A 244,106-nucleotide genomic window follows, 5' to 3' on the forward strand; every position below is an offset into this window, starting at 1 on the left:
GATGGTCATCCGAACTGAATTCACCCATTCCCGTCCATTTTAGTTCACTGATGCCCAGGATGTCAATATTTATTCTTGCCATCTCATTTTTGACCACCTCCAACTTACCCATGTTCATGGTTCTTACATTCCAGGTTCCTATGCAATATTTTTCTTTACAGCATTGGACTTTCCTTTCGCTTCCAGGCATATCCGCAACTGAGCGTCCTTTCGGCTTTGGCCCAGCCGCTTCATCAGCTCTGGATCTACTTGTACTTGCCCTCCGCTCTTCCCCAGTAGCATGTTGGACGCCTTCCGACCTGAGGGGCTCATCTTCCAGCGTCATAACTTTTATATGCCTGTTGTCTTTGTCCATGGAGTTTTCTTGGCAGGGATACTGGAGTGGCTTGCCGATTCCTCCTCCAGGTGGATCACGTTTGGTCAAAACTCTCCACTATGACCTGTTCATCTTGGGTGCCCTGCTCGGCATAGTTCATAGCTTCTCTGAGTTCTTCAAGCCCCTTCGCCACGGCAAGGCAGTGATCCATGAAGGGGAGGAGGCACGATAGCCATCTCCAAATATCTGATGGGCTGTCAATTATATGATGGAGCAAATATTTTCCTGTTGCTTCAGAGCAATGGCTTCACATTACCCGAGTGTTTGAGGAAGGAGTGTTTGTGCAGGAACTGGCTCGAGACATTGTAGTGCCTGAGGCGAACCACAAAATGGCGCCCCTCCCAGCCAGGGATGAAGGGCTGAGTGAAGATTTGCATCAGGAACAAGAGGGAATAGAGATGGATGTCGGAAACAAGGGTGAGAGAAGACCAGCAGCACCTCCTATTCGCCAAGAGGCTCCAAAGAGCATGAAGCAGCTATCGTTGCCATCGCAGCAGCAGCAGCAGCCGTGGGCCTTGCATTCCTTGGAAGCCAGATATGCTGCCCTGTGAATGCTGCCGCCTGAGGGGGTCGCCTCACACTGCCCCATGTGTAGGCCGGCCCAGACCGTAGCGCAGGGGTATGCAACCTAAGGCCCAGGGACCAGATGCGGCCCAATTGCCTTCTAAATCCAGCCCGCGGACAGTCCGGGAATCAGTGTGTTTTTACATTAGTAAAATGTGTTATTTAAAATGCATCTCTGGGTTATTTGAGGGGCCTGCCTGGTGTTTTTACATGAGTAGAATGTGTGCTTTTATTTAAAATGCATCTCTGGGTTATTTGTGGGGCATAGGAATTTATTCATCCCCCCCCCAAATATATAGTCCGGCCCACCACATGGTCTGAGGGACGGTGGACCATCCCACTGCTGAAAAAGGTTGCTGATCCCTGCCATAGCACAATGCTAGAGAATCTGCCACCGAAGATCCTAGGGCTGATCCCTCACATCTCCACGTATGGCTGCATGAAACCTTGGAGAGTCTCTGCCTGTCAGTGTATACAGTATTGAACTGTCGGGCCCGTTGCCGTTCAATGACTTGGGTGAAGGAATTGAGGGGATGCTCATCAAATTTGTAGATGGCACCAAACTGGGAGGGGTAGCTAAGGTCCCATAAGACAAAATCAGAATTCAAAATGGCCTTAACGGATTGGAGAACTGGACGCAAGCGAACAAAATGAATTTCAAAAGGGACAAATGCAAGGTTCTGCATTTAGGCAGGAAGAACCAGCTGCACAAAAATAGGATGGGGGACACCTGGCTTACTAGCAGTACGTGTGAAAAGGGTCTAGGGGTTTTGTTGGACCACAAGCTGAATATGAGTCAACAGGGTGATGCAGCAGCAAAAAAAAAAAAAAAAGCTAGCACTGTTCTAGGCTGCATCAACCGAAATAGAGTGTCCAGATCAAGGGAAGTAAGAGTACCACTCTATTCTGCCTTGGCCAGACCACACTCAGAATACTGTGTCTAATTCTGGGCACCACAATTTAAGAAGAATGTTGACAAGCTGGAAGGTGGGCAGAGGAGGGCAACCAAGATGATCAAGGGTCTGGAAAGTAAGCCTTATGAGGAATGGTTGAGGGAGTTGGATGCATTTAGCCTGGAGAAAAGGAGACTGAGAGGAGATATGATAGCCATCTTCAAATATCTAAAGCGTTGTCCTTTTGGAAGATGGAGCAAGCTTGTTTTCTCCTGTTCTGCACGGTAGGACCCGAACCAATGGCTTCCAGTTACAAGAAAGGAGATTCTGACTAAACATCAGGAAGAACTTTCTGATGGTAGGAGCTGTTTGGCAGTGGAACAGTCCCCCACTGGAGGTTGTGGGCTCTCCTCCCTTCGAGGTTTTCAAGCAAAGGTTGGATGGCCATCTGCCATGGATGCTTTAGCTGAGATTCCTGCATTGCAAGGGGGTTGGACTAGATGATTCTTGGGTACCTTCCAACTCTATGATTCTATGGACTAGAAGGACCAGTGGACTGACTCAGTGTAAGTCGCCTCCCTGCGAACTTCCTGATGCTCCAGGTTGTTTAATAGTGGTAGAGTTGGCCTTGGAGAGGGTGGACTCTCCTTCCACCTACGAGGGAGGCTGTAGCACCAGATTTTCTGCATTGATAGTGGGTTGGATGCCTTGACCTTTGAGGTTCCTCTGAACTCTGTTCCTCCTTAAAGAGGAACAAGGCAGGAGATGTGAGGGTTGACCTGGCCTTGTGTGTGCTTTAATGTCAAGTTGTGGAAGCCGGCTTCAATGGCGAGGCCCAGACCCGGAACATATGAAGGGAGGACCAAATCAGACATGGTGTTAAAGTGGTCTTGTCCTCACCCAATTGTAGTACAGTCATACCTTGGGTTACAGACACTTCAACTTGCGCGTTTTTGGGTTGTGCACCACACCGAACCTGGAAGTACCGGAATGGGTTACTTCCGGGTTTCGGCACTTGCGCATGTGCAGAAACACTAAATCGCTCTTTGCGCATGCACAGAAGCACCGAATTGCAACCCGCGGGTTGTGAACATGCCTCCCGCCACCTGAGTGTCCACTGTATACATTTAAGAGATTATTTCAGGCCCGCCAAGTGTCTCTATTTTCCAGGGACGTCCTCGATTTACAGAAGCTGTCCCAGTTTCTGATTTGATCCCAGAATGTCCCCCCTTTCCCCCTTTTTAATATAATTTTTATTATATTTTCTATTTTACATTTCAAAATATTTAAAGAACCTTAAATCAATTACTTCCTGCAAACCATTCAGTAAAACCAGTCAGTAATCCATTGTTACATCCATCAAAACTTATTAACGCTGTTGAATTCATCTTAATGCTACCAGCATTTTTAAATAAACACAATTTCCCCCCATATATTCAGTAAACATTTTCCAGTCTTCTTTAAATGTACATTCTTCTGGTTCTCTTATTCTGTATGTTAAATCTGCAAGCTGCGCACATTTCATCAGTTGCCCAGCTTTTTCTTAGGATGTCCCTGTTTTCTTTGGAGAAATTTTGGAGGGTGTGGACTTATCCGACCCCTGAGCCATCTGAACACAGCCCTGTATCGGGAAGTTGTTTTTGTTTTTGTTTTACTGTTTACTGTTTTATTATGTTTTATATATGTTGGAAGCCAGTCAGATGGGTATAAATAGTAAAGAAGTTGTTGTTGTTGTTGTTGTTGTTGAATAGGATGTCCCTATTTCCATCAGAGAAATGTTGGAGTGTATGTGTATTGTGCCACTTTAAATAGCCACAGCTTCACCCACAGGATTCTGGGAGCGGAAGTTTGTTAAGGGTGCCGAGCAGAGTATGCCCAGCCATTAGGTAAGGTGAAACGCCGCCTCAGGCGGTCAATGTCATGCCTGCAGCTGCCCTGCCGCCTCTTTCAGTAATGGAGAAGCACTGCTGCTGGTGGCGCCAATTTTGGGCAAGATCGTGTCCATTTGGAGCGAGATCTCACTGAAAACAGGAGCCATCTTGCCTGAAAAATTGGCGCCATCTCTGCCTGGGCACGGTGGCAGGGTAGGCGGCAATTCTTTCCCTGGTGCCGAGAGTTGTTAGGCAGCCTCTTATTCTCCCCCCAGAACTATAATTCCCAGAGCTTCACAGGAAGGGAGATTGATAGCTGAACCACTCTGAATTGTAGCTCTTTGAGGGGCACTGGGGTCTCCTGAGAACTCTCTGCACCCTTCGCAAACCCAACACATCAGACATGAGAAAGCATGGAAGGCCATATCTCGTTTGGCCCTGAGAATAAACAATGATCTCTCTGAGCAAGTGCAGAGTGCAGTTCGGCCACCACTGCCTACGTGTATAACTTGGCATCTCTCTGCTTTGTTCTGGGTCAGGCGGCACAGGCAGCAAGGCACACAACCGCCACCCAAGGAACCCAGACTAACTAGCACAGAGACGCCTCTGCCAATGGATAACCTCTGGGTGACTCATTCACGCAAATTCCCAGCACCACAGTGCTGTTTGCAGCACTTTTTTTTTTAAGTACAGGGCGGGGGAATCCCTCTTCCCAGGAAACTCTGAGAATTGCGGCTCTGGGAAGATAATAGGGGCCTCCTGCAACTCTTAACTCCCAGAATTCTTAGCAACTCTCGCCAACCATAACAAAACACAGCTCCCAGAATTCTTTGGGAGGGGAAGCCATGACTGTTTAAAGAAGATTTCCACCACAGAGCTAGAATTCCCAGACTTCCCTGGGAAGAAAGATTGGTTGTTAAGCTACTCTATTGTCGCAGGAATTTATGTATGGGGGTGGGGGTTGCCCCTCCAGCAGATATCATGCACATGCAGCCCACTACCAAAATCAGCACAATCGCTTTTGTGACTTTTGTGATTTGTCCCCACGAAACACTTCATCACAGTTTCTTCCCATCTATTCAAAGGGCCCCTGCTGCACGATACCAAATGTAAGAATTTACTGATAAATGTACCTGTGCACTGGCTCACTGGGAAAACTTCAGAAATTCATATAGACGTGAGCTCAGCTACTCAGCAGCCCCTCTGCCTGAGTAATAATTCCTGGCATCCTGATACCTGAGTGCCAGACAGGTAGCCATTCCAGAAATAACAAACCCAGATGAAGACAAAAGGGTGTGATTAACTTGGCTGGGAAACAGGGAAATATCTCTTTTGTTACACTTGATGAGTGTTTGGTGGAGGGCAAAGGGAACCATGGGGCAGGGTCCAGGATGCTCAGATTACTGCCACCAGACCTCCCCTTTCATGATGTAACCATGATGTATAAGTGATGTAGTTTCGGGGGTGTAACATGGGGATTAGCAGCTAATAAAAGTTTGGGGGCTCTTTTGTTCGGGGCTTCCATCTTGTTCCACCTTGTGGCAGGTGGGAGTCCTGTCGCACCAGTCTTCAATAAAGACCTACTGGCTGCTGTTTTGCTCTGGTATTCCTGGCTGGTGTCCTTGTTTTTTGTCCAAGGGAGCCCTCAGATTTCTCTGTTAACACTGTGAATTGTAGCTCCGTGAGGGGAGTTATGGGATGTATCTCTCTCCTGACCCCCCTTCCCAGAATTCTTGGGGGGAAAGCCACGGCTGTTTAAAGCGCTATCATAGAGCACGGTGCGCCCACACTTGATTTCTCGACAAGCAAACTTTGTGCGACAGGCAGAAATCCAACCAGTGCAGCTCTGGCTGGCGACGGAGATTCTGTGTGCAACAGATAATTACACCCTGCCTGTCTCGGAAGGCACCCCGCTCCCTCCACCTCCCTGTACCCAAATGCCTTCAGCCAGCCCCACCTTTCCCATCTCTCTGTCACCCTGCCGTCTAACTAGTCAGGTCGGGTTAGGACTGGGAATGTGTGGGTGAGAAGCACAAGGGGAGAGGACTCAGGCAGGGAAGACGGAGGCAGAAAGATCCCTTCCAGATCTTGTCTCCTCGTCCTCAGCGGAAGGTGAGAGAAAACCAGAATTCTCTTTGTTTTTCCACGTAAGTGGCCAGAAGGGGTGAGTGGTTTGTGCAGCACTGTTATAACCCGATCCCAGGCACTGCGCAACTCAGAAGGAAGCCCTGCTGAATCTGCAAGCGAGGAATTATATGCGGAGCCTGTGTGCAATGGGTCAGTGGGTCTGGCTGTTAACCAGAAGGTTGGTGGTTCGAGTCCAACCAGGGATGGCTGTGGGCAGAGGAATCCCTTCCAACTCTATGAATCTGGACCCTGTTTTTTGGGGGGGGGGGCAAGGAAAGATGGTTCTGGGGTGGGGAGCATATAAATCAATGTCAAAGCTAAAACAAGGATCACTCAGATTCTTTAGAAGACGTCTGAAGGCAACCCTGTTTAGGGAAGTTTTTAATGTTTGATGTTTTATCATGTTTTTAATATTCTGTTGGGAGCTGCCCAGAGTGGCTGGGGAAACTCAGCCAGATAGATGGGGTACTGATTAATAATAATAATAATAATAATACAGTGGTACCTCTGGTTACATACTTAATTTGTTCCGGAGGTCCGTTCTTAACCTGAAGCACCACTTTAGCTAATGGGGCCTCCCGCTGCCGCCGTGTCACCGGAGCACAATTTCTGTTCTCATCCTGAAGCAAAGTTCTTAACCCGAGGTCATATTTCTGGGTTAGCGGAGTCTGTAACCTGAAGCATATGTAACCCGAGGTACCACTGTAATTATTATTTCCTCAAACAGCATCAGTTGGGAGTATTAATCTGCCCCATTCTACCAACAGAGCATCCCCCTTCTTCTTCTCCTTTTGCAAAAAAAATCAGATTCCCCCACTCCGCTTTAGAGGTTTAGAGTATTGCTGCCATTGTTGCAGTTCTATCTCACCTTCCTCCCGAAGAGCTCAAAGCCGCACGCCTCCTTCTCCCTTGTTCTCTGTTCCATCTTCACAACAGCCTTGTGAGGGAGGATCGGCTGGGAGGAAGGGTCTGAGGTCAAGCAGCAAGCTTCATGGTTCAGCTGTGGGATTTGAACCCCGGTGGTGGCACCTCTGGCCCTCGTTTGGTACCCTAACCATTCTACTGCACTGCCACCTAATCATGGGGTGCTAGGATTCCTGGGAGGAGGAACCCTCTGAAGTCCGGTCCCAGAGAGGGGAGGTTTGTAGCTCACCCCACAACTTGCCCACGCCAGCCATGGCACAGAGCCAGCACACCTGGCCTGCTGGTTGGCTCAGTTGAAATTTTAATATCCCAGGACATTCCTGGCAGGCAGTGAGTCAGGCTTGAGTGCCTTTGACGCTGGCCTTGGGTGATGTTGTTGCTCCCGCCTCCCCCCCATCCCACAGGCTCGCACCCCAAAGAGGCCAGACGGGCACCAGGAGGAGGAGGAAAAGGAGGAGGAAGCAGCAATTGGCATAGGATTCCGCCTGGATCAGTATCCTCTCGCAAGAGCAACGCGGACAAACCACCCTGTGGCATGGAATAAGGAAGAAACCCGGGTGCCCAGCTGATTGCCCAGTCTCAGTTTTAACCTCAGAAGTGTTCTTCTCGCTCGGAGGGGTCATTTGGCGAACTTCGGCCAACTTCAACAAAGAACCGCCATGCAGGGTTTGAGCAGCCGGGTCCCCTTTCCTGGGGAATTCCTGCTAGCAGGTGAGTTGATGACGGAGGAGTAAGCAATGCGAACAAGTCTGCCAGCTGTTTTTTTTTTGGGGGGGGGGCAGGGGATTGGTATGTAGGGTTGCCAACTGACCAGAAAACACCTGCCCAGCCTGCTCTTCTGCTTTTAAGGAAAAAAAAATTAAACATATTAAAATGATCAGGGGATGATCGCCTGCCAAGTGTTCCAGATCAAACTATTGTCCAAGGGACATCTATGGTAACACTTTGAAAGGTTTCTTAAATTAATTCTATTTATTGTAACAAGCTGCTCTGGAGGGTAAGACTCAAACCTCTGGCTTCAAGGAGATTCTGACTAAACAGCAGGAAGATGTTTCTGGGAGGAAGAGGCATTCAACAGTGGAACAGACTACCTCGGGAGATGGTGGATTCCCTTTCCTTGGAGATATTTTTAAACAGGTTGGACGGCCATCTGTCATGTATGCTTTAGCTGAGATTCCTGCGTTGCAGAGGGCTGGACTAGATGACCCTCGGGGTCCCTTCCAACTCTGCAATTTTAGGATTCTAACATAAAGACAATTTTTTAAGAATGCTGAAGCTGGCAGCTCTATTAACAAGTGGAACGTCGAGGGTGCTTCTGTTCCCTGGCCTGGAGGCGATACAAAAGGAGGGGACACTTTTGCCTGTTTTCAGTTCTGCATGTTAAGCTGCCATTAAAGGCAGAAGAGCAGGGTCAGTTTAAAAAGTTGGCAATTCCGATTTATAGAGTTTGGGAGCATCGTAGGGAATCGGTCAGTGCTGAATGGGGTGGAGTCCAGCAACGTATGGCTGGCCAATGAGTCCTCATCGCTGGCGCACATGAATTCATGGGCGATGGTGCCATCCGGGCAGAATTTGGGGGCACACAGCAAAATTAGTGGGAGGGCCTCCCCAGATTCAGCAAGTCCCAAAGTAGGGACATGGGTGGCTCTTTGGGTTAAACCACTGAGCCTAGGGCTTGCCAATCAGAAGGTCAGTGGCTCGAATCCCCGCAACGGGGTGAGCTCCCATTGCTCGGTCCCTGCTCCTGCCAACCAAGCAGTTCGAAAGCACGTCAAAGTGCAAGTAGATAAATAGGTACTGCTCCAGTAGGAAGGTAAATGGCATTTCCGTGCACTGCTCTGGTTCGACAGAACCGGCTTAGTCATGCTGGCCACATGACCCGGAAGCTGTATGCCTGCTCCCTCGGCCAATAAAGCGAGATGAGTGCCGCAACTCCAGTCGTCCACGACTGGACATAATGGTCAGGGGTCCCTTTACCTTTAACTTACCACTGTAAGTGAAAAAAATATATGAGGACCCCCCCCCCCAACACCCTGTAAAACCATTATCCCTGGTATTACCTGTATTGCAGGGGGTTAGACTAAATGACTCTGGTGGTCTCTTCCAATTCTACGATTCTACCTAATTCAGCCTTTGCAAACCTGGGGCTGATAGGAGCCACCCAAAACGCCTAAATGGTGCCAGATTGGCAAAATCCCGACCTAATTTTACTGTGGTCAGTAGGCCAAACCTCTGACCACACAACAGCAGGGGCTGGCTGAGAAGTTGGCAACTGCAGAACGTAGGAAGCTGTCTTATGCCACACCAGACTAGTATTGTCTACACTGGCTGGCAGCAGCGCTCTAAGGGTTTCCACCTGAAGGTCCCTTTCATTTGGAGAAGCTGAGAATTGTCCCGGGCCTTCTGCACTCAAAGCAGCTGCTCTGCCACTGAGCTACGCCCCTTTCCCTTAGCGTCAGGGTTCTGCACATCTGCGAGTTCCTGCTGGACTGGGAACTGCTGGCAGCTGAACTGGTTCGAAGCTGGTTTGAATCTGTAGTGTGTAGACTAGGGTTGTAACTTTTTGACTCCCCCCGACAAAAAAAAAAAAGCCATTTCCTGTAGCAAAGTGAACTTATGCTTAGACACGCCGGAAAAGGGAAATGAAAAGCTGGAATCACTGTAAAAGTTGGAATCTATTTCTCCTGTATTATAATACAGTCATACCTCGGGTTACAGACACTTCAAGTTGCGTTTTTTTGGGTTGCGGACTGCTGAAACCTGGAAGTACCGGAACGGCTTACTTCCGGGTTTTGGCAGTCGCACATGCGCAGAAGCGCTAAATTGCGCTTTGCGCATGCGCAGAAGCAACAATCCGCAACCCACGCATGCGCAGTTGCACCGCTGTGGGTTGCGAACGCTGCGGATTGCAAATGTGCATCCCGCATGGATTACGTTCGCAACCCGAGCGTCCACTGTACATGCTATGCCTATTATACAGCTACTCCTACAAAAACTGATTTATTGATTTTTGGGGAGGCCTTTCCTCAAAAGAAATGACCGTTCGTTCCTTTGCTTCTAGGCAAAAGTTCATCTCACTAAGCCACAGGAGCATGAGGCTTTTAAAAAAATTAGAACCTTAGTGTAGACCAGGCATGGCCAAACTAGGCCCTCCAGCTGTTTTGGGACTACAACTCCCATCATCCGTAGCTAGCAGGACCGGCGATCAGGGATGATGGGAATTGTAGTCCCAAAACAGCTGGAGGGCCAAGTTTGGCCATGCCTGGTGTAGACATCTGCTGAGCCAGGTGAGCGGGGGTGGGGTGGGGTGGTGGTGTCAACTTTCAGACCAGTAGGATGCAGGTGATGATGGAGGATGCTGCGAGTACCTGCGGCCACCTACCCTGACCCTCCCTCCCTCTCGTCTCACGCAGCCTGCCTCGTGGGCTTGTGGGCTCCCCTGAGCCAAGCTACCATTGGCAGCGTCTCGGTCGTGTCCATCCCGGAGACCCCCATCGAGGGTCAGAACGTCACGTTTGCCGTGGTCAACGTGACGGGCACCATCCGCCAGATCGACTGGTACCGAGGCGTGGCGACCGACGGCTCGACCCGGCTCTTCAGTTACTTCCCTGGGAACAGCAACCCGCAGCGGAGTGGGGTGCAACATACTGGAAGGGAATTTGGCTTCCCCAACGGGTCCCTCCTCATCACCAGGGTCAGGCCCAACGACAGCAAGGTCTACACCGTGATGCTTCTCATGCGTCCCAAAGGCTCTCTCAAAGGGTCCATCGAGCTTCAGCTTGCACGTGAGTGTTTGCGCTCTCTCCCGCCCCCAGTCTCATCGCCTCCCCCTGTTTCCTGTCTCCGTGGCTCAGGGCTGCAGCATGGAAATGTCCATTCTGGCCGCCGTTGAGAGTTTGCCAATGCTTAGCTTCGGAGATCCTCTTTTTTTTTAACCTCAACAGCTAAACAATTCTGCAACATTTCAAATTGAGCAACCAGTCTTTCCACCTACGACTTCCACCTCCCTCCGTGGTCCCCCTAGAATTTCTGTTTATACCTTCAACTTATCACAAAAGGAAAACAAAAAGTTTACCACCCACTCAAATCCTGTTTGCGTTTTAATATATTTACACTTAGTGTTTTGTTTTTTTTAAGCATTCTGCAAACAGAATACTTTTCTGGGGTCTTTAAAAATTGTGGACGGGAAGGAATTTCGACTTTTATCTTCCGCAAAAAGAAGTTGTGTCATCCGGACGTTCCTTCCGGATCTCCTGTTTATTGTTTGCATGTATAACTTGGGAATGCTGGAGATGGTACGAGGAGATACTGGGCTGCTTGCTCCTGTTACATAACCCAACTCAAAGCGCAATTAGCGTTATATAACCACCCACTTCTTCCTTGTACGCAACTGTCAAACGGGGGCGTCAAATGACTGTAGCTGAGTGGTAGGAACATCTTCAGTGTGTGCAGAAGGTCAATTCCCAATGGCATCTCCCGGAAGGGGCAGGAGAGGTTTGCTTTCGGAAAACCCGGAGAGTTTTAGTATTGCCACAATGCCAAACTGGCGCATCAGTTAGATCAGGGTTTGCCAGACTTGGGCCTCCAGCTGTTTTGGGACTACAACTCCCATCATCCCTAGCTAGCAGGACTGGTGGTCAGGGATGATGGGAATTGTACTCCAAAAAGCAGCTGGAGGCCCAAGTTTGGGAAACCCTGGGTTAGATCAATCAAAGCAAAGATATTTAATGGGCTACAGAGGTACCCTGTATTGTCTTGTATTGGGTGTTGCCAAACTACAACTCCCATCAGTGCCAACAAGCACGGCCAATAGGCAGGAGAGATGGGAGTTGTAGTTCAGCAACATCTGGTGAGCCAAATGTTCCACACACCTGGTTTCGGTTGCCGGCAGAAGTGCACAGATTGAATTAACTCATTTTATCAGTTGATGGGCTAAAATGCAGTTGAGGATTCAACCAACAGGGGGACCCAATGCATGTCCACTCCAAGGGTAGCCCCATTGAGTTCAGCAGGATTTACTCCTAGGATAATGTGTATATGAGTGATGGGGAAATCTGGGCCTTCCAGATGGGCCATTGGCCACGTTTGCTGGGGCTGGTGGGAGTTCACAAGGCCGTCTTATTGGTGGGATTTTGCAGGGAGTTATCTTACATCGAGTCAGATCATTGGTCCATCAAGCTCAGTATCATCTACTAGGAATGGAGGAGAAACTAAAATCAGTCTGCATTAAAAGATGAACCTAGCAAATTATAGCTTTCCGGAAGAATACAGGCACACCGAAAAACAGCCATCCTTTGCAATCCACCCTTATCTGAATTTTGCGAATGGAGGAACAAGACTAGGATAAAACGTGCGACAAAATACACACCTTGGTGAAAATAACGTACGGAAAGGCATTATTCTGTGTGAAATTGTTCTGCAAAAAATGTGTACATTAGGCAAAAATAACATACACAAGGGAGAAATTTGGGAGAAATTTGTGCTAAATGCCTGACGAATTTTCGTGAAGGCCTTTTCTTCTTCTGATTGCAAACTGGTGAGGGCGTGTGGAGAACAGAATTTAAGACTTGCTGAGGGTGGGGAATGAGAAACTAAAACCAAAGGATTTGTCCATCCCTCTAGCTGACACTGAAAAGCAGTTTGCTCTCCTGGGTTGTAGGAAGAGAGTCTCCCAGCTGTACCAGGAGATCCTGGGGTTAAAATCTGAGACCTTCTGCATGGAAGCTGGATTGATTGATTGATTGATTGATTGTATTTCCTTGCTGTTTTTTATTCAAACAAATCTCAACCAATAAATAACCATAATATAATAAAACATAATACCACATCGCAAATACAGCATATATCATAATTAACAAATTATCAACAAAACAGTTGCAATCTATATAAAAAGACTTAACAAAACAGCCACTAAAAAATAAGCTAAACTTCACAATTATGAAAAGTCATGTGATTAACACACAATGCAGTGTTTAGAATCTATGTTGTTGTTGTTTAGTCGTTTAGTCGTGTCCGACTCTTCGTGACCCCCTGGACCAGAGCACGCGAGGCACTCCTGTCTTCCACTGCCTCCCGCAGTTTGGTCAAACTCATGCTGGTAGCTTCGAGAACACTGTCCAACCATCTTGTCCTCTGTTGTCCCCTTCTTATGCCCTCCATCTTTCCCAACTTCAGGGTCTTTTCCCGGGAATCTTCTCTTCTCATGAGGTGGCCAAAGTCTTGGAGTCTCAGCTTCAGGATCTGTCCTTCCAGTGAGCACTCAGGGCTGATTTCCCTGAATCTATAAAACAATATTAAAAAATAGTCAAAATAGCAATTAAAATATAAGCTGAGCACTAAGTTCACTTTTTTATTTTTTTTATTACAAAATTTTATTTACAAACAAACACATAGACACAAAACAAAATTCATATTTGTCAGGGACTCAGCGGGAGCGCAGGGAGGAGAGGAGATGGAGAGCGAGGGGGAGCAATCCGAGGGCAGCGTAGGAGAATATGACAGCAGCCCGATAGATTCCATGAGCCTCTCCAGCGAATCGGAAGATTCACAGAAGGGGGCGCAGATGGGCAGGGCAAGGGGCGACCCAAGGGGGGCACCCCAGAAGCAAGGGGCCAGCGGGGACTCCCAGAGCAGCAGTTGGAAATCAGGACCAGCTTCCCCACCAGAGCGTAGTGGGGGGGAGGAGTCCCAGGTGTCAGAGCCCACATATGCACCACCAGCGAGAGAAGATCAGTCAGGGTTGACCACGCCTCCATCGGAGAGCGAGTTAACGGTCAAGAGGAAAGTTGCAGGCTGGGCGCGCGCGCCAAGTTCAAATGTACAGGTGAGCGGCACAGAAGGTAGCCCGGATAGGGGACCAGGTCCTAAAGCCCGCCGGAAGGAGGGGCAAGAATCGTCAGGGTCAGCGTCAGAGGAGTCCAGGAAGGATGAAACCCTAGCGGGCAGGAGGGCCCAGAGGAGAAAGGAACTTAGGAAGAGGTGGAGCAAGGCTAGAGTCTTAAACTGGTGTGGAAGGGGAGGAGACTCAGACGGGACTTCGCCGGTCTAAGGTCGAGACGTAGAGCTGCACGCTGCGGCTTTAAAATGGAAACTGAACCTCAATAAAGACTTTTGTACATAACTCCAGCCTAGCGTTGGTCCTCTGTGAGCTGGGACCTGGAGGCAGCTCTGACAATATTACACTAAGTTCATTCGCACAACCTCTGCACTGAGCCACTGCTTCTGCCACTGAGCTACAGCCCTTGTCTAAAGGGCACCATCTTCTAAGCAGCTGTTTGAGGTTCAGGAGGCCCGCCCCCTTTTGTGTCGGCTGCACCCCCACTAGGCGGCTCACGGTTCTGCTAGCCCTACCTCGCAGGGTCGTTGTGGAGAGCTGTGAGGACCAAACTATTTCCCGTCTCAAGCATTTGCTTGCTCCCTCGGTCACTCAGTGGGACGCCTGCGCCCGATTTTGGGTACTAACACCCGTGTTCGGTCTCTTTCCTAGGCTCAACGACTACCACCCCACCTCCTACGACTCCCACCACAGAGCCGCCTCCTGCGAAGGAGCTCACCAAACCTCCTTTGATGCTGGGCTGGATTGTCGCTGGAGTCGTGGTTGGCATCTTGCTTTCGGGGGCTGTCGGGGCTGTCCTGGTCTACCGCTTCGTCTTACAAAAGGCGGACCCAGGCACGGGGTAAGGGGGAACAAGGGCTGTGTGTTTGGAGGGGTCATGAAGGTAGAGCACTGAATTGTAGAGTTTGGATGGGACAATGGGAGTCATGTAGTCCAAACTCCTGCAATGCAGAAATCTATCTATCTATGGATCTATGGATCTTCTATCTATCTATCATCTATCTATCATCTATCTATCATCTATCTATCATCTATCTATCAGCTATCTATCAGCTATCTATATCTATATCTATATCTATCTATCTATCATCTATCATCTATCATCTATCATCATCATCTATCTCTATCATCTATGGATCTTCTATCTATCTATTGATCTATCATCTATCTATCATCTATCTCTCTATCTTTCTATCTCTCTATCTCTCTATCTCTCTATCATCTATATCATCTATCTATCATCTATCTATCTATCTATCTATCTATCTATCTATCTATCATCTATCTATCTATCATCTATCTATCATCTATCTATCTATCATCTATCTATATCCATCTATCATCTATCATCTATCTATCTAATTTAATTTTCTAAATTACATTTCAAAATATTCATTTAAACAACCTTAAATCATTGACTTCCCTTCTCTTTCGGTGCTTCATTTTGTATACCTTGCACCCCTGCATATTTTACATGAACTAAACCAGTCAGTAATCTATTGCTACATCCATCAAAACTTATTTACACTGTTGAATTTATCTTAATGCTACCAGCGTTTTTAAATAAACAAATTCCCCCCCCATATATTCAGTAAACATTGTCTTCTTTAAATGTACATTCTTGTTCTCTTATTCTATACGTTAAGTCTGCAAGCTGTGCATATTCCATCAGTCTAAGTTGCCATTCTTCTTTGGTTGGAACCTCACTCGTTTTCCATTTTGGGGGCTAACAAGACACGGGCCACAGTTGTGGTGTACATAAATAGTCTTTTTTGACACTTGGGAATTTCCCTCTGAATTATCCCCAACGAAAAGGACTCTGTTTTTGTTTATTTTTTGGAAAGGTACTTTTAATCATTTTTTTCAATTCATTATATATCATTTCCCAGTATTCTTTTACCCATGTAAAAGGAGCATTGCTGAAATCTCAAGCATTTGTAACAGAGGGCCATCCAACCTCCGTTATAAAACTTTCAAGGAAGGAGAGACCACCAGCTTCTGAGGGAGACCGTTCCACTGTCAAGCAGCTCTTACTGCCAGAATGTTCTGCCTCATATTTAGTCGAAATTTCCTTTCTTGTAACTTGAAGCCATGGGTTCGAGTCCTACCCTCCAGAGCAGGAGAAACAAAAAAGCTTGCTCCCTCCTACATGTGGCAGCCCTTGAGATATTTGAAGATGGCTTTCCTATCTCCTCTCAGTCTCCTCTTTCCCAGGCTAAACATACCTTGCTCCCTCAACCGTTCTTCATAAGCGAAATGTAGATATGTCAATGGGCAACCTCTCACCCATTCAAATTTCTTTCTAGGATGCCCGCAAGACTGGATCCAAGAGGAAAAAAGCCACCAGCACCCAAACATGGTGAGTGACCTCCTCTAGAGCATTTGAGAGTCCAGGGATCCACTTTCCCCCTGCAAACAGTGGTGTGTGCGTGTGCTTTGAGTGGGATATCGTTTTGTTCTAGCAAACGGGATGTTAGCCCTGTGTACCTGAAGAAGTGTCTCCACCCCCATCGTTCTGCCCGGACACTGAGATCCAGTTCCGAGGGCCTTCTGGCGGTTCCTCCCTGAGAGAAGTGAGGTTACAGGGAACCAGGCAGAGGGCCTTCTCGGTAGTGGCACCTTCCCTGTGGAACGCCCTCCCACCAGATGTCAAAGAGAACAACAACTACCAGACTTTTAGAAGACATCTGAAGGCAGCCCTGTTCAGGGAAGCTTTTAATATTTGATGTATTACTGTATTTTAATATTGTGTTGGAAGCCGCCCGGAGTGGCTGGGGCAACCCCGTCAGATGGGCCGCGTATAAATAATAGGATTATTATTATTAGCCTGCTAGAATCTTGATAATGACGCAGCTCAGCAGCAACCTACGAATGTAACAATAGCTCTACTGGATCAGACAGTGGCCTCTCAAGTCCAGCATCCTTTGCTCACAGGGACTAACCAGACACACATGCATGGGTTTTTGTTGGGGGGGGGGGGGTTTCAGGACCTCAGAATTGTATTGATTTGTATTGGTTTTATGGGCCAGCTGCCCCCCGCTGCTCCCCTTAGCTACGCTGGGGAGAGACTGGGGAAACCCAGCCAGATGGGTGGGGTATGAATAATAAATTGTTATTATTGAATTATTATTTTGCCCTTGCACTCCTGGGAGCTGAGGTGCAATTGTTCTCTCCCTTCGCCTGCAGTTTCCAGCAACAAGGTTGTTGTGAGAACGACATGCTATGCAGTTCTGAGGCATGTGCAGAATCGACAAACGTTACTGGTGATTTGTTCTATTCTCCGCTTTCCAGGTGACAAGGAGCCCATTTATGAAACGATGGATTCGCCTGTGGAATCGCCCAGAGTAGAAGGGAAGGAGCCTCCCCCAATGTCTGGACCTCTCCCTGTAAGTCAAGGCATGGATGACCAGCCAAACGCCCTGGACTCAGCCGCTCCTTGGTTAGGTTCTGCAAATGGGGTGTGATGGGACTGAGAGGATTAGGAGAGGCTGGGAACGGGATTTTTCAGTCGATGAACTCCACTGTGCAACTCCCTTGGTCCTGATCCGGACTCTCTGAATTCCAAAGGTTCTGTATGAATTTGCTGGAACGGACCTTTCTTCTGCACATTTGAGAGTCTGTGTGCATAAGGGTGAATTTGTCAGGGACTGTGCTGAGGAGGGTGGGAGCCTCCCCCTCCCCCTGCTCCTGATACGGATCCTGAATCTTCCCAAGAGCAAGAGGACAATATAGATTTGGAACAGCGGTTTGCAGAGGGACATAGTTCAGAAGGCAGAAGCTGGGAAATACTGGATAGAGAACAGCTAGGAGAAGAAACTCTGGAAGAGAGAGGGTTAACAGATTCACAGTCCCTGGACAACATTCACCCCCCTTCTCCAAAGTCACGGAGAGCTCAGAAAGTGGCAGAACAGAAAGCACAGAGGGTACAAGCTCAGATTACAAGACGTAGGAGTGACATGGATTAATAGGGACAGAAGGGGTGAAATCCTTAACTGGGAGCACCGCCATTCTAGGAGACGGTTTCTTTGTTCTCTCGCTGTTATTATTCAAGTTTCTAACTGGTAAGAATACTCCTTTTCCTTTGTTCTGCTTATCTGCTGCCACGGGGGAGGAAGCCGATTCCCTGAAGCCTGACAGAATTTAAAGGACTCCCCCTGCCAGTGGCATAGCTAGAGGGGCAGATTTTGTGGATTACCCCGGGGGCACTTACCTTTGGGTGTGGCATGCTGAAGCCCAAGGTGGTATGCAAGCCCAGGTGCCCTGAGAGCCCAGCGTGCCGCTCGCAAAAGCTGCTTGGGGCTGGGTTCATAGTGTGCACAAGCTGTTGTGCCCCCCCCGGTGCCCCTCTGGTGGCCAAGAAGGATGCAACAGGCACGCACCAGCCCCATGAGTGGTGCTGGGTTCCCCAAAACACCACGTCCTTCCCCGCCACCAAGGAGCAAAATCTCAGCAAAGGGAGGATCAAAATGAAACCCACCCTTTCACGATGATCCAATCTTTTTCATTGCCCACCATATTCTTTTTCTTCACAGCCTCTGCAGGGGGCTTGCCCCGGACTGGACACAAACTACATGGTAAGTTCTTAACCCTGTGGAAAGCTTAACCGGACTTTTCATTTCTTCCTATATCCATAGAATTGTAAGCCCGTCATCACACTTTGCAGTTTGCAAGCCGGCCCGACCACTGGGACTACAAAGGGAAGCATCGCCTGACATCGCTATGAAGTCAGGTGATTGACAGGTGGGCATCTGTCACCTTTGGCCTGCCAGGAGCTTGGGAAATTAAGATCTGCCCTGCCAGCCAGGAAAGATCCCAGACCTTTCTGCCGCAAGGGATGGGGCAGGTGGGGTTGTTGTGATCTATAAGGGGAGGGAAGCAGGTGGCGGTGAGGTCTAAGGCTGGGTAGGTGAGCAGGGGATCACCATCTCTGGGCAACCTTTGGAAGGTCATGGAGTAGAATCTTAGAGTTGGAAGGGATCTAAGGGTCATCTAGTCCAACCCCCTGCAGTGCAGGAATATGCAGCTGTCCTGTACAGGGACTGAACCTGCGACTTTGGCGTTATCAGTACCAAGCTTTAATCAACAGCTTGGGACCAGTTTACCTGTGAGATTGCCTTACCCGATTTATTCCCGCATGACATTTATCCCTGCATTGTGGGGGGGCTGGACTAGATGATCTTTGGGTACCTTCCACCTCTACAATTCAATTCTATGGCGGCTCCAATCTGTGGAGCTGGTGCCAGATAATACTCATTCCACATGAGAACTCCTTGCCTATTGACGCCAGGCAGGCACCTTCCTTGTGCTCTTCTGCACACCTACTAGAAACATTTTTGTTTAGGCAAGCCTATTTAAGTCACATAGAACGCTGGCATGGACTTTCATCCAGCTTTTAGCTTAGCGTTGACTCTTAATTATTTTGTGCAGGTTCACTGTTTCGAGGTGGTTTTTACTGTTGATCTTATATTTTATTCGTTTGGTGAACCGATTTGAAGTTGTTTTGCAATCAAGAGGTAGATCAGCTTTGTGAAATTAATAAACAGGATTCCTTTCCTCTTTAATTTTTTAGGAGTTGCTACGCAGAGCAGAATCCATTTACGCCGAGATCAAGAGGTGATTCCTTGCCTTGAAAGATGCTCCACTGACTGCCCCCCCCTCCTGCCAGTCCGCCCCCCCCCCCGCTCCCTGGGAATTGACCCATTCCAGTATTTTGGGATGTGAATTCTCCATCTCCTGTCATTTTGCTCTCTCTTGTCTGCTGCTGGCAGGATCTAGAATCCTTTCGCCTTAAGACTGTGCGTACAGCCAAGAATTTCAACCTACCACCAAGTTCAAAGGCGATCGAGCCCAGGACTATTCTCCTGATGGGACAGAGGAGCAAGACAGAACTTGCTGTTACCTGGGCAGTTTGATCTCATCTCTTCCTAAAAATGGACCACCACGCGTGGCTAAAGTCTTTCTCCTTTTCAAGGAATTCTGGCGGCGGGAGGAAATATTCCTGCTTGCGATTGTGATTATTTTGGTCTTCTGGGCTTTTTCGATAATCCTGTTTTTTTTTTTGTTTTTTTTTTAAAGCAGCAATCTGCTTTGGTGCTCAGAACGTCTTTCTGTTTCCTGGAGGGCTACTCTACAAAGTGTTGGAGGGGTGCTCTGACTCCCCCCCACCCACAAGAACCACTTTCTTTGCAAGCTGTAGATCAGGAAATGGGAGGCCACACACACACACACACACACACACACACACACTTTCAGGTCATATTTGGCTGAGGACACCCCCTCCCAATTGCTAGCTCTTAGACAGCATCTTAAAAAGCAGAGACATCACCTTGCCGACAAAAATCCGTATAGTTCAAGCTATGGTTTTCCCAGTAGTGATGTATGGAAGTGAGAGCTGACCATAAAGAAGGCTGATCACCGAAGAATTGATGCTTTTGAATTATGGTGCTGGAGGAGACTCTTGAGGGTCCCATGGACTGCAAGAAGATCAAACTTCTCCATTCTGAAGGAAATCAGCCCTGAGTGCTCACTGGAAGGACAGATCCTGAAGCTGAGGCTCCAATACTTTGGCCACCTCATGAGAAGAGAAGACTCCCTGGAAAAGACCCTGATGTTGGGAAAGATGGAGGGTACAAGGAGAAGGGGATGACAGAGGACGAGATGGTTGGACAGTGTTCTCGAAGCTACGAACATGAGTTTGACCAAACTGCGAGAGGCAGTGGAAGACAGGAGTGCCTGGCATGCTCTGGTCCATGGGGTCACGAACAGCTGGACACAACTAAACAACAACAACAACAACAGGGCTCTTCCAGAACACCTCTATTTTAAGCCTGAATTCAACCGTGCCCTGGAAAATTCAGGTTAAGCAGTGATCGTTGATGGGGAGGTCTTGCTCAAAACCCTGCTTCCCCCAAAGATCTGACTTTTTGCAAGAAGGAAGCTGTGGGGGTGATTCTTGCTATTACGCAACAGCCTCTGACCTCCCCACAAAACAGATCGGAACGGATACTCCCTAAACAGCTGGTGTCTCTAATCTGTTTGGAAGTGGCCTTAGTTTAGGATCTTTCCTTCCTTCCTTTCCCACACATGTGAGGTTTGAAAAGTCTCTTCTCCTGCGTAGTCAGCACTTTAGACTAAAGCAAAGATATGTATTAGATTGGAGGGGTGCGTGGATGTCAGCCTTGTCAGATTTTCTTTTTTCTTTTTTACATGAATCCCCAAAGCTACAAACCACTGCTGGTTATAAAAGATAGGCTGTAAAGGGTTTTTATTTTTAGTCGGATGCTGTCAGCTCAGTTAGTTAGAGCATGGTGCTGATGATGCCAAGGTTGCAGGTTCGATTCCCGTATGGGATAGCTGCATATTCCTGCATCGTAGGGGGTTGGACTAGATGATCCTTGGAGTCTCTTTATGATTCTGAATACTCCTTGCTAGGAATCGCAAGCAGGCTTTGGGTTGGCCATCAATGGGACAGGATCCTGGAATAGGCTGTCCAGTGGCCTGATTCAGCAGCTTCTTCTTATTGCTATGCTCTTAATTAAAGAGCAGGATGCCCCCGTTCTGAGCCTTGGGATGAGTTTTCAGTGCCACAGCTGAACTGAGTTTACAGTCCTTTTGCAACCCCCCCCCCCCCACCTCCGCTCCCGGTGAGCTTTCGTCATTTCAAGCAGTCTATCTGATATAGGGAATCTCGTGTTGTTATCACTGTCAAACAAACGGAGAGCCAGGGGACCCGGCTGCAAGTCGACCAGATTTCTATGCTTAGATATTGTTGTAGCAAAACGGTATATAAATTGTTGAAATAAATAAATGAAGTAAGGTATCAGTCGACCCTGATGTACTAGGCCTATGGGAAATGATGGCTCAATTGGGCAGGCACACCCTATGAATTGAGCAACGTTGTGGCTCTGAGTATAGCCCTTGAATTGGGGATCCGGACCAGAACTAGGCCTCTAAGTCCACACACACACACAAATCCACTCCTGGTTTTCCCTCTTATCAAAGTGTTCTTTTTCCTTTTTTCTTTAGCGTGCTAATTTGGGCTTGTCTACATTTTTGGTTAGGGATGTGGGTGGCGCTGTGGGTTAAACCACAGAGCCTAGGACTTGCTGATCAGAAGGTCGGTGGTTCGAATCCCCGCGACGGGGTGAGCTCCCATTGCTCAGTCCCAGCTCCTGCCAACCTAGCAGTTCAAAAGCATGTCAAAGTGCAAGTAGATAAATACAGTGGTGCCCCGCAAGACGAACGCCTCGCAAGACGGAAAACCCGCTAGACGAAAGGGTTTTCCGTTTTGGAGGCGCTTCGCAAAACAAATTTCCCTATGGGCTTGCTTCGCAAGACGAAATGTCTTGCGAGTTTTTCCGACTTTTTTTCCCTTCCCCCCCTTTTTCTAAGCCGCTAAGCCGCTTATTAGCTGATCCGCTAAGCCGCTAAAAGCCGCTAAGCCGCTAATAGCGCTAATCCGCTAAGCCGTCAATGGGCTTGCTTCGCAAGACGAAAAAACCGCTAGACGAAGAGAATCGCGGAATGGATTCTTTTCGTCTTGCGAGGCACCACTGTAGGTAGCGCTCCGGCGGGAAGCTAAACTGTGTTTCCGTGCGCTGCTCTGGTTCGCCAGAAGTGGCTTAGTCATGCTGGCCACATGACCCAGAAGCTGTACGCCGGCTCCCTCGGCCAATAAAGCGAGATGAGCGCGCAACCCCAGAGTCAGCCACGACTGGACCTAATGGTCAGGGGTCCCTTTACCTTAACCTTTACACTTCTGGTTGGTCCCTGCCTAGCAAGCATGGGTCCGAGAGGTTTCCCCACACTTTCTAGGCACAGGTCTGAGTGGTTTTCCCATTTCCTGGAAAACCTGGAAATCGGAAGAAATGACAACCTGCAGAAGATCCAATTGGTGTTCCGACTCAGCGCTAAACCACAGGTTTTCCTGGGGGAAGGCGGTGAGGCAAATGGAGGTGTAAAAAAGCCCTTAGAAGGGCTGGGTGCACTTTTAGTTTAAATACCTGGGCATCAAAAACCCTGGCAAGTCACACAGAGACCTATGTGCAGATCTTCCTGCCCACCCCCCAGCCTAACCCCTTTCATGCAGGGTGGGCAGGAGGAAGGAGCTATACGCTCTTTAGAAATCTGCCATGTGGCTACAGCTATCTCTTGTTTAATCAGACATCTAAGGCTGTTGCCACATGTTCTGCTTGAACAGGCTGGTCTGATCTGTAAAATTTCATTCTGATGTATTTATTATTTTCAACTAGCAACTTCATACCTGGCCGTGCTTGGGAATTCTAAAGCTTATCCTCATCTCTGGGAAAACCTGTGATTCAGTGCTGAATCTGAACAACTGGGAATCAGGCTTTCATTCCCCTTAACTGAGTTCTTCTTGCCCCCATCCCCGAGAAATCCTCTTTCTGCTTAGAGTAACATCCAGCCTTTGCTGTAGATGCAACTCTGGCGACAGTCGTTTTGTTTGGATTCCAACCCCCACACTGACCATGTTTCGAAAGGCGCAGCCTGCCAGCTTGGTTCAAAATACCGTCCAATTTTATGCCGTAATAAATGGAAATCTGCCCTTATTCCCTTTTGGGGGACACAAGAGTCCTTTGCAGGTTCTCCATCATTCGGAGAAAATAACAGAGGCCAAACAGAGAGTACTGAGAAGCAAAGCAGCCAGTAAGCCTGATCTTTATTGAACTGTTGCAACAGGGTGCCCCCTTCACACGCAGGAGAAGGAGGAGGAGCCAGAACCCAGGTGTGTCCGCCCATATATAGGCATTTTAAATTGCCCACCCTGGAGTCCAAAACCACCCCCAGAAATATCATACATACATCACAGAAAGGGCGGTCTACAGCAGAAATCTGAGTGCGTTGTTTATCTCCTGTCTGGCAGGTTACCTGTTAATACTTACTTGATTGGATACCCTGGGGAGCCTGGCCAGTCTTTTGTAATGATAAATACTTAGTTCCTGAGCCAGGTCACAGGCTCACCCTATTCATACACAGATATACCCTTAAGACAGGTTTTGTGAATGAAAAGACATTGGGGAGGCTTTTTCCATTTTCCTTTGATCTTGCAGAGAAAACATTTGGTCAGTTTGGGAGCCGAAATGGCTCCAGGACTGCCCTCCTGTGCTGCCTCAGACACGTGGCCCATACATTTATGTACGTGTTTGCTTGGTACATTTATGAACATTTATTATATATATATATAAGACCTTTATTTATTATATATATAAGACTCCCTGATCTCGTGAACCGTCACGCAAAATTCGGCCAAGGCATCAAAAGAGGTCCAAATGCGCAGCGAACATACAGCTTTCCAAAACAGGTAGTATTAGACCTGCTATTATTTGTGATAAGGGAGGCCTGCTATTATTTGTGATAAGGGAGGCCTGCTATTATTTGTGACCTGCTACCCAAGAGTGTTTTGCTAGGAAATTTGCCACAGTTGGTTTCAAGATAGGAAATGTTTAACAGAGTCACAAGATGTAACGAAGCAGGTTTCTGTTACGGGAGAAAGTTGCATTTAGCCATTTAAGGAATGCAAATAGAGAGGAAATGTCCCCTGACACCGGGGAGAGGGGGGAGGAAAAGGGACAGAAGGTGTTTGTGTGGAAGGCACAAATGAGGCGTCATCACTCACTACCTTGATGCTTAAAGCCCACAGTTCACTAAGGCTGAGGGCTGGGAAGAGGATGGCCCCAGCCTTAGTGGTCCCATAGAAACTGGGCTGCTGTTATTATTTATTTAGTTAATTTGTATACAGTGGTACCTTGGTTCTCGAACTTAATCCATTCTCGGAGTCCATTCGACTCCCAAAACAGTTTGAAAACCAAGGCGTGGCTTCTGATTGGCTGCAGGAGCTTGTTGGACGTTCGGCTTCTGAAAAACATTCGCAAACCGGAACAATTACTTCCGGGTTTGTGGCGTTTGGGAGCCGATTTGTTTGGCAACTAAGCTGTTTGAGAACCAAGGTATGACTGTACAGTGGTACCTCTGGTTACGTACTTAATTCGTTCCAGAGGTCCGTTCTTAACCTGAAACTGTTCTTAACCTGAAGCACCACTTTAGCTAATGGGGCCTCCTGCTGCTGCCGCTGTGCCGCCACCGCGCGATTTCTGTCCTCATCCTGAAGCAAAGTTCTTAACCCGAGGTACTATTTCTGGGTTAGCGGAGTCTGTAACCTGAAGTGTATGTAACCCGAGGTACCACTGTACTGGCCGTCATCTGCAGATTTCAGGGTTGTTTGCAGCATAAAAATACAATATAAAAACACCAAATACATGATAAAAACAAGAACAAAAATAATAATAACCAAATCAACAAGCCCCTCCCCACATACCCTCAATGCTGTTCAAGGTGTTCAGGAAGCAAAGGGGTTGGAATAAGAGGGGGAGCTCTGAACCCCAACAGTGATGTTTATGAGGGACTGCATGCTAAGATTTGTGAGAGTGCAGAATTACAAAAATATTGAGGAAGGAACACCCTAAAAGGCCAGGAGTGAGCATGCTCGGAGCCAACAAAAGGGGGGGGGGTCGTACCCGCCAACATTTCTCGAATGAAAATAGGGATGTCCCATTCCATAATGATAATTTTACTGTTTATACCCCACACATCTTACTGAGTTGCCCCAGCCACTCTGGGCAGCGTCCAACATATATAAGAAACATAATAAAATGTTTAAAAACCCTTCCGTATACAGGATTGCTTTCAGATGGCTTGGGGGGGGGGGGTGTGTCGGATAACTCCATACCCTCCAGCATTTTTCCACTGAAAATAGGGACATCCTGAGGAAAAATGGGAAAAATCAGAAACTGGGATGGCTTCTCTAAATCAGGGAGGTTCCTGGAAAATTGGGACACTTGGAGGGTCGGGGGGGGGGCAGAGATGGAAAACTGAGGGGGAAGCAGGAATGGCGTGCATGTCCTGGGATAAGGGCATGGCTGGCTGAGTTGCTGGAACCCTGAGCGGGACATTCCACGCTGCAACATTTTGTTGCTGGCCCTGTTAGTTAATCTTTATCCCAGTTGGAACCTTTCCCTGGCATTCAACTTGCTTTGGTTAGTCAGCTGCACCCTGGAGAGGGTTTTTATTCCCGTATTTGTTAACAGGTTAGCTAATGATCAATGCCAGGCTGCAATTAAGAAACTTCCAGAGATTCTTGAGCAAGGAGACGCCACCCCATTGCTATTCCCGGCCGCCGCGTATGGCAGACACCCTGCTCCACTTCTCTAGGTGTCAGGAATTTGGAATGTGGGGCAGGCGCTTTCCAACGTGCTCTTGCGCCTTCTAGGGCAGCTTGCCGTGCAGAAAAATTATGGGTGCCTCCAGACTGCTGCGGTTTTGCGGGAGGGATTCAGGCGCATACCGGAAGTTTAGGTTTGTGCAATTAATGTGATTTAAAGGGCTCCGTCGCCCTGTCACAACAAATCCGGTTTGGAAAGTGGCGGAGGGGAATGATTAATGGCAAGGCTTTTAATCAACACCCTGAGAGCAAATCGGGAGGAATGCTCACTAAAGGCCGGATATAATCTCACCTCCGCGTAAGGTTTGTGCAGGCAAACCAGGACAAAGGTGCCCAGGAATTAGGTCACCTGGAGGGATCTGAATGTAGGCAGAGTGTTTCTCTCGGGCAAGGAGATGGGGGGCAGCAGAAGCTTCACCCCATAGCGACTGAACGTGACTGTGTCAGCCGGCAATTAACGGCACAGCAGGGGAGTCTGTGAAAATAACAGTGGCAACTCTGTCAAGGAAGTGGAACAAGATCCTCTAGTTCCCGGCTCTCTCTGGAGAGGGCATACCATATCCAGGGGGCCACCACTGAAAAGGCCACTCACTCCCATCGGACCTAGCTTGGTAGTGTTGCAGGAATTTATGTATAGGTTGGGGGGGTTGCCCCTCCAGCAGATATCATGCACATGCAGCCCACTACCAAAATCACCACAATCGCTTTTGTGACTTTTGTGATTTGTCCCCACAAAACACTTCATCGCAGTTTTTCCCCATCTATTAAAAGGGCCCCTGCTGCACGATACCAAATGTAACAATTCACTGATAAATGTATCTATGTACTGGCTCACTGGGAAAACTTCAGAAATTCATATAGACGTGAGCTCAGCTACTCAGCAGCACCTCTGCCTGAGTGATAATTCCTGGCATCCTGAGTGCCAGACAGGTAGCCATTCCAGAAATAACAAACCCAGATGAAGACAAAAGGGTGTGATTAACTTGGCTGGGAAACAGGGAAATATCTCTTTTGTTACACTTGATGGGTGTTTGGTGGAGGGCAAGGGGAACCATGGGGCAGGGTCCAGGATGCTCAGATTACTGCCACCAGACCTCCCCTTTCATGATGTAACCGTGATGTGTGAGTGATGTAGTTTGGGGGGTGTAACATGGGGATTAGCAGCTAATAAAAGTTTGGGGGCTCTTTTGTTCTGGGCTTCCATCTTGTTCCACCTTGTGGCAGGTGGGAGTCCTGTCGCGACAGTCTTCAATAAAGACCAAGCCTACTGGCTGCTGTTTTGCTCTGGTATTCCTGGCTGGTGTCCTTGTTTTTTGTCCAAGGGAGCCCTCAGATTTCTCCGAAGAAGATGTCTTGGACTGGCTGGATGCAGAGGAATGGTGGGAGGAGCTAGGTGGGGAACCCCCCCCCAAAGGAAGAAGGCTCAGAGTGGTGTGGTTGTGGGATGATGGTGAGCGATCAGAGGGAGAAGACTGGGAAGAAAGAGGAGGTCAGGAAGCTGGAGGGGTAACAGGACTTAATGAGCAGGGAGAATCTGGGGCAGAAAGCAGTCCAGAATCAAAGGCAGAAGCTGAATCAGGAGAGGAGGGAGGCCGAGAGGCAGAGAGGAGTCAGGCTGGTGAAGAGTCAGGGGTGTCTCCCGCTCCTGCTGCGACAAGCTCCCCTCCCTCCTTGTCTCACAGAACCCGCAGAGGTATGAAGAGGACGGAGCAAAGAGAGGCATGGCAACGAAGTCTCAGATTGCTTGGGAAGGCTACCAGGGAGGAGGATCCTGGGACAGCTGTGGTAAGGCTGGTTTCGTCTCCACAATAGACCTGCTGTGCTCATGAGGCCTGGCTCCCCTGAGCAGACCTTGTTCCTTCTAATAAAGAGTTGACTTCACCTACTCCGTGTGATTTATTGCTGGCTGGCTTCTGTTCCACTTTTCCCCTGCCACTCACAATTTTATAAGCGTCCACCGTGTCGATTCTTTTACCCCACTAATCCTTTTATTCACCACCATCCCTTGACCCCTTCCTGTGCTGCAGACCTGGAGTCCATGCTGGGTGCAGAAGGCCCAGGAAAGTGTTATAAGAACAGCAGAGTTCTGTTCCAGATGGGTAGCAAAGAGCCAAATCATGCAGCTGAAATGAAAATTTGCAGGTTTAAGGCAGGAAAAAAAGCAACCCTTTATTTGAAAAAAGTATCAGGGTACAGGAAAAGCACCAACAGGCTTACAATAAGTTTGTTCAAAACTGGGTAACATCTGATAATTATGGGAAAACAAGCTACATAGGTTTGATATACTTTTCTGAGTTTCTATAAGTTGCACATCTTGTGCACTGTCTACATCAGAGGAGACCCAGTGAAATTAATGGGCCTAATTTCATCATGTCTATTAATTCCAATGAGTGTACACTGAGTTGATCGAATGCTGGATAGAAGTTTTAGAAACCTTTACATTATTTTTTTTGTATTAACAGAAATGAAATAAAGGTTTTTTTTATGTAAGACTGCACAGGATCCAGGATATTTCTTCATCCACGGCTCGGCACTGCATAGAAAGAGGTAGAGAGGCCTTCCTGGTTATCAGGAATCTGTTGCCCAGATGGTGAGGCTGGGGAAAGATTTGGAGATTAGAATATTAGAATATTCATAGGGTGTTAGCGTTGTGGAGCTTGTACAGTATAAGCCGACAGAGAGAGAGAGAGAGACAGTTCTTTGCCCCAAACAGCTTACAAAATAAAATTTGCAAGAGGAGAAGGAAAAGAGAGGCAAGATGAACACGTGACAAAGTGATTTCGAGCTGAGTACTGTATTTTTCGCTCTATAAGACACACTTTCCCCCTCCTAAAATGTAAATGTAAATGTGTGTGTGTGTCTTATGGCGCGAATGTAGGCTGTGCGGCTATCCCAGAAGCCAGAACAGCGAGAGGGAGCGCTGCACAGCACTCCCTTTAAATAATTCCCCCCCCTTGCATCCCCCCTCTAAAAACTAGGTGTGTCTTATGGAGCGAAAAATACGGTAGCTTATTGTCGAGCATGAACAAAAAACTGGATGCAGCAGCAATAACTCACTATCAGTAGAAGTCACATTCAGAGATGCCAACTTTTCCTAGCAACCCCTGCTCCTGTGCCTTTTAAAGCAACTAGATCTGTAGGCATTCATAGGTAACAATGCTCATGCTTGTACAGGGTGAAACTTTACCTGCTGGTTTCTGCAGATCACCAAGGCGTTGGGGGCTTTCGTGTGCGTGTTTGTTTGGCAATTTGTCTCGCAGGAAATGTTCAGCACCACTGGAGAAAATCATTCCCTTTTTGTAAGCGGGAGGCTGCCGCTGTGGTCGGTGTCAAGCCTGGTGCCACCTGGTGGCTACTTCAAGCTCTGCCACCTGCTCCAGGGGGGGAAATCCACCCAGCTTTTTCCAACGCCACAATGGATTGCAGTGGCTTGTGCCTCTTAAAAAGACCATCCAAGTGCCCCTGTTTTCCAGGGACAGTCCCCGGTTTACAGAAACCACCCCAGGTTCTGCTTTCTTGCTTTTCCTTAGAACCAAATGCTTTGGAAAGGCGGGATGGACTTAGCCTGCTGCCTAAAAGATAACCATCCCAGGAAAGGGTTTTCCAAAGATGGCAGGTTCCAATGCCAGGACGGAAGAACGACCACTCTCTGGTAAGTCATAGGAACACAGGAGGCTGTCCTGAGTCCAGAGGTGACGCCAGGCCCAGGAGGCTCAGACGGACAAGGAAGGGGATGGGAGAGGAGGTCCAGAGGAAGCAGGAATTTGTCCCTCCCAAGATATGGTTGACAGGGTGGCCATATGTCCATAATTTCCCGAATATAGCCGGAATATGACAGTCATAAGCAGTGTCCAGCTGGGAAAGCCACGTCGAAAGTTTAGATAAGGAGCTATTCTTTAAAATAGCTCAAAAACTTCAGTGGTTGTGTTTTTTGTGGTTTTTTGTGTTTTTTGCAAACAAACAAAAAAGCTCAGCAACTTTGGTCAAAAAACAACAACAGCAACAGAAGAAGAAGAGTTTGGACTTGATATCCCACTTTATCACTACCCGAAGGAGTCTCAAAGCAGCTAACAATCTCCTTTCCCTTCCTCCCCCACAACAAACACTCTGTGAGGTGAGTGGGGCTGAGAGACTTCAGAGAAGTGTGACTGGCCCAAGGTCACCCAGCAGCTGCATGTGGAGGAGCGGGGAAGCGAACCCGGTTCACCAGATTACAAGTCTACCGCTCTTAACCACTACACCACACTGGCTCTCAGCAACTTTTGTGTCCGGATTTTCACTTTTTGAAATATGGCAACCCTAGCTCTAGATGGGAAGTAGGACTCTACCCTAGCCAACAGCCAGGGTTGCAGGAAGCAGCTCCAGCAGCGGGGCACGGCTCGGTCACCCAGGCCCTGGTGGTGCCCCCATTTCTGGGAACAGACCCTCTTCCAAGACAGTGACCGCCTTCACTCAACAGTCTTGTGAGGCAGGAGAGTCCTCTGAGTAAGCAAGCCTTGCCCGATGGGACAGCCCTATTGATTCCGCCCAGTTCTGGACTGCTTGTCCAGATCTTGGACTCTCTGTAAACTGGAACCGGCCCTTTCAGCCCAACTGGACTTGTCTTTCCTGTCACTCAGGCATGAGTCGCTACCTGGTGCTGAGACTTGACCTCTACTCTGCCTCAAAGAAGGCCTTTTCCTCACTCTCATGTCATCAGGGCCTGAGTGGGAATCAGGGCAGAAGCTGCCTTGTAGCAAATCAGAACACCAGTCCATTTAGCTGCCAGGTGTGGGATCTCCCCTAGCCCTACCTGGCGATGCCAGGATTTGAACCTGGGACCTTTAGCGTGCAAGACGATTCTCCCCCACTGAGCTACAGTCATACTTCAGGTTACAAATGCTTCAGGTTGCGTATTTTCGGGTTACGGACCCGTCGAAACCCGGAAGTACCGGAATGGGTTACGTCCGGGTTTCAGCAGTCATACATGCGCAGAAGCGCTAAATTGCGCTTTGCGCATGCGCAGACGCACTGAATCGCAACCCACACATGCGCAGACATGCCACTGTGCATTGCGAACGCTGTGGGTTGTGAACATGCATCCCACACGGATCATGTTCGCAACCCGAGCGTCCACTGTACTTGGCTAAGCCCCAAACCTAGGGTACCTGGAAAGCCTTTATTGATAGACAGGTCCACATGGCTTTTTGATGTCTTCATTGCTGTGCTTCAAAGCAGTTTGACTAGTTAATGTTTCATGCAGATCAAACTGCTGTTAAAGGCAAAGGAGCAGGCTGCGCAAGGTTCTTCTGATCAGTTGGCTTTGAATTTATGGATTTTCTTGGCGTCCTAGCTCTGGGCAGGGGAGGAGAAGCACCGCACGACCCTGGTTTCCTACGAGCTGAATTTGAGCCCAAACTGGGGAAGGAGCAAACGCCCCAGAAGTTGTGGATCCTGTGAGATCGAGCCCCCGCTGTCACTACCAACCCAACAGGCTGTCAACATACCTTGCAAAAGTTAGGGACTTTCCGCCAAACTCATCATTCACGGGATGACTTTGCGCCTCAGGGAAATGAGGGAGCCTAAAAGGGTGGAGGAAATGGGTTCATTAAGTACGTCCACATCCTGGCCTTCCTCCAGCAATAAAGAAACACAGAGATTGTCCTATTTTCGCCTCACAACAATTCTGCTAGGCAGGACAGGGCGAGTGGCTCAAGGTGGCCAAGGGAGCTTTGTGCTTCAGCGGAAATTCAAACCCTGGAACATTTATAGAATATTCCCCCCTCCCACCCGATAAATCGTGGGAACTGTGGTTTGTTATGCTGGGGGGTCCTAGCTCTGTAAATGGTTCTGTTTTAAATGTGCATTTTACATTTGACTTCACTTAGCAATGTTTTCTTTTGAAATGTTTAAGATTTTTTTGTCGACTTTTGTTAAATACGTCTTCTGTAGTTGACCTCCTTTGTAATGTTTTATTTTGAAATCTTTTAAGATAATATTTTAGTTTCCTGTTAATTATGTTGCTTTGGCTGAATACTTTATATTTGACTTCCTTTGGAAATGTTTGATTCTGGATTGTTTTAATGTGCTGTAAACGGGACGCAGGTGGCGCTAACGGGACGCAGGTGGCGCTGTGGGTTAAAGCCTCAGCGCCTAGGACTTGCCGATCGAAAGGTCGGCGGTTCGAATCCCTGCGGCGGGGTGCGCTCCCGCTGCTCGGTCCCAGCGCCTGCCAACCTAGCAGTTCGAAAGCACCTCTGGGTGCAAGTAGATAAATAGGGACCGCTTACCAGCGGGAAGGTAAACGGTGTTTCCGTGTGCGACTCTGGCTCGCCAGAGCAGCGATGTCACGCTGGCCACGTGACCCGGAAGTGTCTCCGGACAGCGCTGGCCCCTGGCCTCTTAAGTGAGATGGGCGCACAACCCCAGAGTCTGTCAAGACTGGCCCGTATGGGCAGGGGTACTTTTACCTTTACCTTTAAACCGCTTTCAGATTTTTCTTAAAAATATAAAGTGGTATTGAAATGAAATGAATAAAAATAATAATACAGTTCCCAGGCTTCTTTGGGCTGTACATGTTTGCTTTAAAGGTATGGTGCATTCCTGTCAACTGCTTTGGAAAAAACTGGGACGTCCCGTTTCTTCCTGAGAGAGAACAGTGGCCACTTTGGGAGCCTTGCGGTTGTGCAATTTCAGGCCGGAAACTCACCCCGAAAAAGTGCTTTACCCAGATCTGTGATCTCACACAGGCCATGTGACTTGTGCAGGATTTCAGACCCGAAAGATGGTGTCCCGGATTTGGGCCATGTCGTGTTGGAAGGTATGATAGTGTGTGAGCCTGAGATTGTCTGTGTGAGAGTGTGGGATGGCCAATGATGCATGTAGCATATGGGCCAAAACAAAACGCTTTGCCACTGGTCCTTATTCCCATCTCTGGGGACTTAAGAAGAACCCCATTGGGTCAGAGCAAAGGTCTGTCTGGTCCAGCACCCTTTCGTCACAGCAGCCCACCAGAAGCCTCTGAGAAGCCTACGAGCTGGACTCTCATTCCCCAGTGGCTGCTTTTCAGAGACCTGCTGCCACTATGACCAGCAGCCCTCAAGAGAGAGAACCTTATCCTCATTTCTGAAGCTGCGTATCCTAGCGGTTCGTGTGCCACTCACAGAATAGCCCGGAGAAGACGGGCATCAGGGCGTCTGCCCAGGCGAGCGATCCAAGCAACGTCCCAGCGACGACGGCTGCGCTGTAGGTCAAAGAGGCAGAGGCACGACCTTTTTGGGGGTAATTACCTTTTTGGGGGTCATGACCTGAAAGAGGGGGAAAAGGATTGGGAATGAAAGCATTGATCCAGAATTCGGCTCCAAACAGCTGCCCTGTTGAGATCTGGAGGTGCGTTCCAACACCCACGCAACAAGGTCTTTCCAACTGTTAAATAAACCTTAAATAAACAGCTTAGGTAGTGAATCAATCTGCGTAAATTAAATGTACCCAAAAGTCCCCACCGCCTGGCCATACAGGTAAGCTGGCAACTTTATTTCGAAGAGGTCAAAGCATCCCCAAACTAGTGCGCATGGGATGGCACTGATTTGCACATGGCTGAAACAATAGTTTAAAGTCCCAAGATGGCAGAATGAACTTTTTTAGACCAGGCGTTCTCTCCAGTGTGAGAGAATGAGGCAGGGATCCCTCTTCCAACCTGTGGCGGGGTACTTTATAGTACTTAATCTAAGTACTGTATTTTTCGCTCTATAAGATGCACCAGAATACAAGATGCACCTAGTTTTTGGAGGAGGAAAACAAGAAAAAAAATATATTTTGAATCTCAGAAGCCAGAACAGAAAGAGGGATCATTGCGCAGTGAAAGCAGCAATCCCTCTTGCTGTTCTGGCTTCTGGGATAGCTGCGCAGCCTGCATTCGCTCCATAAGACGCACACACATTTCCCCTTACTTTTTAGGAGGGAAAAAGTGAGTCTTATAGAGCAAAAAATATGGTACTTCTTAGATCAAGGTCCTGTCTAATAATAATAATAATAATAATAATAATAATAATTTATTATTTATACCCCACCCATCTGGCTGGGTCCTTCTTAGTATTCAGTCTAAGTACTTTTTAGATCAAGGCTCTGTCTGTACTATGCAGTGGTACCTTGGTTCTCAAACTTAATCTGTTCCGGGTGTCCGTTCGACTCCCCAAACCATTCAAAAACAGAGGCGCGGCTTCTGATTGGCTGCAGGAGCTTCCTGCACTCAAGCTGAAGCCGCTTTGGACATTTGGCTTTTGAAAGACGTTCGCAGACCGGAACAGTTACTTCTGGATTTGTGGCATTCGGGAGCCGATTTGTTTGGCATCTAAGCCGTTCAGGAGCCAAGGTTCCACTGTATGTTGAAAGGAATACCATACCACTTTAAACAGCCACAACTTCTCCGCAAAGAATCCTGGGAAATGTAGTCTGCTGAAAAGTTGCTGGGGGTTGTTAGGAAGCTCCAATTCCCCTCACAGAGCTACCAGTTCTCCATCCCCCTTGCAATATTGTATATATTTATGTGGCTGCCGCCTAGTGGCCAAAAGGCAAACTGCTCTCTTGAGAAACAGTTGGAGCTGAGTTCTTGAGAGCTGGTCCAAGATGGATGCTGGACTACAAACTGTGTAACAGAAACCAATAAATAAGACCACATATTGGGCACCCGCTGGTATAGCATGCATATATTATACCTCTTCCCAGGGAATTCTGGGAATTGTGGTTCTGTAAGGGGCAGGGGGCAGGTGTTTCCTAACAACTCTCAGCCACCATAGCAAATTACACTTCCCAGAATTCTTTGGGGGAAGCCATGACAGTTTAAAGTGGCATCAAAGTGCTTTAAATACGTAGTGTGGGCAGGACCTAAAAGAGAGGAGGACTAGTTGATCAGTTTATGGTCAGGACCTGCCTTCTGCTACTCTTGCCTGGCCTTCTCCAGAGACCAGACTATCTGCGTCTCCATAGCACAGCAACTCAGCACCTGCTCAGGACAGCAGCATGCTGTGAGCCAACCCCCCAGGTTTGCGTTTCTTTCATTGGGAAGCCGGATGGAAATTAAGACCTGCAACCAATCCCACTGCTTTCCACCACTCTTTGGAAAAGTGCAACAGTGGTGTCAGAAGTTCAACCGCAGCAGGAGAGAAAGCGCTGCAAGGGACTCCTCTTGGCCAAGGAAATGTTTTGCCCTTGGAATGCGAATGTTAAGTTTGGCGCCCCCCCCCCCCAGTGGGGTTTCAATGTTTAATCGATGGAGTGGTTTGATGATGTTAAAAACGCTTTTAAGGGGCCCAAAAAGGAAGAAGTCATTGTTTATTTAAGCAGGTGGCTGCCGTACGGTGTAGAGCTTTGGAGAGGATGGATACTTGCCAGATTGTTGGAGGACGTCAAGATAGATCTGTCCCTTGTGCACCTGGAAGTCTCCTATGTCAGGTTCCCGGGGGAACGTCCCCTGCCCTGGTTGTTGCTGCTGGTTCAGAAGAGATTCGATCTTCACCGTGTAGTTGCCGGTGTCAGAAACATCAAGCTGCCTGATATGCAAGGTGCAATCCTGCCTCAAAGTCGTTCTGCCTTGGGACAAGCTTTGCTGGTCTGTGTCCTCTGGGTCGTATTCGAGAACTTTTTCTTTCCCGCCCCTGGGGTGTATGACCCATTTGCAGAAGCTTAATTGCTTTGGGGCATTTTGTGGGGTCAGGGTGAGGTCCTGACCTTGAACAGGACGCTGTGGGTTGAGGTTTATGGACATGAGGCCTGTAAAAATAGAATTCGTGAGGATTTCACATGGCTCAGGATGAGAGTTGAATATACTGTATTGGCCTGAATATAAGCCTCGTATTTTCCCCCAAATTCCAAATTCTGGTGCGTCTTATAGAGCGAAAAATACGGCAAAGCATTAAATTTGAGACCTTACAAAAATGGGCTTTTACGATATCACTGTAGGATTTTCTTCTACATTTGCCATTTATGGCTGTGAGTGCCTGTGGAGTTTTAAGGGAGCGGCTTATATTCGGGTATTGTCTCCCCCCTCACCTCGAATTTTAAAGGTGTGGCTTATATTCCGGCCAATACGGTATATATATATTTGGAAAGCAGGTTGCTAACTTATTTCACAGCTTGCACTCCTGTGCCCCAATCAGCGGCCAGACCCACAGACTTTGCCAAATGTTTAGCACTGTGCTTCTGCAAACCAAGCTTGTGCAGCCTATCTGCTTTCCTTTCCTTTCCGGTCAACTAGCAACTTTATGTGGAAGGGGCCAAACTACCCTTAAATAACTTTGCTCCTCCCCCTGTTGGATTGCCACTTTTTTCATAGTCCTTGCTCCTACGCCTTTTGGTCAATAGCCTTGAAATGAGCAGCTGAAGCTTTTATCAGCATGGGCAAAAATCCAGACAGAGGTGTGTTTTCCCCCCCTGACATTCAAATCTCAGATAGGTCTGGGAAACCCTGGACATATTGCATCCCTAGGCAAATACTGGGGAAAATCTTCCAACAACATTCTACCCCCCCCCCCCCCCCCGGGAAGAATACAGGAGTTGGTTTAAAAGGCTGAAACTTTTCACTGTCTTTTCTGACCCTACAATTTTAAATTTATTTAGAGCCAAAACTTCCAGAAAAGGATGGTGAATTGATAGGAGTGTGCTGAGATCAAATTAGGGGTTGCCAGCTGACCAGAAAATCTGCCTGCTGTTGTGCCTTATTTATTGATACTCATCCATAGAGATACAAAAATACATACACATTGCAAAGTAGCTTTTTTTATAATGTGCTAAGATAAAACAGTTACTTAGTGTAAGAAAGAACAAAGCCAGAAAGAAGAAAACACAAGACAAGGAGAGACCTAAAGAAAGAGAAAGCGAGAGAGAAGAGAAAGAAAGAAAATAAAATAAAATAGACGAGATTAAATTGCTTTTGGCTCTCTGTCCTGCAGCTACACATGACATTCGTTCCTTAAACCACAACCATTCTATCTTCTATCAAGTAGTGTTTTTAAAATATCCAAATCCCGATATTACACATTCATTTCCTCTATCCTGCAAAAAAGTCCATAAGAAATTTCCAATCCTTAACCAATGATTTTTCTCTAATTAAACATGTCGGCTTCGCCATCTCAGCCAGCTCCAGTAATTTTATCAGCCGTTCTTCCAGCGGCTCTTGTGCCCTTGATATATAGGAGGCCTGTCTGCAGAGACTGGCAGAGGCAAGCCTTTCATGGTGTGGAAATAATAATAATAATAATAATAATAATAATAATAATAATAATAATAATAATTATATCCTGCCCATCTGGCTGGGTTTCCCCAGCCACTCTGGGCGGCTTCCAACAGAACACTGAACTACAATAACCTATTAAACATTACAATCGTCCCTAAACAAAGCGCCGCTGCAGTTGGCAGCAGCGAGAACATTTGCAGCAGCAAGCGGCAAATGTTGGGGGGAACCTCCGGCCCTCCACAACTCTCTCACTGGCCCCTGGAATCCTCCCCAGGCCATGCCTTTCCTGGGCACTGCTGCTCCAGACCCTCCCTGAGGGCATTTGCCTGGTGGGACTGGGCCCCCGAACTTCGACAATGCCTCTCGCTTGCCTGGACAGAGGATAGGGAGGTGTTTGTGTGTGGAGACTAACATCCTGCGCAAAGGAAAAACTGAGCATTCTATGTTAATGGCTAGAAATTGGAAGGACACCAACAAAGGAGGAATGGCAAGATAAATTGTATTTGGAATTAGCAAGAATGACAGAGGCAATTAGGAACCAGCCAAACCAAAATCTCAAACAAAAACCCACAAAAACCCACACACAACCCCCCCCCCCAAAAAAAAACAAAGGGGGAGTGGGAATGTGTAAAAGATTATCTGGGGAAACATTGTTCTCAGATAAAAACCCTTGATATGTTCCGACTAAATTTTGCGAAGTGAAGGTCAGATAGATGAGATATATTACGTATTAAAAAGGCAGTAAGGAAAAACAACACAGCTGAAAAGAGAACAAAGATAGAAGAAGCCGCACGGAGGTGGTGGGAAGAAATATTGTGTAGAAATGTTGTTATTGTTTGGTTTTTATATGTGTGCAATATATGTTAAAGAGTGAATGGAATATGTATATGAATAACCAATTTAAAACTCAATAAAAAGCAATTTAAAAAGAAGAAGGAAAAACTTAACATTCTCCACCCTGCTCACTTTTGCCTCTGGTGCAACGCTAAGTAAAAAAGGATGGCTCTTTCCCTGTTACATTGTGGTTAAAGACACAGGAGCCTTTCCTTGAAAAAGGTGGCGACCGAGCGGTTTGGTACTTACTTGAGATTTCCAAATAAAAAGAGGCTGAGAAGTTTCTCCCTACAAGTTGTTGCCCTTGGCCTGTTTGCTGGTCTGGGCCGAGCTGAATCACCACGGTGTAGTTCGCCACATCGGACTGCGTCAACCTCGCGATATACAAGGAGCACCCGTCTCTCAACGTCTCCCGTCCAGTGTGTCCGGGGCCTTTTTCTGGCTGCCTCTGCCCAAATTGCGTGAAGATGTGCTCTGCTCTCCTCGAGTGGCTTTGCCGGAACCACTGGCACTGCGCGAACTGCTGGGGGGCATTCCTCAGAGACAGCTTGACATCCTTGCCCAGAAAAGGCTCAGTTGGCTCAGGGGTCAAAGACAACTGGGGTTGAAATTGTGCTGGCACCAGCTGCAACACGCAGCTTAGGAGGAAACCTAAGGAAAGGGGAGGAAAAATGGACTAAGACTTCTTCTACAGGGCAGTGGTCTAACACACACAATAACATACCCTCCAACATTTCTCCGGTGAAAATAGGGGCGTCTTATTCCTTTAAAAAAAAAAAAATAATATTATTTATTTATTTATTTATTTATTTATACAACAAGGGGGAAAAAACACAAAAAAACCACAAATACCAAATTACACACAAATTACAAAAATAACCATAGCCACATAATTTTCTTGGCAAACAATAAAACATCTATTGGTCTTAACACTAAAGACTAATAGACTTATTCCTTAACACTCCTGCCAAGCTAGCAGTTCGAAAGCACGTCAAAGTGCAAGTAGATAAATAGGTATCGCTCTGGCGGGAAGGTAGGCGGCGTTTCCGTGCACTGCTCTGGTTTTGCCAGAAGCAGCTTAATTATGCTGGCAACATGACCTGGGAAAACCGTTTGTGGACAAACGCCAGCTCCCTCGGCCTGTAAAGCGAGACCAGTGCCGCAACCTCAGAGTCGGTCACGACTGGACCTAATGGTCAGGGGTCCCTTTACTTTTACCTTTATTCCTTAACAACAACAACAGTTTTATTATTCTTGCCCCTGCCCATCTGACCAGGTTGCCCCAGCCACTCTGGGCGGCTTCCAACATAGATAAAAACAAAATGAAACATGAAACATTAAAAAACAACAACACTTCCCTATACAGGTCTGCCTCCAGATGTCTTCTAATGGTTGCATAGTTACTTATCTCCTTGGCTCGGGGGGGGGGGGGTCGGATAACTCCATACCCTCCAACATTTCTCTGATGGAAATAGAGACGCCCTACTGTACACTCCAATATTTATCAGGTGAAAATAGGGACATCCTAAGACTCTTGAGAGTCCCAATGGACTGCAAGAAGATCAAACTGATCCATTCTGAAGGAAATCAGCCCTGAGTGCTCACTGGAAGGACAGATCCTGAAGCTGAGGCTCCAGTACTTTGGCCACCTCATGAGAAGAGAAGACTCCCTGGAAAAGACCCTGATGTTGGGAAAGATGGAGGGCACAAGGAGAAGGGGATGTCAGAGGACGAGATGGTTGGACAGTGTTCTCGAAGCTACCAGCATGAGTTTCACCAAACTGCGGGAGGCAATGGAAGACAGGAGTGCCTGGTGTGCTCTGGTCCAGGGGGTCACGAAGAATCGGACACGACTAAATGACTAAACAGCAACAAAGGAAAAATGGGGGATTTCAGGATCAAATCAGAAACTGGGACAGCTTTGGTAAATCTGGGGCCGTCGCTGGAAAAGAGAGGCATTTGGAGAGTCTGCCATAAAGGACAAAGGAAGCTGGGTGTTTCTGTGCTTCAGGGTGTGGCAGAAAATGGTACCTTGAAGGGGAAAAGAGGAAGTTTGCTCTTCTGAACTGAAGATATTGGGCCAGCCTGCCCATGAGAAGGAGAAAGGTGGTCAGCTCAGGAGGCAGATTTGGGTCCAAGGAGCACACTGCCCACTGCCATGGCATGCCCCTGACCCCAACACCAATTGTGCCCTGTGGCTGAGGGCACCCCCTGCCACCTCCCCCATCATGAGTGCATCCCACCACTTGCCTCCCCCTGCCACCACGTCCTCCATGGGCACACCCTAGAATCATAGAGTTGGAAGGGATTCTGAGGGTCTCTATTTCAAGCCCCTGCAATGCACGATTCTCCGTGAAAATGAGCTGTTCTGCTGCGGCGGCTGCTTTGCTGCCATCTTCTCAGCTGCAGGTGTGCCTGCTGCAAGGAGGAGGCAGGCTGTGGTTTGGGGGCAGCAGGTTCCCCCCCCCGCCCCGTCTCAAGTGGCAAAATGTCCCCTCCTGGCCCCGCACCTTGTGCAACCAGGCTGTTGATCCACCTAACCGGGGCGCCACAATTTAAGAAGGATATCGGCAAGCTGGAACGTGTGCAGAGGAGGGCAACTGAGAAGCTCAAGGGTCTGGAAACCAAAGCCTTATGAGGAACGGTTGAAGGAGCTGGGTTAAGAGGAGATATGAGAACCGTCTTCAAATATCTCAAGGGCTGCTGCCACGTTGGAAGATGGAGCCAGCTTGTTTTCTCCGGCTCCGGAGGGTAGGACTCGAACCCAGGGCTTCAAGTTTACAAGAAAGGAGATTACGACTAAACGTCAGGAAGAACTTTCTGGCAGTAAGGGCTGTTCAACGGTGGAACAGACTCCCATTAGAGGTGGTGGACTCTCCTTCCTTGGAGGTTTTTAAGCAGAGCTTGGGTGGCCATCTGCCAGGGAAACTTTTGCTGGGATTCCTGCATTGCAAGGGGGTTGGACTAGATGACCCTCGGGGTCCCTTCCAACTCTACAATTCTGTGATTCTATGACTCTTTTTCCTACACTGAACGGCAGCGGCTCTCCAGGGTTTCAAGGAAGGGACAATCCTAGCCCAATCTGGAGAGCCAGGGATTGAACCTGTGGCCGCTGCCCTTTCCTCAGCTTACAATAATTTTTATTAACTGGCCAATCACATCAAATTAAATCACATCATATAAATTCTGAATTACAAAGTCAAATTTTGAATTTTGAATTCCTCAGCTTACCTGCCAGAAGCATGACGTTCCGTGCTCCCTGTCGGCTGTTGGGGAGACCCATCGCCTTTTCCGCCTGCAAAACTTCAAACTCTTCCAAGAATCAGGGCGGACGGATGGAAGGGCAGAGTCTCTTCTCTGGACAAAGTCTGGGTCCCTCTGTTCCACGTCCCTCTGCCTGCGACACTCGCTTCCTCCCCTCAGCCTGTTTCTCCTTTTGTCCTGCAGAAAAAAAGGAAGGAAACGGGCACCGTAACACAAGCTCGACACATCCCTGCCTTCTTTGGTTCGTTTATTTTGCCGTTTCTGAGTTGCACCATCTCAAGGTGACTAAGGCTGAGTCCTGGCAGTTCAGCCCCGTAGTGCAACTCCAGAGGTGTGGGGGAAAGCGGGTCACTGGGTTCTTGTGGGGCTGGTGGGGGAGATCAGCTGCCGTCCCTTCCATGCACAGAAGGGATTATTTATCAGTGGAGTGTCCTCAATGTCCATTCCTAGCTAGGCAACACAGACAGGTCTCTGCTCTCAAAGAGCCTACAGTCTGCTATAGTGACGCAACAACACAGGGAGGGAAGGAGGGAGGGAGGGAAGGAGAACAGGCAACTGCCATGCTTTAGTCTTGGCTGCAATCCTAACCCCACTTACCCAGGAGTAAGGCCCACTGAATTCAGTGGACTTACTTCTGAGTAGGCACAGTTAGGAAACATGGCACAGTTCATAAGGATGGAAAGGCCTGTCAATTTTAGGTCTCTCAGTGTCTCATGTTTCCACTCTTAAATTCAGTTCTTACATTCAGAGGGGGAGATTTTCAGCCCCGAGGGCCACATTATTTGCTTCGAAACGTTCTGGGGGCCACACGCCAGGGCAGGCAGGGCCAGAGGCAAACAATTCATGCAAATATTACCTTTGCAAAGTAGGCTGCCTTGCGGCTCATCTTCAGGAGAAAAGGCTCAGGAGTGAATGCTACACAAATGTGGAGTGGAGTCCCTAAGACGGTGGGATAGCGCCTTGTTTGCAACTTCCGGCAACTCCTGCTGCCCAGCTGGTGCCAAACGTATTGCTCTGCCTTCCTTTGGACCACATCAGTGAGGCTCAGAGGGAGGTATTGTCCTCTGGGCAGCTCAGGACCTCCCAACACGCTGCCCAGGCTTGCACCCCAGTGAGTTCAGTTTGGCACTGCAAATGCAGCCAAAACAACGCTGGAGGCAGCAGTTATCAGTCTCCACAGCCACAGCAGGCGCTGCGATTCTCCAGTACTTAGACTTCACCCCTGGAAGCGCACTCCATTGTCTCTCAAGGCTAATGGATGCCCAAAGCCGTAAAACAGCAGGCTAATTCGATGCGTGCCTTTCTTCAGCACCCAAACATTCAAGCGGTATTATCGGATTTCAAGGACACATTCCACTCAGGCCAAAGCACTCAAAGGGTGTAAGGAGGGGTCTTGCACGTGGAGCATCCCAGGGGTCAGGAATAAAGCCCCGGAGGGCCGCATTTGTCCCCGAGGCCTGAAGTTCCTCAGTCTACCAGATACCATGCTGGAGTCCGGCTGGTGGAAGAGGCGCCTGGTAAGAAGACAGGGAGCAGGAATGGGCAGGCACCTTGAGGGCCAGCTTAAGTGTAGGACTAGGACCTGGCGGACCAGGGTTCGAATCCCCATTCAGCCATCAATGAACTGTGACCTCGGGCCAGTCACTTTCCCTCTCAGCCTAACCTACCTCACGGGGTTGTTTGGGGGGATTCATTGAGGAGCAGGAGAACCACATGCGCCATCTTGGGCTCTGTGGTGGTGGTAGGCAAGTGAGTATAAAAGCAAGATGTTCAACACGATGCAAAATCATCCAGGGCTTTGGCAAAAGGGGTAAAGGGAAGGTAAACAGATGGAGGTCTCCTCCTTCAGCAGTCAACCATCCTCAAAAGGGATGCCACATTGGCCAGTTCAATTTGTATGCTGTTGGGAGGTTGTTGTTATCTTGTTGGGCTGTATATGAAACAAAGGGGAGACACACCGGGGTGAAGATGTCCTCTTTTGTGTGGTGTAGTGGTTAAGAGTGGTAGCCTTGTGTTTTTTTATATATATATATAATAATTTTTATTAGTTTTCCAATTTTAAAACAAAACAACAGCAACAACATAAAAACGTCAACAAATACAAACAAACACACAAATATAAGTTCTTAACCTCATTTTCATAAACCTCCTTTCTCGGACTTCCCCATACCTCACCCTTTTTGCATCCTTATTTTACAGTTTTTCAGCAACCCTTTTAGCCAATTAAATTTAAATTTATTAAATTTCTCAATTTCACCTTAAGTCATCAAACATTTTCAGCTGTAATTCTGCATCTTCCTTCCCCTTGACATTTTAACACTGATCAATATTGTAACAGTTCTTAAGATAAGCTTTAAACTTCTTCCAGTCTTCCTCCACCGTCTCTTTCTCTTGGTCACGGATTCTGCCAGTCATTTCTGCCAATCCCATAAAGTCAATCACTTTCGTCTGCCATTCTTCCAGTGTGGGGAGTTCTTGTGTCTTCCAATACTTTGCTAGAAGGATCCTTGCTGCTGTAGTGGCGTACATAAAAAAAGTCCTATCCTTCCTTGACACCAATTGGCCGACCATGCCCAAGAGAAATGCCTCTGGTTTCTTGTGAAAAGTACATTTAAGTACCTTCTTAATTTCATTATAAATCATTTCCCAGAAGGCTTTAATCTTTGGGCAGGTCCACCAAAGGTGAAAGAAGGTACCTTCAGTTTCATTACATTTCCAACATTTATTATTGGGCAGATGATAAATCTTCGCAAGCTTAACTGGGGTCATGTACCACCTGTAAATTATTTTCATAATATTTTCTCTTAGGGCATTACATGCCGTGAATTTAATACCGGTGGTCCATAACTGTTCCCAGTCAGCAAACATAATGTCATGTCCAATGTCCTGTGCCCATTTAATCATAGCTGATTTAACTGTCTCATCTATTGTATTCCACTTCAGCAACAAATTGTACATTCTTGATACATTCTTAGTACTGGGTTCTAACAGTTCTGTTTCCAATTTCGATTTCTCCACCTGGAAGCCAATTTTCCTGTCTTGTTTAAAGGTTTCCATTATTTGATAATAATGAAGCCAATCTCGCACCTTGGGCTTTAATTTCTCAAAACTCTGTAGTTTAAATTCACCGCTTTCTTGTTCTAAAATTTCAGAATATTTTGGCCATTTGGATTCCATATTAAGTTTCTTCACCTCCTTAGCCTCCATAGGTGATAACCACCTAGGAGTTTTATTTTCCAACAAATCCTTGTACCGAATCCAAACATTATATAATGCTTTCTTAACAATGTGGTTTTTAAAACCCTTGTGAACTTTAACCTTGTCGTACCATAAATATGCATGCCAACCAAACCTATTATCAAATCCTTCCAAATCCAGAATATCTGCATTCTCAAGAAGTAGCCAATCTTTCAACCAGCAGAAAGCTGCCGATTCATAGTACAGTCTCAAATCCGGCAGGGCAAACCCCCCTCTTTCTTTTACATCAGTAAGTATCTTAAATTTTATTCTGGGCTTTTTGCCCTGCCAGATAAATTTAGATATATCTTTCTGCCACTTCTTGAAACAATCCAGTTTATCCACAATTTGTAATGTCTGAAACAAAAATAACATTCTAGGCAATACATTCATTTTAATCACTGCAATTCGGCCTAACAAGGAAAGCTTCAAATTCGACCATATTTCTAGATCTTTCTTTACCTCTGTCCAACATTTATCATAATTGTCTTTAAATAAGTTCACATTTTTAGATGTCATGTTAATCCCCAAATATTTTACTTTCTTTGCCACCATTAACCCAGTTTCATTTTGGAATCTCTCTCTTTCAACATTTGTTAAGTTTTTTTTCCAGAACTTTAGTTTTTTGTTTGTTCAACTTGAATCCTGCCACCTGGCCAAAGAATTGAATTAACTCTAAAACTCTTTTTGTACTAGTGTCTGGCTCTTGTAACGTCAATACTAGGTCATCTGCAAATGCTTTCACTTTATAGTGTTTAGCTCCGACCTGAACTCCTTTTACCAGCTGGTCCCCCCTGATCATGTTCAACAAAACCTCCAGGACTGATATAAAAAGTAATGGGGATATCGGGCACCCCTGCCGTGTCCCTTTTTCTATGGAAAGTTCATCAGTAACCACATTATTTACAATTAACTTAGCCTTTTGTTCAGAATATATTGCACTTATACCATTTTCAAACCTTTGGCCTACCCCCATCCCATGGAGATTCTTCTTCATGAACTTCCAAGAGATATTATCAAAGGCTTTCTCCGCGTCCACAAAAATCAGGACTGCCTTCGTATTAATATTTACAGTTAGCAGTTCCATAATATCAATTATGTTCCTTACATTATCTGATAAGTGTCTTCCTGGGAGAAAGCCTGCCTGGTCCTTATGAATCTCCTCCATTAACACCCTCTTCAGTCTTTTTGCTAAAATGTCAGCAAATATTTTGTAATCCACATTAAGTAGTGATATAGGGCGGTAGTTCTTAATCTGGTTTTTTTCAGTTTCGGTCTTTGGTATAAGTGTGATGAAGGCTTCTTTCCACGATTCAGGTGCCTTTTTCCCCTCTAATATTTCATTACAAACCTCCTTAAGCGGCTGTACTAACCATTCTTTCAATGCTTTATAATATCTGGAGGTTAGTCCATCTGGTCCTGGAGATTTCCCTAGTTGCATGTTTTGAATGGCACCCTCCACTTCTTGGTCTGTTATTTTCTCATTTAAAATCAACATACTTTGTTGCGAATTTTTTTGTAATCCATATTTCTTAAGAAAATCTTCCATGTCTCCTTCATTTTCCGGCCCTTGTGCATATAATCTCCTGAAATAACTCTGAAAGCAATTACTAATCTCATTTGGTTTAAAAATGTTCTTTCCATCCACCTCCAAGCTTGTGACTGTATTTAGTTTCTGTCTCTTCTTCAATTGCCATGCTAGAAGTTTCCCACATTTATCCGCTGATTCAAATGTCCTCTGTCTCATTTGCTTAATTTTCCATTCTATCTCCTGGTTCATCAATTCCATATATTGCATTTGGTAGAACTTAATTTCTCTCAGGATTTCATGAGACTTTGGTTTAGACCTCAGTTTCTTTTCTCCTTCTTTTATTTTTTCCAGAATCTTATCCTTCCTTTCATTTTGTTTCTTTCTCTTTAAAGAGTTCTGTTGTATCAGAAAACCTCGCATCACGGCCTTACTTGCGTCCCAAATCACTCTTTTCTCAACCTCTGTCCTCAGATTTATCTCAAAGTAGTCCTTCAAAGTTTTTTGGGCCTTTTTGTAAATCTCCACCTCTCTGAATAGGGTGTCATTCATTCTCCATCTGAAGGATCCAGCTGTTGTTAGTTTCATTTCCATCTTCACTGCGTTATGGTCGGAGCATGTCTTTGGGCAGATTTCCACCTTTTTTATCCTTGGAGCCATTCCACTAGTAATCCATATTTGATCTATTCTTGTCCATGTCATTTGTGCCTCTGAAAAGAATGTTCCCTCTCTCTCAAGAGGGTTTCTTGTTCTCCAGATATCAATCAAATCTATATTTTCAGTCATTTCAAAGAAGGTCTTAGGTAGTCTCCCGTCCTTAGAGACCACCTGTCTTTGTGCTTTATCCATGTTTGTCGAGACCACGCCATTCATATCTCCTAGTAAAATCACCTTATGATCCAAATAGTCCATTAATGTCTCATGCAATTTCTTATAGAATTCTGCCTTCCCTTCATTTGGTGCATAGATACCAACTATCAAATGTTTTTCTCCTTGGATTGTATCTCAATTGCCAAAGTTCTTCCATGTTCATCTTTAAAGATCAATTTTGGGGCTAATTTTTCCTTTGCATAGATCACCACTCCTCTTTTCTTAACTTTATCTGATGAGATAAATTCCTGTCCTAATCTTTTATTTATAAGTAGTCTTCTGTGTGTCCTTGTTATGTGGGTTTCTTGTAGACATATCAAATCCAATTGTTCTCTTTTCAAAATATGAAAGACCTCGCGCCTTTTTCTGGGAAGGTTGAGCCCGTTACAGTTCCAGGTTAAAAATTGCAGAGACATTATTAGTTAGTTGCCTCCAGCTGCTAAGAGTGGTAGCCTTGTAATATGGGGAACCGGGTTCGCGTCTCCCCTCCTCCACATGCAGCTGCTGGGTGACCTTGGGCCAGTCACACTTCTTTGAAGTCTCTCAGCCCCACTCACCTCACAGAGTGTTTGTTGTGGGGGAGGAAGGGAAAGGAGAATGTTAGCCGCTTTGAGACTCCTGAAGGCAGTGGCGTAGCGTGGGGGGTGCAGGGGGGGCTGGCCGCACCGGGCGCAACATCTGGGGGCTAGGGTTAGGGGGCACAAATCCACGGGTTAGGGGGCGCAAATCCATGGGCGCAAATTACTTGCCTTGCCCCGGGTGCTGACAACCCACGCTACGCCACTGCCTGAAGGGGAGTGAAAGGCAGGATATCAAATCCAAACTACTACTACTACTCTTCTTCTTCTTCTTCTTCTTCTTCTTCTTCTTCTTCTTCTTCTTCTTCTTCTTCCCGTGTTCATTTCAAAATTTATTTCTTTTTTTTTGGTTAGCTTTTCTTGCAGGGCTGTTTCCCATACAGTTTGGTACCAGCGGTCCATGTTTACTCCTGACAGGTCTCTCCAGAGTCCAGCTGAAAAATACTAGGAGTCGAGAGTGGATTTCATGCTCTTTATTCAGCTCATAGTGGTGAGGAAGAATGAAAGTCCCCCCAAAGTATCTGCTTTATATACATTATTTACACAATGGGCTGCATGTGATTGGCTAATTCCGGGAGTCTCCTGTAGGCCAATCAGGTTGTGGATTCACTTCCATCTGGAGCTGGATTGGGTGGCTCCTGCGGACCAATCAGACTGCTGCATTGTTCTAGGACCAATCATACTGCTGCATTCTGAATCCTATTGTTCTAGGACCAGTCAGACTGCTGCATTTTGGATCCTATTCAACTCAGTACATAACACCAGTTTTGACACTCTTAAGCAAAACCCAATGCAGTCAGCTAAATACAACCAACCAAGCTCTGGGCTCTCCAACCTCTCGCACCACCAACGGAAACAAACAAACAAACAAACAAACAAACAAACAAACAGACGGACGGACGAATGAAGAACCAGCCCTCACAACTCTGAAACCAAACTCTGCTACCCTCTTCTTCTTTGGTTGTTCATTTTTGTTTTTCATCATTGTGCTGGTTCTGCAGATTGAAGTGGTTGAAAGGGTACATGTGAGGCTGAACATCTGGTTTAGCATCTGCTTGGGAGTGGTTTCTCAGGCTGGGAAAGCTCTCAGCCTTACCTGGAGAGGCCAGGTATTGAAATTGGGACCTTCAGCATGCAGAGAAGGGGCTCTGCTACTGAACTATGGCCAAGGACCACCCACTCCTTACCTGTCTCCCCCCCCCATGCCACTAAGAAGTGCAACCTCTATTTCCTGTCGCTTGCCTGCCCGTTGCAAAACAGCAGCATAGGTTCCATGATGCAACGCGTGGCTCTTGCTAGCTTCCTGGCAAGAATTAGGAAAGAAAGTTACGAAGTCCGTTTCCCTGCTGTCACCACCGCCTGACAGCAGCCGTTCAGAGTGGAGCAATGCAGCAACTGAACTGACAAAAGTCACAAAAATACACGCCAATGGAGAGACGAGAGAAGTGAACGCTGCCAACTAGTGGCCATGCTGGGGTGCGCAGCTTGTTGTGGTATCCTTGCAGTTCTTCAAGCAGGTGGTTGAAACCTGTGGCCACTGGTGTGCTGTTTGGACTCCAGTTCCCACCAGCCACAGCCAGCCTGATGGGAGTTGTAGTCCAGCAATATCCAGAAGGCCACAGGCTCCCCATCTCTGCTTTAAACAATTGCATAGTTTATATCATTGTTAGGTGCTCACCTTCACAATGGTCCTGCTAATGGTTTTTAACAGAGCAGGAAATGATTTGGGAGAGGCAGCACTTCCTATGGTGTACAGACATATATTATTTCTCTCCCCATTGCCTCCAGAAAAACAGGTGCTGCCGGGTTTTGTAGAATATGCCATGGGAGCATATTCACCCCGTGCTTTTCAAGCTGCATTGGCTCCCGGTAGAGTACAGGGTCAGATTTAAGGTGCTGGTTTTGACCTTTAAAGCCCTTCACGGCCTAGGACCCTCGTACCTACGGGACCGCCTCTCCTGGTATGCCCCACGGAGAGCCTCAAGGTCCATAAATAGCAACACCCTAGTGGTCCCAGGCCCTAAGGAAGTTAGATTGGCTTCAACCAGAGCCAGGGCCTTTTCAACTCTGGCCCCGGCCTGGTGGAACGCTCTGTCTCATGAGAGTAGGGCCCTGCAGGATCTGATTTCTTTCTGCAGGGCCTGTATGACAGAGTTGTTCCGCCTGGCCTTTGGCTTGGAGCCAATTTGATTCCCTCCCTCCCTCGCTTTCTTTTTTCTTTTCCTTCTTTTCCCCATAGGAATCAATGGAAATCATTGACTTGTTATCCAAACACTGACCTAAAACGTGATTCCCTGACAATGCATTGTGTTCAGGCAGCAGGACCTGCATGTAGCTCAAAATCCTATCTAACATGTTTACCGGAGGCAGAGGTGGGATATGTGTTTGTGACCCAACAGCCATCTGACTTTTAAAGAATTTTCAGGCATGTTCTTGGCCAGGGTGGGGGTGGGGATATCTATTGCTTTCTGCAGCCTTAAGTGTTCAGCATGCATTCCATACCCCTCTTCAACATCAGCTTCATTGGACTGGTCACGTTGTGCAGATGCCTGATTATCGTCTTCCAAAGCAACTACTCTATTCCAAACTTAAAAATGGGAAGCGTAATGCTGGTGGTCAACAAAAGAGGTTTAAAGACTGTCTCAAGGCAAATATTTAAAAATGTAGTATAAACACTGACAACTGGGAAAAACTGGCCTGCGAGCGCTCCAGTTGGAGAACAGCCTTTCCCAAAGGTGTCATGGGCTTTGAAGACACTCGAACTCAGGACACAAGGGAGAAACGTGCTAAGAGGAAGGCATGCTTGGCAAATCCACACTGTGATCAACTCCCACCTGGAAATCAATGTCCCCACTGTGGAAGGACATGTGGATCCAGAATTGGCCTCCACAGTCACTCACGGACTCATTGTTAAAACAATGAGAAGACAATCTTATGGAAGACAATCTTACTAGCCAAAGAAGAAGACCACATCTCATTCAGAGGAGGATGTATCTTAATCCAATGCAAATAAACAAGTTGTATAATCCAGAATGACGTAAGTTTATTACACTGCAAACATAATACAACGAGAAGAAGGTAAAGGTAAAGGTACCCCTGCCCGTACGGGCCAGTCTTGACACACTCTAGGGTTGTGCGCTCATCTCACTCTAGAGGCCGGGAGCCAGCACTGTCCGCAGACACTTCCGGGTCACGTGGCCAGCGTGACGAAGCTGCTCTGGCGAGCCAGCACAGCACACGGAAAGGCCGTTTACCTTCCTGCTAGTAAGCGGTCCTTATTTATCTACTTGCACCCGGGGGTGCTTTCGAACTACTAGGTTGGCAGGAGCAGGGACCGAGCAATGGGAGCGCACCCCGCCGCGGGGATTCGAACTGCCGACCATGCGATCAGCAAGTCCTAGGCACTGAGGTTTTACCCACAGCGCCACCCGCGTCCCTACAACGAGAAGAAGCCAGCTACCAATTACTTGGCCAGCTGCTTCTGTGGTTACAGAAGAGTTTAAAATTGAAAAAGGAACACGACAAGGCTGCCCGATTTCCCCTTTGCTATTTATTTCGGTTCTGGAGGTGCTCTTGAATATGATTAGAGGGGACCGGTTGGTGGAAGGGATTCAGGTCGGAGCGAAACAATATAAACTTAAAGCTTTTGCAGATGACCTGGTTCTGATCCTGCAGGAGCCAGAATCTAGTACAATAAGAGTATTACAATTGATTCAAGATTTTGGTCGGGTGGCGGGATTCAAACTAAATAAACAGAAAACTAAGGTGCTGGGAAAAAATCTGACAGATACAGAGTCGGAACGGTTTCAGAGAGAAACAGAACTAACTGTGGTTAAAAAAGTAAAGTACCTAGGGGTAAGGGATGCAGGTGGCGCTGTGGGTTAAAGCCTCAGCGCCTAGGGCTTGCCGATCGAAAGGTCGGCGGTTCGAATCCCTGCGGCGGGGTGCGCTCCCGCTGCTCGGTCCCAGCGCCTGCCAACCTAGCAGTTCGAAAGCACCTCCGGGTGCAAGTAGATAAATAGGGACCGCTTACCAGCGGGAAGGTAAACGGCGTTTCCGTGTGCGGCTCTGGCTCTGGCTCTGTCTCTGGCCAGAGCAGCGATGTCACGCTGGCCACGTGACCCGGAAGTGTCTCCGGACAGCGCTGGCCCCTGGCCTCTTAAGTGAGATGGGCGCACAACCCCAGAGTCTGTCAAGACTGGCCCGTACGGGCAGGGGTACCTTTACCTTTACCTAGGGGTAAATATAACAGCAAAGAATCTGAGTCTATTTAAGGATAACTATGAAAAATGCTGATCTGAAATTAAGAGAGACTTGGATAGTTGGACAAAATTGAAGCTTTCCTTGTTAGGCCGAATTGCTGCTGTTAAGATGAATGTATTGCCAAGGATGTTGTTTTTGTTCCAAACATTGCAGATTGTGGACAAGACGGAGTGCTTCCGGAAGTGGCAGAGAGATATATCTAAATTTGTCTGGCAGGGCAAAAAGCCCAGAATTAAGTTTAAGATACTAACTGACGCGAAAGAAAGAGGGGGCTTCGCCCTGCCAGACTTAAAGCTGTATTATGAAGCCGCAGCTTTCTGCTGGCTAAAAGATTGGCTACTTCTCGAAGACACTGATGTACTGGACCTGGAAGGTTTTAACAATGCTTTTGGTTGGCATGCATACTTATGGTATGATAAGGTTAAGATCAATAAGGTCTTTAAGAACCATATTGTCAGGAAAGCAGTATTTAATGTCTGGACAAAATACAAAGACTTATTGGAAAACAAAACTCCGAGGTGGCTTTCACCTCTGGAAGCTAAGGCCCGAAAAAGACCCAATATGGAGGCCAAATGGCCAAAATATTGGGAAATATTAGAAAAAGATGGAGACAATTGGAAATTGCACAGTTTGGAGAAAATGAAGGATAAAGTGCGAGACTGGTTACATTACGCTCAGATTAAAGAAGTCTTTAAAAATGATAAAAAGGTAGGGTTCCAGGTGGAGAAATCGAAGTTGGAAACAGAATTGTTAGAACCAAAGACTAAGGTATTATCAAGAATGTATAACTTGCTGTTAAAATGGAATACACAAGACGAAACGGTTAAATTGGTTATGATAAAGTGGGCTCAGGACATTGGGTATAATATTATGTTTGAGGACTGGGAAAGGTTGTGGACCACTGGGCTGAACTTCACTGCATGTAATGCTCTGAAGGAAAACGTAATGAAAATGATATATAGATGGTACATGACCCCAGTTAAACTTGCCAAAATATACCATTTGTCTGATAATAAATGTTGGAAATGTAAAGAACATGAAGGAACATTCTTTCACCTCTGGTGGACCTGCCCTAAAGTGAAGGCCTTCTGGGAAATGATATATAATGAGTTGAAAAAGGTATTTAAGTATACCTTTACTAAGAAACCAGAGGCCTTCCTTCTGGGTATGGTCGGCCAGAAGGTGTTAAAGAAGGACCGAACATTTTTTATGTATGCAACAACGGCAGCAAGGATACTCATTGCTATGAATTGGAAAACTCAAGATCTACCCACACTGGAAGAGTGGCAGATGCAGCTGATGGACTATATGCAACTGGCCGAGATGACTGGTAGAATCCGAGACCTGGGAGAGGAGAGGGTTGAGGAGGACTGGAGGAAATTCAAGATTTATTTACAAAAATATTGTAATTTGGTTGAATGTTAAGAAGGATGCTAGATCATAAATAACTGCCCACCACTGAATTAGATCTGAATTTGACGATAAGTGAGATTAAGGAAAATATAAATTTTTTTGGAGAATTGCTAGATTTTATTTAAATGAGCGGAGATAAGATTGCAAACAAGTGGGTAATTTGCTTGGAAATTTTTTTTGTAACAATGTAAGTGGGAGCGGGAGATGTGAGGGAGTCCAAAGAAGTGACGAAATTATGTTATGATATAAGTAATGTCGTTTATTATTTATGCATTTGTATTCAAAAAACTTTAATAAATATGTATTAAAAAAAAATAATACTTGGCCAGCTGCTTCAAGACAGTCTCAGTTCTTGGTCTCTGTGGCCTCTTTGTTCTGCCTCCTCTTCCACATCTTTTCTTATGTTCCCGTTTCGAGGCACCATCTGCTCTGTTGCCCTTCTTTGGTCCTCAGTTGTGGTGCCAGATGGACAGAAGAAAAATGCAGAGAGGAAGGTCAAGTTTGTTAACCTCAGCTTGAGCAGCAAAAAAGGCAGGGCGTGATGCTTCTTATCTCGTGCATGTAAACATTACCACCTGCTAGCATTCGCAAAGGAAGGTGCAGTTGCGGGCACAGGAGTATGGGCTTGCCCCAAAGTTGTCTTTGGTGATCACTCGTAGCCAAGTAAGATTGTCTTCCATAAACATGGTTTTAACAGTGACTCCGTAAGTGACTGTGGAGGCCAGTTCTGGATCCACACGTCCTTCCACAGTGGGGACATTGGTTTCCGTTCAGAAGTTGATCACGGTGTGGATTTGCCAAGCATGCCTTTCTCTTAGCACGTTTCTCCCTTGCATCCTGAGTTCGAGTGTCTTCAAAGCCCATGACACCTTTGGTAAAGGCTGTTCTCCAACTGGAGTGCTCGCAGCCAGTGTTTCCCAATTGTCAGTGTTTATACTAGATTTTTTAAGATTTGCCTTGAGACAGTCTTTAAACCTCTTTTGTTGACCACCAGCATTATGCTTTCCATTTTTAAGTTCCGAATAGAGTAGTTGCTTTGGAAGACGATAATCAGGCATCCACACAACATGACCAGTCCAATGAAGTTGATATTGAAGAATCATTGCTTCAACACTGGTGATCTTTGCTTCTTCCAAGACACTGGTATTAGTTCGCCTGTCTTCCCATGTGATGTACAGTGGTGCCCTGCAAGACGAACGCCTCGCAAGACGGAAAACCCGCTAGACGAAAGGGTTTCCCTATGGGCTTGCTTCACAAGACGAAAATGTCTTGCGAGTTCCTGCGGGGTTTTTTCCCTCCCCCCCTTTTCCTAAGCCCTAAACCACTTATCAGCTGATCCGCTAAAAGCCGCTAAACCGCTAATAGCGCTAATCCGCTAAACTGTCAATGGGCTTGCTTCGCAAGACGAAAAAACTGCTATATGAAGAGCCTCATGGAACGGATTAATTTCGTCTTGCGAGGCACCACTGTATAAAAATTTTCAGAGACACTGTTGATGGAATCTTTTGAGGAGTTGGAGATGTGTTTATATGTGGTCCATGTTTCACAAGCATACAGTAAGGTTGGTAGCACAATAGCTTTGTAAACAAGCATTTTGGTTTCCCTGCAAATGTCCTGGTCCTCAAACACACTGCACTTCAATCGGAAGAAAGCTGCACTCACATAGCTCAGGCAATGCTGGATTTCGGCATCAGTGTCGGCCCTTGTGGAAAGATAACTGCCCAGGTAGGAGAAGCTTAAAGCCACAAAGTTGGCAACCCTGGTCTCTAAGCTCCTTGTCCCATAACTTCCTTAGTTCCCCCCCCCCCATCCTCCTCAGCCAGAGCTACGCCTGTCAATATTTCACTTGGACTGTTATGGGTTCCCTGGTCCAAATGCAGCAAGGAAACACCACAATTCTCAGCGCTTTTTACTCAGAAGTAAATCCCATTGTATTCTGCAGGGCTCATTGCAGGGGCAGATCATCTATCTGAAAGCGCCAGGTATCAGTTACCTGTAGGGATTGGGGGAGAAATCCAGGTCTTCTTCATTTGCACATTTTGAAACAATACCAGAACCCAGACTCAGCCACTCAGCCATCCTATGAAATTTGCAGTTCCCTGAATTTTTGCAATTTTTGCTGATATATATATATATATATATATATATATATATATATTCCCAGTAGTGATGTATGGAAGTGAGAGCTGGACCATAAAGAAGGCTGATCGCCGAAGAATTGGTGCTTTTGAATTCTGGTGCTGGAGGAGACTCTTGAGGGTCCCATGGACTGCAAGAAGATCAAACCTATCCATTCTGAAGGCAATCAGCCCTGAGTGCTCACTGGAAGGACAGATCCTGAAGCTGAGGCTCCAATACTCTGGCCACCCTGGAAAAGACCCTGAGGTTGGGAAAGATGGAGGGCACAAGGAGAAGGGGACGACAGAGGACGAGATGGTTGGACAGTGTTCTCGAAGCTACCAGCATGAGTTTGACCAGACTGTGGGAGGCAGTGGAAGACAGGAGTGCCTGGTGTGCTCTGGTCCATGGGGTCATGGTCATGAAGAGTTGGACACGACGAAATGACTAAACAACAACAACAACATATATATATCAGCAAAAACAGCAAACAAGAACACATTATATAAGGGAACACTGTTTTGCAAAAATGTTTCTCTTAGAGGAAACTGCACATGAGCACCTGCATATTGGGAGAACTTTGCACACAAATGCTGATGAATTTTCACGACTCCCCCCCACCCCAAAGTTAATAAACGAATGAGGAAGTGTGGAGATCTGCTGCCTCTCCTGCCCTTAGAAAGTGATAGCAATCTGATAATAATGCATGAAGAATTAGGGGCATTCTTATTATCAGCTGCTTGAATGGATAGTTCAGCTAAGTGGCAAAGAGGAGCTGATGTGGTGTAGTGGTTAAGAGCGGTGGACTCATAATCTGGTGAACCGGATTCGCTTCCCCGCTCCTCCACATGCAGCTGCTGGGTGACCTTGGGCCAGTCACACTTCTTTGAAGTCTCTCAGCCCCACTCACCTCACAGAGTGTTTGTTGTGGGGGAAGGAAGGGAAAGGAGAATGTTAGCCGCTTTGAGACTCCTTCGGGTAGTGATAAAGCGGGATATCAAATCCAAACTCCTCCTCCTCTTCTCCTCCTCCTCCTCCTTCAGTGTGGGATAAATAGAATATGAGAAATAGTTCTCTCAGAGCATCTCACTCACCATAAGAGTGCGGTTTGTGGGCAATCTAAAAAGGGCCGGTTTGATGGGATTTGCTTTCTGTTCCTCAATTCTGTAAGCAAATCCACCAGCTCAGTGGATTTCTGTTCCTATATTATGTCATCGTTTGGAAAGGGAACTTGATTTGCAAACCTTAAGCCATCCCAAGAAGCAAGGCTGTGAAAAGACCCTTTGTTGGGCTCTGGACAGGACAGTCCAAGCAGACACCACTACACTAGATGGACCAAATGGTCTGACCAAAAAAACAGCTTCACATATGTTCTGCCTGATTTTGCTGGAGTCAGGAACACAGGCAGAGCCCAGGTGAAGAAACTTTGAACATTCTGTGACATCGCCTTGCCTCACCCAATCAGCACCAGAGGCCTCAATGCTGCAGTTGCTATGCAGACGCATGTTTTCGTGGAAAACACACACACACACACACACACACACACAAATATCAGCGTACACTTTCTCTGTGCTTAATTTCTTGAGACAAGATGTGTTTGGGAACAAATTTCATCTTGACATTTGGCTCCTTATTTACAAAAGTGTGTAAATATTGTTCTTCCACAGTGATGGTAACACACACACCACCACACCTGTTCAGAAATGCTGGCTGCTTTGCCGTTAATAGGGTTGCCATATTTCAAAATATATTTTGCAGGAAAGTTGTTGCACTTCTTTTTTCCCTCATTTGCCAAAGTAGTTGTTGTGCTCTTTTTGCAAAAGGCACACAGGTTGCCATGGGCCTGTGTCTTCCTGGACATTTTTAATGATTCCACCCAGATCCTGTTTCTGACAGACAAATCCCGGACATGTCCAGGAAATTCTGGACTTATAGCAGCCCTAAATTACAACAAAGCCTTTGTGACATTCCCTTGCGTGTTCAAAATGGGTCTTGGGGGCTAGTGGCTGCCAAGCCTGCTCTAGAATGGAAACTTTGTCACCCGAGATACTTGATGCCTCCAGTATGCAAATAAGGCATGGTAAACAAATGCTTCATGGGAGCTCAGTTTTGTTGAGAGATGAAAGAGACCCCTCTGACTTTTCTCTGCTGCCCGCATCCCTTGAAACAGTGTCCGATGTGGTGTGTCTTCAACCTTGCACCACGCAAGCCTTCGTTGGACAGAAGTCTTCATTGTTCCCTCTCTTTGCATAACAGGTATCGGCTGGGATTAACTTGTTTGTGACACTGAATGGGTTGAAAGGGAGGGACCACAGCACATCTTATTCTGGCACCTCTGTCCTCCCAGACCCCGGCTGTCACCCCCTCCCTTGTGGACACATCTCTCAGCGAAATAGGCAAAGCATAGGTGGGATTTGGCAAAATAGACAACTGAAACCCCATTGCGTGCTAATGTCCCAGACAGGGATCTGATGCAACAGACGCCAGCCACACAGTGGAGTCTTCTCTTGCTTGGGAGAAGAAGCAGGGAAAGAGGAGGATTTAGGGAGAGAAGTTTTTTGCTAGGGGTCAAAAAATAGGGTAAGGTTTGCAAATCAGCCTGAAAGTCCTCTTGACGTTGCACAAACGGTGCATTTGCTCCAGCTCTGAGAGTGTGAGGAAAGCCAATGGAACATCTATTTGCCAGCCCAAGGTCAAAGCTTTGGTTAATATTTCTTCTTGCAGGTAAGGAAGATCCAAATGGGCAAAGGAATTGGCCACAGTAATTCGGGTCAGAACCATAGAACAGTGGTCAGAGGAGCTTGCAAAGATGAAATGAATGACTTTCCCTGCCTTTATGCAAATGTTGATGCTGAATTTCCACTTGATGTTGTGGATATTCGCAACATTCCCGAGATTCGTCAAGTATTTGTTGTTTTTGTGGTTGACCTGGAATAGTATGTCGGCTTTCTGTCTTTGCCAGAATATGGTTGTTGACATGCAGTGGTGTTATCTAATTACCAACAGTATATCATAAATGAAATGAAACAGTAAACATACCAGGTGTTCTGGAAGTTTATGTATGACACCTGACAAAATCTAATCGAGAGACGACAACAAGTTGTGGTTGAAGTTTCACATTTAGAATTTTGAGCAGGGGAATGGAATGCAACATTTTGGCATGTTTCAAATGTTGGGAAATGTTTAGTTCCAGTTTCAGCAGATTGCACCCAGAAAGCCTTCAACAGCTGATGAGGAACAGAGTCACACCTTACGGGTGCATAGTTACCTGGCTATTTCCTGTGTCTGCAGGTGAAATGTCTTAGTGCAAAATTTGAGATCCAGGGTGCTAATGAAATAAGTTGCTGGACAAAGCACTTGTCATCTGCCTAACCCTTCAACAGCTATGGGTCAGGTAGAAATTCAACAGGTAGGGGCATTTCCCATTAGTGCATCACCTTCTTGGGAACCATCAGTTTAAATTTCTGCTTGTTATACTGCTGTTAAAAACACAGGATCTTTGCAAGAAAGAAAAAAAGGGCAACTTTATTAGGGATATGTCGTGCATGATTTGGAGTGGAAAGATGAGCTATCTGAGGAAAGAACTGGAAAAACTGCTGGTTCAAAAAGGGAAAGATCCATCAGTATAAGATTTTGCATTTACTTTGATTTTATTCTTGCAGAATCAATCATCGTGAGCTCCTTCGTCCCGATGGGCCTGGGAGAAACAGAGAGGGCGATTTCTGCCACGGACCAGAGTGGGATCTTCACCACAGAGAAAACATCACAAATCTCCCAGTTTTGTCAGTGATCACTGAGATCACAACCTCCACCCTTGTTTCCTTACCACTTAATTATTGGGTGGGGGGTTAGATCCTCAGGAAAAAGGGTTGGGACCAGACTCTCTTTCCCTAGTGCCATTGCTTCAGCCAAAGTTTGAGTCCGACACAGCTTCTTTGAAGTGTGAAAATAAAAACAGTGTGGGGGGGTCCCATTGTGGATCCTTCACATCGCATGGAGTTTGGCCCCTCATAACTAGGTCTCAAGCCTGTTTCTGGAATGTTCTGGAATGTGAATAGAATGTTCTAGAACATTGAGAGAACATGATGTTGGGAACGAGGTTTTGAGTTCTGTGGTGGGGAAAAGGACATAAATGTTCTGTTGAGGGAGAAAAGTGGATTATAAATAAAGACACACACACCCCAAGCGCTGAAGCAGACCTTATTTTAGGGATTGCACCTTTCATCCTGACCTCACTGTTGATTTCTGTTCCTTTTTCTTTTTTTTAAATGTAGACAGACCAAAATCTGCCACAATAAGCCCCTCTGGAAACATCAGCCAGCTGTTGGGTTCCAGTCTGACTCTCATCTGTCGTGCTGCGGATTCGAATCCTGGTACACAGTATAGATGGTATTTCAACAACACCGATGCAAACGTGACAAGCAGCAATCTGACCATTGAATCAATCTCCTGGAAAAACGAGGGGACCTATGTGTGCTGCATATCCTACCCTCAAACAAATGCCACAGCCTATGCATCTGTATCTTTGAGGATAAAAACAGACAACGGTGATTTTCTTGGCTGTTCTGCCTGCCGGAGAGTTTCATTCTGAGTTCAGCCTAACCATGTTTTCTCAGAATTAAATCCCACTAGGTTGTATCCAATTAGGTTTTCCTCAGAGTAGTTCCACTGAAGTAGGGCACAAAAGTTGTCGAGCTTTTTTTCGGGGGGGGGGGGGGTAAAGTTGTCAAGCTTTCTTTGCAAAATCTCCACGGAAATGAAGTTTTTGAGCTATTTCTAAGGAAATTTGCCCCAAAGTTGTCAACACTTCTGGCGTGGGGGGTTGCCGTACACCTGGGTATTCCCAGACATTTTTTTACAGACTTTTGGAAATTCAGCAATTTCCGATGGATGAATCCTGGATATGTCACTGAAGTGACTGCGCCCAATTTAGGGTTCATCTTTGCCATTCCACCACAAGGAAAACCCACAGTTTATGGCTGAATTGGAACAAACAGAAACTGGGTCTTTTTTTGGCACATATTGTCATTTGTTCTGAATTAGCACTAAACAGTGGGTTTTCCCAGAGAAAGTCAAAAGAATTCTGGGAGTTGTAGATTTTTAAGGGTGCTGAGAGTTGTTAGGAGACCCCCCAAAAAAATTCCCTCCCAGAGCTACAATTCCCAGAGCGGTTTAACAACCAATCCTTCTTAAACCCAACAGTTTTAAGGTAGAGCAAATATAGTATTAATATATATTGTTAATATTTGGGCTGTCATTCTCAAGAAATGAACTATTTTAAAAACATGTAAATAATTGGCTGTAGGCCAATATGATTTTGATAGTGCACTATAAAGCTAAAGATTTATTTTTACAAATTTTAGGGTTTCAGATGTTATATATTAAGCCTTTACAGATTAACAGAGCTGATTGTACAGGAATGTAAAAGCTGCTGCTTTAAATTTATCTAGATTCTTGGACCAACTTTAAGTATTAAATCGATTGCATGATTGTGATATTAAGCTAGGCAGTTTGGCTGTTAGTGTACTTTTGTAATTGTGATTTTAAGAAAAGGAAATTTAATGTGTGATAATACATTTGAGTTTATTTGATGGTGAACAAGTCACCTCTCAAAGCAATGAAAGGTGTAATTTTGATATTTTAAAATTATACATCTTTTCATTAGGAATTTCATACTGCCTTTTACGCAAGGTTTAAAATAAATTGAGCAAATTTAAAAAAACAAAACAAAAAAACAACCAATCCTTCTTAACAGGGGAATTCCTTTGGAAGGACACATTGGGTAAAAACGACAACTTTCCGTGCATTTGTATTTTAATCTCTATACTTTTGTGGGACGGGGTGTGGGGAGGAAGGAGAAGGGGGTTCTGAGCTGTTCGACAGTGGAACAGGAGGTGGTGGACCTTCCTTCCTTGGGGTCTTCAAGCAGAGGTTGGGTGCCCATCTGCCATGGATGCCTTAGCTGAGATTTGGGCATTGGAGGGTAATTGGCCTAGATGACCCTTCCAGCTCTATGATTCTGCAATTTATTTTGTTTTTCTTCTGCATTAAAAAATAACTTTTTAGAAAAGAGAAGAAACTGCAACTCCCTCCATCGCTGACCCTGCTTGCTGGGTCCAGCAACCTCTTGAAGGTTTCCTCACGCCAGTCTGGCAGGGTGGTACTGCTGCAGCAGCAAAAAAGGGCGAATGCAGCCCACAGGATATGAAAGCAGCTTCCCCTTTGTGACAACAAACAGTGTGTCCTGTGCTGGGTTGCGATATCCGTTTCTGACACATGCGCCGGGATTGGGCAAAGAATGCACGACGAGACATCTTGCTTAGCCTCTCAAAGCTAGAACATGAGAAAGTCTGGCCAAAGACCTATCTAGTCCAGCATCCTGTTTTCACAACAGCCACACAGAAAATAATAATAATAATGCGTGAGAGAACAAGAAGTAAAATCCTGGGGGTAAAAAAGGGGGGGAATGTTCACACCACTCTTGCTTTTCTGTTCCAGAAACTTCTTCAGCTCAACTGCAGCTGCCTCTGACAGTGTTTGTTGGTATCGTGTTTGGGTTGGCGGCTGGGATTACTTTGGTTGGCGCCTTGCTATGCTGTTTCTGTGAGTAAAGCCCTTGAACTGGGAGTAAAGCCCTTGAACTGGGAGTAAAGCCCTTGAACTGGGCAGACTTGGACTCCTGGGTTCTGTTTCCAAGGGATGAGTGTTAGGAATGTCAAATGGGCTCTCGGCTTGCTCTGTATTTTAACACAAACCTACCTAATCTGCAGTCCGTGAAACTATCCTTCAAAGTTATCTGATCATCCTCAACACGATATGATACGATAATCTTTACTGTCATTGTCCCATACAGAACAACGAAATTGAAAAAGTCTACATCAGACATTCAAAACCAACAAGCCTGCTATCCCAGCTATCCTTGCCTGGTTAGCCCCCTAAAAACTCTGATACCCCATAATTAAATACAATATACTCCCATAGAGACTGCCTTACACTGCATTTAAAACCAAAGTCGCATTTGGATAGAAACTGTTTCTCAGGCGGCTAGTCCTAGTCTTTATAACCCTGTAGCTTCTTCCAGAAGGCAGAAGCTGAAAGAGACCGTTTCCGGGGTGCGCACTATCCTGCGCTATCTCTGCAGCTTTCTTATGGCCCCTGGAAGCATAGATTGGTGAATCAACGAAAAATCTTCAAGCCCTGGTCTTTGTGAAATATTATTTATTTATAAAAAATAGTTACACGTCACTATTCTTCTTTGTGTCCCTCCTCCACGTGATGTCCAGAGGGTGGCAACGAGAACGGGGCCTTTACTGCAGTGGCTTCCCGCTTGTGGAGTATTCTCCCCAGAGAGGCTCGCCTGACCCCATCATTGCGTTCCTTTAGACACCAAGGGAAAACTTTCCTCTTCAATGTTCCTTTGACTGATTGACATCCCATGCCCTTTTAAATCTATTGTGGAAGGAGGGGTTGGTTTTGTCCTGTTCTTAACTTTATCATGTATTTTGTGTTTTTATATTCTGATTTTATGTTGTGAACTACCTCGGATGAAGGGCGATATATAAATTTAAATAAGAAGAATAAAAAATATTCATTTAAAAATCAGAGTGGTTTACAGCAATTGAACATGAAACTGTACAATAAAAACCATATTAAAAAGTTTTAAAATCTCTATAAACAGTGTAACCCAGAATACTGAGCCAATGGCGCAAAGATGGTTTCTTGTTGTTGTCTATCAGACCTTTGTCAGCTTGAGGAGAGATCAGTGACACTCCTGTACATTGTCTCAGTAATCAGTAGACAGAAGAAGTGCTTTTCTCCATTCTTACCTTGTCCCCAGGTGTCTACATTCGGAGGAAGAACCTGCAGCCGCCGCCACCACCACCGATTTCGACAATCCCATCCTTACCTAAGGACTTCTCTCGATCCAAAATGCTTGGTAGCAGAGCCAGAGAAGTGAGTGATGATTGAGACACATTGCAGCTAGAACGACCACTTTCACCCTGGCACAGCAGAGGTTCAGCTGGTGCTGAACTTTGGGGCTCAAACCCAGGGCTGTGGGTTAAACCACAGAGCCTAGGACTTGCCGATCAGAAGGTCGGCGGTTCGAATCCCCGCGACGGGGTGAGCTCCTGTTGTTCGGTCCCTGCTCCTGCCAACCTAGCAGTTCAAAAGCACGTCAAAGTGCAAGTAGATAAATAGGTACTCTTCCAGCAGGAAGGCATTTCCGTGCGCTGCTGTGGTTCACCAGAAGCGGCTTAGTCATGCTGGCCACATGACCCAGAAGCTGTACTCCGGCTCCCTTGGCCAGTAAAGCGAGATGAGCACTGCAACCCCAGAGTGGGTCACGACTGGGCCTAATGGTCAGGGGTCCCTTTACCTTTAAGCTACTGAAGGTTATGGGGCCCTTTATATAGCAGGCAGGGCCCATGAATTACATCATCACAAAACACTGTTGCTGTATGTAGGTTTTATTTTATTGGTTTTTTATCTCATATTTTGGAAATGTACATCCAGTTCTTTTTTCCTTTAATTTTTTTTTTGGGGGGGGCCCAAGAGAGTGGGGCCCTAAGCTATAGTTTGTTTAGCTTATATGTAACTATGGCACTGCTCAAACCCAGAGGTCAGCCACCCACTCCTGCCCCATGACAACCCAGGGAATGGCAGCTGTTAGGGGCAGTGGCCGTCTTGGCACTGAGAGACGAGAGAGGTTTTTGTTTCATTTGATTGTAGCACAAATCAACCTCGTTTGCACTCCCTGAACTAATATCTGCACCCTGAATTATTCTGTGCAGTTCTTCAAGCAAAAATACTGTGCACCAAAGGGCATTTATTAGATAAAACATACACGCTATGTGTAAAGGTAAAGGGACCCCTGACCATTAGGTCCAGTCGTGACCGACTCTGGGGTTGCAGCACTCATCTCACTTTATTGGCCGAGGGAGCCGGCGTACAGCTTCCGGGTCATGTGGCCAGCATGACTAAGCCACTTCTGGCGAACCAGAGCAGCGCACGGAAACGCCGTTTACCTTTGTGCTGGAGCGGTACCTATTTATCTACTTGCACTTTGACATGCTTTCGAACTGCTAGGTTGGCAGGAGCAGGGATCGAGCAACGGGAGCTCACCCCGTCGCAGGGATTCAAACCGCCGACCTTCTGATCAGCAAGTCCTAGGCTCTGTGGTTTAACCCACAGCGCCACCTGCGTCCCACACACGCTATATGTATGAAGACCTAATTCTGTGTTTTTGGGGGGGAGGGAGAGGGGAATGCATTTATGTGTTAAAGTAAACCACACACAAACCCAGAGTGAAGTTTTTTGTTTCTTCATACAAAAATTCAGACTTAAAAAAAGACAAAAGAGCAGGGGCACTTCCAGCCCTCCACAGAATTGCTTCAGCAACTTAGAAAGCTTTCCTGTTTGTCTTTGTTCCAGACCAAGCCTGAGAACCCTGCCAAGCTCAGCACCATCTACCAGGTAAGTGTACAGCTTTCGGCATTGCAGGGGGTTGGACTGAATGACAATTGTCCCTTCTGACAATTTATGATTCCACTGATATCTCCAGAGTGAAGATTAGACTCGGGAAGGAAGAGACCAAGGGAAAAAGAATGAAATAGAGCCTTCCGCTCTTTTTGGCAAGTCAGCCGCGAGTCCGTTCTGGACTGTCTAGTCTGCTAGACGTTACGTGAGACAAAACCCACTGCTGTCTGTGGCTTTTGGGGGCACAAAGGTTGCGCAGCCGCCCTGTTGTGTAGGCAAATAATTACGATAGCGGTGGTTGTGTTGTTGTTGTTTTTATGTTCCTTTAGCAAGGCTGGCTCGTTACTCATACTACACTGTGACGCAGGGTTTGCTCATTGCATGACTCAGCAGATGGCTCAGAGCCTAACTGGCCGGCATTCTGTGGGTGGGGGAAGAATCTTGCCCACGCCGACTGCCCTGTGCAGGATCCTGCCTCGTTTTGAGTCAGCATTGCCCACTCAAGTCTTGCCGCCGCCACCCACCCAAACACCTGGTGCCCTGCGAATGTTCTTGGACCACAGTCCTAAACTGGACAGCTCCGGCGCAATATGATTTCGGGCTGCCTTTGAAAACAGTTTGAAAACTGCAGATGGTGCAGGATTTGGCGGACAGATTGATGTCGGCCTTGCAGAGGTCAGCAGAAGGCTGGGGAAAGGCTGGCTTGCTGCTGTTTTCTCATGCTCTGAAGGGTAGGGCCCAATAGCTTCAATTTACAAGGAACTACCAAAATGATTAAGGTTTTAAATGACAATTTTAGGTTATATTTTAGTGATCAAGATTTAATATATATATTTAACTGCCACTATATCTGAATTATGTGAGTGGCGCTGTGGGTTAAACCACAGAGCCTAGGACTTGCTGATCAGAAGGTCAGCGGTTCGAATCCCCGTGACGGGGTGGGCTCCTGTTGCTGGGTCCCTGCTCCTGCCAACCTAGCAGTTCAAAAGCACGTCAAAGTGCAAGTAGATAAATAGGTACTACTCCGGCAGGAAGGTAAACGGCGTTTCCATGTGCTGCTCTGGTTCGCCAGAAGCGGCTTAGTCATGCTGGCCACATGACCCGGAAGCTGTACGCCGGCTCCCTCAGCCAGTAAAGCGAGATGAGTGCTGCAACCCCAGAGTCGGCCACGACTGGACCTAATGGTCAGGGGTCCCTTTACCTTTACCTATATCTGAATTGTCTCTGTTATACCTAATTGCAATTCAGTGCATTCCTGTTGTGTTTTATGATTTTCCTGATATTGTAAGTGAGCCGGAACTGGTCTGTGACCGTAATAATAAAATTCATTCATTCAATTTACAAGGAAGGGGATTCTGAGTGGAAAAAAAAAACTCTCTGACAGTAAGAGCTGTTCGACAGGGAAATGGTCTCCCTCAGGAGCTTGTGAACTCTCTTTTATGTACTGAACTTCTCACCCTGGGCCAGCAGGGGGATACTGTAGATAGTTCAGGTCCACATATGCAAATAAGGGATCGAAAGTGACGTTCAGTAAAGAAAGTTGTTACAATTATGTTGTTCTGGAGCTCTATATAAGCAGGCTGGCTGAACCCTTCAGTTCAGTTCTGTTCTGGCCTGTGAATAAACAAGAGCTGTTGAAGAATCACTGTGTCGTCTGATATGCTCACCCACAACTTAACACTCTCCTTCACTGGAGTTTTTTAAGCTGAGGTTGAATGGTCAATCGTCAGGGATGCTCCAGCTGAGATGAACCTCGGGGTCCCCTCCAACTGTACAATTCTATGATTTCATGATTGTACTCTGACACACAGCAGCTCGCTCAGGCCCCAATTCTATGGCAGAATGGTCAGCTAGGCCTACTGTCTTAAGATCCCTTTAACAGGAGAGGGATGAACCTAGGCGTCAGGTGTGGATTGCAACGGTGGTCTATGGACACCCCTCCCCCCAAAAAATTGGTTAAGAGTGCAAGGCAGGCAGATCAAACCCACAGCTGAACTCTTTCAACGTTTTGTCTTCAGGAGGTGCTGTGTGACGACGGGGCTGTGTATCAAGAACTGGAAGGGTAAGTCTTCCCTCCGTTTCTGTGACTTCTCCTGGCTTTGGGAAGGAGGCGGGAGGACTCTAGGACTCTGCCAGAGCTCTCACATCTCCTCCCTAAAGCCCGGGGCCTCACTTACCCAGTTCTGAGATGGCACCCCCATGGCCCAGAGCCCAGTGCCCAGCCCTAAACCTGCCCCTGCCACATTTCCATATACAGAAGGTGACTGGACCAGCAGTTGAAAATTTATCTTCTAGTGAACTTTAGTGAAGGTGCAATGCCTTCCCCTGCCCCTTGGGGGCAGCAGGCTAACTTAGGGGGCACTGGGCACACACAGTTCTGCCCTGCCCCACAGCAGCTCACTGCAGCTTATTGCCTGCCCAGCCCCACATTTCCTGCACGTGCATTTCCTCAAATCCCACCCCTGAATTTTTGGCATTGGAAATAAATTCTGGGCCAGATCCTGCGCCCTTCACACACGTTCATTCTCTCTCTCTCTCTCTCTCTCCAGGTGATTTCTGAGTGCAGCATCTCCTGTGTAGCAGTAAGGACTTACGATAGCTTCTCCCAGCTGAACGTTTCTGCCTAGATGCCTGTCAGCTGCAGACCCCCAGCCAGGCCCTCTTTGATATACCTGCCTTAAAAACCCAGACTCTTCTCTGAATATAGTGCTTTAAATATATGGCATGAATGTGGCCTTAATGTGCATCCCTGCAGATCATTCTGAGGTAGAACTCTGAACGGTTTCATCTTCAATGTGTTGTTGTTTTTACTTTAAAAGAAAAACGCATTAGACTCTTTGTGCTTGTTTGCTTAAATATCAAAACGGTTGGAGAAAATGCATTAAACAATTCACATTTCACTGTTTTCCTACTGTCTTATGTCTCTTTTTGACGGCAACCTGAAACAATCCGAACGTTGGGTAGTTGGGTTAAATTACCGAGGGTTGTCTGCCATAAACTTGAATTGATCTGTGAACTGAGCGTGAACCGAACTAGGCAGTTTTATACAGGATCGAGCATGAACTGAAGTTAGTTCCTTTCTGGATGTGTCAAGCTGGAGCTAGTTCCTTTTTAAAATGATCTTTCCAAGATTTGGGCCCCACCTAGGACCCCTGGAGCCCCCTGGCTCGGCCACTGCTGTTCACACTTCCTGTCTAAGCAAGTAAAGAATGTATTGGATTTGTGTCCCACCGCCTCTCTAAGGAGCTCAAGATGGCAGCATACATGGTCCCTCCCCCATTTTATCCTCGCAACATCCCTGTGAGGTAGGTTAGGCAGAGGGCTCATCTAGGCTTCCCACCACTTCCCCCTCTTTTGTGCTGAATCTGAGCAAATGTCAATCAGCTTTCCCAGGGACTGACATTTGTTCCGATTCAGAGCTAAAGAGTGGGTTTTCCTGGGGCAAGTTGTGGGGCAAACAGAAGAAGACGAAGAAGAAGAAGAAGAAGAAGAAGAAGAAGAAGAAGAAGAAGAAGAAGAAGAAGAAGAAGAAGAGTAGGAGTAGTAGTAGTAGTAGTTTGGATTTGATATCCCACTTTATCACTACCCTAAGGAGTCTCAAAGCGGCTAACCATCTCCTTTTCCCTTCCTTCCCCACAACAAACACTCTGTGAGGTGAGTGAGGCTGATAGACTTCAGAGAAGTGTGACTAGCCCAAGGTCACCCAGCAGCTGCATGTGGAGGAGCAGGGAATCGAACCCAGTTCACCAGATTACGAGTCCACCACTCTTAACCACTACACCAGAGGACCACTTGGACCCATGCTTCCTAGGCACATGACAAGCAGAAGCATGGATGAGCCCTAAGAACCAGGCAGAGGGCCTTCTTGGTGGTGGTGCCCGCCCTGTGGAACGCCCTCCCATCAGATGTCAAAGAAATAAACAACTATATGATATTGAGAAGACACCTGAAGGCAGCTCTGTTTAGGGAAGTTTTTAATGACTGATGTTTTAATGTATTTTTAATTTTTGGTTGGAAGCCGCCCAGAGTGGCTGGGGAAACCCAGCCAGATAGGCGGGGTAGAAATAATAAATTATGATGACGATGATGATGATGATAAAAATAAATAAATATTTATTTATACCCCACCTGCCCCAGCCAGAGCCAGGCTCAGGGCGGCCAACACCAATAAAATTACAGTAAAAATATAATGGGGCGGGGGGACCAATTTAAAATACAAGTTAAAATGCAAATTAAATGCCGCCTCATTTTAAAAGTAGCCCATAGATCAAAACCATAAGGGGGGGAGGGAGGAACATAAGGGTCAGACTGAGTCCAAACCAAAGGCCAGGCGGAACAGCTCTGTCTTGCAGGCCCTGTGGAAAGATGTCAAATCCTGCAGGGCCCTGGTCTCTTGTGACAGAGCGTTCCACCAAGTCGGGGCCAGTACTGAAAAGGCCCTGGCCCTAGTTGAGACCAATCTAACCACCTTGCGACTTGGGACCTCCAAAATGTTGTCATTTGTGGACCTTAAGGTCCTCCACAGGACATACCGGGAGAGTCGGTCCCATAGGTACGTGGGTCCTAGGCCGCATAGGGCTTTAAAGGTCAAACCAGCACCTTAAACCTGACCCAGCACTCCACTGGGAGCCAGTGTAGTTGGTAAAGCACTGGATGAATGTGATCCCGCGGCAAGGATGATTAGAGACATTAACTGGTCCGAGGTCACCCAATGAGCTTCATGACTGAGTGGGAATTTGAACCCTGGCCTCACAAGCTCCTAGTCCAATGTTCTAACCACTGCACCACATTGCCAGGAGGTTGGCAAAAGAGCACCAAGCCTGTACTTGCTTAGGAAATAAATAACTATCTGACTTTTAGAAGACACCTGAAGGCGGCCCTGTTTAGGGAAGTTTTTAATGTCTGATCTTTTATTGTATTTTTTTATATTTTGTTGGGAGCCGCCCAGAGTGGCTGGGGAAACCCAGCCAGATGGGCGGGGTATAAATATTATCATAGCCATCCAAGGAGCCAGCTGAAGGCATCTTGTCCAAGGATCCCCCTCCCCCAAAAATCCCTGGAGCCAACACTGCCCATCGCAACACTTAATGGAACAAGGGAGAATGGGTGCCACTAAACAGGCACTGGAGGTTTTTATTTCACAGGTGTATATATGATGTGCCTCTGGGGTTCCGGTTGGCTGTAAGGGTTGGTGCTCAAGACGCCGCCAGACGACTGTCCTCGATTATTTCATTCACGGTTTCCAGATAGATGGAGCTCCTCCTCTTGCTGTGGGGAAATCAGTGACTCATACATAGCGGCGTAGCGTGGGTTGTCAGCACCCGGGGCAAGGCAAGTAATTTGCGCCCCCTAACCCGGGGCAAGGCAAGTAATTTGCGCCCCTAACCCCTAACCTGCCGCCGTTGCCAGCTTCTTCTTGCTGCTGCCTGGGCTGGGGTATTTACGGTAAGGTAGCCACGGCGGCGAGGGACGCAGGTGGCGCTGTGGGTTAAAGCCTCAGCGCCTAGGACTTGCCGATCGAAAGGTCGGCGGTTCGAATCCCTGCGGCGGGGTGCGCTCCCGCTGCTCGGTCCCAGCGCCTGCCAACCTAGCAGTTCGAAAGCCCCTCCGGGTGCAAGTAGATAAATAGGGACCGCTTACCAGCGGGAAGGTAAACGGCGTTTCCGTGTGCGGCTCTGGCTCGCCAGAGCAGCGATGTCACGCTGGCCACGTGACCCGGAAGTGTCTCCGGACAGCGCTGGCCCCTGGCCTCTTAAGTGAGATGGGCGCACAACCCCAGAGTCTGTCAAGACTGGCCCGTACGGGCAGGGGTACCTTTACCTTTACCTTTAGCCACGGTGGCAGCAGCGGGTCCATGTCAGGTGATCTGAGGCGAGTTGCCGCTGGCGCTGCCGCCCAAACGACGCCGCTTGCCCGGAGGAGGAGGAGGGCAGAGAGGCGAGGAAAATGCAACATGGCCCAGCAGCTGCAGCAGCAGCGGCGGCGGGGCTGTGAGGAGGGGCTGCCTGGCATGCCCTCCGCGGCCCTGACGCACGGCCCTGACGCGCAGGGACCGCGGCGAGCGCTGAGAGCTGCTGCCTGCCGGATGCCTTCAGCCCAGACGCGCGCACAGCTCATCGGTTCCGTGAGACATGGGGCTCTGCTACAGCCTGCGCCCGAGGCTCCTTGGTGACTCCGGAGGCAGCGAGCGTGCCCCCCCAGATGTTGCGGCCGGCCCCCCCTGCACCCCCCCACGCTACGCCACTGTTCATACAGTCTTTGGGGTTGGCTGTTGCTGCTCCAAACGCCACCACTGTACTGGAGAACAATGATCTCTTCTGGTTCCCCCCCCCCCTAAAAGAGAGCTTGTCGAGAATCAGAGAAGGAAAACCAGAAGGATCCTTATCCTACTCCCTTTGGTACTAGAAGGGTAATCTCCAACCCACTAGGTGCCACAAGGCCAAGTCTAGCCCCAACCTCCTCCTGCTGTACACACAGCTCCCCTAACTGAAGTCGCCATGCTCTCGTTGGCATCTGGAGGTGGAAATGGACCCTCAGAAGGAAACCATGACTACCAACCTCTGTGATTTAAGGCAGGGGTGCAGAATCTTTGGCCTTCCAGATGTTTCTGGACTCCTGGCTTTTGCTTCAGATCAGAATTGAATCGGCTTGTTCAGGATCAATTCTACCCAAGGAAAGAGGGAAAGGAACAACGATTTCTGGGGTGAGAAGCTGGTTCTATTTCATATTATTTGAAACATCCCTATGCCGCCTTTGAAAGTAAAGGCGGCTTACCACGAAACACAGAAATACAATTTATTAATTATTATTATTATTTTTTAAAATTTCTATACCGCTTTATATTTTAAAGAAAAACCCCAAAGCAGTTTACAGTGAGGCATCTGATCAAGGCCTGTATTTTAAAATGAGCTTAAAGATATATTTGCAAATGTTTGTATGTTTTATGCCAGGCAGAAGACCAGCTGGCTAAGGACTTTGGCAGATGTTTATCCTCCTGGACAAGGGCCCCCCTGATTTATAGCAGGAGACAAAGTTGTAAAAGGGAATTATAGCCTGGGAGCAAAGGTTACACTGACCCTACATATTACAGAATACAATCAAACTGCAAAAACATTAATCAAGAGTTAGTAAATAGTAGGATTTATTGTTTAACAGAAAATAATACCATGTGCCTCCCATTAGAGACTAGCCACATTTTCCTAAGGTTAAAGGGCAAGAGATAATGGGAAAAGCACCTGGCTGGGAAAGGGGGATGTAAATTGAAGAGGTTTTACTTTAAGAAGCTATCTATGTTAATGTATGAGATTTGTTGGCTTAAATGTAATGATGCAAAGGATTTAGAAAGTAAGAAATGTTAGATTCTTTTGTTAGATTCTTATTTCACTGATGGTGTGTGAGAATGTGAACCCAAGATCTCTGTTTTAAGACAAAATGTAAGACAGAATGAGCCATCTGTTTTAGTCATCTATTTTGGAATGGGGGGCAACAAGGGCAAAAGGTGATCTGGTAATTAAGGTGCCTTGTTGAGGCAAATGTAAGATATATGGCTACTTGTTTGCCATTTATGGATAGAAGGAAATATAGCTCTTTGTCTCCCATAAAAGGTAATAGGAAATGGGTGTATCTTTTATGATTGGTTCTAGCAAACAGCCAATAGGAATTTCAACCAGGCTGATTGGACAGAGGCAGCCAAAGGAGGAGCAAGGGGGCTGGGGTGAGGAAATATAAGTGCTGGCCATCAGGGCTGGAGCATAGGCAGAGCTTTGGTAACCATATACCACTGTGCCTATCATTTATTTGTCTGACAAATAAATTATTATTTTAATTTCTCTATTGCTATGTTGAATATTTCATTCCAGCTAAGCGTTAACCACAAGCAGGGTGCTACAACAGCATATTAAGTCAGTAAAACAATACAATGCAAGTACAATGCCATGGATGCGAAAAATTACGGGAGAAATGAAATATTAGGAAAGGGCCACCAATATGACAGGAGCAAACCCTACACAGCAGGGTCCGGCCTAAGATGGTTGGACAGCACATTGTATACACCTCCTTCACTTTTTGTTCAAAGAATATAAACAACACCCATAGTAATTGGGAACAATAGAGATAAATATAGTCTCCAGTTGTTCTGGGTTGGGGCAAAGGCTCCATTTTTAGCCTGTCTTGCTGGTTGCTTTCATTCTCCTGCGTGGTTGTGTATTGGCCTGCTCATCCGTAAGGCAGCCTCTCGTTCCAGACCTGCCTTATATTATACTTAACCAAAATGAAATCAAAAACAAGCAAGTGTTACCTTGCATACTTGCTCAACGTGTAGTAGGTAGCGACGCCTACCAAGAACAGGGACAGGGAAATACATCCGACGACAAGCCCCGCCGTGACTTTGGCAGGTGGAATATGCACCTTCTTTTTCTCTCCCAGATCTCCACATGCAGGCAGCAAGAAAAAAATGTGCATATAATAGGAATAATAGTACAGCGGTGTGGCGTTTGGCCTCCTAGGTGTGTGACATCATACTGGGTCATAAGGAATGGGTTAACTAAGTGTAAAATGATAACCAATAGGAACCCAAGGGGAGGACTTAGAGTTAGAGTTGTTAAGAAGTCAGTCTGGAGTTAGAGAAGGGAGAGGGAGGATAAGTCTGTGGGTTGGGCTAGTTTGATGTGAGGGAGTGAGAGAATCTGTTAAGAGGAGTCAGTTAAACAGTTGAGATAATCAGTCAGAAGGTATTAGGAAGGTATAGGCCGGTAAAGAAACTAAGGTTATGAAACTGACAAGAAAAATTGTCTGAAACCATAAACTTGTTAATGCTTATAAAATAAACTTGTTTATTTGGTTTAATGTTAACAACTGTCTGGACTCAGTGTGTAGCCGAGAGAAACGGGTTGGTGGCAGCGGGGAAGCGAGCACAGTGGTGGCACAGGGATCAATAGACCGTCAAACGTCCAGGGACCCTGTGTGATCGCCACAAGCGGTACCTCGGAAGTCGAACGGAATCCATTCCGGAAGCCCATTTGATTTCCAAAACGTTCGGAAACCAAGGCACGGCTTTCGATTGGCTGCAGGAGCTCCTGCAGCCAATTGGAAGCCACAGAAGCTGTGTGGGACATTCGGGTTCCAAAGAACGTTCGCAAACCGGAACATTCACTTCCAGGTTTGAAGCATTTGGGAGCCAAAAAATTTGACTCACAAGGTGTTAGGGATCCGAAGTATGACTGTAATAGCAGCAGCAGCAGCAGTAATTTATTACTTATACTCTGTCCATCTGGCTGGGCCTCCTCAGCCACTCTGGGCAGCTCCCAACAGAATATTAAAAACACGATAAAACATCAGACATTAAAAACTTCCCTAAAAAGGGCTTCCTTCAGGTGTTTTTTAAAAATCAGATAGTTGTTTATTTTCCTTAGCTCGTCCTCAGGTACGCTGAGCATCCCTGTCCTCTGCATCAGTTACAGGTAAGGGTGAGGGAGAAAATTGATTCAGTTCACAAGGAAAGGTGAACCCACATCTTTCACATTTTCCAAAATAATACAAGTACAGGGGTACCTCAGGTTACAGATGCATCAGATTACAGACGCTTCAGGTTACAGACTCTGCTAACCCAGAAATAGTACCTCAGGTTAAGAACTTTACCTCAAGATGAGAACAGAAATCGCATGGCGGCAGCAGGAGGCCCCATTAGCTAAAGTGGTACCTCAGGTTAAGAACAGTTTCAGGTTAAGAATGGACCTCCAGAATGAATTAAATTCTTAACCTGAGGTACCACTGTATGAGGGCTGGACCATCCATGAAGCAAGGTGAGAATACTGCCTCAGGCGGCAGGATCCATAGAGGCAGCAGTCCTGATGTAGATCTTTAAAGGTAAAGGTACCCCTGCCCGTACGGGCCAGTCTTGACAGACTCTGGGGTTGTGCGCCCATCTCACTTAAGAGGCCAGGGGCCAGCGCTGTCCGGAGACACTTCCGGGTCACGTGGCCAGCGTGACATCGCTGCTCTGGCAAGCCAGAGCCGCACACGGAAACGCCGTTTACCTTCCCGCTGGTAAGCGGTCCCTATTTATCTACTTGCACCCGGAGGTGCTTTCGAACTGCTAGGTTGGCAGGCGCTGGGACCGAGCAGCGGGAGCGCACCCCGCCGCAGGGATTCGAACCGCCGACCTTTCGATCGGCAAGCCCTAGGCGCTGAGGCTTTAACCCACAGCGCCACCTGCGTCCCTTGATGTAGATCTTTACTCCCCCCTTATTCCTTCATGCTCACCCCTTCTTCCCTGGCAGGGAAAAGGGACGCCATTTTGTGGTTCACCCCAGGTGCCAAAATGCCTTGGACTGGCCCTGGCAAGAACTGAAACACAGCTCTGCAAATGCACTGCTCTGAATTTTGCACAGCAGTTCACTAGCCAAGGGTTTTGTACAGAAAAACCTATACAGTGGTAGCTTGGTTTGCTACAGCTTTGGGTTACAACCATTTTGGATTACAACCACATCAAACCCAGAAGTGCGTGTCCCTTTTTTTTGGATTACAACCAATTTTTTGGGGGGGAGGCCCCATTGGCGAAAGCGCGCCTTGGGTTACAACCTGTTTTGGTTTACAACTGGACCTCTGGAACGGATTATGATTGTTAACCAAGGTACCACTGTACTAGGCCAAAGTGTGCATAAAAGTACATATGTTGGTGAAAATATTTTGCGGAAGCGCACTATATTTAGGGAAATTGCTTTCAAAAAAAGAGTCACAATTGCATACATACATACAGTGGTGCCCCACAAGACGAATGCCTCGCAAGAGGAAAAACCCGCTAGACGAAAGGGTTTTCCGTTTTTCGAGGTGCTTCGCAAGACGAATTTCCCTATGGGCTTGCAAGTTTTTTCCCTCCCCCCTTTTTCTAAGCCACTAAGCCGCTAATAGCTGCTTAGCCGCTAAGCCGCTAATAGCCGCTAAGCCGCTAATAGCCGCTAAGCAAACTGGTGTAAAAATGTGAAGAACTGCACCTAAGACTGGAAAAACGAGAAACTGAGAAATATACTCACCTTTGACCGCCAGGTATATCCTCCCCACTTCGGATGAGTCTGGCAGAACTTTTTTCTTTTGTAGCATGTAGTAGCCGCTGTCCAGGAGGGTTAAATTAGTGATGTGGAGGGAGCAATGTGGATTGATGTCCACCCGCCCAGTGTAGGCCCAGCTGATATTGAATATGGAGACTGGCTGAGGTTGATAGGTCACAATATTACTTGCCTCTGATATTTTCCCTCGGAACCAGCTGCAGAATGAGACCCTCTCCATGCTACTGACTGGGACCAGTGTTACATCATTTCCCAGTAATGGGCGCCACGGATCCAAGATGATGGGAATTCTAATGTTCTCAGCTTGCACCAGTGCAAAGCACGAATTCAGAATGTGGGCTAGAAGAGCAGGGGTTGGGCGGAAGGGGAAATAAGCAAAGGTTAAGTTCAAGGAAGAGGTCGGCAGCAAACCAGAGACATCAGCGCTTGCGATGTATTTATGTGCAATTTCGAAACAAAAGCAAGCAGATCGCAACATTCTGGAAATTCGGAATCAGCTACGGTTTGAAATGTTCTGAAACCAATAACAGCTAAAAACATGCTTCCGTTATAGAGCAAGAATCAAGAGGGTTTTTCAGTGTTATGTCTTGGAGAAAAAGGGAGAAAATTTGGGAGGCATGACTTATATTGAGGCTGCAGCAGAGCTCATTGCAAGTGCCTTAAGAACAGACTCCCTGCCCAAGCCAGAGTTTTAGACCCCAGCCCTGAATCCTGTTACCAACTGGGGAAGGGGTTTTCTGAAAACCCTGTGCAGCACCCTAGCACTGCAAAAAATTCTGGGGACTGTAGTTTGTTGCTAGGAGACTTCTTTAACAGTATATTATTATTATTATTATTATTATTATTATTATTATTATTATGCCGCCCATCTGATCAGGTTACCCCAACCACTATGGGCAGCTTCCAACAAATTAAAATACAGTGTTATTATTACAGTGGTGCCCCGCAAGACGAACGCCTCGCAAGACGGAAAACCCGCTAGATGAAAGGGTTTTCCGTTTTGGAGGCGCTTCGCAAAATGAATTTCCCTATGGGCTTGCTTCGCAAGACGAAAATGTCTTGCGAGTTCCTGCTGTTTCCCCCCTTTTTCCCCCTTTTCCTAAGCTGCTAAGCCGCTTATCAGCTGATCGCTGATAAGCCGCTTAACAGCTGATCGCTAAAAGCCGCTAAACCGCTAATAGCGCTAATCCGCTAAGCTGTCAATGGGCTTGCTTCGCAAGACGAAAAAACCGCTATACAAAGAGCCTCACGGAACGGATTAATTTCGTCTTGCGAGGCACCACTGTATTATGATTTATTACATTTCTTAGTAGCTTTATCTTGCCCAGTGCAGCCCAAAGTAACATACAACCAAAGTAACATACGAACCAAACTCCCCACATAAAGACATTAAAACCGGGGGGGGGGGGAGAAATATATTTAAAACATCCCACCTCCTTCTCAGGTCCATAAATTACCGTATAGTATATATTCAACACACAAAAAACAGCGACAATTTGTTGTTGACAAAGGACAGCTGGACATTTAAAGGGTCCCATTACCTTCAGTTGTTTAGGGCCTCATCAAACCTAAATCTGGCTCTGTTTGTGAGGCACACGAAGGAGGACCTCAAAGGAGGGTCAGTTCATATGGGGAGAGGCAGTTCTTGAGGTATTGAGGTCCTGAGCCTTTACATTTGAATTGGGCCTGGAAACTAATTGGCAGCCAGTGCAGTCAGGTCAGGATTGGTGCAATATGCCACAGTCTCTCACCTGCTAGAAGCATCATTGGCCAAGGTCTTCCACGGGCAGAGGGGGCCCCAGCTACTGGGTGGGCTCTCTGCATGGTGTTGGTGCCACTCTTGTAGGTGAGAGCGCTTGGGGCATCCTAGGAGGATAATTTTGTGCCCAGCCATAGACATGGGTTCCTCCCCTGTCCGTAACCACAGATGCCCAGGACCACCCAGCCTAGGCCACCTGTTTCCCACCCCTGCAAGATCTCCCCAGATTTAGCCTAGGATACCTCACTGCAGCCTCCCTCACCTGTTAGCTCCCAGGTAACCATAGGAGGTCATAAAGCTGGAGTGTGAGCCTTGGTGAGTTGGGTGGGGATGACCCCATTTGGGGGGCCCATCTGAGAAAGGCGCATCAGTCCAGGGTTTAAACCACAGAGGGCTGGCAGGGTTTATAATGAGCATAAATGATGAACAGACTTTTTAAAAAGTCATATTTATTGGCTTCCAAAGATGTGTAGCAGACTATAACCAAGTGGCTAAATACACACAGCCCTCTGTACGCGCAGCCGGGGTACCATGAAACCATGCTCCTCCACTGCAACTGCTCTGTCTGCATGCCTGTTTTATAGTTAATTTTTCACCTTTCCATTTCGTCTGTTGCTATAATTGTTCTGTTTTATATACATTATAAGATGAAATAATAATAAAGAACTTCCCCCCAAAGGGGGGTGGGGTGCTCTGTCTTCGACAAATTGCCAGAGGGTTGTTTGCAACACAAGAATTGAGCGAGACATCTTACACCAAACATTGTATTGTAGTTATTTGTTGGGTCCAACGTGATGCATGGTTACCTCCGTCTGTTAATGTAAGCACCCAGTTTGGTGCAGCCTTGCCAACAATTTTTAAATAAGAATGAAGAGAGAGGTTTTACACCTCAATTTCATTTTGCAAACTGACACTCTTCTTATGCTGTAGGATACAAAACTGGGGCCACACCACATCCACACCGCAAATCTAAAGCACTGCAGTGCCACTTTAAACAACCACAGCTTCCCCCAAAGAATTATGGGAGATGTAGTTTGTTAAAGGTGCTGAGGGACCCTCATTCCCTTCAAAGAGATGCAATTTGTAGTTTGGTTTAACAGTTAGCCCTTCTTTCCAAGGAACTCTGGAGTTTTGTAGCTCTGCGTGGGGGATGGAAATAGAGGTTTCCTAACAACCTGGATCCTTGGGTGTCGTCTTCCCTTCCAGCTAAGTACCAATAGTCAGATAGAACTGGGGAGGGACAAATTATCATGATAGGCACATGAAAAAGCCAACTCATCAATTCCATTCTTGGATCATGAGGAGTTTCTGGCGTCATTACCCCTCCTGTCCAGAAGGGGGAGCAGAGGTACTGGAAGGACCAGCGAGAACAGTGGAGGTTGAGCATTTATAAGCCCAGAATTCATAACCTAGTTTACTTCCTCCTTCAATGGTTCTCATCATTGATGTCCTACAGAACTATTCGTGGTGACTTACAATAATTTTATATATTATAATATAACACAATGCACGGCTCTGGAATATGGTGAGTCCCATCTCCACAATCTCTGGCACAAAGTATGAATATAGTCAAAACTAAGCATTGGAGGGTTTTCTTGTTTTGTTTTTAATTTAGTCAGTGGACATGAAGGTGTGCTTTTCCCCTGCCCTGTTGGGTTTGGGCTAGGTACAAAGGCTGATGCTTATCAAGGGGTTCTTGATTCTTCCATCATCATTTTCAAATAAATGGAGCTTCTCTTCTTGGGGAGATGGGAAACATAAAATCCGTGGAACTCAAGGAAGCTCTTCTGGGCTTGGCTCAAAAGAATTTTCTGCACTATTGGCTATTTTTCTTACCTGGAAGAGAACCAATTAAAGGCTGAAAACCAGAACCATTATTATTTCACCATCACCACACCACCTGTTCACCCTAAGGTTCCAGAAGAGGTTACAACAATTAAAATACAACATTAAAAACAATGTACAATAAGAGAAATAAGGTGGGTTGTAAATGTGCATCTCAGGCATCAAAAGGCAGGACAAAGAGGTTCATCTTCTGCTTTCACCGAAAACTTAAGGTGACAGACACATCTCAATGGGGAGGAAGTTCCACGACTTAGGAGCTGCCATAGAGACTGCCCTTTCTTGGGCCAACCTTCCTGAGTTTCTGAGGGTGGTGGAGCAACCAGGAGGGCTCCCTCTGACAATTTAAACACCCAAAGGAATCTATAGGGAAGGTGGAGGACTAAGCATTGGGGGCCTGTGTCGTTTAAGGCTTCAAACACTAAGGTGAGCACTTTGAGCTGGGCCCAGAGATGAACTGGCAGCCGATGTCAACATCCAGTCTTGGATTTCTCTGAGGGAGAACTTCTGGATATACATGCTGGACCCCTGGACTTCACATGGCCTCTTCCCGGAGGATAGTCTCAGCATCATTTAAAGGTAAAGGGACCCCTGACCATTAGGTCCACTTGTGGCCAACTTTGGGGTTGCGGCGCTCATCTTGTTTATTGGCCGAGGGAGCCGGCGTACAGCTTCCGGGTCATGTGGCCAGCATGACTAAGCCGCTTCAGGCGAACCAGAGCAGTGCACGGAAATGCCATTTACCTTCCCCCTGGAGCGGTACCTATTTATCTATTTGCACTTTGACGTGCTTTCGAACTGCTAGGTTGGCAGGAGCAGGGACCGAGCAATGGGAGCTCACCCCATCGCAGGATTCGAACCGCTGACCTTCTGATCAGCAAGCCCTAGGCTCTGTGGTTTAACCCACAGTGCTTCAGCAAATGAAGGTCTTCTGAGCACCCCATCCCATACCCTCCAACATTTCTCCTGTGAAAATAAGAACGCCCTATTCCATAACAACACAGCAACAAAAGCAGCAACAATTTTAGTATTTATACACCACCCATCTGATTAGATTGCCCCAGCCAACTTCCAACATATTTAAAAATATAATAAAACAGTAAACTTTTTTAAAAAATTTTTTTGCTATGCAGGCCTGCCTTCAGATGTCTTCTAAAGGTTGTATGGTTACTTATCACTTTGGCTCAGGGGTCTCATAACTCCTACCCTCCAACATTTCTTTGATGAAAATAGGACCATCATGAGGTAAAACGGGACATTCCGGGATCAAATCAGAAACCAGGATGGCTTCTGTAAATCCGGGACTGTCCCTGGAAAATAGGGACACTTGGAGGGTCTGCCATTCTCATAGCTTTATAGCTAGTGCTTTTTTCCTTAAAAAATGTTTAGGGGTATTCTCATTTTGGCTCAACATCACCATTTTATAGTTCGAATCGGGAAAGATAAATACAGTAAATGGCCAAAAGGCCACCATCGGGGGTAGAAACCGAACTGACAATTCACTGTGCTAGAGAAGAAACTAATTTTTATTTAAATTTTTAGTTTCTTCTCCCATTAGTTTCACAAAATGTTTAGTGATATGCGTACCCCTGTGTACCCCCCAGGGGGGAAAAAGGCACTGTTTATGGCTATCACCTTGGAAACAGCAACTTTTTAAAAGTCAGAGCAACCAATGAAGGTTATGTTGGTCACTGTAATAAATACGTGGTTTAAGTAATTAACAGCATCCTCCCACTCAGGGCCGGCCCAAGAGATTTCAGCACCTGAGGCATGCCACGAAATGGTGCGCGCACCCTGCCAGGGAAGAAGGGGACAGCGAAAATCTACAGTGGAAATGGGGGGTGGGATAAAGATTGACTTGGGGAACTAGGGCGGGAGAAGACCGGCGGTGCCTCCTATTGGCCAAAAGGCTGTTGTAAAGGCAGCCTGAGGGGGGCTGCTGCTGAGGCGCCGGCAGATCCGGGCTCCAATGAGCTTCCCAGACCATTCATTCATTGGCGGCTGCATCTGCTGCCCCTTCGGATCTTGCCACCTGAGGCAGTTGCCTCACCTTGCATCCCGTGTGAGCCGGCCTGGATCCTACCTGCATCCAAGACAAATTTGCCGGAAGTACTGTCTGAATTCTTTCTTTCTCTCTCTCTTTTTCTCCCTCTCCCTTTCTGTTAAATTATCTACATTACCGTACAAAACCTTGTGTGACTGTGTAGGAAATCAGGCCTACAAGAAAGACAGCCCCGATTATGCAAGCCACAAAAATCCCGGCGACGGCTCCTCCAGAAACGCTCGTCGCTTTTTTCGTGTCGGATCGCTTTTCTGGAGAGACAGAGAAAGGCCAGGTGAGAAGTAAGAAGGAGAACCGTAATTCCTTGTCTCTTGTTTATCTCAGGTACCAAGGGCATTTCCCCCCCATCCTCTCCATCGGTCCTGGAGACCAAACAGGGCCACTGAGGCAGCGCAAGATGGTTTCTGAAAAGATTGTTCCCCTCCTGTTTCTCCCATGCTTGCTGTGGCAAACTCCCCCCTCTTTTCTCACTATGTGGTACGGTCTCAAGGCTAAAAGTGTGAGCAGAGAAAGTTCCATGTCTAGGTTGGAGGGGTGAGCAGGTTGCGTCCCTCCAAGCTTCTCTTCCTGGTCCTCAGACCACACCTCCTCTCTTGGCTGTAACCCTCGCCAACGCACTTCTCCATCCTTGCCCTTTGAACCCTTGCTTCCTTGGATGAGGATGGAGACATGCTATTTGCCCTGGGCTAGATGAACAAGGGTCGCCAGTTTCCTATGGTCCTACACAGATTCAGTTGCTTAAATTATATCTTGCTCCTGCTTACAGTTCTCCTTATTCTTTTCGTTCAGCTGAACCCAAGCACATCATCCTCTCCAAGAAACAAAAGAGGCTGCCTTCTGTTGAAATGGCTCAGTTGGCTAGAGTGTGGTACTGAGGAGACCAAGGTTGTGGGTTCGATCCCCATACAGGCCACCTGCATTACAGTCCAACTAGCTCAGCACTGACTCAGCAAGATAGCTCAGTTGGTAGACTATGAGGTGCTTAATCTTAGGGTTGTGGATTCGAGCTCCATGTTGGGCAAAAAGATTCCTAGACTAGGTGACCCTCAGGATCTCTCCCACCTCTACAATTATATGAGTCTATGAATTCTTCAGGGTTCCAGCCAGGTCTTCCCCAGCCCTACCTGGAGAAGCCAGGATTGAACCTGGGACCTTCTGCATGCCAAGTGGTAGCTCTACCCATTGAGCTACCACCTGTCCCCTAATAAATAGTAAACCTAATACATGCATACTCTGGGCAGCTCCCAACAGAATACTAAAAACACAATCAAACATCAAACATTAAAACCTTCCCTAAACCGGGCTACCTTCAGATGTCTTCTAAAAGTCAGATAGTTGTTCATTTCCTTGACATTTGATGGAAGGGCGTTCCACAGGGTGGGCGCCACCACCGAGAAGGCCCTCTGTCTGGCTCCCTGTAACCTCACTTCTCACAGTGAGGGAACTGCCAGAAGGCCCTCGGGGCTGGACCTCAGTGTCCGGGCTGAATGATGAGGGTGGAGACGCTCCTTCAGGTATACTGGGCCGAGGCCATTTAGGGCTTTAAAGGTCAGCACCAACACTTTGAATTGTGCTCGGAAACGTACTAGGAGCCAATGTAGGTCTTTCAAGACTGGTGTCATATGGTCTTGGTGGCCACTCCCAGTCACAAGTCTAGCTGCCGCATTCTGGATTAGTTGAAGTTTCCGGGTCACTTTCAAAGGTAGCCCCACATAGTGCGCATTGCAGTAGTCCAAGCAGGAGATAACCAGAGCATGCACCACTCTGGCGAGATAGTCTGCGGGCAGGTATGGTCTCAGCCTGCGTACCAGATAGATACACTGAGTTGCAGCCCAACTGCTAAATATATGAAACCAAAATACCTATTCAGATTCAAGACACAATAAACATCATTGACACACCAGATGATATCATCATGCGGTGCATGTCTGTAGAGAGATATCAAGAGGGGAAGAAAGATTGTGTAGGTTAAGAAGGGGCATGTGAAACATTTACCTATGACCACTAAGAATATCTGCCCCACTTCTGATTCCTTAGTAGTGTTTCTTTGCATTATATAGTACGTGATATCTGAGACTGATATGTTCCTGATCTGCAAGGTGCAATCTGTGTTCACAGACTCCCGCCCAGTATACGAGGCTTTGTATTGAACATCTTTCACTGGAGGCGGTTGATAAACCAAGATCTGATTCTTCTCAGCCGTATCCCACCGGAACCAGCTGCAGGTGTTCACCTTCTCCTTGCTCTCTTCCGGAATCAGCAAGACCTCCCCTCCTACCTGGGGGAACCAGGGCTGGACGGTGATGAGGAGGGTAAAGTTCTGGTCCGCTTCCAGAAACACAAAGGAAGAAAACAAGATATGGGCTGAGGGAGGTGAGGGGGAGAGAAGAGGAAAGAGATTCGGGTCAAGGAACGAGCCAATAACACACAGTAACCCTTTTCACCCCAATCAGAGACATTTGCAACTGTGCAATGTGTAGGTCGCAGGTGGCACTGTGGGTTAAACCACAGAGCCTAGGACTTGCCGATCAGAAGGTCGGCGGTTCGAATCCCCGCAACGGGGTGAGCTCCCGTTGCTCGGTCCCTGCTCCTGCCCACCTAGCAGTTCAAAGCACGTCCTTTACCTTAATGTGGAGTTCAAGATAGCCTTCTGCTTCCCAAACCACAATTTTAGAGCACAGCTGATCTGGGTCTCTCTCCTCCCCACACCATCACTATGCTAACCCCCACTGCTCCACAGGGAGCCGCCAATCTTTCACCTGCTAGAAGGAGCACTGGAGGTGTGAAGGTCTTTGGCATCATGGGAGATTCCCTTTATGCCCGGCTGGATGCCTGGGTTCCTTTTATCTTCTTTGCTCCCTGTTCTGGGGGCATCAGCTGAACCCACCTGCTCACAACCCACCCTAGGCTTTCCCCTACTGGAGCCCAGGAGGCCTCACAGTCAGCAGCCCCCCTCCCCATTGCGATCTCCTAGGCAACCAGTGGACGTCACAAAGCAGCCTGGACTGTGTTGAACTGGAAGTGGGGAGCCCTTTATGGTGTCCCACTCAGATAGCCGGAATACAAATTTATATATCAATCTAAGGCTGTGATTTGGCTGGGAAAGTGGCGTAGCGTGGGGGAAGCAGAGGGGTGATTGCCCTGGGTGTAAATTTTTTTTGGGGGGGGCGCAAAATTTCAACACTGGGTGCTGCCCCAATACTATTGTGCACTATCGTCACTAGGCTCAATTGAAGCAGCTTCTCCATGCAAACTAGGAGGTGACCTCTCCAGATTTCCTGGGTGGTGCAGACACTGTTAGGCAGTTGAATGCGCATGCGTACTCTGGCTGTTTCCCACTCATTCCTCACAGCCCCGGGCACTGGCAACCCACGGTACGCCACTGGGTGGGGGAGGGACTGTATGGACTTGTCCCTTCAGGTATATTCCAGGCACTTTCAATTTTCACATTCTACCAATTAGGTGATTGTATTTTCACATTTGTAGCCCAAGCTTTCTCCAAGGAGTTCGAGGCATGTGGTTCCTTCCTTGGAGGTTTCTAAGCAGAGGTTGGATGGCCCTCTGTCATGGATACTTTAGCTGAGATTCCTGCACTCTAGTGGGTTGGCCTAGATGGCCCTTGGGGTCCTTTACATAACCATAAAAACCCATCAGTTTCATTATTTGATCATGGTGAGTTCCTGGTATCACTACCCCTCCCGACCAGAAGGGGGAGCACAGGCACTAGAAGGATCAGTGTAAACAATTGGTTTTATTGTTTACATTTTTCATTTTCAGGTTTTCTCATTTTACAAAACCTATCAGAAAATTGTTTTATACATCTAAATATACTATGGTCTACCCTCCTCTCCTTTCTATGGTTACATAAGTTGTATCTTCTTTTTTCTGCATTTGCAACATTAAAACCTAAATATAATGAATCACTTGTATTCGAAATTTTAATATCACCATCTGCACATGTTTATATCAATCCTGCTAATGTTTTAAGTCATTTATAATCATTCTTTAGATATTCAACAAACAATCCCCACTTTTGCTTAAAGATTCAAGCTTCTTAGCTCTTAATCTTCCAGTAAGTTTCTGCATACTCCAGTAACTTTTGCTGCCAGTTCTCTTTATTTGGGGCATATTCGTCTTTCCACCTTTGGGCACACACCATTTGGGCTGCTGAGGTCGTATACATAAATCCCCCCCCCCCCCCGTTCTTTAGGTATCTCAGATCCAATTATCCCTGAAAAATAAAGGTTTCTGGTTTCATGACAAATGTCACCTTAATCATTTTTAAAAATCCATTATATATCATTACCCAGAAGGCTTTGTGAGGATACCCATAGCTTACAGAGTTAGCAGCTCAAGGGAAATGACATCCTGTCACTGGGGGGGTGTTCGCATATGGGTTTCATACTTTGTTATGTGAACGCTTTTACTTTCTGTTTTGGCTGTGACAGGAGAAGCATCATGTCTTCGCTCTCTCCTGGCTGAAATGTTTGTTTTGCTGCTGAGATTCCTTTCACACGGACACATTGCTGCTCAAGATACTCTCCTGTAGCTGGTAGAAGCAGACGGGCACAGTGAAAGCGGACTGGACGCCACAACAGTGCCACTGTTCCCAGCCTTGTTGGATGCTCAACGGAACAGGCTTTCTCGCCGTCTCTGTACCCAGTTACTGTTGGACTTGCGTTCGACCAAGCGACTCCTCCGGTTGAGTCCTCCGATGTGGTTAACAACCTGAGCCTTTGATAAGGCTCCAGGCATGCTCCCTCAATACGCAGAGTATCCAACAGCAGGGAAGGACGAGAAATATGAGTTACATTGCAAAGAGGTTTATTTTCTAACTACGCAGACAGAAAAGAAAAACACATCCTCTCTCTGTGAGAGCAGAGAGGTGACTGGAACAAAGGGACAGGAAACCAGTAATATCAACATCTGTCTCCCGTCTCCCGTGAGACTTCCAACAGTCTGGAATCCCTGGAATGTAAACAGAGTCCTATGACTCCAAGCACTGCACCAGTGGCACAAACAGAAACCTAACAGTTACCTTCAGCACTGCTAAGCAGGACACGAGCACTTATGGGATGTTCCATCTGCCCATCATGCGACTCTGGGAGCTTAGCCAAGGGCAGTCAAAATTTTCAAGGGGCTGAAGCAATTCCCCCGAAGAAAGGCTGAAGCATTTGGTGTTTTTTAGTCTAGAGAAAAGTTTAAGTGCCAACAGGAAGAAGGGTCATTTTATCACATGTGGTGGCCCTGTGGAAATTGGGGGGGGGGGAATGATACACAGTGGTGACTTGGTTTTTGAACGTCTTCGTTGATGAACATTCAGTTCTTGAATGCCATAAACCCGGAAGTAAATGCTTCGGTTTTCGAACACGCCTCAGAAATCGAACATGCCACGTGGCTTCCCCTGAGTGCAAAATCCTGAGGCCTACCTATCAGCTATTGAGTTTTTGGTTTTCAAATGTTTCGGAACTTGGATGGTCTTCCAGGATGGATTACATTTGAAAACCGAGGTACCACTGTATAATGAATTGAAAAACGATGTTTAAATTTATCATCCCTTTTTACTTGGAATTATGGGGACAGCCATTCCAAGAAAGCAGACTAGTTTATTTATGTACATGACAACAGCAGTTAGAACTTTATATGTATCTTTTTTTGGACAAAGAAGTTTTAAAGATGTGTTGTTGTTTTTAGAAAACACTTCAAATATGGGCTGCCATATGCCTGGCTTTTCCCAGACTTTTTTTTTTAGCAATTTCCGAAAATTCTGCCTGAACACAATTTTCGACAGATGAATCCCAGTTATGTCCTGAATTTTCCGGATGTATGGCAGCCCTGGTGGAAAGAGAACAGATTACCAATGGAGGAGAAATGGGTTATGAAACTGCTGGACTATGCTGAAATGGCAAAATTAACTGCCAAATTAAGATGACATAATGACGAGGTGCTTAGGGAGGAATGGAGACCACTGGTGGATGATCTATCAAGTTATGACCCATATATTAAGTCACGGGCAGGATTTGAAATATAAGCAGCGGATTACTGAAAGATTTAACCGGTAGCGGGGTTTAGATAATAAAAATATGTGTGTTATAAAACAGCTAATAAAAAGGAGTAAAAAACAATCAAACATCAGGAAAGGATGGGAAGTCAAGAAGAAACTTTCGGTGTTAAAAAACAATTGTATATGATGATAAATGCTTTGAAATGTTTTAGGAGGCTTCGTAAAAAATGATATGGGGGAAAAGAGAAAAGGTAAAGTAAGAAATGATGTGTTAAAAGTTTATAAAATTATAAAAGTGAATGGAGGAAAGTTTTTCCTCCCTCTCTCATAAAGTTAGAGCTTGTGAACATCTACTGGAGCAGAACGTTGGAGGATTCAGAACAGAAAAAAGAAAGTACAGTGGTACCTCGGGTTAAGAACTTAATTCGTTCCAGAGGTCTGTTCTTAAACTGAAACTGTTCTTAACCTGAGGTACCACTTTAGCTAATGGGGTCTCCCGCTGCCGCCACACGATTTCTGTTCTCATCCTGAAGCAAAGTTCTTAACCCGAGGTACTATTTCTGGGTTAGCGGAGTCTGTAACCTGAAGCGTCTGTAACCTGAAGCGTCTGTAACCCGAGGTACCACTGTACCTCTATAAGCAGTGCATTGTTAAACTATGGAACTGTCTCCCACAGGAGGAAGACCAAGTTGATGGTCTTCTTATTTTACAGTATGGAACCACTTCTGGAATTTTACAGTATGGAACCACTTCTGGAATTTCATTCCATTCCCATTTGAGGACGCATTTGCCTACTTCACAGCTCCCAAGACAAAAGACAGGCAGCCTTTGAAATTTGCACTTTCCTGAATTTTGCAACACAGTTCTCCGGCCGAGAGCTGTGTACAAAAATGCACATATTGAGACAAAGTGTGCATAAAAATGAACATGTTAGTGACAACAATGTGCAAAAAGGGCAGGCCTTGCTTTGCTAAAAAGGTGAGCGCTGCACACAAAAATGTGCATATGAGGATAAATTTGTGCTAAAACGCTGGTGGGTTTCCAGTAGGACTTTTTAGAAACACCACACAAAATGATGTGGAAAATGAACTTAAGAATGGAAGAAACAGAGAAACACTGAAACCGATAGACTGCCCCGTTCCTCACAATCACTGAGTTTCACTTCCTGCCAGGACCCACCGCAGCCCCCTACCCAACCAATATAATAATAATAATAATATAATAATAATAATTTATTATTTATACCCTGCCCATCTGGCTGAGTTTCCCCAGCCACTATGGGCAGCTCCCAATCAAGTGTTAAAAATAGTAGTGTTAAATATTAAAAACTTCCCTGAACAGGGCTGCCTTCAGAAGCCTTTTAAAGATAGGATAGCTACTTATTTCCTTCACATCTGAAGGGAGGGTGTTCCACAGGGTGGGCGCCACTACTGAGAAGGCCCTCTGTCTGGTTCCCTGTAACCTCACTTCTCGCAATGAGAGAACCCGCCAGAAGGCGCTCGGCATTGGATCTCAGTTGAACGATGGGGGTGGAGACGCTCCTTCAGGTATATTGCTATAATATTATGTGTTACAGTGGAATATGGAGAGAGTCATCCCATCAGACCCTGGCAAAGGAATATGGGCACAGCAGAAGTGGACATTGGAGGCTTTTATTGCCTCAGGGGACATAATGTTCTATCTGCCCCAGGGGCTGTGGGTCAATCACAAGGGCCTTAAATCATTTCATCGTGATTTTTCAAGTAGATTTAAAGTAGATATTTCAAGCGGAGCTTCTCTTCTTGGCAGAGTGGGGGAAATGGTCAACGCTGTTCCAGACTGGAAGGCTGATGAAATTGTTGACCAGGACGATCTCTCTCTTACTCTTTTTGCTTTTACCTGGAAGAGAATCAGTCTAGAATCAGAGGATGGAGAGCAGAAATAAGGCAAGGCAAAAGTAAAGGACCTCTGGACGGTTAAGTCCAATTGGATTCAACTATGGGGTGTGGCACTCAACTCCACTTTCAGGCCGAGGGAGCCGGCATTTGTGGCACTCAACTCCACTTTCAGGCCGAGGGAGCCGGCGTTTGTCTGCAGACAGCTTTCTGGGTCATGTCGCCAGCATGACTAAATCGCTTCTGGTGCAACGCAACACCACGACAATAATTAAATCATTATGCTGGATAGTAGGGTTTAGTGAGGTCAAGGCTGAGGCTGGGTTTGGCAAGAGAGGCTGTTTAACCATTTTGGAGATAATATCAAAGACCCTGGTCCAAAATATGTATGTTCCAAAGTTCCCACAGCCTCTCCAACAAAGTTGGGGGATAGGGGTTTGTTGATTTTGGCTAGATGAACCGGAGTCCTGAAAAAAACCTCTTAGGCAACCACCTGATCTGAAATCCTTAAGTCCTGCTGCACGCTACTGAGCTGGATAACAACAACAATAACAACAACAACAACAACAACAACTTATTATTTATACCCTGCCCATCTGGCTGGGTTTCTCCAGTCTCTCTGGGCGGCTTCCAACAAAAGATTAAAAGTAAGTTAAAACATCAGTCATTAAAAATTTCCCTAAACAGGGCTGCTTTCAGATGTCTTCTAAACGTCAATGTCTTGACTCTGCATAAGGCAGCTGTCAGGGAACTGCCATCGGAGCCAGAGGGAGAGGGAGGGCTCCAGAGGGATTACGGAGAGCATCCCAGGAGGGAGAGAAGCAGCCCAGCTATTGGGGAGGGAAATCAGCGTAGCACCAGTGGAGAAGGGGGGCAGATGGGGGAATCGGCGAGGTGGCTCCATGACTCCTCGCCGGAGACCAGCGGGGAGAGCACGGGTCCTCCGCCGCCCACACCCTCCCTGCGCAGAAGGCTTCCACGCAGGGAGAGTAGGCGGAGACTAGGCGTCAAAGAGCTTCTTTGCTGGAAGAAGTTGAAGAAACGCCCACTGATGGATTCTGCCAGCGACTGAGACAGCCACGGGTGAGTGGCTGTCCGGACAGAATCGGGTTCACCCAGGTAACTCAGCCAGGTGTGGTGACGACTTACGCACGAGCAACCCCTAGAACCATTACAGCAGCTTCCTATGTTTTTGTGGATGAGCGGTGCAAAAGAGCGGGCGCCACACAGATCTACTGCTGTGGTCCTCCCATGTAGGGCTGGCAGGTACTTACTTCTGGGCTTTGGGTGCTCCTTTCTTTGGCCCTTTTTTCTTCTCGCCCCCCTTTTTCTCCCGAGCCTTATGTTCTTCTTTATTCCTAAGGAAACAAAGAGACCCTTGCTGTTGTTCCCTGGCAACCGGCACTCAAGTGGCACATGGCCAGCATTTGCCCTCTCATCCTTGCTGGTTCTTTCCCCAGCACCTTCTGTCACGGCATCCATCGACTCATGGAGTACTGCAGTAGCATGGCCACTTGTTCATCAGAATAAGAGCCCTGGCGGGACTTCCGGGCAAGGAACGTGGCGGACTGAACATCTACTGTCGACAGCTAAGCCGGCAGAGATAATTGTATGGGGATTAATGATAGCCAAGCCATAGATCTTGGTTATCGAATTTGCTCTGAATAGAGTCAGTGCTTTTTTTCCCTAGAAAAAGAGGTGTCTACAGGTTCTATGGGGGAAGCCACGACTGCTTGAAGTGGCATCATAGTGCTTTAAATGCATGGTGGGCATGCATATATGTGGCTTGGTTTAAAGACACAGTAAGGGAGACGGGGGATATTACATTTGCTCGCCCACAGTTATGACCTGGGCAGTATGCCTGGTCATGAAATTAGTATGGAGACATGTACTGCATTGCAATTAAAATTATGGTAGCTCTCTTTAATGGTGCATCTATACATACAGTGGTACCTTGGTTCTCAAACAGCCCAGTTCATGAAAAACTTGGAACCCGAGTGTAGCAAACCCAGAAGTGAGTATTCCGGTTCTCTTTTTTCTTGGGGGGGGGGGGGAGTCGAATGTGCTTTGTTTTGCGTTGCACTGCTTATTAGCGTCCTACCATTTTAATCAAAGAGTTCCGCTTCCATTTTTAGTGTTGTGCTGCTAATTAGCATCCTACCTATGTGCAGACCAGTGCGAGAGATCGCGCTGATTCAGGAGGTGGGGGAGAAGTGTTCTTGCAGTGCTCTGCAGCCCAGCTGCTTTGACATGAGAGAGAGAGATCTCAAAAGATCGCACTGATTAGGGGAGTGCAGAGAAGCCTCATGGCAGCTCTGAAGCCCAGCTGTTTTGACATGAGAAAGAGGGAGAGATCTCAAAAGACAGCGCTGATGGAGCGGAGGGGAGAAGCGTTTTAGGGGTAGGTTTTCAACAATCAGGAATGGATTAATAGTTTTTGCATTACTTTCTATGGGAAAGTGCGCCTTGGTTTTGGAATGTTTTGGTTTTGGAATGGACTTCTGGAATGGATTAAGTTTGAGAACCAAGGTACCACTGTATAGCACAGCACGTGCCCATTCTATGCAAATCCCCTTCATTCCCTTTGGTCCAGGGCCAGCACAAGGCATTTTGCTGCCTGAGGAGGAGGAAGAGGTTATGCTCCCAACACCATTCCATGCACAGAAACCAACTAGAAAGGGAAGGTGAAACACTGGCCAATCAATAGTGTCCTTCATGACACATGATACCAGCAGGTTAGTTATGGGGGTTCAGGATAGGCTGCGTGACAGATACAACTCTGTCCTCCAACAGAAGGCATGTAAGAAGTGTGCCATGATAGAAGTTTATAAAAAATTATGCACGACCTGGGAGAAAGTGTATAAAATAAACCTCCCCCTGCCTAAAAAACCCCCTCTAGAATGTTAGAAGATTCAGAACAGATAAAATAAATTCCTTCTTCAGGCAGCGGTGTAGTGTGGGTTGTCAGCATCTGGGGCAAGGCAAGTAATTTGCGCCCCCAACCCGGGGCAAGGCAAGTAATTTGCGCCCCCTAACCCAGGGCAAGGCAAGTAATTTGCGCCCCTAACCCCTAACCTGCCGCCGCTGCCAGCTTCTTCTTGCTGCTGCCTGGGCTGGGGTATTTACGGTAAGGTAGCCACGGCGGCGGCGGCGGATCCGTGTCAGGTGATCTGAGGCGAGTTGCCACTGGCGCTGCCGCCCAAACGACGCCGCTTGCCCGGAGGAGGAGGGCAGAGAGGCGAGGAAAATGCAACATGGCCCAGCAGCTGCTGCAGCAGCAGCAGCAGCAGCGGTGGGGCTGTGAGAAGGGGCTGCCTGGTGCACCCTCTGCGGCCCTGACGCGCAGGGACCGCGGCGAGCGCTGAGAGCCGCTGCCTGCCGGATGCCTTCAGCCCGGACGCGCGCACAGTTCATCGGTTCCGCGAGACATGGGGCTCTGTTACAGCCTGCACCCGAGGCTCTTCGGCTACTCCAGAGGCGGCGAGCGCGCCCCCCCAGATGTTGCGCCCGGTGCGGCCAGCCCTCCTGCACCCCCCACACTACGCCACTGTCTTCAGGCAGCGCATCGTTGAACCATGGAACTCACACCTGCAGTAGGCAGGGATGACTATTGACTTAAAGGTAAAGGGACCACTGACCATTAGGTCCAGTTGTGGCCGACTCTGGGGTTGTGGCGCTCATCTCGCTTTACTGGCCGAGGGAGTCGGCGTACAGCTTCCCACAGCGCCACCTGCGTCCCATGACTATTGACTTAAAGGTAAAGGTAAAGGTACCCCTGCCCGTACGGGCCAGTCTTGACAGACTCTGGGGTTGTGCGCCCATCTCACTTAAGAAGCCAGGGGCCAGCGCTGTCCGGAGACACTTCCGGGTCACGTGGCCAGCGTGACATCGCTGCTCTGGCTAGAGCCAGAGCCGCACACGGAAACGCCGTTTACCTCCCACTGGTAAGCGGTCCCTATTTATCTACTTGCACCCGGAGGTGCTTTCGAACTGCTAGGTTGGCAGGCGCTGGGACCGAGCAGCGGGAGTGCACCCCGCCGCAGGGATTCGAACCGCCGACCTTTCGATCGGCAAGTCCTAGGTGCTGAGGCTTTAACCCACAGCGCCACCTGCGTCCCATGACTATTGACTTAGGTGGTTTCAAAAGATGATTGGACAAATTAACTGGGGGGAAGGCTACCATTGGCTATGTTCTGCCTCCACAGTAGGAGACAACAATGCTTCTGAAGACCAGTTGCTGGAAAGCACAGGAGTGGAGAAGTGCTCTTCTGCTCAAGTCCTGCCTGTGGTTTTCCCACAGCCGAAAATGGGAGGTTCAAGCTCCTTCACACCCCAACCTGACGCCCTGGCACTTACGGTGGTTGGGACTGGCTGGGTACTGGTGGTGGCGCCTCTACAACTGGTGGCACACTAAGGGAACAGGGAAAAAAGAGAGCAAAGAGTTCAGAAGTGAGAAGCATGCTTTGGCCCCTTGCGACCACGCCAGAGATAGCAGCTTATTTACTTCCTCCCCAACTGTTTCGTGGCGAGTTCCTGCCCCCCCCAGTGGAAAAAAAGACTCATAACACAATTTTTAAGGTTAATGGGCAAAATAAGGCCACAACATTATTGGTTACAGGTGGTGAGCGGTATTGGCTTCGGCATTGGTCCTAACCAACTATATCCGGCTTCAGCAAGTCTGGAAAGGGTTAGCCACCAGTAGGGGGAGTCCTGCTGATGCACATCAACTAGGAACTCCCCCGGGGTCACCGCTCGGGGGCGTTCCTTAGGCCCTCACCTCCATAGGCTTTGGACAGGGCCACGCCCCCCAGAATCCTTTATCGGACTACCCTTCAATATGTGGATCAGGTGATGGCACTTCCTCCCCTCTTCCATCTGCAAAACAATACCAATACCAATGCCTAACCGCCAATGCCGAGAAAGTTGTGACAATTTGCTACGAGGTCGGCGAAAACCAAGTGGCTGGTGCCAATTTGCCAAGTGGAAAAATTCCTACCAGACCCCTCAACGGCGACCAACCGAGGTCCATAGCAAGGTCAAGGAACGAAAACCTTAAAGGGCGGGAGAGTGGGAAACAGGAGCAGCTGGAGGCGGCAAAAGAGGGAGATCCCCAGCTGCGCCCCCTTTAAATAGGTCAGGCCACACCCCCAGCGCCAGCCGATTGGCTGGCCAGGGGGGGACACGGCAGGGGATTTCCCCAATCACGTGGGGGCTGGGCTCCAGCCACCACACACAGGGTGGGAGAGTGCAGCCCGCAACCCCACCTCCTCTGGAGGGCAGAAGTGGCTTTCCCATTCAACAGAGATAGTCCCTGTTTTCTGCCAGCCGTTGGCCTGTTTTGTCCTTACAGATCCAAACCTAGACCAAGGAGTATAAAATGACAGCTAATTTAAAATTACAGCTAGTTGCTCTCCTCTGCCCCTCACTCTTGCTATCTTATAGTTCAATCCTACACCTGACGGTTCAGAGGTGCTTCCAAGCACTGGTGGAGAAAGGGGGGTGCGGTGGGTGCTGCCCACCCCGGGGGGGGGGAGTCATCCCTGAGGGGGGTGACACTGCTGTGGGTGGCGCCCCACTGGGATGCTCGCCGGCGCATCCCCTGGGCAGCTAGCCCTGCCCCCCCCCCCCCAGTGCACAGCATGGAGCTGTGCTTCCAAGTCCCTTTCTTACAAGTAGTAGCTGAACACAGGTACAGATTTCACATACCCAGGAACACCCCCCTCCCTAAGCTCAGCTGCTGGGTCATAGAATCATAGAGTCATAGAGTTGGAAGAGACCACAAGGGCCATCGAGTCCAACCCCCTGCCAAGCAGGAAACACCATCAGAGCACTCCTGACATATGGTTGTCAAGCCTCTGCTTAAAGACCTCCAAAGAAGGAGACTCCACCACACTCCTTGGCAGCAAATTCCACTGTCCAACAGCTCTTACTGTCAGGAAGTTCTTCCTAATGTTTAGGTGGAATCTTCTTTCTTGTAGTTTGGAACCATTGCTCCGTGTCCGCTTCTCTGGAGCAGCAGAAAACAACCTTTCTCCCTCCTCTATGTGACATCCTTTTATATATTTGAACATGGCTATCATATCACCCCTTAACCTCCTCTTCTCCAGGCTAAACCTGCCCAGCTCCCTTAGCCGTTCCTCATAAGGCATCGTTTTCAGGCCTTTGACCATTTTGGTTGCCCTCCTCTGGACACGTTCCAGTTTGTCAGTGTCCTTCTTGAACTGTGGTGCCCAGAACTGGACACAGTACTCCAGGTGAGGTCTGACCAGAGCAGAATACAGTGGCACTATTACTTCCCTTGACCTAGATGCTATACTCCTATTGATGCAGCCCAGAATTGCATGGGCTTTTTTAGCTGCCGCGTCACACTGTTGGCTCATGTCAAGTTTGTGGTCAACCAAGACTCCTAGGTCCTTTTCACATGTACTGCTCTCAAGCCAGGTGTCACCTATCTTGTATTTGTGCCTCTCATTTTTTTTGCCCAAGTGTGATACTTTACATTTCTCCCTATTACCAACTACACCAACTACATAGACTGTAAGCTCATTGAATGCTACGTGCGAATACCTGAATACAACTATTTGTGCCCCAGGTCCACAGACTGTGCACTCCTTGAATGTAATGTGTGAACCCACCTCCCCTTCAGTGTATACAAGGTAGCACTCAAGTCTTTTTGTTACAATCTTTCACTTTGATGAAAGATTAAAGCAAGATGCCTTGTAAAGAAGTAAATAAACTAAACAACAAATGATAAATATAATTACGCTTTGCTCCTTTTGACTTGGTAAGTGATCAGGCCTCCAGCTAAGATGATCCCAAAAAGACTTCCGATAGCAATCGCTGCGATGAGCCCCAGAGGAAGGCCTTTGGCTTTTTCCGCGTCGTCTCCGTCCTCTCCTGGAGGTTTATCCTCTAAAAAAACCCCAAAAGACATGTGAGAACTAGGAAATGGCTCCCAATGCCTCCTTGCTCCAGCTTGTCCCAGGTAGTGGCCTTCCTTATCCTTGCCACCATTGGAAGGTAGGGATGGGAGAGTTGTTGGCTGGCATCCGTCTGTCTCGAGAGACAATGGAGTGTGCCTCCATGGGTGAAGCCAAACCGCTGCAGTAGCAGCGCCAAAGTGAATCCTGGGCAGCGTGTATGGAGGTTCTGGGCTGCCCAGGCGACAGGACTCCTGATGTGGCCTTGCTGATGTGGTCTAAGGAGATAGATCAGAGGGGCTTGGAAATTACTCATCAACACAGTGAGCTCCTAGACAGCAGACTGAGGAGAAGAAGAAGAAGAAGAAGAAGAAGAGAAGAGTTTGGATTTGATATCCCGCTTTATCACTACCCGAAGGAGTCTCAAAGCCGCTAACATTCTCCTTTCCCTTCCTCCCCCACAACAAACACTCTGTGAGGTGAGTGGGGCTGAGAGACTTCAGAGAAGTGTGATTGGCCCAAGGTCACCCAGCAGCTGCATGTGGAGGAGCGGGGAAGCGAACCCGGTTCACCAGATTACAAGTCTACCGCTCTTAACCACTACACCACACTGGCTCTCACGCAGGTCACTATGGTGAGGGGTAGCGTAGAATTGTAGAGTTGGAAGGGTCATCTAATCCAACCCCCTGTAATGAAGGCATCTCAAGTGTATTACTATTTATCTGTACCAGTGAAGTACCGTATTTTTCACTCCATAAGATGCACTACTTTCTTCCTAAAAAGTAAGGGGAAATGTCTGTGCATCTTATGGAGCGAATGTGTGGTCCCTGGAGCCAAATTGCCCAGGGGCAAAAAGCAGATCATGCTCTCTTTTTTTGAAAGTGGGGTGTTGAAACAAAGCCGCTGATCGTTTGCCGATCGGGGAGAGAGATAAGGGATGCTAGAGATAAAGAAGGCTCCCTGGGAGCGGGGAAGGTAAAGACAGCAAACTTGCAAAGGGGGGAAACAGGAAAACTAAAGCAATAAAGAGAGAAATTAGAAGAAAAGGGGGAGCAAAAAACTGCTCCAGCTAAGGAAAAGACACTAAGGCAAACAAGAGGGAAGGGAGTGATGAAAGGAAACAGCTGATCGGTGGGATCGGAAGAGAGATAAGGGACACTAGCGGAGGCTGCTTGGGAGGGGGGAGGTAAAAGCCCATGGGTCCTCGGGATTTTTACATTGGGTCACCCCAAATTCACCATCAGATCAGATAGCATTTCCATGGCTACAGCCTGCACCAAAAAAATCACACACCCACTGTTGCGTGGGGCCACAATGGCGCCAAAACGTGGTTACAAAGCATGGATCCACATGGATTTTTGCATTGGGTCACCCCAAATTCACCATCAGATCACACATCTGTGGCCACAGCATGAACCACAAAAATCATGCATCCACTGTTTTGTTTCGTTCAGAATATATATATTTTTCTTGTTTTCCTCCTCTAAAAACTAGGTGCGTCTTATGGTCAGGTGCATCTTATGGAGCGAAAAATATGACACACACACACACACACACACACACACACACACACACACACGTCTCTCTTGTATCCTCCTTTTTCAGGCTGCAATTCCTCTTTATTGGCAAAGCCTCGATGGCCACTGCCCTACTAAGCTTTCTAGTGGATGCTTGGCTCTGCATGAAGGCCAGTCCTCCCATTTGGCCGTGAAGCAGATACCTCAGGCAGCAGATTCTAGGGGTCACAGAAGGGCATCAAGTCGGTATTTAATTTGCTAACGTATTTCCCACCCAGGAAGAATGGCAGATGAAGGTGATGGAGTACATGGAGCTGGCGGAAATGACTGGCAGAATCCGAGACCAGGGAGAAGAGTCGGTAGAAGAAGATTGGAAGAAATTTAAAGACTATCTACAGAAATATTGTAAAATTAAGGAATGTTAGAAAGATGTTGGAATGAAGTTATGTGGTTTTAGCAGTAATGTTATAAAGGAGTATTTAAAGATGGATTATTAACAGGTGAGAATGTAAAGTTATAATATATTAAGATAAATTATTAAGATAAAAGCAAAAATGGAAAAGATTTGCTGAAATAACTAATTGAACTAGAATACAAAAAAGGGAGGTGTGAGGAGGTCAGGGAAACAAGTAAATGAAAGTCAAGATATGGAAAGGTTGATTTGTTTTTAATTGTTTTTACTTTTTTGTATTTTGTATTTTTTGCTTCTTTTTCTTTTTTTATTCTTGTAACTTTTTTGAAACTTTAATAAATATTTTTTTTTTAAAAAAAAATGAATTTGCTAACGTATTTCCTTATCACAGTTATTTAGTTTAACACCATCCATGCTTGGGAGAAGGAGAGGCGTTTGTGGGATTTTCTGCCTCAGGTGCTAAAACAATTTGCTGTGCATCTTGATTTGGAGGGGTGATGGTGGAACAGACACTTGCCTTGCTGAATCAAGCAACAATGTGTCTGGGGACACCCCGTCCCGCATCTCAACGGTAGGTTGGTGTGCCAGAAAGCGGCTGCAGCTCAGCAGAAGAACACCGGCAAAACCGAAACTGGTGCCAATTTGAACCAAAATAAAACAATTAGTGGTTTGATTCCCTGCCCCCCCCCCAGACCTAGGCTAAGGTTCTGTAGGATGTAAAATGTTTACCTTTGAACACCACAGGTTTTTCTCCCTCTTTCATCTCTTTACCACCAACTCCTTGTACTTCCACCTGCAGCAGATATAAGGTGGCATCTTCAGGAGTTAGCTTTGTTATGTGAAGGGCACATTCTGCATTTACAGATTCCCTGCCAGTATAGGCAAAATGGTACTCCAGTGAGGAATTGGGTGGTGGTATGTAGGTCAAGATTTGCTTGGACTTTGCCTTACTCCCCCGAAACCAAGTGCAGGAGGCGTAGCTGCCGATCCCTTTTGGGATTAGGGTGACGTCCATTCCTATCTCTGGAGTAGCTGGTTCCAAATCGATAGTAATTTCACCACCGGGACTCTCGGGTTCCTCAGGCTCCCCAGGAAAATCAGGACCCTCAGTTTGCATAGTTTGCATGGTTCCCCAACCAGTAACTGTGGCACCTGTAGTTTGTGACCCAGGAGAAACAGTAGGAACCTTTGTTGTTGATGCAGGAGGAAGAGGAGGAGGAGGAGGCGGTGGTGGAGGTGGTGGTGGAGGAGGAACAGTAGTCTTAGGTGTCACTGCAGGAGGTTGTGGTGGTGGAGGAGGAGGAGGTGTAGGTGGAGGTGGTGGTGGTGGAGGAGGAGGAGGAGGAGGTGCAACAGTAGCCTTAGGTGTCACTGGAGGAGGTGGAGGTGGTGGTGGTGGAGGAGGAGGAGGAGGTGGAGGTGGTGGTGGAACAGTAGCCTTAGGTGTCACTGGAGGAGGAGGTGGTGGAGGAGGTGGAGGTGGTGGTGGAAGAGTAGCCTTAGGTGTCACTGGAGGTGGTGGTGGTGGAGGAGGTGGAGCTGGTGGAAGAGTAGCCTTAGGTGTCACTGGAGGTGGTGGAAGAGTAGCCTTAGGTGTCACTGGAGCTGGTGGAAGAGTAGCCTTAGGTGTCACTGGAGCTGGTGGAAGAGTAGCCTTAGGTGTCACTGGAGCTGGTGGAAGAGTAGCCTTAGAGGTCACTGCAGGAGGAGCCCCAGTTGTTGCAGGTGGAGCCCCAGTTGTTGCAGGTGGAGCAGCAGCTGTTGTAGGTGGAGCACCAGCTGTCGTTGCAGGAGCCCCAGCTGTGGTGGCAGGAGGAGCGACAGCCACGGTTGTTGTTGCTGCTGTCATCACAGGAGCAAACAGGAAGCAAGAGCTCAAGATGTAGGCTGTGGAGTGAGGAAGAGAGACAGTCATTCAGTTCAAGAGGCCAATAGCAGTCAGGAATAACAAAGATAGCAACCCTCTTGATTTTATTTCTAGATCACCAAGCCAGACTGAAGGCCTGGATGATGCCTTCCTAGAGCAGATTACCAAACATATTTTTTAAAAAAGGAAAGATATAGTAGTCATGGGAGACGCCAACTACCCCAATATCTGTTGGAACACAGACTTCCCAGGAGGTGGAAGAAGCAACAAGGGGATCTTCTATATTGGACCTGGTCCTCACCAACAGGGAATAACTAATTGACAATGTGGAAGTACTTGGAAAGTTTGGAGGAAGATGAATGTAGTTGGACATGAACTCTGGATTTTAAGGAGGCCAATTTCAAAAAGCTCAAGGAGCTAGTGGATGAGATCCCATGGTCAGAAATATTAAGAGAGAAGGGAGTCCAAGATGGATGGGAGCTTCTTAAAGGTGAAATATTGAAGGCCCCAAAGCAGACATTTTCAACAGGAAAGAAAAGTAGGAGGCATATAAAGAAACAGATGTTTCTGCATAAGGAGCTTACAGGTGAGCTGGGATTTAAGAAAGGCACATTTTTTAAAAAAATGGAAGAAATGGGAAATCACAAAGGAGGAACCAACACACGAGTAGAAAACAGTTGCAGAGTGAAGGTCAGGCTGGCTAAAGCTCAGAATGAGCTCAGACTTGCAAGAGAGGTTAAAAATAGTAAGAAATGTATTTCTGGCTTTGTCATGAGTCATTGGTGGTCGCTCCTCACCGCCCTCTGCAAGAAGCAAGGAGGTTGAGGTGGGGGAAAGCCAGGGTTTATGAGGAAAAAATAATATGCAGTTGAAAGGGTTGACAATAGGACCCATGAAGGGGAGGATGGGAAGTTCAGAGATTCGGAGGAATCTTTAAATATGGATGAGTATGATTGTACAGTGGTACCTTGGGTTACATATGCTTCAGGTTACAGACACTTCAGGTTACAGACTCCGCTAACCCAGAAATAGTACCTCGGGTTAAGAACTTTGCTTCAGGATGAGAACAGAAATCATGCTCCGGCGGCGCAGTGGCAGCAGCAGGAGGCCCCATTAGCTAAAGTGGTGCTTCAGGTTAAGAATAGTTTCAGGTTAAGTACGGACCTCCGAAATGACTTAACTACTTAACCCGAGGTACCACTGTATTGTCATATTCTTATACTTGTAAAATCAAATAAAAATTATTTCCAAAAAGGAAGAAGAAGAAGAAGCTAACGCTGTTCTATGCAGCCTTGACAGAAGCATAAGGTCCAAGGGAAGCCATAGCCCTGGTCAGACCCCCAACTGGAGTCATGTCTTCTAGGTGCCACAGTTTAAGAAATATATTGAGAGGTTTGGAACTCTGATTCTTCTCCCCAGGCCCTCCCCAGGCCAGAACCTCTGTTCCCCAGAACCCCCCCCCCAATGTCTTACCTGCTAGAAGTAGAACCAGGCAGGACCTTGCAAACCCAGAAGGTCCGCAAGCTGTTGGGTGGCGTCTGCATGCTGTTCGAGTTGCTCTTGCAGGTGCGAGGGTTTGGGGCATCCTGGGAGGTTCTTTTTGTGCCCAGGTTGGTGCCTGGGTTCCCCCCGTGTTCTTTGATGCCGGTGACTGGGATCCCCAGCTGAGCCCAGACATCCATCCTAGGTTCTCTTCTCCCACCCTAGGCCCAGGGTGCTTCAGTGCCAAGAGCCTGCTCAACCCCAGTGTAAACTCCCGGGTAACAAGAGAAAGAGGTCATAAAGCAGAGACATGAGTCATGAGCTGAGGGAGACCCCATGACTTTCCTTCTGCCCTGCTATGAAATATTAATAGTTATTATTATTATTATTATTATTATTATTATTATTATTATTACCCCACCCATCTGGCTGGGCGGCTCCCAACAGAATATTAAAAACACGATAAAACATCCAACATTTAAAACTCCCCTAAACAGGGCTACCTTCAGATGTCTTCTAAAAGTCAAGTAGTTGTTTATTTCCTTGACATCCAATGGGAGGGCATTCCACAGGGTGGGCGCCACCCCAAGAAGGCCCTCTGCCTGGTTCCCTGTAACCTGACTTCTCGCAGGGTGGGAACCGCCAGAAGGCCCTCAGAGCTGAACCTCAGTGTCCGGGCAGAACGATGGGGGTGGAGACACTCCTTCAGGTCTACTGGGCTGAGGCTGTTTAGGGATTTAAAGGTCACCACCAACCCTTTGAATTGTGCCCAGAAACGTACTGGGAGTCAATGTAGGTCTCATGTAGGTTATGTGGTCTCAGCGGCCACTCCCAGTCACCAGTCTAGCCACAGCATTCTGGATTAATTGCAGTTTCCAGGTCACCTTCAAAGGTAGCCCCATGTACAGGCAGGCAACCAACTCTTACATCCTCCTAGTGTCGCAGTAGCTTCTGCGGTGTGTGGAGACTGGCCCCTTCCTTGGAGATATCAGAGGCACTTTATCTGATTTTCTTTTCTTTAGCATGAAGCTAGGTTTAGGGGGAGAAATTTGACTTGGCTGGCATGTGAACCTGCCTATACCTCACTTTCCAAAGCAATTAAAATCATAGCATCATAGAGCTGGAAGGGACCACAAGGGTCATCGAGACAAATGCCCCTGCAATGAAGGAATCACTTCTTTGTGATTGGCAACCCAGTTCTCTGGCCAAGGAAGGTGTGCAGAAATCTATGCGCTAGGCATTACGTCGGGCAAAACTGCATTGCAAAAAAAAAAAAAAAAAAAAAAGGTGTATATCTCTGCTTGGCAAGAAATGTGCATGTTAAGAGAAAATCCGTGCTTTCACGAGGTCTTTAAAAAAAACCAACTTACTGCACACTAATGTGTAGTTGAACTTGCAATTGCAAAATATGAGAAATGGGGAGAAACAGAAATGGACTTATTTGCCTACTGTTACTCACTGATGAGACAACAGCAACACCACCAATAACCCAATTAACAATATGCACATTATAGAATACTATGGCAGATACTGGAATATAAACCCATTCCAGCAGTCCTTTGCAAAGCAGTGCCAATACAGTCAGAAATAACCATTTGAGGCTTTTATTTCATCAGCAGATATGGTGTGTGTGGTTTTTCTTTTTCTGCCTGGGGTCCTGGATAGACCTAAGAGATGGTGCTGAAGAGATCCACCACGATCTCCATGCATACGATATTCCTCTTCGGGGGGGGGGGTGTTGGAGGTTCCTTGGAGTTTGCTGGTGCTGCTCCATACTTGAATGATGGCAATATTCTGGACTAGAATGATCACTCTGTCTTTAACCTGGAAGAAAGCCAGTCTAGAATCAGAGGACGGTCACCACAACTGGAAGCAACCCCACCATCTTGATCTCTGATACCCTGGAAGGTTATACTTCTAACGCATGAAATTTATTTAATTGTTGTACTTATATCGCCCCCTGTCCCCCTCCAAGGAGCTTGAGGGGGCATACGTGGTTCTCTGTCTTTTCATTTGAGCCTCAAAACAGGCTAGCTAGGGCGTCCCCTGCCAATCGGTGTTGATGATACTGAGATAAATGAACCAATGGCCTGGCTCATTATAGAGTGATTTCCTGTGCTGAACAGGATGTGATTAGATGCTAGAAAAGGATATGATATTTGTCGGATATGATCCTTCCTTCCTTACGTTTGTGAGTTGAGCAGAGGGAACCCCCCTCCCCCAATAACAATACGAATTTTGTGCAACATCTGTCTTCATTTGAATAACTGGACCCCCACCCCAAACCACTTTCTCCCCAAAGGTGGAAATGGAATTCCAGAAGTCTGCCCTCCCTCTCTGCCTCCTTCCAGATGTTGTTTAATCATCATCATCATCATCTTCATTTTATTATTTATACCCTGCCAATCTGGCTGGGTTTCCCCAGCCATTCTGGGCAGATTTCAGAATATATAAAACATAATAAGGCATCAAACGTTAAAAACGTCCTGATACAGGGTTGCCTTCAGATGTCTTCTAAAAGTTACATTGTTCTTAACTTTCAGAAGACATCTTAACTTACGCAGTTTATGTTTTTTGGAGAGAAAATCCAGTTTTCTCGAAAAAGGGTGGTTTCAGGCTCCATCGTCTAGCTTTGCTACTTACCGTGCTGCAGAAGACACGGTTACCGTGGATGGGTCCAATTCATTGCTAAAGAAACAGGGGAAAGGATCAAAGAGTTTAGGAGGGAGAATTTGGCGCCTCACTGTTGTGTCAAAGATAGTTGCTTCTTTAGAAAACCTCCTTGTCCCTTATTTGACTGGGGCTCTATTTTCTGCTGTTCACTGAGCCTCTCTGGTGCTTAATTTGCCTTCTGGGGACACCTTATTCAATGTTTTGGTGTGAGATGCTACTGTTGTCATTCAACTCCCCTCCCCAGGGTCTATTCATGTCTCAGTGGGCTGATGCAGTGCCAGATTTACGTATAAGCTAAACAAGCTATAGCTTAGGGCCCCACTCTCTTGGGGGCCCCCCAAAAAAAACAAATTAAAGGGGGGAAAGCCTGGATGTACATTTCCAAAATATAAGATGAAAAACTAATAAAATAAAACCTACCTACAGCAACAGTTTTTTGTGTTGTGTAGGCTCCTGTGATGTACATATGTTGTTATGTGCAAATGGCTTTAGATACCTATTAGGTCCATAAATTACCATAGAACATATATTCAACATGAAAAACAGCGACAATTTGTTGTTGACAAAGGACAGCTGGACATATAAAGGGCCCCATTACCTTCAGTAGCTGAGGGCCTCATCAAACCTAAATCCGGCCCTGGGGCTACCCCTTTGCAGTTTAAAAGAAACTTGGGTTGCTTAAACTAAGAGGCTCAAACTAGCCTATCCAAAGTCCCTCAACACCTGAGCCCAAGCACTGTGTCATTTAACCCTTGGTTCACATTACACCAACAAGAAGAACTTGCAGGAGAGCTGGTGTGCAGAACCTCTGGCCCTCCAGATGCTGCTTTCACCTTCCCTGAGGATTGGTCGTGCTTGCTGGGCCTGAGGAAGGGGGGTTTTGGGGCAGCAACATCTGGAAGTCCACAAATTCCCTTCAGCTGCCATGGAGGCAGGCTGAGGAACTTGCACCCCACACACCCAGCACTCACTGCCCCATTCTGTAGGGTTGGTACTTACGTAGGTGCCTTGCTCTGACTGCCGACCCTAGGGAAACAAAGGAAATTTCAGAGGTAGGCATTATACTTGCATTGTTCCCCACAGTGGACCAGAGTCTCCCTTTGTGATGGCCTGGGACTCGGGCTCAGACTCGTAGCCAGAGGAGTCTCAGTCTGCACCGGATCCTTTGCCTCAGGTGGCATCTGAACTGAGTCTGGGGCCTGATTCTGAAGAGCCCCAGTCTGCACAGGTTCCCTTGCAGCAAGCACCAGCTGGGCCGAGTCAGGGGCCTGAGCCTGCCCTGGCTCCAGATGTGGGGATTACCTCGTTGCCTTCAGCTGGGCCATCACTTACAGCTGCCTCACTACCAGTTGGGTCAAGGGAGGCTGAGGCGGCCTCTGGGTCTAGTAACCCACCGACATCTCCTGAGCTGCAGAGACTGAGGTCTGAGAGAAGGAGAGACCTGAGTACTTGCAGGAGGAGTGCTCGCCTTGGGGCGAGACAGGGAGGTGAGTCACTGGGGGATCAGGACTGACTGTTACCCAGACAGAGATAAAAGGCTGCTGGACCCCGCCCCAGGTTGCGGGAGCAACATTGCTGCTGTTTTGCCAGAACCTGTGCTTGTCCTTGCCTGGTTTCCTGCCTTGGCCCTGTCAGACTGACTCCTTGTGGAACCCTTGGATTTGGGACCGGACCTGGACCACGTTACTTGGGTTACCCCCGGGCCAAGAACACCCTTCTTTTGAAGGCATCCACCTCATCCTCTCATCCATCCCTGAGACTGGGTTGGTAGAGCAGCCCTGTGGGACTGCCGCAGCCATAGATCTCTCCCAACCTCACTGCTGCCTTGCCCTGATGAGTGCAACCCTAGTGGTACCAGCTACCAGGTACCAGGGGAAAGTGCCACTTTCCCCACCAACAAACTACCCAGGGGTGTGTTTTTTTCAGCATATAAATGTTAAACAGAAATCTACTCAACAGTTACAATAATATCTAAACTATAATCAATAAAACAACGGCAAGCCACAGTACATAAAACAATGCAATACACATTGAGAAGCGGAGGGTAGAGCAAGGCAGGTGGAAGGAGGCCTTGCCTGATGGACACACCCAATCCCTGAGCCAAAAACACACCTATACCTGTAATCAATGAAATTGTGACCATTTCTAATCCAGATTGTTGTCTGCTTGAGTTTATTAATCACATCTTACATTTAGCCTGGGGAGGAGCTGTCTGTACTGCGACTGGGTCCGCAACAAACAAACAAACAAACTTTGTGGTGAGTTCTCCCACTCCCTGCCCCAGAAAAAAGCACTGGAGCTACCACTGCTCAGGTGAGTAGCTGAATGACTGATCTAGTGATCTATAGCAGTGTTTCCCAACCTTGGGCCTCCAGCTGTTTTTGAACTACAATTCCCATCATCCCTGACCACTGGTCTTGCTAGCTAGGGATGATGGGAGTTGTAGTCCAAAAACAGCTGGCGGCCCAAGGTTGGGAAACACTGATCTATAGGGTCCAAGGCATTGTAGGGCAAAGGTGGAGTCATTTTTTTTTTTTACTAGGACTCCAGGAATTTGTGATCTGTATCCAGAACCAAGCTCACAAGTCCCTCCACACAAAAGCCTGCTTCTTTCTGCGTGCTAGACCATTACAAAGTCACAAACCGTTGTTGATCCACTGCAAATCAGCCAAAGATCTATCAGTTCCTCCCGTTCGACCTTCTGCCCTCCTGTTCCAGGGGACCCCAAGAAAGTTCAATTTCCCCGAGGAAGTCTGGCCTGATCCACGACAAACGTCTAAAGCACAGCCAACACACCTTGAAAGCACATGGTTTCCCTCAAAGAATTCCAGGGGTTGTAGTTTTCCAGTCACAAGAGTTGCAGTCCCTGGCACCCTTAGCAAAATACAGTTCCCAGGATCCTCTGGGGGAAGCCACGAGCTTCAAATGTGCATTGGTTGTGCTTTAAATGCGTGGTGTAGCTCTTTCTGTAGTCACAGTGGGTTTCCCCCAGCTGTTCCCCAGATTGAAGGTTGTTTAGTTTGTCCCATTGGTTGGAGCCAATGAGAACCAACCAGACCCTATTTGAATAGCTCCACCCCCTTTATGTCTGTAGCCCTGCCTTGAACTAGAAACCCACCGACTTCACCATTCTTAAGTGCAGAACTTAGTGCTGGTTCTCTAGTCTCTAAGGACAGGGGTTAGACATAATTATTTGGTTTACGTCTTCCTTAACAGAGGGTGGAGTCAGAAGTGGAAACTTTTTGAGGCTCTTGGGGCTGGAGCGTCTTCTCAGAATTTAAGCCATAGGTATCTTTCCCCTCCAGAACAGAGTTGTACAAATCCCAGTTCTGCATGTCTGCTGCAGAAATTGACTAAGGATAGCACCAATTGGCTAGTTCCTGTGATGTCAGGAACCTTCAACCTTCCCTGGACACATCATTGGAGAAGTTTTGCAGTTCTTTTAAATTGTTTTTTTGGGGGGAGATGCACATTCAAATGAACAGGAATAAATGTACATGCTATGCTTAAAAATAAAATATAATTCAGACAAGCAGTCTGAAGAAGCACTGTGAGGATGTGAATGTCAGATTGTTGAAGTAGTTGTACGCAACAGCAGCAGTAAGAATACTCATCGCAAAGTATTGGAAGACACAGGATCTACCAACTTTGGAAAAATGGCAGATGAAAGTAATGGAATACATGGAACTGGCAGAAATGACTGGCAGAATTCGAGACCTGGGAGAAGAGCTGGTGGAAGAGGACTGGAAGAAATTTAAAGACTATTTACAGAAACAGTGTAAAATTTATGAATGCTAAAATGATGTTGGATTAAAAACAAGTGGTATTAGTGACAAAGTTAGAAAGAGTATGCAAAAATGAATTTATGGATGAAAATATTGAAGTTGTGATATGTTAAGGTACAAGTTAAAGATGATAAAAGGAAAGAGGGTAAGGATTTGCTGATTTGATTATGTAAATGGGAATACAAAAATGGGAGGTGTGAGGAGGTCAAGAAAATAAGGATATGAGCTTCAAAGTTAGAAAAAGAATAATGGATTTTTTCTTTCTTTTTTATTGTTATCTATTTTTTGTGTTTTGTGTATTTTTCTGTTTTGTGTTTTTCCTTTTTTGTTGTATTTTGTTAAAAACTTTAATAAATATTTATTAAAAACAAACAAACAGATTGCTGAAGTAGTGTTCAGTTTGCTGACATGCATGCTTGCCATTTCAGGTAGGAAGCCTGGAGAAGCCATACTCCTGCTATGGCTGGGGGACACTCTTTAAGTTCTCTTATTTTCTGTTACCTGAATCCCTGCACTTCTCATAGAACCCCAAATATGGAAATGGAATCTTGGAGCTCTGAGACACTCCTGTAACTCCCAAAAGCTGTTTTGTTTTTTTTTCCAAGAAGGAGGAGGAGGAGAAAATGAAGAAGAAGAGCATCCGGGATATGCTTGCTGCTTACCTTGAAGGTCTGTTGCTTGCTATTGCAGGTTCTGGTTCAGCACTCCTAAAATAAGCAAAAGGACAAAGAGTTCAGGAGCAACCGGGTTGTTCTGGTCCCTCTCATCTGCGTCACAGAAGGTCCTGAGATATTTGAGGCCTAAGTGCTTTAAACACTAGTCTGAACATCTTGAATTTCACCCAGAAATGAACCAGGAGCCCAATGGAGCCATTTGTGTGAGGAATAAGGTGAGGAGGCACCTAACTAACAGCCCGGTTTTCCTGACCAAAATTCTGTGCCACCCTAGGCTATTTGAGTTTCCTCTGCATGAGAATGACCAGGATGGTCTAGATAGGGAAAGCACTGCCGCATGAACAGGGAACAGCCCTCCCCAATGCCACAACTCATCACCAAAAGCAGGGTTGTGTTATGAAATGCCTCCCCAACAAGACCCGACCAACACCCACCACACACCATCTTCAGACACCAGGCAGCAGAAACCAGGTTCTTCTAGAAGGCTTTTGGGGTCTCGCTGTTCATTGCTTCCCCTGTTGCTATAGAAACGGTTATTGATTTCTGTTTTAAACATTTTGATTTAGCCCTCAGTAGAAGGGCAGGTGGCGCTGTGGGTTAAAGCCTCAGCGCCTAGGGCTTGCCGATCGAAAGGTCGGCGGTTCGAATCCCTGCGGCGGGGTGCGCTCCCGCTGCTCGGTCCCAGCGCCTGCCAACCTAGCAGTTCGAAAGCACCTCCGGGTGCAAGTAGATAAATAGGGACCGCTTACCAGCGGGAAGGTAAACGCGTTTCCGTGTGCGGCTCTGGCTCGCCAGAGCAGCGATGTCACGCTGGCCACGTGACCCGGAAGTGTCTCCGGACAGCGCTGGCCCCTGGCCTCTTAAGTGAGATGGGCGCACAACCCCAGAGTCTGGCAAGACTGGCCCGTACAGGCAGGGGTACCTTTACCTTTACCTTAGAATTATATATCTTATAGTAATGGAGCTCCGGAGTTGTGGGCAATGCCTAGCAGGTGTCCACACTAAGTTTGGCATAGTTTCTCTCTTAATGAAAAAGATTGCCACAGAGCGTTAGGCCCAGCCCTCCAACATTTCTATGATTCTTTAAATATATATATATATATTACCAACAACCAGAACACAAACACTGAAACCCCCTGGGCAGCTGATACATTGGGTATACATATTCAATAACATACATATTCAATAATATACATATTCAATAATATTCAATAATAACATGTTCACATCAACCATATGTACACTTCTATATACCTTAACACTCCTCCCTCCACAAGGTTTATTGAACTTTTAACATTTTAATTGCCCCAAATTGTTCAAAAATACCCAAACAATTCAATATCTTCTCAAACCAATCCTCCTCTTTCTCACTGACCTTAAACCCTTTCATTCTATGTATCTTCACAGTTAGGTATTCCAAAATTATAATATCATTCAGTTTTTTCCTCCATTGGTTCACCCCTAGCTCTTCTGCATTTTTCCAATTACTATATAACCTGTCTGGCCGCAATTACCATGAATTTTACCCATTTACATTCCTCTTTTGTTTTTAACTCAGGCTACTCAGAACTGAGTAGCTCCAACATTTCTATGATGAAGATATGGACATCCCTATCTATACCCTCCAACATTTTTCCGATGAATTTAGGGGAAAAGAGGTGCCAGAACTCATAAGGAACACCTCTCTCGTTCTACTAGAATGGCAATGGCACCCACCAGACGAGTTCCGGCTGACAGAGAGCCCTGAGGACTTCCTATTCCATACCCTCCAACATTTCTCTGATGAAAATAGGGGCATCCTAAGGAAAAGTGGGACATTCTGGGATCAGATCAGAAACCAGGATGGCCTCTGTAAATCTGGGACAGTCCATGGAAAATAGGGACACTTGGAGGGTCTGGGTTGGACCCTTTCAGGTTCCTGAAAGATTAAATCAGAATCTATCCTTCTAAGATACAAGGAAAAACAACAAAGTAATAAGTGACGAAGAGATATTTGTTACCTTCGAGTTGATTTGGTTTGGTAGCTAATCAGACCCACGGCCAATATGACCCCCAGGAGACACCCAAGAACAATGGCTGTGATGGCTCCTCCTGAGAGTCCTCCGGCTCTTTCTTTCTCTGTCTCATCTCCTGGAGGTAAGGGAAAAGTCATGTGAAAACAGTGATGGAAACCCAAATCTGCCTGTGGCATTGGCACCATGTGGTTTCCAGAAATGCAAAGAACACTTTCCTCTCTATGGACTCTGACCGTTAGCCTTCTATTTCTGTCTTGGAAATTATGCTTTATTATACTAAACCAGGGTTGTGAGACATGAAAGAAAGTTGTTGAACTTCCTTTTGCAAAATCTCCCCCCAAAATGAGGGGATTTGGTGATTTTAAAGGAAATTCTTGGACATTTCTACGGATTTTTGTAAATTCCGCCAGGACACTATTTTTGACGGGCAAATCCCAGATATATCCGGGAAATGATGGACATATGGCAGCCCTTGCTTTGGCCGTTTGCCACCTGACACCAGAAACAGCTGATAACTCTTCGTAACACCTGTTTCTGGTGTCGGGTGGCCAAAGGCCGCAGCGACAGTTCAACAACTCTGTCTACGGCTCAGCCGTGTGCAGCTGAGGGCCTTTTAATGCAGGCAGATTTTTATAGATTGGATTGAGGTTTTTGCCTTGATGGAGGTGCTCCTAAACCAAGCATTCCATTTAAGCTTGATCGTCCTTCGCACCTGTTCTATAGGAAAGAAGGGCCCAAATGGGAGTTACCTGTAACCTCCAAATATTTTCGCCCAACGAGAGAGTATTCTGTCCCATTCCTCCACACTTCCATCTCTACCTCATATACAGCAGTGTCCTCAGAGGTGATTTTGGTGATGAGGAGAGAGCAATCCTGATTAAGAATTTCCCGACCGGTATGGCCAAACATGTATTGCAGCGTGACATTGGGCTGCGTATAGTAGAGCACAATGGTCCTCGATTCAGGGCCCGCCCCTCGCTTCCAAAGGCAGCCCACAAAGCCTTTGATATCTCCATCCAGGGTGAGTAGGATGTCCTCGTCTATGACCGGAATCGATGGGTAAAAACTGATAATGATATCCCCCCTGGGTGGTTCCACGGGTTCCTCGGGCTTAGGACGCTTCGAAGTAGGAACACCAGGACCACCAGGAACGGTTGGTCCTGGACTACTGGGAGCTCCAGGAGAGGCAGGAGAGATTTCGGGAGGAGGAGGACTCTTGGGTGTCCCCTCAGCAGGAGGGCTCAGGGAAGGAGGGTGGGGAGGAGGAGAGGCTGGAGAGAGAGGAGGACCCTTAGTTGACACTGCTGGAGGGAGAGGGGTGGGAGGAGACTTAGTTGTCGCTGAAGGAGGAGGGGGAGGGGGAGGAGGTGGAGGTGGAGGTGGAGGTGGAGGTGGAGACTTAGTTGTCACTGAAGGAGGAGGGGGATGGGGACGGGGCGGACCGGGAGGTGGTGGAGGGGCAGGAGGACGGGGAGGAGGACGGGAACGAGGAGTCTTAGCTGTCACTGCAGGAGGAATGGAAGGAGCCCCAGTTGTTGTTGCAGGGAGAGTCCAGTTTGTCACTGCAGGGAGAGTCCCGTTTGTCATTGCAGGAGAAGTCCCGTTTGTCGTTGCAGGAGAAGTCCCGTTTGTCGTTGCAGGAGAAGTCCCGTTTGTCGTTGCGGGGGGAGCCCCGGTTGTTGCTGGAGGAAGAACAGAAGCATTCGTCGTGGCAGCCTCCTGAGGCAAACGAGGAGGCTTAGGAGCAGCCATTTTCTTCACATGAGGACGACGAACTTTAACCCTTCTGGCAGCTTGAGTCAACAGGAAGCAAGAGCTCAAGATGTAGGCTGTGGAATGGGGAGGAGAAAGTCACTCCGTTCAACAGGCCAAGAACAGGCAGGAGTAATGGAGACAGAAACCCTTGTAATTTCATTTATTCTTTCTCCTACATTTAAATCCTGCCTTTCTTCTGTCATGGCACCCAAAGTGCCATACATTCAGCTCTCAGGTGGTCAACAATTCAGTCACAGGCCAGACTGAGACCTACTAGGCCTCAGCAAGTTAGTGGTGGCCTCACCTGCCTTCAGACCATACCCTGCAATTTTACAACCAGAAGGGTCTTCCCAGCTTACACCTCTGAGAACAAATAAAGGGGGTTAACTTTATATTTAAAAAATATACGATTGTAATCTCAGAATTTGGGAGGCATGGCTTTTTATACTGAGGTGGCCGTAGAACTTACAAAACAGCTCTCTCAGTATGAGATCTCAGCTGTACTTCACTGTTAGGATATTGGTTGAGATCATTTCTTCTAAATGCACAAATGAAAAATGAAGCTACAAGGAAACTAGCAGAATATGAAAAGATGCTGACAAGGGATGGTATAATGGCTAATGGATGAAATTTCCTTTTATACAAAACCCTTTTCATGAACCCATTTTGCTCTTAACAAAATCTAAAAAGCTGGCGCTAATTAAATTGGGATATAAGCATTGAAGAGGATAAATTGAACAATTTATGGACAAAAGCACCATATAAAAATTTGTCAGCAACTACCAGGGAATGTTTATTAAAAATTGTGCATGGATAGTATTTAACACTGAGGCATCTATGGATGCCAAATTATAGGTATACACCAACTTATGTGGTGGAGCTGTCCACAAATGGAACAATTTTGGAATTAAGTTTTAAAAGAGATTGTAGCTCAGACAATCCCAATAATCCCAATAAAAGCCTTACTTCATTACTACAGATAAGGACCAATTAAGAAGTAAGGAATTAATAACACATTTATTGACAGCAACTAGAATGGCAATAGCCAGAAATGGGGAAACATTGCAGTTAATGAATATTGAGTACTGGTATAATATAGTCTGGCAGGCAGCCATAATGGAAAAGCTGTTTGGGGGAAAAGGTGCTATGGTGGAGAGAAAGAAAACAGATATTCCTACACAATGTGTTGTGATTTTATTAAATATACAAACAAAGCAACACACGGACGAGAAATACCTGCAACTTATATTGCAATATGGCATAGATAAGCAGAAACTCCTCATTCGCTCCCTCCTATTACTCTGTGTTTTCTAAGTCGAACTGCTGAAGAACTCATTTTACAGGTTTACTGTAATTATCTTATTATTACGTATGTACAGTCGTACCTTGGTTCTCAAACGCCTTATGACTCGAATGTTTTGGCTCCCAAACACCGCAAATCCAGAAGTGAGTGTTTCGGTTTGCGAACATTTTTTGGAAGGCGAATGTCTGCAGCCAATTGGAAGCCACGCCTTGGTTTTTGAACATTTTCAGAAGTCAAATGGACTTCCGGAATGGATTCCTTTCAAGAACCAAGGTATGACTGTACTGTAAAACAAGATAGTTGGTATTTTAGGTCCCCACCCAGTAACCCATATTTTGTTAGTCCTGTTATGTTTAGGATCTATGTGTGTACAATTTTGTAAAAGAATATTATATGGATATAGATATATGTATTTTTAAAAATAAATAGATCTCAGTCCTTCTGGGTCTCTTCTCCCCAGACCATCATCAAGCCAGGATCTCTGTTCCCCAGAGACGCCCCCCCAATCTCTTACCTGCTAGAAGCAGAACCAGGCAGGCTCTTGCAAATCTGGAGGGGCCCCAAGCTATAGAATGGTGTCTGCATGATGTCCGTGTTGTTCTTTCAGGTGGGAGGTTTATGGGCATCCTGGGTGGTTCTCCGTGCCCAGATTGGGGTCTGGGTTCCTCCCAAGTTCTTTGATGGTGGTGACTGGGATCCCCAGCTGAGCCCAGACACCCATCCCTGCTTTTCCTCTCCCCCTCAGCCCAAGATGTTTCACTGCTTAGGAGCCTCCTTACCCCCCCCTAGTGCAAACTCCCAGGTAACAGGAGAAAGAGGTCATAAAGCAGAGATATGAGTCATGAGCTGAGGGAGACCCCATGAGTTTTCTCCTGCTTTGAAACAGGCAAACTAGAGACTCATACATCACTCCGATATTCCCTGGAGTCTGTGTGCTATAGAGGTTGGACCCTGTAGATATCCGAAGTGCTGCGTTTGATTTAAAAACAAAAACACATACTGTATTTTTCGCTCTATAGGACGCACCCAACCATAGGACGCACCTTGTTTTAGAGGGGGAGAACAAGGGGAAAAAAAATCTCCCCCTCTCTGCACAGTGCCCCTTCAGCGAAGCGGCTGGAGAAATGGAGCCCCTTCCATTTCTCCTCCCATTTAGCTGAAGGGGCAACTACTCTTCAGCGAAAGGAACTCCCGCTGTGCTCCGGAGGTTTCAGGTGGCTATCTGGAGAGGGAGAGGGGTCGGTGCGCATCGACCCCTCTCGCTCTTCAGATAGCGCTGGGTTCCTTTCGCTGAAGCCTGGAGAGCAAGACTCTCTTGGCTACAGCAAAAGGAACTCGAAGCCTCTAGAGCGCAGCGAGAGCGCTCCCTCTGCGCTTAGGAGGCTTTGCGTTGCTATCACTGAAGCCAAGGAGCCTGCATTCGCTCCATAGGATGCACACACATTTCCCCTTAATATTTGGAGGGGGGAAGGTGCGTCCTATAGAGCAAAAAATACAGTATGTTGCATCGTCCTGCAGGCCACACATAAAGCCCTGTTCCCAATCCCCGGAGCTCTGCCGGCTTAGAGCTAGCATATTGAGGAAACAATCCATCATTCTGCCATCTGTCCTGACTCCTCTCTGATGACCTCTTCAGACTCAGATTATGGCTTTCAGCAGAAACTTCAATGATCAGATCAGTACGACACACAGGCCAATTGGAGACCTAAAGACACGGCATAGGCTAGAAAGCTGTACACTGTAGTTGGGAGCAGAATAGGAGTCTCCTAAAAACTCTCAGCACCTTTAACAAACTACAGTTCCCAGAATTATTTAAGGGGAGCTATGGCTATTTAAGGGATGCAGGTGGTGCTGTGGGTTAAACCACAGAGCCTACAACTTGCCGATCAGAAGGTCAGCGGTTCGAATCCCCGCGACGGGGTGAGCTCCCGTTGCTCGGTCCCTGCTCCTGCCAACCTAGCAGTTTGAAAGTACGTCAAAGTGCAAGGAGATAAATAGGTACCACTCCGGCGGTAAGGTAAACGGCGTTTCCGTGCACTGCTCTGGTTCGCCAGAAGCGGCTTAGTCATGCTGGCCACATGACCCGGAAGCTGTATGCCGGCTCCCTTGGCCAATAAAGCGAGATGAGTGCTGCAACCCCAGAGTCAGTTGCGACTGGACCTAATGGTCAGGGGTCCCCTTACCTTTACCTTTTAGGGCTATTTAAAGTGGTGCAACGTTGCTTTAAATGTATAGCGCAGAAGGGACGGACCAAGTTACATTCGTTTCACATTGGAGGCCTTGCTTTGAAAATGGATCCCATACCCTCTGATGAAAATAAAGACGTCCCATTCCATAATGATTATTTTACCATTATACTCCACTCATCTTACTGGGTTGCCCCAGCAGCTCTGGGCAGCTTCCAACATATATATAAAAAAAATTACCGTATTTTTTGCTCTATAGGACTCACTTTTTCCCTCCTAAAAAGTAAGGGGAAATGTGTGTGCATCTTATGGAGTGAATGCAGGCTGCGCAGCTATCCCAGAAGCCAGAACAGCAAGAGGGATTGCTGCTTTCACTGCGCAGCGATTCCTCTTGCTGTTCTGGCTTCTGAGATTCAGAATATTTTTTTCTTGTTTTCCTCCTCCAAAAACTAGGTGCGTCTTGTGGTCTGGTGCGTCTTATAGAGCGAAAAATACGGTATTTTTTTTTTTTTTAAAAAAAACTTCCCTATACAGGATAGCCTTCAGGCAGCTCGAGGGTTGGATAACTCCATACCTTCCAACATTTCTCCAGTGATAATAGGGACATCCAGACTTGGATCACTCTGAGAAAATGTACCGTCTCTCCACAAAGGAGTGTTAAAAAATAAAATTAAAAGGAGTTCAACATCCACCTGAAGTCTCTGACAATCAAGTCTCCTTTGGTCGAGTTTGGCAGGTGTGGCATCTTTCTTTCTTAATATAATTTTTATTAGTTCTTCCCTTTATGAAAACACAACTTATCCAACATTATAATAACAAACAATATCTGCTCGCCCCCTCCCTTGGTTGGGCGGGGTTTGCGACACCGCGCAGACTCCTGGGACAGGTGAGCCACCCACCTGTGTTCCAGGGAGGCCATTGTCCTGCCCCCATCTCATCAGGCCTATGGGCAGCCGCCTGGGGTGGGACGAGGGCCAGCATAAGGGACCGATGACCCCAGGCTCACTTGTTTTCCTTCCAGGTTCCAGGACCTTTGCTGGTGAGGTAAGTGCTGCCCCCCCCCGGCCATGTGGGTTTTGGGCTGCTGTGCTCGCTCAGCAGTACTACCCTGCTAGCCTTCTATGTGTGTGTGTGCCTAGCGAATGTTTCCTTTTACAGAGCAGCGCACGACTCTCAGCTGGCTTGGAACTCCCGGGACCACAAAAGCATTTTGTTGTTGCGTGTGTGCTACATATCCAACATTATAATAACAAACAAATACAGTGGTACCTCGGGTTAAGTACCTAATTCGTTCCGGTGGTCCATTCTTAACCTGAAACTGTTCTTAACCTGAAGCACCACTTTAGCTAATGGGGCCTCCCGCTGCTGCCGCACCGCCGGAGCACGATTTCTGTTCTCATCCTGAAGCAAAGTTCTTAACCTGAGTTACTATTTCTGGGTTAGCGGAGTCTGTAACCTGAAGTGTATGTAACCTGAGGTACCACTGTATAATCTTTGCTCTGCCAAGCTTATGATTTCCTCCGGCCCTTCAGCTGGTTTGTTTTTTTTCCCCCAAGTCCTTGTATCGCACTTTAAAACATCAATTTCTGACCTTTATACCTTCAAAATCAGTTCTATCTCAATTGGTCTAGAAAATTTTAAAGTTTCTTGTTGCCGGATTTATTCTAATCCCGTTAGTGTTTTCACATTTTTACAATAATTATTCATATGCCAAATAAATTTACTCCAGTCTCTTTGAAATTTTTGGTCGTCTTGGTTCCGGATTCTACCAGTCAGCTTGGCTAGTTCTGCATAGTCTCTCATCTTCGTCTGCCAGTCCTCAATTGTTGGTAACGCCTGCAATTTCCATCTTTGGGCTAATAAAGTTCTTGCTGCCGTCATGGCATACATAAATAATCTTTGGTCTACCTTTGCAATTTCTTCTCCCATCAAACCCAGCAAAAATGCTTCTGGTCTTTTGGGGAAAGTATATCTAAATATCTTTTTTAACTCATTGTAGATCAATTCCCAAAATGCTTTTACTTTATCGCAAGTCCACCGCATATGATAAAAATCTCCATCTTTCTCTTTGCTGTTCCAACATAATTTGTTTCTCATCCTGTACATTTTGGCCAGTTTCACCAGTGTCAAATACCACCTATACATCATTTTCATTACATTCTCTTTTAAGGACACACATGCGGTAGATTTTAAACTTTGATTTCACTATTTTGACCAAGCTTCAAATTCAATATTATACCCAAAGTCAATAGCCCATTTTATAATAACTTCTTTGGTCTCTTCATCTTTTGTATACCATTCTAACAACAAATTATACATCTTTGTGAACAATTTAACTTTGCCCTCCAACATTTCGGTGGCATCGTAGGCGGTTGTACACATGCCTTAGAAGGGAACCAACATGGCACCCTGCAGGTGTTGTGAGACTCCAACTCCCATCAGCCCCTGCTACCATGGCCAATGGTCAGGGGTGATGGGAACTGTAGTCTAACAACACCTGAAGAGCACCGTGCTGGCTACCCCCACAAGACGTCTCCAACAACCAAAAGGACCCATTTATCCAACCTGTGTGCAATTGGGCAGACAGATTGAATAAATGACAATTATAGCAGACATGTCGTGTAGCACTCGTGCCATGGAAAACAACAAAGTTACAGGCAGCAGATGGGGTGTGTGTCCCCCCCCCCCCTGAAATCAGTTCAAAAATGGAGGCAAAATTAAAATGATACAAAAGTAAATTGAAAACAAGGTCCATGGAAATAAACAAAACAAAGGCATCTTTCAAAATAAAAATTAAATGGAAGGCTAAATCTAGTCCCGTCCAAGTGCCTACCCTTAATTCAAGGCGATTCACCATGCTATTATCAATTTTAATATATACATTATGTAATACCATGGAAGTTAATGGAGTATACAGCCATCCCAACCCAGTCCCGGGCAAAGGATTATGTCAGGGGACTGCCATCGGAACAGGGAAGGGAATCATAGAATCATAGAATCATAGAATCATAGAATCATAGAATCATAGAGTTGGAAGAGACCACAAGGGCCATCGAGTCCAACCCCCTGCCAAGCAGGAAACACCATCAGAGCACTCCTGACATATGGTTGTCAAGCCTCTGCTTAAAGACCTCCAAAGAAGGAGACTCCACCACACTCCTTGGCAGCAAATTCCACTGTCGAACAGGGAAGCTGAGGGGCAGTTGGGTTACAGGGAACCTCTGAAAATCTTGTGAAGCAGTTCCTCTTCCTGTGGTGGGGAAAGCCACACCTCCAGTGGGGAAGAGGGGAAGGGACCAGAGGATGCTGCTGGGATCCTCAGCACCGCTCCTGGTCAAGCTGGCCAGGAGGGAAGCACATCTCTTCCGTCACCCAACCTGCGCAGATGTGTCAAACGCAAAGAAGGAAGGAAAAGCTGGGGGTGACTAAACTACTATGTTGGGGGAGGACCTGGAAACAACCACTCCCGGATTCTGCTAGCGATTGAGGCAGACATGAACTTGTGGTAAGGTAAAGGTAAAGGTACCCCTGCCCGTACGGGCCAGTCTTGACAGACTCTGGGGTTGTGCGCCCATCTCACTTAAGAGGCCAGGGGCCAGCGCTGTCCGGAGACACTTCCGGGTCACGTGGCCAGCGTGACATCGCTGCTCTGGCAAGCCAGAGCCGCACACGGAAACACCATTTACCTTCCCGCTGGTAAGCGGTCCCTATTTATCTACTTGCACCTGGAGGTGCTTTCGAACTGCTAGGTTGGCAGGCGCGAGCAGCGGGAGTGCACCCCGCCGCAGGGATTCGAACCGCCGACCTTTCGATCGGCAAGTCCTAGGCGCTGAGGCTTTAACCCACAGCGCCACCTGCGTCCCCTGAACTTGTGGTACTGCACTGTAAATAGTTTTGCACCAAAATAAAACCTGTAAAAGACAGGTCGGAGTCCTGACTGGTTACTCACGAGCAACCACCATTCCCATCTGACAGATTACAATGCCGACAGAAGTGGGTTCTGGAGGCTTTTATTTCATCAGGGGCCATGTTGTCTTTCTGCCCCTGAAGGCTTGGGTGGGCGTTGGTGTTTAGGGTGTTGATTATTTCGTCATGATTTCCAAGGATATGGTGCTCCTCTTCTGGAGTGGTGGTGGTTGGGGGTCCACGGGCTTGGCTGATGCTGTCCAAGACTTGAATGCTGACTAAATTCTGGACTAGAACAATCTCTGCTTTCACCTGGAAGAAAACCAGCCTAGAATCAGAGGAAGGAAACCAGAAGTGGAAGCTGCCACACACCCCACCAGCTTCCTCTTTGAGGACTTTGAAGGCTACAGGTCTAATCCCATTCCACAATGCAAGTCTGAGCCAAGCTGGACATAGAAATGGAATCTAGGAGCTTTGATCTCTGTCATGATCTCAGGCAGAGAAGCAAGCTCCGATAAGAATTAATGAGTCTCTGGCAGTTTTATGGCACGTTTATTTACCATTAACACCCAGAGAGCGGCTCTGAGCCTGCCGTTCTTCGCTATGAGTTGGTCACTCTGAGTCTCCTCCCCTTTCGCAGCACAAAGGGTACCAAAGTCCAGTCCTTCCTCTCTTGTACTTCTGTTGCATTTTCACCCTTTCAGTTCTTCTGGTTCAGGGAGAAGGTGGGTGGCCTCCCCTCCCCAAACGAAGAGTCCTCTGAATGCTGCCTTCCTCCTGTTTGCTTAGCAACCCCCTCAATGCCATCTATCTCCTCCCCTCCCTTAGCCTGCAAGCTTTCCGAGTCTGTAGCTCTATCTGAGCCTGGGAACTCTTGATGAAGGGGGCCCGAACTAACCCACTCCTGCTCTGTCTGTGATTGCATCCCCTCATCTCCAGAGTCAGACTCTGGCTCCCTCTGTACTGGCATTCCATCTCCAGAGTCAGGCTCTTCCCAGGCGTTCAATTCAGCCATGTCCCTGACAATCTCCAACTTCTGTGGTCTCAGACAACACGGGGCAGAATGAGGTGGAAAAGTCCCGAGTCCACGTCCCTTCTAAGTTTATACAGTGGTACCTCGGGTTAAGTACTTAATTCGTTCTGGAGGTCCATTCTTAACCTGAAACTGTTTTTCTGGCCAGGGTAAGAATACATTTATTCACGTATTTATATTCTTGGAAGCAGCACGGTTTGTAAGAAGAGAAGGAAATCAGAGCAAGTGTCTTTAAAGCACGTGGTTTATAGTTTTAGGGAACTTGGGCATCCTCTGCCTGGAATTTGGATAATTCGGAATACAGTGGTACCTCAGGTTAAGTACTTAATTCGTTCCAGAGGTCTGTTCTTAACCTGAAACTGTTCTTAACCTGAAGCACCACTTTAGCTAATGGGGCCTCCTGCTGCTGCCGCGCCACCGGAGCACAATTTCTGTTCTCATCCTGAAGCAAAGTTCTTAACCTGAAGCACTATTTCTGGGTTAGCAGAGTGTGTAACGTGAAGTGTATGTAACCTGAAGCGTATGTAACCCGAGGTACCACTGTACAGCCTTCTCTAAGTTTATAAAATAATCTTAAAGTGATGCAATAATAATAGTTAGGGAAGAATTGCAATGACCAGTGGAGATCTCCTTGTTTTGTCTTTCTGCTAGATCTACTCATTTCTGCTTCAGTATCTTGTTTCCCAGTTACTTGTGTTTTCCGTGAAGTCCCATTCTACACAACTGTCAGGGACTGTAGTGTGGAGGCACTTTTTCTGAGCCTTCCCAAGGGCAGGAGGACAGTATTGATTTAGAACAGTGGTTTGAAGAAGGGCATAGTCCAGAGTGGAAAAGCTGGGAAATACTAGGTAAGGAACAGCTAGAAGAGGAAACGGCAAGAGAGAGACAGCTGGCAGATTCAGGGTCCTTGGACAGCATTCCTGACACACACACACCCTTCGCCTAAGACTAGAAGGGCTTGGGAAGTGTTAGAACAGAAAGTGCAATGACAACAAGCTCAGATTACCCGAAGTAGGAGTGACGTAAATTAATAGGGATGGAGGGGGTAAACCTTTACTGTGAGCAACACCGTTTTTTAGAGGGATATGCATTCCTTTGTCTCTCACTGTGATAATTAAAGAACTTATCTAGTAAGAACACTCCTTTTGTTTGATCTACTTATTTACTGCCACCGGGGGGAAGGGATCCGATTCCCCGAAATCTGACAGTAACAGAACTTTCATGGCAATCTCTTGAAATGGAAGCACTTTGGGTTTCCAGAGTTCTTAAATGCTTAGCTTCAGAGCACACAGAACAACTCCTCCTTGGGGTTCCTCCCATGCACCTTCTCCAGAATGACCCTAGGAGCCAATCCTCAATGGCCGACTCGCCCCGCTTTCACTCCGATCGGCTCCAATCAGCACAAAGAAGGCTCCTTCTCAGTGGCTTAAAGCACTCCCCTTTCATGATGATTGGGCAGCTCCTGGATGTTGGAGACAGAGATCCTGCTGGGACCCTGCTGCAGAAATAGTAGCGGGTCTTTGACCCCACCCTGACCCTGGACCACTACACCACTGCAGATGGGGCTTGAGAGAGAACCAAGGGACAAGCCATAGGTAAGAGCTCAGGAAGAAGGAGGAATCAGAACCATGAGACAGGACAGGTTGGGGTCTGAAATTGGGGGGGGGGGGGAAGGATGGCACTATTTTCCGATTCTCTTTTTAATTACCCACATGTGGGTCCCCCAAAAATCTTATTTTCCTCCCACCGGTACTTACCCAGGTCGGACATTGTGGCTGCTTAATATCAGCTGATTCTCCATCCTAAGGAAACAAACAGCATCTCAGAGGTGGGCTTGGGACTCACAGGGTTCCCAACAGAGGGCCAGCATCTCCCCACTTTTCCAGCTCCTCTCCGCAATGCCGCCCCCCAGAATACAGCTAAGAACCTGATTAAAGGACATGCCAGCATCCTACACATCTGGATAGGCTGGCTAAACAAAAATGCTTTTAGCAGGTAAAGAGTATATGCCTTAGGCTTAGGGGACAGCGAAAGGCACCTGCCTGGTGTCAAAAGGCAGAGAGTTGCAAAGTTTTGCAATCTTTTTTTTTATATATAAGATATTTATTGAAGTTTTCAAGAATAATACAATGTAAAACAAAACAAAACAAAAAGAAACAAAAAAAATAAAAAAATAAAAAAATAAAAAAAACTAAAAACACATAGAGTTTCCATTTACTTATTTTCTTTTAACTTATTTTCCAGACCTCCTCATACCTCCCTTTCTTATATTCCAGTTCAAATTATTAATTCAGCAAATCCTCACCCTTAGTTTTTACTTATTTCAAAACCTTATTTTCCATATCTCTTGCATTACAGCTGGAAACCACTTAATTTCTATCCAACATCATTCTAACGCAAAGTTTTGCAATCTTTACCAGAACGAAGAAAAATACAGATTGACAAATTTGCCAATTTTGGTTCTCTAAATTCCTTGTTTTCCCAGCATTTGAGTGCGAATTTCTCATTATGAACTCATTTTTGTACATAGTTTTGTCTAATCAACCCCCCCCCCTAAAATAAACCAATCATTTTTGGTACGTTTGCTTTCTCGAACATGCATTTATATACACATTTTAGTATGTGCATTTCTGAACATATATTTTTCCCTGGAGAACTGCATGGCGATGTTTAGGGAAATGTGGATTTTGAAGGGTAACTATGCTTCAGTTCACTTTTAAACGAGAACAGAATCCTTTCCCATAGGAAAACTGGAGAGGCCAGGTTCGTTCTCTGGCTGAGGGACCCTTCACAAGTCCCCTCAATTTGCATTCACTGAATCATTGGACCCTCATTTAACCCCCAAAGGTGGACATGGAGTCCCGGAGCTCTGAGACCAGCCCAGCCCACCAAAGCTGGTCTTCTTCCAAAAACAGTATCTGGGCTGTATCCTGAAGGCCTGTGACTTACCTTGCATGAGAAGGTCTTTTGCTTCCCATAGAGCTGAGGAAAGAGGAAAAACAGCAAAGAATTCATGTGTGAGAAGTTTATTTCTGGCAGCTCTCAACTACCTCCCACAAGCACCAGCTTCCCTTCTTTGACATCCATGGAAAAGTTTTGCAACAGTTTTAAACTGTTGAAGGGCATTTTGTGCATTTTGAACATATGGGAGGAATTGTATGTGCAATGGTTTTAAAATAAAATAAAATCTTCAGACAGTGTATATTTTTAGGACCTATCTGATTTCTATAACTGTAAGTTGTTTTAAACCATTTTAAATGTTTTCATGTTCTAACCTGCCCTTAGGGTTAAGGGCAATGAATGAATGAATGATATAAATCACAGTGAGGAAGACCACGACTGACTGTTGAAGTCATGTTCAGTTTTCTGCTCTGCATACCTGCAATTTCAGGGTCATATTATGGCTGAGGGAATGTCCCTCCCCCAATAACAATACAAATTTTGTGCAACATCTGTTTCCATTTGAATAACTGGACCCCCCCCCATCCCAAACCACTTTATGCCCAAAGTTGGAAATGGAATTCCAGAAGTCTGCCCTCCCTGCCTGCCTCCTAGCCAGATGTTGTTTAATCATCAGCACCATCATTTTATTATTTATACCCCGCCGATCTAGCTGGGTTTCCCCAGCCATTCTGGGCAGCTATCAGAATATATAAAACATAATACAGTGGTACCTCAGGTTAAGTACTTAATTCATTCCGGAGGTCCGTACTTAACCTGAAACTGTTCTAAACCTGAAGCACCACTTTAGCTAATGGGACCTCCCACTGCTGCCGCGTGCTGGAGCCCGATTTCTGTTCTTATCCTGAAGCAAAGTTCTTAACCTGAAGCACTATTTCTGGGTTAGCGGAGTCTTTAACCTGAAGTGTATGTAACCTGAAGCGTATGGAACCTGAGGTACCACTGTAAAGCATCAAACATTTTAAAAAACATCCTCATACAGGGCTGCCTTCAGATGTCTTCAGATGTCTTCTAAAAGTTTTGTCGTTCTTAACTTTTAGAAGACATCTTATGTAGTTTGCAGGTTTTGGAAAGAAAATCTGGTTTTCTCCAAAAGGAGAGATTTCACGCTCCATCCTGTACTTACCATGCTGTAGAAGGCATGATGGTTACCACGGTGGGGTCCGAGTCATCGCTAAAGAAACAGGAAAAAGGATCAAAGAGTTTAGGAGGGAGAAGTTTGGCGCCGCTCCGTTGTGTCAAAGATGGTTGCTTCTTTAGAAAACCTCCATGTCCCTTATTTGACTGGGGCTCTGTTTTCTGCTGTTCACTGAGTCTCTCTGGTGCTTAATTTGCCTTCTGGGGACACCTCATTCAATGTTTTGGTGTGAGATGCTACCGTTGTCATTCAACTCCCCTCCCCAGGGTCTATTCAACATTGGTGGGTTGATGAGATACATCTTCAGGACATGGGAACGTCCAAGGAGGCTGCTGGATGAGGCCAATGGCTCATCTAGTCCACCATCCTTTTCTCACACCCAGATACCTGTGGGAAACCCATGAGCAGGATCCAAGCACAAGAGCAACTCTCCCCTCCTGTGGTTTCTGGAAACTGGTATTCAGAATCATTGCTGCCTCTGACCATGAAGACAGAGGAGAGCCATGATGGCTGGTAGCCATTGATAACCTCCATGAATTTGTCTAAACCTCTTTGAAAGCCAGAAAGCTGGTGGTTTCTCATGTGGAGACAACCCATGAGAATCAATTGGGCTTTCTCCCAGTTTCTCACCCCCCCCCCCCATATTTCCATATCAGTTTGTGATTTGTTTATTTTTAAATCCTCATGAGAATTCATCAGCATTATTGCGACTTTCTCCTAATACAGACATTTCGTACAGAAATTCACAGAATCACAGATTTGCAGAGCTGGAAGAGACCACAGGGGTCAACTAGTCCAACCCCTTGAAATGCAGGAATCTTTCACCCAACCTGGGACTCGAACCCACAACCCTAAGATTAAGAGACACATGCTCTACTGACTGAGCTATGGGATTTTGCCTGATATATACACATCGTGGAAAAGCAATGCCTCTTGTGTAGGCACCAGCTCTTTAGGATGACCCAGTGCCCACATGGACCATTCGTATGCTGGTCAAAAACGTGGCTTTTCAGGAAGGCTTTTGGGATCAGCTGATCTATTGGATCTCCTACTACTACTACTGCTCAGGCCGTATTCAATATCCCTCTGATTCTCCTTCCATTTCAATTTTTTTGGTCATTTTGCATACAACTTTTACATTTTTGGTTAGCCCCCTCAAGACTTATGCAAGATCAAACTTGAAGAGGAGGAGGAGGAGGAGGAGGAGAAGGAGAAGAAGGAGAAGGAGAGAAGAAGGAGAGGAGAGGAGGAGGAGAAGGAGGAGGAGGAGAGGAGGAGAGGAGAAGGAGAAGGAGAAGGAGAAGGAGAAGGAGAAGAGAAGGAGAAGGAGAAGAGGAGGAGAAGGAGGAGAAGGAGAAAGAGGAGGAGAGGAGAAGGAGAGGAGGAGGAGAGGAGAAGGAGAAGGAGAAGAGGAGGAGAAGGAGAAGAGAAGGAGAAAGAGGAGGAGAGGAGGAGGAGGAGGAGAAGGAGGAGAGGAGGAGAAGGAGGAGAGGAGGAGGAGGAGGAGAAGGAGAAGGAGAGGAGGAGGAGAAGGAGAGGAGAAGGAGGAGAAGGAGAAAGAGAAGGAGAGGAGAAGGAGAGGAGAAGGAGGAGGAGAAGGAGGAGAAGGAGAAGAGGAGGAGAAGGAGAGAAGAAGGAGAGGAGAGGAGGAGGAGAAGGAGGAGGAGGAGAGGAGAAGGAGAAGGAGAAGGAGAAGAGAAGGAGAAGGAGAAGGAGAAGGAGAAGGAGAAGGAGAAGGGGAAGAGAAGGAGAAGGAGAAGAGGAGGAGAAGGAGGAGAAGGAGAAAGAGGAGGAGAGGAGAAGGAGAGGAGAAGGAGAAGGAGAAGAGGAGGAGAAGGAGAAAGAGGAGGAGAGAAGGAGAAGGAGGAGGAGGAGGAGGAGGAGGAGAGGAGGAGAAGGAGAAGGAGGAGGAGAGGGGGAGGAGAAGGAGAGGAGAAGGAGGAGAAGGAGAAAGAGAAGGAGAAGGAGGAGAAGGAGAAAGAGGAGGAGAGGAGAAGGAGAGGAGGAGGAGAGGAGAAGGAGAAGGAGAAGAGGAGGAGAAGGAGAAGAGAAGGAGAAAGAGGAGGAGAGGAGGAGGAGGAGGAGAAGGAGGAGAGGAGGAGAAGGAGGAGAGGAGGAGGAGGAGGAGAAGGAGAAGGAGAGGAGGAGGAGAAGGAGAGGAGAAGGAGGAGAAGGAGAAAGAGAAGGAGAGGAGAAGGAGAGGAGAAGGAGGAGGAGAAGGAGGAGAAGGAGAAGAGGAGGAGAAGGAGAGAAGAAGGAGAGGAGAGGAGGAGGAGAAGGAGGAGGAGGAGAGGAGAAGGAGAAGGAGAAGAGAAGGAGAAGGAGAAGGAGAAGGAGAAGGGGAAGAGAAGGAGAAGGAGAAGAGGAGGAGAAGGAGGATAAGGAGAAAGAGGAGGAGAGGAGAAGGAGAGGAGAAGGAGAAGGAGAAGAGGAGGAGAAGGAGAAAGAGGAGGAGAGAAGGAGAAGGAGGAGGAGGAGGAGGAGGAGGAGAGGAGGAGAAGGAGAAGGAGGAGGAGAGGGGGAGGAGAAGGAGAGGAGAAGGAGGAGAAGGAGAAAGAGAAGGAGAGGAGAAGGAGAGGAGGAGGAGGAGAAGGAGAAGGAGAAGGAGAGAAGGAGAGAAGGAGGAGAAGGAGAAGAGGAGGAGAAGGAGAAGGAGAGGAGGAGGAGAGGAGGAGGAGGAGAAGAAGGAGAGGAGAAGGAGGAGAAGGAGAAGAGGAGGAGAAGGAGGAGGAGGAGAAGGAGAAGGAGAGGAGAAGGAGGAGGAGGAGGAGAGGAGGAGGAGGAGAAGGAGAGGAGAAGGAGAGGAGGAGGAGGAGGAGCAGGAGGAGGAGAAGGAGAAGGAGAAGGAGAGGAGAAGGAGAGAAGGAGAGGAGGAGAGGAGAAGGAGGAGGAGGAGGAGGAGGAGAAGGAGGAGAAGGTGAGGAGAAGGAGAGGAGAAGGAGAGGAGAAGGAGAGGAGAAGGAGAGGAGAAGGAGAGGAGAAGGAGAAAGAAAGAGAAGGAGAGGAGAAGGAGAGGAGAAGGAGAAAGAGAAGGAGAGGAGGAGAGAAGGAGAAGGAGGAGGAGGAGGAGGAGGAGGAGAGGAGGAGAAGGAGAAGGAGGAGGAGAGGGGGAGGAGAAGGAGAGGAGAAGGAGGAGAAGGAGAAAGAGAAGGAGAAGGAGGAGAAGGAGAAAGAGGAGGAGAGGAGAAGGAGAGGAGGAGGAGAGGAGAAGGAGAAGGAGAAGAGGAGGAGAAGGAGAAGAGAAGGAGAAAGAGGAGGAGAGGAGGAGGAGGAGGAGAAGGAGGAGAGGAGGAGAAGGAGGAGAGGAGGAGGAGGAGGAGAAGGAGAAGGAGAGGAGGAGGAGAAGGAGAGGAGAAGGAGGAGAAGGAGAAAGAGAAGGAGAGGAGAAGGAGAGGAGAAGGAGGAGGAGAAGGAGGAGAAGGAGAAGAGGAGGAGAAGGAGAGAAGAAGGAGAGGAGAGGAGGAGGAGAAGGAGGAGGAGGAGAGGAGAAGGAGAAGGAGAAGGAGAAGAGAAGGAGAAGGAGAAGGAGAAGGAGAAGGAGAAGGGGAAGAGAAGGAGAAGGAGAAGAGGAGGAGAAGGAGGATAAGGAGAAAGAGGAGGAGAGGAGAAGGAGAGGAGAAGGAGAAGGAGAAGAGGAGGAGAAGGAGAAAGAGGAGGAGAGAAGGAGAAGGAGGAGGAGGAGGAGGAGGAGGAGAGGAGGAGAAGGAGAAGGAGGAGGAGAGGGGGAGGAGAAGGAGAGGAGAAGGAGGAGAAGGAGAAAGAGAAGGAGAGGAGAAGGAGAGGAGGAGGAGGAGAAGGAGAAGGAGAAGGAGAGAAGGAGAGAAGGAGGAGAAGGAGAAGAGGAGGAGAAGGAGAAGGAGAGGAGGAGGAGAGGAGGAGGAGGAGAAGAAGGAGAGGAGAAGGAGGAGAAGGAGAAGAGGAGGAGAAGGAGGAGGAGGAGAAGGAGAAGGAGAGGAGAAGGAGGAGGAGGAGGAGAGGAGGAGGAGGAGAAGGAGAGGAGAAGGAGAGGAGGAGGAGGAGAGCAGGAGGAGGAGAAGGAGAAGGAGAAGGAGAGGAGAAGGAGAGAAGGAGAGGAGGAGAGGAGAAGGAGGAGGAGGAGGAGGAGGAGAAGGAGGAGAAGGTGAGGAGAAGGAGAGGAGAAGGAGAGGAGAAGGAGAGGAGAAGGAGAGGAGAAGGAGAAAGAAAGAGAAGGAGAGGAGAAGGAGAGGAGAAGGAGAAAGAGAAGGAGAGGAGAAGGGAAGGGAAGAGAAGGAGGAGGGGGAGGAGGAGGAGAAAGCATCACCTTGTAGAAGTTAACATAGTCAGGAGAGTTATCAGCATAACCCCCAAAAGAATCGCTCCCACAATGCAGCCAAAAGCGAGCCCTGCGATAACTCCAGAAGTTAGACTTCTAGGCTTCCTCAGCTCTGGAGTCTTTTCTTCTGTGGAGACAAGGAAAGGCAACCGTGAGAATGAGGAAAAGGAAGGATCACAAACTCCTTGCTCCAAATTGTCAAAGCTACTTTGCTTTGGCAAGTGAGAATCAGGTTAAGTTTGCATGGAATTGTAGAGTTGGGAGGGACCACCAAGGGTTATCCAGTCCAACCCCCTGCAATGCAGAAATATCAGCTGAAGCATCCATGACAGGTGGACATCCAACCTTTGCTTAAAAACCTCCAAGGGAGGAGAGCCCACAACCTCCAGTGGGAGACCATTCCATTGTCAAACAGCTCTTACTGCCAGGAAGTTCTCCCTGATGTTTAGTCGGAATCGTCTTTCTTGTAACTTGAAGCTCTTGGTTTAAGTCCTACCCTCCGGAGCAGGAGAAAACAAGCTCACTCCACCTTCCAGGTTAAACATAGAGCCTAGGACTTGCCGATCAGAAGGTCGGCGGTTCGAATCCCCGCGACGGGGTGAGCTCCCGTTGCTCGGTCCCTGCTCCTGCCAACCTAGCAGTTCGAAAGCACGTCAAAGTGCAAGTAGATAAATAGGTACCAGTCCAGTGGGAAGGTAAACAGCATTTCCGTGCGCTGCTCTGGTTCGCCAGAAGCGGCTTAGTCATGCTGGCCACATGACCTGGAAGCTGTACGCCGGCTCCCTCGGCCAATAAAGCGAGATGAGCACCACAACCCCAGAGTCGGTCACGACTGGACCTAATGGTCAGGGGTCCCTTTACCTTTATTTTATCATAAATGTGAGCTGAGTCAGATTTCCTCCCCCGGTTCCCAGTCCTTACCTGTGACCAGTAAGAAGGCCTCACCCACTTCGTTGGCAATCTTTCTAGTCTTGAATATTTCGTAGAGACCAATGTCGTCAAATGTTACATTCCGGATGTGCATGGAGCAATCGAAGCTTGGCGTCTGGCGTCCGTCATAGGCTGCTTTAGGGTAGAATGCAGCTTTTGGGGGTGGGTGATAGAGGAAGATGGGGAAAGATTCGTCTTTTTCCCCTTTTGTCCACAGGCAGGAGATGACGTCTATCATAAGCCCTTTGGGGACAAAGGTGACATCCTGCCCTACCAGGGGGAATTCTGGGTCCAGGCTGACATCAATGGTAATGTTCTGAACAGCTTGCGTCAACAGGAAACATGAACTCAAGATATGACCTAGAGGTGAAGGGGCAGAGAAGAGACAGGGCACAGCTACACTTGACAATTATATCGTTATAACTGCAAAAAAATACCCTCTGGGCAATCTCCCCCCATTTTCTTAAATTGGAGTCCCAAAAATAGTGGTTGTCTTATACATGGGGGCGTGTTATATACGGAAAAATACGGTAAGTCCTGCCCCACATAGTCAATCACATGACGCAGCACACACAAAGCTTTTGAATGGCAGTACCCATCAGTTTTTTGGGGGGAAGCCCCCTCAAATATTTTATGGCAAAGCCCCCATATCTGCTATGACTAGCCCACAATGGCAGGTCCATCTGCTCTACGAGGGGTTGTATCATCGAGAACATGCCTCCCATGGGGGGTCTGATGAGACTGTAGCCCCTTCTTTGGTGGGTTTGAGAAGGACGTTCCCCGACTCCCCCACTCCCAGCACCAATATGGTCAGCATTGGCTATGGTACAGTCACTTCCGAGAAAATGGTTGGTTGGGAGCTAACCAAGCATTTAACTCAGGATCAGCACCGGAGTTTGTTCTTTTCCTCCACCCTCCCAATGGCCTTTCCTTTCATGCCATGTATTTTGGATTGTAACATTTAAGGGCAGGGACTACAGAGGCTGTACTGGGAGCACTTTTCCACCGAAGTGCAGGGTGTAATGAGGAGGAGGAGGGAAAGGTAAACACCAGGAGAAGAACAAGAATCAGGTGGGGTTGGACTAGATGATCCTCAGGTCCCGTTCCAACTATGAGTTCTGTGAGGAAGGTCTGACAAAGTTGCACCCCTGGGAAAAGGGGTTAGTAAGGGGAACATGTCAGAGACATCACCTTGCCAACAAAGGTCCGTATAGTTAAAGCTATGTTTTTCCAGTGGTGATGTGTGGAAGTGAGAGCTGGACCATAAAGAAGGCTGATCGCCAAAGAATTGATGCTTTTGAATTATGGTGCTGGAGGAGACTCTTGAGAGTCCCGTGGACTGCAAGAAGATCAAACCTCTCCATTCTGAAGGAAATCAGCCCTGAGTGCTCACTGGAAGGACAGATCCTGAAGCTGAGGCTCCAATACTTTGGCCACCTCATGAGAAGAGAAGACTCCCTGATGTTGGGAAAGATGGAGGGCATAAGGAGAAGGGGACGACAGAGGACAAGATGGTTGGACAGTGTTCTCAAAGCTACCAGCATGAGTTTGACCAAACTGCGGGAGGCAGTGGAAGACAGGAGTGCCTGGCGTGCTCTGGTCCAAGGGGTCACGAAGAGTCCGACACGACTAAACGACTCAACAACAACAAAGGGGGACATTATATCCTCTTTACATATTTCAAAGAACAGTTGTATTGTTGCACCATGATGTCAGGATTTTGGAGGTGGGTGGGGCATGGCTTGTACTAAGACAGCCAAAGAGTTACATCACCTCGAAAGGGCAATTTTAGATCTTAGTGCCTCTCCATGGAGTCCCAAATAAACTCTCACCTGCTAGAAGCACCAGGGCCCAGCATCTCCCATGGCCACAGGAGGCTCCACCTTTTGGGCACTGTCCACATGATGTTCCCGCCCCTCTTGGAGATAGGAGGGGCTTGGACATCCTGGGAGGATGGCCTTTGTGCCTAGCTGGTTGCCTAGGTTCCTCCTGTGCTCCTTGCCGCCAGCGGCTGGGACCCCCAGCTGAGCCCACCCACTCCCCACCCACCCCAGGCTGTCCTCCTAGGCCCAGGGTGCTTCATCCATAGCTCCCCTCTACTCCCTCCACCCCACCCCACCCTGCAGCAGTGTGAAGCTCCCTGGTAACCGGAAGAGGTCACAAAGCAAAGGACTGAGCCACAGTGTGTGACTGGGGGTAGAGTGGTCCTGTCTGGGGAGGTTCTTCTGAAAGGCAGGCTATACATTTCTACACCAAGCCAGAACTTTTTGCCATTTTGGAGGTGGGGGCAGTTGGTTTTGGTCAGCGACAAGGAGATTCCTCCCCCCCCCCCAATAATTTTTATTAAATTTTATATAATTATAACACACTCTACAACAAAAAAAGAAAAAAAAGAAAAAACAAAAAAGAAGAAAAAGATAAAAGATACATCTATAATAGATAACAACCAACACATAAACCACAAAAACAATCTTAGTTATTTAAAAATCCAATCTTATAAACATATTAATTGACTTCCTCAAATCCCTCCCTTCTTAATTTCCTTGTGTCCGAATGTAACAGTTTTCCAATATCATTATTAATACACAATATTCCAGTTATAATCAAATTTCTTCACTTTTCTTAATGTTCTAAATCCCATTTATTTAAATAAATCGTAGGCCTATTTGGTACTTTCACGTAACTTCTAATTTTTAATATTACAATATTTATTCAAATAGTCTTTAAATTTCCTCCAATCTTCTTGGTATTCCTCTTCTTTCTGGTCACGGATTCTTCCAGTAAGCTCCGCTAGCTCCATGAAGTCCATCATCTTCATCTGCCATTCTTCCACAGTTGGTAGTTCTTGTGTTTTCCACTTCTTGCCTAGTAAAATTATTGTGATTCGGGATCGAAATGCCTGTCATTGATCCTACAGACCACAAGGAATGTTTTGGTGGCTTGCATCCAGAACTTTGGGGGGAAATATCACAAATGATATTTAAAAATTGGATTTAAATGCTGGAGGCGGGGCAAGGCAAGTTGGCATTTTGATGCCGCTGGCATTGGGCAGAAGTTGTCAAAGATTTGCATGCATGAGCAGCGCCCAGCCGATGGGAACTTAAAGTTTGCAAGGCACTCCAGGGACAGCAGGTCCAAGGCAGGTTTAAAGGGGAGAGAGAGAGAGAAAGAGAGAGAGATGTCCCAATGTCCCAGGGACATTATTTACAATGAATTTAAAAAAAATATTAAAATATAACTTTAGCAAAAAACCAGAGGCATTCTTTTTTTTCTTCTGCATAATTTTTATTGTTTTTTAAATCATAACAAACAAGAAAGTAAAACAGTTTACGCCTTGTTATCACAGATGTCTTTCTATAAGACTTCCTTCAGCTTCCCCTGAAATCATCCATACCCTAATTTAACAAATTCACACAAATCCTAGCTTATATTGACATTATTTTCTCTTTCCTTCTTTTTCTCTTTAGACAATATTCCAACCTTTTCACAGAGCTTTTTTAAACCCAACTAGCGTTATCTGACCTTCACTTATATTTTCCAGATATTCCACAAATTTCCCCCAGTCCTCAATGAACCTTTGGTCTTTTAAATATCTAATTTTCCCCATCAATCTGTCCATCTCCGCGTATTCTAGTAGTTTTGCTCTCCATTCCTCAAGCGTCGGTATGTTCTGCTGTTTCCAATTTTGGGCCAATAGGACCCTTGCGGCCGTTGTTGCATATTGAAAGAATTTACTGTCATTGTTCTTTATATCACTTCCTGCTAGGCCTAACAGAAAAGCCTCCGGCTTTTTCCCAAAGTTATATCTTAATATACTTTTCATTTCATTATATACACTTTCCCAAAAGCCTTTGACCTTTCTGCAGTCCCACCACATGTGGAAGAAGGATCCCTCTTTTTCCCTGCATTTCCAGCATTTATTGCAAGTTTTATATATTTTTGCTAATTTTGCAGGTGTTATATACCAACGGTAAAACATCTTCATGAGGTTCTCTTTTAACGTTATGCAAGCTGTAAATTTAAGATTTTTTTTCCAGAGTTTCTCCCATTCTTCATAGTATATATTATGGCCGATGTCCCTTGCCCAATGAATCATCACAGACTTCACTTCCTCATCTATCAAGTTATACTCTAATAGCATATTATACGTTTTAGAAAGAATTTTGTAATCATTGTTTATTATTTCAGTCTGGAATTTAGATTCTTTATCCGCGTATCCTCTCTCTTTAACGTCTTGTCTAAACATTTCGTTTATTTGGAAATAGTGTAACCAATCATAGACTTTTTCTTTAACCTGGTCATATGGTTTCAGTTTCCATGTCCCCCCTACTTTTGTTAACAATTGTTCATAAGTTATCCAATCACCTCTCATGTTTACTTTTTTCACGCTCATAACTTCCAATGGGGATAGCCAGTGTGGTACTTTAGGTTCTAGTAAAAATCTATTCCTCTCCCAAACTTCCATTAGGGGGCCTTTAAAAATATGTGTTGCGAAACCCTTGTGCTTCCTCTTCCCCTGCCATAAGTACGCATGCCATCCTGCTCTATTGTCGAACCCCTCCAGGTCTAATAGTTCCTTATTTTCCAATTTTATCCACGTTTTCACCCAGCAAAGGCACGATGCCTCATAATATAATTTCAGATCTGGCAGAGCGAATCCCCCTCTTTCTTTAGCTTCTGTTAACAATTTAAACTTAATCCTTGGTTTTTTGCCCTGCCAGACATATTTTGAGATTCCTCTTTGCCACTCTTTAAATATCTTAGTGCCCTTGATTATCGGTAAGTTCTGGAACAGAAATAACATTCTCGGGAGAACGTTCATCTTAATTAAAGCTATCCTACCCCAGAATGACAATCTCAGCTTCCCCCACCTCTCCAAGTCCTTTTTTATCTCTTTCCATACCTGCTCATAGTTATTCTTAAATAGGTCTATATTTTTCGGGGTTATCCATATTCCTAGATATTTTACCTTTTTGGCCACTTCTATTTCTGTTTGTTGTTGTAATTCCTCGATTGCCTTCGAATCTAAATTCTTCACCATTATTTTAGTCTTTCTTTTGTTTAACTTAAAACCAGCCACCTTACCAAATTGATCCAGTTCTTCCAATATCTCTTTTATTGAGTTCAGCGGGTCTTCTGTTGTTATTACTAAATCGTCTGCGAACGCCTTAACTTTATATTCATTTTGACCAATTCTAATCCCTTTTATTTTCTTATTTTGTCTTATTGAGTTCAGAAGTACTTCCAGTACTATTATAAATAGCAACGGGGAGAGTGGGCAACCCTGTCTTGTACCCTTCGCTACCATTATTTCTTCTGACACCACGTTGTTTATAATCAATTTGGCCTTTTGCTCCGTATAGATTGCCTTTATTCCGTTGAAGAAGTTCATACCGACCTCCATATATTCTAGCTGTTTTAGTAAAAAGTCCCAAACTATATTATCGAATGCTTTCTCTGCATCCACGAACATCATTATGGCTTGCTTATCATACCTGGCAGACAAGTATTCTATAGAATTTATTATATTTCTAATATTATCTTTCATTTGCCTGCCTGGCAGAAAGCCCGCCTGATCTCCATGGATATATTCTGACCATATGTTTTTAACTCTACTTGCCAGTATTCCTGCGAAAATTTTATAATCAACATTTAACAGCGAGATCGGCCTGTAATTCTTAACTTGCGACAGATCTGAGTCTTGTTTTGGGATTAAAGTAATGAAAGCATCCTTCCAAGTATCTGGTATTTCTTTTTCTTTCAAAATATTATTCATTACTTCTCTCAGTGGTGCCAGTACAGTATTTTCCATTTCTTTATAGTAGCTTGCCGTGAAGCCATCTGGGCCCGGGGCTTTCCCTCTTTTTAAATCTTTAATTGCTAATTTTATTTCTTCTGTCTCTATTAGGGTGTTTAATTGCTCTTTTTTCTCTATTGGAATCTTCTGAACCTGCTTATCTTTCAAAAATCTTTCTATTTTTCTCTGGTTAAATCTCTCTCTATTTTTATATAATCCTCTGTAATAATCCAGAAAAACTTTCCTTATTTCCTTGGGGTTAGTTATTTCTTCTCCGTTCGCTACAATTTTATTTATTGTGCTTTGTTCCTTTCTTTTCTTGGTTTGCCATGCCAGAAGCTTCCCTGACTTGTTCGCAAACTCAAACGTTCTTTGTCTTAGTTTTTTTATGTTCCACTCTACTTCCCTATTTATTATTGTTGCATACTGGGCTTGCAGTACTTTAATATTTTCTTTTATTCTCTTATTATTAGGTTTTTTAACTAATTTCCCCTCCAAGTCCGTTATCTGTTTCAGAATGTCCTTTTTCCCTTTATCTCTTCCTTTATTTTTAATGGCATTCTGCTGGATAAAAAAGCCCCGCATCACTGCCTTACCCGCATCCCATACCACCTTAGTATTGGTGCCAGAGGCATTCTTATTAGGGCTAAATGATGAAGAAATTAATAAAAAAGATGTAAATTTATTTATGTATGCCACAACGGCAGTGAGAATCCTCTTGGATCAAAGGTAGAAGCAGCAAGAACTCCCTACATTGGAAGACTGGAGAATAAAAATGGTAGAATTTGTGGAGTTGGCGAAGCTGACGGGGAGGATCAGGAACCAGCCCGAAGAAAAATATCAAAAGGACTGGAGCAAATTTATTTATTATTTGAAAGAAAACTGTACTCATTTAAAAACGTTTGTAGCATTAACGTGAAATGTTTTGTAACGTGAAATTATGATGCCGATTTATAAATCAGAATGTGATTTCTTAAGGTGATTATAGATAAAGAAGTGCTTACGGGAATGTGAAAGATATGTTATAGGCTATAGGGGTGTCAGAAAGAGAGGTAGAAGGAAGTCAAAGCTCACTTTGAGCAAATAAGATGCTGTGAATATGAGTATTGAATTAAAATGAAATATGGAAAAATCCAATAAAAATTATGTTGGGGGGGGGAGAGAGAGAGATAGATAGATGTGAATTTCAGGACATTGGACAGCTCTGGGAAGGGGAGAAGCCTAAGACAGCTAAGGCATTTGCAATTTCTCCCCATCTGTACATTATCTCAGTGCATTTTAAATCGACTTTCTTTTTGGTGTGATTCTTTGGCCAATAGCCGTATGCTCACCGGAACAAATTAATATGCAGTCCATCAGGCAAGGCTTTTTCCATCTGCCTTGCCCTTCAGTCTCTGCTTCTCAACTGTATTATTTTATGCACTGTGACTTGCCGTTGTTTTTACTGATGATGGTTTTGTTGTTGTCTAGTCGTTTAGTCGTATCCGACTCTTTGTGACCCCCTGGACCAGAGCACACCAGGCACTCCTGTCTTTCACGGCCTCCCGCAGTTTGGTCAAACTCAGGCTGGTAGCTTCGAGAACACTGTCCAACCATCTCATCCTCTGTCATCCCCTTCTCCTTGTGCCCTCCATCTTTCCCAACATCAGGGTCTTTTCCAGGGAGTCTTCTCTTTTCATGAGGTAGCCAAAGTATTGGAGCCTCAGCTTCAGGATCTGTCCTTCCAGTGAGCACTCAGGGCTGATTTCCTTAAGAATGGATGCGTTTGATCTTCTTGCAGTCCATGGGACTCTCAAGAGTCTCCTCCAGCACCATAATTCAAAAGCATCAATTCTTCGATGATGGTTTAGAAATTATTTATTGTAATTGTCAAGAGTGGGTTTCTGTTTAATTTTTATATGCTGATATTTAATAGTCCACACTGTTCTAATGGATTGTTGAATATGACTTTATTTGATATTGGTTGCTTATTTCAAAGTTATGTTTTATTATCACATTTTTGTATTGGATTAGATTTTTACAATATCTTTATTGTCATTGACCCATACAGAACAATGAAATTGAAAAATCTACATAAGACATTCAAAATCCCCTAAAAACTCTGAAACCCCGTTTTAAAATGCAATATACTACAGAGACTTCTTATACTGCATTTAGAACCAGAATTGCATTTGGGTAGAAACTGTTTCTCAGGCGGCTAGTCCTAGTCTTTATAACCCTATACCTTCTTCCAGAAGGCAGAAGCTGAAAGAGATCATTTCTGGGGTGCACACTATACTGCGCTATCTCTGCAGCTTTCTTATAGCACCTAACAGCATATATTTAATCCAAGGTGGGAAGAGTGCACCCAATTATTCTCTCTGCAGTCTTTACAACCCTGGACAGCATTGTTTTTTCCCCGGCCGTGCAGCTCCCAAACCACACACACATACCATAAGTTAATACACTCTCCACAGTACAATGGTAAAATGCCATCAACAGGTCCTTTGAGAGATTGTTTTTCCGGAGGATTCTCAGAAAATATAACCTCTGCTGTGCTCTCTTCATCTGGTCTTTGCTGTTTTCTCCCCAGGTTAGGTCATCTCTCAACTCCATTCCCAGAAATCGAAACACTGAGACCTGTTCCACGCACTTCCCCTCAATAATAAGTGGCTGAATATTCAATTTACATTTCCTAAAGTCCACAATAATCTCTTTTGTTTTATTTAAGGAGTAAGTTGTTTTTCCTGCACCACTCCCCCAACTGCTCAACTTCCTTCCTATAGGCCGTCTCCCCCTCTCCAGCCGTAATTAAACCAACCACCGTTGTATCATCTGTGTTATAAGGTTGTTATGTACTGAGTTGCATAGGATCCAAAATGCAGCAGTCTGATTGGTCCTAGAAGACTGCAGCAGTATGATTGGTCCGCAAGAGCCACCCAATCCAGCTCCATCCAGGTGGAAGTGAATCCACAACCTGATTGGCCTACAGGAGAATCCCGGAATTAGCCAATCACGTGCAGCCCATTGTGTACATAATGTATATAAAGCATATACTGTGGGGGAGCTTCCATTCTTCCTCACCACTATGAGCTGGATAAAGAGCATGAAATCCACTCTAGACTCCGAGTATATTTCAAAGGTGTACATTCCTTGAAAACCGCCTTGGGTATAGTAAAATAGAAAGGTGGTATAAACATTAAATGTGAAATGAAAATGAAATATTATCTATTTGGAGCGTCAGCCAAAAAGGCTCCCAGGGGAGGGTCGTCCAGACCAACATCCCGCCTGCAGCACTGAGAAACCCTGTGATGTGGCCTTAGCTGAGATATATTGACTGACTGACTCAACAAGATGCAACCAATAAATGTTCTGGCTAAGTACACCCAGAACTTTCTGGTCAAAGTACATCAGGTTTACAAGTGTGGAGGAAGTAATGAAAGGCAAGAATAAGTCTTCCCCTGGGTGAGGAGAATGGGGCTCTCTGCTAGCCAATGGGCAAGGGCTTTCTGCATCTGTCTTGCCACATCTTCCAGCCCTCAGAGCCCTAGGAGCTTTCAGAAGGAAGTTGCCTGGCAATGGGGCTTTTCCTTGGGTGGAAAAGGAGCTGGGAGGCAGCACTTCTAGCAGGTGAGAGGGATCGGGACCCTGGGGGGGGGGGAGGAAGACCCAAAGTGGGTTGTGGAACAGGTTACCCTTGATAGTCTTTGGTGGTGTGTAAGTGGGTCTCCACACTGTAACTTGTCTACTTTCGGGGTTCATTCCCCAAATGGATTCATCCTGCTGTTGCTGTAGCTACTGTTCTTTTTACTACAAATGATTCCACCACCCCACCAGGGCCGGATTTAGGTTTGATGAGGCCCTCAGCTACTGAAGGTAACGGGGCCCTTTATATGTCCAGCTGTCCTTTGTCAACAACAAATTATCGCTGTTTTTTTGTGTTGAATATATGCTATATGGTAATTGATGGACCCAACAGGCATCTAAAGCCACTTGCACATAACAAAATACAGTGGTACCTCGGGTTAAGTACTTAATTCGTTCCGGAGGTACGTTCTTAACCTGAAACTGTTCTTAACCTGAAGCACCACTTTAGCTAATGGGGTCTCCTGCTGCCGCCGCACCGCCGAAGCCCAATTTCTGTTCTTATCCTGAAGCAAAGTTCTTAACCTGAAGCACTATTTCTGGGTTAGTAGAGTCTGTAACCTGAAGCGTATATAACCCAAGGTTATATGTATTTTATTTTAAGGTTATATGTATGTATTTTATCAAAGTAATTGTTGAACTGGAATACAATTAAGAAGAAGTATATTAATAGTAAATACAATTAAGAAGAAGTACATGGGGGGGGCAAGAGGGAGGGGCCCTAAGCTATAGCTTGTTTAGCTTATGCGTAAATCTGGCGCGCGCACACACACACACACACACCCAACAGCCAGTTCTGTTCCTATTTCTGATTATCTCCAGGACAGAGGACCCCTGCCCACTTTTGATAAGATTTGCACAAAATCAGAAAACGGCAGCGGTAAACCACATCATAAAAATTTCTGCGCCCTATATATTGTGCAGTAATTTTGTGTACGCAAAGAGTTTACGGCTCCTTTTCTTACTTTGCCAGTGGGTGTGTCAGGAACTTAGCCTTTTATATGTATAGATGGAGGAGCAGCACCGTTGCCAGGAAAGATTTCAGAGTTTGGGCCAGTTTAGCTCAAGGAAAAGGCGAGTCGGAGGTGACACGATAGAAGTTTATAGAATTCAGCCTAGTGGGCAGAGAAATGTTTTCCTCCCTCTCTCACGACACCAGAAATCATGGGCATCTAAAGGAGCTAAGCGTTGGAAGAGTCAGCAAAGATAAAGTCCTGCTGCACACACAGTTAACTGTGGAACTCACTGCCACAAGAGGGCAAATTCATGGATCGCAAGACTACTAAGGGCTACTAGCCACAATGGTTGTGCTCTGCCTTCAAGATCAGAGGCAGTACAGTGGTACCTCGGGTTAAGTACTTAATTCATTCTGGAGGTCCATTCTTAACCTGAAACTGTTCTTAACCTGAAGCACCACTTTAGCTAATGGGGCCTCCTGCTGCCGCCGCACCGCCGGGGCACGATTTCTGTTCTCATCCTGAAGCAAAGTTCTTAACCTGAAGCACTATTTCTGGGTTAGCGGAGTCTGTAACCTGAAGAATATGTAACCTGAAGCGTATGTAACCTGAAGTGTATGTAACCTGAGGTACCACTCTAATACGTCTGAAGACCAGTTGCTTGAGATGGCAGGGGTGCCAACTTGAATAAAATATGGGGGGGGGGGCCCTAGGCAGGCCCTGTCCGGCATAAAGCCCTAAACGGCCTCGGTCCAGTATACCTGAAGGAGCGTCTCCACTCCCATCATTCTGCCCGGATGCTGAGGTCCAGTGCCGAGGGCCTTCTGGCGGTTCCCTCATTGCGAGAAGCAAAGCTACAGGGAACCAGGCAGAGGGCCTTCTCGGTAGTGGCGCCTGCCCTGTGGAACGCCCTTCCAGCAGATGTCAAAGCGATAAACAACTACCTGACATTCAGAAGACATCTTAAGGCAGCCCTGTTCAGGGAAGTTTTTAACTTGTGATTTTACTGTATTTTTGGTCTCTGTGGAAGCCGCCCAGAGTGGCTGGGGAGGCCCAGCCAGATGGGCGGGGGATAAATAATAAATTATTATTATTATTATTATTATTATTATTATTATTATTATTATTATTAACCAATCACATGATGCAGTGCACACACAACATGTGAATGACAATGCCCGCCAACTTGGGGGTGAGCAGCCCCCTCAAATATTTTATTGTGAGGGCCGAAGCCCCCCATAGCCCCTAGGAGTTCGCTCCTATGGCAGGAGGGAAGAGTCAGGTCCTTCCTGCCAGTTTTGCCAAAGACATCTAGTTGGCCACTGTGAGAACAGGATGCTAACTAGATGAGCCTTTGGCCTGATCCTGCAAGGGACTCTTCTTATATTTCCTTTTGATCCCTCACTAGCTATATCTATTTATTTTGATTATCCCAAATTTGCACACACACACACACACACACACACCACAAGAACCGATTGCACAAGCAAGTTGGCAATTGCCTGTGGACTTTTGCACATTTCTCGGGTTGGGGTTGTTTTAAAAGGAAGGCGCACCCACAGCGTTCTGTGCGCATGCCCTGCCTGTACTTTACTGGCACAACAGATTTGACAAATTAAAAGGTGGGAACAAACTGTTACGATATGGATGCAATGCAGCTGCAAAGTGCTAGCTTGAAAAGTAAACATGATGGGAATGTTGGGAGTGCCCGTGGGAAACAGAGGGACAGTCAATTCACAGTGCGAAGCACTGGAATTAGCTCAGAGTGTAATATGAGCTCTTCCATTTGTTCCTGTCCAGGAAGTGTTTGTCACTAGACTGCTGGAGTTTGAAGAGAGCAGTCATGTTTTTTGTAATGCTGCAAAGACAGAAATAAAGGCATGTAAATACGTTTCTGTCTATCTCTTTCCCCTGCCTGGGGGGGGGGGGCAGGAAAGTGGGGGGGTGTTTTTCTCACACTGAGAAGGATCGCCTATCGAGACCTCACCTGGATCTTGCTGGGGAATGCAGCCAGGGAGGTCAACACGGAATCATGCCAGGTGCCTGGGAGAGTTGCCAGTTTCTCCTGATAAAGGCTTGATTTCCGACACAAACAACCCAGGGGAACGCTTCCTGGTATGAACAGGTGAAGCCGAAGTTGCAAATACATGCAGGTGTGGACTGCTATAGTCTACCGCAATTGGGGATAATGGGGATTAACAGCAAAGTAGTGATATAATGTGGACGAGTCACATGTTTCCTAGAGGAAATGGGGGCAGGTTGCTGAGAAGGTACAGGAACGAATGCTCAAAACAGCTTTCAAAAACAGTTCTTCTCGCTACCATCATATATATATGGCCTATATAATAGTGTTGACACAGTGGGTGCGAGGCGGGCAGGGTGTACCCTGGGCAAGAGCGATTATTTCCTTTTTTCTACAGCATCACAAGGAGGAAGGGGTGGGTGCAGCTTAGCACAGTAGAATCAAATAATGGTCAAAGCAACTCTTATAGAATCATAGAATTGTAGGGTTGGAAGGGACCCCGAGGGTCATCTAGTCCAACCCCCTGTAATGCAGGAATCTCAACTCAAGTAGCCATGACAGAGGGCCATCTAACCTCTGCTTAAAAACCTCCAAGGTGAGCTGGGCCTGGGGGTTAACCAGAGCAACGCGGTCCAGGTCCGGTCCCAAACCCAAGGATTCCACGAGGAGTCAACCCAACAGGGCCAAGGCAGGAAACCAGGCTAGGTCAAGCACAGGGTCTCAGGCAGGTTCCAGCAGCAATGTTGCTCCCGCAACCTGTGGCGGGGTCCGACAGCCTTTTATCTCTGTCGGGGTAACGGCCGGTCCTGATCTCCCAGTGGCTCACCTCCCTGTCTCACCCGAAGGCAAGCACTCCTCCTGCGAGTACTCAGGTCTCTCCTTCTCTCAGACCTGAGTCTCTGCAGCTCAGGAGATGTTGGTGGGTTACTAGATCCAGAGGCCGCCTCAGCCTCCCTTGACCCAACTGGTAGTGGGGCAGCTGTAAGTGATGGCCCAGCAGAGGGCAAGTTAATCTCTGCATCTGGAGCCAGGGCAGGCTCAGGCCCCTGACTCGGCCCAGCTGGTGCTTGTTGCAGGGGAACCTGTGTAGACTGGGGCTCTTCAGAATCAGGCCCCAGACTCAGTTCAGATGCTGCCTGAGGCAGAGGTGCGGACTGAGACTCCTCCAGTTCCAAGTCCGAGCCCGAGGCCCAGGCCATCACACAAGGAAGGAGAGTCCATACTACTGTCGAACAGCTCTTACTGTCAGAAAGTTCTTCCTTATGTTTAGTTGAAATCTCATTTCTTGTAACTTGAATTGGTTTGAGTCCTACCTTCCAGAGCAGGAGGGAGGCAAAGCTTGCTCCATCTTCCCTGTGACAGCCCTTGAGGTATTTGAAGACAGCTATCAAATCTCCTCTCAGTTTCCTCTTTTCAGGCTAAGCATACCAAACTCCCTCAACCGTTCCTCATAAGGCTTGGTTTCCAGACCCTTTGTTGCAGGAAAACCTGCTCCCTTTCTCATGAGTAAACCAAAAAGTTCATGAGGCAGAGTTTGTGATAAAGGAGTCCAAATGTTTATTTCTGCACAGAAGTTTTGATCTAGTGGGATTGCTTCGCAAAGACTGGACAACAAACAAAGAATCCCCGCCATTTGCAAAAACTACAAATTCAGTCACCCAATCAGATCATTTTGTTTCTCTCTTACAAAACTCATTGGTATGAACATGCTGTCTCCTCCTAATTGGTCTGAATTGCAAACAGTGAGAGCAGGCGTACTAGTTAGCTTTAGACAAAGGAAATTCCTCGTGGTTTGTTAGATTTTTATTTCAGGATTAAGTTTCACCTCAATTGTCAAGCATGCTCAGATCATACCAGAAGCTCAGTTCAGTATGCTTTCCTGTTCTTCATTACCTTACCTTGATCCTCTTGGTCACTGTCCTCTGCACACGTTTCAGCTTGTTAGTACAGTGGTAGCTCAGGTTACAGACACTTCAGGTTACAGACTCCCCTAACCCAGAAATAGTACCTTGGGTTAAGAACTTTGCTTCAGGATGAGAACAGAAATTGCATGGCAGCACGGTGGCAGCAGGAGGCCCTATTAGCTAAAGTGGTACGTCAGGTTAAGAACAGTTTCAGGTTAAGAACGGACCTCCAGAACGAATTAAGTTCTTAACCCGAGGTACCACTGTATCCTTCTCAAATTGTGGTGCCTGATGAAATTGTGGCACAAATTTGGGGCCTGGGAGTCTGCAGCGAAAGGCCGTTAAGGAGGAGTGTAGGAGGCATTCGACCTCCTGCCTTCTGTTCCTCTGCCAAAGTCAACACCCTTCTTTTTCCTTCTTCACAATCTTAAGAACATGAACAGGTCAGAGGGCCATCTAGTCCAGCATCCTCACATAGGCTAGCCAGATGTCAACAAGAAGGCCACCATCATGACCCAAGTGCAACAACACCCTCCCTACTTGTGACTTCCAACAACTGGTATTCAGAAGGATAACACCTCAGACAGTGGAGGTGGAACGTTTTGTTGTTTAAAGCCCTACATGGCTCAGGTGCCAAATATCTGAAAGGCCACCTCCTTCCCCACAGACCTTCCTGGGTGTTAAGATCAGCTGAGAGGGTCCTCTTGGTTTTCCCACCATCTGCAGAAGCTCAGCGGGCAGCAGCCCAGAAAAGGGCATTTTAAATTATGGATCTCTCTCTCCACTATAAGTTTTCAGAAAATGCTGAAGATGCACTGGCCTTTGAGAGCCAGTGTGGTGTAGTGGTTAAGAGCGGTGGACTCGTAATCTGGTGAACTGGGTTCGCTTCCCCGCTCCTCCACATGCTCCTGGGTGACCTTGGGCTAGTCACACTTCTCTGAAGTCTCTCAGCCCCACTCACCTCACAGAGTGTTCGTTGTGGGGCAGGAAGGGAAAGGAGATTGTTAGCCGCTTTGAGACTCCTTCGGGTAGTGATAAAGCGGGATACCAAATCCAAACTCTTCTTTGACACCTGAGACACAGAGTTTTTTAGGACCCACCTTGCCATTGGTTTTAAACAGCTTTTCATGCTGCATTGTACATTGGGAACCACAATCCCAACAGTTGGAATGGGTCCTGAGAATGCCTCTTGCTCAGCCAGAATCTTACATGTGCAGAAAGGGACCCCAACCAAAGAAGGACGGCTTATAACATTAATGGAGGATGCTGAAATGGCTGAAATTGGCTGTAAAAGTCAGAGTTCGAAATTATGAACTGTTTATCTTGGAAAACTGGAGAGCTTTTGGGGGGCTATCTGGGAGCCAATGTAGGTCTTTCAGGACTGGTGTTATATGGTCTCGGCAGCTACTCTCAGTCACCAGTCTAGCTACCACATTCTGGATTAGTTGTAGTTCCCAGGTCACCTTCAAAGGTAGCCCCATGTAGAGCGTATTGCAGTAGTCCAAGTGAGAGATAACCAGAGCATGCACCACTCTGGCAAGACAGTCTGCGGACAGGTAGGGTCTCAGCCTGTGTACCAGATGGAGCTGGTAGACAGCTGCCCTGGACACAGAATTGACCTGGGCCTTCATGGAGAGCTGTGAGTCCAAAATGACTCCCAGGCTTCACACCTAGTTTTTCAGAGGCACAGTTACCCCATTCAGGACCAGGGAATCCCTCACACCTGCCCGCCCCCGTCCCCCCAAAACAGGCACTATCCATCCAAAACAGGCACTATCCATCCTCAAAATAATAATAATAATAATAATAATAATAATTAATAAGTATCTTTCTCTCCTCGTCATAGGATAGAGGGTTGTGTAGTAGTTGTGTAGAGACTAGTCCACTGTACAAAGGTCCCTCAGGCTGGAAAAGATTGCCACCTCTGGCTTGATGAGAAAAATCTCTCTTATTTCCCATACTGCAGCCTCCATCGTGAGTTCTTGCTTGCTGCCGACTCAAAGCCAGGACACCATTGCCACCAAAATCTCCATCGCTGTGGAACCACTGAATCCAGTAGCAGGGCATAACGTCACCCTTACACCAGGAGTTGTCTTAGAAGATTTTAAAAGTTGCCGCTGGTACCGTGGGGTGACAGCTGAATCGGAGGAACTGATCTTCATCCACGTACCTCCTTTTTTTGTGATGGGAGTGGCCTACACTAGGCGAGAGACAGTGGGTCCTGGCTGCTCCCTTCACATCAGGAATTTAGTACCAGAGGACTCTGGGATTTATACAGTAACACTGGATGAAGGTGGGATGCTTTCCACCACAGGTCATGTGGACATGGAGGTTTCAGGTATGATGTTCTCCAGCCCTTCTAATGCCTTTATGTCAGGGATGAGGAAATCTGAGGTCCTCCAGATCAGCCCTCAGCCAGCATGGCCAGTGATCAGGAATGAAGGAAGTGGGACAACATCTGGCGTCATCCTGATATATCTTTAGGCGTTGGGGGGGGGGCATTCTTCCATAAACAAGTACTTAGCCTTCAATCATCTGTATGTAGCCTTTTAGATATAGGTGTAATATTTTTAATGTATTTCTTCCCCCTCTTTCCCCGCTTGGTTTTAATGTATCTACCATATTGGCCTGAATATAAGCTGCACCCGCATATAAGCCACACCTTTAAAATTTGGCAGCTTGAGGGAGGCTTGGGAGTCTCAGATCGGACAGGTGCCATTGCCCCACACTCCCGGGCTGCTTCCTGGCATGGGGGGGGGCATGCCGCTTTGCCAGTGGCGTAAGGTTGTGAATATAAGCTGCACTTTCAGACATGATCAGCTGCACCATCAGAATTTGGGGGGGGGGAGTGTGGCTTATATTTGGGAGGTTGTTTGCTTGAAAGTCACTTTGTTTTGCCCTGGGCAAGATAAAGGAACTAACCAAATTTTATAATTAACAATAACAATAATAACATCTGGGGAGCCACAGTTTCCTTCATGCCTGGTTTTAATGTTCCCTCAGTTGTCTCTCCTGCTGTGTCATTAAATATCAGGCTTCAGAGGTGCCAACCCCACATGGTAGGTTGCCAGGAGTGGATAAGACAAGGAAAGTTCTTACCAATGTTTTTTTTATTCAATATTCACAGAGAGAGGCTTAGAAACGCAATCTCTTGGAGTAATGGTGTTGCTCTGGTTGAAATGCTACCCCCCTCTGTCTCTCCCATTATGCATCATCATTATAGTGGGCTGAGCAGTGCCTTTGGCCTCTGAGCTCTCTGCTCTCCTACTTTCAATGTCTGCTGGGTTCTGGGAAAGGAGGGGTCTGGAATGCTTTCTAAAGACACTGGATCTGTCAGCTGTCTCTCCCCTGGTTCCAGTGTGGTGTAGTGGTTAAGAGCGGTAGACTCGTAATCTGGGGAACCGGGTTCACGTCTCCGCTCCTCCACATGCAGCTGCTGGGTGACCTTGGGCCAGTCACACTTCTCTGAAGTCTCTCAGCCCCACTCACCTCACAGAGTGTTTGTTGTGGGGGAGGAAGGGAAAGGAGAATGTTAGCCGCTTTGAGACTCCTTCGGGTAGTGATAAAGCGGGATATCAAATCCAAACTCTTCTTCTTCCTCCTCCTCTCCCACTATTTCCCAGCTTTCCTCCTCATCTGCCTCTGAGTAGTTGTAATTCTGAACTGTCTTCTTCTTCTTCTCTGGAAGGGTCAGGCTGGAGAGGCAGTCTCCACCATTTTTCCTCTGCCAAGTCCCTGGCATTAAGTAAAGCATCCCATGTGTTTCACCTGAGAGCCTAGTCAACCTCACCCCCTCCCCAAGTGAGCCTCTCCTGTCTTGGGAAATGGTCTAAAGGTGGGGTTCCTTAATGGTCATATGGGATGGAAGAGCTGGAACACACAAGGACTCACCAAGGATAAGCCTCTTTCTATTCTTTGTACAGAAATCCTCTCCAGACCAGTTCTGTTGCCTGTAGAATCGGTGCTGGCAGAGAACAGGAGCGTCACCTTGCACTGTAGCACCTCGGACAGCTCCAATGTCAAAGTCTTCTGGTTCAAGGATGGGGAGCTCCTCCAAGCTCAACCAGGACTCTCTGAGCAGAACAGAACCCTCACTCTAGCTGGAGCCTCCAAAGATGAATTGGGGACCTATACCTGCGAGGCCAGAAACCCCATTACCAACGCCATAAGCAATCCCAGCGTAATAAGTGAGTAATCCAAGCCTGACCATGCTGGCAATTCCTATTCTCCTCTCTTGGGGTGGGTGGGTTGTGTGTGTCCAAGAGATGTAAAAAAAAAGGGTAAAGGACCCCTAACAGTTAAGTCCAGTAGCGAACGACTTTGGGGTTGCGGCGCTCATCTCGCTTTCCTGGCCGAGGGAGCCAGCGTTTGTCCGCAGACAGTTCTTCCGAGTCATGTGGCCAGCATGACTAAGCCGCTTCTGGCGAACCAGAGCAGCACACGGAAACGCCATTTACTTTCCCACCAGAGTGGTACCTATTTATCTACTTGCACTTTGACGTGCTTTCAAACTCCTAGGTTGGCAGGAGCAGGGACCGAGCAATGGGAGCTCACCCCGCCGCGGGGATTCGAACTGCCGACCTTCTTATCGGCAAGTCCTAGGCTCTGTGGTTTAACCCACAGTTAGTGATTGCCTATTTTGCAAAATGAGAGGCGCTGAGGGCAAACATGCCTGGCAGCTGCAATTTTCCACCTTCAGAGATAGGGTTGGTCCTAAAACACATACACACCATGTAAAAATGTGCGCCTTCAGCATTCACCAAAAGCTGTATAGAGAAGGTGCTAGGAATATATCTGTGGGGAAGATATTCTACAATTTGAGAGCTGCCACAGAGAATGCCGAGTCCTGGGTGACTCCCTTGACAACTGAGGGCAGAGGAACTACAAAGAAGGATCCCACTGCTAATCGTAACACTAAGGGTGGTCTGTAGGGAAGGAGGCAACTTTCCAGATATTTGGGACCTACCGTATTTTTCGCTCTGTAAGATGCACCAGACCACAAGACGCACCTAGTTTTTGGAGGAGGAAAACAAGAAAAAAAATATTCTGAATCTCAGAAGCCAGAACAGCAAGAGGGATCGCTGCGCAGTGAAAGCAGCAATCCCTCTTGCTGTTCTGGCTTCTGGGATAGCTGCACAGCCTGCATTCGCCCCATAAGACGCACACACATTTCCCCTTACTTTTTAGGAGGGAAAAAGTGAGTCTTATAGAGCAAAAAATACGGTATGTTGTTTGGGGCTTTAAACACTAGCATGAGCACCTTGAGTTGGTGCTGGATACAAACCGGCAGTCGGCACAGCGGTTTTAGAATACTGGTTAATTGAGTTCTAAAGGTAACCACGACCATTAATCTGGCCACTGCAGCCCTCAAAAGGACCTTTTTCGATTCCAGGTTCTCGTTCAAGTCAAGCTGCTTGGAAGGCAGAGGACATTGCTAAGATCACGGCTGGGATCTTGATTCTGATACTGTCGTTGATTGGGCTGGGGGTCTCGCTCTACAGATGCCGTGAGTATGACAATGAAAGCTGCAAGCTGTTAAACCTAGGACTGTTGCTTACAAATCCGTATTGGGGGCAGTGGGGGGGGATAAGCAGTGTGGGAACATAGGAACAGAATAGGGAGTTAGAATGTTGCCATATAGCCCAAATAATGGCAAATTGCTTTAGAATCTGTATGGAACATTTCGTTAGACTTAAAATGGAGACTGATTCAGCCAAAATTAATGTTTCAGGTATACTCGACTTCACAAGGTCTCTCTCTTCTCTTTGGCAATCACTCATAGCCGAGTAAGATTGTCTCCCATAAACACGGTTTTAACATTGAGTCTGTAATAATAATAATAATAATAATAATAATAATAATAATAATAATTTATTATTTGTACCCCGCCCATCTGGCTGGGTTTCCCCAGCCACTCTGGGCGGCTTCCAACAAAGATGAAAGATACTGTGGAGGCCAATTCTGGATCCACACATCCTTCCACAGTGGGGACATTGGTTTTCTGGTTGATCACAGTGTGGATTTGCCAAGCGTGCCTTCCTCTTAGCACGTTTCTCCCTTGCGTCCTGAGTTCGAGTGTCAAAGCCCATGACACTTTTGGTAAAGGCTGTTCTCCAATTCGAGCGCTCTCAGGCCAGTGTTTCCCAAATGTTGGTGTTTATACTACATTTTTAAAGATTTGCCTTGATATAGTCTTTAAACTCCTTTTGTTGACCGCCAGCATTAAGTTTTCCATTTTTAAGTTCGAAATAGAGTAGTTGCTTTGGAAGATAATCTGGCATCTGCACAACATGACCAGTCCAACCAAGTTGATGTTGAAGAATCATTGCTTCAAAACTGGTGATACATAGTCTAATGCGGAGGAGTACTCCTGAAAAGGCCTCATTGAGGCATCTGATGTGGCATGTGACCCAAAATTCCTTTTGGTCTGAAGGTATTGTCTGCGTTAATTTTGTACTGGAGAACTCCTTTGCAGATGTCTATTTGTTTATTGCATTTTTGAAGGCAGCCCTGTCTAGGGAAGTTTTTTGTGTTCTATGGTGCCTTTACTATTTTCTGTTGGCAACACCCAGAATGGCTGGAGCTACCCAGTCAGATGGGCAGCACATCATCATCATTATTATTATTATTATTATTATTATTATTATTATTATTATTATTTCTGCCCCACTTTTCCTACAATGAGCTCAAGGTGGCATATGTTGGTTCTTCCCCGTTGTATTTTATCCTCACAACAACTTTTGCGAGGGAGGTTAAGCTCAGAGATAGCGACTGGCCCAAGGTCACTCGGTGGACTTCAGGTGGCCAAGTGAGGATTTGAACCCTCGTCTCCCAGCTCCTGGTCCAGTACTCTAAGCAACACATATCGTATATTCTTAAAAAGTAACAACTAATGGAGAGCTTGAATGTTAAGATTTGGTTTCCAGTAACCTCTCTCCCTCAGGTGGCCGATGTCGGACTGAAAATGCTTCCACTGTTGAGGCACCTGAACCGCCAACATGTGACCCTCCTGCCTATGAAAATGTTGCCATTCCAGACAGGTAAGGCCTTAGATGAGCTTTGTAAGGCACCCCTGGAACGAAGCAGTCTTTCCTTTCAGTGCTGTCATTAAGCTTGGTGTTCTAATTAAAGAGAATATAAAGGAACCTGCCCTGGGTAATTTATTGGCTAGATTAAATGAGTTAAACTGAGGGTCACCAAAAGGCAATGGCAACCCTGAGGTTCCCTGAGTTGGTGAGAATGGTTACCCATTTTTCCCTTGAAAAGCAAACAATGCTGAAGAATGAAAGCTGGAAGAGCGACGCTCTTTCCCACTTCCTCCTTCAGCTCTATGACCTTTCCAAGGTTCATATTCATTGTATTTGGGTTCAGCTTTTACTGAGATCCCTTGGAAAAGGGAAACGCTTGTGTACACGTTTTCTTTCTTTCAGTTTTTCTGCGGGAGCAGAGGTGGGAGAGAAGTGACCTGAGGTCAGGCACGCCGACTCGAGAAAGAGATTGTGGGGGTTTGCTTTGCGTCCAGGCATCACGTGCGACGTCACAACGTTGTGTGTGATGCCTGGATGTCAGACACGAAAAACACCCACTGAAAATATAGGGCATGACTCACTTAGATTAATCCATTCAAATGGGCCTCTCTGTAAGTAGACGTATTTGGTATAGCCCCTAGGATGGCATCCTTGGTACTCGTTCCGTTAGCACAAGGATTTACACTTGCACAATGGACTTCTCCCCTCCTTCCCTCAAATCTGCTCTGGAGGGTCAGGGAAAGCCCAGAACAGATTTAGGGGGCACATGGGGGTACAGGAGAAAGTTCCATTGCGCAAGCATAAATCCTTGCACTAACGGAACAAGTTACTCAGTGTTGCACTGGATGCACGTCCTAAACTCCATGTAAAGGACGCCTGGATTCTCCAGCCAGTATAAACCAACCAAAAAGAGAGCACTTTCATTTATTGGCTCCTCTTTCAAAAGTGCATTCTGCTTCTAAGAGGAAAAAAAACAACCATGCCATCAACTGTTCTCTGATGCTGCCCAGGAAAGCAAATAAAAGCAACACTAAAACAGGGTTGACTTTGAAGTTTCCAACCTGATGAATCCCCGTTTTCTCTCCAGACCCTGCAGTGAAGAGACAAAGTCTGTGTAGAGAAGATGTCACATGGTGACAGAGGAGCCCACCGATGTCCCGATGCCCCTCATTCCACTGCTGAGTCTTTTCCTGCACCCTTCTGCCATTGACTTTGTTGTTGTTTAGTTGCTTAGTCGTGTCCGGCTCTTCGTGACCCCCTGGACCAGAGCACGCCAGGCACTCCTGTCTTCCACTGCCTCCGGCAGCTTGGTCAAACTCATGCTGGTAGCTTCGAGAACACTGTCCAACCATCTCGTCCTCTGTCACCCCCTTCTCCTTGTGCCCTTTATCTTTCCCAACATCAGGGTCTTTTCCAGGGAGTCTTCTCTTCTCATGAGGTGGCCAAAGTCTTGGAGCCTCAGCTTCAGGATCTGTCCTTCCAATGAGCACTCAGGGCTGATTTCCTTCAGAATGGAGAGGTTTGATCTTCTTGCAGTCCATGGGACTCTCAAGAGTCTCCTCCAGCACCATAATTCAAAAGCATCAATTCTTCGGCGATCAGCCTTCTTTATGGTCCAGCTCTCACTTCCAAACATCACTACTGGGAAAACCATAGCTTGAACTATACGGACCTTTGTTGGCAAGGTGATGTCTCTGCTTTTTAAGATGCTGTCTAGGACAAAGACAACAGGCCATTGACTTGCTCAACCCTTTTTCGAAGAGTCCCATTGCTTAGTGATTGTGAGGACCAGCACAGCCTCTCTCAGGGATTCAGGAAAGAGAGACACTGCATATTCCAATGAGGCCTTCAGTTGAACTTCCTGTTACACCTGGTCTGGAGCATCCTCCCCTTGCGTGTGACCAGGCAGGTGGGCGTGACCCTTGCAGACCCCACAAAAGGTCCGGTCACGCAGCCACCTTCATCTTTTAATGCCATTTCTTCTCTTGGACTGCACTGCTGGCTCTCTGCCAGCAGCGCATGAGCACATCCTTGCAAGGCTGTAAGCCACACTGTAACTGTAAAGGTAAAGGTAAAGGTACCCCTGCCCGTACGGGCCAGTCTTGACAGACTCTGGGGTTGTGTGCCCATCTCACTTAAGAGGCCAGGGGCCAGCGCTGTCCGGAGACATTTCCGGGTCACGTGGCCAGCGTGACATCGCTGCTCTGGCAAGCCAGAGCCGCACACGGAACGCCGTTTACCTTCCCGCTGGTAAGCGGTCCCTATTTATCTACTTGCACCCGGAGGTGCTTTCGAACTGCTAGGTTGGCAGGCGCTGGGACCGAGCAGCGGGAGCGCACCCCGCCGCAGGGATTCGAACCGCCGACCTTTCGATCGGCAAGCCCTAGGCGCTGAGGCTTTAACCCACAGCGCCACCTGCGTCCCTCACTGTAACTGTAACTACAAGCTAAACCCTGCCTTCAGGGATCACACCGTGAACTGAATGTAAGTACAGTGGACGCTCAGGTTGCGAATGTGATCCGTGCGGGATGCATAGCTGTCAACTTTCTGATTTGAAAATAAGGGATCAGCAGCCTCGAAAGTAAGGGATCAGCAGCCTCACCTGTCCTGGGAACAGTCTACAGGATATTTAACAATCCAGGATAGCAGTGGGAAGAAGCGAGAAATGGCGCTGGAATAAGGGAATTTCCCACCAAAAAAAGGGAAGGTTGACAGCTATGGTGGGATGCATGTTCGCAACCCACAGCGGCACGTCTGCGCAAGCGCGGGTTGCAATTTGGCACTTCTGCGCATGCGCGACCGCCGAAACCCGGAAGTAACCCATTCCAGTACTTCTGGGTTTTGGCAGGTCCGTAACCTGAAAATACGCAACTTGAAGCATCTGTAACCCGAGGTATGACTGTAAACTTTTCATTACTTATAAGGAAGACTGCTGTGTATTTATTTCTTTTTAAGAGGGAATAAAAAGGGGAGTTGCAGGGACGCAGGTGGCGCTGTGGGTTAAAGCCTCAGCGCCTAGGACTTGCCGATCGAAAGGTTGGCGGTTCGAATCCCTGCGGCGGGGTGCGCTCCTGCTGCTCGGTCCCAGCGCCTGCCAACCTAGCAGTTCGAAAGCACCTCCGGGTGCAAGTAGATAAATAGGGACCGCTTACCAGCGGGAAGGTAAACGGCGTTTCCGTGTGCGGCTCTGGCTCTGGCTCTGGCTCTGGCCAGAGCAGCGATGTCACGCTGGCCACGTGACCCGGAAGTGTCTCCGGACAGCGCTGGCCCCTGGCCTCTTAAGTGAGATGGGCGCACAACCCCAGAGTCTGTCAAGACTGGCCCGTACGGGCAGGGGCACCTTTACCTTTACCTTAAAAAGGGGAGTTACCAGGATCAATCCAGTCTGGGCAAGCCAGATTAGACAGCTTAACTAAAGAGATTCAAATGAATGTGCAAAGCAGCTTCTTGCTGTGTAAAGGGGAATGAGCTCTGCTATATGTCACTCACAATCAATATATCCTCTCCTACTATCCTCAGCATTCACACACATAATGGCAAGTGTGGTTGGAAGATTCAAGGGAAATCAAAGAAACATTTGAACATTTCTTTTTTCTTTTCTTTTTTAATTAATTTTTTATTAAAGAATTTTCTTTTACAAATTTGTTCAAATACCAACATGTTTTCCAATTTACAAATTTTTTGACTTCCACCAGCTCCCCCCACAATCCTCATATTTTAATATTTTTTTCCGCATTTCCTTTATAATATATTGCCAGTTTATAATATCTTTACATCTCTTTTTCTCTTTACAATACCCTTTCTCATCACAAAGCCTCTTTAAATCCAACTAGCGTTGTCTGTTCATCACAAATATTTTCCAGATATATTGTAAACTTTCTCCAGTCCTGAGTAAACTTGTGATCTTTCTGGTATCTAATTTTTCCAGTCATTTTATCTAATTCCACAAAGTCCATAAGTTTCAACCTCCACTCTTCCAGTGTCGGTATTTCTTCTTTTTTCCATTTTTGGGCCATTAGGATTCTAGCCGCAGTCACTGCATATTGAAACAGTTTATAATCACTTTTGTTAATTTCTCTTCCTGTAATTCCTAACAAAAAGGCTTCTGGTTTCTTCACAAATGTATATTTAAACATTTTTTTCAACTCATTATATATCATTTCCCAGAAGCCCTTCACTTTCTTACATTCCCACCACATATGATAAAACGACCCTTCCATTTCTTTACAAACATTTGAACATTTCAGTGTAGTATAGTATCACGATCAGATGCTTTGTGATGACGAGGAGATGTGAGTTTGTTTGTCTCAGATTTGACCTAATATAAATGAGATTACCCAGCAGAAGCAAGCTCACACCTCTCACTGAATTGGTATACATACTTAAGGTACATATGCAAGAGGCTTGTTTATCCTTAAATTTGGGGAGTGATCTTATGTTGCTGCATTTTTTAATACTTTCTGGGTATCCCATGATCATATCATAAAGTACGATAGCTGTGTTCTACGATATAAATCAAGCTGGGGCGTTTGCCTCCTAGGTGGGTCATAAGGAAAGGGTTAAAATGGGTGTGATGTGATTGGCCAGTGAGAATGCAAGGGGGGAGTAAACGTTAGAGTGGGAGCTGTTTGAGAGTTGAAGTTTGGGAGTTGGAGAAGGAAGAGGGAGGAATAGGCAGTGGGTTGGTCGAGTTGTATTGTGAGAGAGTGAGAGGAATTGTTAGGTTGAGTCGGATAGATAGTTGGAATAATCAGTTTGGAGTTGTTAGGAACTAAGATTAAGAAACTGACAAGAGAAAAATAAACTGAAACCATATGCTTGTTCCTGCATTTAAAAATAAACTTGTTATTTGTTAATGTTAACAACTGTCTGGACTCCGTGTGTCCCCGTGAGAAGCTGAGTGGTGGCAGCGAAGAAAGCTATGGCAGTGGTGGCACAGGGTCAATAGACCGTCAAACGTCCGGGGGGCCCTGTGTGATCGCCACACAAGCACTGCTAGGTGTTGCTTCTTTTCTTTTCCCAATGTACAGTCATACCTCATGTTACGTCCGCTTCATGTTACGTTCTTTCAGGTTACATCCTGCGGCAACCCGGAAGTACCAGAAAGGTTTCGCCGCTTGCACATGCGCAGACACAAAAAATGATGTCACACACATGCGCAGAAGCGGTGAATTGCAACCCATGCATGCGCAGACGCACCACTGTGGGTTGCGCTCTTTTCATGTTGTGAACGGATCCTGTTCACAACCAGAGGTACCACTGTATTTCTTATCCATTAAAAAATTGGTGGGGCACAAGCACATTTTTATTCTGAAAGTGTGGCCCTGAGAAAACTTTTGAGAAAGACTCTCCTCCCTGAAAGAGAGGGGAGTGGTTGTGGACGGGAGCCCGAGCACCGCTCCTAGCAGGGGGCGTTGCCCCCTGCCTCCAGCTCACCTGGCTGGCACTCACACCCCCCCCCCGGTGGCTGTCCAACCAGGTGCCATGGGGGGCGTGTCCAGCAACCTTTATGCTGCAGTGCCAGCCTCCCCCCCGGCCTCATTTCTCTTCTGTAGGACAACAAATGCAGACTTGCAGAAACTGAGACAGCTGCATGAGGGGTTATTTCTGCTTTAAGGTGCTGAAGAAACCCAGGAAACTGCAACAACCACAAACAACAAACTTGGTCTGCGGCAAAGCCTTAAATTTCCTGGCAGGGAGGGAAGGAGCTGCTGTGTCCAGATCATATTTGGCCATGTCACCTGTGAGGTGCCCATGTCCCCTCTGTGGGACCAACTGAACTTTGATACATGATGCTAGAACGTAGCATCGGCAGGAGGCTGCCTGTGTCAGCTAGAGACAGACGGTGGAAGCTAAATGGTCTGTGGAGGACCTTAAGGTCCACAAATGACAACATTTTGGAGGCCCCAAGTCGCAAGGTGGTTAGATTGGTCTCAACTAGGGCCAGGGTCTTTTCAGTACTGGCCCTGACTTGGTGGAATGCTCTGTCACAAGAGACCAGGGCCCTGCAGGACTTGACATCTTTTTGCAGGGCCTGCAAGACAGAGCTGTTCCGCCTGGCCTTTGGTTTGGACTCAACCTGACCCTTATGTTCCCACCCCTCTTATGGTTTTGATCTATGGGCTACTTTTAAAATGAGGATGCATTTTAAATTGCATTTCAACCTGTATTTTAAATTGGTCCCCCCCCCCTATTATGTTTTTACTGTAATTTTACTGGTGTTAGAATCCCTGAGCCCAGCTCTGGCCGGGGAGGGCAAGGTATAAATTGTTGTTGTTGTTGTAGTTGTTGTTGTTGTTGTTATTATTATTATTATTATTATTATTATTATTATTATATCATGGTGGTCCAACACAAGGACCAAAGGCCTACAAAAGAAGAATGGCAGATAAAGATGATGGACTATGCCAAATTGGCCAAAATGACAGGAAAATCAGAGATCAAGAAGACAATAAATTTAACAAAGAATGGTTTTTTTTTTAAAAAAAAAGAAGTTACTTGAAAGAACACTGTAAACAATTGAAAATATTAGCAGGATTTTGAAAACACTTGCAATGAAGAGAAAACTATGATAAAAATTTGAGTTTTAGGTAAATATGGAGAATATGATACGAAGCAGTTTGAAAAGAATATCTGGGGAAGCCATGGAGGGAAGTTTGGGGATTCTGAGAATCCTATTTGTAAAATGATTGCGATTTATGTATGTTGATGAATGTTACAAGTGAAAATGAATTAAAAAAAAGTGTGTGTGTGTGTGTGTGTGTGAGAGAGAGAGAGAGAGAGGGGGGGGGGTGGAAGGATGCCAGAACCCTGCCAGAGCCTCGTGTCTCCTTCCCAATGTGGGAATGTTCAGAGTGGCCGGAGAGGATATATTGTTTACTAATATCCTTCCTAACTTGTGCTAGCAAGTTCCTTTATGTAGCAGAGTTACATTCCACTTTTCATGCACAGCAGATAGCTGGTTGCAGGCTCATGTGAGCCTCTCACTACTATACAATTCAATCTGTCTCCGATTGAATTGTACGTTCCTGGTAAGTTCCCTTAAATCCCTCTTAAAAAAATAAAGACACAGCAATCTTATTCAAAATCAATAAAAGATGTTTACTCACATCAGTTCACAGTTGGATTCCTGAAGGCAAACTTAGTTACAAATACAGTGGTACCTCTGGTTGCAAACGGGATCCATTCCGGAGCCCCGTCCGCAAGGTGAGCAGAACGCAACCCGTGTCTGCGCATGCGCGGGTCACTATTCCCCGCTTCTGCGCATGTGTGTGACATCATTTTGAGCATCTGCACATGCGCAAGCGGTGAAACCCGGAAGTAACCCGTTCGGTTACTTCCGGGTAGCCGTGGTACGTATCCTGAAAGAACATAACCTGAACCTAACATAACAAGAGGTATGCCTGTATGTACATGTGGATCTACCCCATATGGGGGAATCATCCCAGTGCTTCTGCTAGCTGAGAGCAGTCCTAGCTAAAAGCTGGTCAAAAAGAGGAAGGTGTGCTGTGTGACTCGTCCTTTTGCTACCTGGACAGGTTAGGTCACACCCACCGTCTATCACATGCAAAAGGAAGGATGCTCCAGCCAAGAGGAACAGGAAGTTTCGACTGGCTGGACCAAACATTCCCTCGCATGTCTTCTCTAGCATTATAAGAATGTTGTACTTGACTGCCTCTCATGGATCACATCCCACACCCAAAGCCCGGCACCTGGCTTGGGGGGCTTTAGGAAGGCAGTGTGAGGGCTGGGCAGGGGCATCAAATGTTGGCCTCACTTTGCTCCAACCCCCTTCCCTGTGTGACAAGGCAGTGTGTACACTGTGGGTTCCTTGCCAATGTCTTCTTGTGGGCCACTTGCTATGAAAAGTTGGACCGCCCTGGTCTAGAGGATCTCTACATCACACATGTGTGGAAATGGGGAAAAAAGACCCAAGGAGTAGCTGGTCCATTTTCGTCATTTGAGAGGAAAACAAAGAGAATCGTGTCGCTATAAGTGTTCAAAGGTTGCAGCAAGAACATTTGGCTTACTTCCATTGGAAAACAATAGCATGCCAGCATCTCAGCATGTGATTTATGGTGAAATCCTAGCACTAGTAATCACAAATTTAAATTGAAAAAGCAGAAGCAGGTGGCAAGTTCCTGGCTGGGAGTCTACAGCAAATCAAACTTCTGGACTGGTTGGAGACTTCCGCTTTAGACATTTTTTGTAATGAACCCTAAACGTCCCAACTCTCGGTTTCAGTCTCCCTCTGTGCACTCTTGCAACCCGGACTGCATCTTTGCTGTTGTTTTTTGAGGCGGGTGCTGCTGTGTTGTATTTGAGCGAATAGTTCAGGGATTGGCTTGGCTAGTAAGGGGGGGGGGATAGGAGGAAGTTAATGAAAGAGCTTTGTTTGGATGATTTCCAACCCTTGGGGGGAAACCCAGTGCTGAAAATTCAGCAGCCAAGTTCCTGTTTCTCTGATCGGAGACTTGCTCGGAGTCAGCAGTGGTGCTGGAACCAGATACTAGGCAAGGAGCAGAGAAAGACCCTAGAGCACTAGCTGTAAGGGGACAGAGAGCACTCACAAAAGTGCACCCTCAAGATGGAGAGGCCATGCAGAACTGGAGGCTGGAAGGTCTCCGGGAAGATGCTGCCCTTAGCAGGTGAGAAGTCAGCACCCTGCAATGGGGAGAACAGACTTGAGGGGAGTTGAGGATGCTGGAGGAATTTGGTCTTTGAGTACAGATCTGTATCTCTCCCACTAATGCAGATGTCGAAACCTAACTCTGCACCCGATTTCATACTTCTCCAAATGTTGTGGTGCAGTTCTCAAGAATTCAAATTAGAGGAAGGTGTTGTTTTGAGTGAAAAATCACTTTTTAAACATGTATTTATTTGCAAAAGGCCTGCTAGGGACCACCCTGTCCTGTTGCACCCTCGGTTTCCTACCTACTAGGATGCAGAATCCGGACCCATTTCCAAAGGGGTCGCTGGTAAGAGCGCTGGAAGGGAGCAGGTGGAGTTACATGCAGCTGAGCTTGGGGGGTAAGATGAGGATGCTGGAGGAATTTGGTCTTTTAGTTCTAATATAGATTTGCACCTCTCAGACTAATGCAGAGGTCTAAACCTCACTCACTGCCAGATTTCATGCTCCTCCGAATGTTGTTGTGGTGTCCTTCTCAGGAATTCAAACTAGATCACTGTGTTAATTTGCCATAAATGCATTTTAAATATGTACTTAAACTTGCATTGTGTGCTGTTCCCGGGGGGGTTACCGTGCGGTGTGGTCTGAGTCCGGTCCTGGGTCGAGGGTCTGGAGGCTGTCCGTCAAGGGCGAAGCGGGGTCCAAGGCAAGGACCTGGGTGTGGTCAGGAACTCCAGAAGAGCAGGTCAGGGTGCTGACAGGAGCAGGTTTCCAACGATGCTGCTCCTGCAACCTGGGACTGGGCTGTCTGGCCTTTATCTCCTCTGAGGCCTGGGGCGGTCCCAGTCCACAGGTGACTCGCCTCCCCTGGCCTTAAGGCGAGCACTCCTCCTGCGGGAACTTAAATCCCTCTGCCTCTCTGCCCTGAGCCTCTGCAACTCAGGAGTGGCTGGAGGGTTACTGGACCCAGAGGCAACCTCACCTTCCCCTGACAGGGCTGGGAGAGGAGCACCTGCAGGCAATGGGTCCTCGATCACCCCCGGAGCCAGAGCGGATTCAGCTGGTGTCTGCTCCTGAGGATCCAGCACAGGTGGGGGCCCTTCAGGTTCAAGCCCCTGCCCCGGCTCAGCCGGCCCTGGAGGCGGGGACTGCTGTGCAGGCTGGGATTCCTCCGATTCAGCCTCTGAATCAGATTCCCAGGCCATCACACACTGAAATGCAAAATTGGCAAGTCCCACTAAGGGCCACACTGCTTCACCCTCTGTTTCCTACCTACTTGGACACAGAATCAGGGCCCCATTTCCACCCGGGGTTTCTGGTAAGAGTTCTGGTAAGACTGCAGATGGAGTTACATACAGACCCTCCAGGTAGGCAGAGAGGTAGAACTAAAGGGGCAGGCTGGAGCCCTGGGGGAGATTAAAAAAAAAAAAAAAATTGGTAAAAGGATTCTTAGTGCCCAGTGAGCACTTTGTGTGAAGAAAGGAATCATTTATTAAAATGAATGTTATTTTTGTTTCAATCAATACCAGTGATCGGCAAGACAGATTGTTTCAATAAATGGCAAAAAGATATTTTGAAATATATCTGGCAAGGGTAAAAACCAAGAATAAAATATAAAATATTGATAGATGAGAAAGAGAGAATAGGTTTTTCCTGTTGGATATGAGGTTATATTATGAAGCTTCCTGTCTGTGTTGGTTGAAGGAATGGTTGTCACTGAAGAATCCGCATGTGTATTTGTGGTATGGTGAAAGTACATAAAGGATTTATAAAACAGATTATTATGTTTATTTGTTAAAAATGAAAAATTATAAAGAAAGAAAGGAAAGGAATCATCCTGAGTCCCTGAAGGAGGTAAACACAGACAGATGCCCAGACCTCCTTCACTGGATCCTTTTATGTTAATGTTTGCTTAGCTAGAAACATGGGAGGGTCCTGGAAGGGGAAATGCAAGAGCGCTTCCCCTTTCTTCATGCCTGTCCCAGAAGAAGGCTGAGGCTGAGCTGCCAGGAAAGGAACTGCCTTCTTGCTTGCTCAATAAAGTAAGGGCTACACTTAGTGTTTGTAGGACAGCTCTTGAGGGGAATCACTGTTACGAACTGGGATATTTAGAGTGTTCTGTGACATTTCAGAAGAGATTGGATGGCTCCAGGAAATGCCTTTTTTCCCTCTTCTTTCATTTTCTTCCCCACACTGCAGCCTCCGTCCTGAGTTCCTGCTTCCTGTTGACTCGAGCCCAGGAGACAACTGGAATAAGTATCAGAGCTGTTCCAGAAGTGCTGAAAGAAGGAGAGAGTGTCACCTTAACACCAGAAGGTCTTAATCTGAAGATTATTACCAACTGCAAATGGTACCGAGGGGCAGTTGAAGAAAGAAACATGATTATTTCATTTTTCAAACCTCCATTTAGTGGTGAGACCAAGGGACCTGCCTACACTGGCAGGGAAACTGTGAAGCCAGATTTCTCCCTTTACATCACAGATTTAAAGCCAGATGACTCTGGAACCTATTCATTTAAACCAGAAGGTCCTGGGGTTACCAACACAGGGGTTACAAACATCACCGTTTCAGGTATGATTAACTTGCTCTCCGGTCATTCTTACTTCTTATGCACCCAAATCTATCTCCTCTGCTGCACTCTGAGGTGGAGAGTTCTGTGCCTTCTCCCTTGGTGGGGTGGGGGGGAGGCTCGTGAATTTGTCCTAAACACAATTCCTCTGTCCCAAGAATGAGACACTACAAAATTATTCATTTTTTCATCAGAAAACTATACCAGAATATGCTAGTCTTGCAACTGCCTTTTTAGCTGACGGGGAAATGTTTGAGGGGGTTTTGGGGGGGAGGGGGAATTATATTCATTTAAAAGATTTTTTAAACCAATTAATATGCACTAACATATGGTGTTGGAGGAGACTCTTGAGAGTCCCATGGACTGCAAGAAGATCAAACCTCTCCATTCTTAAGGAAATCAGCCCTGAGTGCTCACTGGAAGGACAGATCCTGAAGCTGAGGCTCCAATACTTTGGCCACCTCATGAGAAGAGAAGACTCCCTGGAAAAGACCCTGATGCTGGGAAAGATGGAGGGCGCAAGGAGAAGGGGACGGCAGAGGACGAGATGGTTGGACAGTGTTCTGGAAGCTACCAGCATGAGTTTGACCAAACTGTGGGAGGCAGGGGAAGACAGGAGTGCCTGGCGTTCTCTGGTCCAGGGGGTGATGAAGAGTCAGACCAACTAAACAACAACAACAACAACACATGTCAGTGGCTCAAAGTGGCTTTCTTTGATGGCTTCTCTTAAAGAGACCATAACCAGATTCAGTGACCATGCAGACCCACAAATGATGACTGTCTTTCTGTTTCATCTGCAGAAATCCTCTCCAGCCCGGTCCTGCGGCCGACAGAATCCCTAATGGCAGAGAACACAACTGTCACCTTACACTGCAACACCTCTGACCACTTTGACGTCTCCATCCTTTGGTTCAAGGATGGTAATCCTGTCCCATCTAAGACTGGGCTTTCTGACCAGAACCGAACCCTCATGCTAACTGGCATCACCAAAGAGGACGAAGGGATCTATAGGTGTCAGGCAGTCAACCCTGTCAGTAATGCTATCAGCAACCCCAGTAAGATAACTATTGCATGTGAGTAATCCACTAATAAACCAGGAACACCTTTCCTCCTGACTCTGCTCTCCATGCTAGTGGTTTCTAACTCCCTATCGCTTTGTGTGGAGATAGATTATGGTGTTTCATCAGAGAAATGTTGGCGCATATGGGACAGCTGTTTTCAATGCTCAAGGGGCCTATAGCTTGTTATGCGGCCCACATAGCTGAGTGTGGGAAAAGAGCTTTGGGGAGCTGGAAGGATCAAAGAATATTGCTAGACTGGGGTAGAAGGAGGTGGGGAGAGAGGGTTGGGTGGTAATACTTAGGGTGTATGTTGGGTTTTATGCAGCACCAGTGTCTCACATCAGGTGATAAAAAAGACTCCACAACGTGAAAAAAGAGACAACGCATGTTCTTTCATAAACCAAGAGAATATTTAATAAAAAACATTCAGAAAGAAAGAAAGAGAAAATCACTAGACTGGGCACTGAGTCCGAGGAATAACTATTTCTCACCTTTTGGAGGGCAACACCTTGGCTTATTTTCTAGCCAATCTTATGTGAGCCAGGAAGAGTTGCATTCATTTCTGGACATTATATGCTTCTGCCTCTCTGCTTCCAAAGCTGGGTAATTCTAAAATATTGACTTTCCTTCCTTTAGTGCTTTTAGAGGGAAAGATGAGAGGCTAGATTACAGTCAACCCTTAATGGAAAATCATGTAAAAAAGTCCTTTGCTCTTCAGATGGTTCTTCTTCTGGTTCTGCTGGAGCCCTCGCTGGGACTGTTATCGGGTCCCTGGCTGTGATATTGGTGCTAGTGGGAACACTGACTTACGTCTTTCTCCGTGAGTAAAACAGAGCTGGCCGTCAACTGCAGGGTACTCTCAACATGGTGCTATCAACTGTGGGATGAGTTTTACTAGTTAGGAGATGATATATTAATTGCAATTTATACCTCCAGGCACCCACCTGCCAAACGCTGGCTCCCTCGGCCAGTAAATAATAATAATAATAATAATAATAATAATAATAATAATAATAATAAATTTTATTTATATCCCGCCCTCCCCAGCCGAAGCTGGGCTCAGGGCAGCTAACAACACTAAAACAGTGCAACATTATAAAAACATTATAAAAATTAATTAAAATCAAAATTTATGGCAACCATAAACTAAAGTTTTGTAAAGATTGCCAAAGGAGGGAGTCAGGCTGCGCCCTGACCAAAGGCCTGGTGGAACAGCTCTGTCTTGCAGGCCCTGCGGAAAGATGTCAAGTCCTGCAGGGCCCTTGTCTCTTGTGACAGAGCGTTCCACCAGGTTGGAGCCGCAGCCGAAAAAGCCCTAGCTCTAGTTGAGGCCAGCCTAACCTCTCTGTGGCCTGGGACCTTCGAGATGTTTTTATTTGAAGACCGTAAGTTCCTCTGTGGGGCATACCAGGAGATGAGCGCCGCAACCCCAGAGTCATCCACGACTGGACCTAACGGTCAGTGGTCCCTTTACCTTTACCTTACCTCCAGGCACCCACTTGCAGAAGCAGAACAGAGTTTAAGATCCCATCCTTAGCAGAAAATTAAAGCATAGGGATTGTGAAGCCTTCTTTGGGTAAAGCCCAGCTACAACGTAAGCTGTGTCCCCCTTTCTTACCTTTCTTGACAAAGAATCAGGCAACAGACTGGGAAGTAAGTTTAAAATATGATTTACTTACTTATAGTCATGCATTGGTTCTCTGCAACAGCAGCAGTAAACAAACTATGCAGGTAAAATACTTATATTTACAGTAAAAACAGCCTCAGACATGTGTACGAGCTGGAGTAAGCGGAGCCCTCATTGCTGGTTGAAGGAAGAGGGGTGGAGAGGTGGGGAAATGAAATCACACAGAGCCCTCTCTCCCAAGTACATCTCTATGGTCTGCCTATCAGCAATACAGCTCTGTGGTCTTAACCCCTTCCCATGCTAACTAGCAAGAATATTTATTGTTAAGTTGGACTGCTAATCTCATACTACACCAATGGTCCCAATTCACACACTCTAGTGAATAACAGAGAGGAGGAATGATTCACTGTATATAGTTTTACTTTATTTTCCTTAGACGAATCGTTGTATGAGTTGCAATTTTAATTCTGCAATAAATACCGGTACTTTAAGCTGAAGTGAAATGGGTGAGGTGTTTATTCCCACGTGGGAATTCACCAACACATAAGCTGAACTGAGAAGACCTTCTGGGTGACTCTGCTGACTGGAAAAGGAACCCCGAATGATTGGCATAGTGCACTGACATTTAAATGAGTCACCTTCTTTAGGCTGTAAGCTGTTGGGGGACTAGCATGTGTGCCTGTGTAAGAAGAGTTTGGATTTGATATCCCGCTTTATCACTACCCAAAGGAATCTCAAAGCGGCTAACAATCTCCTTTTCCCTTCCTCCCCCACAACAAACACTCTGTGAGGTGAGTGGGGCTGAGAGACTTCAGAGAAGTGTGACTAGCCCAAGGTCACTCAGCAGCTGCATTTGGAGGAGCGGGGAATCGAACCCAGTTCACGAGATTACGAGTCCACCGCTCTTAACCTCTACACCACGCTGGTGTAAGAAACACTAGTTAGAGAGTCATCCTGGGAACATGGAGACGAGGGTTTGAATCCCCACTTGGCCACAAAGGACCTTGGGCCAGTTGTTGCTTTTCAGCCTAACCTACCTCACAGGGTTGTTGTGAGGCTGAAATGCAGAGCAGCAGAACTGTGTGGACCACCCTGAGCTCCTTGGAGAACAGGGTGGGATAGGATGCAATCAATCAATATCAATAAACTGCAGTTCTCCTTCTTGCTAACGACAAGATTCAAAGAAATGCTTCTTTAAAAGCATCAAGAAATGGTCTTGCTGCAGTTTGCTTGATGTTACCCTGCTCTTGGGGGTAGATTTGTAAGGTCTGTTGTAGGATATGAGGTCCACATTATGAGTTTATTCCCAGACTTCTCCCTCCTCCAGGTGTCTGTCGTCGAAATGACAAAACTTCCACCCAGGTTGTATCCACCCCTCAAATATATGAGAACGTTCTTCCAACTGGGCAGGTGAGTGACTCAGGGGCCTCCAGATGGTCGTTTGGGGTGAGATAGGGCCACCTCAAGCATGGCACCCACCACCCACCAACAGCATGTAAATGCCATGCCATCTCCACCCCCACCCCCCCCACCCCTTTGACCTGGGTTTCCTCTTTTCAGGGGAAATTCAGTAAGTTTTTTTTAAAAAAAACACCCTATTGCCCACAATCAACCTGTTTATGTACCTGTCTAACCTCCAACACATTTCGGGATGGTGTGAGTGGAAATTTGTATCTGATATAGAAATATTTCATCTTTCTTTCTCCTCCTGAACTGTGAAGAACTCTGGCAGGCTTCAGTTCTCTGCCAGGAGCATTAACGGAAGGTCGATTTTGATTTTTTTAATTTTTAATTTTAGGGTTTTTTTACCAACAACCAAAACACAAACAGTGAAAACAATGAAAACCCCCAGGCGGCTGATGCGTTGGCTATACATAATCAATAATAACATATTCAAATCAGCCATATGTAGAATTCTATATACCTTAAGACTCCTCCCTCCACAAGGTTTATTTAAATTTTAGCATTTTAATTGCCCCAATTTGTTCAAACTTACCCAAATAATTCAATATCTTCTCAAACCAATGTTCTTCCTTCTGACGGAGGATCGATTATAACCAGGCTCTGTTGGAAGAAAGATGATAACCTTGCGAGGAAGGCTGCCATCAAAGTAGTTTTCTTATGCTGTTGTTTATTGCCAATATTATGATGGGTTTAGAATGGAGCCGATCCTCTCAATTTTAAAGCATTTACCTGGTAGACAAGGAGCAGGAAAACTGAGTTCTGGGGGTTAAATATCACTTTGCCTGTCGCTCAGTCTTTCCACACCACAAACTCCTTCTCAGGTCATGTCCACCACCAAACTGGCTTCACACCTTGCCTGAGTGTTTTTGCCTGGCTGGAATATGCATCCTCAAGCTTTTCCTGCTATTGCATGTAGTTTAACATTTATTTTTTGCATCAGTGCTAACTTAGCTGACCTTGAGAGCAGATGAGGGGTGCCATTTCCATGATCCAGAGGATTTATTGTCTAGATTAAAGAGTGGAGCACAGAAAGGAATGACAAATTAAGTCACAAGGATGCGAAAGGAAGTAGATTTAAGAAACAAAACAAAAAACAGAACTTTCTGTTTTCAGAAAAACACTCCCTGTTTCAGAATCTGCTAAGGTGCCCCTAAATGTGGGTCTTAAGAAAATGGAACTGGCCAAGTTCAGCTGGCCACACATTTGAAATTGGCCGTAATAATAGAAATTGAATTCTCAGAATTCTCAGAATTCTGCACTGACACACAGCAAGAACTGGGCATCAGGGCTACAGTGAGGTGCTCCCTTCAACATATTTTTGTCGTTGACCCAGGTTCATCCTGAAAATTCCTCCAGCGCTGCCAACACATATGAGGTGAGTCCTTTGTGCTTCAAAGTGTTTGGAAATGCCAAATATGACCAAATATCTGTTACAGTGGTCCCTTGGTTCTCAAACGCCTTGGTACTCAAGCAACTTGGAACCCAAACACTGCAAACCCAGAAGTAAGTGTTCTGGTTTGCGAACGTTTTTCAGAAGCCGAATATGCTCCTTTTTGAGTGTTACGCTTCTAATTTGAGTGCCACACTTCCGTTTTGAGTGTTATGCTGAGGTCTGTCAGTTTTTGCTATTTATTTTGCATTTTTGATTTTGCAGCTCTTTTGTTTTCTTTTTGTGACTGTGGAACGCAGTTCAGGTATGGATTGATTGATTGATTATGTGACTGCAGTACATTGTTCATTGCTTTCATTTTATAGATCAATGGTCTCATTAGATATTAAAATTCATGTTAAATTGCTGTTTAAGGGGATTGTTTTTAAAAGTCTGGAACGTCTTAATCCATTTTGCATTACTTACTATGGGAAAGCATGCCTTGGTTTTGGAACACTTTGGTTTGGGAACAGACTTCCGGAACGGATTAAGTTTGAGAACCAAGGTAAGGTAAAGGTAAAGGTACCCATGCCCGTACGGGCCAGTCTTGACAGACTCTGGGGTTGTGCGCCCATCTCACTTAAGAGGCCAGGGGCCAGCGCTGTCCGGAGACACTTCCGGGTCACGCGGCCAGCGTGACATCGCTGCTCTGGCCAGAGCCAGAGCCAGAGCCGCACACGGAAACGCCGTTTACCTTCCCGCTGGTAAGCGGTCCCTATTTATCTACTTGCACCCGGAGGTGCTTTCGAACTGCTAGGTTGGCAGGCGCTGGGACCGAGCAGCGGGAGCGCACCCCACCGCAGGGATTCGAACCACCGACCTTTCGATCGGCAAGCCCTAGGCGCTGAGGCTTTAACCCACAGCGCCACCTGCGTCCCATGGTGAGAACCAAGGTACCGCTGTATTAACAAGAGCCGACCAGCGGCTCTCACAATTAACCCAGGGTTACAGACACAAGTCAGAAAGCTGGCCTTAAGATGGCCTCGTACATTTTAGGGCCTTATGGGCAATTGTCTTCCTCATGTACCTACCCAACAGAACATAGAAAGCAGCCGAATACCAAGTCACCCCTTTAGTCTATCAAGCCCAGTAAAGCCTACATTGAATGGCAGCTGCTCTCCCAGATTTCAAGCAGGGATTTCTCCCTCCAGAACAGAAATGTATACACCTAGAGGGCCAGCTGAAAAGGTGTGCAAGTTTCCTGAAGGGTTGTAGAGTCAGGTGGAAATGGGTGTTTCAGCAAATGAAGCTTTTCTCTGCTAACACTGCAAAAGAAGCCCTGCGGGAACTGGACCTAAAATCCTTCCTTCGCATTGAATTCCCAGTGGCATGCCCTGTACAGTGGTACCTCAGGTTACATATGCTTCAGGTTACATACACATCAGGTTACACACTCGGCTAACCCACAAATAGTACTCGGGTTAAGAACTTTTCTTCAGGATGAGAACAGAAATCGTGCTCTGGTTGCGCGGCGGCAGCAGGAGGCCCCATTAGGTAAAGTGGTCTTAAGAAGAGGTTAAGAACAGTTTCAGGTTAAGAACAGAGCTCCGGAACAAATTAAATACTTAACCTGAGGTACCATTGTATTCCAAATTATCCAAATTCCAGGCAGAGGATGCCCAAGTTCCCTGAAAGTGTAAACCACGTGCTTTAAAGACACTTGCTCTGATTTCCTTCTCTTCTTACAAGCCGTGCTGCTTCCAATAATATAAATACGAAAATAAATGTATTCTTACCCTGGCCAGGAAAACAAATGAAAGCAAAGGTGGATTTGACTCTGTGGCTTCCACCTGACCATCTCCATTTTCTCTTTAGACCTTGCAGCCCAGAAGCCCTTCTGTCTACGAAGAGATAAAGAGATAAAGACATGGACCCAGCAACTCCCACTCCGCTGCTGAGACCTTTCCTGGGCCCTCAAGCCTCATTCCTGATCCGATCTCTTCCTTTCAGACGGTGCTGAGTAAATTCAGGGCAGATCCTTCTGGAAATCCTCGTCCTTGTTCTGAACAAAGGAACCAGCCTTGGTCCCCAAGGGACTCTCACACTGGGAAAGACTTGCGGATACTGAGACAGAGACACAAAGGAAACTCCTCCTGGAACGGCCAGGCAGGAATCCTTGGAATTGCATCTTGTGTGACTAAAGGATTAATGCTGAGGGGGAAGAAAGAAAAGGGAAATTCCTCATGAAAATTCACCTGCATTTTAATGTAAATAAAATATATTTACATATATACCGTATTTTTCACCCTATAGGACGCACCGGCCCATAGGACGCACCTAGTTTTCAGGGGGGGTGGGGAAATCAAGTAAAAAATATGATTTCCCCCCCCCGCAGCTCTGGGAGCAGTGGACAGGTTGCACGCAGCCTGTGCGCTACTCCAAGACCTTCTCCCTGCTTTTGTGGGAGGTGGCGGAATTCCTGACTCCTTCGGGCTTTTCGACCAGGAGGGAGAAGGGACTGAAACGGCCAGTCAGTCCCTTCTCCCTCCTCGAGGAAAAGCCCCCAAGAGCGGCGTGCTCTTTAAAGGGTGTGCGGCTCCTGCGGGCTTTTCTAGGAGGTGGGGGAATCCCCCCCCCTCGTAGAAAAGCCAGCAGAGGCCGCGGAGCCCCTTTAAAGAGTGTGCGGCTTTTGCGGGAGGTGGGGGAATTCCCCCATCTGCCGCAAAAGCCCACAGGAGGGTTGGAGAGTAGCGGGAAGGCGTTGCGCGCCTACCTGCTGCCCCCCATCCTCTGGGGCTGGCGATGGGGGAAGCGCTGCTTTCCCCACCGCCAGTCTCAAAGCCGGGTTGGAGAGTAGAAGGAAGGCGTCGCACACCTTCCTGCTGCCCCCCATCCTCTGGGGCTGGCGATGGGGGAAGCGTGCTTTCCCCACCGCCAGCCTCAAAGAGCAGACTCTCCTGGCTTCAGTGGAAGCAACGCGAAGCCTCCGGAGCGCAGGCTTCGGAGGCTCCGCGTTGCTATCGCTGAAGCCAAGGAGCCTGCATTCACCCCATAAGACGCACACACATTTCCCCTTCATTTTTGGAGGGGAAAAAGTGCGTCTTATAGGGCGAAAAATACGGTATGTAAATATAATAAATTTAATGTGATAGACACATTTTTCCAAATAGTTTTGACAAATGTTCACATAATAAAACCTGAAGCTTTCTTACTAGGAATTTTAGGACGAGAAATAACTAAGAAGAAGAAGAAGAAGAGTTTGGATTTGATATCCCGCCTTTCCCTCCCTTTAAGGAGTCTCAAAGCAGCTAACATTCTCCTTTCCCTTCCTCCCCCACAACAAACACTCTGTGAGGTGAGTGAGGCTGAGAGACTTCAAAGAAGTGTGACTGGCCCAAGGTCACCCAGCAGCTGCATGTGGAGGAGCGGAGACGTGAACCCGGTTCCCCAGGTTACAAGTCCACCGCTCTTAACCACTACACCACACTAAGAGACTGTTTATGTATACTATAATAGCTGCACGGATGCTGCTTGCCCTAAGATGGAAGGAGGACAATCTACCTACAAAAGAAGAATGGCGGATAAAGGTGATGGACTATGCCAAATTGGCCAAAATGACGGGAAAATCAGAGATCAAGAAGACAATAAATTTCACAAAGAATGGGGATTTTTTTTTAGAAAGTTACTTGAAAGAACACTTCAAACAATTGAAAATATTAGCAGGATTTTGAAAACACTTGCAAAGAAGAGATAAATGATAAAAATTTGAGTTTTAGGTAAATATGGAGAATATGATACGAAGCAGTTTGAAAAGAATATCTGGGAAAACCATGGAGGGAAGTTCGGGGATTTTGAGAATCCTATTTGTAAAATGATTGTGATTTATGTATGATGATGAATGTTAAAAGTGAAAATGAATTTAAAAAAAAATGTTAGAGAGAGAGAGAGAGAGAGAGAGAGAGAGAGAGAGAGGTGGAAGGAATCCAGGACCCTGCCAGTGCCTCGTGCCTCCTTCCCAATGTGGGAATGTTCAGAGTGGCAGGAGAGGATATATTGTTTACTAATATCCTTCCTAACTTGTGCCAGGAAGTTTCTTTATATAGCAGAGTTACATTCCTCTTTTCATGCACAGCAGAAAGCTGGTTGCAGGCTCATGTGAGCCTCTCACTACTATACAACTCTATCTGTCTCAGACTGAATTGTACGTTCCTGGTAAGTTCCCTTAAATCCCTCTTAAAACAATAAAGACACCACAATCTTATTTAAAATCAATAAAAGAAGTTTACTCACATCAGTTCACAGTTGGATTCCTGAAGGCAGACTTAGTTACAAATATGTACATGTGGATCTACCCCATATGGGGGAATAATCCCAGTGCTTCTGCTAGCTGAGAGCTAGCAGAGCAGTCCTAGCTAAAAGCTGGTCAAATGAAGAAAGTGAAAAAGAGGAAGGTGTGCTGCGTGACTCGTCCTTTTGTTACCTGGACAGGTTAGGTCACACCCACCGTCTATCACATGCAAAAGGAAGGATGCTCCAGCCAAGAGGAACAGGAAGTTTCGACTGGCTGGACAAACATTCCCTCGCATGTCTTCTCTAGCATTACACAGAATGTTGTACTTGACTGCCTCTCATGGATCACATCCCACACCCAAAGCCCGGCACCTGGCTTGGGGGGCTTTAGGAAGGCAGTGTGAGGGCTGGGCAGGGGCATCAAATGTTGGCCTCACTTTGCTCCAACCCCCTTCCCTGTGTGACAAGGCAGTGTGTACACTGTGGGTTCCTTGCCAATGTCTTCTTGTGGGCCACTTGCTATGAAAAGTTGGACCGGCCTGGTCTAGAGGATCTCTACATCACACATGTGTGGAAATGGGGAAGAAAGACTCAAGGTGCATTTTAGTCATTTGAAAGGATATCCAAATCGTACCCAGGGGGTGTGCACATGCAAATGACACAGGAACTCTATAAGGAGGAGTGACACAGAGAAGGGAGGTGGTGAAAGGGATAGAAAGGCCTTCTTTTGGTACCAAAACACAAGTCTAAAGGGTGGTAGTGTCCTCCTCTCTCGCTCCACATCAACCACAAGTCTTGGACAACGAGGAAAAATGCTGGAAAACAAAGAGAGAATTTTGTTGCTATAGGTGTTCAAAGGTTGCAGCAAGAACATGTGGCTCACTTCCACTGGAAAATAATAGTATGCCAGCATCTCAGCATGTGATTTATGGTGAAATCCTAGCACTAGTAATCACAAATTTAAATTGAAAAAGCAGAGGCAGGTGGCAAGTTCCTGGCTGGGAGTCTACAGCAGATCAAACTTCTGGACTGGTTGGAGACTTCCGCTTTAGACCTTTTTTGTAATGAACCCTAAACGTCCCAACTCTCGGTTTCAATCTCCCTCTGTGCACTCTTGCAACCCAGATGGACTGCATCTTTGCTGTCATTTTTTGAGGCGGGTGCTGCTGAGTTGTATTTGAGCAAATAGTTCAGGGATTGGCTTGGCTAGTAAGGGGATAAGAGGAAGTTAATGAAAGAGCTTTGTTTGGTTGATTTCCAACCCTTGGAGTTCCTGTTTCTCTAATCAGAGACTCACTTGGAGCCAGCAGTGGTGCTGGAACCAGATACTAGGCAAGGAGCAGAGAAAGACCCCCAGAGCCCGAGCTGTCAAGGGAAGTGCACTCACAAGATGGACAGGCCACGCAGAACCCATGGCTGGAAGGTCTACTGGAAGATGCTGCTCTTAGCAGGTGAGAGGTCAGCACCCTGCAATGGGGAGGACTTACTTGGGGGGAGTTGAGGATGCTGGAGGAATTTGGTCTTTTAGTTCAGATCTGAATTTCTCCCACTAATGCAGATGTCGAAACCTAACTCTGCACCCAATTTCATACTTCTCCAAATGTTGTGGTGCAGTTCTCAATAATTCAAATTAGAGGAAGGTGTTGTTTTGAATGAAAATAACATTTAAAACATGTATTTATATGCTAGGGACCACCCTGCTGCACCCTCAGTTTCCCACCTACTAGGATGCAGAATCCGGACCCCATTTCCAAAGGGGTTGCTGGTAAGAGCGCTGGAAGGGAGCAGGTGGAGTTACATGCAGCTGAGCTTGGGGGGTAAGATGAGGATGCTGGAGGAATTTGGTCTTTTAGTTCTAATATAGATTTGCACCTCTCAGACTAATGCAGAGGTCTAAACCTCACTCGCTGCCAGATTTCATGCTCCTCCAAATGTTGTTGTGATGTCCTTCTCATGAATTCAAACTAGACCATTGTGTTAATTTGCAATTAAATGCATTTTAAATATGTACTAAAACTTGCAGTGAAATGCAAAATTGGCAAGTCCCACTAAGGGCCGCACCACTTCACCCTCTGTTTCCTACCTACTTGGATGCAGAATCAGGGCCCCATTTCCACAGGGGTTTCTGGTAAGAGTTCTGAAAGACTGCAGAGGGAGTTACATACAGTAATAATAATAATAATAATAATAATAATAATAATAATAATAATAAATTATTTGTACGCCTCCCATCTGGCTGGGCTTCCCCAGCCACTCTGGGCGGCTTCCCAAAAAATTATTAAAATTCTATAATACATCAAACATTAAATGCTTCCCTGAACAGGGCTGCCTTCAGTTGTCTTCTAAATGTCTGGTAGTTGTTGTTCTCCTTGACATCTGGTGGGAGGGCGTTCCACAGGGAGGGCCCTCTGCCTGGTTCCCTGTAGCTTTGCTTCTCGCAATGAGGGAACCGCCAGAAGGCCCTCGGAGCTGGACCTCAGTGTCCGGGTAGAACGATGGGGATGGAGACGCTCCTTCAGGTATACAGGACTGAGGCCGTTTAGGGCTTGAAAGGTCAGCACCAATACTTTGAATTGTGCTCGGAAACGTATTGGGAGCCAATGTAGGTCTTTTAAGACTGGTGTTATGTGGTCTCGGCGGCCGCTCCCAGTCACCAGTCTAGCTGCCGCGTTCTGGATTAGTTGTAGTTTCCGGGTCACCTTCAAAGGTAGCCCCACGTAGAGCACATTGCAGTAGTCCAAGCGGGAGATTACCAGAGCATGCACCACTCTGGCGAGGCAGTCTGCAGGCAGGTAGGGTCTCAGCCTGCATACCAGATGTAGCTGGTAAACAGCTGCCCTGGACACAGATTTGACCTGTACCTCCATGGACAGCTGCGAGTCCAAAATGACTCCCAGGCTGCGCACCTGGTCTTTCAGGGGCACAGTTACCCCATTCAGGACCAGGGAATCCTCCACACCTGCCCGCCTCCTGTCCCCCAAGAACAGTACTTCTGTCTTGTCAGGATTCTGTTGGTTTCTGCTCTCTTCACTGTGCAGCGAAGTGCTTGTCACAAGACAATGTTTACATTCCAGTCAGAGTTGCTGTTGGAGTTTCTCACGGGAAAGGAGACTGGATGTGACGTACACTGGTTTCCTGTTTTTCACAGTGTTTCTCTCCGTGCTTCAGAGGAGAGAGGATCCTTTCTCTGCTCCGGCAGAGGCAAGATGTTTTTCTGTAATCTACCAGCTTTGAAGTGTAAATAAAGTAATATAGAGTATGTGGCACGTACTCCTCATCATTCCGCTGTGCACGGGCTACTGCAATTTAAACAATCTGTTAGCCGCCATCCAACCTCCAACCGCCTCCAGACCCTCCAGGTAGGTAGAGAGGTAGAACTAAAGGGGCAGGCTTGAGCCCTGGGGGAGATTTAAAATATATAGATATTGGTAGAAAGATTCTTAGTGCCCAGTGAGCACTTTGGGTGAAGAAAGGAACCATGTATTAAAATGAATGTTATTTTTGTTTCAATCGGCAAGACAGATTGTTTCAATAAATGGCAAAAAAGATATTTTGAAATATATCTGGCAAGAGTAAAAACCAAGAATGAAATATAAAATATTGATAGATGAGAAAGAGAGAAGAGGTCTTTCCCTGTCGGATATGAGATTATATTATAAAACTTCCTGTCTGTGCTGGTTGAAGGAATGGTTGTCACTGAAGAATCCACATATTAAAGACTTGGAATGTCATGATAATATATTTGGCTGGCATGTGTATTTGTGGTATGGGGAAAGTACATAAAGGATTTATAAATCAGATTAATATGTTCATTTGTTAAAAATGAAAAATTGTAAAGAAAGAAAGGAATCATCCTGAGTCCCTGAAGGAGGTAAACACAGACAGATGCCCAGACCTCCTTCACTGGACCCCTTTATGTTAATGTTTGCTTACCTAGAAACATGGGAGGGTCCTGGAAGGGGAAATGCAAGAGTGCTTCCCCTTTCTTCATGCCTGTCCCAGAAGAAGGCTGAGGCTGAGCTGCCAGGAAAGGAACTGCCTTCTCGCTTGCTCAATAAAGTAAGGGCTACACTTAGTGTTTGCAGGAAGCTCTTGAGGGGAATCACTGTTACGAACTGGGATATTTAGAGTGTGCCGTGACATTTCAGCAGAGGTTGGAAGCCTTTTTTCTTCTTCTTTAGCAGAACATGTCTTTCGTTTTCTTCTCCACACTGCAGCCTCCGTCCTGAGTTCCTGCTTCCTTTTGACTCGAGCCCAGGAGACAACTGGAATAAGTATCAGAGTTGTTCCCGAACTGCTGAAAGAAGGAGAGAGTGTCACCTTAACGCCAGAAGGTCTTAATTTGAAGATTATTACCAACTGCAAATGGTACCGAGGGGCAGTTGAAGAAAGAAACATTATTATTTTTATTAGAGTATTCCGATTTTATGTTCGTCATCAGGAAGATGGACCTGCCCACCCTGGCAGGGAGACTGGGAAGCGAGACTGCTCCCTTAACATCACAGATTTAAAGCCAAATGACTCTGGAACCTATTCATTTAAAATAGAAGATCCTGGGGTTACCAACACAGGGGCTACAAACATCACTGTTTCAGGTATGATTAACTTGCTCTCCAGTCATTCTTACTTCTTATGCACCCAAATCTATCTCCTCTGCTGAGCTCTGAGATGGAGAGTTCTGTGCTTTCCCCCATAGGGAGGGTGGGATGTGGCTCGTGAATTTGTCCTAAACACAATTCCTCTATCCCAAGAATGTGGCCCTAGAAAACTATACATTTTTTCATCAGAAAACTATACCAGAATACACTAGTCTTGCAACTGCCTTTTTAGCTGTTCAAATGGGGAAATGTTTGAGGAGTTTTTTTGGGGGGGAGTTATATTCATTTAAAAGCATTTTTAAACCAATTAATATGCACTATCACATGTTAGTGGCTCAAAGTAGCTTTCTTTGATGGCCTCTCTGAAAGAGGTCAAAATTATGTGTCGAAAATAACAGGATGCTACTTTAGAAGCTGCAGGATCCATTTAAAATACATCAGTGGCAATGTACTGCATACCCCTCAACCGTCCCGGTAAAACTGGGACATCCTGGTTTTTCCCCCCACCAGAGAACGGCTGCCATTTTGAATGCTGTGATCTTGCCTGATTTTGCATTGCAAACTCACCCTGAAAAAGCTCGTTTTCAGGGCTGCGATCACGTGACTCATGCGGAAGTATGGCCCTGGAAGGCAGCATCCCGGTTTTTCATTGCGACATGTTGGAGGCTAGGTTCCTGTCATGATCCCCTGCTATACTGAGTAGCAACCTCAAAGTGGCCTTTAGTAGCTACAATTGAAGAAACTTTAACCAGATTCAGTGACCATGAGGACCCACAAATGATGACTGTCTTTCTGTTTCATCTGCAGAAATCCTCTCCAACCCGGTCCTGCAGCTGACAGAATCCTTAGCGGCAGAGAACACAATTGTCTCCTTACACTGCAACACCTCTGACCGCCTTGACGTCTCCATCCTTTGGTTCAAGGATGGTAATCCTGTCCCACCCAAGACTGGGCTTTCTGACCGGAACAGAACCCTCATGCTAACTGGCATCACCAAAGAGGACGAAGGGAACTATACGTGTCAGGCAGTGAACCCTGTCAGTAATGCTATAAGCAACCCCAGTAGGATAACTATGGCATGTGAGTAATCCACTAATAAACCAGGAACACCTTTCCTCCTGACTCTGCTCTCCATGCTAGTGGTTTCTAACTCGCTAGTGCTTTTTGTGTGGAGGTAGATTATGGTGTTTCATCAGAGAAATGTTGGCGCATATGGGACAGCTGTTTTCAATGCTCAAAGGGCCTATAGCTTGTTATGCGGCCCACATAGCTGAGTGTGGGAGAAGAGCTTGGGGGAGCTGGAAGGATCAAGGAATATTGCTAGACTGGGGTAGAAGGAGGTGGGGGGAGGGGGTTGGGTGGTAATATTTAGGGTGTATGTTGGGTTTTATGCAGCACCAGTGTCTCACATCAGGTGATAAAAAAGACTCCACAACGTGAAAAAACGCATGTTCTTTCATAAACCAAGAGAATATTTAATAAAAAACATTCAGAAAGAAAGAAAGAGAAAATCACTAGACTGGGCACTGAGTCCGAGGAAGAACTATTTCTCACCTTTTGGAGGGCAACACCTTGGCTTATTTTCTAGCCAATCTTATGTGAGCCAGGAAGAGTTGCATTCATTTCTGGACATTATATGCTTCTGCCTCTCTGCCCCCACAGCCGGTTAATTATAAAATATTGTCTTTCCTTCCTTTAGTGCTTTTAGAGGGAGAGATGAGAGGCTAGATTATTGTCAACCCTTAATGCAAAATTATGAAAAAAAAGTCCTTTGCTCTTCAGATTCTTCAGATGGTTCTTCTTCTTCTTCTTCTGGTTCCGCTGGAGCCCTCGCTGGGACTGTTATCGGGTCCCTGGCTGTGATATTGGTGCTAGTGGGAACACTGACTTACGTCTTTTTCCGTGAGTAAAACAGAGCTGGCCGTGGACTGCAGGGTACTCTCAACATGGTGCTATCAACTGTGGGATGAGTTTTACTAGTTAAGAGAGGATATATTAATTGCAATTTATACCTCCAGGCAGGGACGCAGGTGGCGCTGTGGGTTAAACCACAGAGCCTAGAGCTTGCCGATCAGAAGGGTGGCAGTTTGAATCCCCACAAGGGGGTGAGCTCCCGTTGCTCGGTCCCTGCTCCTGCCAACTTAGCAGTTCAAAAGCACATCAGAGTGCAAATAGATAAATAGGTACCGCTCCGGCAGGAAGGTAAACGGCGTTTCCGTGCGCTGCTCTGGTTCGCCAAAAGTGGCTTCGTCGTGCTGGTCACATGACCCAGAAGCTGTACGCTGGATCCCTCGGACAATAAAGCGAGATGAGCGCCGCAACCCCAGAGTCATCCGTGACTGGACCAAATGGTCAGGGCTCCCTTTACATTTACCTTACCTCCAGGCACCCACTTGCAGAAGCAGAACAGAGTTTAAGATCCCATCCTTAGCAGAAAATTAAAGCATAGGGATTGTGAAGCCTTCTTTGGGTAAAGCCCAGCTACAACGTAAGCTGTGTCCCCCTTTCTTACCTTTCTTGACAAAGAATCAGGCAACAGACTGGGAAGTAAGTTTAAAATATGATTTACTTACCTATAGTCATGCATTGGTTCTCTGCAACAGCAGCAGTAAACAAACTATGCAGGCAAAATACTTATATTTACAGTAAAAACAACCTCAGACATGTGTACGAGCTGGAGCAAGCGGAACCCTCTTTGCTGGTTGAAGGAAGAGGGGTGGAGAAGTGGGGAAATGAAATCACACAGAGCCCTCTCTCCCAAGTACATCTCTATGGTCTGCCTATCAGCAATACAGCTCTGTGGTCTTAACCCCTTCTCATGCTAACTAGCAAGAATATGCATTGTTACGTTGGGCTGCTAATTTCCTACTACACCAATGGCCCCAGCTCACACACCCAAGTGAAGAGAGGAGAGGAGAAATGGATGAGGTGTTTATTCCCACGTGGGAATTCACCAACGCATGAGGTGAACTGAGAAAGAAGATCCTAGAAGACTTTCTGGGTGACTCTGCTGACTGGAAAAGGAACCCCGAATGATTGGCATAGTGCACTGACATTTAAATGACTCACCTCCTTTAGGCTGTAAGCTGTTGGGGGACTAGCATGTGTGCCTGTGTAAGAAGAGTTTGGATTTGATATCCCGCTTTATCACTACCCAAAGGAGTCTCAAAGCGGCTAACAATCTCCTTTTCCCTTCCTCCCCCACAACAAACACTCTGTGATGTGAGTGGGGCTGAGAGACTTCGGATAAGTGTGACTAGCCCAAGGTCACCCAGAAGCTGCATGTGGAGGAGCGGGGAATCGAATCCGGTTCACCAGATTACGAGTCCACCGCTCTTAACTTCTACACCATGCTGGTGTAAGAAACACTAGTTAGAGAGTCATCCTGGGAACATGGAGACGAGGGTTTGAATCCCCACTTGGCCACAAAGGACCTTGGGCCAGTTGATGCTTCTCAGCCTAACCTACCTCACAGGGTTGTTGTGAGGCTGAAATGCAGAGCAGCAGAACTGTGTGGACCACCCTGAGCTCCTTGGAGAACAGGGTGGGATAGGATGCAATCAATCAATATCAATAAACTGCAGTTCTCCTTCTTGCTAACAACAAGATTCAAAGAAATGCTTCTTAAAAAGCATCAAGAAATGGTCTTGCTGCAGTTTGCTTGATGTTACCCTGCTCTCGGGGGTAGATTTGTAAGGTCTGTTGTAGGATATGAGGTCCACATTATGAGTTTATTCCCAGACTTCTCCCTCCAGGTGTCTGTCGTCGAAATGACAAAACTTCCACCCAGGTTGTATCCACCCCTCAAATATATGAGAACGTTCTTCCAACTGGACAGGTGAGTGACTCAGGGGGCCTCCAGATGGTCGTTTGGGGTGAGATGGGACCACCTCAAGCATGGCAAGCACTAGGCACCTACAGAATCTAAATGCCATCTCCACCCCACACCCCTTTGATCTGGGTTTCCTCTTTTCAGGATGAATTCAGTAAATTTTAAAAAAACCCTATTGCCCACAATCAACCTGTGTATGTACCTGTTTAACCTCCAACACATTTGGGGATGGTATGATTGGAAATTTGTATCTGATATAGAAATATTTCATCTTTCTTTCTCCTCCTGAACTGTGAAGAACTCTAGCAGACTTCAGTTCTCTGCCAGGAGCATTAATGGAAGGTCGATTATTTTATTTTATTCTATTTTTAAAAAATAATTCCAACAACCAAAACACAAACAGTGAAAACAAACAGTGAAAACCCCCAGGTGGCTGATGCATTGGGTATACATAATCAATAATAACATATTCAAGTCAACCATATGTACAGTTCTGTATACCTTAACACGCCTCCCTCCACAAGGTTTATTTAACTTTTAACATTTTAATTGCCCCAAATTGTTCAAACCTACCCAAATAATTCAATATCTTCTCAAACCAATCCTATTCCTTCTAACAGAGGGTCGATTATAACCAGGCTCTGTTGGAAGAAAGATGATAACCTTGCGAGGAAGGCTGCCATCAAACTAGTTTTCTTATGCTGTTGTTTATTGCCAATATTATGATGGGTTTAGAATGGAGCCGATCCTCTCAATTTTAAAGCATTTACCTGGTAGACAAGGAGCAGGAAAACTGAGTTCTGGGGGTTAAATATCACTTTGTCTGTCGCTCAGTCTTTCCACACCACAAACTCCTTCTCAGGTCATGTCCACCACCAAACTGGCTTCACACCTTGCCTGAGTGTTTTTGCCTGGCTGGAATATGTCTTTGAAAGTCTCAGCCTTGCCTGGATCAAGGTGTAAAGAGGGGTGTGTGTAGAAACTAGCCTATTGCACAAAGGTGAAATTTACATTTTTCGCTCCACCCATTTTTACATCTGGCTCCACCAACTACTGATCTGCAGCCACTTAAAATCTTCCTTTCCTATCAAGCTGGGGAAATTTTCCTTTCTCTTGTAGCAAACCATGTGAATGGAAAGGGCAGGAATGTTATTGGAAGGGGAACCCTTTTTGGTAATTGAGACAGAAGCTCAGATGGTCTTAGAATTGGGTTTTGGGTAGATGTAGAGTTGAGCATGTTTTCTCTGTATCGTGTTGGCATTCTATGTTATCTGGAGTTGGGGACTGCAGTTGAATTTGCACCAGGTCTCTGGCCATGTGAATAAACATGATTTGACCTATTTAGAGTACTAAATATTGTGGGTTAAGAGGCACCCTCAAGCTTTTCCTGCTATTGCATGCTGTTTAACATTTATTTTTGCATCAGTGCTGTTGTGACGTGGGGTTTGTGATTTCAGCTCTCTTGACATAATATGCTGGAGACAGTTCTCTAGTAACACTTCTTTATTAAGGCAACAAGACTTAGACTTGAGGAGGGGAGAGCTACATTTATAGGGACAGGGAACTAGCTAGAAAGGATACATTTTGGAGGGAACAATATCAGGCAATCACAGTCCTGCCTTTTGGAGGCAACCAATAAGACAGAGGATCCAAATACAGCAGCTTAAATGAACCAATAGTAGCTGTACCCTCTGGAACCAAAAGGCAGTTACTTTACCCTAATGCAAATACAGACAATAATAATACAGATATAAAATCCTTTGACTCAATACACAACATCCCTCCCCCCCTAGTGAGCACAGCAGACGTAATCTCTCAGGTACTGTGGGGTCCTACAACTTCTACTTGATTTCCTGACAACAGGTGTTGCCGGTTCTGGATTGGGTGTCACCTGTGGTAGGGGGGCTGCTATAGGGGTTTCGTCAGGAACAGATGGAGTCCCAGACATCTCAGGGTCCCCTACCTGTACCTCGTCATCCTGAGGACTAGCAGACCCTGGTTCATTTGCTGCAGCCCCTGGTGATTGCACCTCTGGGCCATTTTCACTCTGGTCTTGCAGCTCTGCGTCGTTAGCCAGGGATGAATTATCAGACTCCTCCCTGCTGAGCGCCCGGCACCTCAGCTGATCTATATGTCTCTTCCAAACTTGCCCAATTTTCCAAGGTCACATAATAGGACACAGGTCCACTAGCCCGGGTGACCACACCAGCCACCCACCGCGAACCTCGTGAATAGTTCCTCGCCCAGACCAGATCTTCAGGGGCGAAATACCTTGTTGTGTCAGTCTCAGCCTGGGGGTTTGCTCTTGAATTACGGTTTGTCATTTTATCCGGGTGGACATAATCCAACACCATTACCAATCTTCTACCCAAGAGCAGCTCAGCTGGCGACTTGCCCGTCGCAGTACACGGCGTCGCATGCTGCAAAAATAACATTCGCGCGATGCGAGCTGACCAGTTACCCTCCATTAAGCGTGCAATGGATTCTTTGGCTGTTCTTACCATGCGCTCCGCCTGCCCATTGGAGGATGGGTGAAAGGGCGCAGATGTGACCCCTCTTATGAAGTTATCAGCCAAGAATGCCCTGAATTCTTGGGATACAAAAGCTGCCCCATTATCTGATACAATGGTCTCAGGTAACCCGTGGGTTGCAAACAGCTGCCTCAACACCTTGATTACGGCAGCTGATGCCATGCTAGGGACCATCGCCACTTCTAACCATTTGGAGTATGCATCGACGATAACCAAAAAGACCTTCCCCTGGAATGGCCCAGCAAAATCTAAGTGCAGCCGGCTCCAGGGAGATCTGGACTGCTCCCACCAGTGAACTGGTGCTCTGGCCACTTCTGGCCGCACCTCTTGGCATGCCTTGCATGTTCATACCCATTGTTCTATGTTCTGGTCCATTCCAGGCCACCACACATAACATCGGGCTAGCAACTTCATCCTGACCATTCCCGGGTGTCCCATGTGAAGCGTCTCAAGAACCCTGTTTCTCAGTGGTGCTGGGATGATCACCCTATCTCCCCACAGGAGACAACCCTTATGCATGGATAACTCGTGCTGCCTTGTCGCATAAGGCCTGAATTTGTCTTCATGCGGACCACCTGGCCACCCCCTCCCCACCCAAGTGAGCACACGGGAGAGAACAGCATCTTTCGTCGTTTTCTCAGCAATATCAGTAGCCATTACAGGAGCCCCCGGAAGTGTTTCCAGCATCATTATGTGCTCCGCTGGAGCAGGATCCTCATTGCTCCCGCCAGGAAGGGGCAATCGACTCAGCGCATCAGCGTGGCACAACCGTTTCACCGGCACATGGGTCAAGGTGTACTGGAACCCGTTCAGGAATATAGACCAACGCAACATTCTGGGGGAGAGAATTTGTGGCGTTTGTTTGTTCAGGTTGAACAACCCCAACAGTGGTTTGTGGTCCGTTTCAATGGAGAAATGACGACCGTACACATAATCATGGAACTTTTTGATTCCTGCCACAATTGCAAGCGCCTCTTTGTCAATTTGAGCATAGTTGCGCTCCGTGGGCGACAATGTACAGGAATAGAAAGAGATGGGCTTTTCCGACCCATCCGGTTCCCTATGACTCAGCACCGCCCCCAGGCCGTATTGAGAGGCATCACATGCCAGGACCAGCGGCTTCGATTCATCATAATGAGCAAGGACGCTCTTGCTACTTAGCATTCCTCGCAAGGAGTCAAAAGCCTTCTGCTGCTCCTGCCCCCATCGCCACACATTCTTTTTCTGCAACAGTCTATGTAATGGTTCAGCTACCGAAGCTTTCTGGGGTAAGAACGAATGATAAAAGTTAATAAGTCCCAGGAATGACTGCAACTCTGTCTTGTTCTGTGGTCGTGGTGCCTCGATGATGGCCTTAACCTTAGCATCTGTGGGGTGGATGCCTGATGCATCAATTTTAAACCCCAAGAATTCCACAGTTGGCTCCCCAAAACTGCATTTTTCCTTTTTTAGTTGCAACCCCACCTCCTTGAACTTGAGCAACACTGCACGGACACGCGCAACCAGTTCCTGTGGGTCTTTTCCAGCAATCAAAACGTCATCAAAAAATGGCAAGACCCCCGGCAGACCTCTTAACAGGCGTTCCATGAGCCCTTGAAAAATCCCTGGGGCCACACAAACTCCAAATTGTAATCTGTTAACTCTGAACGCCCCTTTATGTGTGACAATAGTCTGTGCTTCCGCTAATTGTGGGGTTACTGGCAGCTGTTGGTAAGCTTGTGCCAGGTCAAGTTTGGCGAACACCTTGCCCCCAGCCAGTTCAGTCAACAGATGTGATACGACTGGAATGGGGTATGAGTTTCCCCTGAGTGCCTTATTGATAGTACATTTGTAATCAGCACAGATCCTGACTTCCCCATTTGCTTTAAGGGGTGTGACGATTAGAGACTCCCACTTAGCGGAGTCCACGGGTGAGAGAACTCCCTGCTTGACCAATTTATCCAGCTCTGCTTCGATCTTGGGTTGCAGTGCAAATGGCACTCGCCTTGGTTTGAGTCGGATTGGGGCCACCCCAGGGTCCAATTCGAAGTCAACTGGGGGCCCTTTATAACAACCCAGTTTTCCATTAAAGAGACCAGCAAATTCTTTGCATAATGCCTCGCTCATCTCAGGGCAGGTTTGGATTGAATTAAGCCCTGATATACTCAGTCCCAGGGCGGGGAACCAGTCAGTGCCCAGGAGACTCGGGCGACTGCCCTTCGCAATCACCAGTTTGAGTACCACCTGTTTGTCCCGGAACTGTACTCTCACGGCACACATTCCCATGACATGGATGCGGCCCGCTGAGTATGACTGCAAAGTTGCTGGGAAGGGCTCCAGAGGGGGCAACTTACCCCTGGGGAAGAATGTCCTCGTGATCTGGTCTGACACGATAGTGAATCCAGATCCGGAGTCCACCTCCATGTCGCACAGCTGACCCTCAATCTTCACCTTGACGTGTGCCTTGCCTTGCGCTGGAAACTGCACGACCCTCCCGTTGATCTCCGTTACGTAGTGGCAGTTCTTTAGAACATGGTTTGCTGTGGCCGATCTGCGATGCTCCAGTCTAGGTGCTCCTGTCGCTCCCAACGCCGCCGATCTACAGACCCTGGCGATGTGACCTGTCTTTCCGCACGTCCGGCACATAGCATCCTGGAAACGACAACTCTTCCGCTCATGGTTTCCGCCACAACCAGGGCACCTGCCTCGGTGATCTTTGTGCACTGTGCAGGCCTGACGCACTGACTCGACCCCACGGACTGGGCTCTGGCTCAATACACAACAAGTGCTAACTTAGCTGACCTTGAGAGCAGATGAGGGGTGCCATTTCCATGATCCAGAGGATTTATTGTCTAGATTAAAAAGTGAAGCACAGAAAGGAATGACAAATTAAGTCACAAAGATGCGAAAGGAAAGTAGGTTTAAAAAACAAAAGAAAAAACAGAATTTTTTGTTTTCAGAAAAACACTCCCTGTTTCAGCATCTGCTAAGGTGCCCCTAAATGTGGGTCTTAAGTAAATGGAACTGGCCAGGTTCAGCTGGCCACACATTTGAAACTGGCCATAATAATATAAATTGAATTCTCAGAATTCTGCACTGACACACTACAAGAACTGGGCATCAGTGCTACATTGAGGTGCTCCCTTCAACATATTTTTGTCGTTGACCCAGGTTCATCCTGAAAATTCCTTCAGCGCTGCCAACACATATGAGGTGAGTCCTTTGTGCTTCAAAATGTTTGGAAATGCCAAATATGACCAAATATCTGTTACAGTGGTCACTTGGTTCTCAAACGCCTTGGTACTCAAGCAACTTGGAACCCAAACACTGCAAACCCAGAAGTAAGTGTTCTGGTTTGCGAACGTTTTTCAGAAGCCGAATATGCTCCGTTTTGAGTGTTATGCTTCTGATTTGAGTGCCACACTTCCGTTTTGAGTGTTATGCTGAGGTCTGTCAGTTTTTGCTATTTATTTTGCGTTTTTGATTTTGCAGCTCTTTTGTTTTCTTTTTGTGACTGTGGAACGCAGTTCAGGTATGGATTGATTGATTGATTATGTGACTGCAGTACATTGTTCATTGCTTTCATTTTATGGATAAATGGTCTCATTAGATAGTAAAATTCATGTTAAATTGCTGTTTAAGGGTGTTTTTTAAAAAAGTCTGGAACGTCTTAATCCATTTTGCATTACTTACTATGGGAAAGCATGCCTTGGTTTTGGAACACTTTGGTTTGGGAACAGACCTCCGGAACGGATTAAGTTTGAGAACCAAGGTACCACTGTATTAACAAGAGCCGACCAGCGGCTCTCACAATTAACCCGAGATTACAGACACAACTCAGAAAGCTGGCCTTAAGAAGGCCTCGTACATTTTAGGGGCTTTTGGGCAATTGTCTTCCTCATGTACCTACCCAACAGAACATAGAAAGCGGCCGAATACCAAGTCACCCCTTTAGTCTCTCAAGCCGAGTAAAGCCTGCATTGAATGGTAGCTGCTCTCCCAGATTTCAAGCAGGGATCTCTCCCTCCAGAACAGAAATGTATACACCTAGATGGCCAGCTGAAAAGGTGTGCAAGTCTCCTGAAGGGTTGTAGAGTCAGGTGGAAATGGGTGTTTCAGCAAGTGAAGCTTTTCTCTGCTCACACTGCAAAAGAAGCCCTGCGGGAAGTGGACCTGAAATCCTTCCTTCGCGTTAAATTCACAGTGGCATGCCCTGTATTCCGAATTATCCAAATTCCAGGCAGAGGACGCCCAAGTTCCCTGAAAGTATAGACCTTAAGCCTTCAAGATACTTGCTCTGATTTCCTGCTCTTCTTACAAGTTGTGCTGCTTCCAAGAATAAAAAGGGACCCCTGACCATTAAGTCCAGTCGCGGCCGAGTCTGGGGTTGTGACGCTCATCTCGCTTTATTGGCTGAGGGAGCCTGCGTACAGCTTCCGGGTCATGTGGCCAGCATGACTAAGCCGCTTCTGGCAACCAGAGCAGTGCATGGAAACACCGTTTACCTTACCGCCAGAATGGTACCTATTTATCTACTTGCACTTTGACGTGCTTTCGAACTGCTAGGTTGGCAGGAGCAGGAACAGAGCAACGGGAGCTCACCCTGTCGCGGGGATTCGAACTTCCGACATTCTGATTGGCAAGTCCTAGGCTCTGTGGTTTAACCCACAGCGCCACCTGCGTCCCATTCCAAGAATATAAATATGTAAATAAATGTATTCTTACGCTGGCCAGGAAAACAAATGAAAGCAAAGGTGGATTTGACTCTGTGGCTTCCACCTGACCATCTCCATTTTCTCTTTAGACCTTGCAGCCCAGAATCCCTTCTGTTTACGAAGAGATAAAGAGATAAAGACATGGACCCAGCAACTTCCCCTTCGCTGCTGAGGCCTCTCCTGGGCCCCCAAGCCTCTTTCCTGATCTGATCTCTTCCTTTCAGATGGTGCTGAGTAACTGCAGGGCAGGTCCTTCTGGAAATCCTCGTCCTTGTTCTGAACAAAGGAACCAGCCTTGGTCCCCAAGGGACTCTCACACTGGGAAAGACTTGCGGATACTGAGACAGAGACACAAAGGAAACTCCTCCTGGAACAGCCAGGCAGGAATCCTTGGAATTGCATCTTGTGTGACTAAAGGATTAATGCTGAGGGAGAAGAAAGAAAAGAACAGGGAAATTCCTCATGAAAATCCGCCTGCATTTTATTTTTATTTTTTTTAATAATATTTTATTGAGATTTTTAAATACCAATGCAAAATTAGTAAACAATGTAACATATTTCATAACATAGTTTCATAACTTCTTTGGACTCCCTCACGTCTCCCACTCCCACTTACATCATTATAAATTTTTGCCAGCAATTTATCAACTTGTTTGCGTTCTTATGTCCCGCTCGTTTAAATATAATTAATAATTCTCCAAAAAAATTATATTTTCCTCAATCTCACTTATCATCCTAATTCCAACTATTTTAGTGGTGCTCAATTGTTTGTGATCTAGCATCCTTATTAACATTCAACCAAATTACAATATTTTTGTAGGTAAATCTTGAATTTCTTCCAATCTTCTTCAACCCTCTCCTCTTCCAGGTCTCGGATTCTGCCGGTCATCTCAGCCAGTTCCATATAGTCTATCAGTTGCATCTGCCATTCTTCCAGTGTGGGTAGATCTTGGGTTTTCCAATATTTAGCGATGAGTATCCTTGCTGCCGTTGTTGCATACAAGAAAAAAGTTCTGTCCTTCTTTATCACCCTCTGGCCGACAATACCCAGAAGAAAGGCCTCTGTTTTCTTAAGGAAGGTATACTTAAATACCTTTTTCAACTCATTATATATCATTTCCCAGAAAGCCTTCACTTTAGGGCACGTCCACCAGAGGTGAAAGAATGTTCCTTCATTTTCTTTACATTTCCAACATTTATTATCAGACAGGTGGTATATTTTGGCAAGTTTAACTGGGGTCATGTACCATCTATATATTATTTTCATTACATTTTCCTTCAAAGCGTTACAAGCAGTGAAGTTCAACCCAGTGGTCCACAACCTTTCCCAGTCATCAAACATGATATTATACCCAATATCCTGTGCCCACTTTATCATAGCCGATTTAACCGTTTCGTCTTGTGTGTTCCATTTTAACAGCAAGTTATACATTCTTGAAAGTACCTTAGTCTTAGGTTCTAACAGTTCTGTTTCCAATTTCGATTTCTCCACCTGGAACTCTAACTTTTTGTCATTTTTAAAAACTTCTTTAATCTGAGCGTAGTGTAACCAGTCTCGCACTTTATCCTTTAATTTCTCCAAACTCTGCAATTTCCAATTGTCTCCATCTTTTTCTAGTATTTCCCAATATTTTGGCCATTTGGCCTCCATATTGGGTCTTTTTCGGGCCTTAGCTTCCAGAGGTGAAAGCCACCTTGGAGTTTTGTTTTCCAATAAGTCTTTATATTTTGTCCAGACATTAAACACTGCTTTTCTGACAATATGGTTCTTAAAGGCCTTATTGATCTTAACCTTGTCATACCATAAGTATGCATGCCAACCAAAAGCGTTATTGAAACCTTCCAAGTCCAATACGTCAGTGTCTTCGAGAAGTAGCCAATCTTTTAGCCAGCAGAAAGCTGCGGCTTCATAATACAACTTTAGGTCTGGCAGGGCAAAGCCCCCTCTTTCTTTCACATCAGTTAATATCTTAAACTTAATTCTGGGCTTTTTGCCCTGCCAGACAAACTTAGAGATGTCTCTCTGCCACTTCCGGAAGCACTCCGTCTTGTCCACAATCTGCAGTGTTTGGAACAAAAACAACATTTTTGGCAATACATTCATCTTGATAGGAGCAATTCGGCCTAACAAGGAAAGTTTCAATTTTGTCCAACTATCTAAGTCTCTCTTAATTTCTGACCAACATTTTTCATAGTTATCCTTAAATAGACTCAGATTTTTTGCTGTTATGTTTACCCCTAGGTACTTTACTTTTTTAACCACTTTTAATTCTCTCTCTCTCTGAAACCGTTCTGACTCTGTATCTGTCAATTTTTTTCCCAACACCTTAGTTTTCTGTTTGTTTAATTTAAAACCCGCCACCCGACCAAAGTCTTGAATCAATTGTAATACTCTTTTCGTACTAGATTCTGGCTCCTGCAGGGTCAAAACTAGGTCATCTGCAAAAGCTTTAAGTTTATATTGTTTCGCTCCGACCTGAATTCCTTCCACCAACCGGTCCTCTCTAATCATATTCAAGAGCACCTCCAGGACCGAAATAAAAAGCAAAGGGGAAATGGGGCAGCCTTGTCGTGTTCCTTTTTCAATTTTAAACTCTTCTGTAACCACATTGTTAACTATCAATTTGGCCTTTTGTTCTGAATATATTGCATCAATCCCATTCTCAAAACCCCGTCCCACTCCCATTTCTTTTAAATTTCCCTTCATAAATTTCCAGGAAATATTATCAAAGGCCTTCTCTGCATCTATAAAAATTAGTACTGCTTTTGTATTTATATCTGTTTGCAGAAGTTCCAAAATGTCAGTAATGTTCCTTGTATTGGCAAACAAATGTCTACCTGGGAGAAAGCCTGCCTGGTCCTTGTGGATTACTTCATTTAGAACTTTTTTGAATCTACTTGCCAAAATGTCTGCAAATATTTTGTAATCCACATTTAAAAGCGAGATGGGACGATAGTTCTTAAGTTGTGTCTTTTCAGCTTCCGATTTTGGTATCAATGTGATAAAGGCTTCCTTCCACGATTCCGGCGCCCTCTTCCCCTCCATAATTTCATTGCTAACCTCCATCAATGGTTGTATCAAGTAGTCTTTTAATGTCTTATAATACTTGGAGGTCAACCCATCTGGCCCTGGAGATTTGCCCAGTTGCATGTTCTGAATGGCTTGTTCAATCTCTTGTTGTGTTATTTTACAGTTCAGGATTAATCTATTTTCTTGTGACAATTTTGGTAGTCCATTTTTTTCCAAAAATTGTTTAATCTCAACCTCATCTTGCGGCCCTTGAGTGTATAATTTTTTGAAGTATCTCTGGAAGCACTTTCTAATGTCTGCCGGGTTCTGAATGTTTCTTCCTTCAATCTCTAGATTTGTAACTGTATTTAGTTTTTGTCTCCTCTTCAACTGCCAAGCTAGCAGTTTTCCACATTTATTCGCCGATTCAAAAGTTTTTTGTTTCATTAGTTTAACCTTCCACTCTATTTCCTGATTTATCAATTTAGAATATTGAGCTTGATAAAGTTTAATTTCTCTCAGAATCGGCTGTGACTTCGGGTTTGATCTTAACTTCTTCTCTAATTCTTTGATTTTCTCCAAGATCTTATCTTTTCTCTCATTTTGTATCTTTTTCTTTACAGCATTCTGTTGTATCAAGAACCCCCTCATCACAGCCTTACTTGCATCCCAGATAATTCTTTTTTCCACCGTAGTGTTCATGTTTATCTTGAAGTAATCCTTCAAGGCTTTTTGAGCCTTCTTAATAATCTCCTGGTCTCTAAACAAGTTGTCATTCATCTTCCATCTAAAGGAACCGGTTGGTAATAGTGTCATATCCATCTTTACTGCGTTATGGTCGGAGCAGGTCTTTGGGCAGATTTCCACCTTTCTGGCCTTGGGTGCCAGACCTCTAGATATCCATATTTGGTCGATTCTTGTCCAGGTAAGCTGGGCTTCAGAGAAAAATGTTCACTCTCTTCCCAAGGGGTTCTTTGTTCTCCAGATGTCAATCAGATCCATATTGTCTGTCATTTCAAAAAAAGTCTTTGGTAGTCTGCCGTATTTTGTGACGTTTTGGCTTTGTGACTTATCCATGTTAGTTGATACGACCCCATTCATATCTCCCATCATAATGATGTTGTTGTAGTCCAGATAATCCAACATAGTCTCATGCAACTTCTTATAAAATTCCGATTTCCCCTCATTGGGTGCATAAATTCCTAATATCAAAAGCTTCTCTCCTTGATGCTGTATCTCAATTGCCAAAATTCTTCCATGTTCATCTTTGAATAAAAATTTAGGTGACAGGCATTTTAATGTAGATATAATATATTTATATATGTAAATATAATAAATTTAATGTGATAGACACATTTTTCCAAATAGTTTTGACAAATGTTCACATTTTCAGGTATTCCCCCCCCCAAATAAAATCCATGTTTCCATGTTATTTTCACACTATATGCACACACACTACACCCCTGAATGCTACTGCTGGAATGAGAAAGTCTTTGTCATACACCTGCAGTTGAGTAATAATAATAAATAATAATATTTATACCCCACCCATCTGGCTGGGTTTCCCCAGCCACTCTGGGTGGCTCCCAACAGAATATTAAAAACATGATAAAACATCAAACATTAAAAACTTCCCTAAATAGGGCTGCCTTCGGATGTCTTCTAAAAGTCAGATAGTTGTTTATTTCCTTGACACCTGATGAGAGGGCATTCTACGGGGCAGGTGCCGCTACTGAGAAGGTCCTCTGCCTGGTCACCTGTAAAAAGAATGTCTGTCTGCTCTCATGTGGGAGGGAGTTCCACAGGCTCGGGCCTAGGTCACCAAAGGTATGGCTTCTAGTAGTTGTGTTGGACATTTTCCATATCTGCTATTGGGTCCCTTGAGCACAGATTCGCACGAAGTGGCAACCAACCTTGCAGGATTCAACAGGATTTATTTGAAATGCATATGCAGAACAAAGGCACAGCGCGAAAAGCTCGCAATCTGCACACCCCCAGTCAGGGTGCGCCCACTTTTTATACATTTGCAGAATACAATACCACCTGATTTCTTGTAAAACCACCTGATTTCTGGGAAATCAAAAGTTATGGCAACTTCCTATGTCCTTACACGGGCCTGCCCCCCCCCTCCTTCCTGCAATGGCCCCACCAGCCCCACCACGCCATGGCAGTGTGCATTCCTGAGTCTGCTTATCTCTTTACAACCTTGAATAATAAACATTTGAGCCTGTTCCGTCAGTGTCAGCCTTGTTCACCTGACGGACCTCTCCTTTCTCAGAAAGGCCGTTTGGGGGGGGGTCTTATGGCCCTACAGTCGCAAGCTATGCACCTGAGCTTTGGTGGACCACAGACAGAGGCTCCCTTGGACATCTCCATGCTTGGGCAGGGATAGAATGTTATTCTAAAGCAGCAATGCTGCAGCAAGCAAAGGCTCTAGCAGCTCAGTCAGCTGCTTGTGGCTGCAAAGCCAGACAGGATGTATGTGACTGTTGCCATGGTAACAAAGGGGCAGTCCATTCTCCTTATTGAGCACAGGATGTGAGCTCAGTGTGTGTCATATGACCTGTACAGGATGTACATGGGTGGAGTTTGGAGTTTCTCTCTGTTTGTTGAAAAGAGCAGACGTCTTTCAATGTATGACTGCGGGTTTGGCGGTCCTTGAGATTGTAAGGAAACCTCTGAGCCCTTTAGTACAATCAAGCTGCGAAAGAAAGAAAACTACCCTTGTGTTGCTGGAATGTAGCCTCTCACTGCATCCACCCCACCCCCACCCCCACTGACATGTGTGTCCCAGAAGCTTGTGCGTGAGGCAATGCACCCCTCTGCCCGAAAACATTACCCCACACCGGATCTGATTGACATTTTCCCTTCCTCTAATGTGAGAAAGCCTCTCCTCTCCTGACACTGCCTCATTTGCAGTGTGGTTCCTCCCCAGCAGCCTTCCTTCCTTCCCCATTCGTCTTTGCAGAACCGCAGCTTCTGCACTCCTCTCTGGGCAGAAAGGGAGCCGTCTGCCCCAAAGAAAGCAGAGTTGTCCCACCTGGCCTCCTGTCTCGTTGGGGTGAAGGGTCCAGCCAAGCACAGCGAGCGACCTGGGGGTCACTGGCGGCTGAGTTGGAAGCAGGTGCGGCTGGACGAACCCAGGCATCCAGGTGGACCTGCTGGCGGCAGCATCCAGCTTGTGAAGTCCCACCATGGGGAGGAGGCAGGAGTGTCATCGGAGCCTAGCAGGTGAGGCAAACCGGGGTGTCAGAGAAAGCCTAGGCATTTGGCAAGGGGCTGAAAGGGAAACGCAACAGGTTTCCCTCTTTGTGGCTGCATTCCCTGTGGCTGTGTCCATTTGTATAAGAGAGAGCAGGGAAGAAGGGGTGGGAGCAGACCCCTTTGACAACGTCCCTGCCCATGGATCCACAACAACAACAACAACAAGTGGTTTCTTTTAAAATTGCAGACCAATGCAGAAAGAAGGAAGTTTGCAAGCATGCAATTGAACACACACAAAAGCAATATAGATACAGACGTACGGTGTATTCCCATGCATGCTGATTCGGAAGAAAGCCCTGTTTAGTTTAATGGAACTTACATACTTCCATTTAGGGGTCAGTTTTGATTTTCTCCATTTCCCGTTTTTTCAATCTCAAACTCTGTTCTCCGCATTTTGAAACAATTTGTGATTTTATTTTTAAATGCTCATTGTACTTGGAGTACTGTGTCCAGTTCTGGGCACCACAGTTCAAGAAGGACACTGACAAACTGGAACGTGTCCAGAGGAGGGCAACCAAAATGGTCAAAGGCCTGGAAACGATGCCTTATGAGGAACGGCTAAGGGAGCTGGGCATGTTTAGCCTGGAGAAGAGGAGGTTAAGGGGTGATATGATAGCCATGTTCAAATATATAAAAGGATGTCACATAGAGGAGGGAGAAAGGTTGTTTTCTGCTGCTCCAGAGAAGCGGACAGGGAGCAATGGATCCAAACTACAAGAAAGAAGATTCCACCTAAACATTAGGAAGAACTTCCTGACAGTAAGAGCTGTTCAACAGTAGAATTTGCTGCCAAGGAGTGTGGTGGAGTCTCCTTTTTTGGAGGTCCTTAAACAGAGGCTTGACAACCATATGTCAGGAGTGCTCTGATGGTGTTTCCTGCTTGGCAGGGGGTTGGACTCGATGGCCCTTGTGGTCTCTTCCAACTCTATGATTCTATGATTCTATGATTCTATGAAATTGTTCTGCAGATTAGTGGGCATTTCTCCAAATAAACATGCTTTGGTGTGCAGTTTTGACTAATGCACACTTTTGGGAAGCAATTTCTTCTACTGTAATGCACTTTTGTATATTATGTTCCACTAAGAACATATTTCATATTTATGCGAATTTTCTGCACAATATTCAGGGAGGGAGTAAACTTTTTTTTTTATAATAATTTTTATTAATTTTCCAATTTTAGAACAAAACAACAACAACAACGTAAAAACATCAACAAATACAAACAAACACACAAATATAAATTCTTAACCTCATTTTCATAAACCTCCTTTCTCGGACTTCCCCATACCTCACCCTTTTTGCATCCTTATTTTACAATTTTTCAGCAACCCTTTTTACCAATTACAGGGAGGGAGTAAACTTGCTAGGGGAACTACATCATAAATTCAGTAAAGTGAGAATTTTGAAGGATGTCTTTATTTTCATTATTGTACTGTTTTGGGACATGCAAATCTGAGAGACTGATTTTCATGTGAACTGAATAAAATTTCATGACTATTGGCAGCTGCATATATACCGTATTTTTTGCTCTATAAAACTCACTTTTTCCCTCCTAAAAAGTTTGGGGAAATGTGTGTGCGTCTTATGGAGTGAATGCAGGCTGCACATCTATCACAGAAGCCAGAACAGCAAGAGGGATCGCTGCTTTCACTGCGCAGCAATCCCTCTTGCTGTTCTGGCTTCTGAGATTCAGAATATTTTTTTTCTGTTTTCCTCCTCTAAAAACTAGTTGCGTCTTGTGGTCTGATGCGTCTTATAGAGCGAAAAATATGGTGTATATTTTTGCCTAGTACAGGTGTTTTTGTTTTCTTCTCCACAACACAGCCTCCATCCTAAGTTCTTGTTTCCTGCTGACTCAAGCCCAGGGCAAGACCGAAATACACATCACAGTTGACCCAAATCAGCTGAGAGAAGGACAGAGTGTCACCTTAACACCAGGAAGTGTTGATCTAAAGCAATACCACGGCTGCACCTGGTTTCGAGGGACACTTGAAAACAAAAATCGTATATTTACCTATGCCAGAGCATTTGAGGATCGGCTAAATGGACCTGCCTTCACGGGGAGGGAGACTGTCGACTCGTTTTGCTCCCTTCGCATCACACTTTTAAGGCTAAATGACTCGGGAATGTATACGCTGACAGTGGGTTTACCTGTGATACACAAAACGGGGAATGCAAACCTAACTGTCTTCGGTATGAGTCTCCCTTCCTTTCCTATCTTTAAGAGGCGAACTTGATGCCTTTAGAAGGAACCTTTTATCCCTCCGTAGTTGTGTCCTTGGTTCAGTTCCTGACTAGATTTAGGATTATTATATCCTCCAATGAACTTGCCCCCTGTACATCTATCACCCTAGAGAAGCCCGGGCACAACTGCTGAGTTCAGTAATCACAAGCTAATAATGAAGGTTTGGAAAATAAGTTTTCCTTTAGGTTCCAGGTGTGGGATGGTTCTTTTCAGCTTTTAGTTTCCCAGCACATTGCGGTAGCTAGTCTGAAAGCTCTCTTTTCAACTTCATAGAATGGGCCTTTTTGCTCAAAGGGGAGGTCTCTTTCCCTTCCTTTTTCCCTCCTTTACCATAATCTCAGTTTTCAGGTCAATTATTTATTTATTTATTTATTCATTCATTCATTCATTCATACATACATACCCCGCCCATCTGGCTGGGCTTCCCCAGCCACTCTAGGCGGCTTCCAAAAAAATATTAAAATACTGTAATACACCAAACATTAAAAGCTTCCCTAAACAGGTCTACCTTCCTGTTAACTCAATGTTGCAGGAAATGTTATAGCACAGGGGTCAGCAATTTTTTTCAGCAGGGGGCTGGTCTACTGTCCCTCAGACCTTGTGGAGGGCAAGACTATTTGTTTTGGAGGGGGATGAACAAATTCCTATGCCCTACAAATAACCCAAAGATGCATTTTAAATAAAAGCACACATTCTGCTCATGTAAAAACACATTGATTCCCGGACTGTCCGCTGGCCGGATTTAGAACACAATTGGGCCGGATCTGGCCCCTGGGCCTTAGTTTGCCTACCCATGTTATAGCTGAACAGAAAAGCCAGCAAGGCTGGAGGGAGGAGCTGCTGGGATTCTCGACTTTCTCTTGTCTGATGTTGATTTCCTGATTTCTCTCCTGGAATACATGAAAGAATTTTGTTGTTTGCCTTGTCTAGCGCTAGGGAAAGCACAATATCTGCCTCAGGCATCAGATTTTGGTTGCTATTCAAGATGGCCAGGGTATAAATATTATTATTATTATTATTATTATTATTATTTGTTAGCAGCAGATTATTGGATTATTAGAAATTACAGTAATTATTTTAAATAGGATTGGGAGCTCTGCTTGTGTTCCCCATCTTAGCCTTAGCTTCTCCTACTTCCGGTTCTACTGGAGCCCTTGCTGGGACCATTATAGGATCTCTGGCTGCGATATTGGTGCTGATGGGAACCCTGACTTACGTCTTCCTCCGTGAGTAACACCAGCACTGGCCCCATGGTTCAGACCCTCCAAGTGAGTCACCCCTGATTTAGAGAAGACTTCCCTGTTTCTGATATGATCCCGGAATGCCCTGCTTTTCCTTAGGTAAAGGTAAAGGGTAAAGGGACCCCTGACCATTAGGTCCAGTCGTGACCGACTCTGGGGTTGCGGCGCTCATCTCGCTTTATTGGCCGAGGGAGCTGGTGCTTGTCCGCAGACAGCTTCCGGGTCATGTGGCCAGCATGACTAAGCCGCTTCTGGCGAACCAGAGCAGCGCACGGAAACGCTGTTTACCTTCCCACCGGAGCGGTACCTATTTATCTACTTGCACTTTGTGCTTTTGAACTGCTAGGTTGGCAGGAGCTGGGACCGAGCAACGGGAGCTCACCCCGTCGCAGGGATTCGAACTGCCAACCTTCTGATCGGCAAGACCTAGGCTCTGTGGTTCATCTATTTTCATCGGAGAAATATTGGAGGGTGTGGAGTTATGCTACCCCCGAGCCAAGTAGATAAGTAACTATACAACTTTTAGAAGACACCTCAAGGCAGTCCTGTATAGGGATGGTGTTTTGGTTTTTTTTAAGTTTAATGGGCAGCATATAAATAAATAATAAATAAATTGGATAAATGTTGGAGGATGTGGACTAGTTTGCCCCTATTTTCATCAGAGAAATGTTGGAGGGTATAGAGTTATCTGACCCCCCAAGCCATCTGAAGGCAATCCTGTATAGGAAAGGGTTTTTTATGTTTAATGTTTTTTTATGTTTTTTTATATATGTTGGAAGCTGCCCAGAGTGGCTGGGGCAACCCAGGAAGATGGGTGGGGTATAAATAGTAAAATTACCATTATGGAAATGGACGTTCCTATTTTCAGTGGACAAATGTTGAAGGGTATGCATAGTTCAAGGGATGCAGGTGGCGCTGTGGGTTAAACCACAGAGCCTAGGACTTGCCAATTGGAAGGTCAGCGGTTTGAATCCCCACGATGGGGTGAGCTCCCGTTTCTTGGTCCCTGCTCCTGCCAACCTAACAGTTCGAAAGCACGTCAAAGTGCAAGTAGATAAATAGGTACCGCTCTGGAGGGAAGGTAAACGGTATTTCCGAGCGCTGCTCTGGGTCGCCAGAAGCGGCTTATTCATGCTGGCCACATGACCCGGAAGCTGTATGCCGGCTCCTTCAGCCAATAAAGCGAGATGAGCGCCGCAACCCCAGAGTCGGCAACGACTGGACCTAAAGGTCAGGGGTTCCTTTACCGTATGCATAGCTCAGGAGTCCCTCTTCACTGAGCTGCTGATGGCCTACACACACACACACACACACACACACACCAACCATAGAGGCCACACAGCCAAGCTTGGTTCCCATTCAAAAGCCACAGCGCACCCACACACTGCTGAAACAGCTGCCTGAGAGACTAGAGGGGAGTGGCAGCAAAGCTGGGTTCAGCCTAAGTAGAGACCCTTCTGAGCTCCTGGGGTCCTCAGCCAGTGCATGATCTGGCAACAGGCCGAACCACTGGAACCTTCCAGACTATTTTGGTGCTTTTCCTGCTATGGGGCAGGAAGCAGATGAGGAACCCAGGTCGCTTCCACTCTGTGGAGTTATTATTATTATCAATTATTAATAATTTTTATTTATTATTTATACACCGCCCATCTGGCTGGGTTTCCCCAGCCACTCTGGGCGGTTCTCAAGAGAATATTAAAAACGCGATAAAATATCAAACATTAAAAAAGCTGCCTTCAGATGTCTTCTAAAAGTCAGATAGTTGTTTATTTCCTTGACATCTGACGGGAGGGCGTTCCACAGGGCGGCGCCACTACCAAGAAGGCCCTCTGCCTGGTTCCCTGTAAGCTCACTTCTCGCAGTGAGGGAACCGCCAGAAGGCCCTCGGAGCTGGACCTCAGTGTCTAGCTGCATTTCATTCACACACACCTCTTGCATTGCTTATTCTGTTACTGGGGGGTTGTTGTTTTCAGAACTCAGAAAATTCAACTTTTTTTTAACTTAGAGGAATAGCTGGACAGTTTAGCCAGGTAAAAGGTAAAGGTAAAGGTACCCCTGCCCGTACGGGCCAGTCTTGAGAGACTCTGGGGTTGTGCGCCCATCTCACTTAAGAGGCCAGGGGCCAGCGCTGTCCGGAGACACTTCCGGGTCACGTGGCCAGCGTGACATCGCTGCTCTGGCGAGCCAGAGCCGCACACGGAAACGCCGTTTACCTTCCCGCTGGTAAGCGGTCCCTATTTATCTACTTGCACCCGGAGGTGCTTTCGAACTGCTAGGTTGGCAGGCGCTGGGACCGAGCAGCGGGAGCGCACCCCGCCGCAGGGATTCGAACCGCCGACCTTTCGATCGGCAAGTCCTAGGCGCTGAGGCTTTAACCCACAGCGCCACAATCGTGGCCCATAGAGCAACTTCCTAAATTATCCTAGACACTTCCATGTCCTCTCCATTAGTTTGACCCACTTCTTTCAAATAGCATTGCCCTATTGTTGTTCTTGTTATTTATCACCCTTCATCCAAAGATCACGGGGTGGTTTACAATATGCAAGACGCATAAGAATACAGAAAACTGAGTAAGGGAATCATTTTGCTGAAGATTGCTTGAAGTTACACTGCTGTCGCAGGCCGATCGGTAGAGTCTACACCGGAGTAAGGAATTCCGTGTTAAGACTTTATTCCCGGACTTTCCCCACCTCCAGGTGTCCGTCATAGGAAGGACAAAACATCTACCACAACCTCTGCGGCCACACCCACCCCTCAAATATATGAGAATGTTCTTCCACCGGGACAGAGAAAGCCTGAGGTAAGTGACTTTGGGTGGGTATTTGTCATGGGATAAATACTCCTCAAGCATGTAGTTATTTCAGAGCGCCCATTGACATAGAAATGCAAGCCCATACCGCCCCCCCTCACCAATTTCATCTGAATTTACCCTTTCAGAAGCACGCGATGAAATTCAGACATGTGGTTTATATACTTATGTATGTGTTTGCCTTGTAAATTTATAAACATTTAATTTATATATTTGAGACCTCAAATTCTTATAACAGCCCCTTTCAACTCTACAATTTTGTGACCGATGAATGATCTTTGCCATCTTTTCTCTTTGTTGCAGATTGAGCCTGAAAGCTCCTCTGAAGCTGCCCATGTATATTTGGTAAGTGGAAATCCCTTGCGCTTCAAATGTCAAATATGCTCCAAATATCTGTTGTTGGCAGGAGCCCCTTGGCAGCTATCATGCTTCTTCAATGCAGCCGGATCTACATGGGCTTGCAGTTTATTGGCATTCCATGCAGGGCCGTCCTACCCATAGGCAATAGGGGTGTGGGGCACCTGGGCCCCATCTCTCAGGGGTACCAGGCTGACAGTCCTAGGCTGAGATTTGGAGTCTGGAGATTGGGAAGAGCCAACAGCCACTGCCAAGCGGAGCAGAGCCCATTGGAGCAGCACAGCTCTTCTGCTGCGGGTGAACGAGACACTGAGGCGGCTAGCCAGCTCTGCCCTCCTGCTTGCCTGGGATTGGTGGGACATTAAGAGGCCCACCCAGTGCACGCTGCTCACACGAGGCGCCTGGCTTCGCTCAGCTGCCTCGGGCTCAACTGTTGTTGCGCTGGGCTCTGCTTGCCCACCCCCCCAGCCCTGGCTTTGCTCTGCTGCTGCCACGACCACTCCTCTGTTGTTGCTGAGGCAGCCAGCCAGGCCAGCTCTGCCATGCGCTCCTCGCTGGCCCACCCTAAAAAAGGTCAACAACTTTGGGGTTCCCCCTCTAAAAAAGGTTGACAACTCCGAGTGGATCTTTGTACCCCGGCACCGCATATGCTTTAGACGGCCCTGATTCCATGCAAAGGAGACACAGTAAAAGGGCTTATACCAGGCACCCCCAAACTCAGCCCTCCAGATGTTTTGGAACTACAGCTCCCATCATCCCTGACCACTGGTCCTGTTAGCTAGGGATGATGGGAGTTGTAGTCCCAAAACATCTGGAGGGCCGAGTTTGGGGGTGACTGGCTTATACACATCCACCTTTGGCTCTGTGCATCGCCATTTGCTCCAGTTCAATGGTTAGAAGCAAGTTTTCGCAGGGAAACTGGCGAGGCAAAAATAACAACTTTGTTGTTTGTTGTTACTGGACCTGGTAAGCCCAGCCCTGTGCCTAGAATTGTGGGGCAAAGGTGAGAATGGATGAGCCCTAACTCATGCAGAATGAAGGCAATTTGCAAATGAAAATATGTTTGTGGCTTCCACCTGAGCCATCTCCATTTTCTCTTTAGGACTTGCAGCCCACAACCCAGTCTTTCTACGAAGAGATAAAGAGATAACAGATGGACCCAGCAACCTTCTCTCCACTGCTGAGGCCTCTCCCGGGCCCTCAAGCCTCTTTCCCTTTCGAATTTCTTCCTTTCAGCTGCTGCCAAGTGATTGTCGGGGCCAGGACATTTTCTCTTCAGGGCTTAATCCTTCTGGAAATCCTAGTCCTTGTTCTGAACACAGGAGCCAACCTTGGTTCCTGAGGGACTTTCGTGCTGCATGATGGGAACAACTTGCAGATACTGAGACAGAGACGCAAGGGAACCTCTCCCTGGAAAAGGCCAGACTGAAATCCTTGAAACTACACCTTACATGTCTAAAGGATTGGCGCTGAGGGGGAAGAAAGGAAGTGGGCAAATCCTCATTAAAACCCACCAGCATCTTTCTACTACTGGACACATTTTTGTTCGCCGTTTTGAAGAATGTTGTAATTCTTGCAAGCAATTTCTCCTAATATGAGGCATGGTTTCCTGAGATTTTCATGGATCGATTCTTTTCAATGCACACTTTCACCTAATATCTGCAATCTGGTAGGCATAGTTTGGTCATTTCAAGGTTTGGATAAGTGAAAATTTAGAAGGATGGCTGCGGTTCAGTTCTCATGATCCAGAAAGAGACCTCATTCCATGCTCTCCAACATTTCTCTTATGAAAATAGGGACGTCCCATTCCATAATGATAATTTTACTATTTATACCCCACACATCTTATTAGGTTGCCCCAGCCACTCTGGGCAGTTTCCAACATATATAAAAACATAATAAATCATTAAACACTAAAAAAACCAGAAACTTTCCTATACAGGTTTGCTTTATCAAACAGCTCAGGGGTCGGATAACTCCAACATTTCCCCAATGAAAATAGGGATGTCCTAAGGAAAAGCGGGACATTCTGGGATCAAATCAGAAACCGGGACGTCTTCTCTAAATCTGGGACACTCCTGGAAAATAGGGACACTTGAAGGGTCTGTTATTCTTGAGAAGATGTCTCTCCTCTTGTGAGGGTTACTCATCTGCTGCCTGGTTCCCCCCCCCCCCCCCCCCGCCGGCAGGTTCTGGACTAGAATGACCTCTTTCTTCCTTCCTCATTCCTCTTTGGCATCCATCAACTACAGAACCATAGCTCTAGCACAGGGGTAGGCAACCTAAGGCCCATGGGCCACAAGCGGCCCACGGGGGTCATTTAAGTGGCCCATGAGCCGCCCCTGAACCGAGCTGCCCACTTGGCAAGTCCCCGTACACTGCACTAAACCGGTGCAGCACGGAGCAGGGACTCACTTGCGTGGCACCATTCCACCTTAAGGAGCAGATGTGTGGAATTGTTGCGTGTCACATGTCTGTTTACATTCCAGCACAGCTTGCTGGGAACTTCCATTGTGTATAGCTTTTACTTTTATCTGTTCTCTCTGAGATGATGAGAGAGATGACATGTTTCTTTGTCCTACTTTATGATTAATAAATCTGTAGTTGTAGCATGCTTCCACAAGCCCCACGCCTATTCTGTGTGCTCAGTTCAGTCTGCTGATAGTGTGCCCTGGCTGAGTAAGCCTGGGTCACTGATTTACATCGGAGCAGAGGTGATGGTCTTCACAGCGAGATGGCTGGAAGAAGACGGCCCAGCCGAGGCTAGCCAGCTGGCCTCTCGGCCCTCTGCATGCCGACAGCGCAGACACTGGAAATTGTGTCTGCGCATGTGTAGATGCTGGAAATTGCGTCTGCACAGACGAGTGTGCGCACAGTCTGGCCACGGAGGGATCTCCACTGGAGGGAACCAACCCAAGCAAGGTAAACCTTGCCGACCCCTGCTCTAGCACTTCTCTCTGACATCCCATCAAGGGAGATAGCTTCTTACGGAGCAATGGGGCCAGCCTACTACCTCATTGGACTGGGCTCAGTCCAGCAGGCTCAGAAGGCGGTCGGGAGCCGCAGGTGGGTGGGTGGGTGGGTGTTTGGTGTTAGGATGTGTCCAGGGAGACGGGGGCATTTGGCAGGCCCCCAGCTGGCTCCAGCCACCGGCCGGCAGCCAGGCGAACTCTGGTTCCCGGAACAGCATCAATCAGCGACTCAAGCCTCCAATATGTTCAGAAGCTGAGCACGCTCTTATCCGCAGAGTGAATAAATCTTCACAACGGAAGTGGAGGACAGAGACATGTGTAAGCATTATTTACAGGCGCTTATTCAGCATAGTTCAGGAACAAAGGAAAAACATGTCTGCTTCCCTTCGTGTCCAAGCAAACAGCAGCATAGCAAAAGCAATATACAAATGGAAGTTCCCAGCAGACTGTGCTGGAAGTAAACAGGCATGTGACACACAACAGTCATGCCTGATCCTATTAAGGTGGAACGGAACTATATCCCAACATCCTCCCCCTTTCCGTGTAACCTGTAGTACCTGTGGTTCAACTCAATTGCAACCTCTGTACATAAACCTTAAGTTGTTCTCTGTTAACAACCTTAGACAACAGATCTGCAGGGTTTTCGTTTCCTGGCATATAGGACACTTGAATGAGTCCTTTCTGAACACACTCTCTTGCACGATGTAACTTAATTTGCAAGTATTTGGTTCTATGCTTGCAACTCTCTGAGTTCACCAAAGCCAAACAGGGTCTGTTATCTTGATACACCTGTATAGGACATTTCACAGAAACTCTGATGTCCTGAAACAGTTGCATCAACCATTCACAATCCATGACTGAAAATGACAGGGCATTGAGTTCTGTTTCACAGGAACTTAGGCTTACAGTGGTGCCTCGCAAGACGAAATTAATCCATTCCACGAGTCTCTTCGTCTAGCGGTTTTTTCATCTTGCGAAGCAAACCCATTGACGGCTTAGCGGCTTAGCGTTATTAGCGCTATTAGCGGCTTTGCGGCTTAGCGGATAAGCAGATAAGCGGCTTAGCGGCTCAGAAAAATGGGGGGAAGGGAAAAAAACCTGCAGGAACTCGCAAGACATTTTCGTCTTGCGAAGCAAGCCCATAGGAAATTCGTTTTGCGAAGCACTTCCAAAACGGAAAACCCTTTCGTCTAGCGAGGCATTCGTCTTGCGGGGCACCACTGTACTGTCACCTGCTTTTTGCACAGCCAGTCAAACAGACAATGGTTGTACATGTAGCACACTCCAGAAGTGCTTGTACCATCCGTGGTGTCACTTCCAAAACTAGCATCTGCAAAGATTTCAAGACCTCCAGTCTTCTGACTTGTAAACCTCAGTCTGTAGTGCATAGTGCCTTTCAAATTGGTAGGGAGAGAGGCCAAAGGAACCCAGTCATCCTCCAGCTGCTGGCAAACGAATCCAGCTTTCCAGGTGAGGTGAACCGGGGTGACAGTGATGGGTGAGGATGACTTGCTCTCTGCTCCATATCAACCACAAGCATCACTGATGAGAAAACTTCCAGAAATCAAAGAGGGGGCACAACTACTTAATGGGTTCGGAAGATTAAACACCTATGCATGAAATCTTGGTTCACTTGTATTGGGGGGGGGGGGGGAATAGTATGGCAATACCTTAGCACAGTAGTTCTCTGAGCCACACTTTCCAAAAAAAAAAAATTTGCTCATCCCTCAATGAATATTTTTTTATAAGAAATGCACTGGAAAACGAAAAGAAACAACACCTAGCAGTGCTTGATTTATAACACAGGACTTAAATACCTTATAATATGATTGTGGGACATTCAGAAACTGCAAAACAATGCAGCTACATAAGAACATGAATCATTCCCAAAATATAATTATAAACGAGCCTCTTACACATGGATGATGATGTCTGCAAACTTGAGAGGTTTGTTCTCATCAGGTAATTTCATTTATATTAGGTCTAATTTGAGACAATCAAACTCTCATCTCCTCATCAACACAAAGAAGCCTTTTTCTTTTCTGATAGTTCATATTTGTCAGTGTTAAAATCCCTGTTCACAACAATATGTCACATTGAAGAATAGCCAATGCTCTTGTAAAAGAGGTGTGGATACAGTTTCTGGTTGTAGTCCCCCCACAAAAATATTTTGATACTGTACTGTACTACTACTAATAATAATAATTTATTATTTATACCCCACCTATCTGGCTGGGTTTCCCCACCCACTCTGGGCGGCTCCCAACAAAATATTAAAATACCATAAAACATCAAACATTTAAAACTTCCCTAAACAGGACTGCCTTCTAGAAGTCAGATAGTTGTTTATTTCTTTGACATCTGGTGGACGGGCGTTCCACAGGGCGGGTGCCACTACCGAGAAGGCCCTCTGTCTGGTTCCCTGTAACCTCGCCTCTCACAGTGAGGGAACCACCAGAAGGCCCTCGGTGCTGGACCTCAGTGTCCGGGATGAATGATGGGGGTGGAGACACTCCTTCAGGTATACTGGTCCGAAGCTGTTTAGGGCTTTAAAGGTCAGCACCAACACTTTGAATTGTGCTTGGAAAAGTACTGGGAGCCAATGTAGGTTTTTCAGGACCGGTGTTATATGGTCTCAGTGGCCATATAACTACACTGAAATGTAACTACTTGGTGGCCAGTATACTACACTGAAATGTTTAAATGTTTCTTTGGTGGTCCATATAGTTAAAGCTATGGTTTTCCAAGTAGCGATGTATGGAAGTGAGTGCTGGACCATAAAGAAGGCTGATCGCTGAAGAATTGATGCTTTTGAATTATGGTGCTGGAGGAGACTCTTGAAAGTCCCATGGACTGCAAGAAGATCAAACCTATCCATTCTGAAGGAAATCAGCCCTGAGTGCTCACTGGAAGGACAGATCCTGAAGCTGAGGCTCCAATACTTTGGCCACCTCATGAGAAGAGAAGACTCCCTGGAAAAGACCCTGATGCTGGGAAAGATGGAGGGCACAAGGAGAAGGGGACGACAGAGGACAAGATGGTTGGATAGTGTTCTCAAAGCTACCAACATGAATTTGACCAAACTGCGGGAGGCAGTGGAAGACAGGAGTGCCTGGCGTGCTCTGGTCCATGGGGTCACGAAGGTCGGACACGACTAAACGACTAAACAATAACAATCTTCCTGCCATGATTGCCCTCCTCTCTTGCCACACCAGGATGGCATGAACCACTGCCTTTGCGTGTGATGTGTGTCTAGACACTAACACTATTAAGAGTAAAGAATATGTGAAATTGGGTGCCAGGTTCCTGGCTGGGAGTCTAAGGTGGGTTTGGGGTCCTGATTACTTTGAAGATCACTGCTTTAGACCTTTTCCATAATTAATCCTAAACTTCCCAACTCTGTATGACAGTCTGCCTGGACCCAGTTCTTCAGCTCAGATCACATCTTTGCTACCAGCTCTGAAAGGCAGGTGCTGACAAGTTAAGCATTTGAGCAAATTGTTCCCGGAGTGGCTTGGCATATGAGGAAGAAGCATAGAGTGCTGGTATGGGTGTCTTGCAGTTCTTGGGGAAAACCCAGTCTCGAAATCTCAGCTGCCTAGTTCCCCTCTGTGTGGTCAATGACTCAGCTGGAGGCACCGATGGCACTGCATGCTGAGGAGGGAGCAGAGAAGGACCCCAGAACACCAGCTGTGAGGAGACAGGCAGCCTAAACCGAGCCCCCAAAAAGGGTGCCCGCAAGATGGGCAGGCCATGGATGGCGTCCTGGCAGATGCTGCTCTTAGCAGGTGAGAGACCAGCACCCTACAAGGGGAAGGACTTACTTAGGGGGAGTAGGGGATGTCCAAAGGACTCTCTCCTTCCAGTTCTGATACAGGCTGACTTTATTTGCATTTCTCGGACTAATGTGGGGCTGGGAGCTTAACTCTCCCTCAGATTTCATACTTCTCCAAAAGTTGTCAAGATGGAGCTCTCCAGAATTCCAGCTAGAGGAAGCTGTTATTTTGAGAGAAAATGTGTTTTAAAACATGCAGTCAGGTGCATATTTTAAAATGGAGGGTCGCCTTGCTGCTGCCCTAACATTTCCGCAGGTGTTGCTGGCAGGGAATCTGAATAAAGAGAGCTGGAGTCACAAACAGTGGAGAGGGAGAAGGACTTTGAAGGTGTCCCACACCTTCCAGTGAAGGAGCTGTTGGGAAAGATAGAGGGGAAGTATTAGGGGGGCAGACTGGGGTTCTTACAGAGACAGAGAGCTCAGATCTCAATGAAGCATCAAACAAACCATATCAGTGCTTGGATTGTGAAAAGAGCTCCATTAGCAAGGCACATCATCCCACCTCACAGGAAAGAAATGTCACAGGTTTGAAACCATCTGAATGCTTAGAATGTGGAACGAGCTTCAGTCACAAGGCTAGTCCTACTTCACATTTTTAAAAATCCATGCAGGAGAGAAACCATAGGAAGCAAGTCTAGAGTGAGAGACTAGGTTGATGTCCACAGTTTCCAGAAACTCTACTTGTTGTGGGTGAGCTGAGAGTTTGTTTCAGTGCTTTTTTTCCTGGGGGGACGCAGGGGGACGCATACCCCTAAACATTTTGTGAATCTAAGTTTGGCCTCATTGAGGGGCAGTATTTCAATATGAGTAGGAATATGAGAGTACCCCTAAACATATTTTTAAAAGAAAAAAAGCAGTGGTTTGTTGGAACCCTGGGCAAAAACCCAGAGGTTGAGAGGGAGGGTGTGACAGAAGGGAAATGAATTTATTTTGGTTTATATACATTGGGAGCTCTGTATCAATTTTCATATGTAGCTGTGCATTTTGGTGGTATTTTGTCAAAGTGGTCTGTCGTTTATTTTAGAAACCTTTTTATTATTTTCCAGTTAAAAGGATATACTGTATTTTTCACCCTATAGGACGCACCGTCCCATAAGGCGCACCTAGTTTTTTGGGGGGGGAATAAAGGGGAAAATTTATTTTTTCATGGACTTCCGGAGGCGGCGCCATCGGTAATGGCGGATACCCTCTGAAACGGAGGGGGAAGCTCCGCAGAAATCGGGTCCACCGCTACAGCGAAGCGGAGGACCCTCAAAAAACCCGCAGGCGGGAGAAGCCTGGGGCCGTGGGGCTCAGTGGGCACGCTTTGCGCCCCCCCGGACTGTCAAAGGAGCCCTGAAAAGAGCTCCGGAGCGGAGCGGGGGTGTAGCGCTGTGCTGGAGCCGATCGCTACTTCTGCGGAGTGAAGCTGCATAGCAGTTACCGGAGAGCGCTGGCCTTTTTCCTGTGAAACGGCGGATTAAAACAGCTATCCGTGAGTAAGAATTTGGAATCTGGAAAGATCAAAGTTAAGACCAAGTATTGGACTTTGAATTTGAACTTGAAACTTGAAACTTTGATCGGGACTTTGAACTTGAATTTAAATTTGGAACTGAAATCGGCAGAGTGCAAACAGGAAGTCCGCTTTGCTGATCTTGTAAATAGAATAAAAGCAAGGGACAAGGGAACTTTGAACCATTTACTTGTTTTTTATATAGAGCTAAATTTCACTGTCAGAGCAAAAGAACCCCCCCCCCCCAAGTAGGGAAGGGGGGGGACAGAAAATCCACCACTTTATTTTTGACACTGATCTGCTGGTCTGTCTTAAACAATTGCAAGGCTACCGTGAAAGCACCATTTATGGACATTGTAACTTTTGCTGCTGAATGCTGAGGACTGGTAACAATTAAGGGAGCTTCCAAGTTTGTAACTCTTTTACTCTTTTACTCTTGCAACAAATTGGAAAGATAACTGGGGAGCTGATGAAGTTACTGTTTAACAACCATTGATGAAACAACTTGGTATTCTGCTCCCCTAGAGGAACTTTGTGTCATAGCTGGGGATTTTCCACTGCAGCTGCTATTGCTTACGGTTAAGAAGGAAGCTTGGGAACTGTGTGTGTGACCTTGACTTCTAGAGGCAAGCAATGGATGAGAAACAACCAGACAAGTTACAGCCTCCAGATAAAGTATCAACAAGAGCTAAAATTAAACAACAACAGCAGCTGCAGGCACAGCAGCAACTCCTGCATAGAAGAACATCATCAGCAGGACTTTCTGTCCCACAAGCTACAGAGAGGGAAGAATCAAAAGGAACAGGATCGGATTCTGCAACATTAGACAAGATCTTATCGGCCCTACAAAATTTGACAGCTAAGATTGACCAAAATACTTCAACTATTAAGGACCTGGGGCAAAAAGTAAATGACTTGGGGACGAATGTGAATTCTAACACCCAGGCGATTGACAGATTGCTGCAGGAGTCCAAGGAGACAAAGAAGACAGCGGAGGAAGCTAAAGAGAGGGTACTGGCAGTAGAACAAAAGATACCACCAATAAATAAAAAATTGGACGAATACAAGGTACAATTCTCTTTGATTGAACTTAAAGAGAAACAGACCAACCTGAGAATTAGAGCAGTCCCAGAAACAGAAGAAGGAGACTTGATAGAACTGCTCACATCGGAATTTGAGGAGTGCTGGGACCTGGATCCAGAGAAAGAAGAATTTAAGATAGTGAGTGCTTTTCGATTGGGAAGGGTTAAAAGGAAAAATAGGCCGAGAGACTGCTTGATTGCCCTAAGGTCAAAAGAGGAAAGAGATAAAATACTGAGTCTACATTACCAGAAAGCACTCGATATCCAAGGGGTGAGATTTGAGATTTTTAAAGATATTCCGAAATACTTACTTGACCTTAGAACCAACTACGGAAATTTGGTGGACCTGCTAAAAAGAAACGGAATTTTGTTCAGGTGGGAATTTCCGCAAGGCCTCTCGTTTACATTTAAAGGAAAGAAAATTAAGATAAGATCAGAGGAAGATAAAGTGAGTTTTTTGAGAAATTTTGGAGAAGAATTACAAAGAGAGGCCAGAACAAAAGACTCAGAAATATTAGGACTGGGACCACTTGACTTAGGAAGAGCCCCCTTGGGACTGGACCAACTAGAGAAAGAGACACCGCCGACAAACCAAGAGCAACTTCTAGGAGCAACTGGTGGAACATCAGAATAACAACAACATGTCTCTGCAGATGTTAACTTGGAATATTCGAGGTTTGAACTCCCCCAGCAAAAGGAAGAGGATTTTTCATATTTTGAAAAAGGAACAATTGGACCTAATTTGCCTACAAGAAACACATATAACAAGACTCCAAAGGAAATTATTGATAAATAAAAAGTTAGGCTAAGACTTCATTTCATCAGACAAAGTAAAAAAAAGAGGAGTTGTGATCTACGCAAAAGAGAAACTATCACCAAAGTTCCTCCTTAAAGATGAACATGGACGAGTCGTGGCAATTGAAATACAATTCCAAGGAGAGAAATTAGTAATAATTGGAGTCTACGCACCTAACGAGGGGAAATCAGAGTTCTATAAGAAACTGCATGAGACGTTAATGGACTTCATAGACCAAAATATCATTTTGATGGGAGACATGAATGGCGTTGTCTCGACATATATGGATAAATCTGAAAGACAGGTAGTTACAAAAGATGGAAGACTACCAAAGACCTTTTTTGAACTGACAGACAATATGGACTTGATTGACATTTGGAGAACTAAAAATCCCCTAGGCAGAGAGGGGACTTTCTTCTCTGAAGCCAATTTGACTTGGACTAGAATAGACCAAATTTGGATTACAAGAGGGATGGCACCCAAGATCCGAAAGGTTGAAATCTGCCCAAAAATCTGCTCCGACCATAACCCAGTGAGGATGGATATGAAACTAACACCGACTGGTTCCTTTAGATGGAGAATGAATGACACCTTGTTTAGAGACTCTGAAATTGTGAAAAAGGCCCAAAAAACACTAAAAGACTACTTTGAAATAAATTTGAAGACTACTGTGGAGAAAAGAGTAATCTGGGATGCAAGTAAAGCTGTAATGAGGGGGTTTTTGATTCAGCAAAATGCCATAAAGAGGAAACTTCAAGAGGAGAAGAAAGAAAAGATTTTAGAGAAAATTAGAGAAGGCGAGAAGAGATTAAGGATTAAACCTAAGTCACAGGATATCCTACGAGAAATTAAATTACATCAGGCACAATATTTGAAAATGGTCAACCAGGACATAGAATGGAAAATTAAACAAATGAGACAAAAAACCTTTGAATCGGCCAATAAGTGTGGAAAGCTGCTAGCTTGGCAGCTGAAGAAAAGACAGAAATTAAATACTGTCACCAATCTTGAAGTAAATGTACGAAATATACAAAACCCACGGGAGATTCAAGACTGCTTCCAGAGATACTTTAAACAACTGTATTCACAAGGGCCACAGAATGAGATCAAAATCGAGAAATTTTTGGAAACAAATGGATTACAAAAAATATCTCAAGAGAATAAATTAACACTGAATGACAAAATTTCTGAACAGGAGGTTGAAGGTGCCATTAAGAACCTGCAACTAGGCAAGTCTCCAGGCCCAGATGGGCTAACCTCCAAATACTACAAAGACATGAAAGATTATTTAATTCAACCTCTAATGGAGGTTTGCAATGAAATTATGGAAGGGAAAAGAGCGCCGGAGTCGTGGAAAGAAGCTTACATCACGCTTATACCGAAAAATGAGACAGAAAAGACATAACTAAAGAACTACCGCCCCATATCCCTACTTAATGTGGATTATAAAATTTTTGCTGATATTCTGGCTAGAAGATTGAAAAAAGTCTTAGCAACAATGATTCATAAAGACCAAGCTGGCTTTCTCCCAGGCAGACAATTGTCAAATAACACGAGAAACTTAATTGACATTTTGGAAAAGCTACAAGTTAATATAAACACAAAAGCTGTCTTGATATTTATTGATGCGGAGAAAGCCTTTGACAATATTTCTTGCAGTTTTATGAGGAAAAATTTGCAAGGGATGGGGGTTGGAGAAAGGTTTGGAAACGGTATAGGTGCGATTTACTCAGAACAGAAGGCGAAATTAATAGTGAATAATGCAGTTATGGAAGAAGTTAAGATAGAGTAAGGGACACGACAAGGCTGCCCAATTTCCCCTTCGCTTTTCATTTCAGTCCTGGAGGTCTTGCTGAACATGATTAGAAGGGACCAACAGATTCAGGGTATACAGGTCGGAGTTAAACACTACAAACTTAAAGCCTACGCAGATGACCTAGTATTGACATACATACAGGAGCCAATCCCTAGTTCTAAAAGAGCACTGGAAATAATACAAGAATTTGGTCAGGTGGCAGGTTTTAAATTGAATAAATCTAAAACTATGGTTTTAGAGAAAAATTTGACAGCAGTAGAGAAGGAAAGGTTTCAGGAAGAAACAGGTTTAACATTGGTGAAAAAAGTGAAATACCTAGGGGTGAACTTGACTTCGAAGAATGTAAATTTATTTAAAGATAATTACGAGAAGTGTTGGTCAGAAGTGAAAAAAGATCTTGAAATTTGGACAAATCTGAAACTTTCTTTACTGGGTGGAATTGCTGTTATCAAAATGAATGTATTGCCAAGAATGTTGTTTTTGTTTCAGACGCTACAAATCATTGACAAAATGGACTGTTTTGAGAAGTGGCAAAAAGAAATTTCTAGATTTGTCTGGCAGGGCAAAAAGCCCAGAATAAAATACAAAATTCTTACTGACGCAAAGGAAAGAGGGGGGTTTGCCCTGCCGGACTTTAAGTTATACTATGAAGCAGCAGCCTTTTGCTGGTTGAAGGATTGGCTACTTCTTGAAAACACGGACATTTTAGACTTGGAAGGATATTGTCAGGAGTTCAGGAGCAGAAGCACAGGGAAGAGGGGAGATGGAGAGCGAAGGGGAAGAATCTGAGGGCAGCGTAGGAGAAGATGACAGTGGCCCGAGAGATTCCATGAGCCTCTCCAGCGAATCGGAAGATTCACAGAAGGGGGCGCCGGTGGCCAGGGCAAGGGGGGTCCCAAGGGGGACACCCCAGAAGCAAGGGGCCAGCGGGGACTCCCAGAGCAGCAGTTGGAAATCAGGACCAGCTTCCCCACCAGAGCATAGTGGGGGGGAAGAGTCACAGGTATCGGGAGTAGCGTCTCCCCCAGCAGGGAGAGGAGAGGAGTCAGGGCTGACCACGCCTCCATCGGAGAGTCAGACAACGGAGGGGAGGTCAGATCCGGCCAGTATCCTGGAAGAGGGAAGCAGTGACAGAAGTAGTGTAACGGTCAGGAGGAAGGTCACTGGGTTGGCGCGAGAGGCAAGTTCAAATGTACAGGAGCGTGGGACAGCAGAGAATGAGGATTGGGAACCGGGTCCTAAAGCCCGCCGGAGGCAGGGGGAGGAGCTAAGCGACTCAGCGTCAGAGGAGTCCAGAAAGGGGAATGCCCCAGCGGGCAGGAGGACCCAGAGGAGAAGAGAGCAGCGGAAAAGGTGGAGCAGGGCTAGGATCTTAAACTGGTGTCAGAGGGGAGGAGATTCAGACGGGACTTCGCCGATCTAGGGTTTAAGATGTAGGGCTGCGCGCTGTGGCTTTGAAATGGAAATTGAACTTCAATAAAGACTTTTGTACATTACGACAGCCTAGCGTTGGTCCTCTGTGAGCTGGGACCTAGAGGCAGCTCTGACAGATATGATAACGTTTTTGGGTGGCATGCATATTTGTGGTACGGTAAGGCTAAAGTGTACAAGACATTTAAAAACCATATTGTCAGGAAAGCATTGTTTAATGTCTGGATGAAATACAAAGATTTATTGGAAAATAAAACCCCTAGGTGGCTCTCACCTATGGAAGCAAAGGCCTTGAAAAAGCTTAATATGGAATCTAACTGGCCAAAATATTGGGAAATTCTGGAGCAGGAGGGAGATAAAGTGAAATTGCAAAGCTATGAGAAACTTAAGGATAAGGTGCGAGACTGGTTACATTATTTTCAAGTAAGAGAGGCCTATCATTTGGACAGGAAAATTGGTTTCCAGGTGGAAAAATCAAAGTTGGAAACAGAATTGTTAGAACCCAATGCTAAGATATTGTCGAGAATGTATAACCTGCTGTTGAAGTGGAATACTGAGGATGAAATGGTAAAATCTGCTATGATAAAATGGGCACAAGATGTTGGTCATAACATTATGTTTGTTGACTGGGAACAGTTGTGGACCACCGGTATGAAATTCACGGCATGTAATGCCTTAAGAGAGAATATTATGAAAATGATATATAGGTGGTACATGACCCCAGTCAAACTTGCAAAAATTTATCACTTGCCCGATAATAAATGTTGGAAATGCAAAGAAACTGAAGGGACATTCTTTCACCTTTGGTGGACGTGCCCAAGGATTAAGGCTTTCTGGGAAATGATATATAATGAACTGAAAAAGGTATTTAAGTATACCTTCTTGAAGAAACCAGAGGCCTTTCTCCTGGGTATGGTCGGCCAATTGGTGCCAAAGAAGGACAGAACTTTTTTTATGTATGCTACAGCAGCAGCAAGAGTACTCATTGCAAAGCATTGGAAGACGCAAGATCTACCCACCTTGGAAGAATGGCAGATGCAAGTAATAGACTATATGGAACTGGCTGAAATGACCGGCAGAATTCGAGATCAAGGAGAAGAGCAGGTGGAAGAGAACTGGAAGAAGTTCAAACTTTATTTACAAAAACACTGTAAAATTTTTGAATGTTGAGGACATTGAAAAGGAAAAGAAGGGGTTCTAGTGATTAGGTTAAATAAGAGTACAAAGGGAGGGACGAAGGACGAAAATTAATAAGAATGATCTTGCTGAACTAATTATTACATAGAATACAAGACCGGGAGGCGGGTGGAAGGAAGGAAAATAAGGGTTTGAATGTTATAACTGGAATGTGAGTTCTTTTTTATATGTTAAAATTTTCTTTTTCTTTTTTTATCTGTGTATCTTTTTTTTCTTTATTCTTATCTCATGTTTGTTTTTTACATGTTTTTTATTTGTGTAAAAACTTAATAAAATATTATATATATATAAAAAAAAAAAATTATTTTTTCCCCAGGCACGGGGCTGGGGCTGGGGCGGGGGAAGCCCGAGCCTCCCCCGACCCCAGCCCCCAGAACAGGCAACTCTCCGCAAGCCAGCGCCCGGCTCCCGCGCCTTGTGGAGAGCTGCGCGAAGCCTGGAGAGCGAGAGGGGTCAGTGCGCACTGACCCCTCTCGCTCTCCAGGCTTCAGCGAAAGCCTGCATTCGCCCCATAGGACGCACACACATTTCCCCTTCATTTTTGGAGGGGGAAAAGTGTGTCCTATAGGGCGAAAAATACGGTAAACGTGAACATCAACATGAACAAAACCATTGGTTCTCCCCCCTTCCCACCCCTCCCCCAGATTTGAAAAATAATGTGTCAAAATTTCCCATATGTCTGTGTGCATAGTTGGTGAGTGCTGATCATCTGGATGTTGATGTGGACATTTTAAAAAGGGGTGCCATATTTCAACAAAATTGTCTGTATCAGATAAGTCATTCCAGGCATGTACTCAATTAGTTTCTCAGGTAAAGCCATTGTCCACACATTTGTGTGATGTGCTGGTGAACTAGTCTCCTTTCCAGGTTTTTTTTTGTTTTGTTTTGTTTTTTGCTGTATGTAATCGTGCTGGCTCTAGAAGAAAAGTGATAAGTTCCTTGTACGGTGGTACCTTGGTTCTCGAACTTAATCAATTCTGGGAGTCCGTTCAACTCCCGAAACCATTCAAAAACCAAGGCGTGGCTTCTGATTGGCTGCAGGAGCTTCCTGCACTAAAGCGGAAGCTGCGGCGGACGTTTAACTTCCAGAAAACATCCGCAAACCAGAACACTTCAGGGGCTGTGGCATTCGGGAGCCTATTTGTTCAGGAGCCAAGCCGTTTGAGTACCAAGGTTACCATTGTATAACCATCTGAGTTGAGTTTCTTTGAAGATTGTTAATAAACCTAGACATGGATTACATCGTATGCCCTGGTTTGTACTGTAGTGAATAATACATCCAGGGGGTTTTTTCCTTTAAATTCTTTGGGGGGCCCTAAACTATAGCTTGTTAAGCTTATACGCAAATATATAAAGGAAAAATTTGATCCACGATTACTGTATAAAGATGATCAAGGGAGGGTGATAGTAGTACAGATGGTGTTTCAAGGAGAAAAAATAATTGTGGTAGGAATATATGCTCCAAATGATAAAAAATCAGATTTCTTCCTTGAATTAGGCAATAAGTTAACGGAATGGATGGACCAAAAAATAATACTAATGGGAGATTTCAACGGGGTGGTTTCACCAAACTTGGATAAATCAACAAAAAAACAAGATTCGAAAGAAGGTAAACTACCCAGGTCATTTTTTGACCTGATTAACAATCTAGGTTTGATAGATGCTTGGAGATTTAAAAACCCCACGACAAAGCAATATACCTTTTTTTCAAACCCAAAGCAGAGTTGGGGAAGAATAGATAGTATTTGGGTATCTAAAGAACTAACTCAGAATCTAAGTAAGGCGGAAATTTCCGCCCAAACTATATCCGATCATAATTCAGTCTTTATGGAAATAAAAGGTAAAGATAATAGACCAGGCAGATGGAGAATGAACGAATCTTTATTCAATGATCAGAGGGTAGTAACTAAGGCTAAGGAAACCATTGAGGAATACTTTAAGTGGAACTTGAATGGGGAAACAGCGGTAGAGACAGTATGGGATGCGGGAAAGGCAGTCATGAGGGGCTTCCTGATTCAGAAAAACTGCCATTTAAGAAAAGAAAGAGAGAAAAATAAAGAGCAAATTCTAATACAGATTATGGAAAACGAAAGAAAATTAACTATTAATCCTGATGAAGAGAACATAAAGCATAACATAAAGATATTGCAAACTAAATTCTCTATGATAATTAATCAAGAGATTGAGTGGAAAATAAAAATGATGAAACAGAGAAACTTTGAATCAGCTAATAAGATAGGGAAATACTTGGCGTGGCAAATAAGAGAGAGGAGGAAACAAAATACGATCTGTAAGATAAAGGATGGAGATAGAATCGTAGAGCAACCAAAAGAAATAAAAAAGATATTCCAGAACTACTACAAGAATTTATATAAAAGAGGAAAGGAAACGGACGACGAAATAAATAACTTTCTCCAAAAACAACATCTACCACAAATCGCAAAGGAAGAAAAAGAGCTCTTAGACCAGATGATTACACAAGAAGAGATTAAAAAGGCCATAAAAAAGATGAAAATCGGGAAAGCACCGGGGCCGGATGGCCTACCAGCCAAATATTACAAAACATTAAATGAACAAATATCCCCAATATTATGTGAAGTGATGAACAATATTCTAAAAGAGGGGAAAATCCCCAACTCCTGGAAGGAAGCATATATTACATTAATTCCTAAAAAAGATGTAGATGCTTTAGAAGTAAAGAACTACAGACCGATTTCGTTATTAAATAACGATTATAAGCTGTTCGCAGATGTGATGGCAGAAAGATTAAAAAAGGTCTTGAACAACAGAATTCACAAAGATCAAACGGGCTTCCTTCCAGGGAGACAACTGAGGGATAACGTAAGAAACGTAATAGACATTATTGAATACTTAGATACCAGAATAGATGTTCAGGGCGCCCTAGTATTCATAGATGCCGAAAAGGCATTCGATAATGTTTCATGGGACTTCCTGAAGAAAAGTCTGACAGCGATGGGGATGGGAGAAAGATTTAGAAAAGGTATAGAAGCTATTTACTACGAACAAAAGGCAAAACTTGTAATAAATAATACAACATCAGAATTTTTTGAGATACACAAAGGAACTAGACAAGGCTGTCCTTTATCTCCCCTACTATTTATAACAGTACTGGAAATATTTAATAAAAGACTGAGGGAAACAACAGAAGTTAAAGGAATTAAGGTAGGATTGAATGAATATAAAATCAAAGCCTTCGCCGATGATATTGTACTAACTCTTCAAGACCCAAAGCATAGTGTAAAAGAAGCTCTACAAAAATTTGAAGAATTTGGCACCGTATCAGGACTTAAGGTTAATAAGAATAAAACTAAGATGTTGGTCAAAAATCTAACCAAGGAAGAAACGGTAGAATTAGAGCAAAGGGTGGGAATAATGACGGTAAAAAAGGTAAAATACCTAGGGGTATGGATTACGGCTAAAAATATTAACCTATTTAAAGATAATTACGAGGTCACCTGGAAAAATATTAAGAGAGATTTGGAAATTTGGGACAGAATGAGACTATCCTTCTTAGGAAGGATAGCAGTTGTAAAAATGAATGTTCTACCCAGAATGTTGTTCCTATTTCAAACTATCCCGGTGCTCAAAGGTCTAAAGCAATGCCAAGAATGGCAGAGAACCTTGGCGAAATACATCTGGCAGGGAAAAAGACCACGAATTAAAATGAAAATATTAGTAGATAAAAAGGAAAGAGGGGGCTTTTCCCTACCAGATTTGAGTTTATACTATGAAGCGGCATGTTTATTGTGGCTAAAAGATTGGATAAGATTGGAAAATAGAGAATTATTAGATCTGGAGGGCTTCGATAATAGGTTCGGGTGGCACTCGTACCTGTGGTACGGAAAGGTGAAGGCACACAGGGGCTTCCTAAACCATATTTTTAGGGGTCCAATATTCCAGGTATGGGAGAGGAACAAAAATCTCTTGGAAAGGAAAACCCCTTGGTGGATCTCTCCAATAGAGGTGTTGACTATTAAGAAAACTAATATGGAAGAGAAGAATGCCACTTATGAAGAACTTATAACTAAATCGGAACACGGCTTGAAACTTAGACCTTATGAGGAGATAAAATCTCTTTTTACAAGTTGGTTACAATATTACCAGGTGAATGGTCTGCTAACTGAAGATAAAAAGAAATTAGGATTTGAAGATAAAAAATCTAGGTTTAATGTGGAGGTAATACAGGGAAAGAGTAAAGCACTGTCCAGGATATATGACATACTACTGGAGTGGTACACTAAAGATGAGGAGGTGAAGGAGGCAATGACAAAGTGGGCGATAGATGTGGGCTATAACATCGATTTTGAAAGGTGGTTAGAATTATGGAATAATAATATAAAGTTTACGGCGTGTATGGCATTGAGGGAAAATATGTGGAAGATGATATATAGGTGGTATCATACACCGGTGAAATTAGCTAAGATTTATAGGTTAAAGAACAAACGATGTTGGAAATGTGGGGAAGCAGAAGGCGATTTCTACCACATGTGGTGGCTATGTAACAAAGTGAAAAATTTTTGGGAACTAATATATAATGAACTTAAAAAAATTCTTAAATATACTTTTCCCAAAAAACCTGAAGCCTTTCTGCTAGGAATGCTGGGTAAAGAGATTAAAAAAGAAGATAAGAATATATTCCTCTACGCCACCACAGCCGCAAGAATCATGCTGGCACAAAACTGGAAAACGGAAATTATACCTAATATAAGTGACTGGCAAGTTAAAATGGTGGAATACGCCAAACTTGCTAGACTAACGGCTAGAATACGAGACCAAGATGAGCAAATATCTCATAAAAACTGGAGTAAATACTGGAAATATACTGAAAATAAATTGTAGATGACACTGGTGGGCTTCGATTAACTCTAACAGAGAATAACTAATATTTAAATTTAAGAGAAAATACGTGAATGTAGGATTATTTGATACTTACCAATAGGGTGGAGGGAAGTCCAGGACTAACTAAAGTCCAAAGGTTTTTTTTTTTTTCCTTTCTTTTTTTTTTCTTTTTTTTCTTTCTTTCTTTTTTGTATATCTACATGTATGCTTGTATATCTACATGTATGCTTTTGTATATCTATATGTATGCTTGTAAGTTGGGTGATATGATGATCTGTATAGCGTATATTTGTATAGACATGTGTATTTTCAAAATTTGAATAAAAAGTACTTAAAAAAAAAAAAAAGTGATAAGTTCCTTGTACGGTGGTACCTTGGTTCTCGAACTTAATCAATTCTGGGAGTCCGTTCAACTCCCGAAACCATTCAAAAACCAAGGCGTGGCTTCTGATTGGCTGCAGGAGCTTCCTGCACTAAAGCGGAAGCTGCGGCGGACGTTTAACTTCCAGAAAACATCCGCAAACCAGAACACTTCAGGGGCTGTGGCATTCGGGAGCCTATTTGTTCAGGAGCCAAGCCGTTTGAGTACCAAGGTTACCATTGTATAACCATCTGAGTTGAGTTTCTTTGAAGATTGTTAATAAACCTAGACATGGATTACATCGTATGCCCTGGTTTGTACTGTAGTGAATAATACATCCAGGGGGTTTTTTCCTTTAAATTCTTTGGGGGGCCCTAAACTATAGCTTGTTAAGCTTATACGCAAATCCAGCACTGGTGACTGTGCTTTGGGTTCATGCATTGTTTCATTGTGATTTAAAGACAAACGTAAGTTTGTATTTAGATTTATTTATTTGTTGCATTTATATCCCAACTTTTTATCCATGGAGCTCAAGGTGGTTTCTGTAGTTCCCCCATTGCTCATTCAATCCCCACAACAACCCTGTGAGGTAGAGGTTAGGTTGAGAGGTAGCAACTCTCACAAGGTCACCAAGTGAGCTTCAGGGCCGAGTGGGGAATCGAACCCTGGTCTCCCAGGTCCTAGGCTGACACTTTAACCACTGCACTACCACTGGCCAATTTCTCTACCATCCCCAGTTTATGGGCAGCAGTCAGCCTGGTTTAGTGTGCAACAAGAGCCTTTCCTGATCTTTCTGAGTCAGAGAAAGTATTGACTCATCATGGTGACCCAACTCATTGGCTCTGTAGCATCCCTAATTCACACTCTTCCAGGAACAAGAGGATGGATGAACATGATGCTAAGATGATATCACCACCATTCCGACACTGAAACTCTGTACAGAAGGATGAAGGAAGTTACAGTGAAGGAGAATTTAAGCTAACTTGCACAAACTGGTCTGAAACTCTTTGGCAACTCCATCGTCTTGGCCTAGAACCATTTTTCCCCCTTTTCTTTCTTTTTCTTCTCCATCCTGCAGCCTCCATCCCACGTTCTTCCTTCCTGCTGATTCCAGGCCAGGGCAAGACGAAAACACACATCACAGTTGAACCAGAAACCCTGAGGGAAGGACAGAGTGTGACCTTAACACCAGGACGTGTTGATCTGTTTAGCTGCCACTGGTACCGAGGGGCAGCTGAAGAGAAAAATAAGATCTTTGTTTATTCCCTAAGTCCATTTGCTGAACAGAAAAACGGACCTGCCTTCAGTGGGAGGGAGTCTGGGGCCACAGACTGCTCCCTTCACATCACAGATTTAAGGCTGAGCGACTCTGGAACTTATACATTAAGAATGGGAGGATTTCTACGAAATGAAATAGGAGCTACCAGTATAACCATCTCAGGTATTTCCCCCCCTCCTTTCTCACCTTTTAGAGATGCCTTCAGATGTCCCCTCTCTTTTATCTGTCCAGAGTTGTTACATTCCTGCATCGTAGGGGTTAGACTAGATGACCCCCAGGGTCCCTTCCAACTCTACAATTCTATGATCTACTAAGTTTTGCAGCTGCCAAGGACCAAGTAAACTTGCCTCCAGAACAACACCTTCTGTGGAGAAGCCCAATCATAATAATAAATAATATTATTTTATTATTTATATCCCACCCATCTGGCTGAGTTCAGTAATTATAAGTGAATCACGAAGGCTTATTTATTTATTTATTTATTTATTTAGGTTCTGCTAATGGGACACAGCTCCTTTCCTGGAGCAGCTTAGCAGAACAAAGTTTATGTTACCCAAATGTGCCCTAACCCCAAGCAAAATGCACATAAATCTCTCTCCCACACACCAGGGAAAACCCCAAAAGCTCCCTGGCCTTGACAACTGTTTGATTCCTGCATTAGCTTATAGTGGGTCAAAATTAAGTGCCGAAAATAACAGGGTGCTACTTTAGAAGCTGCAGGATGCTTTTAAGATATTTCAGTGGCAATGTACCGCATACCAATCAATGTGCTGCATACCCCTCAATGTGCTGCATACCCCTCAACCGTCCCTGTAAAACTGGGACATCCTGGTTTCCCCCCCACCAGAGAACAGCTGCCATTTTGAATGCCGTGATCTTGCATGATTTCGCATTGCAAACTCGCCCTGAACAAGCACTTTTTCAGGGCTGCGATCACGTGACTCATGCGGAAGTATGGCCCTGGAAGGCAGCATCCCGGTTTTTTGTTGCGACATGTTGGAGGCTAGGCTACTTTAATGATCCCCTGCTATACAGTGGTACCTCGGGTTAAGAACTTAATTCGTTCTGGAGGTCTGTTCTTAACCTGAAACTGTTCTTAACTTGAAGCACCACTTTAGCTAATGGGGCCTGCTGCTGCCACCACGCCGCCGGAGCACAATTTCTGTTTTCATCCTGAAGCAAAGTTCTTAACCTGAGGTAATATTTCTGCGTTAGCGGAGTCTGTAACCTGAAGCGTATGTAACCTGAGGTACCACTATGCTGAGTAGCAGCCTCGAAGTGGCCTTCTGTAGTAGCTACAATTGAAGAGACCTTAATCCAGCGGTTCTCAACCTGTGGGTCCCCAGATGTTGTTGGACTACAACTCCCATCATCCCTGAGCTCTGGCCTTGCTAGCTAGGGGTGATGGGAGTTGTAGTTCAACAACATCTGGGGAGCAACATGTTGAGAAAGGCTGCCTTAAGCAGATTCAGTGACCATGAGGACCCACAAATGAAGACTGTCTTTCTGTTTCATCTGCAGAAATCCTCTCCAACCCAGTCTTGTGGCCGACAGAATCCCTAGTGGCAGAGAACACAACTGTCACCTTACACTGCAACACCTCTGACCGCCTTGACGTCTCCATCCTTTGGTTCAAGGATGGTAATCCTGTCCCACCCAAGACTGGGCTTTCTGACCAGAACCGAACCCTCAGGCTAACTGGCATCACCAAAGAGGACGAAGGGATCTATAGGTGTCAGGCAGTCAACCCTGTCAGTAATGCTATCAGCAACCCCAGTAAGATAACTATTGCATGTGAGTAATCCACTAATAAACCAGGAACACCTTTCCTCCTGACTTTGCTCTCCATGCTAGTGGTTTCTAACTCGCTAGCGCTTTTTGTGTGGAGGTGGATTATGGTGGGACGTGGGTGGCACTGTGGGTTAAACCACAGAGCCTAGGACTTGCCAATCAGAAGATCGGCGGTTCGAATCCCCGCGACGGGGTGAGCTCCCGTTGCTCGGTCCCTGCTCCTGCCAACCTAGCAGTTCGAAAGCACGTCAAAGTGCAAGTAGATAAATAGGTACCGCTCTGGCGGGAAGGTAAACAGCATTTCCGTGCGCTGTTCTGGTTCACCAGAAGCGGCTTAGTCATGCTGGTCACATGACCCGGAAGCTGTACGCTTGCTCCCTTGGCCAATAAAGTGAGATGAGTGCCACAACCCCAGGTTCGTCCACGACTGGACCTAATGGTCAGGGGTCCCTTTACCTTTACCTAGATTATGGTGGTGAGAGAAAGGTGTCTGCCTGTCTCGCTGCTCGGCAACATGCAATGAACGCCTCATTCTAGGAGTCGACAGAGGGTGGGGGTGGGAGCAAGCTGTCAGCAGAGAAGCCATCAGAGTGGCTCTGACAGAGAACTGCAGGGTCTACCACCCGTCTGTCATCGCTCTCAGTGCTTACATCCAGACTGGACTGAGGTCCAGCTCCGAGGGCCTTCTGGCAGTTCCCTCACTGTGAGAAGTGAAGCTACAGGGAACCAGGCAGAGGGCCTTCTCAGGGGTGGTTCCCACCCTGTGGAACGCCCTCTCTTCAGATGCCAAGGAAATAAACAACTACAGTGGTACCTCGGGTTACAGACGCTTCAGGTTACAGACTCCACTAACCCAGAAATAGTACCTCGGGTTAAGAACTTTTCTTCAGGATGAGAACAGAAATCGCGCGGCAGCAGCGGGAGGCCCCATTTGCTAAAGTGGTACCTCATGTTATGAATGGTTTCAGGTTAAGAACAGACCTCCAGAACGAATTAAGTTCTTAACCTGAGGTACCACTGTATCTGACTTTTAGAAGACACCTGAAGGCATCCCGTTTAGGGAAGTTTTTAATGTTTATTGCATTATTATTATTATTAATAATAATAATAATAATAATAATCTATTGGGAGCTGCCCAGAGTAGTTGGGGAAACTCAGCCAGATGGGCAGAGTATTATTATTATTATTAGTAGTAGTAGTATTATTATTAGTATTATTATTAGTATTATTATTATTATTGACTCCTCAACCGGTCTTGTCTGTTCACTATCCCTCAAGCACCCTGTTTCTAGCACTTCCCAGCTCCTCTAAGGTGTGGCCAGAATCCCACCTCCCGTCCCCAGTCTCGAAATCCTCTTCCTCTGCGCCTTCCTTGAGCAGCTCTTGGTTGGGCAGATTCTACCCCTCTTCCTCATGCAGCCAGTCTCTGACATGGCGGTGCTTAAGTAACGCTGACGGACTCACCATCTGAAGAGGCTCAGAGCTGCACCCCGGTAAAACCCAGTTTACCCAACAGAGTAAGCTCTGCTCCTAACTGTTTGGTGGACAGTTTTGCTGCTGTTTTTTGCTGGTCCAGAAACGCTCACTGGGGGGAGGTGCATACAGGATAATGCCCCCCCTACCATATTTCAAGCCCCTTGCTTCTACCATAGGGTCTATAGAGGCTAGATTACAGGAAGTCCTTAATTATGACATCACTCAGTCTCTTAAAAATATGCCTTGCTCTTCAGATTCTTCTCTTTTCAGTTCTGCTGAAGCCCTCGCTGGGACTGTTATCGGGTCTCTGGCTGCAATACTGGTGATGATGGGAACCCTGACTTACCTCTTTCTCCGTGAGTAAAACCAGAGCAGATCCCAGACTTCAGGAGACCCTTGTCAGGGCGGGGGCTGAAGTAGCTGCCATGGGCTGCAGAAGCCCAGTAAGCAAGGGTTTGGAGGGTGGGGGGCAGGGCCAGGGCCAGCACTTGTTGCAGAGTAGCAATATTGCACAGCTGGGTAACTAAACATGTGTAAGACTGACTCCAGACTTCTTCCCCCTCTTGCAGGTGCCCGTCATCGGAATGGCAGAACTTCTTCTCCGGTTGTACCCACCCCTCAGGTATATGAGAATGATCCACCATCTGGAGAAACAAAACCTGAAGTGAGTGAATCAGGGGACCTCTAGATGGGTGTTTGTCGTGAGATGGATATTGTGGGATGTGATCCATGAGAGGCAGTCAAGTACAACATTCCTTGTAATGCTAGAGAAGACATGCGAGGGAATGTTTGGTCCAGCCAGTCGAAACTTCCTGTTCCTCCTGGCTGGATCATCCTTCCTTTTGCATGTGATAGAAGGTGGGTGTGACCTAACCTGTCCAGGTAGCAAAAGGACGAGTCACACAGCACACCTCTCTCTTTTTGACCAGCTTTTAGCTAGGACTGCTCTGCTAGCTCTCAGCTAGCAGAAGCACTGGGATGATTCCCCCATATGCCTTCAGGAATCCAACTGTGAACTGATGTGAGTAAACTTCTTTTATCAACTTTGAATAAGATTGTGGCATCTTTATACTTTTAAGAGGGATTCAAGAAAACTTATCTGAAACAGATTGAATTGTATAATAGTGAGAGGCTTACACGAACCTGCAATCAGCTATCTGCTGTGCATGTAAAAAAGGGGGGAATGTAACTCTGCTACATAAAGGAACTTGCTAGCGCAGGTTAGGAAGGATATTAGTAAACAATATATCCTCTCCTGCCAGCCTGAACATTCCCACAGGTATTACTCATGCAGGCAGATTTTTCATTGAGTTCACAGCCTTCCTTTGGCATCAAGATGCCAGCCCATATTTCTCCCCATGTGGTATTGATTTACCCTTTTCCTGGGGAATGTTGGCCACAATCCATTCACAAGAACTCAAGTTGTCTGTGCTAATATAAGCTTCGGCATATTTTTGTGTTCTATCCAGGTTAAGTCTGAAAGCTCCTCCAAGGCCAACAACACATATGAGGTGAGTAGAAGGTCCCTTGCCCTTTGGTATGTTTGGAAAATTTCAACTAGGCTCAAAATATCCATTATCAACCAAATAATAGCCCATTACTGAAAGATCTGCATTGGCTTCCAGTTTGATTTCAGGCACAAGTCAAAATGCTAGCCTTAAGCTTCTCTCATACAGTTTAGGGCCTTAGAGTTCACCTTCTCCCACAGGTAGCTGCCCAACCATTTGGACCATCTTCTAAAGCCCTTTTCCAGATTCCTGCCACCTTGTGGGTGGCAGCCACAAACAGAGCCTTTTCTGAGTGGCACCCCAAGTCTGGAAGTCATCCACAAGGGAAGTTTGTCTGGCACCAGCACTGCTGTCATTTGGCTACCCAGTGCAAAGGTGGGCAAATTTCCTGTAATAGAAATGGGTATCTCGGGAAGTATAAACTTTTCACTCCATGCACCAAAAGAAAGAGCAGCAGATATTGCCCCCGAAATTGCTCTTTTACAGTGGCAATCCCTCTATTGTAATTTATCCGAATTCCCATGTGAAGGGCACCGAGGTTCCCAACCAATATAAATTATCCAGACAAAAGGCACTTGCATTGATTTACTTCTCTTCTTACAAGATATTCTGCTTCCAAGAATATCAATAAAGAAATGTCATCAGCCTTAGTCTCATGTTGCCCAGGAAAACAATTCAAAACCAAAATGGATCTGACTTTCTTGTTTCTGCCTGACTCATCTCCATTTTCTCTTTAGAAATTGCAGCCCAGAATCCATTCTGTCTACGAAGAGATAAAGAGATAAGACACGGACCCAGCAACTTCCTCTCCGCTGCTGAGGCTTCTCCTGGGCCCTCAAGCCTCCCTCTTTCCCATTCAGATCTCTTCCTTTCAGCTGCAGCTGAGTAACTGTAGGGACCAGGACATTTTATCTGCAGGGCCAGGTGTCAGGAGTGCAGGCAGGAGCCAGGCCCTGTGACCAGTAGGACTTTGCAGGACTGGGGCCTTCCTAAGTTTGTTCTGAAGAGGCAAGGCACAGCCTCACAGGTGAGGCCAATTGGTAACTCACAGCACCTGGTGGCAAGAGCCGGGAAGGGATATAAGGTCAGCATTTCCCTTCGGCTTTTTGCCATAGCAACATGTTCCCTGCCTTGCTATGTTTGGCTCCTTGCTTCTTGATCCTTGGACCCTTGACTTCGTGACTCCTTGCTTCTTGATCCCCGAACCCTTGGCTTCTTGACTCCGGCTCTCTGACCCTCGGATTCTGGGCTTCCTGACTCCTGGCTTCTGGACTCCCATTCCTGCTCCCACCCCGCCATCTTGCCCCTGGTCCTGACGTCCCCAGCTGGGCCTTTGATTGCCCATGAACCGGACCATGACACCAGGTCCTTCTGGAAATCCTAGTCCTTGTTCTGAACAAAGGAACCAGCCTTGGTCCCCAAGGGACTCTCACGTTGGGAAAGACTTGCAGATACTGAGACAGAGACACAAAGGAAGTTCTCCCTGGAAAGGCCAAACAGAATTGCATCTCGCTAGACTACAGGATGGGACGCAGGTGGCGCTGTGGGTTAAAGCCTCAGCCCCTAGGGCTTGCCGATCGAAAGGTCGGCGGTTCGAATCCCTGCGGCGGGGTGCGCTCCCGCTGCTCGGTCCCAGCGCCTGCCAACCTAGCAGTTCGAAAGCACCTCCGGGTGCAAGTAGATAAATAGGGACCGCTTACCAGCGGGAAGGTAAACGGCGTTTCCGTGTGCGGCTCTGGCTCGCCAGAGCAGCGATGTCACGCTGGCCACGTGACCCGGAAGTGTCTCCGGACAGCGCTGGCCCCTGGCCTCTTAAGTGAGATGGGCGCACAACCCCAGAGTCTGTCAAGACTGGCCCGTACGGGCAGGGGTACCTTTACCTTTTACCTTTAGACTACAGGATTAATGCTGAACAGGCGAGGAATCGCCATGAAAATTCATCAACCTTTTTGTGTACGCCTCTCCTAATAAACACATTTTTGTATGCATTTTTTGACTAGCATTCAATTTTTTGCAAGCACTTTCTCTGAATGTGATGCATCTTTTCCTGTCGTTTTCCTTATTACTCACACTTTCCCTTAAAATATACATGCTTGTATGCATCAGTTGGTTGCAGAACGGCATTGCAAGATTCAGGTGCGTGTGAATTCTGTAGGATGCCTGCATTTTCGTTCCCATATTGTTTGGGAAACTTGCACATTTGATATATATTTGCCTTCAGTGCAAACTGAACTTGCCTTAGCAACACACTGTCCATCTGTGCTCTGCAACACCAGTATTCGGCAGACCAAATATTGCTGGGCTCAACCTCCCATGAACCCCCACTATGCTGCTTGTATCTGATTGGCCCTTTTCCTGGCTACAATCAGAGGAAGTTTCTCCACTCCCCAGCCTGATTCATTTGCCGTGTCCCCAGCCCTTCCTTCCCCATTCCCCTCTGCCATCCATCATCTGCAGCACCAAAGCCTTTGCATTCCTCTCTGCCCCCACCCATTAGCAGGCACTGGACGGAGGGAGGGGAGGAAGGAAGGAGGGGAGCTAGCAGGAGGAGGAGGGGGAGGCATTGAAGGAACCCAGGCATCCTGGTCCTGCTGGCGAGAGCATCCCGCTGAAGACAAGCCCTGGAGGAGGAGGCGGCAGCAAGAGCATCTGAGTTGAGCAGGGGAGGGGAGCTGTAGTAACAGAGAAGGAAAAGGGGCAGTGAAAGTGTTAGAAAGCCAAAGAAAGTCTTTTTTGGTTAACACCCGGGCCTAAATGGCAATGCAAGTGTGCCCTCTTGCTCCATCAACCACAAGAAAACCAAAGGAAATCAAGCAGAGGTTACGACAACTGAAAGGAAACTACAACTAATCCAGAATGCGGCCGCTAGACTGGTGAAAGGGAGTGGCTGCTGAGACCATATAACACCGGTCCCAAAAGACCTACTTTGGCTCCCAGTACGTTTCTGAGCACACTTCAAAGTGTTGGTGCTGACCTTTAAAGCCCTAAATGGCCTTGGCCCAGTATACCTGAAGGAGAGTCTCCACCTCCATCGTTCTGCCCGGACACTGAGGTCCAGCTCCGAGGGCCTTATGGCAGTTCCCTCACTGCGAGAAGCCAAGTTACAGGGAACCAGGCAGAGGGCCTTCCCGGTAGTTGTGTCCACCCTGTGGAATGCCCTCCCATCAGATGTCAAAGAAATGAACAACTATCCGACTTTTAAAAGACATCTGAAGGCAGCCCTGTTTAGGGAAGCTTTCAGTGTTTGGTGTTTTATGGTGTTTTTAATATTCTGTGGGGAGCCACCCAGAATGGCTGGGGAAACCCAGCCAGATGGGCGGGGTATAAATAAATTGTTGTTGTTGTTGTTGTTGTTAAGTGTTCAGGAGTTTGACCAACAATGCATGAAATATGGGCTCACTCCTGCTGCAAAAAATAATACGCCAATGCCTTAGGGCGTGGTGCGGGGTTAAACGCCAGATCTATTAAGCCTAAATAAAAACTAAAAATGTGAAAGTAGGGCCCAAAGTCATGGTTGGAAATCTAAGATGGGTCTCAGGTCTGGACTGGTTTGGATATCACTGTTTCGAACCTCTTCTGTAATGAACCCTAAAGTTGCCAACTCCTTGTGCACACTCTTCATCTCAGATCACATCTTTGCTCCCAATGCAGAGAGGTGGGTCCTGCCGAGTTACATATTTGGGTGAGAAGTTCCAGGAGTGGCTTGCCTGATAAGGGCATAGGAGGAAGTGAACGAAAGACCTTGGTTTGGATGATTTCCAACCCTAGGGGGGGAAACCCAGTGCTGAAAATTCAGCAGCCAAGTTCCTGTTTCTCTGATTTGCTCAGAGCCAGCAGTGGTGCTGGAACCAGGTGCTAGGAAAGGAGTAGAGAAAGACCCCAGAACACTAGCTGTGAAGGGACAGAGAGCCAAACCGGTCCTTCAGGAAGTGCACTCACAAAATGGACAGGCCACACAGAACCCATGGTTGGAAGGTCTCCTGGAAGATGCTGCTCTTAGCAGGTGAGAGGTCAGCATCCTGCAATGGGGAGGACTTACTTGGGGGGAGTTGAGGATGCTGGAGGAATTTGGTCTTTTAGCACAGATCTGCGTCTCTCCCACTAATGCAGCTATCGAAACCTAACTCTGCACCCAATTTCATCCTTCTCCAAATGTTGTGGTGCAGTTCTCAAGAATTCGAATTAGAGGAAGGTGTTGTTTTGAGTGAAAATACCTTTTTAAACATGTGTTTATATGTTTTTAAACATGTGTTTATATGGAAGAGGGCACAAAAACTCCTTTTGGAATGAAAGAAGCTTACATGCAGCTGAGCTGGGGGTAGGATCGTGACCTCAGAGACTTCTCAAGAAGGAGCTCTTAGGGTAGCACCAGCGGTATTAGAAACCAAGATATGAAAGCTAGGAGCTAAATGGCATTTTAAGCCTAGGTTATGGGCGCAACAACAGAATGTCTAGGCACGCTTTTTTTAATAACAAAAATATAAAGCTGAATATTCTTAAGAGGGTATCTTCTCCAGTCTTCGGAGAGTAGCTGGAAGTGGGGACACAGAAAAGGACCCTCCTTTCCTTCCCCTCTGCAGTTTTAATCTGAAATCTTTGGCGCAGTACTGCCCCCAGAGCTCAGAAACTATTCACGCTGATGAAATTCCCTGTCTCAAAGTGTACCTGGAACAATGGGAGTTTTGAATGCTGAACACCAGGGGACCAGGTTGTGGTCCTTTCTGAGCCAGAGATGGAGAGGCAAAACTCTTGGAAGAGGAACCTGGGTACCCAATGAGATGCGGGCCTTCTGAGTAGAAAGGACTCATCCTGAGTCCCTGAAGGGGGTGAGCACAGACAGGGGCGCAGACCTCCTTCACTGGGCCCCTTTACGCTACTGTTTACTTACCTAGAAGCATGGGGGGGTCTTGGAAGGGGAAGTGCCAGAACGTTTTTTCATGCCCCAGAAGGTGGCTGAGGCCGAGCTGCCAGGAAAGGAACTGACTCGCTTGCCCAATAAAGTAAGGGCTGCACTTATTGTCTGCAGAATTCTTGAGCGCAGGGAAGGTCCAGGACATGTTTCTGGTGTGTACAAAATGCCAACCAAATAATAATAAAATAACAATAATTTATTATTTGTACCCTGCCCATCTGGCTGGGTTTCCCCAGCCACTCTGGGCGGCTTCCAACAAAATATTAAAATACAAAAATCTATCAAACATTAAAAGCTTCCCTAAACAGGGCTGCCTTGGGGGGAAAGTCTGGTAGTTGTTTTTGTCTTTGACATCCGGTGGTAGGGCGTTCCACAGGGCGGGTGCCACTACCGAGAAGGCCCTCTGCCCTTGCCACCATGCCTGTGCTGCCGCCAACTCCACCGTTGCAACAAGGTAGTGGCAGCAGCCAGGGTGCCACATCAGCAGCCGGGAGCGCTAGGGTGAAATGGCAGCAGGTGGCATGGTGGCATGGGCAAAGCCACAGCAGGGCTAGCAGTGGCACAATGGCGGGGCTGGACCTGCCGCCTGAGGTGCATTATTTCGCCAGCCTTGCTGGGATCGTTGAAATGGACTGGGGTATTTTGAGTGCATTTGTAATGCTTGGTTCCTAATGAGTGTTAATGCATATATAATCAGCTATGACTTCAAAATGATGTGAATATCATACAACACATCTCCTCAACACATTTTAAAAGGGCACTGGACGTCAATCAACCAAAGTCCTGGTTAAAGATGAATATTTTTGCCTGGCGCCTAAAGGTGTATAATGAAGGCGCCAGCCAAACCTCCCTGGGGAGAGCATTGCACAAACGTGGAGCCACTGCGGAAAAGGCCCTGATGTTGCCACCCTCTCACAAAGGAGGAACACGAAGAGGGGCCTTAGAAGATGATCTCAGGGTTCGGGTCGGTTAATATGTAGAGAGGTGGTCCATATGCAGGTCTTTTTCCTTCTTCTCCACCCGACAGATTTCATCCTGAGTTCTTGCTTCCTGATGACTCAAGCCCAGCACAGTCTTGGAAGGCCCTTCACGACTGAAGGAAATTCTCCAGAATCACAGACTGCCATCTTCACAACAGAAGGTACTGACCTAAAGCAACTTACTATCTGCTCTGGGACCAAGGGACAATTGATGAGAGAAATTGGATTTTTATCTCTTATCAGGTGCCATATATACACAGCTCTTGCTATCCAAACACAATGCGTTCTCAGGAAATCCTTTTGTTAGGTGACTGTTCGCAAGTCAATGATTTCCACTGATTCCTATGGGAAAATTTCTATTGCGTTCCCAACCATGAAATTCTTACCCCCAAATGAAATTCCCCCCAGGGAAAACCTGGGGAAACCCTCTGAAACCTTGCAAGGGGCAAATGAAGGGCGAAATGCTCTCTAGTTTGACCGATCTCTTCCACTTCCACCCTCCCACCATGGTTTCTGGCGAAATGCCTGCCATTGACGAGGGACAAACCCCCAAGAAGTTGTTTAAGGATGCATGCAGGTCCAGTTGTTTGGATATCAGAATCTGCAGTGTATATAGCCAGGCTGGGTACTAATGCCTTTGGATAAGTGAATTTTCACATAGTGAACGTTTGGACAGTGGGACCTCTGTGCTGTGGACTTGAAAATTATCTGCCTTCATTGGGTGGGAAACTGGGGTCTCAGATTTAAGGCTAAGTGACTCTGGAACATATACACCATAAATGCAAGAATTTCTGGGCTGTTATGAAAATGATATATCGATGGTATCTAACACCGTGCAAATTGGCAAAAATGTATAAATCTAAATCAAATAATTGTTGAAAATGTAAATAGAAAGAAGGTTCTTTTTGTCATATGTGGTGGTTTTGTAGGAAGGTTAAAGCTTACTGGGAAATGATATGTAATGGATTGAAAAGGATGTTTAAAATAATGTTTGTAAAAAATAAAAATAAAAAACCCAGAAGCTTTTCTTTTGGGAATTAAACGGACAGAACTACCTGAACTGTATAGAAACTTATTCATGCATACTACTACAGCAGCAAGAATGTTACTTGCCCCAAAATGGAAAGAAGTAGAAGTCCCAGCAAAGGAAGAATGGATACAAAAACTTATGGAATATGCAGAAATGGCAAAACTTACCGGAAGAATAAGAAATCAAGATAACAAACTTTTTATAAAAGAATGGAAATAGTTTGTGGAATATTTACAGAGAAATTTGAAACAGATAAGAACACTGGCAGGATTATTGTAATAACCTGCAGTTTCATAAGAGTATATATTTAAAGTAGATGAATAAATGAACAAATTAAGTTAATTTGGATATGCAAAAGATGTTAAAAATAAATTTAAGGAACCAGAAAAAGAGGGGGGAGTGAGTCAAGTTTTGAAGTGTTAAAATGACTGTAAATTTATGGAAATGTATAATCTTGAAAAATCATAAAAAATAATAATTTCTGGGATGTGAAACGGAATATAAACATAACCATCTCAGGTATGTTCCCCCCCTAGTTTCCCATCTTTTAGGGGGACACCCTCAGTGTGTTCCTTTTATTCACCCAGAGCTGAGTTCTCTTTTCAGTCTCTACATTTTTAGGGAAAGTTGCTTTGTGACAGTATATGTCTCAGGTAAAATTACATGTATATTGGAAGACATTCACTCTTAAAACATTGTTGAATTTTCACAAGGAGGTGTATTTTCTTTTCTATAACTTTCAAATGAATGTGGAGAACTGAACCCAACCCAAGATTGGAAAAAATGAGAAACAGAAATGGATGTATTTGCTTATCCCTAGTCTGGAGGGGGCCCAAGTCCTCTTCCTTTTCCTTGAAGTTAGTGGGCCTTTTCTCTGTCCATCCCCACTGTCAGGAATGAGCCAGCTCCTAGTGGAACTTCACAGCTAGCTGCAGAAAAGAGGGTTAGATCTGACGCAGGCTGAACTGTGGCGAGTGCCCAGTGCAACTCCCTTGGACATTGAAATGCCGGTTGCCAAGGGAACAACTGAGAGTGGGCTGGAACACAGCCAAAGCTCTGAGGAAGTTCAAACAGATGCAAGCAGACACAGAGATAGTCTGTCAGAATGGGAAGAGGCTGGAGCTAATCCAATAAGTCCGAAGAGTTGGCGAAAGGGAGGGCTGCTAGACAGGAAGCAAAACAAGAGACTAAAGGTGCGAAAGTTCAATATCTTCTGTAGGAACCGGAAGGAGTCTTCAGAAGGGTCATCTTGAGTAATAATGTCAGTGGCTTCGTTAGAGCTGTCCAGAGTTATCTGTTAGTTTTTTACAATAAATCCTCCTTATTAATTACCTACGCTTACTCCTTTTTAATTACCTACGCTTACGCCGGAACCTGGACTCCTGGCACCCACCCTGCAGCTGCCACCCATTTCATCTTCTCAATGCATTCACAAACTGCGACCAGGACCATAATATCAACGACAGAGGAACTATCAGTTCTACACAAAGAAAATAACTTCACTGATACAGAAACAGGTGGGAACTCAGAGCAATAGTTTGACCTCCAAGTACTGAGGGGAGGGGAACTCTTACATTTCCAGTTCTGAACAGCAAGCAGAGGTGCTAACCTTGCTCCTTTCAGATCAAGGGATGGATTTCACCTAGCAACTGAAGTTCCTAAAAATATTCTCTGCAGGCCCAGACAACCCTTCAAAAAGTGTGGTGGCCACCATCGTCATCATTGTGGTTCTGCTGGTACTGGTCGGAGCTGGGTTTCTGCTTTACTTCTTTCTCTGTGAGTAACACACTGGAACCTGGGAGCACAAGACTCCCAACCATGAGAAAGAAATGATGGTTCGTGTCCAGAGCAGGAAGGAGATGGGGAACCTGGAGTCTCCCCCTTATTAAGGAAGGAGATATGTTTGTAGGCTTAAAATCCATCCCTTTCCTTAGACCCTTTGAAGACCCTGTAAAAAGTGCTCCTAGGAACCTAGGAGATCATACTAGTGGTCCATCTAGCTCAGGACGGTCAACACTGACAGGCAGCAGATTGCAAGCAGGGGTCATGAATCACAGAATCATAGATCAGTAGAGTTGAAAGGGACCCTGAGGATCATCCAGTCCAAACCCCTGCAATGCAGGATTATTATTATTATTATTATTATTATTATTATTATTATTACCCCACCCATCTGGCTGAGTTTCCCCAGCTACTCTGGGTGCCTCCCAACATAATATTATTATTAGTAATAATAAAGCGGTAGAGCATCAAACATTAAAAAGTTTCCTAAACAGGGCTGCCTTCAGATGTCTTCTAAAAGTCAGATAGTTGTTTATTTCCTTGACATCTGATGGGAGGGCGTTCCACAGGGCGGGCGCCACTTCCGAAAAGGCCCCCCGTCTGGTTCCCTGTAGCTTCACTTCCTGCAATGAGGGAACTGCCAGAAGGCCCTCAAAGTTGGACCTCAGTGTCCGGGCTGAACGATGGGGGTGGACATGCTCCTTCAGGTATATGCAGCTGTCCCATGCGGGGATCAAACTTGCATTATCAGCACCATGCTGTAACCAACTGAGCTATCCCATCTCTCCCAGCCCAACCTGGAGATGCTGCTGGGGTTGGCACCTGGGACCTTCTGCATACAGGGCAGGTGTTCTACCACCAAGCTGCCTTATAAGAAGTCTTCCTTTTGTTCCATCTTGATCAGTATTGTCTACACTGAATGGTCCAGAGATTTGGAGAGGGGGTGCTCCCAGCCTCACCTAGAGGTGCCCCCGGGGACGGAACTAGGGGTGTTGTGCTTGCAAAGCAGATCCTCTCCCACTGAGGAATGACGACCCTTCCCCCTTGCCCTTCATGCCCTGTAGAGACCACATTTGACTAGGATGACACTGCTGATGCCAATGTAGGGTTTGGATGTTAACATTTGACTCTGAACCTCCTCCCTTTCTCAGGCGTCCGTCGTAAGAGCCACGGGACACCCACCCAGGTCATCTCCGTAACACCGTTATATGAGAACATCTCCCCTGCTCAAAAGGTGAGGCCTCAAGTGGGCGACACAAAGGCTTTGGGGAATCAGCTTCCTCCCCTGTGGCAGTAAATAAGATCAAACGAAAGGAACATCTTACCAGTTAGATTCTTTAATAATCACAGCGAGAGAGAAAAGAATATGTCTACCTAGAAATGGCGGTGCTCCCAATTAAGGGTCACCCCCCCCCCATTAATCTGCATCACTCCTATGTCTTGTAATCTGAGGTTGTACCCTCTGCACTCTCTGTTCTGCCACTGTCTGAGCTCTCTGTGTCTTTGGGGAAGACGGGTGAATGCTATCCAGAGATTGTGAATGTTAACCCTCTCTCTTCCAGTGTTTATTCTGCTAGCTGTTCCCCATCCAGTATCTCCCAGCTTCTGCCATCTGAACTATGTCCCTCCACAAACCGCAGTTCCAAATCTATACTGTCCTCCTGCTCCTGGGAACATTCAGGATCAGGAGGAGGGGGAGACTTCCCCAGTGCAGCCCTCCTCAGCATGGTCCCTGACAACTATTCAACATTGGCTTTCAGATTTTGAGGTGCTGTCGAGAGCATAACAGTCCTTGTCCAGGGGTATTTACCAACTTTAAACAGGAAGATATGTATTTATTAAAATGCATAATGTTGCTGTTGTTTAGTCATTTAGTCGTGTCCGACTCTTCGTGACCCCATGGACCAGAGCACGCCAGGCACTCCTGTCTTCCACTGCCTCCCGCAGTTTGGTCAAACTCATGCTGGTAGCTTTGAGAACACTGTCCAACCATCTCGTCCTCTGTCGTCCCCTTCTCCTTGTGCCCTCCATCTTTCCCAACATCAGGGTCTTTTCCAGGGAGTCTTCTCTCAGCCTTCTCTCAGGGAGTCTTCTCGCATAATAACAAATGTATAACATGACAATCCCCACCCCATAGTGATTTATCAGGTGCTACATTAACACAAAGCTTAGGCTGAGAGACAGTAGCTCAGGAGTGCCCAAACTTTTTTTAGGATTGAAGTTGTTGAACTTTTTTTAGGATTTAACCCCAGGACATATACTGCCACGGGGGCTGAATTAAATCGACCGGTGGGCCGGATTAGGTCCCTGAAATAGACTTTGGACATGGCTGCAGTATCTGGTCACCCAGTAAGCTTCATGGCTGAGCGGGGATTTGAACCAATAAATGCCCTTCAACCATTTTTCATTCATTCCAGGTCGTGCCCAACAGTTCCTCTGAAGCTGACCAGCATTATGAGGTAAGCATTAGCAGGATCTCTTCATGATTTACCCTTCAGAAAAGACCCGGAAGAAGCCCATATTAGGCAATAATTTTGGAGGTGGTGCTGGGTACACTCCAGGGAGCCTAGATGCAAAGGTGTGATGGGCTCTTGTGTCTCTGAGAGCTGGTCAGAGGACGGGATTTCTTACCTTTCCCTCCTCCCAGGCACAAACATCAATCATGTCACCTGATGCACTGCCTCCATTTCTTCTCTAGAGTCTGCAGCATGGAGATCAGAATGTCTACAACGAGTTGATGGTCAGACAAAACCCATCGGAAGTCCCCTCTGTTGGGTCATCTCCTTGACCCTCGTTGCTCATCCCTTGTCAGAGGAGATGTGCTCATTTCAGCGCATCTGAAGTGGGGATATCATATCTCCATCAAACTGGACCCGCCTTCCTTCGAGGCCCGTCCTTCCGCAAACCCTAGCCCTCGCTTCGAATGAGCAGCCACAACAAATCAGCATCGGAAGAAGAGTCTGCTTCCTCGTGACCCTGCTCCTGTCTTAAGATGGAGAGGCTTTCCCAAACATCTGTGCTTGCAAAGGGATTGTGGGTGGTGAATGTTGAGTTTTTTGGTGGGAATTTTTGTAATTTGGCTGAGATGGATAAATACTGGTCATACAGGGTGAGTCTTTTAAAAGAGGCCCCGTGGAACATGTGTACTCTATATCCATGGGGCCTCTTTTAAAGGACTCACCCTGTATAATAAAAAGGAGAATTCACTGGATGCCTAGATCCAGGTTTGGGGCAAGTCGTCTTTGGTGAGAGAGCTCCAGCAGAGATTTAAAATCACTAAACACACAGCGAAGTAAAGCATGGAAATATAGGCTGCTGGACCTTTAAAATATCCCCTTCTTGGTTGGTTCCAAAGCTCCCCACTGCCCTCAGCATAGAAAGAGACCACAAATTTGGTAAGTTAAAAATGGTTTACTTGCAAACTCTTCGTGACCCAGCCTCTTCTCCCCTCCTGCTTTTTCAGCAGCAGGAGCGGGCACATGTGGGAATGTTCAGGGATGTGGGAGAGGATATATTGTTTGATTATAGCCTTTCCAACTTGTGTTAACAAGTTCACAATTTAGCAGAGTAACATTCCCCTTTTTAAACTTGCAGTGGATGCATTTGCTCAGGCTCGCTACACCTCTATAATAACTGTTCTGGTATTTCCCTCTTATTCCCTCATAAAAGATAAGACACGACACAGTCTTCTATGAAAGTATAAAAAGAGTTTACTCACATTCTGTTCACGATTGGATCCCAGAAGGCAGACTTAGCTTAGAAAAGTAACATACACCTGGAAACTATCTCATAAGGAGACAGCCCCTTTGTCCTTTCTTGGCTGGAAGCCAAGAGAGCATCTTTGGCTAAGCAGATGTTGCTTCTTCGATGCATGTAGTCAAAGAGAGAGAGATGGCTGCCCTGCCCTGTGCTTTTGTCATTACCTGCACAGATGAGGCCATGCCCACCTCTAGTCACATGCAGAGGAAGTCTGTCCCAGCCCAGAAGGAAAGAGGAAGTTTACCTGCTGGCTGGACAAACATTCCTCCCCATGTGTAAACATGTTCACTCTAGGAATGTTGTACTTGACTGCTCTTGTGTTTCACATCCCACAGCACAAAGATGACCTTAGATCCCCTGGTCCCCCAAAGCACCTTGGGGTTTTCCAGGGGATTTTGCAATCTCACATAACCTCCCTTCCCTCCGCTTGAGTCTCCCCCATGAATGGGAGAGCTGCCATCATGGCCCCAGACACGAATTAGAAACAGCAGCCATGTAGTTTAAAGACTAACAAGCACTAAACAACCGAAAGCCTTCCTGTGAGATATTTTAGGTCAAGATCTGCCGAAAGAGAAGAGGACATTATTTATGTATGCTACTACGGCGGTGAGAATTCTGATTGCACAAAACTGGAAGACTGGAGAAATTCCGACAAAAGAACAATGGCAAGAGAAATTGATGAATTATGCAGAACTGGCAAAACCGATGGACAGACTACGAGAAAAGGAGTTTTGAAAAAGAGTGGGAACCTTTTATAATATGTTTGCAGAATCAAAGAAAGAACATCGACTTGATGGCAGGATTTAAATAAACACTCACATCTTTATTAACAGAGAACACTTAAAATAATGAAGAAATGATATAGTGGATTTTAAGAAACAGCAGTATGTAATAAGGGGGTAACAAACCAGAAATGGAAGCTGAGGGAAGCCCAGGAGGGAAGGGGGGAAGAGGTGTGATAAATATGTTATTGATATGAGATGTATGTATTGACAGAAAAGAAAGTGAATAAAAAAAAATATTTTAAAATAAAATAAAGACTAACAAGCAAACCCTATTCCCAGCTCAGTCAAGACTTGAAGTGGGTGCTTATAGCTGGTTTGCTATAGTCTCTGCTTCTGAAGGAATATTGGTTGACTTGAACCATTTGTTCTCCATTTGATGTGTTCTATGCTGGGTTTAAATTGTGTTAGCTGCTGTGTTTTGTGCAGATTTCCGCTGGGGTTGTTGTTTTGACTGAGCTCCTCTGTTTCGGTTTCCGGATTTTTATTATAAATTGTGTTTTGTGTTTTATTGTAATAAGTAAAGCACCTGGAGAACATGGCTGGGTGGCTGGTATACAAATGTAAATAATAATAGTAAATGATTAGTATTAATAATAGACGATGATGAATATTTGCTCAATAAACAGGTTGTCTGGAAGCAACCGCTGTATGCTGAGTTGATTGTGTGTAGCACCCACCCGTCTGTATGGTTATGTAATGTTTGACTCAACGCTGCAAGACTGATAGCTCTGATATGGAGGGAAGTTCTCTGAGGGAAGCCCCGTTGAAGTGAATTGTGCAAGCATATTGTTCATTTAGAGAAGATTCCCACAGGATTCTGCCCCATATTACTTAATTGTGTGTGTGAGGGAGAGAAATTGACATTTGCAGTTTCCTCAGGCGCCTGAAAGACTTGAGTCATGACTCCATCTATTGCTTCCTTCTTCAGTTGTCAAAACAATCTTTCTGTGTTTCTAGAATTGCCTCTCCACACTTTGAGTCATCTGGGCTGTTTCGGGCTGTCACTATTTTGGGGAGACAATTTGCAGGCCGTACTGCTCTGCACATAACTTGATGCATTTCCACCAAGACAGAGACTTTATTTGGGTGCTGAGCTTTTACATGTGCTATAAGTCACCCAGAGTGGCTGGGGAAACCTAGCCAGATGGGTAGGGTATAAATCCCCCAGCCTGCATGAGATTGAGAGGGCAATGAAAACAACATGCGAATCTTTTTACCGCTCCTCTGCAGTCCCATTGGACACTGGACTTTGGGAGCCATCTATGTTCTCACGTGATTCTTTATTGCACTAGGATGGGGTGGAGAATGGAGGGTCCTTCACAGCGGCGTAGCGTGGGTTGTCAGCACCCGGGGCAAGGCAAGTAATTTGCGCCCCCTAACCCGGGGCAAAGCAAGTAATTTGTGGCCCTAACCCCTAACGTGCCGCCGCTGCCAGCTTCTTCTTGCTGCTGCCTGGGCTGGGGTATTTATGGTAAGGTAGCCACGGCGGCGGGTCCGTGTCAGGTGATCTGAGGCAAGTTGCCGCTGGCGCTGCCGCCCAAATGACGCCGCTTGCCCGGAGGAGGAGGAGGGCAGAGAGGCGAGGAAAATGCAACATGGTCCAGCAGCTGCAGCGGCGGCGGTGGCATGGCTGTGAGGAGGGGCTGCCTGGCGCGCCCTCCTCGGCCCTGACCCGCGGCGAGCGCTGAGAGCCGCTGCATGCCGGACGCCTTCAGCCCAGACGCGCGCACAGCTCGTCGGTTCCGCAAGACATGGGGCTCTGCTACAGCCTGCGCCCGAGGCTCTTCGGCGACTCCGGAGGCGGCGAGCGCGCCCCCCCTCCAGATGTTGCACCCGGTGCGGCTGGCCCCCCCTGCATCCCCCACGCTACGCCACTGGTCCTTCATAGAATTGTAGAGTTGGAAGGGACCCCCAGGGTCATCCAGTCCAAGCCCCTGCAACGCAGGAATCTCAACTAAAGCATCCATGGCAGATGGGCATCCAACCTCTCCTTAAAAACCTCCAATGAAGGAGAGGTTCCCAAGGAAGTCCATTTCGTTGTCGAACAGCTCTTATCGCCAGAAAGTTTTCCCTAATGTTTAGTCAGAATCTCCTTTCTTGTAACTTGAAGCCACTGGTTTGAGTCCTACCCTCTGGAGCAGGAGGAAACAAGCTTGTTCCTTCTTCCATGTGACAGCCCTGGAGATATGTGTCTAATCTTCTTTTAAGGCTATGCTAGTGGGTGGCCGTCACTTGCGGGAGCGAATTTCACAGGTTAACTATGGGCTGTGTGGGAAAAGTCTTTTCTCTGGTCTTTCCTGAACCTTCCAACTTCACTGAACACCTCCGAGTCCTAGCGTAGGGTTGCCATATTTCTAAAAGTGAAAATCCAAACACAAAAAATGTTGAGCTTTTTTAGCCCAAAATTATTGGGCAAAACAAAAAAGAGGGAGTTTTTGAGCTATTTTTAAGTGTCCAGATTTTCACAGACCCTTCGGCGATTCCCATTTGGACATTGCTTCTGCCTGCAGTATTCTGGCTATGTCGGGGAAATTCCAGACATATCACAACCCTAACTTACCTCCCCTACCCACCAGCCCCCAAACCATGTCTGCCAGCCACTGGAAGGAGCATGTGCGATTTTGAAGTGAGAAAAACCCGAAATTGAAATTGAAATACTTTGAAATATTTTATTGTCACTTGTACAATTTGTATACAGTGAGATTACGCGAGCATCCCACACTCAGCTCTCTTAGTCTTAATTCCCCTCGTTTACTGACATACACCCACTAAACCCAGAAGTCAGTTGCCCTGTTGTTATCTTTTCATTCAGCAGCCTAACAGCCCACAGATCCAAGCTGTTCTTTACCCTGTTGGTGCTTCTATATCTTCTGCCTGAGGGCAAGAGATAAAAAAAGTGCCGGCCAGGGTGTGAATCATCCCTGAGAATTTTCCTCACTCTCCTGAGGCAACGTTCTTCCGCGATGTCATCCAGCGGATTCACGGGACAGCCCATAATATCTTGTGCCGTATTCACCACCCTCTGTAGGCACTTCCTATCAGTTGATGTCAAACCAGCATACCACACCGTGATGCAGTATGAAAGGACACTTTCTATTGTTGACCGGTAGAGGAAGATAATCAAATGTTGATTGACATCGTTCTTTGGCAATATTCTGAAATGTGATAACCTTTCCTCCATCCCCTTCTCCATCCTCTTGATAAATTGGGCTGCCCTTTTCTGAGCCCTTTTTGCAACTGTGCAATATTGTTTTACGTACAGCGGAAGTCTGGAGGCAGTTAAGACCTGGCAGCCTCTCTTGGGCTGGGCATCTGTGTTTTTCTTGTGGCCTCATCATTAAAAGGTAAAGGGACCCCTGACCATAAGGTCCAGTCGTGGCCGACTCTGGGGTTGCTGCACTCATCTCACTTTATTGGCCGAGGGAGTCAGCGTACAGCTTCCAGGTCATGTGGCCAGCATGACTAAGCCGCTTCTGGCGAACCAGAGCAGCACACGGAAACGCCATTTACCCTCCCACCAGAGTGATACCTATTTATCTACTTGCACTTTGTGCTTTCGAACTGCTAGGTTGGCAGGAGCTGGGACCGAGCAACGGGAGCTCACCCCGTCGCGGGGAATTGAACCACCGACCTTCTGATCAGCAAGTCCTAGGCTCTGTGGCTTAACCCACAGCGCCACCCGCATCCCTGGCCTCGTCATTAGCTGATGCTGAAGAAGCCACGGGCTCCTTGCTTCCCCTTTTTCTTCTGCCAGATGCCAACCAAAAGCTTTTGCTCCCTTCTCAACTCCACCAGCACATGACCTGGCACCCAACTAGAGGGCTGGGAGTCAGGAGAGGGGGAAGCCCAGCTCTGCCTGAGTCACACTGAGGACAGGATATCCCTTCCCTCCCAAGCCCCTGTTCCACTCCTGCACTTGCAAACCACCCCCTGGAGCACTCGTGGGGGGGTAACAGGAAGAGCAAA

The 244,106-nt window shown here is 46.2% G+C and overlaps 12 protein-coding genes and 2 long non-coding RNA genes across 39 annotated transcripts; 7 read left to right on the plus strand and 7 right to left on the minus strand.

Moving 5' to 3' along the window:
- The first annotated feature begins 5,661 nt into the window (after positions 1 to 5,661).
- Positions 5,662 to 20,005, plus strand: CEACAM19 (CEA cell adhesion molecule 19). Of its 3 annotated transcripts, none has more exons than XM_079985726.1 (8): positions 5,662 to 5,816; positions 7,160 to 7,466; positions 10,169 to 10,540; positions 14,242 to 14,431; positions 15,897 to 15,949; positions 16,882 to 16,976; positions 18,123 to 18,164; positions 19,160 to 20,005. In XM_079985726.1, exons 2-8 carry the CDS (start codon positions 7,415 to 7,417, stop codon positions 19,205 to 19,207), a joined length of 852 nt encoding a protein of 283 aa, XP_079841852.1. In that variant the 5' UTR covers positions 5,662 to 5,816; positions 7,160 to 7,414; the 3' UTR covers positions 19,208 to 20,005. The 3 variants fall into 3 exon arrangements, with proteins under 3 accessions (XP_079841852.1, XP_079841854.1, XP_079841853.1); XM_079985728.1 differs by lacking the exon at positions 18,123 to 18,164 and adding an exon at positions 18,225 to 18,330; XM_079985727.1 differs by having other exon boundaries at positions 5,701 to 5,851.
- Positions 20,006 to 27,971: 7,966 nt separating this feature from the next.
- On the minus strand, positions 27,972 to 216,590 carry LOC307221389. 4 transcript variants are annotated; one of them, XR_013841354.1, is made up of 4 exons: positions 216,571 to 216,590; positions 32,971 to 33,114; positions 31,315 to 31,389; positions 27,972 to 28,424 (listed from the first exon to the last, which is right to left on the minus strand). It is a non-coding gene; the product is annotated as an uncharacterized lncRNA (long non-coding RNA). The 4 variants fall into 4 exon arrangements; XR_013841355.1 differs by lacking the exon at positions 216,571 to 216,590 and adding an exon at positions 34,118 to 34,486; XR_013841356.1 differs by lacking the exon at positions 216,571 to 216,590 and adding an exon at positions 33,955 to 34,104.
- LOC307221291 (cell adhesion molecule CEACAM5-like) lies at positions 35,127 to 41,642 on the minus strand. The gene is made up of 3 exons (XM_079985721.1): positions 41,103 to 41,642; positions 38,121 to 38,522; positions 35,127 to 35,575 (listed from the first exon to the last, which is right to left on the minus strand). The coding sequence occupies exons 1-3, from the start codon at positions 41,152 to 41,154 to the stop codon at positions 35,142 to 35,144; spliced, it is 888 nt and encodes a 295-aa protein (XP_079841847.1). The 5' UTR covers positions 41,155 to 41,642; the 3' UTR covers positions 35,127 to 35,141.
- On the plus strand, positions 54,565 to 67,494 carry CEACAM20 (CEA cell adhesion molecule 20). Of its 2 annotated transcripts, none has more exons than XM_079985772.1 (8): positions 54,565 to 54,585; positions 58,805 to 58,924; positions 59,417 to 59,689; positions 61,641 to 61,745; positions 62,980 to 63,095; positions 64,575 to 64,616; positions 66,638 to 66,681; positions 67,169 to 67,494. In XM_079985772.1, the coding sequence occupies exons 2-8, from the start codon at positions 58,834 to 58,836 to the stop codon at positions 67,170 to 67,172; spliced, it is 675 nt and encodes a 224-aa protein (XP_079841898.1). In that variant the 5' UTR covers positions 54,565 to 54,585; positions 58,805 to 58,833; the 3' UTR covers positions 67,173 to 67,494. The 2 variants fall into 2 exon arrangements, with proteins under 2 accessions (XP_079841898.1, XP_079841897.1); XM_079985771.1 differs by lacking the exon at positions 54,565 to 54,585 and adding an exon at positions 57,937 to 58,551.
- LOC307221335 (cell adhesion molecule CEACAM21-like) lies at positions 70,867 to 77,685 on the minus strand. Of its 2 annotated transcripts, XR_013841334.1 has the most exons (5): positions 77,434 to 77,685; positions 75,650 to 76,021; positions 72,916 to 73,045; positions 71,178 to 71,283; positions 70,867 to 70,952 (listed from the first exon to the last, which is right to left on the minus strand). XR_013841334.1 is itself a non-coding variant. In XM_079985787.1 (4 exons), the coding sequence occupies exons 1-4, from the start codon at positions 77,504 to 77,506 to the stop codon at positions 71,247 to 71,249; spliced, it is 612 nt and encodes a 203-aa protein (XP_079841913.1). In that variant the 5' UTR covers positions 77,507 to 77,685; the 3' UTR covers positions 70,873 to 71,246. The 2 variants fall into 2 exon arrangements, 1 of the variants encoding a protein (XP_079841913.1); XM_079985787.1 differs by having other exon boundaries at positions 70,873 to 71,283.
- LOC307221344 (cell adhesion molecule CEACAM18-like) lies at positions 79,024 to 84,290 on the minus strand. Of its 3 annotated transcripts, none has more exons than XM_079985801.1 (4): positions 84,105 to 84,290; positions 83,341 to 83,709; positions 81,505 to 81,596; positions 79,024 to 79,277 (listed from the first exon to the last, which is right to left on the minus strand). In XM_079985801.1, exons 1-4 carry the CDS (start codon positions 84,145 to 84,147, stop codon positions 79,215 to 79,217), a joined length of 567 nt encoding a protein of 188 aa, XP_079841927.1. In that variant the 5' UTR covers positions 84,148 to 84,290; the 3' UTR covers positions 79,024 to 79,214. The 3 variants fall into 3 exon arrangements, with proteins under 3 accessions (XP_079841927.1, XP_079841928.1, XP_079841929.1); XM_079985802.1 differs by having other exon boundaries at positions 81,474 to 81,596; XM_079985803.1 differs by having other exon boundaries at positions 79,024 to 79,272; positions 81,459 to 81,596.
- Positions 88,986 to 99,321, minus strand: LOC307221237 (uncharacterized protein). Its single transcript, XM_079985635.1, has 5 exons — positions 98,802 to 99,321; positions 95,988 to 96,135; positions 93,580 to 93,633; positions 90,498 to 90,581; positions 88,986 to 89,227 (listed from the first exon to the last, which is right to left on the minus strand). Exons 1-5 carry the CDS (start codon positions 99,196 to 99,198, stop codon positions 89,224 to 89,226), a joined length of 687 nt encoding a protein of 228 aa, XP_079841761.1. The 5' UTR covers positions 99,199 to 99,321; the 3' UTR covers positions 88,986 to 89,223.
- On the plus strand, positions 99,176 to 101,550 carry LOC307221385. 7 transcript variants are annotated; one of them, XR_013841342.1, is made up of 5 exons: positions 99,176 to 99,314; positions 99,390 to 99,467; positions 99,531 to 99,647; positions 99,732 to 99,966; positions 101,423 to 101,550. It is a non-coding gene; the product is annotated as an uncharacterized lncRNA (long non-coding RNA). The 7 variants fall into 7 exon arrangements; XR_013841343.1 differs by having other exon boundaries at positions 99,177 to 99,311; positions 99,390 to 99,491; positions 99,645 to 99,680; XR_013841344.1 differs by having other exon boundaries at positions 99,177 to 99,311.
- Positions 103,010 to 114,417, minus strand: LOC307222585 (uncharacterized protein). The gene is made up of 7 exons (XM_079987981.1): positions 114,141 to 114,417; positions 111,318 to 112,397; positions 110,554 to 110,683; positions 108,542 to 108,586; positions 105,094 to 105,120; positions 104,065 to 104,109; positions 103,010 to 103,245 (listed from the first exon to the last, which is right to left on the minus strand). Exons 1-7 carry the CDS (start codon positions 114,250 to 114,252, stop codon positions 103,230 to 103,232), a joined length of 1,455 nt encoding a protein of 484 aa, XP_079844107.1. The 5' UTR covers positions 114,253 to 114,417; the 3' UTR covers positions 103,010 to 103,229.
- On the minus strand, positions 122,505 to 132,122 carry LOC307221310 (uncharacterized protein; the record flags this gene model as incomplete). The annotated part of the gene is made up of 6 exons (XM_079985749.1): positions 131,907 to 132,122; positions 130,066 to 130,434; positions 129,133 to 129,271; positions 124,839 to 124,886; positions 123,701 to 123,733; positions 122,505 to 122,553 (listed from the first exon to the last, which is right to left on the minus strand). Exons 1-6 carry the CDS (start codon positions 132,016 to 132,018, stop codon positions 122,505 to 122,507), a joined length of 750 nt encoding a protein of 249 aa, XP_079841875.1. The 5' UTR covers positions 132,019 to 132,122.
- LOC307221270 (cell adhesion molecule CEACAM7-like) lies at positions 159,948 to 240,781 on the plus strand. 6 transcript variants are annotated; one of them, XM_079985693.1, is made up of 8 exons: positions 159,948 to 160,026; positions 230,868 to 230,902; positions 232,832 to 232,945; positions 235,215 to 235,331; positions 235,492 to 235,590; positions 236,748 to 236,830; positions 238,014 to 238,055; positions 238,295 to 240,781. In XM_079985693.1, the coding sequence occupies exons 3-8, from the start codon at positions 232,858 to 232,860 to the stop codon at positions 238,382 to 238,384; spliced, it is 519 nt and encodes a 172-aa protein (XP_079841819.1). In that variant the 5' UTR covers positions 159,948 to 160,026; positions 230,868 to 230,902; positions 232,832 to 232,857; the 3' UTR covers positions 238,385 to 240,781. The 6 variants fall into 6 exon arrangements, with proteins under 6 accessions (XP_079841819.1, XP_079841814.1, XP_079841815.1 ...); XM_079985691.1 differs by lacking the exon at positions 159,948 to 160,026 and adding an exon at positions 173,796 to 173,838 and having other exon boundaries at positions 230,868 to 230,895; XM_079985688.1 differs by lacking the exons at positions 159,948 to 160,026; positions 230,868 to 230,902; positions 232,832 to 232,945; ... (3 more) ...; positions 238,014 to 238,055; positions 238,295 to 240,781 and adding exons at positions 173,742 to 173,866; positions 176,633 to 177,010; positions 177,821 to 178,093; ... (2 more) ...; positions 186,527 to 186,568; positions 188,160 to 188,510.
- LOC307221261 (cell adhesion molecule CEACAM16-like) lies at positions 159,985 to 170,387 on the plus strand. Of its 3 annotated transcripts, none has more exons than XM_079985669.1 (6): positions 159,985 to 160,054; positions 162,235 to 162,606; positions 163,405 to 163,677; positions 166,620 to 166,702; positions 168,090 to 168,131; positions 170,136 to 170,387. In XM_079985669.1, the coding sequence occupies exons 1-6, from the start codon at positions 159,994 to 159,996 to the stop codon at positions 170,370 to 170,372; spliced, it is 1,068 nt and encodes a 355-aa protein (XP_079841795.1). In that variant the 5' UTR covers positions 159,985 to 159,993; the 3' UTR covers positions 170,373 to 170,387. The 3 variants fall into 3 exon arrangements, with proteins under 3 accessions (XP_079841795.1, XP_079841796.1, XP_079841797.1); XM_079985670.1 differs by having other exon boundaries at positions 170,001 to 170,227; XM_079985671.1 differs by lacking the exon at positions 163,405 to 163,677.
- On the plus strand, positions 194,042 to 202,672 carry LOC307221313 (cell adhesion molecule CEACAM6-like). 4 transcript variants are annotated; one of them, XM_079985752.1, is made up of 6 exons: positions 194,042 to 194,311; positions 196,169 to 196,537; positions 197,675 to 197,815; positions 200,527 to 200,630; positions 200,943 to 200,984; positions 202,099 to 202,672. In XM_079985752.1, the coding sequence occupies exons 1-6, from the start codon at positions 194,275 to 194,277 to the stop codon at positions 202,144 to 202,146; spliced, it is 741 nt and encodes a 246-aa protein (XP_079841878.1). In that variant the 5' UTR covers positions 194,042 to 194,274; the 3' UTR covers positions 202,147 to 202,672. The 4 variants fall into 4 exon arrangements, with proteins under 4 accessions (XP_079841878.1, XP_079841879.1, XP_079841880.1 ...); XM_079985753.1 differs by having other exon boundaries at positions 197,708 to 197,815; XM_079985754.1 differs by lacking the exon at positions 197,675 to 197,815.
- Positions 207,617 to 228,060, plus strand: LOC307221276 (cell adhesion molecule CEACAM7-like). The gene is made up of 7 exons (XM_079985702.1): positions 207,617 to 207,756; positions 221,917 to 222,279; positions 223,639 to 223,911; positions 225,639 to 225,740; positions 225,954 to 226,048; positions 226,854 to 226,895; positions 227,630 to 228,060. Exons 1-7 carry the CDS (start codon positions 207,711 to 207,713, stop codon positions 227,675 to 227,677), a joined length of 969 nt encoding a protein of 322 aa, XP_079841828.1. The 5' UTR covers positions 207,617 to 207,710; the 3' UTR covers positions 227,678 to 228,060.
- Positions 240,782 to 244,106: the final 3,325 nt, after the last annotated feature.

The sequence above is a fragment of the Podarcis cretensis genome (assembly GCF_951804945.1).
Source record: "Podarcis cretensis genome assembly, chromosome: 8".
NCBI classification, from domain to species: domain Eukaryota; kingdom Metazoa; phylum Chordata; class Lepidosauria; order Squamata; family Lacertidae; genus Podarcis; species Podarcis cretensis.

Excerpts from the sequence above, each read along its gene's own strand:
- CEACAM20 (XM_079985772.1), top strand. The coding sequence starts at position 58,834 with ATGGGCCTGGGAGAAACAGAGAGGGCGATTTCTGCCACGGACCAGAGT. Across the intron at positions 59,690-61,640 it reads GAGGATAAAAACAGACAACG|AAACTTCTTCAGCTCAACTG; the intron begins GTGATTTTCTTG and ends TTTCTGTTCCAG. Across the intron at positions 64,617-66,637 it reads AGCTCAGCACCATCTACCAG|GAGGTGCTGTGTGACGACGG; the intron begins GTAAGTGTACAG and ends TTTTGTCTTCAG.
- LOC307221261 (XM_079985669.1), top strand. The coding sequence starts at position 159,994 with ATGGAGAGGCCATGCAGAACTGGAGGCTGGAAGGTCTCCGGGAAGATG. Across the intron at positions 160,055-162,234 it reads GAAGATGCTGCCCTTAGCAG|CCTCCGTCCTGAGTTCCTGC; the intron begins GTGAGAAGTCAG and ends CCCACACTGCAG. Across the intron at positions 168,132-170,135 it reads GCGCTGCCAACACATATGAG|ACGGTGCTGAGTAAATTCAG; the intron begins GTGAGTCCTTTG and ends TCTTCCTTTCAG.
- LOC307221291 (XM_079985721.1), bottom strand. The coding sequence starts at position 41,154 with ATGGGTCTCCCCAACAGCCGACAGGGAGCACGGAACGTCATGCTTCTG. Across the intron at positions 38,523-41,102 it reads GAACGTCATGCTTCTGGCAG|GTTTCCTCCTAAGCTGCGTG; the intron begins GTAAGCTGAGGA and ends CCCTTTCCTTAG. Across the intron at positions 35,576-38,120 it reads TTTTTATTTGGAAATCTCAA|GCCTCATGTCCATAAACCTC; the intron begins GTAAGTACCAAA and ends CTATTTTTACAG.
- LOC307221237 (XM_079985635.1), bottom strand. The coding sequence starts at position 99,198 with ATGCAAACTATGCAAACTGAGGGTCCTGATTTTCCTGGGGAGCCTGAG. Across the intron at positions 96,136-98,801 it reads AAAACCTGTGGTGTTCAAAG|AGGATAAACCTCCAGGAGAG; the intron begins GTAAACATTTTA and ends GGGTTTTTTTAG. Across the intron at positions 93,634-95,987 it reads CAAGTCAAAAGGAGCAAAGC|TGTGCCACCAGTTGTAGAGG; the intron begins GTAATTATATTT and ends CTGTTCCCTTAG.
- LOC307221276 (XM_079985702.1), top strand. The coding sequence starts at position 207,711 with ATGGGCAGGCCATGGATGGCGTCCTGGCAGATGCTGCTCTTAGCAG. Across the intron at positions 222,280-223,638 it reads TACCAGTATAACCATCTCAG|AAATCCTCTCCAACCCAGTC; the intron begins GTATTTCCCCCC and ends TTTCATCTGCAG. Across the intron at positions 226,896-227,629 it reads AGGCCAACAACACATATGAG|AAATTGCAGCCCAGAATCCA; the intron begins GTGAGTAGAAGG and ends TTTTCTCTTTAG.
- CEACAM19 (XM_079985726.1), top strand. The coding sequence starts at position 7,415 with ATGCAGGGTTTGAGCAGCCGGGTCCCCTTTCCTGGGGAATTCCTGCTA. Across the intron at positions 10,541-14,241 it reads CATCGAGCTTCAGCTTGCAC|GCTCAACGACTACCACCCCA; the intron begins GTGAGTGTTTGC and ends TCTCTTTCCTAG. Across the intron at positions 15,950-16,881 it reads GCCACCAGCACCCAAACATG|GTGACAAGGAGCCCATTTAT; the intron begins GTGAGTGACCTC and ends TCCGCTTTCCAG.
- LOC307221270 (XM_079985688.1), top strand. The coding sequence starts at position 173,806 with ATGGACAGGCCACGCAGAACCCATGGCTGGAAGGTCTACTGGAAGATG. Across the intron at positions 178,916-180,768 it reads ACTGACTTACGTCTTTTTCC|GTGTCTGTCGTCGAAATGAC; the intron begins GTGAGTAAAACA and ends TTCTCCCTCCAG. Across the intron at positions 180,852-186,526 it reads ACGTTCTTCCAACTGGACAG|GTTCATCCTGAAAATTCCTT; the intron begins GTGAGTGACTCA and ends TCGTTGACCCAG.
- LOC307221313 (XM_079985752.1), top strand. The coding sequence starts at position 194,275 with ATGGGGAGGAGGCAGGAGTGTCATCGGAGCCTAGCAG. Across the intron at positions 194,312-196,168 it reads GTGTCATCGGAGCCTAGCAG|CCTCCATCCTAAGTTCTTGT; the intron begins GTGAGGCAAACC and ends TCCACAACACAG. Across the intron at positions 200,631-200,942 it reads CGGGACAGAGAAAGCCTGAG|ATTGAGCCTGAAAGCTCCTC; the intron begins GTAAGTGACTTT and ends TCTTTGTTGCAG.
- LOC307221344 (XM_079985801.1), bottom strand. The coding sequence starts at position 84,147 with ATGATGCCAAAGACCTTCACACCTCCAGTGCTCCTTCTAGCAG. Across the intron at positions 83,710-84,104 it reads TCCAGTGCTCCTTCTAGCAG|CCCATATCTTGTTTTCTTCC; the intron begins GTGAAAGATTGG and ends CACCTCCCTCAG. Across the intron at positions 79,278-81,504 it reads TAATCGGGGCTGTCTTTCTT|GTAAGAAAAATAGCCAATAG; the intron begins GTAGGCCTGATT and ends GTTCTCTTCCAG.
- LOC307222585 (XM_079987981.1), bottom strand. The coding sequence starts at position 114,252 with ATGCCCATAAACCTCCCACCTGAAAGAACAACACGGACATCATGCAGA. Across the intron at positions 105,121-108,541 it reads GCAAGCAACAGACCTTCAAG|GGTCGGCAGTCAGAGCAAGG; the intron begins GTAAGCAGCAAG and ends TTGTTTCCCTAG. Across the intron at positions 104,110-105,093 it reads AGTCAGAGCAAGGCACCTAC|CAATGAATTGGACCCATCCA; the intron begins GTAAGTACCAAC and ends CTGTTTCTTTAG.
- LOC307221335 (XM_079985787.1), bottom strand. The coding sequence starts at position 77,506 with ATGCAGAGAGCCCACCCAGTAGCTGGGGCCCCCTCTGCCCGTGGAAGA. Across the intron at positions 76,022-77,433 it reads GCCAATGATGCTTCTAGCAG|CCCACATTCTGAATTCGTGC; the intron begins GTGAGAGACTGT and ends CTGCTCTTCTAG. Across the intron at positions 71,284-72,915 it reads ACGTTGAGCAAGTATGCAAG|AATTGATCCTGAACAAGCCG; the intron begins GTAACACTTGCT and ends TTCCTTGGGTAG.